We start from the raw sequence: 288,358 nt of genomic DNA, 5'->3' as shown, positions 1-288,358 counted from the left end.
AGTTTTGCTGGATCATCCAGTGTTCTTAAGGGCCCCGTTGCCAGAAAAGAGTAGATGCCGAGACATAAGGAGAGACGTTTCTGAAAAAATATAGCCAACAGAAGAAGTATTGAATGTAGTGCTATGGATAATTGTAACAAAACTACATCAACTAACAAAGCTATATAGCAAAACAAAATTCTTATTCACTTATCAGAACAACTTTATTTCGCCAAGTACAACGGGAGTTGTACCCGGAATTGTTTTTGGCACATACAGCATTACAAGCATTACAGTTACGGTACTACTGCTGAACCGCCCGCTGCCCGGCCTCCCTCAACGCGTCACTCTCCGGACTCCTCCTCCTCAGTCACTCACTTTACAGTGCCGCCCACTGCCAGCCACCCACTACCACCGGACCGGTACTTCCTGAAACTTTTGTATGGGGAAGCGGGCAGAGGGGGGGAGCGCTAGCGGAGGGGGTGGGGGGAATTTCCGACCCCCCCCCCCGCGATCGGGGCATGCTCCCCCCTTATGCCTGCGACCCCATAGGGGGTCAGAATTCGGCCGAACAGGGGTCCTGTTCGGCCCTGTTCGGCGGCCAATTAGTAGTTCGGGGCGAACCCGAACTTAAAAGGCCGAACACCATCAGGTGTTCGGCCGAACTCGAACATCACCCGAACAGGGTGATGTTCTGCAGAACCCGAACAGTGGCGAACACTGTTCGCCCAACACTAGTGGACAGCACTGGCCTGCAGCTTACTCAGCAAGTACTGCAGTAGACAGTGGGAAGGCACAGTAATTGCAATCAATATAAGAATAGTACATGAGAGACCACTGGGTAACACGAAAATACAATACAACCTATGATGCAAGCCATCTTTTGATAATATACGCCATACTGCAGCACAGCCTGAATATGGAATGGTTACAATTATGATGCTCTCAAATAATGATGCATGCTATACCCAGGAACAGAGGTGGGCCGAACGGTTTGCCGGCGAACGGTTCCAGGCGAACATCGGGTGGTTCGCCTTCGCCGGCGAAGGCGAACTTTCCCGGAAGTTCGATTCGCCCCATAATGCTCTATGAGGGTCAACTTTGACCCTCTGCATCACAGTCAGCAGGCGCATTGTAGCCAATCAGGCTACGCTAAGCCCTGGAGCCCCACCCCCCTTATATAAGGCAGGCTCCGGCGGCCATTAGCCTCACTCGTGTGCCTGCTAGAGACAGAATAGGGACAGCTGCTGCAGACTTGTTCTCCTAGGGACAGATTAGTCAGGCTTTTTCCATTCTTAGCTTGCATAGCTGAATCTTATTGCTATAATAGCGCCCCAGAAAAGCTCTTTTCAGAGCTCATCCTGCTGTGATCAATTTTTTTTTCTGTGTTTGAAACTGACACTTGTGGTGTTTAGACAGCATTGCTAATTCATACTGTGTGTCCCACTGTCAGCAGCAGCAGCACATTCAGTGACTACTACCTGTGTGTGTGAGACACTTGTGGTGTTTAGACAGCATTGCTAATTCATACTGTGTGTCCCACTGCCAGCAGCAGCAGCACATTCAGTGACTACTATCTGTGTGTGTGAGACACTTGTGTTGCTTAGACAGCATTGCTAATTCATACTGTGTGTCCCACTGCCAGCAGCAGCAGCACATTCAGTGACTACTGCCTGTGTGTGTGAGACACTTGTGTTGCTTAGACAGCATTGCTAATTCATACTGTGTGTCCCACTGCCAGCAGCAGCAGCACATTCAGTGACTACTACCTGTGTGTGTGAGACACTTGTGTTGCTTAGACAGCATTGCTAATTCATACTGTGTGTCCCACTGCCAGCAGCAGCAGCAGCACATTCAGTGACTACTACCTGTGTGTGTGATACACTTGTGCTGCTTAGACAGCATTGCTAATTCATACTGTGTGTCCCACTGCCAGCAGCAGCAGCACATTCAGTGACTACTACCTGTGTGTGTGAGACACTTGTGTTGTTTAGACAGCATTGCTAATTCATACTGTGTGTCCCACTGCCAGCAGCAGCAGCAGCACATTCAATGACTACTACCTGTGTGTGTGATACACGTGTGTTGTTTAGACAGCATTGCTAATTCATACTGTGTGTGTCCCATTGCCAGCAGCAGCAGCACATTCAGTGACTACTACCTGTGTGTGTGATACACTTGTGTTGCTTAGACAGCATTGCTAATTCATACTGTGTGTGTCCCACTGCCAGCAGCCCACCAGCAGCAGCAGCACATTCAGTGACTACTACCTGTGTGTGTGAGACACGTGTGTTGCTTAGACAGCATTGCTAATTCATACTGTGTGTGTCCCATTGCCAGCAGCAGCAGCACATTCAGTGACTACTACCTGTGTGTGTGATACACTTGTGTTGCTTAGACAGCATTGCTAATTCATACTGTGTGTGTCCCACTGCCAGCAGCCCACCAGCAGCAGCAGCACATTCAGTGACTACCTGTGTGTGTGACAGGGAGCTGCACATTGTACTACCTACCCAGTACTGCATTTACCTACTACTAGTACCTGTTGTGTTTAGTTAACCCACCTCATCACTGCATACACCTACGTTTGTGTTGAGTGAACCCACCTCGCTGCACATAACTACCTTTTGTGTTGAGTGAACTTGCGTCACTGCATATAACTACCTTTTAAGTTGAGTGAACTCACCTCACTGCATATATAACTACCTTTGGGTTGAGTGAACTCAGCTGACTGCATATAGCTACCTTTTGTGTTCAGTGAATTCACCTCACTGCATACAGCTACCTTTTGTGTTCAGTGAATTCACCTCACTGCATATATAACTACCTTTGGGTTAAGTGAACTCAGCTGACTGCATTTAGCTACCTTTTGTGTTCAGTGAACTCAGCTGACTGCATATAGCTACCTTTTGTGTTCAGTAAATTCACCTCACTGCATATAGCTACCTTTTGTGTTCAGTGAACTCAGCTGACTGCATATAGCTACCTTTTGTGTTCAGTGAATTCACCTCACTGCATATATAACTACCTTTGGGTTGAGTGAACTCAGCTGACTGCATATAGCTACCTTTTGTGTTCAGTGAATTCACCTCACTGCATATAGCTACCTTTTGTGTTCAGTGAAATCACCTCACTGCATATAGCTACCTTTTGTGTTCAGTGAACTCACCACACTGCATATATAACTACCTTTGGGTTGAGTGAACTCACCTCACTGCATATAGCTACCTTTTGTGTTCAGTGAATTCACCTCACTGCATATAGCTACCTTTTGTGTTCAGTGAAATCACCTCACTGCATATATAACTACCTTTGGGTTGAGTGAACTCACCTCACTGCACATAGCTACCTTCTGTGTTCAGTGAACTCACCACACTGCATATATAACTACCTTTGGGTTGAGTGAACTCACCTCACTGCACATAGCTACCTTCTGTGTTCAGTGAACTCACCTCACTGCATATATAACTACCTTTGGGTTGAGTGAACTCACCTCACTGCATATATAACTACCTTTGGGTTGAGTGAACTCACCTCACTGCATATATAACTACCTTTGGGTTGAGTGAACTCACCTCACTGCACATAGCTACCGTCTGTGTTCAGTGAACTCACCTCACTGCATATATAACTACCTTTGGGTTGAGTGAACTCACCTCACTGCACATAGCTACCTTCTGTGTTCAGTGAATTCACCTCACTGCATATATAACTACCTTTGGGTTGAGTGAACTCAGCTGACTGCATATAGCTACCTTTTGTGTTCAGTGAACTCAGCTGACTGCATATAGCTACCTTTTGTGTTCAGTGAACTCACCACACTGCATATATAACTACCTTTGGGTTGAGTGAACTCACCTCACTGCACATAGCTACCTTCTGTGTTCAGTGAACTCACCTCACTGCATATATAACTACCTTTGGTTTGAGTGAACTCAGCTGACTGCATATAGCTACCTTTTGTGTTCAGTGAACTCACCACACTGCCTATATAACTACCTTTGGGTTGAGTGAACTCACTTCACTGCACATAGCTACCTTCTGTGTTCAGTGAACTCACCTCACTGCATATATAACTACCTTTGGGTTGAGTGAACTCACCTCACTGCACATAGGTACCTTCTGTGTTCAGTGAACTCACCTCACTGCATATAGCTACCTTGTGTGTTCAGTGAATTCACCTCACTGCATATATAACTACCTTTGGGTTGAGTGAACTCAGCTGACTGCATATAGCTACCTTTTGTGTTCAGTGAACTCAGCTGACTGCATATAGCTACCTTTTGTGTTCAGTGAACTCACCACACTGCATATATAACTACCTTTGGGTTGAATGAACTCACCTCACTGCACATAGCTACCTTCTGTGTTCAGTGAACTCACCTCACTGCATATATAACTACCTTTGGGTTGAGTGAACTCACCTCACTGCACATAGCTACCTTCTGTGTTCAGTGAACTCACCTCACTGCATATATAACTACCTTTGGGTTGAGTGAACTCACCTCACTGCACATAGCTATCTTCTGTGTTCAGTGAACTCGCCTCACTGCATATAGCTACCTTTTGTGTTCAGTGAATTCACCTCACTGCATATATAACTACCTTTGGGTTGAGTGAACTCACCTCACTGCATATAGCTACCTTTTGTGTTCTGTGAATTCACTTCACTGCATATACCTAGCTTCCCCCCGAGATGGACAAAATGGACAAACCAGGTACAGGAAGAGGTAGAGGCAGACCCAGAGGAAGGCCACCTGGCACTGGCAGGTCTGTGCGAGGTGGTGTTGCTGTGATTTCGTGCGGACCTGGACCAAAGTACAGTGCTCAGAAGAAGGCACGTGCCATCACTTCCCAAAATTGTGAGGACGTGCTTGAGTATTTAACACAGAAAACCTCATCTCCCGCAGCCACCAGCGCTACAACAAGCGCCACATCCGCTGCATTTGACACTTCGCAGGAGTTATTTGGTGGTGGTGGTGGTGAAATCACTGATTCACAGCCACTACTGCAACAACAAGAAGAAGGCGCAGGTACACCACCTCATACGTCTGAGTTAGGTGGCGATAGTATGGACGTAATGTGTGAGGAGGGGCATGATTATCCACCTGAAGTTGGTGCAGTTGAGGAGGTGTCTGAGGAAAGCGAAGCTGGGCAGGAGGATTATGATGACGATTATACGGATGTCACGTATGTACCCAATAGAGGAGATGACCAGGGGGACAGTTCAGAGGGGGAGCCAGAGAGAAGTAGGAGGAGATGACTCCATGATAGCAGCAGAGGGAGCTCGTCCTCAGAAACAGCTGGGGGCAGTGTCTGGCACCATGTATCACCAGTAGTGATGGGCGAACAGTGTTCGCCACTGTTCGGGTTCTGCAGAACATCACCCTGTTCGGGTGATGTTCGAGTTCGGCCGAACACCTGACGGTGCTCGGCCAAACCGTTCGGCCACATGGCCGAACTAAGAGCGCATGGCCGAACGTTCCCCGAACGTTCGGCTAGCGCTGTGATTGGCCGAACGGGTCACGTGGTTCGGGCCCGAACGCGCTCTGATTGGCCGAACGGTCACGTGGTTCGGGTAAATAAATACCCGAACCACGTCATATCTCCGCCATTTCTCTGTGGGTTTAGCTTTGGGTAGGCAGGCAGGGTAGTTCGCTCTCCAGCCACGCTAGCCAGGGTCCCCCCCAGTCATTGTGTGTCGCTGCTGGGAACAGTAGTACACCGCTCGCTCAGCCACACTATATAGCATTCTGTTTACTGCCACTCTGTGTACCTCGCTCAGCCACACTATATAGCATTCTGTTTACTGTTCTGTGTCTGCTGGGAATAGTAGTACACCGCTCGCTCAGCCACACTATATAGCATTCTGTTCACTGTTCTGTGTCTGCTGGGAATAGTGGTACACCGCTCGCTCAGCCACACTATATAGCATTCTGTTTACTGTTCTGTGTCTGCTGGGAATAGTGGTACACCGCTCGTTCAGCCACACTATATAGCATTCTGTTTACTGTTCTGTGTCTGCTGGGAATAGTGGTACACCGCTCGCTCACCCACACTATATAGCATTGTGTTTACTGTTCTGTGTCTGCTGGGAATAGTAGTACACCGCTCGCTCAGCCACACTATATAGCATTGTGTGTACTGCCACTCTGTGTACACGGCTCAGCCTGACTATATAGCATTGTGTGTACTGCCACTGTGCACCTCGCTCAGCCACGCTATATATAGCATTGTGTTTACTGCCACTCTGTGTACACCGCTCAGCCAGACTACATAGCATTGTGTGTACTGCCACTCTGTGTACACCGCTCAGCCAGACTCTATAGCATTGTGTGTACTGCCACTCTGTGTACACCGCTCAGCCAGACTATATAGCATTGTGTGTACTGCCACTCTGTGTACACCGCTCAGCCAGACTATATACCATTGTTTACTGACACTCTGTGTACACCGCTCAGCCAGACTATATACCATTGTTTACTGACACTCTGTGTACACCGCTCAGCCAGACTATATACCATTGTTTACTGACACTCTGTGTACACCGCTCAGCCAGACTATATACCATTGTTTACTGACACTCGGTGTACACCGCTCAGCCAGACTATATACCATTGTTTACTGACACTCTGTGTACACCGCTCAGCCAGACTATATACCATTGTTTACTGACACTCTGTGTACACCGCTCAGCCAGACTATATACCATTGTTTACTGACACTCTGTGTACACCGCTCAGCCAGACTATATACCATTGTTTACTGACACTCTGTGTACACCGCTCAGCCAGACTATATACCATTGTTTACTGACACTCTGTGTACACCGCTCAGCCAGACTATATACCATTGTTTACTGACACTCGGTGTACACCGCTCAGCCAGACTATATACCATTGTTTACTGACACTCTGTGTACACCGCTCAGCCAGACTATATACCATTGTTTACTGACACTCTGTGTACACCGCTCAGCCAGACTATATACCATTGTTTACTGACACTCTGTGTACACCGCTCAGCCAGACTATATACCATTGTTTACTGCCACTCTGTGTACACCGCTCAGCCAGACTATATAGCATTGTTCACTGCCACTCTGTGTACACGGCTCAGCCAGACTATATAGCATTGCGTACTCTGCCAGTCAGTGTGTATATTGCTGGGATCAGTAATACTCCACTCACCGTCAACCACTATATGAGCTCACCATGAGTTCCTCAGAGACCTCCGCTGTGAGCAGCACTCCCAACAACAGCAACAGCCAACGCCCCACGCAAGCTATAACATCCACCCCAGCAGCCAGTGGTCAGCAGCAGCCCTCCCCGGAGGAGAACGTTGTGTCCATCGGTCCGGCGCCAGAGCGATTAATGAGGGCTGCCATTGAGGGGATGATGGGGCCTGATGTGGAGGAGGAGGTCGGGCTCAGGCCAGCATCCCAAGTTAATGTTGAGGACGATGAGGGGTCTGTGACTGTGTCTGGGGATGTTGGGGTGGCAGAGGTGGTGGGTGGGTCAGACTCAGGAGAAGAGTTGTATGATGAGGATGATGATCGGGACCATCTGTATGTGCCTCAGAGTCCGACCCCGGAAAACATGTTGTATCGTGTGTTTAGGTACTAAAATCTGCGTTCCCAGTAGTGTTGGGCGAACAGTGTTCGCCACTGTTCGGGTGCTGCAGAACATCACCCCGTTCGGGGTGACTATATAGCAGACTATATAGCATTGTGTTTACTGCCACTCTGTGTACACGGCTCAGCCACACTATATAGCATTGTGTTTACTGCCACTCTTTGTCTGCTGGGAACAGTAGTACACCGCTCACCCGCCACTGTATAGCATTGTGCTCTGTGTCGCTGCTGGCAATAGTGGTACACCGCTCACCCACCACTGTATAGCATTTCTGTACTGCCACTGTACTGCTGCCAGTCAGCGTGTACTGTAAGGATAAGTGAAATGAGGAAGAAATCCGGTGAAAGAGGGAGGGGCAAGGGAAGAGGTGTTTCCCCTGACGGTTGTGCTGGGGAGCTGTACTCCACGGCGGCGGCCCCCCACAATGACATATGACGAGTTTGAGGAGATGGAAGAGGAGGGTATGGACAATGTGGACATAGACCCAGATTTTGTTTGTGAACGAGAACATCGCCGTCGTAGCAGCAGCACAGATGAGTCTGTTGAAGAACCCACTGCTGCACGAGTTCGCCTTGTGCCACAAGGTAGGCGGCGCGCAATTTCAGGCACCACAAGCGTGGAAGTTCAAGTGAGAGGCAAAAGAGGCGCAAACAGAAATCGCCAGCAAGGCAGGTGCTCCAAATTCTGGGCTTTCTTTGAAGACTGCACTGAGGATGTTACCATGGCGATTTGCAAGGTGTGCAAGACCCGCCTGAGCAGGGGGAAAAGTATTAACAACCTCTCCACCACCAGCATGAGCCGCCACATGCTATCCAAACATCCCACTCTGTGGGCAAACGCGGCAGGACAGGGTACCACCAGCAACACTGCCTCCCTTGGGTTCACCAGACTCACCACCAGACCCGCCTCAGCAGCAGCAGTAGCCCAGCCATTGCGTGGTTCAAAACATTCCAAAAAATCAGATGACGCTGACACTGTCACTTTCCGGAGTAGTGCTCTTGAGGTCTCCCAGTGTTCATCAAACACAACAACCAACAGCCCTTCGTTGTGCAGCCCTACGGTTCAGTTGTCTGTCTCGGAGATGTTTGAGCGCAAGAGGAAATTGCCAGCAAATGACCCCCGGGCCGTGGCAGTAAGAGCCAGCATAGCCAAGCTTCTGGCCTGCGAAATGCTGCCATATCGAGTGGTGGAGACAAACAGCTTCAAGGGCATGATGTCAGTGGCCATCCCACGTTACGTGGTTCCCAGCCGCTACCACTTTGCGCGCTCTGCAGTGCCTGAGTTGCATGAGCACGTGGTCAGCAAAATAACCCGAAGCTTGAAGAATGCCGTTGCCTGCAAGGTTCACGTATCCGCCTCTCCACAGAAAATGCAGACCGTCTGACTCAAATTAAAATGAATCAATCCTGGATTGGAAATGACTACGCAACACTCCAGGACCCCAACCAAGTAACATGACCAATGAACATCTGGGATGGTTTAGCGTTTCCGGTCCCTGTTTATTGAACCTCTCATCTGTATTACATTTATGACTGCATGGCGGCAAAAAGCATTGCTGCTATATCCGCACGCTTTTTGTCCTCATGCAAGGCCTGGGTTGTTGTGTCTCAAAAAGCATGGCCTTCTCCTCCTGCGCCTGCTCCTGTTCCATCACGTGTGCTGCTGCTGCTGGGTTAGCGTTTCCGGTCCCTGTTTATGGAACCTCTCATCTGTATTACATTTATGACTGCATGGCGGCAAAAAGCATTGCTATATCCGCACGCTTTTTGTCCTCATGCAAGGCCTGGGTTGCGTCTCAAAAAGCGTGGCCTTCTCCTCCTGCGCCTCCTCCTGTTCCATCACGTGTGCTCTGTGCTGCTGCTGCTGCTGGGTTAGCGTTACCGGTCCCTGTTTATTGAACCTCTCATCTGTATTACATTTATGACTGCATGGCGGCAAAAAGCATTGCTATATCCGCACGCTTTTTGTCCTCATGCAAGGCCTGGGTTGCGTCTCAAAAAGCGTGGCCTTCTCCTCCTGCGCCTCCTCCTGTTCCATCACGTGTGCTCTGTGCTGCTGCTGCTGCTGGGTTAGCGTTACCGGTCCCTGTTTATTGAACCTCTCATCTGTATTACATTTATGACTGCATGGCGGCAAAAAGCATTGCTATATCCGCACGCTTCTTGTCCTCATGCAAGGCCTGGGTTGTTGTGTCTCAAAGCGTAGCCTTCTCCTCCTGCGCCTCCTCCTGTTCCATCATGTGTGCTCTGTGCTGCTGCTGCTGCTGCTGGGTTAGCGTTACCGGTCCCTGTTTATTGAACCTCTTATCTTTATTACATTTATGACTGCATGGCGGTAAAAAGCATGCTATCTGCACGCTTCTTGTCCTCATGCAAGGCCTGGGTTGTTGTGTCTCAAAGCGTGGCCTTCTCCTCCTGCGCCTCCTCCTGTTCCGTCACGTGTGCTCTGTGCTGCTGCTGCTGCTGGGTTAGCGTTACCGGTCCCTGTTTATTGAGCCTCTTCTCTTTATTACATTTATGACTGCATGGCGGCAAAAAGCATTGCTGCTATATCCGCACGCTTCTTGTCCTCATGCAAGGCCTGGGTTGTTGTGTCTCAAAAAGCGTGGCCTTCTCCTCCTGCGCCTCCTCCTGTTCCATCACGTGTGCTGCTGCTGCTGCTGGGTTAGCGTTACCGGTCCCTGTTTATTGAACCTCTTATCTTTATTACATTTATGACTGCATGGCGGTAAAAAGCATGCTATCCGCACGCTTCTTGTCCTCATGCAAGGCCTGGGTTGTTGTGTCTCAAAAAGCGTGGCCTTCTCCTCCTGCGCCTCCTCCTGTTCCATCACGTGTGCTGCTGCTGCTGCTGGGTTAGCGTTACCGGTCCCTGTTTATGGAACCTCTTCTCTTTATTACATTTATGACTGCCTGGCGGTAAAAACCATGTTACCTGTGCAAAGAAACATGACATTTTCAGCATTTAAAAGACAATTTTTCCTTTGAAACTTTACAATCAATTTTCTCAAAAACTATAAGCTCTTTTTGCTAAATTTTTTTCCCTCTTGTACCCACTCCCAAGGTGCACATACCCTGTAAATTTGGGGTATGTAGCATGTAAGGAGGCTTTACAAAGCACAAAAGTTCGGGTCCCCATTGACTTCCATTATGTTCGGAGTTCGGGTCGAACACCCGAACATCGCGGCCATGTTCGGCCTGTTCGGCCCGAACCCGAACATCTAGATGTTCGCCCAACACTAATCACCAGCTATGGCCAGCCAGCCAACATGCCCTTCAAGGTCAGCTGTTGATGCCACCGTAGTGCCATCACCCCAGGGGGGCTCTGCGGTTTGGAAATATTTTACGGTGTGTGCCTCAGATAGGAGCAAAGCCATCTGTTCTCTCTGCCTCCAAAAATTGAGCCGTGGAAAGGCCAACACTCACGTAGGGACAAGTGCCTTACGAAGGCACCTGGAGAAAAGGCACAAACAGCTATGGGAAGAAAACCTGAGGAAAAGCAGCACCCCTCAAAAGACAAGCCACCCTCCTTCTCCTCTTCCTCCTTCAGGTGCATCGTCTTCATCCGCTTTCTCCCTTGAACCTTCACAGCCACCCTCCTTCACACCGCCTCTGCCCTTGAGCGGTTCCTGCTCCTCTGCCCACAGCAGTAGCCAGGTGTCCGTGAAGGAAGTCTTTGAGCGTAAGAAGCCAATTTCGGCCAGTCACCCTCTTGCCCGGCGTCTGACAGCTGGTGTGGCAGAACTATTAGCTCACCAGCTATTACCATACAAGCTGGTGGAGTCAGAGGCTTTCCGTAAATTTGTGGCCATTGGGACACCACAGTGGAAGATACCGATGTGACGAATATTACGAAAGTCGTGCGCGTAAGCGCCATCGACTTTCGCATGGTCGTGCACAGTTCCTGTCAGTCTTGGGTAAATGCACAATAGATGTCAATTTCCCTCTCTCTTACTGAGTACAGTAACCTCCCCCACATCCTGTGTCAGGAAAGAATTTCACAAGTAGCCAGACCACCTGGGGAGCAGCATTTGGTACATAGCTCATCTTTCCCCAAAAGGAAAACCAGCTCAAACTGGTTGAGATTCAAAATTTCCCTCCAAGCGTATAGCTTCACACAAAGGGAACGTTAACTTATTAATAATTCAAAATAGGTTTGTCACAGCAAGGCCAAAATTACATTTCCTGATACCTAGGAAACAGGTCTATAATTCACATGAATTATCCTTCTCTAGCTATCAGGAATCAATTGAGAAACCGCTTTATCCGGCATGCGTAGAGCAAATTCGTTAGCCTAGGCGTGTATAGTCTCATTTAATACAGAGTCGCATGCTGCTTATGAATATGGTCTCGGATCTGCGATGCACCCATCTGGGGCGGAATTACACAAATTATTAATAATTGGTACATTCCTTGCTCCAAGTCTGTGGGTGGTAACCTGACTTGCCAGGAGGTAACCCTGCCTCCAACACACCTACTTTCCAGGTAGTGACCGCCCCAAAACTCTGGTCAGTAAAAAGCGTTTGCAAGGAACTCCACCCAGTTCTTCAATTTACATCGACTAGGGAAGTCCAGACATGTGCTCACGGAAGAACCGGGCGCATGTTGTGTACAAAGGACTTTTAAGCTGAATGCCTACGTTTAAACTGGACTATTTTCTTCATGATTCAAATGGACTGCTCAGCTAACTAAGTAAGAACTTTCTGTTTTATTCCTTTTATTTTTAAGCTCTGTGTTTTATATGTTAATAGGTGTATATAACTGTATGTAATGCATTTGTGTTATTAAACGTTTAAAAATCGTTTAGCGGTTATGACCTGTTGCTGAACATACACAATCGTACCTATTCTCCTGAACTCGCTACCCTGTGTTTAATAGAAGTATACATTTATAACCCGTATGCGAGAACCCGGCCCAGACATAACGATCTGGCCCAGATTCTTGCATACTGCTAGGGGTTACTAAAGTGTTCTCGAAGTCCTAGTAAAATTACAGTAGCGGGCTGTGTAACTCGCTTGGTGGCAGATCTTTGAATTGTATATGTGTGTGGAGTGATTCGGTTGGTATCAGAACGCTCCCTTCGCGAGTCAGTTCATCAAATTGCGAATGCGGGTTACCCTTCGTGATGAACAAATGACCGTGTAAGAGGATTTCTGACGCTGATCGATTTACCCCACCCGCAGACCGGCTCGCGGTCTGTGACAGTGTTTGGCAGCTTTTTGGGATTTGTGTATGTTCAGAACATCAACGGCAACGTTATTTGATTAACCTGCTAGAACAGATCAAAAATCTGTGGTCGATAACCGGTGCATTACCATTTATATAGACTAAACGTGTAGCACAGAGTTCCCCCCCAATCTCTTTTCCTATCCTATCTTTTATTTGGCGAAAATGGCTGTAGCAAGATACAAGAAAATGTCAGTGGCAGACCTAGCAAACTTGTGTGAGGAAAAAGGCATTATGACGTATAGAAAAAAGAAAGCGCAATTGATTGACGACTTATTGCGACTGGATACCCAGCCAGAGCAGATGCTGGGAGAGCACACTCCTGGTTCAGACGGTGCTGTAACTGGGGCAGAGGAAAGTGAGCGGTTGGAGCAAAGCAACCCACTTCCAGACCCAGAGGAAAACGGGACCGCGTCTGAACCGGTCGCTGTAACTGCTGAGGAGCATGGTGGCCGGCAGGAGCCCGCCCATGCCAACCTGTTCTGTGTTCCTGATGCTGGAATGCAACCTGGATTACAAAGGCTGTTGGAGACAAATCCTGAGCTGTACATGCAGATTGTCAGAGAAAACGCTGACAGAGCAGAACGAGACGCTGACCGTTTAGAACGCCAGGCTGAACGGGAATCTTCAGAACGCCGGTGGCGAGCTGAGCAAGTAGCGGAAAGAGAGGAGAGAGAAGCCGCACGCAGACATGACCTTGAAATGGCCAAACTGCGAGCGCAAGGCCAAAATTCCTCACAAAGTGCTCCGGAACTCCGGCCCACAGCAGGTCCGTTTGGGACTCCAAAGTTTAAATTCCCAGAAATGGAGAAGGGAACCGACCCGGACACTTATTTACACTCCTTTGAAAAGACTTGTCGTCAGCATCATCTGCCCCAGGAGCAGTGGGCGAGATATCTGACACCCAACTTGCGGGACAAAGCGCTTGAGGCGTTTGTGGACTTACCCGCTGAGAAAGACAATGACTATGCTGCGATAAAAGCTGCAATTATCGCCAAATACCAGTTGACCCCAGAGGTCTATCGCAAAAAGTTTCGCTCCCTGCAGAAAGGCCACACCGACTCTTACACCGACCTGGAGAGTCGCCTGCTGACTGTGTTCAGGCAGTGGTCACGGGGCCTCAAAAAAGACTCTCACCAAGGTCTGGAGGACCTCATCGTACAGGAGCAGTTGCTGAACTGCTGCACTCCAGATGTCCGGCAGTTTGTCTTGGAGCGGAAGCCTGAATCCGCCAAAGCTGCCGCAGAACTTGCAGACACTTTTGTGGCCACCCGTGTTCCGGACAGCCGCAGACCTCCAGCCCAGAGCTGGAAAGGGGGGAGACCTATGCAACCCAGCTCTCCTCCCCCTGCTAACCGTGGGAATCGGGTCCCACAGCCACAGAGGCCGGATGCTGCACCTGCAACTCATCCGCCTGATGCCACATATGTTCCGAAGTGTTACCACTGTGGACAGCGAGGACACCTCAAGTCTGCCTGCCCCGAGGTGAGGACGCCGTCTCCAGAGCCTAGCGCAGAAGTGGCTAGCGCATCCTCTACTGCACACGCCTACCTCGTCATGGGAGCAGCAAATCCTCGACTTTCCGGAAATCATCAAGTCGTGGAAGTTAACGACCAGATCGCTGTTGGTTTCCGCGACACAGGCGCAGAGCTTACCTTGGTTCGCTCTCATCTTGTAGCCAGGGAGAATTTCCTGCCTAATGAGCGTGTCACACTTTTGGGAGTTGGTGGCACACACGCACGCATCGTCAAAGCTCGTGTTGTTCTCGATTGGGGAAGGGGCCGCCAGTCAAAAGTTGTGGGGGTGACAGATGACATCCCAGTGCCTGTGCTGTTGGGCACCGATCTTGGCACCCTACGATCCTTTTATGAACCTGTGATCAACACCCAGGATTGCCAGTCTGGACCCACTCAGGTACTGTACAAGCTTGGGGTGGGACAGAGGGAGGCAGCAAGGGTAATGGTACCTAGCCCTCCTAGGGAAGGAGGCAAGGAAGCGGTACCTGTTTCTAATGGACAGCTGGCTAATCACGGTTTGTCTGATTCTAAACCTGTCACTGTTGTTCCAGATACCTGTGTACATGATGTGAAAAATGAACGTAACTGTGATGTTAATGTTGTACCAGATGTTGCTAATAGCTTTCGTGCTGAATCTCACAGTGCTAAAAATGATGTATGTTTAAATGTGACAGTCTCTAATCTAAGAGGTAACAGTCTTGTTTTGCCTGGGTCATATCCGTCCAGGGCAGTGGAAGCAGGCCAGGTGTCAGAGCAGGCAGCTGGGGGCCTAGACCTCCCCTCCTGCTATGACAGCCAGAGTGCTCCACCATTGTCTGCTGTTAACAAACAGCTGGTGGAGACAGGCCGCGCCTTCCCTGTCTCACCCTTGCATGTCTTCCCCTTGCAGAAGCAACCCAGTGCAAAACTGCCCACAGGTCCACCCTCTATCCTTCCTGGAGAAGGGGCAAGCCTCGCCACCCCGGTAAAGGCTAATTCGTTTTTTAAAATGTACTCTAATGTCCACCTAGGTTGTGCTGACCAAAATGTTGTGCCAAGGTGTAGTCAGTTAGAGCAGGGGTATGCCACGCTGCTTCCAGATTCGCAGGCTGACACCCGAGAGTCAGGAAGTGACCCGGATGTCAGCCAGCGACTCTCTCCCTTACAGGAAGCGCTACGCAAACCCAGCCAGGCCTTTAGCGGTAAGCCTGTTGGTGTGCATCGCACCGTCTGCAAAGCGGACACTGGGACACACCGGACCATGAGGCCTTATGCTTCTGGTGAGTTGTCTAACGGGCAGTCAGATAAGAAGTCGAGAACCCGTTCAGTAGCTAAGCGCCGCGTAGAGCGGGTCATGCAGACCCACTCTGTGCGTCCGTCTGGTAGGGGAGAGATGTGACGAATATTACGAAAGTCGTGCGCGTAAGCGCCATCGACTTTCGCATGGTCGTGCACAGTTCCTGTCAGTCTTGGGTAAATGCACAATAGATGTCAATTTCCCTCTCTCTTACTGAGTACAGTAACCTCCCCCACATCCTGTGTCAGGAAAGAATTTCACAAGTAGCCAGACCACCTGGGGAGCAGCATTTGGTACATAGCTCATCTTTCCCCAAAAGGAAAACCAGCTCAAACTGGTTGAGATTCAAAATTTCCCTCCAAGCGTATAGCTTCACACAAAGGGAACGTTAACTTATTAATAATTCAAAATAGGTTTGTCACAGCAAGGCCAAAATTACATTTCCTGATACCTAGGAAACAGGTCTATAATTCACATGAATTATCCTTCTCTAGCTATCAGGAATCAATTGAGAAACCGCTTTATCCGGCATGCGTAGAGCAAATTCGTTAGCCTAGGCGTGTATAGTCTCATTTAATACAGAGTCGCATGCTGCTTATGAATATGGTCTCGGATCTGCGATGCACCCATCTGGGGCGGAATTACACAAATTATTAATAATTGGTACATTCCTTGCTCCAAGTCTGTGGGTGGTAACCTGACTTGCCAGGAGGTAACCCTGCCTCCAACACACCTACTTTCCAGGTAGTGACCGCCCCAAAACTCTGGTCAGTAAAAAGCGTTTGCAAGGAACTCCACCCAGTTCTTCAATTTACATCGACTAGGGAAGTCCAGACATGTGCTCACGGAAGAACCGGGCGCATGTTGTGTACAAAGGACTTTTAAGCTGAATGCCTACGTTTAAACTGGACTATTTTCTTCATGATTCAAATGGACTGCTCAGCTAACTAAGTAAGAACTTTCTGTTTTATTCCTTTTATTTTTAAGCTCTGTGTTTTATATGTTAATAGGTGTATATAACTGTATGTAATGCATTTGTGTTATTAAACGTTTAAAAATCGTTTAGCGGTTATGACCTGTTGCTGAACATACACAATCGTACCTATTCTCCTGAACTCGCTACCCTGTGTTTAATAGAAGTATACATTTATAACCCGTATGCGAGAACCCGGCCCAGACATAACGATCTGGCCCAGATTCTTGCATACTGCTAGGGGTTACTAAAGTGTTCTCGAAGTCCTAGTAAAATTACAGTAGCGGGCTGTGTAACTCGCTTGGTGGCAGATCTTTGAATTGTATATGTGTGTGGAGTGATTCGGTTGGTATCAGAACGCTCCCTTCGCGAGTCAGTTCATCAAATTGCGAATGCGGGTTACCCTTCGTGATGAACAAATGACCGTGTAAGAGGATTTCTGACGCTGATCGATTTACCCCACCCGCAGACCGGCTCGCGGTCTGTGACAACCAGGCCGCACTTATTTTTCACGAAAGGCCATACCCAAACTGTACCGTGCAGTTCAGAGGCAAGTGGTGTCATCTACTGCAAAGAGCGTTGGGTCAAGGGTCCACCTGACCACGGATGCCTGGTCTGCCAAGCACAGGCAGGGCCGCTACATTGCGTACACAGCCCTTTGGGTCAACCTGGTGACCGATGGCAGCAAGCAGGGAGTACGTGGCTGCGCAGCGGACCGACTTGTCACACCCCCACGGCTTGCAGGCAGGCCTCCTGCCACCTCCTCTCCTTCTCTCCTCCAGCTACATCCTCTTCGCTGTCAACCTCCTCCTCCTCCTTGGCTGAGTGTCAATTGAACTCTAGCGGTGCTGCCATCTTCTCTTCCTCTCCAGCTACCCAGCCCCATCTCCCCAGAGCCTATGCTGCATGCCAGGTACGACGGTGTCACGCAATTTTAGACATGTCTTGCCTCAAAGCGGAGAGTCACACTGGAGCAGCTCTCCTGGCTGCTCTTAACAAACAGGTGGAGCAATGGCTGACCCCGCACCAGCTGGAGATCGGCAACGTGGTGTGTGACAACGGCAGCAATCTCCTTTCCGCTTTGAATTTGGGAAACTGACACATGTACCCTGCATGGCACATGTGCTGAATCTGGTCGTGCAAAGATTTGTCTCAAAGTACCCAGGCTTAGAGGACGTCCTGAAGCAGACCAGGAAGTTGTGTGGGCATTTCAGGCGGTCTTATACGGCCATGGCACGGCTTGCGGACATTCAGCGGAAAAACAACTTGCCGGTGAGATGCTTGATATGCGATAGCTCGACTCGCTGGAATTCCACCCTGCTCATGTTCTCTCGCCTGCTAGACCAGGAGAAAGCCGTCACCCAGTACCTGTACAGCTACAGTAGAAGGACACAATCTGGGAAGATGGGGATGTTGTGGCCCAACAGCTGGACACTGATGCGAAATGCATGCAGGACCATGCGGCCGTTTGAGGAGGTGACCAACCTGGTGAGTCGCGCTGAAGGCACCATCAGCGACTTGATCCCCTACGCTTACTTCCTGGAGCGTGCCGTGCGTAGAGTGGTGGATGAACCTGTGGAGGAGCGGGAACAGGAACAGCTACGGCAGGAGGAGTCGTGGGACCAATTTTCAGCCGAACCACAGGTTTCCTCAACACCTGCGGCACCACAGAGGGGGGAGGAGGAAGAAGAAGAGGAGTCGTGCGGGGAAGGAGAGGAGTCAGACTCGGATGATTATGAGGAAGGTGTTTCTGTGGAGGAGGAAGAGGCGGCAGAAGAACAACCGCAGCAGCCGTCACAGGGGGCTTCTGCTGCTCCACGTTCCTGTGGTATTGTCCGTGGCTGGGGGGAGGAAGAGGAGTTGCGGGACGTCACTGTGGAAGAGCAAAAGGAGATGGAGAGTACGTCTGGATCCGACTTTGTGCAGATGGCCTCTTTCATGTTGTCCAGCCTGTTGAGGGACCCCCGTATCAAAAAACTCAAGGGGAATGACCTGTACTGGGTGGCCACGCTACTAGACCCTCGGTACAGGCACAAAGTGGCAGACCTGTTACCAACTCCACACAAGGCGGAAAGGATGCTGCACTTGCAGAACAAGCTGTCAATGATGCTTTACAATGCATTTAAGGGTGATGTGACAGTACAACGCAATAAAGGTACCACTGGCAGTATTCCTCCTCCTCCTCACCAGTCCACGCAGGCAAGGACAGGCCGCTCCAGCGATCTCGGGGTGATGTCGGACATGCGGACATTCTTTAGTCCAACGCCTCGCAGTAGCCCTTCGGGATCCACCCTCCATCAACGCCTGGACCGGCAGGTAGCCGACTACCTGGCCTTAAGTGTGGATGTACACACTGCGACTGCGAGCAGCGAGGATGAACCCTTGCTCTACTGGTTGCGCATGCTTGACCTGTGGCCAGAGCTGTCCCAATTTGCCATACAACTTCTCTCTTGCCCTGCCGCAAGCGTCCTGTCATAAAGGACCTTCAGTGCAGCTGGAGGCATTGTCACTGAGAAGAGAAGTCGCCTAAGTCATGACAGTGTTCAGTACCTGACCTTTATCAAAATGAACGAGGCATGGATCCCTGAGGGCTATTGCACGACCGAAGACTAAGTCCCCACAGACAGCATCTCTGCATGCAGGCCGTTTGACTGCCTTCTCCGCCGCCACCACCACCAGGGTCCAGGACTCTAGGCGGATTCCAGAATTTTTAAGGCCGCTGCTAGCAGCGGCCGCTATACTAATTTTTCTTGGGCGTGCACATGCCTGCCTAATTTTTATGACTGAAGTGGAGGCGGCTGCAACAATAAACAAAAGGCATGTACATGTGCCCATCCCCCTTCGTGATCATTACCTTGCCGCGGTGAAGGGGTTTGCGTATCACAATGAAGCAATGACCGCCGGCTATATGAGTGTCTCGGGTGGGGGTGGCACACCAAAGATAATAAGGTCGTTGTTTCGTTGTGGTCAGACCAAATTTGATCAGCTGGACAGTCACTGTTCTGTAATTCAGCTACATCAGCCGGGCGAGCATATGGGCTGAAAAGCCACCATCACCTGCACTCTCGTCATGGTGCGCACCAGTCCAGCACGGCCGTCACTACACAAACGGCTGTTTGCAGTCACTGCATACCTTTCACTGCATCTGTGACGGCACATTATACCTGGCAGTCAGTGCATAACTTGCACTTGAATGGATACAGTTTCAAACAATTTAAAAATACAACCATCTAAAGTGTCAATCAATTTAAAAATACAACCATCTAAAGTTTCAAACAATTTAAAAATACAACCATCTACATTTTCAAACAATTTACAAAAATGCCAACAAAAAATTGCCCTCCGTAAAACATTCTTGGCAAATGCTTTCGACTTGGTTTGTCTTCCGCTGGCTCAAGGGTCCATCTGACCACAGATGCCTGGTCTGCAAAGCACGGTCAGGGCAGCTACAGCATGGGTCTCAGCAGGCTCCCACTTCGGGCCGGAATCCAACCTTCATTCCCCGCGGTGACAATGGCAGACTTGCCCTCCATAACGGATTCCCGTTAAAGGATTTAAAGTTGATTCATTACAATTAGGGCCTCAAAGTCCTGTATTGCATGCCTGCCTGCTGCCCTCCTTGGATGTGCAGTGGTAGCCGTTGCTCATGCTCCACACCGGATTCCATACCTCATTCCCCGGCCATTACCCGGGGTCACAAATGGCAGACTTGCCCGCCTTCATATGATTCTCGTGAAAGGAATGTGGTGTCATCTTTGCCCGCCATAACTGGTTCTCGTTAAAGGATTTAAAGTACATTCATTTCAAATACACAGCAGGGCCTCGAAAGTCTTCCTCCTGTATTGTTATTTTTGGTCACTACCTCGGGGCGGGCGTGCATGCCTGCCTGCTGCCCTCCTTGGTTGTGTAGCGTTGCTCAGGCTCCACACCGGATTCTATCCCTCATTCCCCGGCCTTTAACCGGGGTCACAAATGGCAGACTTGCCCGCCTCCATAGGATTCTCATTGTAGCGGTACTGAACAAGTACACAGCAAGTAGAAAATGTAATTTAAAAGCAAAACGTAAGCTTTTTAACAGTGCCATGGAAAGTTGAGAAGGAAGTCATACATTACCTGACATCACTGAGTGAGGAAGAGCAATCTCGCCATGTTGCGCAGTAGTCCAGCACGGCCGTCACAACACACAACAAACAGCTATTTGCGGTGCGTTACACAGTGAGTTTGGTGTGTCAGTGTGAAGCAGTACTCTAATTACACTTCCTGATTGATGTATACACATGCAAGATGTTTTAAAGCACGTTAGGCCTGCAATTTAGCATTCAATGTGATTTCTGTCCTTAAAACGCTGCTTTGCGTCACATCCAGATTTTTCCCCAGGACTTTTGGCATGTATTCCACTCCGCCATGCCCCCCTCCAGGTGTTAGACACCTTGAAACATCTTTTCCATCACTTTTGTGGCCAGCATAATTTTTTCTATTTTTCAAAGTTCGCCTCCCCATTGAAGTCTCTTGCGGTTCGCGAACTTTTCCGCGAACCGAACCTTCCGCGGAAGTTCGCGAACCCGGTTCGCGAACCTAAAATCAGAAGTTCGGCCCATGCCTACCCAGGAATAGTGCTGCCACCAGCCACGCCTCTCACATGTTCAAGAACCACAGTTGCTTCCTTGGAGATAGTGAATGAATGTGCGGGGGTCCCTGAAATATTAGCCTTATACGCGGGGTAATGCACATTTATTCACTAGGAAGCAAGTGGGGTTGTAGATCGTGTGAGAGGTGCAGTAGACGGGCGACAGGCATATGCATCAATTCTGAGAACATCAATTTTGAAACCTTTCTATATGCAGGCTGCACTGCAGCATGGCGTCTATTATTAAAAGATGGTTTGCACCATAGGTTGTATTGTATTTTAGTGTTAACCAGTGTCAGGGGCATAACTAGACATCTAGGATAGGTAGACTATGATAGGTAGTCAGCTTTAGGTGCCCCCAGTATAGGTAGCCAGTTATAGGTGCCTCCATTATAGGCAGCCATCTATAGGCGCCCCCAGTATAGGTTTCCAGCTATAAGTTCCCCAAGTATAGGTAGTAAATTATATAGGTCCCCAGTATATGTAGCCAGTTATAGGTGCCCCCAGTATAGGCAGCCAGCCATAGGAGCCCCCTATAGATAGCCAGCTACAGGTGCCCCCAGTATAGGTAGACAGTTATAGGTGCACCAGTATAGGTAGCCAGCTATAGGTGCCCCAGTATAGTTAGCCAGTTATAGGTGCCCCCAGTATAGGTAGCCAGCTATAGGTGCCCCCTCTATAGGTAGCCATTAGCCAGCTATAGGTGCCAGGTTTATGAGGGGGAGCAGCGGGCACACACAGCAGCGGGGAGGGGGGGGGCAACTCTCCTGTCCCTCACCTCAGGCTCCCCTTCAGCACTCCCCCTCCAGAAATGACAGCAGTGACACTTTTCTTCCTGATGAGCTAATCAGGAAGTAGAGTGAGAAAATGCAGAGAAGAGTGAATGTCACATGGAACGCTAGAGGTGAGTACGCATTCCCTGCCCACTGGCTTTGCTGTCATTTCTGGAGGGGGGAGCACTGAAGGGGGAGCCGAGATGAGGGAGGGGAAGTCTGGCCTGGCTTTCTGCCGCTGTTTGTGCCCGCTGCTCCTCCTTCTTGCACTGCGCAAAATGGCCTTGGTTGGGCCCCAGAGTCGTGGCCCCCTCAGGCTTCGCCACCAACAGCCCCCCCACAGCTGCATCCATTGTGGGAGCAATTGTTACACCTCTGCCTAGTGGTCTATCGTGTATCATTCTAATTATAATTATTACAATTACGATCCCTTCCTGCTGTCTACTCCTTGCTGGCTTGTTTTTATTGGTTTTAATGAAGGATACAACCTTAATAAATGTTATTTGTTACCATTTGGACATGAGAGAATAAGAACGTTTTCTTTGCTATGGATAGCTTTGTTAGTTGATGCACCGTCCCTGCAGAGTCGGTTTCCCCATAGATGCACCACTGGAGGAGAGGAGTTGTGGACAGGGAAAGATAGGCAACCACAGGAGCACGGGCCCGGTTGGGACTACAACTGCGGTACCCATGCCACTAGTCCAGGGGATAGAAAAATGAAATTATTGGGGTCTGAACGGGAGAAACTGAGGGCACCATGAAGGACAGCAAAGGTTTATCGAGGGTTCTGAAGGGAGCTGGAGAGAGTGTTAGATCAAACTTACCTCTCTAACCTCCTGATCTGCGTCTTTCCCATATTTTATGAGGGTGGAGCTTTGCCATTTGGGGGTGAAGCTTCAAAGTTTGGAGGTAAGGCTTAGCCTGCAACTTCTATCCTTTGCCCCTGCATCAAGCAGGCCCCCCACCAATGCTTCAGCAGAGACAGAGGAAGAATAATCACAAATGCAAGCGCTGCATGAAGGTATGGGGGCAGGGCCAGTTAGGTGGGGGGCAGAGTTACAGCATAGCTGTGAAGAAATGGAGTGGAGGCGGAGCAAAGCAGCCACCTGCGGGCAAGATTTGAAATACTGAAATTGCCATTAACTGTGTAGTACTTGGCCTCTTGCTATTGCGGGGGCTGTGAGGGCAAGTTTTAAATTCCTGGACAGTCCTAAAACTATTGAGCATGTTGTTTGTTTGGAATTCTATAGTGGTCCTTCTTCAATTCACTTTTTCTCCTTTTTTCCCCTAGGAGTTAATTTTTACCTGTTTAAAATAACTTTCCAGCATGCTGCAATTGAAAAAGTACCAAAAAATAGTTGCTAAAACTGCTATCAAATTTAAAAAAAAACATTTTGACATTTTCTTGTGTGCCGGTATCTTGTAAAGTATTTTATTGATAAGGTGTTCAAATAACACCTTGGAGAAAACTCAGGAGAAAAAGTGAATTGCATGTGGGCCGATATATGAAAATGATTTTAGTAAAATATTATTACATTTGGTCACATGTTCAGGACTGGCTTATCACTATCTTTTCTGCTTTTCCAAAGTTTCCTCTGTTTGAAACATTTTATTGGACACATTGTTTATCTTTAACCACTTCCCTACCCTGGTCATTATCACAGTTCAGCTCAGCTCTGATTACTTTGGCAATAACTTTATCAATAATTATCACAACTAAATGGTCTATGTATTGTTGTTTTCAGGACAAATGAGGAGTTTTGTGGCTGATATTTGTTTTTAGTAATAACATTATTTTCTATGCATTTTAAAAGGAAAATTAGAAAAAAGGTGAAAAAATACATATTTTATCCACTTTCATACCTTTAACGTTAATGTAAACAGTTCTCTTGTACATTAAATCCACACATTTTATTTGTCTATCCCTCCTGTTTATTTAAACAGTTAATTTGTTTTGATAATGTATTAGATGTAACAATTAAGTAATGTATACAATCTGCTACTACCTGCTCCGAGAATGTGTATTTTACACTTGTTTACTAATTAACTCTGCTATTGAATTCCCTGGAAGGAGGAGAGGGGTTTGCTGTCATTACTTTACAACTCTGTAGTGAGGTTATCAGGTCATAGATAAACAGTATTATCTAAGATTTTGTAGGGAGGAGAGTGCAGGGATGGACAGGAAGTGGTTAAAGATAAATATGCTATAAGCAGCAGAGCTAAACTCACTGAATAACTCACTGAATATATATATACTATACATATATACTGTATATATATTAAATCAAGGGTTAATGTTGGAGAATCTAAACTTCACCCTTTCTATTACAGATTCTTTCTATTACAATTCATAAAACTTTCTGGTTTCTCAAACACACACAAAGTTTTGAAAGTTTTTTTTATAATGATACTTTTAAAAGGTACTTTGCTAAACGTAAAACCCAAGGGTGTACTTGGCTGTTGTGATGTTTCTTCCTGTAAATTAAATGGAAAAGCTTAAGGCCCGGTTCACATTAGCGGTGGCTATCCGGAATAGCCGTGCCGGAGCCGCACCGCATGCTGGCCGGACGAAACGGACGCACGGCATAGCAATGTAAGTCTATGCCAGGGTTCACATGTGTCCGTTTCGTCCGGACCGGAGCCGGACCGGATCCGGACTCCGGTGTCCGTTCCAACATGCGCTATTTTTTGGTCCGGCTCCTCCGGCAGCCGTATCCGGGGCGGAGCCGGACTGCACCATCCGGCCAATGGAAACCAATGAGAACCGGAGAGCGCACAACACACTGGCAAAAAATCCGGATGTTCTACCCCACTTCCTATGCGGATTGTTGCGGCGATATTGTATCGGGGACACATGGGCAAGCATTTTGGAGTGGAGCAGCACGAGCTGGAGATGTTGGCAGGATGTTGGAGGTGGAGGTGAGTGCTAAACAGCGGAGGGCCTGATTCCACAGGTCCCCCTTCTGCTGACCTCCCAGACCCCAACATTTTTTTTTGTTTTTATACAGGTTGTTACTCTTTTAGAATCCGGATCCGGACCGCAACCGTGTTCATACCGCACGGAAACCGTATGCAACCGGACCGGATCCGGACAGGAACCGTACGGTTCAGGTCCGATCCGGCTCCGGTGCGGTCCGGACATCCGGTGCGGTTTTTGCAAAACCGCAAGTGTGAACGGGGCCTTAGACTGTGATACTATAAATTCTCCTGATGCTTTGTTAGAAATCTCATCATGGAAGGAGCATTGCCGTTTGTGACATTGCAATCAGTTTCACAAGGAAGATAACACAGCAAGGACATCATTATTACTATTTCTCTGCTAAATACATTTTAATGCATTTCATTATTTTTGCCATTTTTCTTACATCTTTAATCAGATATTTTTATTTTTTTCAAACATATTTAAAAATATTAAAAAGTTAAGGGTGGGTGCTGTTTTCCATTTTGAACACAGTAAGGAATTTATTCTTTCTTAGAATTATTTCTCTGCTCAATTAATTTAAATGTATTCATAACTTTTTTTGCCACTTATATTTAGTATTTAGATGTATTAGAAACTCAAGGATGCTTCCTGTGATGAGCAGAAGTTTTACAGAATCGTAATTTTGCATTGTAATTTGCAATTAGGATGCAAAATTGTAATGCAAAATTTTGGGAAATTTCATAATTAACCACTTTAGGATCCCTGGTACACATATCTACACCCCTGTAAACTTCACGTGCAGATCAGGGGGGTAGATATGCGTACTGTTAACTTACCGCTGTGTTCACGATCCCCATGCCATTTTGGTTCGCCTCACCGTCGCAGCCCCCTCCATCTGTGATCGGGATATGTGAATCTTCTATTCACAATCCCGATCACCGTTCCTGTGTCTTCCGAGAGCGTGCAGAAACGAGATGCAGGCTCTCAATCATAAAAGACCCAATACTTCCGTGTTTCTATTAATAGAACACGGTCTCAGTAGCACCATCTTGTGGTCAAAAAGTAAAAATACACCTTATTACACCTCTATACTGTTTCACATAGAAAAAATATTATTAGTTTTCATTATTTTATTATTTTTAACCTCTTCCAACCCTGCCCCATAGTTACCAAAATAAAACACTTGTTAAAAAATGTTTTTTTTTTTTTGTTTTTTTTACATAAATAGTTACCTTAGGGACTTTTCTAATATGTATGTCATAAGGGTATATTACTGTTCATTTTGCAAATAAAGTCTTTTAATAGGTGAAATAGTATTAAAAATCCCTAAATGGAAAATATACACCTTTCTTTCCAGATAAATAAAATATTATTGCCATACATTGTACTAGGGACACAATTTAATTATTGTAATAACCAAGACAAATGGGCAAATAAAACATGTTGGTTTTGTGTATCGAAGCACATTATATTTTAAAACTATAATGGCTGTTTTATTATTTCCTTTACAATGCATATAAAATAAAATAATTCTTAGCAAAAAGTACCACCCAAAAACAGCCTAATTTGTGGTGAAAAAAACAATATATAGATCATTTCAGCGTGATAAGTAACAATAACGTTATCGCTGAATGAATGAGAGGAGCGCTGAAATGAGAAAATTGTTTTGGTTTTACAGGGAAAAATAACCTGTGATCCTGAAGTGGTTAATTTTGCATGTAAATGTAATCCATCTGTAATTTTTCATAATTACGCAATTTATTGCGTAATTTTGGGCCAAGTTAAAGGGAATATCATGAACAAGTCAAACTTTTTTTTTTATCAAAAAAGACCTTGTTGTTTTTGAGATAACTGATTTTGAAAATGCAAAGGAAAAATGATTTTTAATCATTAAATCATTAAATTTAATATTTAATCATTAAACAAATGTTGAAATCCCATTTTCCTTTGCATTTTCAAAATCGACTATCTCAAAAATGTGAAATTATTTTTGAAAAAAATCTTTTTTTAACTTGTTCCCAATATTCTCCTTAACATAGCTCACAATTTTGGTAATGGTAGCATTTATAGAGGCTTTGCTCTTAAACACTAAAGTTGACATGGAGTTTTGTGAAGTTTTGAGTAATTACATAAAAATACAGATGAATTACACAAAATCGATTGCATGTCTAAACCATAATCATAATTAGCACATTCTGTTCATCCCTATTCTTAATACTATGGACCATAGGCAATTAACTTTTTCTCCTAAACTTCTAGGTGGTATTTTTTTACTTTTAAAAAAAAAATAATAATTTTTCCGCACTTTGTAATTGAAAAAAGGCCAAAAAGTAGGTGAAACGGTACTGTCAAAATTATTTTAAGTATTTTCTTGCTTTTATCGATAAGGTGTGAAAATATTACCAAGCAGAAAACTCAGGGAAAAAAATAATTGCATATGGGCCTATGAACTCTGCTAATGTATATCCATAACTTTGGTTTTATTAAGAATGTTACTCTTATTGTTGTTATTATTATTGTTATGCATTTGTATTATTACCTCTGTTCAGTTAATTTAGCTTCTGTGCTAAGTAAATAAGTCTTATTTTGTTTTGTTTTACAGACATTTACAGACAGAAACAGACTCATGAAAAACTGCACAGATTTTAAAGACTTCCACATTCTCCCATTTTCCATTAACAATGGCGGCAAAACTGTGGTTTTTACTGTATTTGCAACAGCATATTTTATTGGTATAGTAATGAATGTAAGTATAATTACCCTGATTTGCACTGATTATCGTTTGCACACCCCGATGTATATATTTTTGTCTAACTTGTCCTTAGTAGACTTCTGTTACACCACAGTTATTGTCCCCAAACTAGTCGCCATGCTTCTGTCCGGGATCAGCTCGGTGACCTTCACCCAGTGTTTTACGCAGATGTACTTTTTCTACTTTCTGGCAAGTGTAGAAAATCTATTACTAGTCCTGATGGCATATGACCGCGGGGTTGCCATTTGCAGTCCTTTGCATTATATCAACATCCTGAATAAGAAAAAATGTTTTATGTTGATCATTGTGATCTTTGTGACGGCTTCTCTAAATTCATTGCTCATTACACTTCCAAACAAGAAACTGCATTTTTGTAACTCCAATACACTGCAGCATTTTTTCTGTGAAAGCAAAGCCATGACCAAAATTGCCACCTCCGGAGCTGAATTCATTTACCGTGTGTTTTATATTGAATTGTTTTCATTTGGGCTTGTTCCGTGTTTATGCAGTTTCGTTTCATACGTAAAAATATTGAAAGTCATTTTTGATATTAAATCTAGTGAAGGAAGAAGGAAAGCCTTCTCCACCTGCTCATCCCACCTCACCGTCATCAGCCTCTATTTTGGAACAGCGGCTTTGATGATATTGATGCCACCATCGAAGTACTCTGATTTGCTGGACCAGGTCTTCACGATGTTGTTCTCTGTAATAATACCTATGTTAAACCCTCTGATTTATAGTCTACGGAATAAAGATGTCCATGGTGCTGTGCTGAGATTAGTGGGAGGTAAAGTCAAACCAATCATTGTATTCACAAGGCCTAAAGCTGCCAAAGCTTATGACAAATTGTCCAAGCAGTTTTAGCATTTTCATAGGTATTAAAAAAGAAAGGGGAGGGGAATATAAGAAGAAACCGAGAGCCAATGTAGTGTAGTATGATATTAGACCCAAGGGAACATGCAAGTGTGAACAATTATACTCACAAATGTGGACAAGTGGGGAGAACAAACTGGTGATGAGCACAAATTTAAATAATTATAATTTTGCATCGTAATTCGCAACTACAATGCAAAATCGTAATGTGAAATTTCAGGGAAAATCATAATTTATTTCAAACTGTAAACTGTAGTTTCACCATTCTACATAATTTTTGCAATTTTGTGCCGACTTATATGTTAACCTGCCTGGCGTTCTGATTCCTGCGGCCGCAGCGGTTTTTTGTGCATTCTTTTTTATCATGTAGCTAGCCTAGCGCTAGCTGCATGACCCCCCCCTCCCTGCTTCCTCCCTCCCACCCCTCCGATCTCCGCCGGCGCAAAGACCCGTCCAGAAATGGTTCTGAATGGATTTCCTTCAGGGCTTCCCCCGTCGCCATGGCGATGAACGGAGTGACGTCATCGACGTCGTGATGTCACAGGGAGTCCCGATCCACCCTAAAGCGCTGCCTGGCACTGATTGGCCAGGCAGCGCACGGGTTCTCGGGGAGGGGGGGGAGCCTGCATCGCGGCAGATCGGCGGCGAGCGGCAGCGTTCGGGTAGGACACGCAGCAAGCAAAGTGCTTGCTGCGTGTTTTAAAAAAAAATTATTCAAATCCGCCCAGCAGGGCCTGAGCGGTGACCTCCGGCGTCTCTGGACGAGCTCAGCTCGTCCAGACCGCTAGGGAGGTTAAGCAAGATAGTGAGACTAAGACAATTTTTTTTTCAAAAAGACCTTGTAGCTTTTGAGAAAATGGATTTTAAACTGCCATTCTTCTGAGTTGAAACACAATTTTTCCTTAGCATTTTTAACATGTAGCAATTTTGTGGATGATAGCATGTACAGGGGATTCACTATTAACCGCTAAAATAGGCAAGAAGTTATGCACGCATTCCCTGCTAATCTCCGCCTACAGGACCTGACGCCAAGCAGCGTTAGGCGGTCCTGTAGCTGACACCCTCCCACCGCCAATCGGCATTAGGCGGTTGGGAGGGGGTTAATGCAGCCACAGTGGTGGAACTCTGCCACCAGTATTCTGTCCAAACAGCTCAGGGTGACCGAGGACCACTAGGAACATATAGAGGACTAAAAGAGCCCGAAAAACCTTCCTACTAAGCCTGGCTTCAGGGGCATAAAGAGATAATTTGCATATCCAGTAGTGGTGCATTGTGGGAGACCACAGTTGTTCCCTTAAAGCTGAACTATCACAAATTCCTTCTGTTTTAAGAAGGCAAATTACACTGAGCATTGCCTTTTAGTAGGAGGGCGTTTTGGCCATAGGCGGTGCCATAGGCATTCACACTAAGAAAAAGATATACCCGCTGTAGCTGGAAATTTGGGCATGGGTGATGCCTGATAAAAATAGCATACAGAATATAGCAGCTACTATGTAGGGGAACTCTTTAGGAATGGCTGAGAGCATGCTGGCAGCAGTTGTAATAGGTGGCCAGGTGGCTGCGGACCTGGAGGCGTGTCAGGTAATGCAGGTGGGGTGGCTAATGAGGGGGTAGATTTGGAACACTTGGGATACAAATGTCTGCAGTGATCTTGCCAATGGGGGGTGGGGGATATTTCAAAAGAGACCTACCAATTATAGTAGAGCTTCAAAGGAGCTTTATATAAAAGGTTTTGAAGTTTACAACCTAGGTCCTCTTTAAAATTGAATTATACTCTTATTACATCTGTGATCTAAAGCATTAAACACAGCATAAAATAAACAGCTTAAACCATCTGACTTTTTCAAGGTACTGGAAGGGTTAAACTCCTGCTTTTTATGGCTTGGTCCTCACTAGGCATGATTGCAGGACAGAGCCTGCGGTCCGTGATCCTGGCGGTCCGTGATCCTGGCAAACCTGAAAGCAAATGGATCCATGCTGCCCTTTTGCTTACTGTGTTTAAAGCATTAGGGCAAAATGTAATGTTGAGTATGTATGCCACACTGGTATTCTCAATTGAAATGCTCTGTGTGATTAAGGGGGAGGGGGGGGGGGATAATGATATGTTTTCAACACATATCATTTTTGGTATTAGAAGCAGAAGTTCGCTAATCATACTATCCTGTATATGTACTGTATTTTCTGGACTATAAGACTCACTTTGTCTCCCCCCAATTATTAATATATATATATATCCCCCAATAAATATTTATATTATTTTTTTTCATGTTTTAAAGAAACAATGTTTGCGCAGTAGACACATCATGTGGCTGGATAGAGTACTGGTTAAGGGCTCTGCCTTTGACATGGGAGACCAGGGTTCGAATCCTGGCTAGGTCAAGTACCTATTCAGTAGGGAGTTCAAGGCAAGACTCCTTAACACTGCAGGGTGGCCTCTTGAGCGCGTCCCAGTGGCTGCAGCTCTTGAGCGCTTTGAGTCCGACAGGAGAAAAGCGCTATACAAATGTTCAGATTATTATATTATTATTATTATTATTATTATTATATTATGTACTGTTTGTGTATGCACACGTGTAACAGCAGTATTCTCACAGGCAACGCTATGTCACTACCAAGACAGTATTGTAGCCGAAAAGACAGAAAATACATTAATCCTGTATGTGTATGCATATAACACTTCAATCACAATGCTACTCAAAGTGAATCTTCAGACTAAAAATCAACTCAGCAGCACTGAAAAGGCTTGGTGTTTCTTTAACAGTTTCACAGCATCAGAACTTTGTTTTTCTTACATAAGCCTTATTTTTGGCTGCACAAAAGCTAAGCTCCGCCCCATCAAAGAAAACTGCCCGGGCATTTTTCCCCTGATGCTGTGTAAAGCATGATGGGATATCCTATGCTGCTGTTCTCGTTACCTAGCAACTGGGAGGGGTGATCAGGACACAGGACAGTTGGAACTGTGTCTCATGCTCCCTGTCACCTCCTTTGAACCAAAAAGATGGCTGCCCTCATGAAATCAAACATTTGCCTGTTCTATTAAAACAGGGTGGGCAAGAGATTATATTACCTATCTATTTTAATTAACATAACTAATGTAATTTAATGACAGTATGTTTGTTTAGGCTGAAGTTCCTCTTTAACTGTCAAAAAAGTAGATATAAAAAAAAAAATAATAATAAAAAAATAAATGGTAATGTTTTGATAGGAAGAATGAGTGGTAGCCAAACACACTAATTCTGCAGAAGTGGTCCATGAGATGGCAATGGATTGCATTAAATGTGTTTGCAGCTAAATTAAAATAAGCAGGAAAAGCCTTTACAAATTGCCCTCAGATTGCGTTAGATTTTCACACAGGCTGGAATTATTAACGCCTCACTGATGATCTACAATACAGTGTCTTGCAGATATTTTAAATACGGTACTCTGAACCAGAGCCGTCTGTGCCGATTTGGCAAGACAGCTGTTGCCCCCCCAACAATTTATGGTTAATACCTACATTAATCTGGCTTTGCAGATGCCAATTATGAATTGACAGGTTACATACAAGAATATTGTTTCACAAAACAAGTGTATAAAGGATATATGTATTATATTATATGTATTATTACCAGGCCAGATACACATCACTGCCTCAGGCCCAGTACACACCAAAAGCCTCTAGCAGATCTAGAGGTTTTTGAAGCAGATTTTCAGAGCTATTCTAGGCATGTTTACAGAGGTTTTCTAAACATGCCTAGCGTTTTTTGGAGCGTTTTTGTGTAGCAGATTACATATATTGTTACAGTAAAGCTGTTACTGAACAGCTTCTGTAACTAAAACGCCTGAAAACCACTCTGATCTGGCATGAGCTTTTCCTATACTTTACATTGAGGCAGAAACACATCTGCAAACCGCAAAAATGCTGCAGGAGCCACGTTTGCTAAAAACCTCAAACCATCCCATTGAGATACATTAGCCAAGCATTTTCACAGGCCGGAAGCGGTTTTGAAAACGCTACCAAAAACGCTCGGTTTGCACCAGGCCTCAAACTCATAACACATCCTTCCGATACTGCATACATGCTAGGAGAAGTGTGTAGTCACTTTATTAAGGGAGATTATACTGTAAGTGTGAAGCCTGGGTCTTTACAGGCTGGAATATTGTGCTGGAAATCCAGAAGAGCTGCAACAATGAATACAGACCAAATCAAAATATTTACAGCGCAATTAGCTCATGAACAGCATCAGCCATTCATTGTTATGCTATTTGGACAAGTTTTGTTATGTTAATTAGTAATGCCCATTTAGGTGATAAAATTACCATTTGTCCCTGTTAGAGATGTCGTGAACATAGAATTTTCCGTTCGCGAACGGCGAACACAAACTTCCGCAAATGTTTGCGAACAGGCAAATCTGGCAAACCGCCATAGACTTCAATGGGCAGGTGTATTGTAAAACCTACAAAGACTGTTTCTGGCCACAAAAGTGATAAAAAAGTTGTTTCAAGGGGTCTAACACGTGGACTGTGGCATGCCGGAGGGGGATCCATGGCAAAAGTCCCACCAAGAATTACGGAGTTGACACAGAGTCGTATTTTAATCCCTAAAGGGCAGAAATCACATGATGCAGAGATCTGGGTGTCAGTGGGCTGTGGAGTGTCACACAGAGAGATACAATAGTACTATCAGAATACAGTGACATAATAATACACTGGATTGGTTCTGTGCCTGCAGTGTAATGAGGTAACAGCAGTAGTGTGCACAGCTCTGGGTGTCAGTGGGCTGTGGGGTGTCACACAGAGAGATACAATAGTACTATCAGAATACAGTGACATAATAATACACTGGAGTGGTTCTGTGCCTGCAGTGTAATGAGGTAACAGCAGTAGTGAGCACACAGCTCTGGGTGTCAGTGGGCTGTGGAGTGTCACACAGAGAGATACAATAGTACTATCAGAATACAGTGACATAATAATACACTGGAGGGGTTCTGTGCCTGCAGTGTAATGAGGTAACAGCAGTAGTGTGCACACAGCTCTGGGTGTCAGTGGGCTGTGGAGTGTCACACAGAGAGATACAATAGTACTATCAGAATACAGTGACATAATAATGCACTGGAGGGGTCCTGTGCCTGCAGTGTAATGAGGTAACAGCAGTAGTGTGCACACAGCTCTGGGTGTCAGTGGGCTGTGGGGTGTCACACAGAGAGATACAATAGTACTATCAGAATACAGTGACATAATAATGCACTGGAGTGGTTCTGTGCCTGCAGTGTAATGAGGTAACAGCAGTAGTGTGCACACAGCTCTGGGTGTCAGTGGGCTGTGGGGTGTCACACAGAGAGATACAATAGTACTATCAGAGTACAGTGACATAATAATACACTGGAGTGGTTCTGTGCCTGCAGTGTAATGAGGTAACAGCAGTAGTGAGCACACAGCTCTGGGTGTCAGTGGGCTGTGGGGTGTCACACAGAGAGATACAATAGTACTATCAGAATACAGTGACATAATAATGCACTGGAGTGGTCCTGTGCCTGCAGTGTAATGAGGTAACAGCAGTAGTGGGCACACAGCTCTGGGTGTCAGTGGGCTGTGGGGTGTCACACAGAGAGATACAATAGTACTATCAGAATACAGTGACATAATAATACACTGGAGGGGTTCTGTGCCTGCAGTGTAATGAGGTAACAGCAGTAGTGTGCACACAGCTCTGGGTGTCAGTGGGCTGTGGGGTGTCACACACAGAGATACAATAGTACTATCAGAATACAGTGACATAATAATACACTGGAGTGGTCCTGTGCCTGCAGTGTAATGAGGTAACAGCAGTAGTGTGCACACAGCTCTGGGTGTCAGTGGGCTGTGGAGTGTCTCACACACAGAGAGATACAATAGTACTATCAGAATACAGTGACATAATAATACACTGGAGTGGTTCTGTGCCTGCAGTGTAATGAGGTAACAGCAGTAGTGTGCACAGCTCTGGGTGTCAGTGGGCTGTGGAGTGTCACACAGAGAGATACAATAGTACTATCAGAATACAGTGACATAATAATACACTGGAGTGGTTCTGTGCCTGCAGTGTAATGAGGTAACAGCAGTAGTGTGCACACAGCTCTGGGTGTCAGTGGGCTGTGGGGTGTCACACACAGAGATATACAATAGTACTATCAGAATACAGTGACATAATAATACACTGGAGGGGTTCTGTGCCTGCAGTGTAATGAGACAGCAGCAGTAGTGTGCACACAGCTCTGGGTGTCAGTGGGCTGTGGGGTGACACACAGAGAGATACAATAGTACTATCAGAATACAGTGACATAATAATACACTGGAGGGGTTCTGTGCCTGCAGTGTAATGAGGTAACAGCAGTAGTGTGCACACAGCTCTGGGTGTCAGTGGGCTGTGGGGTGTCACACAGAGAGATACAATAGTACTATCAGAATACAGTGACATAATAATACACTGGAGTGGTTCTGTGCCTGCAGTGTAATGAGACAGCAGCAGTAGTGTGCACACAGCTCTGGGTGTCAGTGGGCTGTGGGGTGTCACACAGAGAGATACAATAGTACTATCAGAATACAGTGACATAATAATACACTGGAGTGGTCCTGTGCCTGCAGTGTAATGAGGTAACAGCAGTAGTGTGCACACAGCTCTGGGTGTCAGTGGGCTGTGGGGTGTCTCACACAGAGAGATATAATAGTACTATCAGAATACAGTGACATAATAATACACTGGAGTGGTTCTGTGCCTGCAGTGTAATGAGACAGCAGCAGTAGTGTGCACACAGCTCTGGGTGTCAGTGGGCTGTGGGGTGTCACACAGAGAGATACAATAGTACTATCAGAATACAGTGACATAATAATACACTGGAGTGGTTCTGTGCCTGCAGTGTAATGAGGTAACAGCAGTAGTGTGCACACAGCTCTGGGTGTCAGTGGGCTGTGGGGTGTCACACAGAGAGATACAATAGTACTATCAGAATACAGTAACATAATAATGCACTGGAGGGGTCCTGTGCCTGCAGTGTAATGAGGTAACAGCAGTAGTGTGCACACAGCTCTGGGTGTCAGTGGGCTGTGGGGTGTTACTCACACAGAGAGATGCAATAGTACTATCAGAGTACAGTGATATAATAATGCACAGGAGTGGTTCTGTGCCTGCAGTGTAATGAGGTAACAGCAGTAGTGTGCACACAGCTCTGGGTGTCAGTGGGCTGTGGGGTGTCACACAGAGAGATACAATAGTACTATCAGAATACAGTGACATAATAATGCACTGGAGTGGTTCTGTGTCTGCAGTGTAATGAGGTAACAGCAGTAGTGTGCACACAGCTCTGGGTGTCAGTGGGCTGTGGGGTGTCACACAGAGAGATACAATAGTACTATCAGAGTACAGTGACATAATAATACACTGGAGTGGTTCTGTGCCTGCAGTGTAATGAGGTAACCGCAGTAGTGTGCACACAGCTCTGGGTGTCAGTGGGCTGTGGAGTGTCACACAGAGATACAATAGTACTATCAGAATACAGGGACATAATAATACACTGGAGTGGTTCTGTGCCTGCAGTGTAATGAGGTAACAGCAGTAGTGTGCACACAGCTCTGGGTGTCAGTGGGCTGTGGAGTGTCACACAGAGAAATACAATAGTACTATCAGAATACAGTGACATAATAATACACTGGAGTGGTTCTGTGCCTGCAGTGTAATGAGGTAACAGCAGTAGTGTGCACACAGCTCTGGGTGTCAGTGGGCTGTGGGGTGTCACACACAGAGAGATGCAATAGTACTATCAGAATACAGTGACATAATAATACACTGGAGTGGTTCTGTGCCTGCAGTGTAATGAGGTAACAGCAGTAGTGTGCACACAGCTCTGGGTGTCAGTGGGCTGTGGGGTGTCACACAGAGAGATACAATAGTACTATCAGAATACAGTGACATAATAATGCACTGGAGTGGTTCTGTGTCTGCAGTGTAATGAGGTAACAGCAGTAGTGTGCACACAGCTCTGGGTGTCAGTGGGCTGTGGGGTGTCACACAGAGAGATACAATAGTACTATCAGAGTACAGTGACATAATAATACACTGGAGTGGTTCTGTGCCTGCAGTGTAATGAGGTAACCGCAGTAGTGTGCACACAGCTCTGGGTGTCAGTGGGCTGTGGGGTGTCACACACAGAGAGATACAATAGTACTATCAGAATACAGTGACATAATAATACACTGGAGTGGTTCTGTGCCTGCAGTGTAATGAGGTAACAGCAGTAGTGTGCACACAGCTCTGGATGTCAGTGGGCTGTGGAGTGTCTCACACACAGAGAGATACAATAGTACTATCAGAATACAGTGACATAATAATACACTGGAGTGGTCCTGTGCCTGCAGTGTAATGAGGTAACAGCAGTAGTGTGCACACAGCTCTGGGTGTCAGTGGGCTGTGGAGTGTCACACAGAGAGATACAATAGTACTATCAGACTACAGTGACATAATAATACACTGGAGTGGTTCTGTGCCTGCAGTGTAATGAGGTAACAGCAGTAGTGTGCACACAGCTCTGGGTGTCAGTGGGCTGTGGGGTGTCACACACAGAGAGATGCAATAGTACTATCAGAATACAGTGACATAATAATACACTGGAGTGGTTCTGTGCCTGCAGTGTAATGAGGTAACAGCAGTAGTGTGCACACAGCTCTGGGTGTCAGTGGGCTGTGGGGTGTCACACAGAGAGATACAATAGTACTATCAGAATACAGTGACATAATAATGCACTGGAGTGGTTCTGTGTCTGCAGTGTAATGAGGTAACAGCAGTAGTGTGCACACAGCTCTGGGTGTCAGTGGGCTGTGGGGTGTCACACAGAGAGATACAATAGTACTATCAGAGTACAGTGACATAATAATACACTGGAGTGGTTCTGTGCCTGCAGTGTAATGAGGTAACCGCAGTAGTGTGCACACAGCTCTGGGTGTCAGTGGGCTGTGGGGTGTCACACACAGAGAGATACAATAGTACTATCAGAATACAGTGACATAATAATACACTGGAGTGGTTCTGTGCCTGCAGTGTAATGAGGTAACAGCAGTAGTGTGCACACAGCTCTGGATGTCAGTGGGCTGTGGAGTGTCTCACACACAGAGAGATACAATAGTACTATCAGAATACAGTGACATAATAATACACTGGAGTGGTTCTGTGCCTGCAGTGTAATGAGGTAACAGCAGTAGTGTGCACACAGCTCTGGGTGTCAGTGGGCTGTGGGGTGTCACACAGAGATACAATAGTACTATCAGAATACAGTGACATAATAATACACTGGAGGGGTTCTGTGCCTGCAGTGTAATGAGGTAACAGCAGTAGTGTGCACACAGCTCTGGGTGTCAGTGGGCTGTGGGGTGTCACACAGAGATACAATAGTACTATCAGAATACAGTGACATAATAATACACTGGAGGGGTTCTGTGCCTGCAGTGTAATGAGGTAACAGCAGTAGTGTGCACAGCTCTGGGTGTCAGTGGGCTGTGGGGTGTCACACAGAGAGATACAATAGTACTATCAGAGTACAGTGACATAATAATGCACTGGAGTGGTTCTGTGCCTGCAGTGTAATGAGGTAACAGCAGTAGTGTGCACACAGCTCTGGGTGTCAGTGGGCTGTGGGGTGTCACACAGAGAGATACAATAGTACTATCAGAATACAGGGACATAATAATACACTGGAGTGGTTCTGTGCCTGCAGTGTAATGAGGTAACAGCAGTAGTGTGCACACAGCTCTGGGTGTCAGTGGGCTGTGGAGTGTCACACAGAGAGATACAATAGTACTATCAGAGTACAGTGACATAATAATGCACTGGAGTGGTTCTGTGCCTGCAGTGTAATGAGGTAACAGCAGTAGTGTGCACACAGCTCTGGGTGTCAGTGGGCTGTGGGGTGTCACACAGAGAGATACAATAGTACTATCAGAATACAGGGACATAATAATACACTGGAGTGGTTCTGTGCCTGCAGTGTAATGAGGTAACAGCAGTAGTGTGCACACAGCTCTGGGTGTCAGTGGGCTGTGGAGTGTCACACAGAGATACAATAGTACTATCAGAATACAGTGACATAATAATACACTGGAGTGGTTCTGTGCCTGCAGTGTAATGAGGTAACAGCAGTAGTGTGCACAGCTCTGGGTGTCAGTGGGCTGTGGGGTGTCACACAGAGAGATGCAATAGTACTATCAGAATACAGTGACTTAATAATGCACTGGAGGGGTTCTGTGCCTGCAGTGTAATGAGGTAACAGCAGTAGTGTGCACAGCTCTGGGTGTCAGTGGGCTGTGGAGTGTCACACAGAGAGATACAATAGTACTATCAGAATACAGTGACATAATAATACACTGGAGTGGTTCTGTGCCTGCAGTGTAATGAGGTAACAGCAGTAGTGTGCACACAGCTCTGGGTGTCAGTGGGCTGTGGCGTGTCTCATACAGAGAAATGCAATAGCACTATCAGAATACAGTGACATAATAATACACTGGAGTGGTTCTGTGCCTGCAGTGTAATGAGGTAACAGCAGTAGTGTGCACACAGCTCTGGGTGTCAGTGGGCTGTGGGGTGTCACACAGAGAGATACAATAGTGCTATCAGAATACAGTGACATAATAATACACTGGAGTGGTTCTGTGCCTGCAGTGTAATGAGGTAACAGCAGTAGTGTGCACACAGCTCTGGGTGTCAGTGGGCTGTGGGGTGTCACACAGAGATACAATAGTACTATCAGAATACAGTGACATAATAATACACTGGAGTGGTGCTGTGCCTGCAGTGTAATGAGGTAACAGCAGTAGTGTGCACACAGCTCTGGGTGTCAGTGGGCTGTGGGGTGTCTCACACACAGAGAGATACAATAGTACTATCAGAGTACAGTGACATAATAATGCACTGGAGTGGTTCTGTGCCTGCAGTGTAATGAGGTAACAGCAGTAGTGTGCACACAGCTCTGGGTGTCAGTGGGCTGTGGAGTCTCACACAGAGAGATACAATAGTACTATCAGAGTACAGTGACATAATAATACACTGGAGTGGTTCTGTGCCTGCAGTGTAATGAGGTAACAGCAGTAGTGAGCACACAGCTCTGGGTGTCAGTGGGCTGTGGGGTGTCACACAGAGAGATACAATAGTACTATCAGAATACAGTGACATAATAATGCACTGGAGTGGTTCTGTGCCTGCAGTGTAATGAGGTAACAGCAGTAGTGTGCACACAGCTCTGGGTGTCAGTGGGCTGTGGGGTGTCACACAGAGAGATACAATAGTACTATCAGAATACAGTGACATAATAATGCACTGGAGGGGTTCTGTGCCTGCAGTGTAATGAGGTAACAGCAGTAGTGTGCACACAGCTCTGGGTGTCAGTGGGCTGTGGAGTGTCACACAGAGAGATACAATAGTACTATCAGAGTACAGTGACATAATAATGCACTGGAGTGGTTCTGTGCCTGCAGTGTAATGAGGTAACAGCAGTAGTGTGCACACAGCTCTGGGTGTCAGTGGGCTGTGGAGTGTCACACAGAGATACAATAGTACTATCAGAATACAGTGACATAATAATACACTGGAGTGGTTCTGTGCCTGCAGTGTAATGAGGTAACAGCAGTAGTGTGCACAGCTCTGGGTGTCAGTGGGCTGTGGGGTGTCACACAGAGAGATGCAATAGTACTATCAGAATACAGTGACTTAATAATGCACTGGAGGGGTTCTGTGCCTGCAGTGTAATGAGGTAACAGCAGTAGTGTGCACAGCTCTGGGTGTCAGTGGGCTGTGGAGTGTCACACAGAGAGATACAATAGTACTATCAGAATACAGTGACATAATAATACACTGGAGTGGTTCTGTGCCTGCAGTGTAATGAGGTAACAGCAGTAGTGTGCACACAGCTCTGGGTGTCAGTGGGCTGTGGCGTGTCTCATACAGAGAAATGCAATAGCACTATCAGAATACAGTGACATAATAATACACTGGAGTGGTTCTGTGCCTGCAGTGTAATGAGGTAACAGCAGTAGTGTGCACACAGCTCTGGGTGTCAGTGGGCTGTGGAGTCTCACACAGAGAGATACAATAGTACTATCAGAGTACAGTGACATAATAATACACTGGAGTGGTTCTGTGCCTGCAGTGTAATGAGGTAACAGCAGTAGTGTGCACACAGCTCTGGGTGTCAGTGGGCTGTGGGGTGTCTCACACACAGAGAGATACAATAGTACTATCAGAATACAGTGACATAATAATACACTGGAGTGGTGCTGTGCCTGCAGTGTAATGAGGTAACAGCAGTAGTGTGCACACAGCTCTGGGTGTCAGTGGGCTGTGGGGTGTCTCACACACAGAGAGATACAATAGTACTATCAGAGTACAGTGACATAATAATGCACTGGAGTGGTTCTGTGCCTGCAGTGTAATGAGGTAACAGCAGTAGTGTGCACACAGCTCTGGGTGTCAGTGGGCTGTGGAGTCTCACACAGAGAGATACAATAGTACTATCAGAGTACAGTGACATAATAATACACTGGAGTGGTTCTGTGCCTGCAGTGTAATGAGGTAACAGCAGTAGTGAGCACACAGCTCTGGGTGTCAGTGGGCTGTGGGGTGTCACACAGAGAGATACAATAGTACTATCAGAATACAGTGACATAATAATGCACTGGAGTGGTTCTGTGCCTGCAGTGTAATGAGGTAACAGCAGTAGTGTGCACACAGCTCTGGGTGTCAGTGGGCAGTGGAGTGTCTCACACAGAGAAATGCAATAGTACTATCAGAATACAGTGACATAATAATGCACTGGAGTGGTTCTGTGCCTGCAGTGTAATGAGACAACAGCAGTAGTGTGCACACAGCTCTGGGTGTCAGTGGGCTGTGGGGTGTGTCACACAGAGAGATACAATAGTACTATCAGAATACAGTGACATAATAATACACTGGAGTGGTGCTGTGCCTGCAATGTAATGTAGCAACAGCAGTAGTGTGCACACAGCTCTGGGTGTCAGTGGGCTGTGGAGTGTCACACAGAGAGATACAATAGTACTATCAGAATACAGTGACATGATAATGCACTGGAGGGGTTCTGTGCCTGCAGTGTAATGAGGTAACAGCAGTAGTGAGCACACAGCTCTGGGTGTCAGTGGGCTGTGGAGTGTCACACAGAGAGATACAATAGTACTATCAGAATACAGTGACATGATAATGCACTGGAGGGGTTCTGTGCCTGCAGTGTAATGAGGTAACAGCAGTAGTGGGCACACAGCTCTGGGTGTCAGTGGGCTGTGGAGTGTCACACAGAGATACAATAGTACTATCAGAATACAGTGACATAATAATGCACTGGAGTGGTTCTGTGCCTGCAGTGTAATGAGGCAGCAGCAGTAGTGTGCACACAGCTCTGGGTGTCAGTGGGCTGTGGGGTGTCACACAGAGAGATACAATAGTACTATCAGAATACAGTGACATGATAATGCACTGGAGTGGTTCTGTGCCTGCAGTGTAATGAGGTAACAGCAGTAGTGTGCACACAGCTCTGGGTGTCAGTGGGCTGTGGAGTGTCACACAGAGAGATACAATAGTACTATCAGAATACAGTGACATAATAATGCACTGGAGTGGTTCTGTGCCTGCAGTGTAATGAGGTAACAGCAGTAGTGTGCACACAGCTCTGGGGGTCAGTGGGCTGTGGGGTGTCTCACACACAGAGAGATACAATAGTACTATCAGAATACAGTTACATAATAATACACTGGAGTGGTTCTGTGCCTGCAGTGTAATGAGGTAACAGCAGTAGTGTGCACACAGCTCTGGGTGTCAGTGGGCTGTGGAGTGTCACACACAGAGAGATACAATAGTACTATCAGAATACAGTGACATAATAATGCACTGGAGTGGTTCTGTGCCTGCAGTGTAATGAGGTAACAGCAGTAGTGTGCACACAGCTCTGGGTGTCAGTGGGCTGTGGAGTGTCACACAGAGAGATACAATAGTACTATCAGAATACAGTGACATGATAATGCACTGGAGGGGTTCTGTGCCTGCAGTGTAATGAGGTAACAGCAGTAGTGTGCACACAGCTCTGGGTGTCAGTGGGCTGTGGGGTGTCACACACAGAGAGATACAATAGTACTATCAGAATACAGTGACATAATAATACACTGGAGTGGTTCTGTGCCTGCAGTGTAATGAGGTAACAGCAGTAGTGTGCACACAGCTCTGGGTGTCAGTGGGCTGTGGAGTGTCTCACACAGAGATACAATAGTGCTATCAGAATACAGTGACATAATAATGCACTGGAGTGGTTCTGTGTCTGCAGTGTAATGAGGCAGCAGCAGTAGTGTGCACACAGCTCTGGGTGTCAGTGGGCTGTCACACAGAGAGATACAATAGTACTATCAGAATACAGTGACATAATAATACACTGGAGTGGTTCTGTGCCTGCAGTGTAATGAGGCAGCAGCAGTAGTGTGCACAGCTCTGAGTGTCAGTGGGCTGTGGGGTGTCACACAGAGAGATACAATAGTACTATCAGAATACAGTGACATAATAATGCACTGGAGTGGTTCTGTGCCTGCAGTGTAATGAGGTAACAGCAGTAGTGTGCACACAGCTCTGGGGGTCAGTGGGCTGTGGAGTGTCACACAGAGAGATACAATAGTACTATCAGAATACAGTGACATAATAATGCACTGGAGTGGTCCTGTGCCTGCAGTGTAATGAGGTAACAGCAGTAGTGTGCACACAGCTCTGGGTGTCAGTGGGCTGTGGGGTGTCACACACAGAGATACAATAGTACTATCAGAATACAGTGACATAATAATACACTGGAGTGGTTCTGTGCCTGCAGTGTAATGAGGTAACAGCAGTAGTGTGCACACAGCTCTGGGTGTCAGTGGGCTGTGGGGTGTCACACACAGAGATACAATAGTACTATCAGAATACAGTGACATAATAATACACTGGAGTGGTTCTGTGCCTGCAGTGTAATGAGGTAACAGCAGTAGTGTGCACACAGCTCTGGGGGTCAGTGGGCTGTGGGGTGTCTCACACACAGAGAGATACAATAGTACTATCAGAATACAGTTACATAATAATACACTGGAGTGGTTCTGTGCCTGCAGTGTAATGAGGTAACAGCAGTAGTGTGCACACAGCTCTGGGTGTCAGTGGGCTGTGGAGTGTCACACAGAGAGATACAATAGTACTATCAGAGTACAGTGACATAATAATACACTGGAGGGGTTCTGTGCCTGCAGTGTAATGAGGTAACAGCAGTAGTGTGCACACAACTCTGGGTGTCAGTGGGCTGTGGGGTCTCACACAGAGAGATACAATAGTACTATCAGAGTACAGTGACATAATAATACACTGGAGTGGTTCTGTGCCTGCAGTGTAATGAGGTAACAGCAGTAGTGTGCACACAGCTCTGGGTGTCAGTGGGCTGTGGGGTGTCTCACACAGAGAGATGCAATAGTGCTATCAGAATACAGTGACATAATAATACACTGGAGTGGTGCTGTGCCTGCAGTGTAATGAGGTAACAGCAGTAGTGTGCACACAGCTCTGGGGGTCAGTGGGCTGTGGGGTGTCTCACACAGAGAGATGCAATAGTACTATCAGAATACAGTGACATAATAATACACTGGAGTGGTTCTGTGCCTGCAGTGTAATGAGGTAACAGCAGTAGTGTGCACACAGCTCTGGGTGTCAGTGGGCTGTGGGGTGTCACACAGAGAGATACAATAGTACTATCAGAGTACAGTGACATAATAATACACTGGAGTGGTTCTGTGCCTGCAGTGTAATGAGGTAACAGCAGTAGTGAGCACACAGCTCTGGGTGTCAGTGGGCTGTGGGGTGTCACACAGAGAGATACAATAGTACTATCAGAATACAGTGACATAATAATGCACTGGAGTGGTTCTGTGCCTGCAGTGTAATGAGGTAACAGCAGTAGTGTGCACACAGCTCTGGGTGTCAGTGGGCTGTGGGGTGTCACACAGAGAGATACAATAGTACTATCAGAATACAGTGACATAATAATGCACTGGAGGGGTTCTGTGCCTGCAGTGTAATGAGGTAACAGCAGTAGTGTGCACACAGCTCTGGGTGTCAGTGGGCTGTGGAGTGTCACACAGAGAGATACAATAGTACTATCAGAGTACAGTGACATAATAATGCACTGGAGTGGTTCTGTGCCTGCAGTGTAATGAGGTAACAGCAGTAGTGTGCACACAGCTCTGGGTGTCAGTGGGCTGTGGAGTGTCACACAGAGATACAATAGTACTATCAGAATACAGTGACATAATAATACACTGGAGTGGTTCTGTGCCTGCAGTGTAATGAGGTAACAGCAGTAGTGTGCACAGCTCTGGGTGTCAGTGGGCTGTGGGGTGTCACACAGAGAGATGCAATAGTACTATCAGAATACAGTGACTTAATAATGCACTGGAGGGGTTCTGTGCCTGCAGTGTAATGAGGTAACAGCAGTAGTGTGCACAGCTCTGGGTGTCAGTGGGCTGTGGAGTGTCACACAGAGAGATACAATAGTACTATCAGAATACAGTGACATAATAATACACTGGAGTGGTTCTGTGCCTGCAGTGTAATGAGGTAACAGCAGTAGTGTGCACACAGCTCTGGGTGTCAGTGGGCTGTGGCGTGTCTCATACAGAGAAATGCAATAGCACTATCAGAATACAGTGACATAATAATACACTGGAGTGGTTCTGTGCCTGCAGTGTAATGAGGTAACAGCAGTAGTGTGCACACAGCTCTGGGTGTCAGTGGGCTGTGGAGTCTCACACAGAGAGATACAATAGTACTATCAGAGTACAGTGACATAATAATACACTGGAGTGGTTCTGTGCCTGCAGTGTAATGAGGTAACAGCAGTAGTGTGCACACAGCTCTGGGTGTCAGTGGGCTGTGGGGTGTCTCACACACAGAGAGATACAATAGTACTATCAGAATACAGTGACATAATAATACACTGGAGTGGTGCTGTGCCTGCAGTGTAATGAGGTAACAGCAGTAGTGTGCACACAGCTCTGGGTGTCAGTGGGCTGTGGGGTGTCTCACACACAGAGAGATACAATAGTACTATCAGAGTACAGTGACATAATAATGCACTGGAGTGGTTCTGTGCCTGCAGTGTAATGAGGTAACAGCAGTAGTGTGCACACAGCTCTGGGTGTCAGTGGGCTGTGGAGTCTCACACAGAGAGATACAATAGTACTATCAGAGTACAGTGACATAATAATACACTGGAGTGGTTCTGTGCCTGCAGTGTAATGAGGTAACAGCAGTAGTGAGCACACAGCTCTGGGTGTCAGTGGGCTGTGGGGTGTCACACAGAGAGATACAATAGTACTATCAGAATACAGTGACATAATAATGCACTGGAGTGGTTCTGTGCCTGCAGTGTAATGAGGTAACAGCAGTAGTGTGCACACAGCTCTGGGTGTCAGTGGGCAGTGGAGTGTCTCACACAGAGAAATGCAATAGTACTATCAGAATACAGTGACATAATAATGCACTGGAGTGGTTCTGTGCCTGCAGTGTAATGAGACAACAGCAGTAGTGTGCACACAGCTCTGGGTGTCAGTGGGCTGTGGGGTGTGTCACACAGAGAGATACAATAGTACTATCAGAATACAGTGACATAATAATACACTGGAGTGGTGCTGTGCCTGCAATGTAATGTAGCAACAGCAGTAGTGTGCACACAGCTCTGGGTGTCAGTGGGCTGTGGAGTGTCACACAGAGAGATACAATAGTACTATCAGAATACAGTGACATGATAATGCACTGGAGGGGTTCTGTGCCTGCAGTGTAATGAGGTAACAGCAGTAGTGAGCACACAGCTCTGGGTGTCAGTGGGCTGTGGAGTGTCACACAGAGAGATACAATAGTACTATCAGAATACAGTGACATGATAATGCACTGGAGGGGTTCTGTGCCTGCAGTGTAATGAGGTAACAGCAGTAGTGGGCACACAGCTCTGGGTGTCAGTGGGCTGTGGAGTGTCACACAGAGATACAATAGTACTATCAGAATACAGTGACATAATAATGCACTGGAGTGGTTCTGTGCCTGCAGTGTAATGAGGCAGCAGCAGTAGTGTGCACACAGCTCTGGGTGTCAGTGGGCTGTGGGGTGTCACACAGAGAGATACAATAGTACTATCAGAATACAGTGACATGATAATGCACTGGAGTGGTTCTGTGCCTGCAGTGTAATGAGGTAACAGCAGTAGTGTGCACACAGCTCTGGGTGTCAGTGGGCTGTGGAGTGTCACACAGAGAGATACAATAGTACTATCAGAATACAGTGACATAATAATGCACTGGAGTGGTTCTGTGCCTGCAGTGTAATGAGGTAACAGCAGTAGTGTGCACACAGCTCTGGGGGTCAGTGGGCTGTGGGGTGTCTCACACACAGAGAGATACAATAGTACTATCAGAATACAGTTACATAATAATACACTGGAGTGGTTCTGTGCCTGCAGTGTAATGAGGTAACAGCAGTAGTGTGCACACAGCTCTGGGTGTCAGTGGGCTGTGGAGTGTCACACACAGAGAGATACAATAGTACTATCAGAATACAGTGACATAATAATGCACTGGAGTGGTTCTGTGCCTGCAGTGTAATGAGGTAACAGCAGTAGTGTGCACACAGCTCTGGGTGTCAGTGGGCTGTGGAGTGTCACACAGAGAGATACAATAGTACTATCAGAATACAGTGACATGATAATGCACTGGAGGGGTTCTGTGCCTGCAGTGTAATGAGGTAACAGCAGTAGTGTGCACACAGCTCTGGGTGTCAGTGGGCTGTGGGGTGTCACACACAGAGAGATACAATAGTACTATCAGAATACAGTGACATAATAATACACTGGAGTGGTTCTGTGCCTGCAGTGTAATGAGGCAGCAGCAGTAGTGTGCACAGCTCTGAGTGTCAGTGGGCTGTGGGGTGTCACACAGAGAGATACAATAGTACTATCAGAATACAGTGACATAATAATGCACTGGAGTGGTTCTGTGCCTGCAGTGTAATGAGGTAACAGCAGTAGTGTGCACACAGCTCTGGGGGTCAGTGGGCTGTGGAGTGTCACACAGAGAGATACAATAGTACTATCAGAATACAGTGACATAATAATGCACTGGAGTGGTCCTGTGCCTGCAGTGTAATGAGGTAACAGCAGTAGTGTGCACACAGCTCTGGGTGTCAGTGGGCTGTGGGGTGTCACACACAGAGATACAATAGTACTATCAGAATACAGTGACATAATAATACACTGGAGTGGTTCTGTGCCTGCAGTGTAATGAGGTAACAGCAGTAGTGGGCACACAGCTCTGGGTGTCAGTGGGCTGTGGAGTGTCACACAGAGATACAATAGTACTATCAGAATACAGTGACATAATAATGCACTGGAGTGGTTCTGTGCCTGCAGTGTAATGAGGCAGCAGCAGTAGTGTGCACACAGCTCTGGGTGTCAGTGGGCTGTGGGGTGTCACACAGAGAGATACAATAGTACTATCAGAATACAGTGACATGATAATGCACTGGAGTGGTTCTGTGCCTGCAGTGTAATGAGGTAACAGCAGTAGTGTGCACACAGCTCTGGGTGTCAGTGGGCTGTGGAGTGTCACACAGAGAGATACAATAGTACTATCAGAATACAGTGACATAATAATGCACTGGAGTGGTTCTGTGCCTGCAGTGTAATGAGGTAACAGCAGTAGTGTGCACACAGCTCTGGGGGTCAGTGGGCTGTGGGGTGTCTCACACACAGAGAGATACAATAGTACTATCAGAATACAGTTACATAATAATACACTGGAGTGGTTCTGTGCCTGCAGTGTAATGAGGTAACAGCAGTAGTGTGCACACAGCTCTGGGTGTCAGTGGGCTGTGGAGTGTCACACACAGAGAGATACAATAGTACTATCAGAATACAGTGACATAATAATGCACTGGAGTGGTTCTGTGCCTGCAGTGTAATGAGGTAACAGCAGTAGTGTGCACACAGCTCTGGGTGTCAGTGGGCTGTGGAGTGTCACACAGAGAGATACAATAGTACTATCAGAATACAGTGACATGATAATGCACTGGAGGGGTTCTGTGCCTGCAGTGTAATGAGGTAACAGCAGTAGTGTGCACACAGCTCTGGGTGTCAGTGGGCTGTGGGGTGTCACACACAGAGAGATACAATAGTACTATCAGAATACAGTGACATAATAATACACTGGAGTGGTTCTGTGCCTGCAGTGTAATGAGGCAGCAGCAGTAGTGTGCACAGCTCTGAGTGTCAGTGGGCTGTGGGGTGTCACACAGAGAGATACAATAGTACTATCAGAATACAGTGACATAATAATGCACTGGAGTGGTTCTGTGCCTGCAGTGTAATGAGGTAACAGCAGTAGTGTGCACACAGCTCTGGGGGTCAGTGGGCTGTGGAGTGTCACACAGAGAGATACAATAGTACTATCAGAATACAGTGACATAATAATGCACTGGAGTGGTCCTGTGCCTGCAGTGTAATGAGGTAACAGCAGTAGTGTGCACACAGCTCTGGGTGTCAGTGGGCTGTGGGGTGTCACACACAGAGATACAATAGTACTATCAGAATACAGTGACATAATAATACACTGGAGTGGTTCTGTGCCTGCAGTGTAATGAGGTAACAGCAGTAGTGTGCACACAGCTCTGGGTGTCAGTGGGCTGTGGGGTGTCACACACAGAGATACAATAGTACTATCAGAATACAGTGACATAATAATACACTGGAGTGGTTCTGTGCCTGCAGTGTAATGAGGTAACAGCAGTAGTGTGCACACAGCTCTGGGGGTCAGTGGGCTGTGGGGTGTCTCACACACAGAGAGATACAATAGTACTATCAGAATACAGTTACATAATAATACACTGGAGTGGTTCTGTGCCTGCAGTGTAATGAGGTAACAGCAGTAGTGTGCACACAGCTCTGGGTGTCAGTGGGCTGTGGGGTGTCACACAGAGAGATACAATAGTACTATCAGAGTACAGTGACATAATAATACACTGGAGGGGTTCTGTGCCTGCAGTGTAATGAGGTAACAGCAGTAGTGTGCACACAACTCTGGGTGTCAGTGGGCTGTGGGGTCTCACACAGAGAGATACAATAGTACTATCAGAGTACAGTGACATAATAATACACTGGAGTGGTTCTGTGCCTGCAGTGTAATGAGGTAACAGCAGTAGTGTGCACACAGCTCTGGGTGTCAGTGGGCTGTGGGGTGTCTCACACAGAGAGATGCAATAGTGCTATCAGAATACAGTGACATAATAATACACTGGAGTGGTGCTGTGCCTGCAGTGTAATGAGGTAACAGCAGTAGTGTGCACACAGCTCTGGGTGTCAGTGGGCTGTGGGGTGTCTCACACAGAGAGATGCAATAGTACTATCAGAATACAGTGACATAATAATACACTGGAGTGGTTCTGTGCCTGCAGTGTAATGAGGTAACAGCAGTAGTGTGCACACAGCTCTGGGTGTCAGTGGGCTGTGGGGTGTCACACAGAGAGATACAATAGTACTATCAGAGTACAGTGACATAATAATACACTGGAGTGGTTCTGTGCCTGCAGTGTAATGAGGTAACAGCAGTAGTGAGCACACAGCTCTGGGTGTCAGTGGGCTGTGGGGTGTCACACAGAGAGATACAATAGTACTATCAGAATACAGTGACATAATAATGCACTGGAGTGGTTCTGTGCCTGCAGTGTAATGAGGTAACAGCAGTAGTGTGCACACAGCTCTGGGTGTCAGTGGGCTGTGGGGTGTCACACAGAGAGATACAATAGTACTATCAGAATACAGTGACATAATAATGCACTGGAGGGGTTCTGTGCCTGCAGTGTAATGAGGTAACAGCAGTAGTGTGCACACAGCTCTGGGTGTCAGTGGGCTGTGGAGTGTCACACAGAGAGATACAATAGTACTATCAGAGTACAGTGACATAATAATGCACTGGAGTGGTTCTGTGCCTGCAGTGTAATGAGGTAACAGCAGTAGTGTGCACACAGCTCTGGGTGTCAGTGGGCTGTGGAGTGTCACACAGAGATACAATAGTACTATCAGAATACAGTGACATAATAATACACTGGAGTGGTTCTGTGCCTGCAGTGTAATGAGGTAACAGCAGTAGTGTGCACAGCTCTGGGTGTCAGTGGGCTGTGGGGTGTCACACAGAGAGATGCAATAGTACTATCAGAATACAGTGACTTAATAATGCACTGGAGGGGTTCTGTGCCTGCAGTGTAATGAGGTAACAGCAGTAGTGTGCACAGCTCTGGGTGTCAGTGGGCTGTGGAGTGTCACACAGAGAGATACAATAGTACTATCAGAATACAGTGACATAATAATACACTGGAGTGGTTCTGTGCCTGCAGTGTAATGAGGTAACAGCAGTAGTGTGCACACAGCTCTGGGTGTCAGTGGGCTGTGGCGTGTCTCATACAGAGAAATGCAATAGCACTATCAGAATACAGTGACATAATAATACACTGGAGTGGTTCTGTGCCTGCAGTGTAATGAGGTAACAGCAGTAGTGTGCACACAGCTCTGGGTGTCAGTGGGCTGTGGAGTCTCACACAGAGAGATACAATAGTACTATCAGAGTACAGTGACATAATAATACACTGGAGTGGTTCTGTGCCTGCAGTGTAATGAGGTAACAGCAGTAGTGTGCACACAGCTCTGGGTGTCAGTGGGCTGTGGGGTGTCTCACACACAGAGAGATACAATAGTACTATCAGAATACAGTGACATAATAATACACTGGAGTGGTGCTGTGCCTGCAGTGTAATGAGGTAACAGCAGTAGTGTGCACACAGCTCTGGGTGTCAGTGGGCTGTGGGGTGTCTCACACACAGAGAGATACAATAGTACTATCAGAGTACAGTGACATAATAATGCACTGGAGTGGTTCTGTGCCTGCAGTGTAATGAGGTAACAGCAGTAGTGTGCACACAGCTCTGGGTGTCAGTGGGCTGTGGAGTCTCACACAGAGAGATACAATAGTACTATCAGAGTACAGTGACATAATAATACACTGGAGTGGTTCTGTGCCTGCAGTGTAATGAGGTAACAGCAGTAGTGAGCACACAGCTCTGGGTGTCAGTGGGCTGTGGGGTGTCACACAGAGAGATACAATAGTACTATCAGAATACAGTGACATAATAATGCACTGGAGTGGTTCTGTGCCTGCAGTGTAATGAGGTAACAGCAGTAGTGTGCACACAGCTCTGGGTGTCAGTGGGCAGTGGAGTGTCTCACACAGAGAAATGCAATAGTACTATCAGAATACAGTGACATAATAATGCACTGGAGTGGTTCTGTGCCTGCAGTGTAATGAGACAACAGCAGTAGTGTGCACACAGCTCTGGGTGTCAGTGGGCTGTGGGGTGTGTCACACAGAGAGATACAATAGTACTATCAGAATACAGTGACATAATAATACACTGGAGTGGTGCTGTGCCTGCAATGTAATGTAGCAACAGCAGTAGTGTGCACACAGCTCTGGGTGTCAGTGGGCTGTGGAGTGTCACACAGAGAGATACAATAGTACTATCAGAATACAGTGACATGATAATGCACTGGAGGGGTTCTGTGCCTGCAGTGTAATGAGGTAACAGCAGTAGTGAGCACACAGCTCTGGGTGTCAGTGGGCTGTGGAGTGTCACACAGAGAGATACAATAGTACTATCAGAATACAGTGACATGATAATGCACTGGAGGGGTTCTGTGCCTGCAGTGTAATGAGGTAACAGCAGTAGTGGGCACACAGCTCTGGGTGTCAGTGGGCTGTGGAGTGTCACACAGAGATACAATAGTACTATCAGAATACAGTGACATAATAATGCACTGGAGTGGTTCTGTGCCTGCAGTGTAATGAGGCAGCAGCAGTAGTGTGCACACAGCTCTGGGTGTCAGTGGGCTGTGGGGTGTCACACAGAGAGATACAATAGTACTATCAGAATACAGTGACATGATAATGCACTGGAGTGGTTCTGTGCCTGCAGTGTAATGAGGTAACAGCAGTAGTGTGCACACAGCTCTGGGTGTCAGTGGGCTGTGGAGTGTCACACAGAGAGATACAATAGTACTATCAGAATACAGTGACATAATAATGCACTGGAGTGGTTCTGTGCCTGCAGTGTAATGAGGTAACAGCAGTAGTGTGCACACAGCTCTGGGGGTCAGTGGGCTGTGGGGTGTCTCACACACAGAGAGATACAATAGTACTATCAGAATACAGTTACATAATAATACACTGGAGTGGTTCTGTGCCTGCAGTGTAATGAGGTAACAGCAGTAGTGTGCACACAGCTCTGGGTGTCAGTGGGCTGTGGAGTGTCACACACAGAGAGATACAATAGTACTATCAGAATACAGTGACATAATAATGCACTGGAGTGGTTCTGTGCCTGCAGTGTAATGAGGTAACAGCAGTAGTGTGCACACAGCTCTGGGTGTCAGTGGGCTGTGGAGTGTCACACAGAGAGATACAATAGTACTATCAGAATACAGTGACATGATAATGCACTGGAGGGGTTCTGTGCCTGCAGTGTAATGAGGTAACAGCAGTAGTGTGCACACAGCTCTGGGTGTCAGTGGGCTGTGGGGTGTCACACACAGAGAGATACAATAGTACTATCAGAATACAGTGACATAATAATACACTGGAGTGGTTCTGTGCCTGCAGTGTAATGAGGTAACAGCAGTAGTGTGCACACAGCTCTGGGTGTCAGTGGGCTGTGGAGTGTCTCACACAGAGATACAATAGTGCTATCAGAATACAGTGACATAATAATGCACTGGAGTGGTTCTGTGTCTGCAGTGTAATGAGGCAGCAGCAGTAGTGTGCACACAGCTCTGGGTGTCAGTGGGCTGTCACACAGAGAGATACAATAGTACTATCAGAATACAGTGACATAATAATACACTGGAGTGGTTCTGTGCCTGCAGTGTAATGAGGCAGCAGCAGTAGTGTGCACAGCTCTGAGTGTCAGTGGGCTGTGGGGTGTCACACAGAGAGATACAATAGTACTATCAGAATACAGTGACATAATAATGCACTGGAGTGGTTCTGTGCCTGCAGTGTAATGAGGTAACAGCAGTAGTGTGCACACAGCTCTGGGGGTCAGTGGGCTGTGGAGTGTCACACAGAGAGATACAATAGTACTATCAGAATACAGTGACATAATAATGCACTGGAGTGGTCCTGTGCCTGCAGTGTAATGAGGTAACAGCAGTAGTGTGCACACAGCTCTGGGTGTCAGTGGGCTGTGGGGTGTCACACACAGAGATACAATAGTACTATCAGAATACAGTGACATAATAATACACTGGAGTGGTTCTGTGCCTGCAGTGTAATGAGGTAACAGCAGTAGTGTGCACACAGCTCTGGGTGTCAGTGGGCTGTGGGGTGTCACACACAGAGATACAATAGTACTATCAGAATACAGTGACATAATAATACACTGGAGTGGTTCTGTGCCTGCAGTGTAATGAGGTAACAGCAGTAGTGTGCACACAGCTCTGGGGGTCAGTGGGCTGTGGGGTGTCTCACACACAGAGAGATACAATAGTACTATCAGAATACAGTTACATAATAATACACTGGAGTGGTTCTGTGCCTGCAGTGTAATGAGGTAACAGCAGTAGTGTGCACACAGCTCTGGGTGTCAGTGGGCTGTGGAGTGTCACACAGAGAGATACAATAGTACTATCAGAGTACAGTGACATAATAATACACTGGAGGGGTTCTGTGCCTGCAGTGTAATGAGGTAACAGCAGTAGTGTGCACACAACTCTGGGTGTCAGTGGGCTGTGGGGTCTCACACAGAGAGATACAATAGTACTATCAGAGTACAGTGACATAATAATACACTGGAGTGGTTCTGTGCCTGCAGTGTAATGAGGTAACAGCAGTAGTGTGCACACAGCTCTGGGTGTCAGTGGGCTGTGGGGTGTCTCACACAGAGAGATGCAATAGTGCTATCAGAATACAGTGACATAATAATACACTGGAGTGGTGCTGTGCCTGCAGTGTAATGAGGTAACAGCAGTAGTGTGCACACAGCTCTGGGTGTCAGTGGGCTGTGGGGTGTCTCACACAGAGAGATGCAATAGTACTATCAGAATACAGTGACATAATAATACACTGGAGTGGTTCTGTGCCTGCAGTGTAATGAGGTAACAGCAGTAGTGTGCACACAGCTCTGGGTGTCAGTGGGCTGTGGGGTGTCACACAGAGAGATACAATAGTACTATCAGAATACAGTGACATAATAATACACTGGAGTGGTTCTGTGCCTGCAGTGTAATGAGGTAACAGCAGTAGTGTGCACAGCTCTGGGTGTCAGTGGGCTGTGGGGTGTCACACAGAGAGATACAATAGTACTATCAGAATACAGTGACATAATAATACACTGGAGTGGTCCTGTGCCTGCAGTGTAATGAGGTAACAGCAGTAGTGTGCACACAGCTCTGGGTGTCAGTGGGCTGTGGAGTGTCACACAGAGATACAATAGTACTATCAGAATACAGTGACATAATAATACACTGGAGGGGTTCTGTGCCTGCAGTGTAATGAGGCAGCAGCAGTAGTGTGCACACAGCTCTGGGTGTCAGTGGGCTGTGGAGTGTCTCACACAGAGATACAATAGTACTATCAGAGTACAGTGACATAATAATGCACTGGAGTGTTACTGTGCCTGCAGTGTAATGAGGCAACAGCAGTAGTGTGCACAGCTCTGGGTGTCAGTGGGCTGTGGGGTGTCACACAGAGAGATACAATAGTACTATCAGAATACAGTGACATAATAATACACTGGAGTGTTACTGTGCCTGCAGTGTAATGAGGTAACAGCAGTAGTGTGCACACAGCTCTGGGTGTCAGTGGGCTGTGGGGTGTCACACACAGAGAGATACAATAGTACTATCAGAGTACAGTGACATAATAATACACTGGAGGGGTTCTGTGCCTGCAGTGTAATGAGGTAACAGCAGTAGTGTGCACACAGCTCTGGGTGTCAGTGGGCTGTGGAGTGTCACACAGAGAGATACAATAGTACTATCAGAATACAGTGACATAATAATACACTGGAGTGGTTCTGTGCCTGCAGTGTAATGAGGTAACAGCAGTAGTGTGCACACAGCTCTGGGTGTCAGTGGGCTGTGGGGTGTCTCACACAGAGATACAATAGTACTATCAGAATACAGTGACATAATAATGCACTGGAGGGGTTCTGTGCCTGCAGTGTAATGAGGTAACAGCAGTAGTGTGCACACAGCTCTGGGTGTCAGTGGGCTGTGGAGTGTCACACAGAGAGATACAATAGTACTATCAGAGTACAGTGACATAATAATGCACTGGAGTGGTTCTGTGCCTGCAGTGTAATGAGGTAACAGCAGTAGTGTGCACACAGCTCTGGGTGTCAGTGGGCTGTGGAGTGTCACACAGAGATACAATAGTACTATCAGAATACAGTGACATAATAATACACTGGAGTGGTTCTGTGCCTGCAGTGTAATGAGGTAACAGCAGTAGTGTGCACAGCTCTGGGTGTCAGTGGGCTGTGGGGTGTCACACAGAGAGATACAATAGTACTATCAGAATACAGTGACATAATAATACACTGGAGTGGTTCTGTGCCTGCAGTGTAATGAGGTAACAGCAGTAGTGTGCACACAGCTCTGGGTGTCAGTGGGCTGTGGCGTGTCTCATACAGAGAAATGCAATAGCACTATCAGAATACAGTGACATAATAATACACTGGAGTGGTTCTGTGCCTGCAGTGTAATGAGGTAACAGCAGTAGTGTGCACACAGCTCTGGGTGTCAGTGGGCTGTGGAGTCTCACACAGAGAGATACAATAGTACTATCAGAGTACAGTGACATAATAATACACTGGAGTGGTTCTGTGCCTGCAGTGTAATGAGGTAACAGCAGTAGTGTGCACACAGCTCTGGGTGTCAGTGGGCTGTGGGGTGTCTCACACACAGAGAGATACAATAGTACTATCAGAATACAGTGACATAATAATACACTGGAGTGGTGCTGTGCCTGCAGTGTAATGAGGTAACAGCAGTAGTGTGCACACAGCTCTGGGTGTCAGTGGGCTGTGGGGTGTCTCACACACAGAGAGATACAATAGTACTATCAGAGTACAGTGACATAATAATGCACTGGAGTGGTTCTGTGCCTGCAGTGTAATGAGGTAACAGCAGTAGTGTGCACAGCTCTGGGTGTCAGTGGGCTGTGGAGTCTCACACAGAGAGATACAATAGTACTATCAGAGTACAGTGACATAATAATACACTGGAGTGGTTCTGTGCCTGCAGTGTAATGAGGTAACAGCAGTAGTGAGCACACAGCTCTGGGTGTCAGTGGGCTGTGGGGTGTCACACAGAGAGATACAATAGTACTATCAGAATACAGTGACATAATAATGCACTGGAGTGGTTCTGTGCCTGCAGTGTAATGAGGTAACAGCAGTAGTGTGCACACAGCTCTGGGTGTCAGTGGGCAGTGGAGTGTCTCACACAGAGAAATGCAATAGTACTATCAGAATACAGTGACATAATAATGCACTGGAGTGGTTCTGTGCCTGCAGTGTAATGAGACAACAGCAGTAGTGTGCACACAGCTCTGGGTGTCAGTGGGCTGTGGGGTGTGTCACACAGAGAGATACAATAGTACTATCAGAATACAGTGACATAATAATACACTGGAGTGGTGCTGTGCCTGCAATGTAATGTAGCAACAGCAGTAGTGTGCACACAGCTCTGGGTGTCAGTGGGCTGTGGAGTGTCACACAGAGAGATACAATAGTACTATCAGAATACAGTGACATGATAATGCACTGGAGGGGTTCTGTGCCTGCAGTGTAATGAGGTAACAGCAGTAGTGAGCACACAGCTCTGGGTGTCAGTGGGCTGTGGAGTGTCACACAGAGAGATACAATAGTACTATCAGAATACAGTGACATGATAATGCACTGGAGGGGTTCTGTGCCTGCAGTGTAATGAGGTAACAGCAGTAGTGGGCACACAGCTCTGGGTGTCAGTGGGCTGTGGAGTGTCACACAGAGATACAATAGTACTATCAGAATACAGTGACATAATAATGCACTGGAGTGGTTCTGTGCCTGCAGTGTAATGAGGCAGCAGCAGTAGTGTGCACACAGCTCTGGGTGTCAGTGGGCTGTGGGGTGTCACACAGAGAGATACAATAGTACTATCAGAATACAGTGACATGATAATGCACTGGAGTGGTTCTGTGCCTGCAGTGTAATGAGGTAACAGCAGTAGTGTGCACACAGCTCTGGGTGTCAGTGGGCTGTGGAGTGTCACACAGAGAGATACAATAGTACTATCAGAATACAGTGACATAATAATGCACTGGAGTGGTTCTGTGCCTGCAGTGTAATGAGGTAACAGCAGTAGTGTGCACACAGCTCTGGGGGTCAGTGGGCTGTGGGGTGTCTCACACACAGAGAGATACAATAGTACTATCAGAATACAGTTACATAATAATACACTGGAGTGGTTCTGTGCCTGCAGTGTAATGAGGTAACAGCAGTAGTGTGCACACAGCTCTGGGTGTCAGTGGGCTGTGGAGTGTCACACACAGAGAGATACAATAGTACTATCAGAATACAGTGACATAATAATGCACTGGAGTGGTTCTGTGCCTGCAGTGTAATGAGGTAACAGCAGTAGTGTGCACACAGCTCTGGGTGTCAGTGGGCTGTGGAGTGTCACACAGAGAGATACAATAGTACTATCAGAATACAGTGACATGATAATGCACTGGAGGGGTTCTGTGCCTGCAGTGTAATGAGGTAACAGCAGTAGTGTGCACACAGCTCTGGGTGTCAGTGGGCTGTGGGGTGTCACACACAGAGAGATACAATAGTACTATCAGAATACAGTGACATAATAATACACTGGAGTGGTTCTGTGCCTGCAGTGTAATGAGGTAACAGCAGTAGTGTGCACACAGCTCTGGGTGTCAGTGGGCTGTGGAGTGTCTCACACAGAGATACAATAGTGCTATCAGAATACAGTGACATAATAATGCACTGGAGTGGTTCTGTGTCTGCAGTGTAATGAGGCAGCAGCAGTAGTGTGCACACAGCTCTGGGTGTCAGTGGGCTGTGGGGTGTCACACAGAGAGATACAATAGTACTATCAGAATACAGTGACATAATAATACACTGGAGTGGTTCTGTGCCTGCAGTGTAATGAGGCAGCAGCAGTAGTGTGCACAGCTCTGAGTGTCAGTGGGCTGTGGGGTGTCACACAGAGAGATACAATAGTACTATCAGAATACAGTGACATAATAATGCACTGGAGTGGTTCTGTGCCTGCAGTGTAATGAGGTAACAGCAGTAGTGTGCACACAGCTCTGGGGGTCAGTGGGCTGTGGAGTGTCACACAGAGAGATACAATAGTACTATCAGAATACAGTGACATAATAATGCACTGGAGTGGTCCTGTGCCTGCAGTGTAATGAGGTAACAGCAGTAGTGTGCACACAGCTCTGGGTGTCAGTGGGCTGTGGGGTGTCACACACAGAGATACAATAGTACTATCAGAATACAGTGACATAATAATACACTGGAGTGGTTCTGTGCCTGCAGTGTAATGAGGTAACAGCAGTAGTGTGCACACAGCTCTGGGTGTCAGTGGGCTGTGGGGTGTCACACACAGAGATACAATAGTACTATCAGAATACAGTGACATAATAATACACTGGAGTGGTTCTGTGCCTGCAGTGTAATGAGGTAACAGCAGTAGTGTGCACACAGCTCTGGGTGTCAGTGGGCTGTGGGGTGTCTCACACACAGAGAGATACAATAGTACTATCAGAATACAGTTACATAATAATACACTGGAGTGGTTCTGTGCCTGCAGTGTAATGAGGTAACAGCAGTAGTGTGCACACAGCTCTGGGTGTCAGTGGGCTGTGGAGTGTCACACAGAGAGATACAATAGTACTATCAGAGTACAGTGACATAATAATACACTGGAGGGGTTCTGTGCCTGCAGTGTAATGAGGTAACAGCAGTAGTGTGCACACAGCTCTGGGTGTCAGTGGGCTGTGGGGTCTCACACAGAGAGATACAATAGTACTATCAGAGTACAGTGACATAATAATACACTGGAGTGGTTCTGTGCCTGCAGTGTAATGAGGTAACAGCAGTAGTGTGCACACAGCTCTGGGTGTCAGTGGGCTGTGGGGTGTCTCACACAGAGAGATGCAATAGTGCTATCAGAATACAGTGACATAATAATACACTGGAGTGGTGCTGTGCCTGCAGTGTAATGAGGTAACAGCAGTAGTGTGCACACAGCTCTGGGTGTCAGTGGGCTGTGGGGTGTCTCACACAGAGAGATGCAATAGTACTATCAGAATACAGTGACATAATAATACACTGGAGTGGTTCTGTGCCTGCAGTGTAATGAGGTAACAGCAGTAGTGTGCACACAGCTCTGGGTGTCAGTGGGCTGTGGGGTGTCACACAGAGAGATACAATAGTACTATCAGAATACAGTGACATAATAATACACTGGAGTGGTTCTGTGCCTGCAGTGTAATGAGGTAACAGCAGTAGTGTGCACAGCTCTGGGTGTCAGTGGGCTGTGGGGTGTCACACAGAGAGATACAATAGTACTATCAGAATACAGTGACATAATAATACACTGGAGTGGTCCTGTGCCTGCAGTGTAATGAGGTAACAGCAGTAGTGTGCACACAGCTCTGGGTGTCAGTGGGCTGTGGAGTGTCACACAGAGATACAATAGTACTATCAGAATACAGTGACATAATAATACACTGGAGGGGTTCTGTGCCTGCAGTGTAATGAGGCAGCAGCAGTAGTGTGCACACAGCTCTGGGTGTCAGTGGGCTGTGGAGTGTCTCACACAGAGATACAATAGTACTATCAGAGTACAGTGACATAATAATGCACTGGAGTGTTACTGTGCCTGCAGTGTAATGAGGCAACAGCAGTAGTGTGCACAGCTCTGGGTGTCAGTGGGCTGTGGGGTGTCACACAGAGAGATACAATAGTACTATCAGAATACAGTGACATAATAATACACTGGAGTGTTACTGTGCCTGCAGTGTAATGAGGTAACAGCAGTAGTGTGCACACAGCTCTGGGTGTCAGTGGGCTGTGGGGTGTCACACACAGAGAGATACAATAGTACTATCAGAGTACAGTGACATAATAATACACTGGAGGGGTTCTGTGCCTGCAGTGTAATGAGGTAACAGCAGTAGTGTGCACACAGCTCTGGGTGTCAGTGGGCTGTGGAGTGTCACACAGAGAGATACAATAGTACTATCAGAATACAGTGACATAATAATACACTGGAGTGGTTCTGTGCCTGCAGTGTAATGAGGTAACAGCAGTAGTGTGCACACAGCTCTGGGTGTCAGTGGGCTGTGGGGTGTCTCACACAGAGATACAATAGTACTATCAGAATACAGTGACATAATAATGCACTGGAGTGGTTCTGTGCCTGCAGTGTAATGAGGTAACAGCAGTAGTGTGCACACAGCTCTGGGTGTCAGTGGGCTGTGGGGTGTCACACAGATACAATAGTACTATCAGAATACAGTGACATAATAATGCACTGGAGTGGTTCTGTGCCTGTAACTTAATGAGGCAGCAGCAGTAGTGTGCACACAGCTCTGGGTGTCAGTGGGCTGTGGGGTGTCTCACACAGAGATACAATAGTGCTATCAGAATACAGTGACATAATAATGCACTGGAGTGGTTCTGTGCCTGCAGTGTAATGAGGTAACAGCAGTAGTGTGCACAGCTCTGGGTGTCAGTGGGCTGTGGGGTGTCACACAGAGAGATACAATAGTACTATCAGAATACAGTGACACAATAATGCACTGGAGTGGTTCTGTGCCTGCAGTGTAATGAGGTAACAGCAGTAGTGTGCACACAGCTCTGGGGGTCAGTGGGCTGTGGAGTATCTCACACAGAGAGATACAATAGTACTATCAGAATACAGTGACATAATAATACACTGGAGTGGTCCTGTGCCTGCAGTGTAATGAGGTAACAGCAGTAGTGTGCACACAGCTCTGGGTGTCAGTGGGCTGTGGGGTGTCACACAGAGATACAATAGTGCTATCAGAATACAGTGACATAATAATGCACTGGAGTGGTTCTGTGCCTGCAGTGTAATGAGGTAACAGCAGTAGTGTGCACACAGCTCTGGGTGTCAGTGGGCTGTGGGGTGTCTCACACAGAGAGATACAATAGTACTATCAGAATACAGTGACATAATAATGCACAGGAGGGGTTCTGTGCCTGCAGTGTAATGAGGTAACAGCAGTAGTGTGCACACAGCTCTGGGTGTCAGTGGGCTGTGGAGTGTCACACACAGAGAGATACAATAGTGCTATCAGAATACAGTGACATAATAATGCACTGGAGTGGTTCTGTGCCTGCAGTGTAATGAGGTAACAGCAGTAGTGTGCACAGCTCTGGGTGTCAGTGGGCTGTGGGGTGTCACACAGAGAGATACAATAGTACTATCAGAATACAGTGACACAATAATGCACTGGAGTGGTTCTGTGCCTGCAGTGTAATGAGGTAACAGCAGTAGTGTGCACACAGCTCTGGGGGTCAGTGGGCTGTGGAGTATCTCACACAGAGAGATACAATAGTACTATCAGAATACAGTGACATAATAATACACTGGAGTGGTCCTGTGCCTGCAGTGTAATGAGGTAACAGCAGTAGTGTGCACACAGCTCTGGGTGTCAGTGGGCTGTGGGGTGTCACACAGAGATACAATAGTGCTATCAGAATACAGTGACATAATAATGCACTGGAGTGGTTCTGTGCCTGCAGTGTAATGAGGTAACAGCAGTAGTGTGCACACAGCTCTGGGTGTCAGTGGGCTGTGGGGTGTCTCACACAGAGAGATACAATAGTACTATCAGAATACAGTGACATAATAATGCACAGGAGGGGTTCTGTGCCTGCAGTGTAATGAGGTAACAGCAGTAGTGTGCACACAGCTCTGGGTGTCAGTGGGCTGTGGAGTGTCACACACAGAGAGATACAATAGTACTATCAGAATACAGTGACATAATAATGCACAGGAGGGGTTCTGTGCCTGCAGTGTAATGAGGTAACAGCAGTAGTGTGCACACAGCTCTGGGGGTCAGTGGGCTGTGGAGTATCTCACACAGAGAAATACAATAGTACTATCAGAATACAGTGACATAATAATACACTGGAGTGGTCCTGTGCCTGCAGTGTAATGAGGTAACAGCAGTAGTGTGCACACAGCTCTGGGTGTCAGTGGGCTGTGGGGTGTCACACAGAGATACAATAGTGCTATTAGAATACAGTGACATAATAATGCACTGGAGTGGTTCTGTGCCTGCAGTGTAATGAGGTAACAGCAGTAGTGTGCACACAGCTCTGGGTGTCAGTGGGCTGTGGGGTGTCTCACACAGAGAGATACAATAGTACTATCAGAATACAGTGACATAATAATACACTGGAGTGGTCCTGTGCCTGCAGTGTAATGAGGTAACAGCAGTAGTGTGCACACAGCTCTGGGTGTCAGTGGGCTGTGGGGTGTCACACAGAGAGATGCAATAGTACTATCAGAATACAGTGACATAATAATGCACTGGAGTGGTTCTGTGCCTGCAGTGTAATGAGGTAACAGCAGTAGTGTGCACACAGCTCTGGGTGTCAGTGGGCTGTGGGGTGTCACACAGAGAGATGCAATAGTACTATCAGAATACAGTGACATAATAATGCACTGGAGTGGTTCTGTGCCTGCAGTGTAATGAGGTAACAGCAGTAGTGTGCACACAGCTCTGGGTGTCAGTGGGCTGTGGGGTGTCACACAGAGAGATACAATAGTACTATCAGAATACAGTGACATAATAATGCACTGGAGGGGTTCTGTGCCTGCAGTGTAATGAGGTAACAGCAGTAGTGTGCACACAGCTCTGGGTGTCAGTGGGCTGTGGGGTGTCACACAGAGAGATGCAATAGTACTATCAGAATACAGTGACATAATAATGCACTGGAGTGGTTCTGTGCCTGCAGTGCAATGAGACAACAGCAGTAGTGTGCACACAGCTCTGGGTGTCAGTGGGCTGTGGAGTGTCACACAGGGAGATACAATAGTACTATCAGAATACAGTGACATAATAATGCACTGGAGTGGTTCTGTGCCTGCAGTGTAATGAGGTAACAGCAGTAGTGTGCACACAGCTCTGGGTGTCAGTGGGCTGTGGGGTGTCTCACACAGAGAGATACAATAGTACTATCAGAATACAGTGACATAATAATGCACTGGAGGGGTTCTGTGCCTGCAGTGTAATGAGGTAACAGCAGTAGTGTGCACACAGCTCTGGGTGTCAGTGGGCTGTGGGGTGTCACACAGAGAGATACAATAGTACTATCAGAATACAGTGACATAATAATACACTGGAGTGGTTCTGTGCCTGCAACTTAATGAGACAACAGCAGTAGTGTGCACACAGCTCTGGGTGTCAGTGGGCTGTGGAGTGCCTCACACAGAGAGATACAATAGTATTATCAGAATACAGTGACATAATAATGCACTGGAGGGGTTCTGTGCCTGCAGTGTAATGAGGTAACAGCAGTAGTGTGCACACAGCTCTGGGTGTCAGTGGGCTGTGGAGTGCCTCACACAGAGATATAATAGTACTATCAGAATACAGTGACATAATAATGCACTGGAGGGGTTCTGTGCCTGCAGTGTAATGAGACAACAGCAGTAGTGTGCACACAGCTCTGGGTGTCAGTGGGCTGTGGAGTGTCACACAGGGAGATACAATAGTACTATCAGAATACAGTGACATAATAATACACTGGAGTGGTTCTGTGCCTGCAGTGTAATGAGGTAACAGCAGTAGTGTGCACACAGCTCTGGGGGTCAGTGGGCTGTGGGGTGTCTCACACACAGAGAGATACAATAGTACTATCAGAATACAGTTACATAATAATACACTGGAGTGGTTCTGTGCCTGCAGTGTAATGAGGTAACAGCAGTAGTGTGCACACAGCTCTGGGTGTCAGTGGGCTGTGGAGTGTCACACAGAGAGATGCAATAGTACTATCAGAATACAGTGACGTAATAATGCACTGGAGGGGTTCTGTGCCTGCAGTGTAATGAGACAACAGCAGTAGTGTGCACACAGCTCTGGGTGTCAGTGGGCTGTGGCGTGTCTCATACAGAGAAATGCAATAGCACTATCAGAATACAGTGAAATAATAATGCTCTGGAGTGGTTCTGTGCCTGCAACTTAATACAGCTGCAGCAGTAGTGTGCACACCGCTCTGGGTGTCAGTGGGCTGTGGGGTGTCTCACACAGAGAAATGCAATAGTACTATCAGAATACAGTGAAATAATAATGCTCTGGAGTGGTTCTGTGCCTGCAACTTAATACAGCTGCAGCAGTAGTGTGCACACCGCTCTGGGTGTCAGTGGGCTGTGGAGTGTCTCACACAGAGAAATGCAATAGTACTATCAGAATACAGTGAAATAATAATGCTCTGGAGTGGTTCTGTGCCTGCAACTTAATGAGGCAACAGCAGTAGTGTGCACACACCCCTATGTGTCAGTGGGCTGTGGAGTGTCTCACACACAAAAAAAACACAGGAGACTGATGTGCTAGCCCTCAATAGGGCTGTTTGGAGTGCTTTCACAGCTAGTGAGGAACAAGGACACAGGCCTAGCTAATGCTTTCCCTACCTATCTGCAGCAAGTCTGACCCTGCTCTCACTAACAGTCAGCAGCCAGAAGATAATTAATTCAGTATGGCCACCGCAACTGCTTTTTCATAGAGGGGTGGGGAGTCCAGGAAGAGGTGCTAGCTGATTGGCTGCCATATGTCTGCTGACTGTGAGGTAAGGGGTCAAAGTTTAGCTCAATGATGATGTATAGGGGAGGGGCGAACACACCAAATGTTTGCTGTTCACCACGAATGCGAACAGCAGATGTTCGCAGAATACTGCTCGGTGTTGAACTGTTAGGGCCATTTTTAGTCCCTGTCTGCATAAGAATTGCATATAGCATAGTCTGCTGAGAATAGTTCCTTTGTACCCCTCAAGTAGCTGTCACTCCAGGCTTGTGCCTGGTCTGTCTATGCCTAAAAATGGCCTTGCTCAGAAATTTTGTTTTCATACAGAATGTACATTTGCTGAACCCACACAGCAGCAGTGAAAGTGTTAGTATTATATACCCGCTAGGGCTGTCTCCTATACTAACTTACCTAACATACAGCAGATCTTCACCATAGTAAGAATGAGCAAGGACAGTAGTGAAATGAAAGACTGTCCTGGTGTGAATGGGGGTGCGAGCTACAGAAGAAGGGGTTAACTCACCTATGTCGCTGCCTCTCGCCAAAGCATTGCACACCACTCTCCATCCTCCTGACATTTCAAACTTCACAGCAGAAGTTCTGGTTGTGAAGGTAGAAGTGTCAGAAAGACAGAGAGCTGCATGCAGTGCACTGGCAAGAGGCAGCAACATAAGTGGGCAAACCCTTCTGTTGCTGACCACGTATGTTCTAGGATAGTATTGAATTGTGTGTAACTGTCCTTCCTCACCACTACATTGTGGTAACCTGGTCATCAGATACACACCTGGCCAGTGGCCACCCCTTCTACTCCTCCAATGACTTCCTCCTAACTGCCCCACACATCTTGTACTCCCATGCAGGACAACAGGACTTCACTAAAGCTGTCCCTATCCTGTGGAACTTTCTCCCACTGCCCTCCCCCTCGTTCAGTACCTTCAATCAAGCCCTCAAAACTCACTTCTTCAAGTAGGCCTATCCCACATCCCTGATGCCCTAACTCTCCTGGCCGAGAACCTCTCAATGAAACAACCCTCCTATCAAGTCACCACCCCCTCCCTTCAGATTGTAAGCCTTTTGCATTGTCCCTCTCCATACTTGATTGTGCACCTCAGAGAGACATTTCCTCTCTTTCTGGATCCTGATTGCTGGATAAGTGCAACAGAAAAGGGCTATGGCATTATGGTGAAGCCCACCCTAACGATATTTTTCCCGCCTTTCCCACCAAATACTGCCAATGTTCAGCTTTGTTTGCCTTAACATGTATTCCTGATGTTTGAATTGAGCATAAAAACAACCTACCCTTCCCACTACACTCTGTTTTCTAGTACTGCATTACAGAATACTTAATTATTTGTTTCAGCTATAAATCACTTCCCAAAAGCAGCCACACCAATAACCTGATCCCCCAGTTTCTTTCTCTTAGTACACTGTCACAGGAAGCCATTTTACCACACAATGTGGTACTGATTTTTTTTATACAAATTTTTACACCTGGTGAAATGTTACAATAGATTAATTTTCTGTCACGATTCTAATGCATTGGTATGCAATGCAAGGGAATCGAAAGGAAGACTGTTTTGTCACTATGCAAGAAACACTGAGACTGGAATTAAGGAATCAATATAAAGATTTATTGCAAACCAACTCAAGAGATAAATAGCATAAATGTTGTACATTAAAGCTCATGTACAGAGTTATGGAAATAAACTGTCAAACAAAATACACAAACAATTGGCATTAAGTTTATGCATAAGCAATTGGCATGAAGTTTATGCATGGAATCAATCAGCATGCATAAACAATTGGTATTGAGTTTATGCATAGAATCATACCATCAGAACACATACACAATTGGCATCAAGTTTATGCAAAGAATCACATAAACAATAGTACAACTGAAACAAGCTAACACCGTAGCGGAGACTGTCAGGTATTATATATGCTATGGACCCCCTGCATATAGGAAAACATGCAAGGGAATCCTGAGCATAACAATAGTGTGCACACTGAACCCTGAACCTGACTGATATATACACTTAGGAATTATATACACTATATACATAGGCAGAGCAACAGAATATATTCGGCAGGCAACGGAACGTCATACATGCAGGGTTAAACCAGAGGAACAATCAAGATACAATCGCTTAGGCAAAGGGTTAGTCAGAACACAGTAAACAGGTCAAACACAGTAAGAGCAGATACAAGGCTGAGCAAGACAGAAAGGCTAGGACTCAGGATCAGGAACAGACTTTGAGGCTAGGACTCAGGATCAGGAACAGACGTTGATGAGCTAGCACAGAGTGGTCTGTTAAAGCAGCTTATATAGTGTGCAAGAGAGTCAGATGACAAAGTCCAGGTGAACACAGACCTGCCCTCATTAAATCTGCAATAACAGTTCTTGTGAGTGAGACCTCTGCTGGTGGCAGAGAATACTTCAAGCAGTTTCAAACACTGAGGACACAGAGGACATCTGCTGGCGAAATGGAGGAAGTTCATCAATAGTTCAGGATATTTGCCAGCAGATGCATTTTGTGACATTTTCCTTCTGCAAACTGCAAGTTTTTATGTCTGTGCCAGTAGAGCAGGTATGAGCACTCAGTTGAGCCTAATTCCACTGAAAATATCCTCTCCTTGTTTGTTGTATCTCACCAAACGATATCTGTTTCATTCCCTAATTATTGGTAATAATGCTCTTACAATAAATCCTTCTCCATCTTAATTTGATTTTTTTAACACATGGATTTGGATGCCACTTTTAGATATACTGGTTGATTTAGCCAATTATCATTTATGGCTTAACTTACATCGTTATTTTTATTGTATTGACTAATTTATTTACATAAAAGTGTGCCCCCAAAACCTTATTACAACAACAGCATCAACAAAACATTTATAAAGTGCTTTTCTCCCATAGGACTCAAAGTGCAGAGTTGAAGACAAGCTGAGGTCAGGGGCAGGGTTGGTCTCAGACCCCTTGTGCTCATCCTCCTTCTCTTTCTCCATCTGTGGATACATTGATGGGACCAGTAGCTTACAGAAAAAAAAAGGTGAAGCAAATAGGAGGGGCAGCTGTGGTAACTCCAGCTAGGGTAGGGTGCAATCCAGGGCCGTTTCTTGCCCCGTTCAGCCGGTTCTGCTGAACGGGGCGCCGATGAGAGACAGATTGGGGGGGGGCGCCAGGCAGAAGCAGAAGGATGTGACTGCTAGGAGCCGGTAGTGTTGGGCGAACAGTGTTCGCCACTGTTCGGGTTCTGCAGAACATCACCCTGTTCGGGTGATGTTCGAGTTCGGCCGAACACCTGACGGTGCTCGGCCAAACCGTTCGGCCACATGGCCGAACTAAGAGCGCATGGCCGAACGTTCCCCGAACGTTCGGCTAGCGCTGTGATTGGCCGAACGGGTCACGTGGTTCGGACCCGAACGCGCTCTGATTGGCCGAACGGTCACGTGGTTCGGGTAAATAAATACCCGAACCACGTCATATCTCCGCCATTTGTCTGTGGGTTTAGCTTTGGGTAGGCAGGCAGGGTAGTTCGCGCTCCAGCCATGCTAGCCAGGGTCCCCCCCAGTCATTGTGTGTCGCAGCTGGGAACAGTAGTACACCGCTTGCTCAGCCACACTATATATAGCATTGTTTACTGCCACTGTGTACACCGCTCAGCCAGACTATATAGCATTGTGTGTACTGCCACTCTGTGTCTGCTGGGAACAGTAGTACACCGCTCGCTCAGCCACACTATATATAGCATTGTTTACTGCCACTGTGTACCTCGCTCAGCCACACTATATAGCATTCTGTGTACTGTTCTGTGTCTGCTGGGAATAGTGGTACACCGCTCGTTCAGCCACACTATATAGCATTCTGTGTACTGTTCTGTGTCTGCTGGGAACAGTAGTACACCGCTCGTTCAGCCACACTATATAGCATTCTGTGTACTGTTCTGTGTCTGCTGGGAACAGTAGTACACCGCTCGTTCAGCCACACTATATAGCATTCTGTGTACTGTTCTGTGTCTGCTGGGAACAGTAGTACACCGCTCGTTCAGCCACACTATATAGCATTCTGTGTACTGTTCTGTGTCTGCTGGGAATAGTGGTACACCGCTCGTTCAGCCAACCTCTTCTCTTTATTACATTTATGACTGCATGGCGGCAAAAAGCATTGCTATATCCGCACGCTTCTTGTCCTCATGCAAGGCCTGGGTTGTTGTGTCTCAAAGCGTAGCCTTCTCCTCCTGCGCCTCCTCCTGTTCCATCACGTGTGCTCTGTGCTGCTGCTGCTGCTGGGTTAGCGTTACCGGTCCCTGTTTATTGAACCTCTTATCTTTATTACATTTATGACTGCATGGCGGTAAAAAGCATGCTATCCGCACGCTTCTTGTCCTCATGCAAGGCCTGGGTTGTTGTGTCTCAAAGCGTGGCCTTCTCCTCCTGCGCCTCCTCCTGTTCCATCACGTGTGCTCTGTGCTGCTGCTGCTGCTGCTGCTGGGTTAGCGTTACCGGTCCCTGTTTATGGAACCTCTTCTCTTTATTACATTTATGACTGCATGGCGGCAAAAAGCATTGCTGCTATATCCGCACGCTTCTTGTCCTCATGCAAGGCCTGGGTTGTTGTCTCAAAAAGCGTGGCCTTCTCCTCCTGCGCCGCCTCCTGTTCCATCACGTGTGCTGCTGCTGCTGCTGGGTTAGCGTTACCGGTCCCTGTTTATTGAACCTCTTATCTTTATTACATTTATGACTGCATGGCGGTAAAAAGCATGCTATCCGCACGCTTCTTGTCCTCATGCAAGGCCTGGGTTGTTGTGTCTCAAAAAGCGTGGCCTTCTCCTCCTGCGCCTCCTCCTGTTCCATCACGTGTGCTCTGTGCTGCTGCTGCTGCTGGGTTAGCGTTACCGATCCCTGTTTATGGAACCTCTTCTCTTTATTACATTTATGACTGCCTGGCGGTAAAAACCATGTTACCTGTGCAAAGAAACATGACATTTTCAGCATTTAAAAGACAATTTTTCCTTTGAAACTTTACAATCAATTTTCTCAAAAACTATAAGCTCTTTTTGCAAAAAATTTTTTCCTCTTGTACCCACTCCCAAGGTGCACATACCCTGTAAATTTGGGGTATGTAGCATGTAAGGAGGCTTTACAAAGCACAAAAGTTCGGGTCCCCATTGACTTCCATTATGTTCGGAGTTCGGGTCGAACACCCGAACATCGCGGCCATGTTCGGCCTGTTCGGCCCGAACCCGAACATCTAGATGTTCGCCCAACACTAGGAGCCGGTGACGCGCGGATGCGGTGCAGCGAGAGGCAGGAGGAGCTGTGCGCACCAGCGCGATCACCGGCTTCAGATCGCGTATGTCGCGTACCCCCCCCCCCCCCCCCGTGTGCCTCCCGTTGCTGCCTGCCTCTCTTGCAGACCTCAGCGCTGGCGGCGACCCGACCGGAGAGTGTCAGAGCAGAGCGCACACCCGCAGACAATGCACATGCGGAAGTGATGTCATTGACCATGACCACTTCCTGCATGAAGTGATGCTGGTGGTAGTGTGCGCTCTGCTCTGCCGTTCTCCGGTCGGGTCGCCGCCAGCTCTGAGGTCTGTGTAAGCCCTGCATAGCACCCTGCAGAGCCCCCAGCATCCCGCCCAGCAAAGCACCCTGCAGAGCCCCCAGCATCCCGCCCAGCAAAGCACCCTGCAGAGCCCCCAGCATCCCGCCCAGCAAAGCACCCTGCAGAGCCCCCAGCATCCCGCCCAGCATAGCACCCTGCAGAGCCCCCAGCATCCAGCCCAGCAAAGCACCCTGCAGAGCCCCCAGCATCCCGCCCAGCATAGCACCCTGCAGAGCCCCAGCACCCAGCCCAGCATAGCACCCTGCAGAGCCCCCAGCATCCAGCCCAGCATAGCACCCTGCAGAGCCCCCAGCATCCAGCCCAGCAAAGCACCCTGCAGAGCCCCCAGCATCCCGCCCAGCATAGCACCCTGCAGAGCCCCCAGCATCCCGCCCAGCATAGCACCCTGCAGAGCACCCAGCACAGCAAGGCACCTTGCACAGCCCCCGGCATCCAGCCCAGCATAGCACCCTGCAGAGCCCCCAGCATCCAGCCCAGCAAAGCACCCTGCAGAGCCCCCAGCATCCAGCCCAGCAAAGCACCCTGCAGAGCCCCCAGCATCCAGCCCAGCATAGCACCCTGCAGAGCCCCCAGCATCCAGCCCAGCATAGCACCCTGCAGAGCCCCCAGCATCCCGCCCAGCAAAGCACCCTGCAGAGCCCCCAGCATCCCGCCCAGCAAAGCACCCTGCAGAGCCCCAGCACCCAGCCCAGCATAGCACCCTGCAGAGCCCCCAGCATCCAGCCCAGCATAGCACCCTGCAGAGCCCCCAGCATCCAGCCCAGCATAGCACCCTGCAGAGCCCCCAGCATCCCGCCCAGCAAAGCACCCTGCAGAGCCCCCAGCATCCCGCCCAGCAAAGCACCCTGCAGAGCCCCAGCACCCAGCCCAGCATAGCACCCTGCAGAGCCCCCAGCATCCAGCCCAGCAAAGCACCCTGCAGAGCCCCCAGCATCCAGCCCAGCAAAGCACCCTGCAGAGCCCCCAGCATCCAGCCCAGCAAAGCACCCTGCAGAGCCCCCAGCATCCAGCCCAGCATAGCACCCTGCAGAGCCCCCAGCATCCAGCCCAGCATAGCACCCTGCAGAGCCCCCAGCATCCCGCCCAGCAAAGCACCCTGCAGAGCCCCCAGCATCCCGCCCAGCATAGCACCCTGCACAGCCCCCAGCATGCAGTCCAGCAAAGCACCCTGCAGAGCCCCAGCATAGCACCCTGCACAGTCCCCAGCATGCAGCCCAGCAAAGCACCCTGCACAGCACCCAGCCCAGCAAAGCACCCTGAACAGCGCCCAGCATAGCACCCTGCTGGCAGCTCAGCAACACCCTGCACAGCCCCCAGCATTCAGCCCAGCAAAGCGCCCTGCACAGCCCAAAGCCCAGCAAAGCACCCTGCACAGCACTCAGCCCAGCAAAGCACCCTGCATTCAGCCCAGCAAAACACCCTGCACAGCACCCAGCCCAGCAAAGCGCCCTATTGCTGCTATTAGTGTGTGTGTCTTGCCCTTGCTGCCGCTGCCCGCTAGCACCTCTGGCTCCGTGGTCCCCCGCCCGGACCCCCACCGATCCTGGCCTGGCGCCTTCTTCCAGGACCAGAATCCAATTCCACCTGCCATGATGGTGGACAACATCATGGTAAGTAGGCAGGCAGTCTATGTACTGCACTGCCTCTCTCTTTCTGACGTGGCTGTTGGGGGAGGGTGGCGCTCTTTTTGCCCTGGGCTGGTGGTCAGACCACCATACCACCATGGTCTGATTTTGACTGTGACTCCCTGGCTGGACTGTTAAGTTATCTAAGGGGTTGGCTGTGGGGTCAGGCCAGTGTGATTGCAACATGTACTGGGGGGGTTGTGGGGTCAGGCCAGTGGGATTGCAGCATTATTATTATTATTATTTAGGATTTACATAGAGCTGACATATTACGCAGCGCTGTACAGAGAATATAGTCTTGTCATTAACTGTCCCTCAGAGGAGCTCACAATCTAATCCCTACTATAGTCCTATGTCTATGTATGTACAGTGTAGTGTATGTATCATAGTCTAGGGCCAATTTTTTAGAGTGAAGCCAAATAACTTATCTGTATGTTTTTGGTATGTGGGAGGAAACCGTAGTGCCCGGAGGAAACCCACGCAGACACGGGGAGAACATACAAACTCCTTGCAGATGTTGACCTGGCTGGGATTCGAACCGGGAACCCAGCGTTGCAAGGCGAGAGCGCTAACCACTATGCCACCGTGCTGTCCCATGTACTGGGAGGGGGGTTGTGGGGTCAGGCCAGTGGGATTGCAACATTTCTCTCAATAAACCTTGTGTTAAGCATAAGTTAAAAAAAAAAAAAAAAAAAATGGTGAGTTGGTTTCAAGAAGCCTTTTGACATGATTTCACGTAGCAGCTCTGATTTTGGGGAAGTAAGGGGGGGGGGGGGGCATATTTTTTGACTCTCGAACTGGGTGAAATTTAGCCTAGAAACTGCCCTGGTGCAATCATATGGGGGCTTCACAATCAAGAGAATCCAGGAACATTAGCCCCTCACAACCTCCCCAAAACAGTCATGTCTGTCTTTCTCAAACCTGGTGGTTGCCCTCAACAGCAGAAGATTGCAAAAGTAATAGTTCTCAAAAAAGAATGAACATTTTGTTGAAAAAAAAATACAGTGAACATTACAAAACATTACAAATGCTCGACCCATGTTTTTTTTTTTTTAGATGGGGTAAATGTTACAATTTTGGCAAGTAGATATGATACATTCCTACAAGAGAAACCATGGAGAAGTAATACATGATGACATCATCAATGAGTAAGTTTCTGGGTAGTGACAATCAGGTGATCATATATCACGTCTGCTTCCTGAGTACTGAGTAGCTCAAAAAGGAGGCAGAATTATACCTGATCACTAAAGGGGAGCCTAAAAAAAAGGGGGTTAGGTTAGGGCGAGTTAGTGTTGGGAAATTAAACATTCATCCTTCAATAAATTCTATTTGTTTGTGTCAAGCAGCTTTTTATTTTATTTTGAGTTTATACAAGTTTAGAACACTTTTTCTTAACTTAGCTTCTTTGTGGACTTTGAAATGTACTTCAATGAACTCAAAACCCCGAGGGCTTTTTAAGTTGCAGTGTTTGTGTCTAGGAGTTATGTGGAGAGGCTGAATCTTGTATCCATGATACTATAAATTACCCTTGCTGTTAACTCATTGTTTTGTTACAAGTCTCATGAAAGGAGTACTGCCGTTTGTGAAATCGCAATGCAGTTGATTCTAAAAATGTTGAGTTGTCTTCAGTAATTTGCAGAGTGTTTTTTTTTTTCCTTTTAACCCATAAGTAGCTTCAATTGAGTTATCTCGTATGAGATAAGTGTGCTGCTTTTGACCTCTGTCGCAGAACTCGTAGTGCTGTAAATTCTTAGAATGCTTTGATGTCACTCTGCTAGGAGAGGATATAGAAACTGAAAGCAGTCCTCTGGTGTTGTGTCACACTGCCCCCTAGTGACAAGTGGCCAAAAATACACATTACAGCAGTACTAATTAGAAGCAGGGAAATGTAACAAATAAGAAATAAAATGTGATAAAATAAATTGGCCTGGAGCACTTGCAAATGCTTGTGTAACGATTGGTGTAGCACACAGATGTCTGATTATCTGTGATCTGCAGAATCACCAATAATACAGACGTTATACCTGATTATGTGGTGATCTGCAGTATCACCAATAATACAAGTATAGCAAAAGACCGACAAGATGTGTAATGCTTGGTGCAACAGTAACAGAATGAGTAGCAGAACCTCACCAGAGGAGCTGGTGGGTATATTAGAACACTGTAACTGATTGGTTAGACTTCACCTCACCAGAGGAGCTGGTGAGTACTAACCGTACACAATAACTGACAGTTTGGCTTTACCTCACCAGAGGAGCTGGTGGGTACTGTCAATACAATAACTGATAATTTGGCTTCACCTCACCAGAGGAGCTGGTGAGTATTATCAGTGTACACAATAACTGACAGTTTTGGCTTCACCTCACCAGAGGAGCTGGTGGGTTCTGTCAGAAGAGTACCTTACCAGTGACAAGGGCTCACTGGTGAGTAGAGAGGTCAGACAGGCAAAGGTCAGCAACGAGCGGATAGGCACAGTACAGAATCGACAGGCAAGAGAATACACCGGATACTAGTCTAAGGTCTGAGCGCTAGCACATAAGTATTCGCAACAGCAGACAAGTTGCGAGTGAACAGCAAAGGCTTTTGAAGCAGAGGAGACCCCACGGCCACGCCCCCTCCAATCAGCCAATCCAGAGCGCCGTGAGTCACCTCTAACGTCAGCCGACCAGCTGGTCAGCTGACGCGCCTCCTCCTCGCATAAAGGTCCTGTCTCTGCGCGCCCCCCAGCGATACAGCAGCCCTATGTGCCAATGACAGACTCTTCCTCGGCGTACAAGACGCCAGAGGCACGTGTGAAGTTCCTGAGTATGCAGGCGAGGCGGCTGCGGAAACACCCTGCGTGTCCGCAGCCGCCCTGACAGCGGATGTTACAGCTTGATTCCTTGAGGTTTGATTTTTAAAATTTTAGCTGACTTTTCTTTTAAAGGACTATTCTGTTTGCTAAGAAGAAAGTAGCCCCTTCATGACATCCCTATAAACTGCATGGATTAATAACAAACTTTATTTCAGCATGCTTGTCACAGCTTTCCAACAATCATTTGTTTAGTCCAGGTGAGGAAAACAAGTAACACAGGCTTTTATTTTCTGGGCAGTCTAAGTTCCGAACATACAATTGTTACCATAGTTGTGAAAACGGTTGAGCTTACAACCAATTTTGAAAACTAAACCATAGCAGTGAATTAGATGTATTCTGAATGTATTCTGAATTTCAGAATTGAGACAGGAATTTATTCAATGTATTCTGAATTATAGAATTGCATTTTCCACTCACCGAGATTGCGCTGTGAAGCCGTCAGGAACAAACCATGATCTCACCAAAAATTGTGCAGGCCAGGGATTGTACTGTGCAGTGAGGCGGCAGATTTCACTGACCTGCAGTTTCATAATGATTTACTTCAGGTCCTGTTTTCTTTCCTTTCCTTGTTTTGTTATACCAAATAACAGCCTACCAAGTTGATGTCACAATATGATGATATTTATCTATTGGCTGCCCATATCAAACTGTTTATGCTGTTCACTTAGACCAATAGAAAGTATGTATGTGGGTACTTATTATTAGAGTTGGGCCGAACCTCCGATTTTAGGTTCGCGAACTTCCGCGGAAGGTTCGGTTCGCGTTAAAGTTGGCGAACCGCAATAGACTTCAATGGGGATTAGAGGTGGGCCGAACGGTTCGCCTGCGAACGGTTCCATGCGAACTTCCGTGGTTCGCGTTCGCGTCCCGCAGGCGAACGTTTTCGGAAGTTCGGTTCACCCCATAATGCACCATGGAGGGTCAACTTTGACCCTCTACATCACAGTCAGCAGGCCCAGTGTAGCCAATTAGGCTACACTAGCCCCTGGAGCCCCACCTCCCTTATATAAGGCAGGCAGCGGCAGCCATTACGGTCACTCGTGTGCCTGCCTGCATTAGTGAGAGTAGGGCGAGCTGCTGCACTGTCTCTCATAGGGAAAGATTAGTTAGGCTTAGCTTGTTCCTGGCTGCATACTTGTTCTGTTCAGTGAACCCACCACTGCATACCTGTACTGTGTCTGTGAACCCACCACTGCATACCTGTTCAGTGAACCCACCACTGCATACCTGTTCTGTGAACCCATCACTGCATACCTGTTCAGTGAACCTGCCACTGCATACCTGTACTGTGAACCCACCACTGCATACCTGTTCTGTGAACCCACCACTGCATACCTGTTCTGTGAACCCACCACTGCATACCTGTACTGTGTCTGTGAACCCACCACTGCATACCTGTTCTGTGAACCCACCACTGCATATCTGTTCTGTTCAGTGAACCCGCCAGTGGCGTATCTGGGTAACATAGCGCCTATGGCAAACACTGAGACTGCGCCCCCCCCCCCCCCCCTCCCATTCCCATCCCCTGTCAGAGTCTTCCCTGTAAAAACTGCATCCTTTCTCATGTATATTTGTTATAGTCTGTGGTTTTTGGTGTTGATTTTGCTGAAGTTATTTTTTCTGAAAGATCTCTTCTTACTTCCTCTCTGTCTTCCATTCTAACACTAACCTTCCACTACTTTTAACACTTAACACTAACATGTGAGATAACTATGTACTTTGTAAAGTGCTGCAGAACATGTCAGTGCTATATGAATACATAATAGTTATAGTAATTATAATAATAATAAGGTAGGTCCTTAGACTATGGTGTGATTGTGAGCTCCTCTAAGGACATTCAATGACATGACTATGTACCCTGTAAAGTGCTGCAGAAGATGTCAGTGCTATATAAATACATAATATGGTAGGACATTACACTATATGACTATGGTAAGGATTAGATTGTGAGCTCCTCTGAGAACTGTCAGTGACATGACTATGTACTCTGTAATGTGCTGCAGAAGATGTCACTGCTATATAAATACATAATAATAATAATAATATGGTAGGATATTACACTATGACTACGGTAGGATTAGAGTGTGAGCTCCACTGAGGACAGTCAGTGACATGACTATGTACTCTGTAATGTGCTGCAGAAGATGTCAGTGCTATATAAATACATAATAATAATATGGTAGGACATTAGACTATGACTATGGTAGGATTAGCGTGTGAGGTCCTCTGAGGACAGTCAGTGACATGACTATGTGCTCTGTAATGTGCTGCAGAATATGTCAGGGCTATATAAATACATAATAATAATATGGTAGGACATTAGATTATGACTATGGTAGGATTAGAGTGTGAGCTCCTCTGAGGACAGTCAGTGACATGACTATGTACTCTGTAATGTGCTGCAGAAGATGTCAGTGCTATATAAATACATAATAATAATATGGTAGGACATTAGACTATGACTATGGTAGGATTAGAGTGTGAGCTCCTCTGAGAACTGTCAGTGACATGACTATGTACTCTGTAATGTGCTGCAGAAGATGTCACTGCTATATAAATACATAATAATAATAATAATATGGTAGGATATTACACTATGACTATGGTAGTGATTGGATTGTGAGCCTCTGAGGACAGTCAGTGACATGACTATGTACTCATTAAAGTGCTGCAGAACACATTAGTGCTGTATAAATACATAATATGGTCAGACAGACTACGACTATGGTGGGGATTAGATTGTGAGCTTCTCTGAGGATAGTCAGTCAGTGATATGACAATGTACTCTGTAAAGTGTTGCAGAAGACGTTAGTGCTATATTGGCAGAGGGTGAAAGATGATTGTGAACAGAGAGAGGATGGGCAGAGATTGTTAGCAGAGAAAACAAGACAGAACAGGTGGGCATAGAGCTTCTGGGAGAGACAGCAAGGAAGTGAGGAGAGAAAGTGATATTGGTATGGGCAGAGGCAAGTATTCCATTACTATAAGAGCAATAGTTCAAGTTTAATGATAGGCAAAATCCCCAAGTAAATTTTTCAATAAATGTCCATTTTCAGATTAAATCTGAATTGCAATTACAATGCCTCTAACCTCCAACACTACACACTCTACAGTGAAGCAAAGCCTGCTGTACCCAGTGACTGCGGATCAAACATCTTGCCCCCCTCCAAGAGTCAAAGTGCAGCCAGCACACAGCAATAAGCAGACAGGGAGGATCACATTACAGGGCAGCCTGTCAAAGCTACACGTGCCTCAGACTGCAGCTGACCAGACGCTGCCTGCAGAGTCCCTGCTCCATACAATACTCCCTTCCCCCTGTGCAGTGCAGCATACCTTTTCATGCCAGGCTCACTGCACTGCCTGTCCTGCAGATCTGCGTGGCTCTCCTCCATCTCCACTACCACGATGGGGTGGGCAGATCTGTGTTCCTAGAGGAGGGGGGATATGGTGCAGGCACAAGAAACTTATGTGCGGCCCAATGCCCAGCCAGCTGTGCTAAAGTGAGACACAGTCATCCATATCTTCTACTCTCCTTCAAGCTCCACCGTCCTCAGCGTGCTTCCTCCTTCCTGTATAAGCCTTCAGAGCTCAGTGCAATCCTGCCTGGAGCTCCCCCTAGTGGCGCCTCCTCTCTGATCTCTCCCCTGGACAGAACAAGCAACTTCGCCTGTGTGTATCCGGTATAGGGACACACGCCAGGCAGCTACAGCGGCAAAATATGGGTGCAGGCATGGCGCCCATAGTGCAGGGGGCGCCCATGGCTTTAGCCATGCCTGCACCCTTGTAGATACGCCTCTGGAACCCGCCACTGCATACCTGTTCTGTTCAGTGAACCCGCCACTGCATACCTGTTCTGTGAACCCACCACTGCATATCTGTTCAGTGAACCTGCCACTGCATACCTGTTGTGTTCTGTGAACCCACCACTGCATACCTGTGCTGTTCAGTGAACAGTTTGGTGTGTCAGTGTGAAGCAGTACCTTAATTACACTACCTGATTGATGTATACACATGCAAGATGTTTTAAAGCACGTTAGGCCTGTCATTTAGCAATCAATGTGATTTCTGCCCTTAAAACGCTGCTTTGCGTCAAATCCAGATTTTTCCCGGGGATTTTTGGCGTGTATCCCACTCCGCCATGCCCCCCTCCAGGTGTTAGACCCCTTGAAACATCTTTTCCATCACTTTTGTGGCCAGCATAATTTTTTTTTTTCTCCAAAGTTCGCCTCCCCATTGAAGTCTATTGCGGTTCGCGAACTTTAACGCGAACCGAACCTTCCGCGAAAGTTCGCGAACCTAAAATCGGAGGTTCGGCCCAACTCTAATGGGGATGCGAACTTTGAAAAAAAAAAAATTATGCTGGCCACAAAAGTGATGGAAAAGATGTTTCAAGGGGTCTAACACCTGGAGGGGGGCATGGCGGAGTGGGATACACGCCAAAAGTCCCCGGGAAAAATCTGGATTTGACGCAAAGCAGCGTTTTAAGGGCAGAAATCACATTGAATGCTAAATGACAGGCCTAAAGTGCTTTAAAACAGTGGCGGGTTCACTGAACACAACAGGTATGCAGTGGCGGGTTCACTGAACAGGTATGCAGTGGCGGGTTCACTGAACAGAACAGGTATGCAGTGGCGGGTTCACTGAACACAACAGGTATGCAGTGGCCGGTTAACTGAACAGGTATACAGTGGCGGGTTCACTGAACAGAACAGGTATACAGTGACAGGTTCACTGAACAGAACAGGTATGCAGTGGCGGGTTAACTGAACAGGTATACAGTGGCGGGTTCACTGAACAGAACAGGTATGCAGTGGCGGGTTCACTGAACAGGAATACAGTGGCGGGTTCACTGAACAGAACAGGTATGCAGTGGCAGGTTCACTGAACAGATATACAGTGGCGGGTTCACTGAACACAACAGGTATACAGTGGTGGGTTCACTGAACACAACAGGTATGCAGTGGCGGGTTCACAGAACAGGTATGCAGTGGCGGGTTCACTGAACAGTACAGGTATGCAGTGGCAGGTTCACTGAACAGAACAGGTATACAGTGGCGGGTTCACTGAACACAACAGGTATGCAGTGGCGGGTTAACTGAACAGGTATACAGTGGCGGGTTCACTGAACAGAACAGGTATGCAGTGGCGGGTTCACTGAAACACAACAGGTATGCAGTGGCGGGTTCACTGAACAGGTATACAGTGGCGGGTTCACTGAACAGAACAGGTATACAGTGACAGGTTCACTGAACAGAACAGGTATGCAGTGGTGGGTTCACTGAACAGGTATGCAGTGGTGGGTTCACTGAACAGGTATGCAGTGGTGGGTTCACAGAACAGGTATGCAGTGGCGGGTTCACAGAACAGGTATGCAGTGGCGGGTTCACTGAACAGGTATGCAGTGGTGGGTTCACTGAACAGGTATGCAGTGGTGGGTTCACAGAACAGGTATGCAGTGGTGGGTTCACAGAACAGGTATGCAGTGGCAGGTTCACTGAACAGGTATGCAGTGGTGGGTTCACAGTACAGGTATGCAGTGGTGGGTTCACAGAACAGGTATGCAGTGGCAGGTTCACTGAACAGAACAGATATGCAGCCAGGAACAAGCTAAGCCTAACTAATCTTTCCCTATGAGAGACAGTCTGCAGCAGCTCGCCCTACTCTCACTAATGCAGGCACACGAGTGACCGTAATGGCCGCCGCTGCCTGCCTTTTATAAGGGGGGGAGTGGCTCCAGGGGCACCCTAATCACTGCCTCATCTCATCCTTAGTGACATGAGACAAGGATTTGAGTGTGAGGGCCTGAGGTCAGTGATATGAGGCAGGGATTACACTGTAAGCTGCTGAGGTAAGTTGTCTAAGGAGGGGTGCTGCCTCTCCCACATAAGGCACTGTAGGCACATGCCTACAGTGCCTTATAGAAAATCTGCCCCTAGTGTTATTTTTTTTTGTTCTGTTTTACTTTTGAACCATTTAAGGTAATTAGGCAGGAAGTCAGTGTGTACCACAAGTCACGCTGTTAGGGCCTGTTTCCACTACACGCAGATTGGATGCAGAATGGATGCAGAAAAACTGACTCCAATGAAAGCCTATGGGCCTGTGTCCACTAAACGCGATTTTTCTGATGCTGATTTTCCCATAGCCATTCATTGGAGTCAGTTTTCCTGCATCCAATCTGCGTGTAGTGGAAACAGGCCCTTAGGGTGACCCGTGTTCTTCGACTGGCATGACCATATGCTATATGGTAATGTGTGTGTTACTATTGGTAACACTCATGAGTAACACGTCATACCATAGCAACGGTTGTCCTAGTTGGGTACCACGATGGGTTGCTCCAATAGCGTAACTCACCATGCACAGTGCCGGTAGTGAGGGTAATATTGTTGTGTGACGTCCGTGCAATGCAATGTTACCACTTATTCGCGCATCAGGCCTGATGTCCCTACTTACCACTTATTCACGCATCAGGCCTGATGTCCCTACTTACCACTTATTCGCGCATCAGGCCTGATGTCCCTACTTACCACTTATTCACGCATCAGGCCTGATGTCCCTACTTACCACTTATTCACGCATCAGGCCTGATGTCCCTACTTACCACTTATTCACGCATCAGGCCTGATGTCCCTACTTACCACTTATTTGCGCATCAGGCCTGATGTCCCTACTTACCACTTATTCGCGCATCAGGCCTGAGGTCCCTACTTACCACTTATTCGCGCATCAGGCCTGATACTCCTCCTACTTACCACTTATTCACGCATCAGGCCTGATGTCCCTACTTACCACTTATTCACGCATCAGGCCTGATGTCCCTACTTACCACTTATTCACGCATCAGGCCTGATGTCCCTACTTACCACTTATTCGCGCATCAGGCTACTTACCACTTATTCGCGCATCAGGCCTGATGTCCCTACTTACCACTTATTCACGCATCAGGCCTGATGTCCCTACTTACCACTTATTCACGCATCAGGCCTGATGTCCCTACTTACCACTTATTCACGCATCAGGCCTGATGTCCCTACTTACCACTTATTCGCGCATCAGGCCTGATGTCCCTACTTACCACTTATTCGCGCATCAGGCCTGATGTCCCTACTTACCACTTATTCGCGCATCAGGCCTGATGTCCCTACTTACCACTTATTCGCACATCAGGCCTGATACTCCTCCTACTTACCACTTATTCACGCATCAGGCCTGATGTCCCTACTTACCACTTATTCACGCATTAGGCCTGATGTCCCTACTTACCACTTATTCGCGCATCAGGCCTGATGTCCCTACTTACCACTTATTCACGCATCAGGCCTGATGTCCCTACTTACCACTTATTCGCGCATCAGGCCTGATGTCCCTACTTACCACTTATTCGCGCATCAGGCCTGATACTCCTCCTACTTACCACTTATTCACGCATCAGGCCTTGATGTCCCTACTTACCACTTATTCACGCATCAGGCCTGATGTCCCTACTTACCACTTATTCACGCATCAGGCCTGATGTCCCTACTTACCACTTATTCACGCATCAGGCCTGATGTCCCTACTTACCACTTATTCGCGCATCAGGCCTGAGTGTCCCCTACTTACCACTTATTCGCGCATCAGGCCTGATACTCCTCCTACTTACCACTTATTCACGCATCAGGCCTGATGTCCCTACTTACCACTTATTCACGCATCAGGCCTGATGTCCCTACTTACCACTTATTCGCGCATCAGGCCTGATCTCCTCCTACTTACCACTTATTCGCGCATCAGGCCTGATGTCCCTACTTACCACTTATTCACGCATCAGGCCTGATGTCCCTACTTACCACTTATTCACGCATCAGGCCTGATGTCCCTACTTACCACTTATTCACGCATCAGGCCTGATGTCCCTACTTACCACTTATTCGCGCATCAGGCCTGATATCCCTACTTACCACTTATTCGCGCATCAGGCCTGATGTCCCTACTTACCACTTATTCGCGCATCAGGCCTGATACTCCTCCTACTTACCACTTATTCACGCATCAGGCCTGATGTCCCTACTTACCACTTATTCACGCATCAGGCCTGATGTCCCTACTTACCACTTATTCGCGCATCAGGCCTGAGGTCCCTACTTACCACTTATTCACGCATCAGGCCTGATGTCCCTACTTACCACTTATTTGCGCATCAGGCCTGATGTCCCTACTTACCACTTATTTGCGCATCAGGCCTGATGTCCCTACTTACCACTTATTCACGCATCAGGCCTGATGTCCCTACTTACCACTTATTCACGCATCAGGCCTGATGTCCCTACTTACCACTTATTCACGCATCAGGCCTGATGTCCCTACTTACCACTTATTCACGCATCAGGCCTGATGTCCCTACTTACCACTTATTCACGCATCAGGCCTGATGTCCCTACTTACCACTTATTCGCGCATCAGGCCTGATGTCCCTACTTACCACTTATTCACGCATCAGGCCTGATGTCCCTACTTACCACTTATTCACGCATCAGGCCTGATGTCCCTACTTACCACTTATTCACGCATCAGGCCTGATGTCCCTACTTACCACTTATTCGCGCATCAGGCCTGATGTCCCTACTTACCACTTATTCACAGCATCAGGCCTGATGTCCCTACTTACCACTTATTCGCGCATCAGGCTGATGTCCCTACTTACCACTTATTCACGCATCAGGCCTGATACTCCTCCTACTTACCACTTATTCACGCATCAGGCCTGATGTCCCTACTTACCACTTATTCGCGCATCAGGCCTGATGTCCCTACTTACCACTTATTCACGCATCAGGCCTGATGTCCCTACTTACCACTTATTCGCGCATCAGGCCTGATGTCCCTACTTACCACTTATTCACGCATCAGGCCTGATGTCCCTACTTACCACTTATTCGCGCATCAGGCCTGATGTCCCTACTTACCACTTATTCACGCATCAGGCCTGATACTCCTCCTACTTACCACTTATTCACGCATCAGGCCTGATGTCCCTACTTACCACTTATTCACGCATCAGGCCTGATGTCCCTACTTACCACTTATTCACGCATCAGGCCTGATACTCCTCCTACTTACCACTTATTCACGCATCAGGCCTGATGTCCCTATTTACCACTTATTCGCGCATCAGGCCTGATGTCCCTACTTACCACTTATTCACGCATCAGGCCTGATGTCCCTACTTACCACTTATTCGCGCATCAGGCCTGATGTCCCTACTTACCACTTATTCGCGCATCAGGCCTGATGTCCCTACTTACCACTTATTCACGCATCAGGCCTGATGTCCCTACTTACCACTTATTCGCGCATCAGGCCTGATGTCCCTACTTACCACTTATTCACGCATCAGGCCTGATGTCCCTACTTACCACTTATTCGCGCATCAGGCCTGATGTCCCTACTTACCACTGATTCGCGCATCAGGCCTGATGTCCCTACTTACCACTTATTCGCGCATCAGGCCTGATGTCCCTACTTACCACTTATTCGCGCATCAGGCCTGATGTCCCTACTTACCACTTATTCGCGCATCAGGCCTGATGTCCCTACTTACCACTTATTCACGCATCAGGCCTGATGTCCCTACTTACCACTTATTCGCGCATCAGGCCTGATGTCCCTACTTACCACTTATTCACGCATCAGGCCTGATGTCCCTACTTACCACTTATTCACGGCATCAGGCCTGATGTCCCTACTTACCACTTATTCACGCATCAGGCCTGATGTCCCTACTTACCACTTATTCACGCATCAGGCCTGATGTCCCTACTTACCACTTATTCACGCATCAGGCCTGATGTCCCTACTTACCACTTATTCGTGCATCAGGCCTGATGTCCCTACTTACCACTTATTCGCGCATCAGGCCTGATGTCCCTACTTACCACTTATTCACGCATCAGGCCTGATGTCCCTACTTACCACTTATTCGCGCATCAGGCCTGATGTCCCTACTTACCACTTATTCGCGCATCAGGCCTGATACTCCCCTACTTACCACTTATTCACGCATCAGGCCTGATGTCCCTACTTACCACTTATTCACGCATCAGGCCTGATGTCCCTACTTACCACTTATTCACGCATCAGGCCTGATGTCCCTACTTACCACTTATTCGCGCATCAGGCCTGATGTCCCTACTTACCACTTATTCACGCATCAGGCCTGATGTCCCTACTTACCACTTATTCACGCATCAGGCCTGATGTCCCTACTTACCACTTATTCACGCATCAGGCCTGATGTCCCTACTTACCACTTATTTACGCGTCAGGCCTGATGTCCCTACTTACCACTTCTTCGCGCATCAGGCCTGATGTCCCTACTTACCACTTATTCGCGCATCAGGCCTGATGTCCCTACTTACCACTTCTTCGCGCATCAGGCCTGATGTCTCTACTTACCACTTATTCACGCATCAGGCCTGATGTCCCTACTTACCACTTATTTACGCATCAGGCCTGATGTCCCTACTTACCACTTCTTCACGCATCAGGCCTGATGTCCCTACTTACCACTTATTCACGCATCAGGCCTGATGTCCCTACTTACCACTTATTCACGCATCAGGCCTGATGTCCCTACTTACCACTTATTCACGCATCAGGCCTGATGTCCCTACTTACCACTTATTCACGCATCAGGCCTGATGTCCCTACTTACCACTTATTCGCGCATCAGGCCTGATGTCCCTACTTACCACTTATTCGCGCATCAGGCCTGATGTCCCTACTTACCACCTATTCACGCATCAGGCCTGATGTCCCTACTTACCACTTATTCACGCATCAGGCCTGATGTCCCTACTTACCACTTATTCACGCATCAGGCCTGATGTCCCTACTTACCACTTATTCGCGCATCAGGCCTGATGTTCCTACTTACCACTTATTCGCGCATCAGGCCTGATGTCCCTACTTACCACTTATTCGCGCATCAGGCCTGATGTCCCTACTTACCACTTATTCACGCATCAGGCCTGATGTCCCTACTTACCACTTATTCGCGCATCAGGCCTGATGTCCCTACTTACCACTTCTTCGCGCATCAGGCCTGATGTCCCTACTTACCACTTATTCGCGCATCAGGCCTGATGTCCCTACTTACCACTTATTCACGCATCAGGCCTGATGTCCCTACTTACCACTTATTCACGCATCAGGCCTGATGTCCCTACTTACCACTTATTCACGCATCAGGCCTGATGTCCATACTTACCACTTATTCGCGCATCAGGCCTGATGTCCCTACTTACCACTTATTCGCGCATCAGGCCTGATGTCCCTACTTACCACTTATTCACGCATCAGGCCTGATGTCCCTACTTACCACTTATTCGCGCATCAGGCCTGATGTCCCTACTTACCACTTATTCGCGCATCAGGCCTGATGTCCCTACTTACCACTTATTCGCGCATCAGGCCTGATGTCCCTACTTACCACTTATTCACGCATCAGGCCTGATGTCCCTACTTACCACTTATTCGCGCATCAGGCCTGATGTCCCTACTTACCACTTATTCACGCATCAGGCCTGATGTCCCTACTTACCACTTATTTGCGCATCAGGCCTGATGTCCCTACTTACCACTTATTCACGCATCAGGCCTGATGTCCCTACTTACCACTTATTCACGCATCAGGCCTGATGTCTCTACTTACCACTTATTCACGCATCAGGCCTGATGTCCCTACTTACCACTTATTCACGCATCAGGCCTGATGTCCCTACTTACCACTTCTTCACGCATCAGGCCTGATGTCCCTACTTACCACTTATTCACGCATCAGGCCTGATGTCCCTACTTACCACTTATTCGCGCATCAGGCCTGATGTTCCTACTTACCACTTATTCACGCATCAGGCCTGATGTCCCTACTTACCACTTATTCACGCATCAGGCCTGATGTCCCTACTTACCACTTATTCACGCATCAGGCCTGATGTCCCTACTTACCACTTATTCACGCATCAGGCCTGATGTCCCTACTTACCCACTTATTCGCGCATCAGGGCTGATGTCCCTACTTACCACTTATTCACGCATCAGGCCTGATGTCCCTACTTACCACTTATTCGCGCATCAGGCCTGATGTCCCTACTTACCACTTATTCACGCATCAGGCCTGATACTCCTCCTACTTACCACTTATTCACGCATCAGGCCTGATGTTCCTACTTACCACTTATTCGCGCATCAGGCCTGATGTTCCTACTTACCACTTATTCACGCATCAGGCCTGATGTCCCTACTTACCACTTATTCACGCATCAGGCCTGATGTCCCTACTTACCACTTATTCGCGCATCAGGCCTGATACTCCTCCTACTTACCACTTATTCACGCATCAGGCCTGATGTCCCTATTTACCACTTATTCGCGCATCAGGCCTGATGTCCCTACTTACCACTTATTCACGCATCAGGCCTGATGTCCCTACTTACCACTTATTCGCGCATCAGGCCTGATGTCCCTACTTACCACTTATTCGCGCATCAGGCCTGATGTCCCTACTTACCACTTATTCACGCATCAGGCCTGATGTCCCTACTTACCACTTATTCGCGCATCAGGCCTGATGTTCCTACTTACCACTTATTCACGCATCAGGCCTGAGGTCCCTACTTACCACTTATTCACGCATCAGGCCTGATACTCCTCCTACTTACCACTTATTCACGCATCAGGCCTGATGTCCTACTTACCACTTATTCGCGCATCAGGCCTGATGTCCTACTTACCACTTATTCACGCATCAGGCCTGATGTCCCTACTTACCACTTATTCACGCATCAGGCCTGAGGTCCCTACTTACCACTTATTCACGCATCAGGCTGATGTCCCTACTTACCACTTATTCGCGCATCAGGCCTGATGTCCCTACTTACCACTTATTCACGCATCAGGCCTGATGTCCCTACTTACCACTTATTCACGCATCAGGCCTGATGTCCCTACTTACCACTTATTCACGCATCAGGCCTGATGTCCCTACTTACCACTTATTCACGCATCAGGCCTGATGTTCCTACTTACCACTTATTCACGCATCAGGCCTGATGTCCCTACTTACCACTTATTCACGCATCAGGCCTGATGTTCCTACTTACCACTTATTCGCGCATCAGGCCTGATGTTCCTACTTACCACTTATTCACGCATCAGGCCTGATGTCCCTACTTACCACTTATTCACGCATCAGGCCTGAGGTCCCTACTTACCACTTATTCACGCATCAGGGCTGATGTCCCTACTTACCACTTATTCGCGCATCAGGCCTGATGTCCCTACTTACCACTTATTCACGCATCAGGCCTGATGTCCCTACTTACCACTTATTCACGCATCAGGCCTGAGGTCCCTACTTACCACTTATTCACGCATCAGGCCTGATGTCTCTACTTACCACTTATTCGCGCATCAGGCCTGATGTCCCTACTTACCACTTATTCGCACATCAGGCCTGATACTCCTCCTACTTACCACTTATTCACGCATCAGGGCTGATGTCCCTACTTACCACTTATTCGCGCATCAGGCCTGATGTCCCTACTTACCACTTATTCACGCATCAGGCCTGATGTCCCTACTTACCACTTATTCACGCATCAGGCCTGAGGTCCCTACTTACCACTTATTCACGCATCAGGCCTGATGTCCCTACTTACCACTTATTCGCGCATCAGGCCTGATGTCCCTACTTACCACTTATTCGCGCATCAGGCCTGAGGTCCCTACTTACCACTTATTCACGCATCAGGCCTGATGTCCCTACTTACCACTTATTCGCGCATCAGGCCTGAGGTCCCTACTTACCACTTATTCACGCATCAGGGCTGATGTCCCTACTTACCACTTATTCACGCATCAGGCCTAATGTCCCTACTTACCACTTATTCACGCATCAGGCCTGAGGTCCCTACTTACCACTTATTCGCGCATCAGGCCTGATGTCCCTACTTACCACTTATTCGCGCATCAGGCCTGAGGTCCCTACTTACCACTTATTCACGCATCAGGGCTGATGTCCCTACTTACCACTTATTCGCGCATCAGGCCTGATGTCCCTACTTACCACTTATTCACGCATCAGGCCTGAGGTCCCTACTTACCACTTATTCGCGCATCAGGCCTGATGTCCCTACTTACCACTTATTCGCGCATCAGGCCTGAGGTCCCTACTTACCACTTATTCACGCATCAGGGCTGATGTCCCTACTTACCACTTATTCACGCATCAGGCCTGAGGTCCCTACTTACCACTTATTCACGCATCAGGCCTGATGTCCCTACTTACCACTTATTCGCGCATCAGGCCTGATGTCCCTACTTACCACTTATTCACGCATCAGGCCTGAGGTCCCTACTTACCACTTATTCACAGCATCAGGCCTGATGTCCCTACTTACCACTTATTCACGCATCAGGCCTGATGTCCCTACTTACCACTTATTCGCGCATCAGGGCTGATGTCCCTACTTACCACTTATTCGCGCATCAGGCCTGATGTCCCTACTTACCACTATTCGCGCATCAGGCCTGATATCCCTACTTACCACTTATTCACGCATCAGGCCTGAGGTCCCTACTTACCACTTATTCACGCATCAGGCCTGAGGTCCCTACTTACCACTTATTCACGCATCAGGCCTGATGTCTCTACTTACCACCTTATTCACGCATCAGGCCTGATGTCCCTACTTACCACTTATTCGCGCATCAGGCCTGATGTCCCTACTTACCACTTATTCACGCATCAGGCCTGATGTCCCTACTTACCACTTATTCGCGCATCAGGCCTGATGTCCCTACTTACCACTTATTCACGCATCAGGCCTGATGTCCCTACTTACCACTTATTCGCGCATCAGGCCTGATGTCCCTACTTACCACTTATTCACGCATCAGGCCTGATGTCCCTACTTACCACTTATTCGCGCATCAGGCCTGATGTCCCTACTTACCACTTATTCACGCATCAGGCCTGAGGTCCCTACTTACCACTTATTCGCGCATCAGGCCTGATGTCCCTACTTACCACTTATTCGCGCATCAGGCCTGAGGTCCCTACTTACCACTTATTCACGCATCAGGGCTGATGTCCCTACTTACCACTTATTCACGCATCAGGCCTGAGGTCCCTACTTACCACTTATTCACGCATCAGGCTGATGTCCCTACTTACCACTTATTCACGCATCAGGCCTGATGTCCCTACTTACCACTTATTCACGCATCAGGCCTGAGGTCCCTACTTACCACTTATTCACGCATCAGGCCTGATGTCCCTACTTACCACTTATTCACGCATCAGGCCTGATGTCCCTACTTACCACTTATTCGCGCATCAGGGCTGATGTCCCTACTTACCACTTATTCGCGCATCAGGCCTGATGTCCCTACTTACCACTTATTCGCGCATCAGGCTGATGTCCCTACTTACCACTTATTCGCGCATCAGGCCTGATATCCCTACTTACCACTTATTCACGCATCAGGCCTGATGTCCCTACTTACCACTTATTCACGCATCAGGCCTGAGGTCCCTACTTACCACTTATTCACGCATCAGGCCTGATGTCTCTACTTACCACTTATTCACGCATCAGGCCTGATGTCCCTACTTACCACTTATTCGCGCATCAGGCCTGATGTCCCTACTTACCACTTATTCGCGCATCAGGCCTGATGTCCCTACTTACCACTTATTCGCGCATCAGGCCTGATGTCCCTACTTACCACTTATTCGCGCATCAGGCCTGATGTTCCTACTTACCACTTATTCACGCATCAGGCCTGATGTCCCTACTTACCACTTCTTCACGCATCAGGCCTGATGTCCCTACTTACCACTTATTCACGCATCAGGCCTGATGTCCCTACTTACCACTTATTCGCGCATCAGGCCTGATGTTCCTACTTACCACTTATTCACGCATCAGGCCTGATGTCCCTACTTACCACTTATTCACGCATCAGGCCTGATGTCCCTACTTACCACTTATTCACGCATCAGGCCTGATGTCCCTACTTACCACTTATTCACGCATCAGGCCTGATGTCCCTACTTACCACTTATTCGCGCATCAGGGCTGATGTCCCTACTTACCACTTATTCACGCATCAGGCCTGATGTCCCTACTTACCACTTATTCTCGCATCAGGCCTGATGTCCCTACTTACCACTTATTCACGCATCAGGCCTGATACTCCTCCTACTTACCACTTATTCACGCATCAGGCCTGATGTTCCTACTTACCACTTATTCGCGCATCAGGCCTGATGTTCCTACTTACCACTTATTCACGCATCAGGCCTGATGTCCCTACTTACCACTTATTCACGCATCAGGCCTGATGTCCCTACTTACCACTTATTCGCGCATCAGGCCTGATACTCCTCCTACTTACCACTTATTCACGCATCAGGCCTGATGTCCCTATTTACCACTTATTCGCGCATCAGGCCTGATGTCCCTACTTACCACTTATTCACGCATCAGGCCTGATGTCCCTACTTACCACTTATTCGCGCATCAGGCCTGATGTCCCTACTTACCACTTATTCGCGCATCAGGCCTGATGTCCCTACTTACCACTTATTCACGCATCAGGCCTGATGTCCCTACTTACCACTTATTCGCGCATCAGGCCTGATGTTCCTACTTACCACTTATTCACGCATCAGGCCTGATGTCCCTACTTACCACTTATTCACGCATCAGGCCTGATACTCCTCCTACTTACCACTTATTCACGCATCAGGCCTGATGTTCCTACTTACCACTTATTCGCGCATCAGGCCTGATGTTCCTACTTACCACTTATTCACGCATCAGGCCTGATGTCCCTACTTACCACTTATTCACGCATCAGGCCTGAGGTCCCTACTTACCACTTATTCACGCATCAGGGCTGATGTCCCTACTTACCACTTATTCGCGCATCAGGCCTGATGTCCCTACTTACCACTTATTCACGCATCAGGCCTGATGTCCCTACTTACCACTTATTCACGCATCAGGCCTGATGTCCCTACTTACCACTTTTTCACGCATCAGGCCTGATGTCCCTACTTACCACTTATTCACGCATCAGGCCTGATGTTCCTACTTACCACTTATTCACGCATCAGGCCTGATGTCCCTACTTACCACTTATTCACGCATCAGGCCTGATGTTCCTACTTACCACTTATTCGCGCATCAGGCCTGATGTTCCTACTTACCACTTATTCACGCATCAGGCCTGATGTCCCTACTTACCACTTATTCACGCATCAGGCCTGAGGTCCCTACTTACCACTTATTCACGCATCAGGGCTGATGTCCCTACTTACCACTTATTCGCGCATCAGGCCTGATGTCCCTACTTACCACTTATTCACGCATCAGGCCTGATGTCCCTACTTACCACTTATTCACGCATCAGGCCTGAGGTCCCTACTTACCACTTATTCACGCATCAGGCCTGATGTCTCTACTTACCACTTATTCGCGCATCAGGCCTGATGTCCCTACTTACCACTTATTCGCACATCAGGCCTGATACTCCTCCTACTTACCACTTATTCACGCATCAGGGCTGATGTCCCTACTTACCACTTATTCGCGCATCAGGCCTGATGTCCCTACTTACCACTTATTCACGCATCAGGCCTGATGTCCCTACTTACCACTTATTCACGCATCAGGCCTGAGGTCCCTACTTACCACTTATTCACGCATCAGGCCTGATGTCCCTACTTACCACTTATTCGCGCATCAGGCCTGATGTCCCTACTTACCACTTATTCGCGCATCAGGCCTGAGGTCCCTACTTACCACTTATTCACGCATCAGGCCTGATGTCCCTACTTACCACTTATTCGCGCATCAGGCCTGAGGTCCCTACTTACCACTTATTCACGCATCAGGGCTGATGTCCCTACTTACCACTTATTCACGCATCAGGCCTAATGTCCCTACTTACCACTTATTCACGCATCAGGCCTGAGGTCCCCTACTTACCACTTATTCGCGCATCAGGCCTGATGTCCCTACTTACCACTTATTCGCGCATCAGGCCTGAGGTCCCTACTTACCACTTATTCACGCATCAGGGCTGATGTCCCTACTTACCACTTATTCGCGCATCAGGCCTGATGTCCCTACTTACCACTTATTCACGCATCAGGCCTGAGGTCCCTACTTACCACTTATTCGCGCATCAGGCCTGATGTCCCTACTTACCACTTATTCGCGCATCAGGCCTGAGGTCCCTACTTACCACTTATTCACGCATCAGGGCTGATGTCCCTACTTACCACTTATTCACGCATCAGGCCTGAGGTCCCTACTTACCACTTATTCACGCATCAGGCCTGATGTCCCTACTTACCACTTATTCGCGCATCAGGCCTGATGTCCCTACTTACCACTTATTCACGCATCAGGCCTGAGGTCCCTACTTACCACTTATTCACGCATCAGGCCTGATGTCCCTACTTACCACTTATTCACGCATCAGGCCTGATGTCCCTACTTACCACTTATTCGCGCATCAGGGCTGATGTCCCTACTTACCACTTATTCGCGCATCAGGCCTGATGTCCCTACTTACCACTTATTCGCGCATCAGGCCTGATATCCCTACTTACCACTTATTCACGCATCAGGCCTGAGGTCCCTACTTACCACTTATTCACGCATCAGGCCTGAGGTCCCTACTTACCACTTATTCACGCATCAGGCCTGATGTCTCTACTTACCACTTATTCACGCATCAGGCCTGATGTCCCTACTTACCACTTATTCGCGCATCAGGCCTGATGTCCCTACTTACCACTTATTCACGCATCAGGCCTGATGTCCCTACTTACCACTTATTCGCGCATCAGGCCTGATGTCCCTACTTACCACTTATTCACGCATCAGGCCTGATGTCCCTACTTACCACTTATTCGCGCATCAGGCCTGATGTCCCTACTTACCACTTATTCACGCATCAGGCCTGATGTCCCTACTTACCACTTATTCGCGCATCAGGCCTGATGTCCCTACTTACCACTTATTCACGCATCAGGCCTGATGTCCCTACTTACCACTTATTCGCGCATCAGGCCTGATGTCCCTACTTACCACTTATTCGCGCATCAGGCCTGAGGTCCCTACTTACCACTTATTCACGCATCAGGCTGATGTCCCTACTTACCACTTATTCACGCATCAGGCCTGAGGTCCCTACTTACCACTTATTCACGCATCAGGCCTGATGTCCCTACTTACCACTTATTCACGCATCAGGCCTGATGTCCCTACTTACCACTTATTCACGCATCAGGCCTGAGGTCCCTACTTACCACTTATTCACGCATCAGGCCTGATGTCCCTACTTACCACTTATTCACGCATCAGGCCTGATGTCCCTACTTACCACTTATTCGCGCATCAGGGCTGATGTCCCTACTTACCACTTATTCGCGCATCAGGCCTGATGTCCCTACTTACCACTTATTCGCGCATCAGGGCTGATGTCCCTACTTACCACTTATTCGCGCATCAGGCCTGATATCCCTACTTACCACTTATTCACGCATCAGGCCTGATGTCCCTACTTACCACTTATTCACGCATCAGGCCTGAGGTCCCTACTTACCACTTATTCACGCATCAGGCCTGATGTCTCTACTTACCACTTATTCACGCATCAGGCCTGATGTCCCTACTTACCACTTATTCGCGCATCAGGCCTGATGTCCCTACTTACCACTTATTCGCGCATCAGGCCTGATGTCCCTACTTACCACTTATTCGCGCATCAGGCCTGATGTCCCTACTTACCACTTATTCGCGCATCAGGCCTGATGTTCCTACTTACCACTTATTCACGCATCAGGCCTGATGTCCCTACTTACCACTTATTCACGCATCAGGCCTGATGTCCCTACTTACCACTTATTCACGCATCAGGCCTGATGTCCCTACTTACCACTTATTCGCGCATCAGGCCTGATGTTCCTACTTACCACTTATTCACGCATCAGGCCTGATGTCCCTACTTACCACTTATTCACGCATCAGGCCTGATGTCCCTACTTACCACTTATTCACGCATCAGGCCTGATGTCCCTACTTACCACTTATTCACGCATCAGGCCTGATGTCCCTACTTACCACTTATTCGCGCATCAGGGCTGATGTCCCTACTTACCACTTATTCACGCATCAGGCCTGATGTCCCTACTTACCACTTATTCGCGCATCAGGCCTGATGTCCCTACTTACCACTTATTCACGCATCAGGCCTGATACTCCTCCTACTTACCACTTATTCACGCATCAGGCCTGATGTTCCTACTTACCACTTATTCGCGCATCAGGCCTGATGTTCCTACTTACCACTTATTCACGCATCAGGCCTGATGTCCCTACTTACCACTTATTCACGCATCAGGCCTGATGTCCCTACTTACCACTTATTCGCGCATCAGGCCTGATACTCCTCCTACTTACCACTTATTCACGCATCAGGCCTGATGTCCCTATTTACCACTTATTCGCGCATCAGGCCTGATGTCCCTACTTACCACTTATTCACGCATCAGGCCTGATGTCCCTACTTACCACTTATTCGCGCATCAGGCCTGATGTCCCTACTTACCACTTATTCGCGCATCAGGCCTGATGTCCCTACTTACCACTTATTCACGCATCAGGCCTGATGTCCCTACTTACCACTTATTCGCGCATCAGGCCTGATGTTCCTACTTACCACTTATTCACGCATCAGGCCTGATGTCCCTACTTACCACTTATTCACGCATCAGGCCTGATACTCCTCCTACTTACCACTTATTCACGCATCAGGCCTGATGTTCCTACTTACCACTTATTCGCGCATCAGGCCTGATGTTCCTACTTACCACTTATTCACGCATCAGGCCTGATGTCCCTACTTACCACTTATTCACGCATCAGGCCTGAGGTCCCTACTTACCACTTATTCACGCATCAGGGCTGATGTCCCTACTTACCACTTATTCGCGCATCAGGCCTGATGTCCCTACTTACCACTTATTCACGCATCAGGCCTGATGTCCCTACTTACCACTTATTCACGCATCAGGCCTGATGTCCCTACTTACCACTTATTCACGCATCAGGCCTGATGTCCCTACTTACCACTTATTCACGCATCAGGCCTGATGTTCCTACTTACCACTTATTCACGCATCAGGCCTGATGTCCCTACTTACCACTTATTCACGCATCAGGCCTGATGTTCCTACTTACCACTTATTCGCGCATCAGGCCTGATGTTCCTACTTACCACTTATTCACGCATCAGGCCTGATGTCCCTACTTACCACTTATTCACGCATCAGGCCTGAGGTCCCTACTTACCACTTATTCACGCATCAGGGCTGATGTCCCTACTTACCACTTATTCGCGCATCAGGCCTGATGTCCCTACTTACCACTTATTCACGCATCAGGCCTGATGTCCCTACTTACCACTTATTCACGCATCAGGCCTGAGGTCCCTACTTACCACTTATTCACGCATCAGGCCTGATGTCTCTACTTACCACTTATTCGCGCATCAGGCCTGATGTCCCTACTTACCACTTATTCGCACATCAGGCCTGATACTCCTCCTACTTACCACTTATTCACGCATCAGGGCTGATGTCCCTACTTACCACTTATTCGCGCATCAGGCCTGATGTCCCTACTTACCACTTATTCACGCATCAGGCCTGATGTCCCTACTTACCACTTATTCACGCATCAGGCCTGAGGTCCCTACTTACCACTTATTCACGCATCAGGCCTGATGTCCCTACTTACCACTTATTCGCGCATCAGGCCTGATGTCCCTACTTACCACTTATTCGCGCATCAGGCCTGAGGTCCCTACTTACCACTTATTCACGCATCAGGCCTGATGTCCCTACTTACCACTTATTCGCGCATCAGGCCTGAGGTCCCTACTTACCACTTATTCACGCATCAGGGCTGATGTCCCTACTTACCACTTATTCACGCATCAGGCCTAATGTCCCTACTTACCACTTATTCACGCATCAGGCCTGAGGTCCCTACTTACCACTTATTCGCGCATCAGGCCTGATGTCCCTACTTACCACTTATTCGCGCATCAGGCCTGAGGTCCCTACTTACCACTTATTCACGCATCAGGGCTGATGTCCCTACTTACCACTTATTCGCGCATCAGGCCTGATGTCCCTACTTACCACTTATTCACGCATCAGGCCTGAGGTCCCTACTTACCACTTATTCGCGCATCAGGCCTGATGTCCCTACTTACCACTTATTCGCGCATCAGGCCTGAGGTCCCTACTTACCACTTATTCACGCATCAGGGCTGATGTCCCTACTTACCACTTATTCACGCATCAGGCCTGAGGTCCCTACTTACCACTTATTCACGCATCAGGCCTGATGTCCCTACTTACCACTTATTCACGCATCAGGCCTGATGTCCCTACTTACCACTTATTCACGCATCAGGCCTGAGGTCCCTACTTACCACTTATTCACGCATCAGGCCTGATGTCCCTACTTACCACTTATTCACGCATCAGGCCTGATGTCCCTACTTACCACTTATTCGCGCATCAGGGCTGATGTCCCTACTTACCACTTATTCGCGCATCAGGCCTGATGTCCCTACTTACCACTTATTCGCGCATCAGGGCTGATGTCCCTACTTACCACTTATTCGCGCATCAGGCCTGATATCCCTACTTACCACTTATTCACGCATCAGGCCTGATGTCCCTACTTACCACTTATTCACGCATCAGGCCTGAGGTCCCTACTTACCACTTATTCACGCATCAGGCCTGATGTCTCTACTTACCACTTATTCACGCATCAGGCCTGATGTCCCTACTTACCACTTATTCGCGCATCAGGCCTGATGTCCCTACTTACCACTTATTCGCGCATCAGGCCTGATGTCCCTACTTACCACTTATTCGCGCATCAGGCCTGATGTCCCTACTTACCACTTATTCGCGCATCAGGCCTGATGTTCCTACTTACCACTTATTCACGCATCAGGCCTGATGTCCCTACTTACCACTTATTCACGCATCAGGCCTGATGTCCCTACTTACCACTTATTCACGCATCAGGCCTGATGTCCCTACTTACCACTTATTCGCGCATCAGGCCTGATGTTCCTACTTACCACTTATTCACGCATCAGGCCTGATGTCCCTACTTACCACTTATTCACGCATCAGGCCTGATGTCCCTACTTACCACTTATTCACGCATCAGGCCTGATGTCCCTACTTACCACTTATTCACGCATCAGGCCTGATGTCCCTACTTACCACTTATTCGCGCATCAGGGCTGATGTCCCTACTTACCACTTATTCACGCATCAGGCCTGATGTCCCTACTTACCACTTATTCGCGCATCAGGCCTGATGTCCCTACTTACCACTTATTCACGCATCAGGCCTGATACTCCTCCTACTTACCACTTATTCACGCATCAGGCCTGATGTTCCTACTTACCACTTATTCGCGCATCAGGCCTGATGTTCCTACTTACCACTTATTCACGCATCAGGCCTGATGTCCCTACTTACCACTTATTCACGCATCAGGCCTGATGTCCCTACTTACCACTTATTCGCGCATCAGGCCTGATACTCCTCCTACTTACCACTTATTCACGCATCAGGCCTGATGTCCCTATTTACCACTTATTCGCGCATCAGGCCTGATGTCCCTACTTACCACTTATTCACGCATCAGGCCTGATGTCCCTACTTACCACTTATTCGCGCATCAGGCCTGATGTCCCTACTTACCACTTATTCGCGCATCAGGCCTGATGTCCCTACTTACCACTTATTCACGCATCAGGCCTGATGTCCCTACTTACCACTTATTCGCGCATCAGGCCTGATGTTCCTACTTACCACTTATTCACGCATCAGGCCTGATGTCCCTACTTACCACTTATTCACGCATCAGGCCTGATACTCCTCCTACTTACCACTTATTCACGCATCAGGCCTGATGTTCCTACTTACCACTTATTCGCGCATCAGGCCTGATGTTCCTACTTACCACTTATTCACGCATCAGGCCTGATGTCCCTACTTACCACTTATTCACGCATCAGGCCTGAGGTCCCTACTTACCACTTATTCACGCATCAGGGCTGATGTCCCTACTTACCACTTATTCGCGCATCAGGCCTGATGTCCCTACTTACCACTTATTCACGCATCAGGCCTGATGTCCCTACTTACCACTTATTCACGCATCAGGCCTGATGTCCCTACTTACCACTTATTCACGCATCAGGCCTGATGTCCCTACTTACCACTTATTCACGCATCAGACCTGATGTTCCTACTTACCACTTATTCACGCATCAGGCCTGATGTCCCTACTTACCACTTATTCACGCATCAGGCCTGATGTTCCTACTTACCACTTATTCGCGCATCAGGCCTGATGTTCCTACTTACCACTTATTCACGCATCAGGCCTGATGTCCCTACTTACCACTTATTCACGCATCAGGCCTGAGGTCCCTACTTACCACTTATTCACGCATCAGGGCTGATGTCCCTACTTACCACTTATTCGCGCATCAGGCCTGATGTCCCTACTTACCACTTATTCACGCATCAGGCCTGATGTCCCTACTTACCACTTATTCACGCATCAGGCCTGAGGTCCCTACTTACCACTTATTCACGCATCAGGCCTGATGTCTCTACTTACCACTTATTCGCGCATCAGGCCTGATGTCCCTACTTACCACTTATTCGCACATCAGGCCTGATACTCCTCCTACTTACCACTTATTCACGCATCAGGGCTGATGTCCCTACTTACCACTTATTCGCGCATCAGGCCTGATGTCCCTACTTACCACTTATTCACGCATCAGGCCTGATGTCCCTACTTACCACTTATTCACGCATCAGGCCTGAGGTCCCTACTTACCACTTATTCACGCATCAGGCCTGATGTCCCTACTTACCACTTATTCGCGCATCAGGCCTGATGTCCCTACTTACCACTTATTCGCGCATCAGGCCTGAGGTCCCTACTTACCACTTATTCACGCATCAGGCCTGATGTCCCTACTTACCACTTATTCGCGCATCAGGCCTGAGGTCCCTACTTACCACTTATTCACGCATCAGGGCTGATGTCCCTACTTACCACTTATTCACGCATCAGGCCTAATGTCCCTACTTACCACTTATTCACGCATCAGGCCTGAGGTCCCTACTTACCACTTATTCGCGCATCAGGCCTGATGTCCCTACTTACCACTTATTCGCGCATCAGGCCTGAGGTCCCTACTTACCACTTATTCACGCATCAGGGCTGATGTCCCTACTTACCACTTATTCGCGCATCAGGCCTGATGTCCCTACTTACCACTTATTCACGCATCAGGCCTGAGGTCCCTACTTACCACTTATTCGCGCATCAGGCCTGATGTCCCTACTTACCACTTATTCGCGCATCAGGCCTGAGGTCCCTACTTACCACTTATTCACGCATCAGGGCTGATGTCCCTACTTACCACTTATTCACGCATCAGGCCTGAGGTCCCTACTTACCACTTATTCACGCATCAGGCCTGATGTCCCTACTTACCACTTATTCGCGCATCAGGCCTGATGTCCCTACTTACCACTTATTCACGCATCAGGCCTGAGGTCCCTACTTACCACTTATTCACGCATCAGGCCTGATGTCCCTACTTACCACTTATTCACGCATCAGGCCTGATGTCCCTACTTACCACTTATTCGCGCATCAGGGCTGATGTCCCTACTTACCACTTATTCGCGCATCAGGCCTGATGTCCCTACTTACCACTTATTCGCGCATCAGGCCTGATATCCCTACTTACCACTTATTCACGCATCAGGCCTGAGGTCCCTACTTACCACTTATTCACGCATCAGGCCTGAGGTCCCTACTTACCACTTATTCACGCATCAGGCCTGATGTCTCTACTTACCACTTATTCACGCATCAGGCCTGATGTCCCTACTTACCACTTATTCGCGCATCAGGCCTGATGTCCCTACTTACCACTTATTCACGCATCAGGCCTGATGTCCCTACTTACCACTTATTCGCGCATCAGGCCTGATGTCCCTACTTACCACTTATTCACGCATCAGGCCTGATGTCCCTACTTACCACTTATTCGCGCATCAGGCCTGATGTCCCTACTTACCACTTATTCACGCATCAGGCCTGATGTCCCTACTTACCACTTATTCGCGCATCAGGCCTGATGTCCCTACTTACCACTTATTCACGCATCAGGCCTGAGGTCCCTACTTACCACTTATTCGCGCATCAGGCCTGATGTCCCTACTTACCACTTATTCGCGCATCAGGCCTGAGGTCCCTACTTACCACTTATTCACGCATCAGGGCTGATGTCCCTACTTACCACTTATTCACGCATCAGGCCTGAGGTCCCTACTTACCACTTATTCACGCATCAGGCCTGATGTCCCTACTTACCACTTATTCACGCATCAGGCCTGATGTCCCTACTTACCACTTATTCACGCATCAGGCCTGAGGTCCCTACTTACCACTTATTCACGCATCAGGCCTGATGTCCCTACTTACCACTTATTCACGCATCAGGCCTGATGTCCCTACTTACCACTTATTCGCGCATCAGGGCTGATGTCCCTACTTACCACTTATTCGCGCATCAGGCCTGATGTCCCTACTTACCACTTATTCGCGCATCAGGGCTGATGTCCCTACTTACCACTTATTCGCGCATCAGGCCTGATATCCCTACTTACCACTTATTCACGCATCAGGCCTGATGTCCCTACTTACCACTTATTCACGCATCAGGCCTGAGGTCCCTACTTACCACTTATTCACGCATCAGGCCTGATGTCTCTACTTACCACTTATTCACGCATCAGGCCTGATGTCCCTACTTACCACTTATTCGCGCATCAGGCCTGATGTCCCTACTTACCACTTATTCGCGCATCAGGCCTGATGTCCCTACTTACCACTTATTCGCGCATCAGGCCTGATGTCCCTACTTACCACTTATTCGCGCATCAGGCCTGATGTTCCTACTTACCACTTATTCACGCATCAGGCCTGATGTCCCTACTTACCACTTATTCACGCATCAGGCCTGATGTCCCTACTTACCACTTATTCACGCATCAGGCCTGATGTCCCTACTTACCACTTATTCGCGCATCAGGCCTGATGTCCCTACTTACAACACCTGCATATTGTAAAGAAAACAATATTTCATTTTTCTGTTTTTTTGGGAGGAAAATTTCAGATTTCATCCTTTGTTATTTTTTTATTTCTTTTAAATCACATTTTAGCAATGCTATTTAGTTGAGTATAGCCAAAGCATTGAGAACCTTACTTTGTACTATATAACACATCAGCAGATTTCCCTTTGGAGCAGCGTTTATGTTTTATGGTGTTTATATTTTCCTCTCTCAGTATTATGATTATTCAGTCCTGGTGGATTTTGCTTTGTTAATGTTTGGTAAATCTCCAGGTATTTTGCCATTATAAATGATCGTATGTCTCTCCTACTTACGGCAGATTGGTTTAATACATGTCAGCTTCCCGAGGTGTCTCTTGCTGTCTTTAACTCTATGCTGAATTTTAATACTTTTTGTAAATAGGATTTTATTACTTTTTGGGAATTAAGTCTAAAGTTTTTTCTGAAGAACATATATGAAATCTTCCACACTTTAGTAACTAAATGCATCACTAGGAAACCTATCCCACTGTTCCCACAGTCTCATTTTGATTATTGGAAAAAAAATATATATAATTTTTCTCATAGAAATTTTTTTTTTACACAAATATAAATATGGAAAGAGCTTCTGTGAATATATATATATATATTTTATTCATGAAAATGCCACACTTCAACTTTGTCAATATTATATTTATTTTAATTACCTATTTAAGTATTTAACATACTGTATATAGGGGCAACTTGCTTGTTTTATCTTATGCTGTATAAATAATTAAATAAAAACAATCATATATATATATATATATATATATATATATATATATATATATATATATATATATATATATTTATATATATATTCCTTTCGAATGTGCATGGATAATAAAACGTTATTCAAGGATTTCCACTTAGTGCCATTTTCCATTGAGTCCGATTATAAATCTTTAGTTATTGGTCTATATTTCATCTTGTATTTGCTTGGAGTACTCTTTAATTTCTCCATAATTATTCTTATATTTATTTCCCAAAATCTGCACACCCCAATGTACTTGTTTCTCTGCAGTTTGTCCATCACTGACATTGGTTACACAACCGTCATTATACCCAGACACCTGAACATGCTACTAACTGGAAATAATTCTATCTCCTTTGACCAATGCTTCACACAAATGTACTTTTATACTTTAGTTGGGATCACAGAAAACATGGTGATACTTGTGATGGCATTTGACCGATATGTAGCTATTTGTCGTCCTTTACATTATAACTCTGTATTAGGTTGGAAAACCTGCACTTCAATCATCGCGGGAATCTGGATGTCAGGATGTCTGAATTCATTTATAATCACTTTCCTGTTATCAATGTTATCATATTCTCTTTCCGAGACTGTTGATCAGTTTTTCTGTGATGGGCAAGTTCTTATTAATATTGCCTGTTCTGGTGTGAAAGAATTTTATATTGTCATTTATATAGAGACGTTTTTGTTTAGCTTCTGCCCTTGTTTTTGCAGTTTGATATCATATATTAAAGTTATTCAGGTCATTCTTCACATTAAGTCTAAGCAAGGGCGTAAGAAAGCCTTCTCCACCTGCTCCTCCCACCTAATTGTCCTCATCATGTATTATACTACAGCTCTCTTAGTCTACATGATACCAAAATATTACAGTGCCCTACAGCAGGCCTGCCTCGTGCTCTTCACCACTGTTACCCCCACGCTAAACCCCCTTATTTACAGTATCCGCAATAATGATGTAAGGAAGGCTCTACTGAGATTTATGCCAATAACATGAATGATGCAGGATTAAAAGGGTTACTGTATATTAACCACTTTATCCAACATTACAGTATATCTATGTCCTCTTTAACTTCATCAAAGCCATGAGGACATAGATATACGTCTTGTAGCTGAAGCACAGCTGTTTACGATTGTACATTGCTCCTGTATTGCTCCTGTGTTCACCTCCGTCACTATTTGCTGCAGCACTAAGTGAAAAGGAATATATGTTGCTTGAACCAATAAGATTGATTTTTACCAATAAAAATACTTTTATTTTCTCAGTTCATAGTGAAAAATACACACTGAAGCATTATTTAAGAACCAACATTTCCTCACCATAAATTGTGACAGGAACATAATATAAGTTTTGTGATAAACGGTAGGAATAGCCAAACAAAATGTGATTTTTTTATCTACAGTAGCACTTTTTATTTTTTAAGTGGAATTGGTAAAACTGATAATGTTTTTTATTTTGTATTATTATTATTATTATTTATTGTTTTTCCCTCTTTTTCCCATTAAAATGCATAGAAAGCAAAATTGTTCAAAGGGAAAAAAATGCCATACAATGATAGCCTATTTCATTTATGTGTCATAAGTAGGGATAAAGTTATTGCTGATTAAATAGGGACATAGCTAAAATGACAAATCTGCTCTGGTCCATAAGGGGGAAACAAGGTCTGAATGGGAAGTGGTTAAGCAAAGCAAGAATGTGGCTTTACGTGAAAGATTGTTTCCATGTAACTGTTTTAAAAAATGACACAGGTGTCAGTGGGTTCACATCTGAACAGTAGCACAGAAGCTCAAGGAAATTTCCATGACACTGCCAGAAGCATTCTCATTCATCCCTATATTAAACAATTTACGACTGGGATACATGCCATACACAGTCTATAAAGTATAAAAACCATAAATCATGGCCTGATGGATGGCGGTAAACAAGCCTGATGTGCGTTTCATGGTTCTAAAGACAGCTTCCTCAGAGGCAAAACTACATTGGTAAACATCTTGCCATAATCAATTAAAATATATTATTTTTATATATTAAAATATATCAAACTCGACATTACTGAGTATGAAGACGGTTACATGTCACAGGACACTATCTAATGAGATTATCCATGCACAGGGAAGGACACACAGTACACAGCCATCATAGCAGACATCTTCTTTGGTGGAAATCATCAATAACTACATTCCACAGAATAAGGATTACTTTTAGTATAAGGCTTGGTGGGTTGTCCCAGAGCACCCAGGATCCTTAGGCCTCGTTTCCATCTATGCGCTTCTGTCCGCTTTTCAGCAACATGTATCAATCTGTAACATTGACGTGCTGATAAAAAGCAGATAGAAGCGGACAGATGGAAACAAGGCCTTAAAGGGGCACTATGGCGAAAATTTGAAAAATGTAAAATATGTGCAAACTTAGACAAATAAGAAGTACATTTTTTCCAGAGTAAAATGAGCCATAAATTACTTTTCTCCTATGTTGCTGTCACTTACAGTAGGTAGTAGAAATCTGACAGGATTTTGACTAGTCCATCTCTTCATAGGGGATTCTCAGCAAGGCTTTTATTCTTTTAAAGATATTCCCTAAAAAGAATTTAAACAATTATACTGGCCAGCTTCCCTGCTGCCTACACAGTTTTTTGGCAGTTGGACAGAGCAACTGCCATCCAATAAGTGCTTTTGAAAATAAATAAATCCCCGAGAAACCCCTATGAAGAGATGGACTAGTCCAAAACCTGTCGCTTCTGTCAGATTTCTACTGCCTACTGTAAGAGACAGCAACATAGTAGAAAAGTAATTTATTGCTCATTTTACCCTGGAAAAAAATTACTTCTTATTTGTATATGTTTGCACATATTTTAAATTTTACTATTTTTCGCCGTAGTGCCCCTTTAAGAAGAACAAAGGAAAAAAAAACAGGAGCAAGCGCCTCTATTGTAACCTTTCAATGAATTTTATCATTTTTGACACCTCTTTCCAAACACTGTTACTTTTAGTATAAGAAAGTTATTTAGAAAGAAAAATGCATCATGGATGTCAGAGTAAAGCTGTATACATGCAATGTCTATGCTGTGCTTTCATAGTTTCTTTTCACACCTCCTTCTAATATACACCAGGTAGTCACAATATGCACAACATACCTCTACATTTTTTTATCTGTATGTTAAGAAAAAAACATGGTAATTATAATGTTAGCTGTATTACTGAGTTAGGATAGGAAACACACTGATGTTAATAGGAAATGACTGTGGAAAATGTTTTCAGTATTGCCAATCATAGAATATAGTTGTCCTATCCTCACACTAACCGCCCTCCATCTTGGCAGAACATATGATGAGTGATGACGTTTGGATGTCAAAAGAGATTCTTGATATTACAAAGAGAAGTTTATGGTATTGAATTGATATGTAGACAACATGACACATTTAGTTGCCAAAGTTGAAGTTTCAGCAGGTTCTAAGATTTTTGTAAAAAAAAAAAAAAAAAAAATTATATATATACAGTATATATATAATATATCGTTAGGGAAATAGCAATACAGTAACTTTAGGGAGATTTCATACAAGCTTTTTCTCCTCTGACTGATGAAATGAATAATAAAAAATCTGCTTTCCAAGGATGGGAAATGTTAGTCTCTGCCACTGGTGGTATTAGGCATAGGTTCTAAAAATGTACAGAATGTAAGCACCCTAATGAAGCACACATGCGCGAAACCTGTTGGTGGGCGGAGCTGGACCCCCTGACTTGATACACACGCTATGACTTATAGATTTTTCTGAAACACGTTTAGATGTCGTTTGACTACCCACTACACACACACACTACTTATCCTTTGGCAGCCTCAGTTCATCTATTCCTTGGATTAAAGCATTGCAAGTTTGGACTAGAAGCCTGGGATCAAAGCCACGATCTGGATGAGCATATTCATCTACAGAACTTTGTGAGAAAGCCATGCCATTTGTTACCATTTGGATCGGCAAACATATGCTTGAACTGTTGCATTTAAAATTACTGGATGTTTCAATCCTAAAAACTACAGCCATTTATTTAGGAAAGGGTTCTTTACAGTAAAAGTGATTAAGATGTGGAATGCATTGTCACAAGAAGTAGTTATGGCAAACTCTATACCTGCATGTAAAGAGGGCTTAGATGCTTTCCTTGGGTTGAAAGACATCCATGGCTACAATTACTAGGTAATGCCTAATGATGTTGATTCAGGGATTTTATCTGATTGCCATCTGGAGTCGGGAAGGAATTTTTCCCTTTAGGGGCTAATTGGACCATGCCTTGTAAGGGTTTTTTCGCCTTCCTCTGGATCAGCAGGGATATGTGAGGGAGCAGGCTGGTGTTGTACTTTATACTGGTTGAACTCGATGGACGTATGTCTTTTTTCAACCAAAATAACTATGTAACTATGTAACTACAGTGCATCTGCGTCTTTATATTAAATGCTTGCTTGCTCTACATGCATCTATCAAGTTTACATCATTGAATACTATAACTATCTTCTATAGCCTTTGTTATGCAAGCAGCATGTTTTAAAGTCTGCGATTGGGACTTTTATATTATTTGCCTCTTTGGATGGAACTATCTCTTGTGTATCCACCTCGGATTGATATCCAGATGAATTGAACTGATTCTTTACACAACGCAGTGATTTACCTGCATTCACTAATTTGCTCATTTGAATCAGAATCAGAATCAAGTTTATTTCGCCAAGCATGACTGGGTCATGCCCGGAATTTGGTTGGGCACAGACAGAGAACTCAGCAGCAAAAACAAAACAAAAAGACAATGAGAAGGCAACAACAAGTACACATCTAACATCTAACCACGACATCTAACATCTAACCACGACATCTAACAACAACAACAGCAGCAGCAACCAATGGATGACGTATTACTTTATTATGAAGTCAACAGTGTATGTAACACTTTGCAGGTCTGCGATTGGGACTGCTTATTTGATAACAGCTTTTGTAGATATAGATCAGTACTTAATAATCCAGACCATACTTGCTAATGCTCATTACTGCCCTTATTATATGGGAGTCTCCACAGGATAAACTACAAAAATCTGCATAGCCTATCATTATCATGCATGTGTATCCACCCACCACTATATTTTAGGTGTAATCCAATATGTGTTTTGAATTGTTCATGTTCTTATTGATGAGTAGTCTTGGCTAGTTGGTGTCTACTTTTTCTATTTTGATCATGTGCCTTTTTGACATTCAATAAAATTAAATCCTTCATACCTTCAATATATTCTTTTTGTGAAGACTTTGGTTGGATTCTGTTTTTGCCTACACACACATATTCCCGTTCAAGAGCACCCTGCAAGTGACAATGGAGTAGAGAAATTTGGACTACTATGCACATACAAATTGTGGCTAAAGTGCCCACTATTTGTAACCCCAGTTTGCTTAGCGGGCGTGCCAAGGGCGAGGGGGGATGGTTAAGGATAGGCATCAGTGGGGGTCTTTTAAGGCTAGGCATTGCTGGGGGAGGGGGAGTTAGAGATAGGCATAGGTAGAAGGTGGGCTCTGTGTAAGAACAGGATTAGGTTGGTAAATTGGTAAAATTTGCTGATACTTTACTATCAGACTTAGCACTGCTCAACAGTAAAATATCAGTAATTTTACCGATCTTCTACTAATGGTTTTCTCTAGTGCCCAAATTCCTCGGGCTCCCATTTCGTATGTTTGTGCGATGGACCTCTTCCCTCTAGTCTAATGAATGGCTTTGCTGTCGGTGATCACCAAGTCATGACCTTCCAGATCGCTACACTGGTGATGAGAAGGAGAATGGTTGGGAGATTTAAACCTCGTTAGTGGATCATTGGGGCTGACATTTGACTAGTTGGTCGGTAACCAGGTATCAAGATAAAAAGATGGTACTAGTGGTTGGCTGGTTTGACCAGTATCTAGGCAAACATTCTGGGCAGGCAAAAAATGAAGGTACGGTTATTGTTTAGACAAAACGTTGACACAGGTGGCGGTCAGAGACTAGGTCAGAAATAAAGCATGGATTAGCAAAGAGTTTGAGGATCAAGGCAGCCATAAGCACTCACATTTAAGTTAATTAGAAAGGACAACAACAAGAGCATGCTGCCAGTAGGGGTTGTTTATTAACCTTCATTAGCCATCAGGCCTTCCTAAATACAGGCACTGGAATGTACCGGGACATCAGTGGTCGAAAGGAGTGGTAAGATTTCCCTCTCCACTGTGTAGCCTCTGGATACCCTCAGGAGATGACCCTGACCAAATCCTGAGCATGGTCATTAGCAGCAGGTTCCCCAGAATCTTCTTCTGGTCAATATCATTTCCAAGATGTTTAAGGATTTCCTTCAAAACATTTGGAATCCAGAATATCCTAAACTTATATCGAATTTATATAGCGGCAGCATCTTCCATGGTTCTGTAAGATAGAAAATACAATGTCCGTACAGTGCTGAAACCAATGATGGGATAGAGGTAATGCACAAAGTAACACACAAAGGAAGAGATTGGCTTGTTGATTGTACAGAGGTGGAAAATATGTACCCAAATTTATAAGTATTAAAAAACAAACACGAGGGCAGGGAGCACTATCCATTCAATCTTAAATTCTAAGGGGTTAAGGAACTAAACAGGTAAAGGAAAGTCCTATATGAAATGGTAGTGTTGTGGTTAGGGGCCAATTAGAGTGCTTTAGGTAAGATTATACTCTTATCTGAAAAGGTGAGTTCTCAGGTTGCACATGGTAAGTGTAGGCAGATGTCATATATATTATGGAAGAGAGTACCAGAGGTTGGAAGACATTTGAAAGAAGTCTTTTAAACATGAATGAGAAGAAGTGAATAGAGAGCAGGAGAGGAGAATGTTGTTAGTAGAGTGGAGGACATTGAATTGTATCCTTACAGTGGAGGGACTGGCAGTCAGCTTTGGAGAAAATAATAAAAGAGGTGAATAAGCAATGTCAGTGTGTTAATGATGGACTGTAGTGGGGGGTAAGTTGGTTAGGAGGTAGGCCACAGAGTAAGCAGTTGTAAAACTAAGCTGTGGAATAATCAGGGCATTCAAGTAATTTGGTCGTGTCCTGGTAAGAAAGGGGAGAATGTGGGAGATGTTCTTGATTCAGAGGCGATAGGAAATGTCTTTAGCCAGAAAACATGTAGTTGAGGAAGGAGGTGGAGGATAAAATACGGAAATGAAGATGTCTGAAAGACACAGGGGCAACAGGAGCAAAGCAGCGGGTTTTGGCACACAGCGCTCACCGCCTGTCACCGAAACCAGGCGCCCCATAGCAGCAATGTTATGCTGTGCTGGGCACGTGAGAGTAATTCGAGGCTCCGGAGGTTGCCGGAACCCTGTATTACACCTCCCTCTGAGTTGTGACGACTCAGAGGGGGAATAGTATTTAAAGGACCACTATGTCGAAAATTTGAAAATTTAAAATGCATGTGTTCATGTACAAATGAAAAGTACCTTTCTTCCAGAGTAAAATAAGCCATAAATTACTTTTCTCCTATGTTGCTGTCACTTACAGTAAGTAGTAGAAATCTGACATTACCGACAGGTTTTAGGGTAGTCCATCTGTTTATGGTGGATTCTCAGCATGGCCTTTATTCTTTATAAAGACACTCCCTGAGAAGGATTTATACAAAAATGCTGGCCAGCTTCCCTGCTCATTGCACATTGATTTGGCAGTTGGACAGAGCAACTGCCATTAAAAAAATGCTTTTCAAAATAAAGAAAACCCTGATAATCCCCCATGAGGAGATGGACTAGTCCAAAATTGTCGGCTCTGTCAGATTTCTACTACCTACTGTAAGTGACAGCAACATAGGAGAAAAGTAATTTAAGTCTCATTATACTCTGGAAGAAATGTACTTCTTATTTGTACGTGTACACATGTATTTTACATTTTACAATTTTCACGATAGTGGTCCTTTCACGCCACCGGGGAGTTTAGTGGCAGCAGGGAGAGCCATCATTTGGCTCTCCCGGTGCCCAACTCACCGAAGATGTACTAACAGGAGCCCACTCTGGTGCAGTATCACTGTGTGTAGGATGTCACAAACAGTACACAGCTGGAGTAATACTAACAAGAGTGGGTTGCTAGTCAGGTAACAACTTAAAAGTGCATGCTGGGAAATACCATCCCCACTCGGCCCATCTGTATGATTGTATCCAAACAAATCAACTCCATTGGCTGAATCCAGTTCTCCAGATGTGATTTCTTTGAGGGTAAGGGGAGAAGGTACACGACACCGCCCCAGGGACAGCAACAAGGGAAAAGAGGTTGGGAAGCTTCAGTCGCCACTGAAAGTATCACATCTGGAGAACTGGATTCAGCCAACGGAGTTGAATATTGGAGGCAATAGCTGCCGGGATTACGCCTACTGACAAGCTGACTGCGGGTGAGCGGCCAATCTATGGGGAGCTGCTGGTACTGTCTCTAATTGTGATTGGGTACTACCACTCTTTTCTGGGAGACGTGTGAATTTGCATCAAGGGTGTTAGATACTATGCGTTACACCCTATGTTTGCGCTCTCTTTCTGTTTTTATTACATGTCACTTTGCTGGATCCTGAGGAGTTGAAGCGCAGCAGTACTGAGGACACTTGTTTTATTAGCCTACACAGGAGGACACTGCCTGCAGCTGTAACCATTAATAAGGACTGTACTAACATTGAGTGCAGCGATATCTGTTTGTTTATTACATGTTACAGAACCGCTGGTGTATAGCAAGCCTATAGCTTATACATGTTACAGAGCAACTGGTGTATAGCGAGCCTATAGCTTATACATGTTACAGAGCCGATGGTGTATAGTGAGGCTATAGATTATACATGTTACAGAGCCGCTGGTGTATAGCGAGCCTATAGCTTATACATGTTACAGAGCCGCTGGTGTATAGCAAGCCTTTAGCTTATACATGTTACAGAGCAACTGGTGTATAGCGAGCCTATAGCTTATACATGTTACAGAGCCGCTGGTGTATAGCAAGACTATAGCTTATACATGTTACAGAGCAACTGGTGTATAGCGAGCATATAGCTTATACATGTTACAGAGCCGCTGGTGTATAGCAAGACTATAGCTTATACATGTTACAGAGCTGCTGGTGTATAGCATGCCTATAGCTTATACATGTTACAGAGCCGCTGGTGTATAGCAAGCCTATAGCATATACATGTTACAGAACTGCTGGTGTATAGCGAGCCTATAGCTTATACATGTTACAGAGCCGCTGGTGTATAGCTAGCCTATAGCTTATACATGTTACAGAGCCGCTGGTGTGTAGCAAGCCTATAGCTTATACATGTTACAGAGCAACTGGTGTATAGCGAGCCTATAGCTTATACATGTTACAGAGCCGCTGGTGTATAGCAAGCCTATAGCTTATACATGTTACAGAGCCGCTGGTGTATAGCAAGCCTATAGCTTATACAGGTTACAGAGCCGCTGGTGTATAGCAAGCCTATAGCTTATACATGTTACAGAGCCGCTGGTGTATAGCAAGACTATAGCTTATACATGTTACAGAGCAACTGGTGTATAGCGAGCCTATAGCTTATACATGTTACAGAGCCGCTGGTGTATAGCAAGACTATAGCTTATACATGTTACAGAGCTGCTGGTGTATAGCATGCCTATAGCTTATACATGTTACAGAGCCGCTGGTGTGTAGCAAGCCTATAGCTTATACATGTTACAGAGCAACTGGTGTATAGCGAGCCTATAGCTTATACATGTTACAGAACTGCTGGTGTATAGCAAGCCTATAGCTTATACATGTTACAGAGCCACTGGTGTATAGCTAGCCTATAGCTTATACATGTTACAGAGCCGCTGGTGTGTAGCAAGCCTATAGCGTATACATGTTACAGAGCAACTGGTGTATAGCGAGCCTATAGCTTATACATGTTACAGAGCCGCTGGTGTATAGCAAGCCTATAGCTTATACATGTTACAGAGCCGCTGGTGTGTAGCAAGCCTATAGCTTATACATGTTACAGAGCAACTGGTGTATAGCGAGCCTATAGCTTATACATGTTACAGAGCCGATGGTGTATAGTGAGGCTATAGATTATACATGTTACAGAGCCGCTGGTGTATAGCGAGCCTATAGCTTATACATGTTACAGAGCCGCTGGTGTATAGCAAGCCTTTAGCTTATACATGTTACAGAGCAACTGGTGTATAGCGAGCCTATAGCTTATACATGTTACAGAGCCGCTGGTGTATAGCAAGACTATAGCTTATACATGTTACAGAGCAACTGGTGTATAGCGAGCCTATAGCTTATACATGTTACAGAGCCGCTGGTGTATAGCAAGACTATTGCTTATACATGTTACAGAGCTGCTGGTGTATAGCATGCCTATAGCTTATACATGTTACAGAGCCGCTGGTGTATAGCAAGCCTATAGCATATACATGTTGCAGAACTGCTGGTGTATAGCAAGCCTATAGCTTATACATGTTACAGAGCCGCTGGTGTATAGCTAGCCTATAGCTTATACATGTTACAGAGCCGCTGGTGTGTAGCAAGCCTATAGCTTATACATGTTACAGAGCAACTGGTGTATAGCGAGCCTATAGCTTATACATGTTACAGAGCCGCTGGTGTATAGCAAGCCTATAGCTTATACATGTTACAGAGCCGCTGGTGTATAGCAAGCCTATAGCTTATACAGGTTACAGAGCCGCTGGTGTATAGCAAGCCTATAGCTTATACATGTTACAGAGCCGCTGGTGTATAGCAAGACTATAGCTTATACATGTTACAGAGCAACTGGTGTATAGTGAGCCTATAGCTTATACATGTTACAGAGCCGCTGGTGTATAGCAAGACTATAGCTTATACATGTTACAGAGCTGCTGGTGTATAGCATGCCTATAGCTTATACATGTTACAGAGCCGCTGGTGTGTAGCAAGCCTATAGCTTATACATGTTACAGAGCAACTGGTGTATAGCGAGCCTATAGCTTATACATGTTACAGAACTGCTGGTGTATAGCAAGCCTATAGCTTATACATGTTACAGAGCCACTGGTGTATAGCTAGCCTATAGCTTATACATGTTACAGAGCCGCTGGTGTGTAGCAAGCCTATAGCTTATACATGTTACAGAGCAACTGGTGTATAGCGAGCCTATAGCTTATACATGTTACAGAGCCGCTGGTGTATAGCAAGCCTATAGCTTATACATGTTACAGAGCCGCTGGTGTGTAGCAAGCCTATAGCTTATACATGTTACAGAGCAACTGGTGTATAGCGAGCCTATAGCTTATACATGTTACAGAGCCGCTGGTGTATAGCAAGCCTATAGCTTATACATGTTACAGAGCCGCTGGTGTATAGCAAGCCTATAGCTTATACAGGTTACAGAGCCGCTGGTGTATAGCAAGCCTATAGCATATACATGTTACAGAACTGCTGGTATATAGCAAACCTATAGCTTATACATGTTACAGAACCGCTGATGTATAACAAGCCTATAGCTTATACATGTTACAGAACTGCTGGTATATAGCAAACCTATAGCTTATACATGTTACAGAACCGCTGGTGTGTAGCAAGCCTATAGCTTATACATGTTACAGAACCGCTGATGTATAACAAGCCTATAGCTTATACATGTTACAGAACCGCTGATGTATAACAAGCCTATAGCTTATACATGTTACAGAGCCGCTGGTGTATAGCAAGCCTATAGCTTATACATGTTACAGAGCCGCTGGTGTGTAGCAAGCCTATAGCTTATACATGTTACAGAGCAACTGGTGTATAGCGAGCCTATAGCTTATACATGTTACAGAGCCGATGGTGTATAGTGAGGCTATAGATTATACATGTTACAGAGCCGCTGGTGTATAGCGAGCCTATAGCTTATACATGTTACAGAGCCGCTGGTGTATAGCAAGCCTTTAGCTTATACATGTTACAGAGCAACTGGTGTATAGCGAGCCTATAGCTTATACATGTTACAGAGCCGCTGGTGTATAGCAAGACTATAGCTTATACATGTTACAGAGCAACTGGTGTATAGCGAGCCTATAGCTTATACATGTTACAGAGCCGCTGGTGTATAGCAAGACTATAGCTTATACATGTTACAGAGCTGCTGGTGTATAGCATGCCTATAGCTTATACATGTTACAGAGCCGCTGGTGTATAGCAAGCCTATAGCATATACATGTTGCAGAACTGCTGGTGTATAGCAAGCCTATAGCTTATACATGTTACAGAGCCGCTGGTGTGTAGCAAGCCTATAGCTTATACATGTTACAGAGCAACTGGTGTATAGCGAGCCTATAGCTTATACATGTTACAGAACTGCTGGTGTATAGCAAGCCTATAGCTTATACATGTTACAGAGCCACTGGTGTATAGCTAGCCTATAGCTTATACATGTTACAGAGCCGCTGGTGTGTAGCAAGCCTATAGCTTATACATGTTACAGAGCAACTGGTGTATAGCGAGCCTATAGCTTATACATGTTACAGAGCCGCTGGTGTATAGCAAGCCTATAGCTTATACATGTTACAGAGCCGCTGGTGTGTAGCAAGCCTATAGCTTATACATGTTACAGAGCAACTGGTGTATAGCGAGCCTATAGCTTATACATGTTACAGAGCCGCTGGTGTATAGCAAGCCTATAGCTTATACATGTTACAGAGCCGCTGGTGTATAGCAAGCCTATAGCTTATACAGGTTACAGAGCCGCTGGTGTATAGCAAGCCTATAGCATATACATGTTACAGAACTGCTGGTATATAGCAAACCTATAGCTTATACATGTTACAGAACCGCTGATGTATAACAAGCCTATAGCTTATACATGTTACAGAACTGCTGGTATATAGCAAACCTATAGCTTATACATGTTACAGAACCGCTGGTGTGTAGCAAGCCTATAGCTTATACATGTTACAGAGCCGCTGGTGTATAGTGAGCCTATAGCTTATACATGTTACAGAGCTGCTGGTTACATAGTTACATAGTTATTTTGGTTGAAAAAAGATATACGTCCATCCAGTTCAACAAGTATAAAGTACAACACCAGCCTGCTCCCTCACATATCCCTGTTGATCCAGAGGAAGGCACAACACCAGCCTGCTCCCTCACATATCCCTGTTGATCCAGAGGAAGGGACAACACCAGCCTGCTCCCTCACATATCCCTGCTGATCCAGAGGAAGGCACAACACCAGCCGGCACCCTCACATATCCCTGCTGATCCAGAGGAAGGCACAACACCAGCCTGCTGCCTCACATATCCCTGCTGATCCAGAGGAAGGCACAACACCAGCCTGCACCCTCACATATCCCTGCTGATCCAGAGGAAGGCACAACACCAGCCGGCACCCTCACATATCCCTGCTGATCCAGAGGAGGGCACACCAGCCTGCATCCTCACATATCTCTGCTGATCCAGAGGAAGGCACAACACCAGCCTGCTCCCTCACATATCCCTGCTGATCCAGAGGAAGGCACAACACCAGCCTGCACCCTCACATATCCCTGCTGATCCGGAGGAAGGCACAACACCAGCCTGCTCCCTCACATATCCCTGCTGATCCAGAGGAAGGCACAACACCAGCCTGCACCCTCACATATCCCTGCTGATCCAGAGGAAGGCACAACCCCGGCTGCTCCCTCACATATCCCTGCTGATCCAGAGGAAGGCACAACACCAGCCTGCTCCCTCACATATCCCTGCTGATCCAGAGGAAGGCACAATACCAGCCTGCTCCCTCACATATTCCTGCTGATCCAGAGGAAGGTACAACACCAGCCTGCTCCCTCACATATCCCTGCTGATCCAGAGGAAGGCACAACACCAGCCTGCTCCCTCACATATCCCTGCTGATCCAGAGGAAGGCACAACACCAGCCTGCTCCCTCACATATCCCTGCTGATCCAGAGGAAGGCACAACACCAGCCTGCTCCCTCACATATCCCTGCTGATCCAGAGGAGGGCACAACACCAGCCTGCTCCCTCACATATCCCTGCTGATCCAGAGGAAGGCACAACACCAGCCTGCTCCCTCACATATCCCTGCTGATCCAGAGGAAGGCACAACACCAGCCTGCTCCCTCACATATCTCTGCTGATCCAGAGGAAGGCACAACACCAGCCTGCTCCCTCACATATCCCTGCTGATCCAGAGGAAGGCACAACACCAGCCTGCTCCCTCACATATCCCTGCTGATCCAGAGGAAGGCACAACACCAGCCTACTCCCTCACATATCCCTGCTGATCCAGAGGAAGGCACAACACCAGCCTGCTCCCTCACATATCCCTGCTGATCCAGAGGAAGGCACAACACCAGCCTGCACCCTCACATATCCCTGCTGATCCAGAGGAAGGCACAACACCAGCCGGCACCCTCACATATCCCTGCTGATCCAGAGGAGGGCACACCAGCCTGCATCCTCACATATCTCTGCTGATCCAGAGGAAGGCACAACACCAGCCTGCTCCCTCACATATCCCTGCTGATCCAGAGGAAGGCACAACACCAGCCTGCACCCTCACATATCCCTGCTGATCCGGAGGAAGGCACAACACCAGCCTGCTCCCTCACATATCCCTGCTGATCCAGAGGAAGGCACAACACCAGCCTGCACCCTCACATATCCCTGCTGATCCAGAGGAAGGCACAACCCCGGCTGCTCCCTCACATATCCCTGCTGATCCAGAGGAAGGCACAACACCAGCCTGCTCCCTCACATATCCCTGCTGATCCAGAGGAAGGCACAATACCAGCCTGCTCCCTCACATATTCCTGCTGATCCAGAGGAAGGTACAACACCAGCCTGCTCCCTCACATATCCCTGCTGATCCAGAGGAAGGCACAACACCAGCCTGCTCCCTCACATATCCCTGCTGATCCAGAGGAAGGCACAACACCAGCCTGCTCCCTCACATATCCCTGCTGATCCAGAGGAAGGCACAACACCAGCCTGCTCCCTCACATATCCCTGCTGATCCAGAGGAGGGCACAACACCAGCCTGCTCCCTCACATATCCCTGCTGATCCAGAGGAAGGCACAACACCAGCCTGCTCCCTCACATATCCCTGCTGATCCAGAGGAAGGCACAACACCAGCCTGCTCCCTCACATATCCCTGCTGATCCAGAGGAAGGCACAACACCAGCCTGCTCCCTCACATATCCCTGCTGATCCAGAGGAAGGCACAACACCAGCCTGCTCCCTCACATATCCCTGCTGATCCAGAGGAAGGCACAACACCAGCCTACTCCCTCACATATCCCTGCTGATCCAGAGGAAGGCACAACACCAGCCTGCTCCCTCACATATCCCTGCTGATCCAGAGGAAGGCACAACACCAGCCTGCTCCCTCACATATCCCTGCTGATCCAGAGGAAGGCACAACACCAGCCTGCATCCTCACATATCCCTGTTGATCCAGAGAAAGGCGAAAAAACCCTTACAAAGCATGGTCCAATTAGTTTCAAAAGGGAAAAATTCCTTGACGACTCCAGATGGCAATCAGATAAAATCTCTGGATCAACATCATTAGGCATTACCTAGTAATTGTAGCCATGGATGTCTTTCAACGCAAGGAAAGCATCTAAGCCCCCCTTGGTGTATAGCGAGCCTATAGCTTATACATGTTACAGAACCGCTGGTATATAGCAAACCTATAGCTTATACATGTTACAGAACCGCTGGTGTATAGTGAGCCTATAGCTTATACATGTTACAGAACCGCTAGTACATAGCAAACCTATAGCTTATACATGTCACAGAACCACTGGTGTGTAGCAAGCCTATAGCTTATACATGTTACAGAGCCACATCAACCCAACATGCAGACAGCCTTTTTCAGACTTCAATAATAATAAAAAAAACCTACCCTTAAGGACATGTAAAAATAAACACTGGTGTATAATTAACCCCCCAGGAACAAGGAATTATGAGATTCCCTGATATGATATTATTCTCTGGAGAGAGTTCTATTTTTCAGCATGACACAGTCTACAGAGATACACATTCAATATAAATTCCATGTCGCCCCAGCTGCCTGAAATGTCACTTCTAGTAAAGCAGAGGACGCTGTGTGGACGTCTCGTCAGCCTGTCTGTCCTTACTCATATATAGATTTTCAGACATAAAATGTATTTCTCACAAAATATTAATATAAACCTGTCTGTGCTGCACACACACGTTTTTGCAATTTAACGTAATTGAAAAAAAAGTACTTTTACAATCCAGTTTGCATCCTGGCTACTGTGAATATTCAAAACTGACACCTAAATTGCAATAATTTACTAATCTGAAACCTTTACAGTGTGGCGCATAAGTTTTCAGTACTAGTTTGAGTCTCCCTCCTGCAGCAGAAATCAGCTGCTCAGAACAGGAACAATTGTTCCTTGATTTCCAAATCTGCACAAACTGAGTGACAGACAAGATGGAAGCTCTGATACTCCCATTGTTGTTGACAAGATTTGTTTTGGTTTGCGTGGAGCAGATGAGCATTTAATATTAAAATATATAAGGCAATTTAAAAAATCAGGAACACAGGGCCAGTGACGACTAAAAAATATAAAGTATGATTAAAGACTGACTAAAAGGTAAGGAGATGTTTATCTCAATACGATTTAATAAGTGGAGGGTGGAGATGCCCAAAAATAATACAACAAAAATTAAAAATTAAAATCATAGTTCTGAGGCATTCCAATGAGATCTCTAAAGCGGTACAGCACTTTTTTTTTGGGGGGGGGGGGGGGGGGGGAGGGTGTACTACTGACCCAAGGAGGTAGGGAACGCCTGCAAAATGCATTGTTTAACCGTGTTTCTGGGCAACAAACTTTTTGAAGCTTATCCCAGTTGTACTGGCTGCTACATTCTCTCTCTCTCTCTCTCTATCTATCTATCTGGATTGGCTGCTATGAACCTCATGAACCTCCTTGTTAGACCATCTCCAGTCTGGCTTCCGATCTCACCATTCCACTGAAACAGTCCTCACCAAAGTAGCAAACAACCTTGTCATTGCAAAATCCAAAGGCCAATATTCTGGACTAATACTCCTCGACCTTCCCTATGCCTTTGAGACTGTCAATCGCTTTGTGCTTCTCCACACTCTCTCGTCACTTGTTGTCAAGGACAACAAACAACTGACAGTGCTCCTAGGCTGCAAATTAAATGATACCAACAGAGCTGTGAGATCCCCGCCCCCCCCCCCCCCGCCCCATCGGGGCTAATTTTGAATGCAAATCAAATGCAAATTATATGCTCAACTCTAAGAATTTGAATGCAAACTGAAGCACATGGATGCAGCTAGCCACAAATATATACTTACATGTACGGCAGGAGACATTAGCAGAGCTTCCAGACAAGGACTGCAACCGAATTAACTACCTGCAATAGATGTGCAGAGCTCCACAATATGGACAAAATTACACAACTTGCATTCAAAACAGGTACAGCAAAGGAAGGCGCTAGTTTCAGCATAAAATAATATGTGCACAAATTATTCCCTACCAGACTTCACCATGGCGATGGGGGGAAGCGCTATAGAGCCTGACTTCCTGCTTGGTCTGCATCTGGAAGGGAGAATACCGTGCATTAACATGGTAATCCCTGAAGGCTGTTTTAGCATTGTGGTGTGATGCGATCATTGCACCACAACGCTCCTATAATGCCAGCTTCCAGTGTGAAACTGGCCTTGAACAAGATATCTTGAAAATGCAGTAAGTCTGGTAGTGATGTTATTTCTTATGAATAAGTTGTAATTTAATTTTATTTTTTCCCAGGGTTAGAATGTCAAGCGTGAACCTTACGTCTTTTCTGGATTTCTACATTGTTCCATTTTCCTCTAATTCAGGAGATAAACCATTTATTTCAAGCATTTTTGTATTAATATATATGACTGGGTTGCTGATAAACTCTACTGTCATAACAGTCATCTATAAACATGAGCAGTTACACAGCCCCATGTACTTGTTCCTGTGTAACTTGTCCATAGTGGACATGTGCTACACGACGGTCATCGTTCCCAATCTCCTGTACATGCTGGTGTCAGGAGATAATATCATACCCTTCACATGGTGCTTCATCCAGATGAGCTTCTTCTTCTGGACAGGAAGCACAGAGGACCTTCTGCTCTTCACCATGGCGTACGACCGCTATGTGGCCATTTGCAGCCCTTTACATTATCATTTGATTCTGAGTATGAAGTTCTGTGCTCTTCTCATTGCTGCCATGTGGGTGTTTGGAGGATTTAACTCAGTATTAATATCGGTGTCCATGTCCAAGATGTCCTTTTGTCATTCCAACAAGATTCAGCACTTCTTCTGTGATGCCAAAGCTCTGACAAAGATCTCCTGTGGAGGGTCTGGGTTATTTTACATTGCTATGTATGTAGAATTGGTGGTATTTGGACTTATTCCATTTGTTTGCACCTTGGCATCCTACATCAAAATAATCAGGGTTATCCTGGGCATCAACTCCAGTGACGGGAGGAGAAAGGCCTTCTCCACCTGTTCATCCCACCTGATCATCCTCCTGATCTACTACCTCACAGTGGCAACAGTGGTCATGATGCCAGCGTCAAAATACTCCGACCTCTTTGAACAGGTGTTTACAATGCTGTATTCTGTGGTGGCACCAGTGGTGAATCCTTTGATATACAGCCTTCGGAATAAAGATATCAAAAGGGCTCTGTGGAGGCTAATCAGGATGAAGCAAAGTCTATTAAAGCTCCAATCCGAAAAGAAATGTGTATCGAGTCCTGAGTAGGTAGCAGAGCAGATTTTCCTCTGTAAAGAAGCTTTCTGGTGAGCTTGTGGACCATAAAATACTTTTAAAGCATCTGATCAGAGCTCCCTTAAGCTTAGACTGTAAGGGCCTGCTCACATTCGCGTCAGTGGGGAATGGTGTAAACAAGAGAACTGGGCCATATGACGTCACCTCTGGAAAATACACCTGTGTGACTTTTCTACATGTACTGTGTCAGGAACCGGCCCTGCAGCACGCCTGCCGATACGGTTTCCGACTGCAGGTTTGACCAGATCAAGCGGGGAGCAGCCTTATTCAAGCTAAAACAAGGCTGTCGCCCCTCAAAGCACTTCTCACTGCCACCACTAGCTGCTGCTAGACACTTCAATGATGCCCACTCTGCTGTAGAGTGATCTGCACGCAGTCCGTGTTTTCGGATTTGGGTCAGCTTTGCGCTTAGGCCAAACATTGGAACGCCACGCACACAATACAATTGTACAGTAGCAAGGCACAATCAGTCACTCAATGTAAATTACACTGCAGTCTCTTTCTAGGCTATGAGCTAGTTTAGTACATCAGAATTCAAACTTATTAAATAAAGATTTAATATTCCAGAAAAAAAAGTGGAACAATGCAGAAAATAATATATACAAAAGATTTACAAAAACAAAGTAAACATTACAAAGATACACAATAAGACAGTTTACTTAAAAATAAAATGGGAGTAACATTACCAATACGAGGTCTGAACGTTGTTTGCGGGAGAATGCGGTCTGACCGGTAGTCAGGATAGTCCTAGCATCTTTGCTATCTCCAAAGAACTACAAGTTTTGACTATCCTAGACCAACTTGTATAGTCCGATGTGTCGCCTGGGGGTAAAAGTCCAGATATACTTTAATTTCTTCAGAAGGTTTTCACAGAACGCTTGTCATATCCTTTCTGGCTGTGATATGCAAACTTCAAACATATTTGTGGGCCGGGGTACAAGTCCAAATATACTTTAACTTCCTCAGAAGGTTTGCACAGAACACTTGTCATATCCTTTCTGGCTGTGATATGCAAACTTCAAAGGGTCCTGTTTTAGCTTCCAACTGTCCAAACTCAGTCGGGATTGTATATACAGGTAGCTGTTTACATGAATACAAAGTTCAAAGCAATGCAGCACCTTTCCAGGATGCAGGACAAAAGAGGAGGTCGTTATCTAATTACCTGTTTCCTTGCTGTGGCCACGGTGTCCAGGGGAAACTGAAATGCAAATGTACTTTAAACTACATACACACTTGAGATAAAAGTCTTTGGAAAAGGCAAGATCACAGACCAATTTTACCCCATTCCATGTACAGGTAGTCCTCGGTTAACTAACGAGATAGGGACTGCCCACTCGTTCTTAACCAGAATCTGTCCGTAAGTTGGGACTACCTGTTCTGGCCCGTTGAAAAGCAAGGATATGGGCAGCGGAAGGTAAATAGAGGCCTACTCACCTGATCCTTGGCGGTAGAAGGTGCCCTCGTGGTGCCCGGAAGGTCTGCAGCCCGTCCTCTCGCTTCCTCCATTGTTCCCCGGCGGCTCCTTGCTTCACATGCGGCACATCATGACGTAATCAGGAAGAGCCCCCTAGTGGCGGTGCTTCCTAATTGCGTCATTATGCGCCGCATGTGAAGGGGCGGAGCTATGGTCGCGGCGTTCGTATCGGCGGGTCGTTCGTAAATCTATCTGATGGGGAGTTCAGCTCAATAGAATAGACTGTGTAGAGTATGGCTCTCATACTACATGGAAGTGGGTACAATTGGTCTGTGATCTTTCATTTTCCAAAGACTATGGTCTGATGTGTGTATGAGCCTTTACTCTGCCTACAGAAAATCCAATTAGCATCTTCCTTCAGCCTGATGCCTGAAGCCAGCTGCCATACACATCTGACATAATACACAGCAGACAGAAAATGTGAAAATATGCTCCTGTATTATCCCAACATCATAACTAGCTGCTATATCATGACATACTGTATAAATAGTGCTGCTTCAGTGACAGGAGAGCGAAAGGAAAAAATGTGGTCTGTATTTTATTTACAATGTATCTCCCAATTTTGTAAATATATGTGCACTATCCTTTTGACCTTTTTATAAATGATTTAAAAATCCTTTGGCCAATTGTTCATGCTCTGAAGTATAAAAAGGCGGTTGAACACTCTGCCCACTACCATCTTTGTGGAAAAATGGTAAAATAAATGATAACGGCAGCTGCCATGCGCCCAAATTTCTTCCTAATGCTGCTAAATGCAGCTTTTATCATAAGCTACTATGGCAGTGCCATTTTTTACAAAGCTACAAAATTATGCATAAATTATGTGAAATTTTTGGCGCACTTACGAATCACTATTTATTTATTTATTTATTGTATTTATAAAGCGCCAACATATTACGCAGCGCTGACCATTAATTTAGGTTACAGACAATATTTAGGGGTGACATACAGCAATATGACAATACAGGAATACAAGAAAACCAGATCACACAGCACAGTATGAGTACAAGGTAATGCTTAGTCACTAGAGGGGAGCATGGAGATCACACAGCACAGTATAAGTACAAGGTAATGCTTAGTCACTGGAGGGGAGCATGGAGATCACACAGCACAGTATGAGTACAAGGTAATGCTTAGTCACTGGATGCAGCATGGAGATCACACAGCACAGTATAAGTACAAGGTAATGCTTAGTCACTGGATGGAGCATGGAGATCACACAGCACAGTATGAGTACAAGGTAATGCTTAGTCACTGATGGAGCATGGGGATCACACACCATAGTATGAGTACAAGGTAATGCTTAGTCACTGGAGGGGAGCATGGAGATCACACAGCACAGTATGAGTACAAGGTAATGCTTAGTCACTGATGGAGCATGGGGATCACACACCATAGTATGAGTACCAGGTAGTGCTTAGTCAGTCACTGGATGGAGCATGGAGATCACACAGCACAGTATGAGTACAAGGTAATGCTTAGTCAGTCACTGGATGGAGCATGGAGATTAGGCAAGTTAGGTTCACTCAGATGCATAGCATGGGTGCACAGTAATGGAGGTGCAAGATCAGGTAGGACACAAAAGGAGGAGGACCCTGCCCAAAGGCTTACAATCTAGAGGGTGATTCGGGGGGCGGTTAGGCGAAGTTCATTGGAAGAGCTGAGTGAGCGGCTAGGTGTGTACCTCTGAGTAAGATCGGAAATGTAGGTTGGACAGGTTTTGTGGACAGATTTGTAGGTCAGACACAGTATCTATAATCTGATTCTGGACTGGATAGGAAGCCAGTGGAGGGATTCTAGGAGGGGATCTGCGATGGGAGCAGTGGATAATTCTGGCTGCCGCATTCATGATGGACTGCAGTGGGGCTGTTCGGGTCATAGGGAGACCAGACAGCAGGGCATTGCAGTAGTCAAGGCGGGAAATTATGAGGGCATGGGTGAGGAGTTTGGTGGTGGCAGAGGTCAGGAAAGGGCGAATCTTACAGATGTTACGAAGGTGGAAGTTGCAGGACTTTGTGAGGTTTTGGATGTGGGAAGTGAAGGAGAGTGCGGAGTCCAGGGTGACACCCAGACAGCGGGCTTGAGAGGTAGGGCGAATGGTAGTGTGGTTAACAGTGACATGCACATCTGGGAGGTTCGTGGATGGCCGGGGTGGGAAGATCATAAATTCCGTTTTGTCTAGATTTAGTTTCAGGAACCTAGCGGACATCCAGGAGGAGATGGCTGATAGGCAGGAGGAGACCTTGTCCATGGTAGTGGTGGATATGTCAGGGGTGTGGAGGTAGATCTGGGTGTCATCTGCATACAGATGATAGTTAAAACCCATGGAGGAGATAACCTTGCCAATGGAGGATGTGTATAGGGTGAACAGTAGGGGGCCAAGGACCGAACCTTGGGGGACTCCCACCGAGAGGTGGTTGGGGGTGGAAGAGGACTCATTGAAGGCGGTCGTGAAGGAGCGGTTGGAGAGGTAGGATGAAAGCCAGGACAGGGCGAGATCGTGAATGCCCAAGGACTGGAGGGACTGGAGGAGTAGGGGATGATCTACTGTGTCAAAAGCTGCTGACAGGTCAAGGAGGAGGAAAATGGAGTATTTCACTATATGAAGTCAATTGCATTCACAAATCGTAATTACGTATAAGCGTAAATGCGAAAATTTACACGAAATTTTGCGTACTCGTAATTAGCTGATTAAGATTCTCACTGGTTATAACTGAAAGGACAACTGATTTTCAAAGTAAGGCCCGTGTTTTCCTATGGCACCTTTCACACTTAACGCGTTTTAACTGAAATCTTTTTCCCAATGCACTGCTATGGAGAAGAAGAAAAAACTCATACTAAGTGATTAAGTGTAAACAGGGCCTTAGAGTGCGATCACTCCAAAATACTGCAGGACCCATGTTTGCAATTTCCCTTTTTACCCATACCTTACATCCCTATGCCACACATCAAGTCCTAGACTTGTAAATGATGGAGTTTAGGGTTCTGCACATGCAGAGAGGCACCCAGTATAACAAGTTACAACTCTTTACTGAGAAGAAACATGCAGCGATAGATCCCGCACCACCATCAGGAAATACAGCTTACTTAGAACAAAGAGGAGTTCAGAGAGAATACAGGAAATCACAATACCATAGAGATCATTGCAGCACTTTACAGTGACATCTTGTGGTTGATTTGCTATACTGCAGTTTAGGTAATTATGTTGATACTGCCAACATTAAGGCCTTTTTTCCACGGACAGTTGATAGGCAGTGAAATGCCTCTCAAACTCTCACACATGCTTCCTGCTGCCTGGTAACTGTTCACAGCTTAAAGGATACCCCAACTGAAATGTGACATAATGAGATAGACATGGGTATGTACAGTGCCTAGCACACAGATAACTATGCTGTGTTCCTTTTTTATTGTTCTGCCTGAAATAGTTAAATATAAGGTATGCAAGTGGCTGACTCAGTCCTGACTCAGACAGGAAGTGACTACAATGTGACCCTCACTGATAAGAAATTCCAACTATAAAACACTTTCCTAGCAGAAAATTGCTTCTGAGAGCAAGAAAGAGGTAAAAAAGGGGAATTTCTTATCAGTGAGGCTCACACTGTAGTCACTTCCTGTCTGAGTCAGGACTGAGTCAGCCACTTGCATACCTTATATTTAACTCTTTCAGGCAGAGAAAGATAAACAGGAACACAGCATAGTTATCTGTGTGCTTGGCACTGTACATACACATGTCTATCTCATCATGTCACATGTCAGTTCGGGTATCCTTTAAAGGGAACCTGAAGGGAGTAAAATTATTTAAAATAAACACATGACGTAGCTGCAAATGAATATTAGATACTAACCTCACTGTCAGTTCCTCTCAGAAGCTCACCACTTTCTTCTTACAGTGATCCCTTCCAGTTATGACCATATTTTGTCAGAACTGAGAGGCACAGACCAACCAGCAAGCTCATGGTGACCCAGAACCAGTGGCGTAGCTACAAACCTCTGGGCCCTGATGCGGAATCTGGATGTGGGCCCCCCTCCCAGCAACACTCGACGCACACAAATCCCTATAGCCAGCTATAGGTCCCTTCAGTATAGGTAGCCAGGCATAGGTAAGCCAGTATAGTTGCCCCCGGTATAGGTTAGCCAGGTAGGTGCCTCCAGCATAGGTAGCCAGTATAGTTGCCCCCAGTATAGGTAAGATAGGCAGGCACCCCCGGTATAAGTTAGATTGGTAGGTGCCCCCAGTACAGGTTAGCTAGGTGGGTGCCTCTAATATAGGTAGCCAGAATAGTTGCCCCCATCATAGGTTAGATAGGTAGATGCCCCCAGTATAGATTAGTTAGGTAGGTGCCTCCAATATAGGTAGCCAGTATAGTTGCCACCTGTATAGGCTAACTAGGTAGGTAGGTGCCCCCAATACAGGTTAGATAAGTAAGTGCCCCCAGTATAGGTTAGATAGGTAGCTGCCCCCCAGTATAGGTTAGATAGGTAGCTGCCCTCCAGTATAGGTTAGATAGGTAGGTGCCCCCCAGTATAGGTTAGATAGGTAGGTGCCCCCCAGTATAGGTTAGATTAGGTAGCTGCCCTCCAGTAAAGGTTAGATTAGATAGCTGCCCCCCAGTATAGGTTAGATTAGGTAGCTGCCCCCCAGTATAGGTTAGATTAGGTAGCTGCCCCCAGTATATAGTTAGATTAGGTAGCTGCCCCCAGTATATAGTTAGATTAGGTAGCTGCCCCCCAGTATTGGTTAGATTAGGTAGCTGCCCCCCAGTATAGGTTAGATTAGGTAGCTGCCCCCAGTATAGGTTAGATTAGGTAGCTGCCCCCAGTATAGGTTAGATAAGGTAGCTGCCCCCAGTATAGGTTAGATAAGGTAGCTGCCCCCCAGGATAGGTTAGATTAGGTAGCTGCCCCCCAGGATAGGTTAGATTAGGTAGCTGCCCCCCAGGATAGATTAGATTAGGTAGCTGCCCCCCAGGATAGGTTAGATTAGGTAGCTGCCCCCCAGGATAGGTTAGATTAGGTAGCTACCCCCCAGGATAGGTTAGGTAGCTGCCCCCCAGGATAGGTTAGGTAGCTGCCACCCAGGATAGGTTAGGAAGCTGCCCCCCAGGATAGGTTAGGTAGATGCCCCCCACGATAGGTTAGGTAGCTGCCCCCCACGATAGGTTAGGTAGCTGCCCCCCACGATAGGTTAGGTAGCTGCCCCCCAGGATAGGTTAGGTAGCTGCCCCCCAGGATAGAATAGGTAGGTGCCCCCCAGGATAGGTAGCTGCCCGCCAGGTTAGGTCAGGTTAGGTAGGTGCCCCCACCCCAATAATGGAGGGGGGAGCCGGAGCCGCGGGGAGGGAAGCCCGACCTCTCCCTCCCTTCCTCTCCCCGGGCTCCCCCCTCGAAATTCTGAGTGAGCGTGCAGGGTAGCGGCGCTATACTAAACTACTCACCTCCGTCCCAGGTTCCAATCGTCGCTGACTCGCTGGTCTCCTCACGCTCCGCATAGATGCTGATACACACGCTGCTGCGTCAGCGTGTACGCAGCGTGTGTATCAGCATCTATGTGGACTGGAGCGGGAGGAGACCAGCGACGATTGGAACCTGGGACGGAGGTGAGTAGTTTAGTATAGCGCCGCTACCCTGCACGCTCACTCAGAATTTCGAGGGGGGAGCCCGGGGAGAGGAAGGGAGGGAGAGGTCGGGCTTCCCTCCCCGCGGCTTCGGCTCCCCCCTCCAATACAGCGCACACCAACAGGGCAGCGAGCGGCACAGGCAGCACGGGTATGGGCCCCCCGGGCCCCTCCCCCGCCTCTTCAGGAGCCGGGCCCGGTCGCGAAGGCGACTGCTGCGACCCCAGGCCCTACGCCCATGCCCAGAACTCATTGGGGTGTGTAAGGGACTACAATGGTCCTAAAAGCCCCCTTACTAAGATGTTAAGAAAAACAAAAGTTTGCTTTCCTAAAACAGAAATAATTTGCGATAATTCAGGTTGGAGTGAGCTCGAGATGTCTCCCAGGCACCACTGCTGAATATATGCAAATTAACCATTGTACCCTTAGAAGCTAAACACACCTCCAGAACCGCTGGAATGCAATTATGTGTCAGCTTGTTAATATGTACAGAGCCATAATAATCCAACATGCATAGACTGTTTTGGATTGTTTGATCCTCATCAGTGCATGGCATGGATTAATTTGGCTCTATGGAGTAGGGCTTGTAAATCCGAGAGGCACAGACCAACCAGCAAGCTCATGGTGACCCAGAACTCATTGGGGTGTGTAAGGGACTACAATGGTCCTAAAAGCCCCCTATTTCAGAACTGAAATATCCCAGTTGCTGTCAGTTATATATCAGCAGTTGTCAGTTTCAACTGAATGTGCAAGGTAATGTCCATGTTTCCCTATGGCTCAAGTGGGTGATGTTACAGTATAACAGTGTGCTGAACAGGAAGCTGTTATGGGGTAATGTCCATTTTTAAAATGGAGGATGGAGATTTCCATTGATCACAGTGTACAAATGGGACGCAGGAGAGGAGAAAGACACCGAGGAGTAGACTACACGTGAAGTGAGTCTGAAGCCAAATGAAATTGAAGAAAAAAAAATCAGATACTCACCTAAGGAGAGGGGAGGCTCTGGGTCCTATAGAGCATTCCTGTTTCTCCCCTGATCCCCTCCTTGCAGCGTTCTATACACGATACAATCAAATTAATTATACTAATAAGATTATTGATTGGTTTTTCAGCTTTGACCATTTCATGTAGTATAAGAGCTTATCAAAACAATCCTTTGAAAGTATTTAGTAAATCTTTACAACCAAGATTGTAGGGTGTGGTGATCCTAAAAGCCTGGTATACAGGTCCTATTTTGATTTTTGGCCAATGTTACCACTATCATTTATTGAGAGCTTACCTACAAAATCTGCTCATAGTATCAATATCTGCTAACCCTACATAGAGGTGGTAAAATTGGTCAGTGATTGGCCAATCAAAATTGAATGTGTGTATGTACCTTTAGGGTTCATACACACAGCCGATTTTGATTGGCCAGTTATCGGCCATTTTGCCACTTCAGTGTAGTATGTAGGCCAACAGATATTGAATACTATTAACAGGTTGTGTAAATAAGCACTCATACTACAAGGAACTTGTAAAATTTGCCAATCAAAATTGGATGTACGTATACACTCTAAAAGCTTGACCTATAGATGTGATAACTGATCAGATTAGACAGTGCTGATGGTGCAGACCTACCAAAAATCATTGTATAATTGATCCATCTTGTGGATCTAATCTATCTGAAATGATCGGATTGTTTATATTTTCAATACCATTATTGAGACCAATTGATGATCGTTTTCTTCCGATTATAATTATCAGACTGGAAGGTCGACCATTCACTAAAATTGCACCATCAAAGGGCAGTGGGCACTTTAATCGATATTAAGATAAAGTCTTATAACGCAGGTTACCGCACTGCAATGCTAATCCTATTGGCCATTCACAGTGCGACGTTAGTGTCGCATTGTAACGTGTAGCGTTATGGTAACACACTGCTGCAGTGCATTACCTCTGAACGCACACGTTACCAGGTACAGGGAAGCATACTTTTCATTACCTGTATGCTTCACTGTATCTACTGTATGCAACGGTAACACAGCATTAATGTGCGTTGACTTTTTTTGTTGCGTTGCATCGCATCACAACACAACGTCCCACTGTGAATCTAGCCTGAATAATGTATTTATATTGTATATTGTGATGCTATGCTGTACGAATGCTCGGTCTAAGTGTACCTGTACTAGTTATCATTGTATCTGCTGTTTCAATAAACAATACAATAATTTGTTATGGCTATAATAAGCACTTTTATCACTATGTCCTACTACAGGCTTTGGAATCGGTGGTAATTGGCAGCAATTTCAAAAGTACTGGGGTACAGGGATGATCGCAGTGAGCCAACTACGCTACACTGGAAATGCGCATAGTTTGCCGCAATTACGCTTCGCCAAACTACGACTTCTAAATCAAATTTCAACTGCGGATGCATTTCGTAAACTACGCATTAAAATACGAAATTACGCGTAGCGTGAAGCGTAGTGTATGCAGACGCTCATGCCGCCAATTTCCGCATGAATTCCCATTTAAATGCCCATACCTGAATCTCTTGTATGCGTACATCCCCTCCAATGCGTAATTTTATATGCATACAATGAGCAATAATATTTCTGGGCATGCGCAAGTGAAAATTTGAACCGTACGCGGAGAAATAGACGCGTTTACTGCATTCATAGTTTACTTTACAATACACATGTCAACTACGCATAGTGTGCGTAAGCTACGCATAGCGGTACTTCGCTATGTAAATGCTTAAGTGTAGTTTTGAAACTTCGCCTACAAACTACGATGCGTACATGCGAACTACGACGCGTAGATTCGCACTGGCGTAGTTTCTGCTCATCCCTGCTAGAGTATATGAAAGCCAATGGAGGTGAGCCTACAAGAGCGATTGCGACTGGGGAAATCGCAAACACTGGTCCTGACTGCGCTACTACAATAGAAAAGATACAAAAGCTGCAAAATGACATTGCAATCACCGTGGAAAATCGGTTTTAGGGCCGGGACACACTAGAACGATTTTCAGTGCGTTTTGAATCTCCTACAATTGTCGGCACTTTCAAAAACGCTTTGCTGGTGTAAGTCGATGGTGTTGAGCCCACAAGAGCATGTGAGATTTTGGAAATTGTGATCGCAGGAAATGCCGCATTTTGTGAAAGTTTGGGCTCCAATTCATAGTATATGAGTTAAGAAGGCCACACATGATACAATAAAATTATCCAATTCTACGACAATTTGATAAAAACATCTGATTTCCCGAAAACAGCTAAAACTTTTTTTTTTTATTCTAGCAAGAAATCCGAATGGATTTCCCGTTTGTATTTGGTAAAAGTCGATCGGGAATGGTGGATTTTTCTGATCAATTTTTTTGAAAATTGAACGTTGTGTGGTAGATTGTCGGTTTATTAATATATACACCCTAGCAATTTTCCAGAGTTTCCAATCGTTTTTATCATAATTGAGTAAAAATTGAACATACGTATGTGGTACATTGGTCAGATTTTTGAAATGTTACAATCAGTCAGAAAAATGTATTGCAATTCTTGAATTGAAAAGATATTTTAAAAATTGTATGGTGTGTGGCCACCTTTACCTTAATCACCAAAAATGTAGTGCAAATCGCCAACAAAACACTGGCACAAAGCGCTAGCGATTGCGATAGCATTTTGCGATTTCTAGTGATTTCACTACCCCAGCAAAAATAAAATATAGAAATACGTGCAAATCACAATTGCTCTGCCAACGCAAGCACCAAAAGATTGCTTCAAAAATCGCAGGAAATCGCTCTACAATCGCTGTACAAAACACTTGTAAAAACGTTAAAGGACTCTTAGTGGGCGCCTAGCCTAGAGCGATTTTTAAAAAGCGTTTATACAAATCCTATTGGCTGTTTCACAATTCAGCAATTCTATGTTATTAAATTCCCAAAAGTGCTGCATGTAGCATTTGTACAGCGATTTTTGTACTAATAATAAAAGTACAGAAAAGCAATCTCACTGTAGAAATCCCAGTGAAACCGCCTGGTGTAAATGTAATAGGGAATGCAATTAGTAATCTTCTGTGTGAAACAGCCCTTAAAAAACAAAAGAAGGAAAAAAGTCACAGCGGGGACAATAGAGTTCCTGCTGGTGACAAAAGAGTTAATGGCATCAGTTAGGCTGCCAGTGGTGATGATCACACAGAGGCAGGCGGGGAGGAGGACTGCTGGGTCTGTAGACTAGAGATGGGAAGTCTGGCTCTTTTCAATGAAACGATTCATTTGATTCAATCCAATAAAAAGATCCGGATCATGAACTGAATCATTTGATTCGTGTCACTGCGGAGTGTGTGGCTAGCTGTAACTCATTGCTAGTCACTCCCCTCCTCTGCTAATTGGCCCAGACATCTATTATTCCTCCTCCTGGCTCCTTCTTCTTCAGCTGTGTGTCAGGGCCCTTTTCCACTAGCTGCGTTTTTGCCAAAAACGCATGCGTTTGCTGATTCTTAAGGACTCATTCACACTTAAAAGCGCAAAACGCCAGCGGCGATTGCGGGAGTGATTTTTCCACGATTACACTCGGAAAAATCAATGGACAATGCAGCAATTTTTCTGTGATTGTGTTTAGCGCTTCTATAGCACTGAAACGCGATCGCCGGGAAATCCCCTGAAAATGGTGCAGGCAACGCGTTTGCGATTGGCGATTTGCGTTAATCGCCGGCGATTAACGCAAATCGCCCAAGTAATAACGAGCCCATAGGGTTTTATAGCAATAGCGCTTTAAAAAGCCCTAGCGCTTGAGCATTTTGCTGATATCGCTGGCGAAACGCTCTAGTGTGAATGGGCCCTAAGGCCTCTTTCACATTAGACAACGCGTGCAGCAGCCGTTTCCTGCATGCGTTGAATAGGCTGCGGCGTGTCGTGCGGAATCTGCGGTGCTACGCAATCAGCGGCGGTAGTAATCCAGTGACCCAACGGGAAAACGCCGGCCCCCGACGATAAAGATCTCCCGGGTGCGTCGTACCGCAATGCACTGAAGCGCAGCATCGGGTGTGAAAGTCTATGGACTTTCATTTTACCATGGGTAACGCAAAGTTTCGACTTTGCGTTGAAACGCAGAAAAAGGGCTCCAATGCGAAAGAGCCCTAAGTGCAGCCTGTTTAAAATAACGTGGCCTTATCCAGTGCTGCGTTCCGATTTTTAAAAAAATGCAAACACATATCTGTGCCCTTATGATGCGTTTTGGGATCGCACGAAAAACGCTTTGCGTTTTGTATTGATTTAACCACTAGTATCTATTCTCAAAAATTAAAACAACACTTGGCAATCAGAAAAACTCAAATGCCTAAAGAACGCACATCAAAATTGGTCAAAAACGCAAACGCACAAAAACAGCACATCAAAATCGGTCAAAGGCTTTTTGCAGTGGAAAAGGACCCTGTGCAGCTGCAGTTCCTGTCTCATCCACTGAACTGATTCGGTTCAGTGTGATGAGACGGATCACTCGACTCACAGGAAAGAACCGGCTCAAATGAACCGATCACTCATGAACCGGACATGACTGCTGTGGATCACATTACTGCACATGCAGAGAGCAGGGAGAGGCTGCTGGCTGCACAGAAGGCCTGAGCTTCCTCCCTCTCCCAGGTAACACAGGCTGAGGCCTCTCCATAGCCTAGGCCCCAGGCCAGGCCTCACCGCTAGGCCATGAAGCTGACTCGGAAGCAGGTGCTGTCCCGGGCCAAGGCCTCGGAGCTAGACAACGTCAGGAAACTCAACTGCTGGTGAGTATGGAGGCTGCTGCGGCCTGGAGCCGTTACCAGGGAGACCGACGCCAAACAAATACCCAGCGTGTAATGCAGCTGATGGCTTCCCCCGTGTACGGCTCACACTACAAGCAAGCTGGGACATTATACTAATGCCCGGCGTACACAGGGAGCCTGATGTGAGAAGGATGTGGTGGCTGACATGTTTATTTCCTATTAAACAATGCAGATTGCCTGGCTGTGCTGCTGATCCTGGTACACACCATGCGATTTTCACTTCAGATCGAGAAAATGATCATCTTCTTGTGCAAAATGATATACACAGCCTACTGATAGCCTGTGACCGATCGTAAGATCAATACGTATATTTCTCGATTGGAAGCAGATCAGACATGCTGGAAAATATCTATTGAAATACTGTCTATCGTTCTGCCCTTTTGATTCATTTTTGATTGATATCCAGTTGGAAAAATGATTGGAATATGATTAAAAATTTGACAAAAATAAAATGCATATGTGTATGAAAACTAGCTTTCTTCTATATCCATCTGATGTCTGATCTGCGTATTGATCTGATCGCTTGCTCAAGTAAGATCTGAATTGAAAATCACAAGGTGTTTACCTGGCTTAGTGCTTTTAGCCACAGCCCCTGAACAAGCATGCTGATAGTGCTCTGACTGAAGTGTGACTGTATTTGCTGCATGCTTGTTCCAGGTGTGTGATTCAGACACTACTGCAGCCAAAGAGACCAGCAGGGCTGCCAGGCAACTGGTATTGTTTAAATGACACCTGAAGAGAGAAGGATGTGGAGGCTGCCATATTTATTTCCTATTAAACAATACCAGTTGCCTGGTTGTCCTGCTGAGCTCTCTGGCTGCAGTAGTGTCTGAATCACGCCTGAAGCAAGCACGCAGCTAAACCAGTCACACTTCGGTCACCTTAACCATTTTCTGCTAAGAAAGTTTTTTTTTTTTTTTTTTTTTTTTTTTTTTAATAGTTGGAATTTCTTATCAGTGAGGGTCACACTGTAGTTTGTCAGAGTCAGGACTGAGTCAGCCACTTACATACCTGCTATTTAACTCTTTCAGGCAGAGAAAGAAAAAAAAGAACACAGCCTAGTTATTTGTGTGCTAGGCACTGTACATACCCATGTCTATCTCATCATGTCACATGTCACCTCGGGTGTCCTTTAAGCCTGGTACACACTTTCAATTATAATTGGCCAATCACTGCACGCGCGGCAGTGACAGACCTAGAGCCCGGTTTTAAACGGGCTTATTTAGGTCACTAGTGTTGAATATTGTGAGCAGATTGTGAATGTAAATCCTCATACAACATGGAGGTGGTAATATTGGTCTGTGATTGTCCAATCATAATTGTAAGTGTGTACAAGGCTTAACTACTTTCGGACTGCAATGATTGAAATATACGCCCTGTTTTGGTGGCTAACCTGGCTGGCAGGGCGTAGATTTCAATCAATCGACGCTGCGTGCTCTTGCTGCTTTTGCCACTGCCGACGATCTTGCCGCCGCTTAATCGCTTTGCCATCTCTATAACAGAGATGACCAATAACCAGCAGAACCCTGTAAGCGGGTCAGGAGCCGCTCCCATTGGCTGCCAGCCCTGTCTATCATAGTAAGCCTCTCCCATTGGCTTACACTGATAGACACGGCCAGGAGCCAATGACAGCGGCTCCTGACTGGCTCACATGAACTCTGCTGTCATAGAGACAGCAGAGTGGGTGGCCCAGGTTCCCGGCGTGTGGCGTGGACGGCAATTGTGGCGGGTATGTGCGTCGATTCGTTGGGATTTACCGTTTCTGGTACCAGCGGTCTCTGGTCCTTAAGGGGGCAAAGACTGCTGGTATTTAAGTGGTTAAAGGTGGCCATACACATGCAGATTACCACCCAATGTGGCAAACCGATAAATCCCTTTCTAACATGGATCTGATCTGAGAAGGATCTAATCCTTCTACACATTACATACAGGTGAAAATGTGTCAAACTGCAGCACTGCACAGTTCGATACAGTGCAACGCTATGAGCCATTGATCTACCGCTGGTCCACTATCAATCGAGATTCTCTGTCCAATCCAATTCCAATTGTGATCTTTTTTTTTTTTCTCCTCTGAGTATAGATTGAAATTCCGTTGGATACGGCATGTTGTGCGAGAGATTCCCAGAAGATTCAATTAGTGATCGCGTTAATCTGCCAGTAATCAAAAGGGAATCAATGTGTGTATGGCCTGCTTTAAGGGCATACACACACGTGCAATTCTAATCTGCCAATTTTACCATCCCTGAGTTTACCTACACAATCTGTTTATAGCAGTCAATATCTGTTGGCCCTCATATTACATGAAAGTGGTAACATTGGCCAATCAAGATTGCATGTGTGTATGCACCCTATCAGTGTCGTTCGCAAAGCCACATGCCTAGGACTGTCTGTGAGATCTTTATTTCCACCGTACACAGAGCTAATTGTGTCTTTTATTGTCTTTGCAGGGGAAGTCGCCTGACAGATGTAAGTAATATCTCTGCAAGTTGTTAACAGACTTCAGGAAAGTGTTATACAAATGTTAATACAGTTTTCAATACATAAAACCATATACTGTGCAAATTTGGACAGAGGCGCCAGGCAGGTTAAAATGATCTAAAAACAACTAAAAAGGAGGAGTACAGGTGGACTTACCTCCTGAAATGATGGACAATCGAGGTTGTTCAAATTGCAAATAACTATTTTGGCACTCTGCAACGCGTTTCGCAGGTATAACACGCTTCATCAGGCAAGGAGTGCAAGCTCAAAAAGGTCCAATAGTGGCAATGCGCCTCTAGACGGCGCTTCCATAGAGACCTAGGGGGCAATTGTCCCAGGACCCCAGAGCCTGTAGGGCCCCTCAAGCTGCCTTTCACAACGTAACTTTTTTTCCCTGGAACCCTGCAATGCCGCTTAAGGATTAACAGAGGACCGCTCCCCCCCCCCCCCCCCTACTGGGACAAGTGAGATGCTATACTTCCGGGAGCACAATTCAGTGTGTGTGTGTGTGTGTGGAGGGGGGGGGGGGGTTGATAGCAGTCTCAGGGGCACTGGGGGTGAAATTTAGCTGCAACAAAGGGCCCCTAATACCTATTTTTGGTTAGGGGGGTGTCAGGGGCCCCTAGGGCCCGGGCACCCCATTGTTACTAGAATTGGCCCTGCCTAGAAGCAGATGGGTTTGGTTCCAATGTAGAAATCGATTCTATTAACAGATTTGTTTCTTTTTCAGATTTCGATATGTCACGAGCTTCCAAATATTGAAGTAATGACCCTCAGGTGAGTAATGCTACAGACGTAACACTGCGAGCAAATAATAACCAAAAATAACCAAACTGGCCAATACACACGTATCCTAGCGATGCTTTTATGCATTTTTGTATTTACATTATATTGTATCTAGTCAGTTTGTATAGAGCAAGGTCGTTTATCCTGGCTTTTTCACTGCTATAGATGTGCTGTGTGTGCTGAGGGGTCACTGGAAATGCCTTTAGTAAATGAGGCCCAATGCTTTCCCTGGAAGGTTTACATTCTTATTTACAACCTATTGCAGTGCCAACAGCATCTCCAGCCTGGAGCCCGTCAGCCATTGCCAGAATCTGGCCGAGCTGTACCTGAGGAAGAACAACATCTCCAACCTGGCCGAACTTTACTACCTGAAGCTCCTCCCCCAACTGAAAATCTTGTGGTTATCGGAGAACCCGTGCTGCAGTCCCGACCCCCACCGGTACCGGATGACCGTGCTGAGGAACCTCCCCAACCTCCAGAAGCTGGACAATCAAGGTAACGCATTCATTTCTATGCATGTATTTCAGGAATACTTCTGCATGTGCTCAAACATTCTTTAAGCAAACTCCTCCAGACAATGAGGGTACTTCTCTTGGTAGAAGGAAACCTCTGGATAGGAGTATCCCCTGTCTTCCTCCAGCTCATTGTTCCTCTGCTGGGTCCAGCCAAAGACTATACGTGGCTCAAACCTGTGCAGTGCCACGGACCCAATTGGGCTCTGCTTTTTTGTCAAAGGCGGAATGCGACTGCAAGATTTGGGGTTCTCAGTGCCGGAACAGCCTGGTGGAGGAGGACAGGAGAAACCATTTTGTAGGATCCAGAGGCTTTCTTCTCCCAGAGTAAATTCATTTTTTTATTTACATTTTAAACTAAAGGACAACTGAAACATTAGGGATATGGAGGCCGCCATATTTATTTCCTTCTAAGCAATACCAGTTGCCTGGTTATCCTGCTGACCCTCTGCCTCTAATACTTTTAGCCGTAGCCCCTGAACAAGCATGCAGATCAGGTGACTGAAGTCAGACTGGATTAGCTGCATGCTTGTTTCAGGTCTGTGATTCAGCCACTACTGCAGCCACAGAGATCAGCAGGACTGCCAGGCAACTGGCATTGTTTAAAGGGAACCAGAGATGAACGATTCACACAAAATAAACATATCAGTTGATAGCTTGTAAATAATAAATGCTCTACCTGATAATTTCACCACTCTGGTGTGCCTTTTTGAGTGCTTTTTATCCATTATTGCTCCAGGAAATATCCAATATGGCCACCGGCTCATATTCCTTCTGCTTCCAGGTTATGAGCTGTTCTGGATGGGCTGTCTAGGCTATATGAGACTATAGAAAAGCAAGGCTGCTGTAGGCTTTCATCTGTGTGCTTTCAACATTATTATTCTGGTATGCTGTGTGGCTGCCTGTAGGAAGTGTCTCTCATAGTAATGAAACTGCATACAGTAGATAATAATGACAGGCTGCACAGACAGAGCACACAGATCACACAGCCACACTTGTCTGTTAGACAGAGATGTTTCCTGCAGCATCAGCCCCTCCCATGTCATCACAGCTCTCAGTATGTAAAGCAGGAAATCTGAGCCAGGAGGTGGCAGGCTTGGGCTTGAAAACACTCCACAGAAGAGTGACTCAGCTATAATGATTCCAGGTCAAACCTTGACTGAATAGTCGGTGGATTCTTATCACAGTTGATAACAGATAGATTAGACTGAGAAGAATACAACTAAAAGCAGGGTAGGTGTTTACTGTCATGTTCCCACTGATAAATGTAATAAAATACATGAGGGTGCTTCGTCTCTGGTTCTCTTTAACAGGAAATGCACATGGCAGCTTCCATATTCCTCTCCATATAGTTGTCCTTTAAGTTAGATAAAGGTTTGCATTTAATTTCACAAATATGACACTGACCCATGACCGAAGCGGTGATGCGACCCGCCAGGCCTGGTTTAAGGGGCCCTGGGGCAAACGTAAGCAGGGGAACCTCCATGAACATTACCCCGGGGCCCCCTCATGTGTAGGAGCATTAATCACTCAGCGGTCCCGGCGGTTGTGGCTGCACCATCTGTACACTCTTCAGCCACGCTGACTGCCTCTACTCTATCCGGTCCCACGCGTGTTATGTGTAAACACACCCCCGGATATAGGAGAGGCAGACAGCGGGGCTGAAGATTGCCCAGATGGTACAGCCACGGCCGCCGGGACAGGTGAGTGATTCATGCTGTTACATGTAGGGGGAAGCAGGTGCGGGGGCCCCTGCAGAAGTTGGGGGGGACCTGGGGTAACTGAATTTGAGAAATCATCTTTTTTTTTTTTTTTTTTTTTTTTAATTTTCTATCCAATTGATTGTCCAGAACGGACTACTTGTAGCACCCCTGGAAATTATTCTGGTTGTCTTCTTGTTGCAATTATAGTTTTAAAATAAACGTGCTGTTCTCGATAAAACCCACAGATTTTATTTGCCCCTTTGTCCCGGCTATTACAACATTTAAATTATGTCCCCATCACAATGTATGGCGACAATATTTTATTTGGAAATTATTCTGGTTGTCTTCTTGTTGCAGTGGTGACATCAGAGGAAGTCTCTCAGGCCGCTACAGAAGGTGTAGAGATCACATCACCTCCAAGCGTCATTCCCAGCACAGAAAACGGTCACCCGCCACCGACCACGGAACAGAACGAGACTGAGGTCACGGCGGAATCGGCAAGCGACTTGCTGAACTTCAGCATGGAAGAAACAAAGTGAGACTTCCATCTAATGACTGATCCAAGCAGCTGATTAATAAAAACTCTTTTCTCATGTAGGCGGAGACGTAACTATAGAGGAGCAGCAATCACAGGGGGCCCAGAGCTTCAAGGGGGCCCCAACTACTAAGCTTCCCTTCCTCCGATACAGGGGCCCATCCTTCAGGTGTTTTGTGGCAACACTTGTTATGGGTGTGAAGATCATGATCAGGGATGGTCGTAGTGAGCCAACTTCGCTATGCTGGAACTGCGCGTAGTTTTACGCAATTACGCTTCGCCAAAGTATGGCTTCGAAGTCAAATATTCGCTTCGTATGCATTTTGTAGACTACGCGTTAAAATACGCAATTACGAGTAGTGCGAAGCGTAGTGTATGCGGATGCTTATGCCTGCATGCAGAAAATGTTACGTATTAATTCCTCTTTAATTGCTTATACCGGGAACTCTTCTATGCGTACATTCCCCTTTCCAATGCGTAATTTTGTAAGCATACAATCGCACGTGGAAAATTAGACGCGAGTAACGCATTCGTAGTTCACTACGCAATACACTTGTTAACTACGCATAGTGGGCGTAAGCTACGCGTAGTGGTACTTCGTTACGCGTAAATTCGTAAGCATAGTTTTGAAATGTCACCTACGAACTAGGATGCGTAGATACGAAATACGATGCGTAAATTCGCACTGGCGTAGTTTCTGCTCATCCCTGATCATGATTGCCACACTTGTTATATGGCCCTTGTGAGATGGGCCCCCAGGCTGTGAGGGTCACTCAGGGGAGGCAAGGGAAGGGGTGTGACCATTGAAGGGGGGGTATCAAAGTTTCGCTGGTGGACCCCATGAATTGTAGTTACGCCACTGCATATAGGATATGTATAATTCGGCTTCATACATCTGTGTTCCCTCTCATTCATTTCCCCACTAACGAGTGGCGGCGAGAACGTGCGTGAAAGCAAGCGGCGGCCATCCGCCACAATAGATTATTGTCTATATCCCTGGGCAGGAACCAAAGTCTTGCAGGATGTAGATAATCTGTCGCAAACCACATAAGTGGTTAAACTAAACCCAAAATGAAACAAGGCAAATAGTCTACGCGATAAGTTGATGTAAAATTGTAATGTTTTGCCTTTGGAACGCGACAAACTTGACAAATTCAAAAACCCATCATATTCAAATATGCACCTATCCATTCAGGCTTAAGACCTTCACTGGATAGCTACAGCAGCTTCCTCTTAGCTGATTGAGGTCTGACAAATGCTCATCATCTACATCCTGTAGACACATGGCTAATCTATATATATATAAAATCAGATGTATGTATGTGTGTGTGTATGTGTATGTGTATGTGCCGCGATCACACTAAAACGGCTGGACCGATTTGAACGAAACTTGGTATACAGATCCCTTACTACCTGGGATAATATGTTCTGGGGGTCTTGGGTCCCCCCTGCATACGTGGGCGGAGCTACAAACAGCAAATCAGATTTCACCCATTCAAGTCAATGGAAAAAATGTAAAAGGCTGCCATTCTCACAGTAATCAAGCCAGAGTCCCCACACTTGGCACAGTTGGTCACTTGGTGACCGAGGTTACAAATCCAGGAAAAGGGGGCGGAGCATAAAACAGCCAATCAAATTTCAGCCGTACCATTTTAAATGGGAAAATGTAAACTGCAGCCATTCTTAGACTGTTAATCGCAGGGTTCTCAAACTTGGCACACTTGGTCACTGGGTGAATGCGATAAAGATTCAAGAAAATGGGTGGAGCCTACAACATCCAATCAAAATTCACCTATTGATTTTCAAGGGGGAATATTGAAACTACTGCTATTCATACACTTTTAATGGCAGAGGCTTCAAACTTGCTACAGTCGGTCATTGGGTGACTGGGGTCCAAATTCACTAAAGGGGCGGGGCCACATACAGCCAATCAGATTTCCTTGGTAGATAAACTGCCTCCATTCACACATTTTTGATGCCAGGAAACTGAAAGATCACAAACTTGGTCATCGAGTGACTGTGTGTCAAGGTTACAAAAAGTGGGCGGAGCCAAAAACAACTTTTACTGGGAAAATATAAACTGCAGCCATTCTTACACCGTTAAAGCCAGAGTTCTCAAACTTTGCACAGTTGGTCATTGGATGACTGAGATTAAGATTTTGGAAGGTGGGTGGAGCCTACAACAGCCAATAAAAAATCACCTTTTGATTTTCAAAGGGAATATTTAAGCTGCTACCATTCTCTTATACTGTTAAAAGCAGATGCCTCAAACCTGGTACAGTTGGTCACTGGGTGACTAGGGTCCAAATTCAGAAGCCACAAACAGCCAATCAGATTTGTTTATTTTTCAATGGGAATATACAAAGTATTGATACCAAGGACCCCAAAGCTGATAAACTTGATAATTGAGTGACCGCATGTCAAAGGTAGAAAAAGTGGGCGGTGCCAACAGCTACATTTTTTACATGGCAGGGTTCCCAAACTTTACACAATTGGCCACTGGGTGACTGGGATGAATATTCAGAAAAGTGGGTGGAGCCTACAACAGCCAATCAAAATTTACCTATTGATTTTCAAGGGAAATATTCACATTGCTACCATTCTTACACTGTTAATGGCAGAGGCCTCAAACCTGATACAGTCAGTCATTGGGTGACTGGGGTACAAATTCACTAAAGGGGTAGAGCCACAAACAGCCAATCAGATTTGTTAGATTGATTTCAGCCATTCTGTTATTGGCAGGGTTCTCAAATGTGACACAGTTGGCCACTGGGTGACTGGGACTAATATTCAGGAAAGTGGGTGGAGCCTACAGCAGCCATTTAAAATTCACCTTTTGATTTTCAAGGGGAATATTTACATTGCTGCCATTCTTACACTCTTAATGGCAGAGGCCTAACATCTGCTACAGTCAGTCACTGGGAGACTGGGGTTTAAATTCTGAAGGGAGCTGGCCAAAAACAGCCAATCACATTTGTTTAATTTCAATGGTAAAATGCAACTTATTGATGCCAAAGACCCCAAAGCTCATAAACTTGGTCATTAAGTGACTGTATGTCAAGATTAGAAATAGTGGGCAGAGCCAAAAACAACTCACTTTTTACATGGGGAAATGTAAATTGCAGCTTTACTTACACTGTTAATGGCAGGGTTCTCAAACTTCACACAGTTGGTCACTGGGGGTGACTAGGATTAATATTCGGAAAAGTGGGTGGAGCCTACAAGAGCCAATCAAAATTCACCTATTGATTTTCAAGGGGAATATTGAAACTGCAGCCATTCTTACACTGTTAATAGCAGAGGCCTCAAACCTGCTACAGTCAGTCGTTAAGTGTTTGGGGTTCAAATTCAGTAAAGGGGCTGAGCTAAAAACAGCCAGATTTCTTTGCTGGATAAACTGCTTCCATTAGCACAATTTTGATGCCAGGAACCCAAAAGCTCACAAACTTGGTCATTGAGTAGTGACTGTGTGTCCAGGTTACAAAAAATGGGTGGAGTTAAAAACAGATTTTTCAGGGAAATTGTAAACTGCAGCCCTTTTTCACTTTTAATGGCAGGGTTCTCAAACTTAGCATAGCTGGTTACTGGGTGACTGGGATTAATGTTCACAAAAGTGGGTGGAGCCTAAAAATGCCAATCAAAAATCACATGTAGCTTTTCAAGGAGAATATTAAAATTGCTGTCATTCTTGCACTGTTAATGGCACAAGCCTCAAACCTGGTGCAGTTGGTCATTGGGTCACTGGGGTTCAAATTCAGAAAAGGGGACAGAGCCACAAACAGTGAATCAGATTTGTTTCATTTCATGGGAAAATACAAATTATTGATGCCAAGGACCCCAAAGCTCACAAACTTGAGCATTGAGTAGTGACTTTGTGTCCAGGTTACAAAAAGTGGGCGGAGCCAAAACCAAATTTCACTGGGAAAGTGTAAACTGCAGCCCTTCTTACACTGTTTATGGCAGGTTCCCAAACTTTGCCTAGATGGTCACTGAGTGACTGAGATTAATATTCAGGGAAGTGGGTGGAGCCTATAATAGCCAATCAAAATTCACCTGTTGATTTTTAAGTGGAATGTTTAAATTGCTGCCATTTTTACACTGTTAATAGCAGATGCCTCAAACCTGCTACAGTTGGTCACTGGGTGACTGGGGTTCAAATGCTGGAGAGGGGGTGAAGCCACAAACAGCCAATCTGATTTGTTTAATTTCTATGGGAATATACAAATTATTGTTGCCAAGCACCCCACAGCTCACAAACTTGGTCATTGAGTGTTTGTGTGTTAGGGTTAAAAAGTGGGCGGAGGCAACACCAGTCAAATGCATACACAGGCAACGCCGGGTCATCAGTGGGTGGAGACAAATACAAATTTCACTGGGAAAATGTAAACTGCAGCCATTCCTACAGTGTTAATGGCAGGGTTTTTAAACTTTGCACAGTTGGTCAATGGGTGACTGGGATTAATATTCAGAAAAGTGGGTGAAGCCTACACAAGTGGATCAAACTTCACCTATTGCTTTTCAAGGGGAATATTTAATTGCTACCATTCTTGAACTGTTAATGGCACAGGCCTCAAACCTGGTACAATTGGTTATTGGGTGACTGGGGTTCAAATTCAGAAAAGGAGTGGAGCCACAAACAGCCAATCAGTTTTTTTTCATTTCAATGCAAATTATTGATACCAAAGACGGCAAAGCTCACAAACTTGGTCATTGAGTAATTGTGTGTTAGGGTTAGAAAAAGTAGGTGGAGCCGACACCAGCCAGATACATACCCGGGCAACGCCGGGCAATCAGCTAGTACTGTTATATAGGGATGCTGGGATCTGACACCTATTCTTCTTACTTCAGTTGTCTTGTGGACAAACCTGATTAACCTGACTACCAGGGAAATCTGAACTTAGTGGCAAACCCATGAAAGAAGTATTCTGTTCATCCTGTGACTGACTTCCATACATTGTTCATATTTATTTACCAGACTTGCTGTAGATTTCACTCAATTTTGGGTTCTGTTGGGGCTTTAAGGTTTTTGTTCATAAAGTGAACCTAAATATAGTAAAGTCAGGGGCGTTTCTTTAGGGGCCCGGAGTTCCCCATTAAGGCAGCCAATCAAGAAATGCAATTATCACTGGATTGCAATAGATATCCAAGATGAGGTTGGCAGACACGTTGCTGAAGTTTCATAGTGTGTAACCGATTGGTTCTGTTTTTATCACCCCAGTAAGATACGAGAACAGCTGGGCATGAAGCCTCTCCCAAGAGACAAGTTTTCTCCTTTTGCGTCTCCGATGGAAGCAGATGCCGGCAGGAAGAAGAAGGTATGATATATTAAGAATGGTCTTTGTGAATGTGTGTACGTCCTTTTGATAAGGCAGCCCCCTCATGGACCAGAGCAATTTTCACATTTCAGTGCTCCTCTCTTTCATTCGCCAATAACTTTATCACTGCTTATCACAATGAAATGATGTATATCTTTATTTATTTATTTATTTATTTTCACTACCAGTTAGGCTTTCTTTGGGTGGCACTTTTTTTTTTACAAAGAATTATAATATTCTAAATGCTTTTTAAGGGGTATAATAATAAGAAAAAATATTATTACTCAGTTTCAGCAATTATAGTTTTAAAATAAACATGCTGTTCTCGATAAAACCCACAGATTTTATTTGCCCCTTTGTCCCGGCTATTACAACATTTAAATTATGTCCCTATCACAATGTATGGCGACAATATTTTATTTGGAAATAAAAGTGTATTTTTTTAGTTTTTTGCATTCATTTAGACTATATCACTAAGAAGAAGAAGGTGTAAAGGTAATGGGGTGTAAAGGTAAAGGGGTGTAATAGTGCCCTTTTTAACCCCCCCCCCCCTAAAGACCAGGCCATTTTTTGCTGATTAGGCCATTGCTGCTTTAAGGCCTTGCTGCATGGCCGCACAACACAGCACACGAGATTCCTTCCCCCTTTTCTGCCCACCAACAGAGCTTTCTGTTGGTAGGCAATGCTTGCTCTCCCAATTTTTATTTTTTTTTAATAAATATATGTATTCTTTTTTTATTATGTATCCTTCCCTCCCCCCCGCCAGCCAATCAGCGCGTTCAGCTGTCATAGGCTTCAGCCTATGACAGCGGATCGCCTTTGTGCCTCTGGAGGGGACAGCTGTGTCACACGGCTGTCCCCAGTACAGCGCTGCCTTAGATCGCAGCGCTGTACAGTGTTAATAGATGGCGGTTTCGCCATCCAGCAGTCTCCGAGCAGCGATCGCTCCTGGGAGACTAATGGCAGAGCAGAGCTCCATCATTCAAGTGGAGATGCACGCTATCTCCTGCAAAACATGCCCCCAGGACTGTATGCCGATCGGCGTTAGGCAGTTCTGGGGCTGCTTCAAAAATTGAATGCTCTTCAAAATAGCTCAACGGAAGTTTGAAGCCTGTGGAGTGCCTTTTCCTTATTGATTGTAGTTCTGGGGCTGCCTCTGCATTCATGCCAATTGGCGCAGAGCAGTCTTTAAGTGGTTAAACCCTCTTACCACTGTTTGGAGTCTGTGCACCATTGCTGCTAATCTTTGCCTTTACTTGGAGTTTGGCTACACTCTATGAGCTGCTGGCTCCTACCATCCATGTTGGCCAGAGTTTGGTTATTTAACCCTTTATCAGCCCCTCCCTAAGAGGCAGGGAGGGTTGAATCCTCTGGTGGTGGGAGCACTGGGGCTCACCCGTACTCTTCCTCTTGGTGTTGCATGGGGACTTTGGGGGTCCTGGGCAGTGTAAGAGCTTGGGGCCCCTGCCTGCCATGTGCACTAGCATATGTGTTTTTAAGTAGAGAGACATCAAAGCATTCCTAGAATTTACAGCACGAGTTCTGCCAACTGAAGTCATAAGCAGTGCACTTTGGGTTAATAACCAAACTCTAGCACCTCTGATGCTCAAATTTAAACACTGGGCACCATAATAACTAGAATTAACCTTGATTTCCATGACAGTGCCCAAATTACCAGCTGGCTGTGGGCACCCAAATTCCTTGTTTCCTGTGAGTCCCTATATTTGTGTTTTAAACTTTTCTGGAAAATACATTGGACTTTTATGTAGTAGTTTATTGCTGTTTTTTGTTCTGCACCGTTAGAAGTAACCTAACGTTGTATTCTGTTCTTATCAGAATAATGTCCTAAACGCCATTTTGCTGCTGCTGAAGGATCTGGACACAGAAGGCTTGGAGATGGTTCAGAGGACTGCCGGGAATCGGATTCAACAGCTTCAGAGGAAGGAGCTCCAGCAGGACCGATGAATAGGTCCGAGGCAACTCCACCGGCAGGACCGATGAATAGATCCAAAGCAACGCCACAGATATTCAAGAACTTGAGGGTTCCAGTAACAGACTGGGCCTGATCTACCAAAGCATCTCCAACCCAAAAGCCATACATTCAAAAACGGCGCAGGCAAATATGGGTAAAGATGGCTTACCCTGATCTAGCTAATGTCCTGGCTACTTTGTAATTCCCCTATTACCGAATTCAATATCTGCCTGTGTAATTCTAGCTCTGGCAGTTGTCGGCAGCCAAATTACTCCGTCTTTTTTTTTTTTTTTTTTTTCTTTGTAATTTGGGTTCCGGCTCTTGCCAGCGCCTAGATAAGGCAGTGAGCTCCATAATTTACATACCGGCCTAAGACAACACCCGAATACCGGACCCAGCGCTGCGCCCCAAATTAGCTATCTCGTCTCAAAGATCCAGAGGTATTGCCAAAGTAGATCCACGAAAACCAAGACTGAATCTTCTAAACCTTGCCTTTCATAGAGTAAAAAAAAACACTCTAGCGCCTGGGTCCAACCGAAATAGTGTGGATCCTATGTATAGTGTCTGCATTAAGATTTTTTTAATTAACTGTGTAAAAAAAAACCCACAATGGCCTAGATTTACACATATAAAAAGAAGTAAAAAAAACTTGCCTTAGATGCTGCATGAAACTGGAATCGCATGACCACAAATTTATGAACTTCTCAGAAACCCGGGCTGATATGATGTCTCATGCTAACCATATGACAAACCGTAACTGTTTTTTTTTTTTTTTTTTTTTTTTAATGAAACTGGTACCGGTTTGGCAGAACACTTATATTTCTTCTGGAGATTCCTCATGCTGACCACACACATTTCACTTTCATTCAATGACAATTTCAAGTTAATAAAACAGGAACTCTGACTTTGGGGGAATTCACCTGGCTTGAACTCTGAGCTAAGCAGAATCTGAAGGCTGTTGATAAACGACTTGACGCCTGGAACCCAGTAGAAAACACAAAGCACAATCGCTAGTGATTTGTAATAGCGTTTTGCAAGTGATTTTGGGAGCGATTTCCCTGCTCCTATACAATTCATTAGAATGGAAACATTCCCAAAATGCTGCTGCGATTTGCTTTAATCACAATCGCTGTAGTGGAATCTGTCCCCTCCATTTACATTGGCAGAGCGTTTAGGGAAATCGCTAGCGATTGAATGCGCTCCCTAAATGCTAACAAAAAATGCTCTAGTGGGTTCCTGGTCTAATAGAGATGATATACGAACTCTACATTTTTCAGAGTTGATGTGTATTTTTGCAATTTGTATGTAATGTAATGCAGATGCAGCTTATTTGAAATTTTAATATGCATACCAATTGCAACCACTTGGAATAAACTGCATCTCCATTACAGGAAGGTCACTGGTTCAATCTTTACATTTCCAAATTAGGGATGGTCAAATGAGATACAAGTAACTTGGAGTTAATGCAGGATCATGCAAATATATGCAGCCTGCAAAACGGACCAATCAAATTCCACCTTTGGCAGGATTTGATTGGTCCATTTTCAAACTGCATACATTTGAATATAGAATTTGCATAATTTTGTTTCTACTCCAAATTATATGCATAATTATTGACCATCCCTATTGCAGATACCATTAGTTCAACACAATGCCATATTATTCCTATGGGGTTTTCACATAGAGTGTGGGGAGTTCAATGCATGCTGTGTGGTTAACCGGGTAACCCCGTGTGCTTACAGTGAGGTGGTTGAAGCATACTTTCATTGTACTGTGTGCTTCACTGTAGGGTCACACTGCAGCGGTAATGCAACATTTTGGCAATATTGCGTTGCACTCTCAGCGCAATGCAGCTGACGGAGTATTGAAAGGGCCCTGACAGTTGCCGTAAGCAAGCCTCTGTCATTATAAGAACAAATGTCCCAGATTTGGTGGCTAATATAACTAGTAGGGATGGTTAATGAGATGGAGATAACTGCAGGTGTATGAAAAATATGAATGCAAACTTATGCAACGTGAAAGTAGACCAAATGAATTCCACCTTGCTGAGATGTGATTGGACTGTTTTCAAGCTGCAATAAATTTGTGTAAAATTTGCATCAACTCTGAGTTACGTCTCAGTGACCATCCCTAATAACCAGGTCGCATGATTTCCTATGGAGGCATCTTATTTGTATTGCCCCGTACAAGAACACTGTTTTATTTCAATTTTTTTCCTTTTAACCTAAATGGCTCGCCAGGTAAAACGGCAAATGGATCTATAAAGCTAGGCTCACAGTAGGACGCTATTTTCCTGCGTTAATAGTCATATAAGGCAGGTTACCGCACAGCAATGTTAACCCTTTGCGACGTTAAAGTCGTGTTGTAAATGTTGCGTTATGGTAACGCACTGCTGCAGTGCGCTTCCTCCTAACACAGACGTTACCAGGTACAGGGAAGCTTACTTTTCATTGCCTGTATGCAACGGTAATGCAGCGCTAAGGTGCATTTCAATTTTTTTGGGTGCGCTGCGTTGTAGTGTTGCATTGCGACTTTAACATTGCATCACAACACAACATCCTGCTGTGAACCTGGCCTCAGTAAATATTTTCACTGATAGTTAGTGTTTTTGAATTAAAAAAAAAAGTTTAATCTATTTTAGCACTTAGAAAAAAAGCTATCGCCATATGCTCGCTTTAAGTGGCGCTCTTACTTCAGGCATCCGGTTTGTTGCTGTGAAATTTTTTTATGAAAACTTTTGGACACATGATTTAGTGCATGAAGTGACCACACTGTGTAGCATCCCCCATACCTGCGTTCTGATGAAGGTCAAAGCCGAGAGGAACTAATACTGAAAACCCCAATGTTTCCAAACTGAAGGAAATGTATATTTGTCATCATTTAAAGTGTGAAGTTCTAAATATACATGTGTATATATATTTTTTTTAATTGTTTATAGAAGTTTGGTATTCTTTGCTTATTTATAAAAGCTTGTCCAAAGTATAGTCTAGCTTTTTTTTCTGGAGAATACATGACTTTATGGGGCCCTCTGTTTGCATGCTATAGTGATATTATTTATGTCAATGGCTAATTCTTCTGACCATGTCAAGAGATTGTTTCTGCAATCTGGCGAGGTGTTTACAGGCGATTAGGCAAGCAACGCTTTGTCACGTGTGGCGATAATGACCATCATGGCAGATCAGATCTTTAGGTCGCATTCACAGTGGGACGTTATGGTTGCGCGTTTGCAAAGTCTTATAACTCAGCTTACCACACTGCAATGCTAATTCTATGGGCCATTCACAGTGCAACGTTAAAGTCGTGTTTTAAAAATGTTGCGTTGTGGTAACTCACTGCTTGCAGTGCATTACGTCTTAACGCAGACACATAACTTTAACGTCGCATTAAACCACAACGTCCCACTGTGAATACAGCCTATAGATCCCCAATGACTCCTGCGCAAATTGTATGATTATTTAAGCTCTCATTCGCACCTGTCATGTCCCGTCGCATATTTCAATGTGTCACTTACAATGTTAGTGTTAATTTTTTTTTTTCTTTTACCCAATTATGAAAAAATTATTGAGGTTCGATTCACTGTGGGACGTTGGGGAGCTGCGTTATAAACTCTTATAACATAGCTTACCACTAGAGATGGCACGAATGGCTTGCCGGCGAACGGTACCCGGCGAACTTCCAGGGTTTGCGATCGTGGAGAACCACTAACTTTGGCCCCTTGGTGCTATAATTACTACTGTGCCAGTGCCAGGTACACATTGTAATACCCATCACTGCATATACCTACCTGTTGTTCACTTCAGTGCACCCACCTAACTACTTGAGCGCACGCAGTGTCACTGTGCCGGTCCGGTGACTGTCTGTGTGTGACAGGTGCACATTATAATACCCATCACTGCATATACCTACCTATTGTTCATAGTGCACCTACGTGAGCGCACACAGTGTGATACACCACCAGGTCTGTGGAGTTGGTACAAAAATCTTCCAACTCCGACTTCTCAGTTTATGAAATCAATGTCTCCAACTCCGACGCCGGGTACCCAAAATTGCCTCGACTCCGACTCCACAGCCCTGTATACCACTCCGTGCATACTTGTTAACTGCACCTGTGTGACTGACTGCACATTGTATTAGTCAAGTCCGTGCATACCTTTCACTTCATCCCCCCCCAATATGGACAAAGCAAAAGGCAGAGGCTGTTTGAGGTCACGCTGTCGTGATATCGTGCGGCCCTCAACCAAAGTACAGTGTTCAGAAGAAGGCATGTGCCATCAACACCCACTAGTGTCAGGGCGCAGTTGACTTAACACAGAACACCTCATCTTTCTCAGCTTTCGCACGGAAGCGGGACATATCTTCCTCCTCCTGCTCTGATTCTGGCACCCCACTTGACACTGAGTAGGCTGCCACCACCAAAGTGCCATCACCCCAGGGCTTCCTGGGGCGCAAGTGGTGACATCTCTGGCACACAGCTCAAGGGTCCATCTGACCACGGACGCCTGGTCTGCAAAGCACGCTCAGGCCTGCCCGAAGACTAAGTCAGTCCCTACACACACCATCTCTGCCTGCACGCATGTGACTGCCTGCCCCAAGACTAAGTCGCTCCCCACACAGCATCTCTGCCCGTAAGTCCGGTTGACTGCCTTCTCCGCCACCACCAACAGGGTCCAGGACTCCAGGTGGATTCCTGAATTTTTAAGGCCGCTGTTCTATCATTGAGCTACCACAGCCCGGTGACCACATTGGCTTGATAACCGCTACGGCCTGCACTCTGGCCACGGTGCGCACCAGTCCAGCATGGCTGTCACTACGCAAACAGCTGTTTGCGGTGAGTTTGGTCTGTCAGAGTGAAGCAGTACTCTAATTACACTCCCTGATTGATGTATACACATGCAAGATGTTTGAAAGCACTTTAGGGCTGCAATTTAGCATTCAATTTCTGCCTTTAAAACGCTGCTTTGCGTCAGATCCAGATTTTTCCCCGGGACTTTTGGCATGTATCCCACTCCGCCATGCCCCCCTCCAGGTGTTAGACCCCCTTGAAACATCTTTTCCATCACTTTTCTTACCAGCATAAGTGTTTCTAGTTTTCAAAGTTCGCCTCCCCATTGAAGTCTATTGCGGTTCGCGAAAGTCCGCGCGAACTGAACTTTCGCGGAAGCTCACTAACTTGGTTCGCGAACCGAAAATCGGAGGTTCAGGCCATCTCTACTTACCACACTGCAATGATAAGCCTATGGGACATTCACAGTGCAACCTTAGAGTTGCATTGTAACGTTTAGCGTTTTGGTAACTCACTTCTGCATACTTTCTATTTCCTGTATGCTTTACTGTACCGAACTGATGGTGAATTAGAGCTGATAGAACTGAGATGGATAGTACACATGCAAGATAGTACGCAGTGCTACAACATGTGCTTTACATGTTTCGGCCAATTAGGCCTTCGTCAGAAGCAATATACAGTGTAAACTAAAGACAGTATGATAAAGAGCCCGCTCACCATCAAATCAAAAATCAAAAGTTCCCCCCAGTATCACACTCAAGTCAGAGCTGCATCGCCTTGCTTGAGTGATGTTTTAATATGGTGACTCCAGTTATGGTTCCTCCCAAGCGCGTGTCCATCTAAATTCACCCCCTTCTAAAATAGCCAGGTTCCCATTTGGTGCAGCTGTGGCTATGGAATAACCATGCCTAACTATGGAATAACCATGCCTGAACGCCAGAACCCCGCCTACAGACTTTCTGCATATCTGCATACGGTTGAGGGAAGTGTCAGCCTTGTGCATCATGTCCGGTGATGACAGGCTATACAAGCGCCGCCTCTCTGGGAAATGTCATGTGGTCCGTTCAACCACGCATAATGCATGACACGCGTCACCCAGCAACATGCCATGACTGGTGCCATTATATTTAAACATCACTCGAGCAGGGTGATTCAGCTCTGACTTTTTCCAATCTTACTCAGAGGTACACACCTAGCCGCTCACTCTGCTCCTCCATTGAACTTTGCCTGACCGCCCACTGCATCACCCAGTCCCATGCACGCCTCCAGGACCTCTCAAGAGCTGCTCCAACACTATGGAACTCCCTACCTCCACCCATTAGGGTAGCCCTCTCCTTCAGCACCTTCAAGAAGGCTCTCAAAACTCACCTTTTCACTCTGGCCTACCACCCCTCACAAGTGCTCTAAACCCGCAGCTGAACTCTGGTCCCCTACCTCTCATGTCCCTACCTCTTCCTCTAGATTGTAAGCCTTTGGGCAGGGTCCTCCTCCCTTTGTGTCCTACCTGATCATGCACCTCCATTACCATACACCCATCCTATGGATCTGAGTGAACTCGACTTGCCTAATCTCCATGCTCCATCCTGTGACTAAGCATTACCTTGTACTCATACTGTGCTGTGTGATCTGGTCTGCATGTATTCCTGTATTGTCATATTGCTGTATGTCACCCCTAAATATTGTCTGTAACCTAAACTAATGTCCAGTGCTGCGTAATATGTTGCACTTTGATATTTAGAGGCATCAGGATCCCCAGTCTCAGCTAAAAGACTTTATTAAACAATTGACTCACCCGGTTCTTCCCACTTAGTCCCAGGAGGTGTGATTTCTAATGACTGATTTTACCATATGAAGGAAGCTTCAACATGTCAGATCCAAGGGTTCATAGCAAGGAAATGAACAGCGCTACTTAAAAACAGATGAGTGCCTACCTGCAAAAGAGTGCAAGCCCCACTTATGGGATAAAATACACTCTGAGCATACACATGACCTGTCTACCACTGGAGGATGTTGGTTTCCTGTAACAGCTTGCATGCAACTTGTTAAGTACTCGTCCCTCCCACTGCGAAGAAGTCAATCCTCCATGGGAGGGGACCTAACACTAACTAAATCCTACCTATGCATATGCATAGCCTGAGTGCGCTACCAAGTAAAATTGAAAATTGCGCAAAAAGTGGGATCAGCGCATCACCAGGCGCCTCCGAATGGCCTCTGATCAGAGATGCGCTGAGCCCCCCCAGAGACTGCAAACGCACCTTGAACCCAAACAGAGGCTCTGCATATACACCAAAGGCAAAACTGTTCAGTGGGAGTACTTAACAAGTTGCATGCAAGTTGTTACAGGAAACCAACATCCTCCTCCAGTGGTAGACAGGTCATGTGTATGCTTAGTGTGTATTTTATCCCATAAGTGGGGCTTGCACTCTTTTGCAGGTAAGCACTCATCTGTTTTTAAGTAGCGCTGTTCATTTCCTTGCTATGTACTAATTTAATTCATTTTTGGTCAGCTGCTCCCACTTAACAGCCATGCTTTTGGTGTATATGCAGAGCTTCTGTTTGGGTTCAAGGTGCGTTTGCAGTCTCTGGGGGGGCTCAGCGCATCTCTGAGCAGAGGCCATTCGGAGGCGGCCTGGTGATGCGCTGATCCAAGGGTTGCCTACCCGATAATTACAAAGACGTTAAAGGAAAACTGATGTGAGAGGGATATGGAGGCTGCCATACTTATTTCCTATTAAGCAATACCAGTTTCCTGGCTGTCCTGCTGGTCTATTTGTCTGCAATAGTGTCAGAATCACATCAGAAACAAGCATGCAGCTAATCATGTCAGATCTGACAATAATGTCAGGAACACCTGATCTGCTGAATGCTTGTTCAGGGGCTATGGCTAAATGTATTAGAGACAGAGAATCAGCAAGACTGCCAGGCAACTGGTATTGCTTAAAGAAGGAAAATTAATATGGCAGCCTCCATATCAGTATTGCTTCAGTTGCCCTTTAAGCTCTACTCAGACCTCTCTGAAGTGATTCTAGCAGAGTGCAAGTCCTTCATGCCAATCACCAAAATGCTGAGGGATAATTTTATTCCCTATAGATGGGGATGCCTCGTGAGATTGCTAATCTGTAAAGGGGTGCCCTTCTCTATCTCTAATACAAAGGATGGCTTAAAGAGGAACTCCAGTGAAAATAATGTAATAAAAAAGTGCTTCATTTTTACAATAATTATGTATAAATGATTTAGTCAGTGCTTGTGAATTTGTAAAATCTTTCCTCTCCCTGATTTACATTCTGACATTTATTACATGGTGACATTTTTACTACTGGCAGGTGATGTAGCTGCTGCATGCTTTTTTGGCAGTTGGAAACCGCTGTAAACAGCCATTTCCCACAATGCAACAAGGTTCTCTGGGCCAGATTTATCAAGAATGTCTGAGACAAAATATTAGTAGGTTTCTAGAAATCAGTGCAGAACTGTCTCAGACATCCTAAGAAATCCCTAGCTAGTGCAGATTCCTTCTTAAACTGTAAGGAATAGAAGGAGCTAGGAAGCTCTCTCAGGCAGTGCAGTGTGTGAGGGGAATTGCTGTTGCTGAGGTAATCAACACACCTGCTGTCAGCAAGCTCTGAGTGAGGGGGGAGGAGCCCTTCACAAATCACATCTAGCCTGCACTATCTGTAGAACTGCTAATGAGCACTTCTTATCTGCAGCAGTTAAGGAATGGATTTACACTTTTCTTAACTGTAGTGTAGCTCTAGAAATCCACCCTAAACTGCCGCTATTACATAGGCTTTGGGAAGTTTCTTACTATCATGCAGAACTTTTCTTCTGCTGGTTAGAACAGTTTTAGAAGAAAAAACTGTAGGTAATGCGTTGATAAATCTCCCCCACTGACAGGAAACTGCCAGGAGTACCACGGTCAGAGTTTCTTGTGGGAGGGGTTTCACCACAATATCAGTCATACAGCGCCCCCTGATGGTCTGTTTGTGAAAAGGAATAGATTTCTCATGTAAAAGAGGGTGTCAGCTAAGTTCAATTCTTGGTCGGAGTTTCTCTTTAAAACACTCCATTCCTAGGGCAAACAGACTGCAACCGTGTCTGACAAGCACAAGAGTAACTGGCAACCAGCAACAGGACTTGCCTCCTGCTTAAGCAGATTACTCACCTACCTCCTGCACAACTCGGTTAACCTACTTACTGTCTAGGTTACTGACTACCCCCCCCCCCTTTCCCCCAAAACACACACTGGGTTCAGCTTGGACTTCTTTGCAAGGTTTACTTTCTCACCCCTCCCATCCATACCTAAAGCTTGATTCTAAGTACAGCCTTCCCAATGGCCTCAGATTAATACTAACCTAAGTCTTGTTCTTTTCCGCACTCCCTGTGTTGAGATCAAGGCTATTACAATTTCATCCATATATATCAAATGGCTCAACTGCCCAATTAAGGAAAGAAGCAATACAACTTAAACCTGGTGCTTTTGTCAAGTTCATAAAGAAAAAGCGGGGAGTCCTGATTGTCTTCCATAAGAACCTCAGTGTTGATCTATTGACGCAGATCCTCAGGGTTTTTACACTCTAACCATCTGTTATATCAAGAATATTACTGTGACCATTCTTAATCTTTATGTACTGAATTCTGGAGAACAGAGAATTCTGCAGTGTTTGACTACTAAGGTTTGTAAAGTACAAGAAAAGCTGTTTGATTTTAGGAGGCAACAATGCTATACCCAACCCAACCACCAGGGCAGGTTTTGGACTTTTTTTTCGGCCCGAAGCAAAGATTGTGAGGACAATGAGGACATTGTGTTCTCCAAACATGGTGGAGACGCTTGAAGCACAGTCTGCTGACAGAAATCATCACACCACAAACACATCACTGAGGCAGTGCCATTTGCATATAACTGCAACAATGCGACTATATTGTCAATTGCACAGAAACAAGCAAGGGCACTGTAAAGGACCTTTTACCCTATGCTTCATGCAGCTGTATATAAGGCGGAGTCACCGCGGGCATGCGTACACACACTGTGCAACCTAGCACCCGTTATTAAATGAGCCTCATGGCTAGTGTGTAATTATATTTGTGATCAGTGAAAAGCTGGGCGGCACACTGTTGGGCAAGGCTACCTGCACACCATAACCAGGACAAGGTCTTCCAGGACCCAAGGCTGAGACACCAAAGTGCAACCCTCCTCCATCCCTCCCACCCCAGCCATCACACACTGATTGCTATTAGACTAAGAGGCCCCTCCTTCCCTCCCACCACAGCCGTCACACACTGATTGCTATTACACTAAGAGGCCCCTCCTCCATCCCTCCCACCCCAGCCGTCACACACTGATTGCTATTACACTAAGAGGTCCCTCCTCCATCCCTCCCACCCCAGCTGTCACACACTGATTGCTATTACACTAAGAGGTCCCTCCTCCATCCCTCCCACCCCAGCCATCACACACTGATTGCTTTTACACTAAGAGGCCCCTCCTCCATCCCTTCCACCCTAGACGTCACACACTGATTGCTTTTACACTAAGAGGCCCCTCCATCCCTCCCACCCCAGCCGTCACACACTGATTGCTATTACACTAAGAGGCCCCTCCTCCATCCCTTCCACCCCAGACGTCACACACTGATTGCTATTACACTAAGAGGCCCCTCCCCATCCCTCCCACCCCAGCTGTCACACACTGATTGCTATTACACTAAGAGGTCCCTCCTCCATCCCTCCCACCCCAGCCATCACACACTGATTGCTTTTACACTAAGAGGCCCCTCCTCCATCCCTTCCACCCCAGACGTCACACACTGATTGCTATTACACTAAGAGGCCCCTCCTCCATCCCTCCCACCCCAGCCGTCACACACTGATTGCTATTACACCAAGAGGCCCCTCCTCCATCCCTCCCACCCCAGCCGTCACACACTGATTGCTATTACACTAAGAGCCCCCCCCATCCCTCCCACCCCAGCCGTCACACACTGATTGCTATTACACTAAGAGGTCGCTCCTCCATCCCTCCCACCCCAGCCATCACACACTGATTGCTATTACACTAAGAGGCCCCTCCTCCATCCCTCCCACCCCAGCCGTCACACACTGATTGCAATTACACTAAGAGGCCCCTCCCCCATCCCTCCCACCCCAGCCATCACACACTGATTGCTATTACACTAAGAGGCACCCCAGGGCCCCCCAACACCTTAATCTCTAGTTATCTGGCTTGCAGTTACTGCCATGTATTTCTTATTTCTCTGTGTTTCACACACAATAGGAGAATGATGACAGCTGAGTGAGTTGTGCGGGACTCTTACACTGTGCCCTGAGACTGGAGCCTCTCTTGCCTCTGCCTCAGCCCCGCCCTGCGCCCCCTCCTACACTGCACCCTGAGGCTGGAGCCTCTCTCGCCTCCGCCTTGGTCCGGCCCTGCTGCAAACTGGGACATTGCATTGCACATCCTAAAAAAGCCGGATCAAAACACACCACCACCAAGGGGAAAATGTACTGCTCAATGCGCATTATGCATGCGGTGCGACGTATAAAGTAAAGCATACGGTACAGACAGATTATGCTTCAAAGCACTGTTAAAGTAAATCTGAAGTTATATCCCCCCAAAAAACAGATACTCACCTAAGGAGAGGGAAGGACCTGGGTGCTGTAGAACCTTCCCATTCCTCCTACGGTCCCTGTGTCCCAGCGCTGGAGTTCCCCATTAGTGATGGGTCAGAGACTGCTCTCTGCCTCCTCTGTGGGAGGTTTACGCAAACTCGGGGAGTCGGACTGCTCCTGAAGATGGGCCACTACCTACTGAGCATGCATGAGCAGCTTCTCTCACACACTCGCGCATGCACAGTACAGAGCGGCCCGTCTTCAGGAGCCCGAGTGCTGCGAAAGCCTCCAGCAGTGGCAGAGAGCAGTCTCCAACCCATCGGTCAGAGACTGCTAATGGAGAGCCAGTGCTGGAACAACAGGACAAGAAGGCTCTATAGGACACAGAGCCTTCCCTCTACTTAGGTGAGTATCTGATTTTTGGGGGGATTTCACTTCAGACTCCCTTTAACGCACACCTGGAGTATTGCAATGCATGAATCACATTATGCCAAAGGATTCCAACACACCTCACTCCTAACCCGTCAATGTGAACTAATGACATAATGTTAGCAATGTGATTTTAAAAAAGAGGAACACTGAGAGCCCAATATAGTGTAGTATGTATTGGATTTGATGGATAGTGTAAGTAAGTAAATTGATACTCACAAACCAGGGTTACCCGATAGGCAACCACTGTAAATGCAGGTGGGGAGATTAAGACCTGTCCTCACTCAGAATTAAAAAGTCGCTCTCTGTAGATCGGGAAGAAGAGGGTATATCGTCCCTCCACCAGGGGTGGGCACAGGTATCGCAGGAATTGAGACGCCAACAGGATAAAATATGCTAAAAACTATAAAATGGCTGAGGAGGCAGTGGTGGGCTTATCTCCTCAAAGCAGACATGAAACTGTCAACTTTCAAAGGTTTAGATTTATTAATATTCTCCAGAAAAACAGTTGCAATGTGTTTTGCAGGTGTGGCCCCGCTTCATCAGGTAATAGGGGATGGAGCATACAGCAACAAGGCAAAGGTGCTAGGCTCAGACAGACACTTGTTGCTGTATGCTCCATCCCCTATTGCCTGATGAAGCGGGGCCACACCTGCGAAACGCATTGCAACTGTTTTTGGAGTATATTCATCAATCTACACCTTTAAAAATTGACAGTTTCATGTCTGCTTTGAGGAGGTAAGTCCACCACTTCCTCTTCAGAAATTTTAAAGTTTTTAGCATATTTTATCCTGCTGGCGCCTCTGTTCAATTCCTGCGAATGTGATTATATTGTCTGACGCACCAGTGCGAAAGTAGCCTTTGGAAATAGAATGGAAGGAAGGAAGACTGTTGTCAATGACCGGGGCTGGCTTCAATCAGATTTTCAGTGTGGTAGAAACAAAAGTTTGATAAAAAGTTTCAAAACAAAAGGTAATGCAAAATAATAAAGGGATGTATTACATTAACATTATGATTAAATTCTAAATAATATGATTAAGTCTATGGGGATAATTAGTGTTGTATTTATAACTGTAGATGTATCCCTTGGAGACACCTTTTCACCAGCTCAGTAGAACACAAGAATATAAATATAATGGACAGAAAACTGTGAAATATATCTCCTGTCTGGCTGCATGTGTAGTCAGAGGTAAGTACAATTCCTTCCAAAATACAGGGGCAAAAATGCAAGAGCCACAATCCTAACTACAGGGGTTATGGGGTTTTTACTGATATAAATCTGTTTTTTTTTTTCAAATGGGGAAGTGTCATTGCATTGTCACCCAGTAAATTAACGTTTTGTAATTATTTACCTGTTACAAGTGCCCTGTGTAGCCACCTAAATCGATAGAAGATTGCACACCACTCGATCGAGGTGCAGAGACCCATCTAAGTCATCAAGCAATCAAATCCAAAAGGGTCCGCACACTCACAGGATAAACTTCCAAGTTTTTTATTCAGACAATGTGACAATGTTCCATTCAAACGACCAACGATTCGTTTCAGGGCCTCGTGGGGTCCCCTTTGTCAAGGCAACACGAACAGAATGGTGCTGTTTGTGTTGCCTTGACAAAGGGGACCCCACGGGGCCCCGAAACGAATCGTTGGTCGTTTGAATGGAACATTGTCACATTGTCTGAATAAAAAACTTGGAAGTTTATCCTGTGAGTGTGCGGACCCTTTTGGATTTGATTGCCTGTGTAGCCACCTGACTAATTCACCTATTCTTATCAGTTTGGAAACCAACAGAGACACTGGTTTACAGCTTGTGGGTAGCACTTTCACCTTTCAGCATTATAGACCTTGCCAAGACACTACATGCATGGGTTGATAAAGACAAAAGAAATACCGAGAGCCCAATATAGTGTAGTACGCAAAACAAGGGGTTGGAAATGAAAAGTATACAGGTCCTTCTCAAAAATTAGCATATTGTGATAAAGTTCATTATTTTCTGTAATGTACTGATAAACATTAGACTTTCACATATTTTAGATTCATTACACACAACTGAAGTAGTTCAAGCCTTTAATTGTTTTAATATTGATGATTTTGGCATACAGCTCATGAAAACCCAAATTTCCTATCCCAAAAAATTAGCATATTTCATCCGACCAATAAAAGAAAAGTGTTTTTAAAAAAGTCACCCTTCAAATAATTATGTTCAGTTATGCACTGAATACTTGGTCGGGAATCCTTTTGCAGAAATGACCGCTTTAATGCGGCTTGGCATGGAGGCAATCAGCCTGTGGCACTGCTCAGGTGTTATGGAGGCCCAGGATGCTTTGATAGCGGCCTTAAAGAGGAACTGTAACATAAAAATATCCCCTGGGGGGTACTCACCTCGGGTGGGGGAAGCCTCCGGATCCTAATGAGGCTTCCCACGCCGTCCTCCATCCGTCAGGGGTCTCGCTGCAGCCCTCCGTGGAGTCCGGGCAGCGGTGACGTCATTATTTACCTTCCTGGCTCCTGCGCAGGCGCTCTGACGGCTGTCGGCTCCGAACTACACGGAAATACCCGATCGCCGTCGGGTCCGCTCTACTGCGCAGGCGCAAGTTTCCTGCGCCTGCGCAGTAGAGCGGACCCGAATGAGATCGGGTATTTCCGTGTAGTTCGGAATGGAAAGCCGCCACAGCGCCCCCGCTGGAGCCAGCAAAGGTAAATATTGAAATGACAGTCGGCACAGTCGCCGGCTGTTCGGAGGGCTGCGGAGAGACCCCCGTGGGACAGAGGACGGCGTGGGAAGCCTCATTAGGATCCGGAGGCTTCCCCCACCCGAGGTGAGTACCCCCCAGGGGATGTTTTGAATGTTACAGAGTCTCTTTAAGCTCATCCAGAGTGTTGGGTCTTGCGTCTCTCAACTTTCTCTTCACAATATCCCACAGATTCTCTATGGGGTTCAGGTCAGGAGAGTTGGCAGGCCAAATGAGCACAGTAATACCATGGTCAGTAAACCATTTACCAGTGGTTTTGGCACTGTGAGCAGGTGCCAGGTCATGCTGAAAAATGAAATCTTCATCTCCATAAAGCTTTTCAGCAGATGGAAGCATGAAGTGCTCCAAAATCTCCTGATAGCTAGTTGCATTGACCCTGCCCTTGATAAAACACAATGGACCAACACCAGCAGCTGAGATGGCACCCCAGACCATCACTGACTGTGGGTACTTGACCCTGGACTTCAGGCATTTTGGCATTTCCCTCTCTTCAGTCTACCTCCAGACTCTGGCACCTTGATTTCCGAATGACATGCAAAAGTTGCTTTCCTCCGAAAAAAGTACTTTGGACCACTGGACCACTGTTGTCCAGTGCTGCTTCTTTGTAGCCCAGGTCAGACGCTTCTGCCGCTGTTTCTGGTTCAAAAGTGGCCTTACCTGGGGAATGCGGCACCTGTAGCCCATTTCCTGCACACGCCTGTGCACGGTGGCTCTGGATGTTTCTACTCAGACTCAGTCCACTGCTTCCGCAGGTCCCCCAAGGTCTGGAATCGGTCCTTCTCCACAATCTTCCTCAGGGTCCGGTCACCTCTTCTCGTTGTGCAGCGTTTTCTGCCACACTTTTTTCTTCCCACAGGCTTCCCACTGAGGTGCCTTGATACAGCACTCTGGGAACAGCCTATTCGTTCAGAAATTTCTTTCTGTGTCTTACCCTCTTGCTTGAGGGTGTCAATGATGGCCTTCTGGACAGCAGTCAGGTCGGCAGTCTTACCCATGATTGCGATTTTGAGTAATGAACCAGGCTGGGAGTTTTTACAAGCCTCAGGAATCTTTTGCAGGTGTTTAGAGTTAATTAGTTGATTCAGATGATTAGGTTAATAGCTTGTTTAGAGAACCTTTTCATGATAGGCTAATTTTTTGAGATAGGAATTTGGGGTTTTCATGAGCTGTATGCCAAAATCATCAATATTAAAACAATAAAAGGCTTAAACTACTTCAGTTGTGTGTAATTAATCTAAAATATATTAAAGTCTAATGTTTATCAGTACATTACAGAAAATAATGAACTTTATCACAATATGCTAATTTTTTGAGAAGGACTTGTATATACTCACAAACGTGGGTTACCGCCTAGGTAACCACTGTATAGGCAGGTGAGGAGATTAGACCTGTCCTCACTCAGGATTAAAAGTCGCTCTCTGTAGATAAGGAAAAATGGGGATCAACCCCTCCACCAGGGGTGGATATTGATAATGTAAGAGTGAACAGAGGCACCAGCAGAATAAAAGGTTCTAAAAGGCTTAAAATCCCTCAGGAGGTGGCGGTGGACTCGCCTCCCTGAAGCAGACAAGATACCGTCAGTTTTATGACAACAGGTTTATTAATATACTCCAAAACCTGTTGTCATAAAACTGCTGGTATCTTGTCTGCTTTGGGGAGGCGAGTCCACCGCCACCTCCTGAGGGATTTTAAGCCTTTTAGAACCTTTTATCCTGCTGGCGCCTCTGTTCACTCTTTGCATAGGTTTGTCTCTTCTGTTTGTGGGTTTTTTTGTTCTGGTTCCTTCCACGTCCCAAAACATGCTGTGGGTTAACTGGCCTCTCCCCAAGTTTTGCATAGACCATGCAGAGGACATTAGGCTGGGACTATGTTTAGGACATCACACTGTGAGCTCATCTCTGACACTAACTGACGTGAATTGCGTGATATACTCAGTAAATGTTTCTGGAAAATGTCAGCACTGTATCACTATTCTACATTGTGGAAAGGAAGATCTTTATGTTTTTAAGTCTCAAAATATTCATTCCAATAATTAATAATCTTAATCTAAAAATTCTTGTTTTCTAAAATTGTAAAATTTAAAGATATTTAAGAGTTTAAAGAGAACCAGAGAGGAAGCTCCCTCATGTATTTTACCATATATATCAATGGGAACATTAGAGAAAACACCTACCTTGCTCTTTGTTTTAGACTTGGGCTTGAAAAGACATCACAGAAGACTGACTCAGCTATAATCATTCCTGGGCAAAGCCAGACTGAATGCTCAGTCGGGGATTTTATCAGGGCTGATAACAAGCAGGCTGAGCAGTGAAGGATGAAACGGAGAGCAGGGTAAGTGTTTTCCCTAATGTTCCCATTGATATATATGGTAAAATACATGAGGGTGCTTCGTCTCTGGTTCCCTTTAATCACTTCATCTTATCAAATGTATGACTTTGAACTATTATTATTTTTTAATAAAACATTACAGAAAAGGTAAATAAATGGCTAAGAAAGTAGAGTGAAGTCACACTACCCACATGCTATTAACTTTTTCTCCTGAGTTTTCTCCTAAGCGAGATTTTTAAACTTGTCAATAAAATGGCTTTCAAGCCTCCAGAAAGCAAGAAAATACTTAAACTAGTTTTGATAGTACTTTTTCACCTAATTGTTGGTACTTTTTCAATTGCAAAGTACTAAAAAGTTATTCTAAATATAAGATGAAAAATTATCTCCCAGGAGAGAACTCAGGAGAAAAAGTTAATTACCCGTGGCCCTTTCAATTCAATTTTCTTCTAGGCTTTCTCCAAAGTAACCTTTTCACACATTACTAAATGCCCTTTAAACCACCAGCAAGCAAGAAAATAACCCAAGTAATTTTGACAGTACTTTTTCACCTACTAGTTGGTACTTTTTCAATTGCAAAGAGCGGAAATGTTATTGTAAAGAGAAAATAAAAAATGATCTCATAGGAGAAAACTCAGGTGAAAAAGTTAAAATGCATATGAGCAATGTGTTGACTCCAATGATGATGTACTATGTATTATGATGCACATGTGACCTTAAAGAGACTCTGTAACAAAATTTTAGTCGTATTTCTTCTATCCTATAAGTTCCTATACCTGTTCTAATGTGGTCTGTATTACTGCAGCCTTTTCTAGTTGCACTGTCTCTGTATTATATCTAATCTTCTTTCCTTTGACGAGCCTTGTCAGCCCAGAGAGGAATGTGCTGTGATATGGAGAAGTTATGCACACCTCCCCCCCCCCCCCCCCGCAGGCTCGGTGTGTGTGTTGTGTGCATGAGTCACAGGCAAGGTTTCTGCTCACAGCCAGCCTGTCTGTGACCTTGTGAACAGCTGTGAGTGCAGAAAGATCGGTTCAAAGCCCAGACAAGCAGCCAAGGCAACAAGTGGGAGAAACATTACAGCAGTGAAGTCACTCCTGAGAGGAGCCTCTGCAAACAGGCACCTGCTCTGATGATGTATTTCCTGTTTGGCGGCCATCTTCATTGTTTGCAAAAACAATGAATAAAACAGTGATTTTATCACCAGGAAAGCAGCAGGACCAGCGAAAATGTCACAGAGAGGGCTAGGAGAAGACTACAAACAGGCTGGTACTTTTATTTATGTAAAATTTTACAGTACAGATTCCCTTTAAGACATTAATGTTCAAGTCTATTGTGATGTGGTATGTGCATATTATACAATAAATACAAATCTGCAATAATCTATGCCTGTATAAAGTCTGTCCCTTAGGCTAGGTTCAAAGAGTGGAGCTGAATTATATTCCCTGTAAAACATGAATACAATGCAGTGGAGTGAAGCTTACAGTCAATAGAATGCGTTGGGATACTGGATTCCATCAGGTCGCACCAGATCCCCTCTGATCGGTGCGTAGACATACACATCGCACCAAAATGCTGATGTACACCTGGCAAAACCCAGTAAACCGCACTGTTACACATCCCTGAAACATCCCTAATCTCCCTTACAACAAAGAATTCAAGGGTAAGAGACATAAATGGATACATATACAATGGTTCCGTGATGCCAGGTGGATCTCCAGCCTTCTTTCTGTCACAAAACCCCAGTCTCTTCCACAGTCTTCATCCTGTGTGGCCTGTCCCTGTTCAGCTGAGAGATTACCGTTCATATCATCTTAGCACCTCTCCCCGCTTAGCCAAGAGACTACCATTCACATCATCTTAGCACCTCTCCCCACTTAGCCAAGAGACTACCGCTCACATCATCTTAGCACCTGTCCCCGCTTAGCCAAGAGACTACCGCTCACATCATCTTAGCACCTTTCCCCGCTTAGCCAAGAGACTACCGCTCACATCATCTTAGCACCTGTCCCCGCTTAGCCAAGAGACTACCGCTCACATCATCTTAGCACCTGTCACCGCTTAGCCAAGAGACTACCGCTCACATCATCTTAGCACCTGTCCCCGCTTAGCCAAGAGACTACCGCTCACATCATCTTAGCACCTCTCCCCGCTTAGCCAAGAGACTACCGCTCACATCATCTTAGCACCTGTCCCCGCTTAGCCAAGAGACTACCGCTCACATCATCTTAGCACCTCTCCCCGCTTAGCCAAGAGACTACCGCTCACATCATCTTAGCACCTGTCCCCGCTTAGCCAAGAGACTACCGCTCACATCATCTTAGCACCTCTCCCCACTTAGCCAAGAGACTACCGTTCACATCATCTTAGTACCTGACCCCACTTAGCCAAGAGACTACCATTCACGTCGAAGTGTTATTATAAATCATATTTAGTATTTATATAGCACTGACATCTTCCACAGCGCTGTACAGAGTACATAGTCATGTCACTGACTGTCCCTCAGAGGAGCTCGCAATCTAATCCTACCATAGTCATAGTCTAATGTCCTACCATATTATTATTATGTATTTATATAGCACTGACATCTCCTGCAGCACATTACAGAGTACATAGTCATGTCACTGACTGTCCCTCAGAGGAGCTCGCAATCTAATCCTACCATAGTCATAGTCTAATGTCCTACCATATTATTATTATGTATTTATATAGCACTGACATCTTCTGCAGCACTTTACAGAGTACATAGTCATGTCACTGACTGTCCTCAGAGGAGCTCGCAATCTAATCCTACCATAGTCATAGTATAATGTCCTACCATATTATTATTATTATGTATCTATATAGCACTGACATCTTCTGCAGCACTTTACAGAGTACATAGTCATGTCACTGACTGTCCTCAGAGGAGCTCACAATCTAATCCTACCATAGTCATAGTCTAATGTCCTACCATATTATTATTATTATGTATCTATATAGCACTGACATCTTCTGCAGCACTTTACAGAGTACATAGTCATGTCACTGACTGTCCTCAGAGGAGCTCACAATCTAATCCTACCATAGTCATAGTCTAATGTCCTACCACATTATTATTATTATGTATTTATATAGCACTGACATCTTCTGCAGCACATTACAGAGTACATAGTCATGTCACTGACTGTCCTCAGAGAAGCTCACAATCTAATCCTACCATAGTCATAGTCTAATGTCCTCCCATATTATTATTATGTATTTATATAGCACTGACATCTCCTGCAGCACATTACAGAGTACATAGTCATGTCACTGACCATCCTCAGAGGAGCTCACACTCTAATCCTACCATAGTCATAGTGTAATGTCCTACCATATTATTATTATGTATTTATATAGCACTGACATCTCCTGCAGCACATTACAGAGTACATAGTCATGTCACTGACTGTCCTCAGAGGAGCTCACAATCTAATCCTACCATAGTCATAGTCTAATGTCCTACCATATTATTATTATGTATTTATATGGTACTGACATCTCCTGCAGCACATTACAGAGTACATAGTCATGTTACTGACTGTCCTCAGAGGAGCTCACACTCTAATCCTACCATAGCCCTAGTCTAATGTCCTACCATATTATTATTATGTATTTATATAGCACTGACATCTCCTGCAGCACATTACAGAGTACATAGTCATGTCACTGACTGTCCTCAGAGGAGCTCACAATCTAATCCTACCATAGTCATAGTCTAATGTCCTACCTTATTATTATTATGTATTTATTTAGCACTGACATCTTCTGCAGCACATTACAGAGTACATAGTCATGTCACTGACTGTCCCTTAGAGGAGCTCACAATCTAATCCTACCATAGTCATATGTCTATGTATGTATCGTGTAGTGTGTGTAGTATCATAGTCTAGGGCCAATAGTAGGGGGAAGCCTATTAACTTATCTGTATGTTTTTGGGATGTGGGAGGAACCCAGAGTGCCCAGAGGAAACCCACGCAGACACGGGGAGAACATACAAACAGATTGTGCCCTGGCTGAAATTCGAACCAAGGACCCAGCGCTGCAATGCGCGAGCGTCAACCACTACGCCACCATGCTTCTCTACCATCAACCCGACTACACAGGAACAATGTGATGATCCGCTCAGCTGGCTGCACTGCAGACAGCTGTTTGACCATTCCTCTAGTCTGTGGGCTGCAGGTCTCTGGAAGAGAGACCTTGCTTTCCATTGCAAGTTTCTGGTCTGTTCTGCTGCCAAGGAATTTGCATACATTCGTTATGCAAATCCTCTACCTGCCTCCTGTGATGACTGGCAGTATAAAGGTTGGGATTACCCACAGTCCTTGGCTGGTCATTGCTTCAGGGTTTGTAGTAAAGACTCCTAGAGTGTCAGAGTTAGTTTAGAGTAATTCATGGGGCTGCACTAGGCAGTTTCCCTAGTGCAGTTAGGATTGCATATCTGTTTGTTTGTCTGTTGCGATTGTCCTGTCCCAGCGGTGGTCGACAGGAAATCGTTCTGTGTGTCTGGGTGCTAACCGGAACAGTGGTTGTTACTGGTAGCCCCTTCTGATCTGTCTTGCCTGGATCGCACTCGCCTTGCGCTAGTGCTGTGGATCCTTCTGTTCTGTCTTCCTGGATCGCACTCGCCTTGCGCTAGTGCTGTGGATCCTTCTGATCTGTCTTGCCTGGATCGCACTCGCCTTGCACTAGTGCTGTGGATCCTTCTGATCTGTTTTCTTGTTCCTGAGTTTAGATCGCACTAGCCACTAGCATTAGCGGCTGTGGATCTTTCTGATCTGTGTTCCTGCTTGGATCACGCTTGCTCTGGCAGAAGAGCGGTGGATCCTTTCTGCCTAGTTCCTGTTTCTCGTTTGTCTGTCTTGTCTGATACGGGCGCGTGCCATAGGCTCGGTGAGGTAACCGTTAAGCAAGCGTTCACGTTCTTTGTTTCGTGTTTGTCTGTCGGTGGTTAGTTAGGCGTGCTTGTCTCTGTTGTGCTTATCACGCGGAGACCGCGCATAAATGCGTTCGCTGTTGCGAATGAGTGCGGTGTTCACGTTTAGTTAGCGTTTGTTATTTTCTTTATCATTCTCATTGTATTATTTGCTGTGCCTTTGCTCCTCTTGTGTTCTGTTCTAGTCTGTCTTGTGTCACTTCTGGCGACCGCCTTTCTCGCGATCGCATTCCTACTGTTGTTTCTGCTGATGTGTGTTCACCGTCGCAGGGTCGTGACTAGGTTGGTGAACACACATTCGTCCTGTCCCTGTGCTCTTTCTCTTTATGGGCTGTTCAGCCCCGCATTGTCTTGATCTGTACAATCCCCATCTGGCATCTGTGGCCGTGCAGCGATTGTACTCGTCTGCACTCCATAGCGCCATCTGTCGGTGGGAATTGCCCTCTGCTGGTGCATTGCACCTAGCCTGGGTTCACCCAATTATACGTTTGTGGAAGGTTTTCGCTGTGTCACTGCGCATCTCGTGCGCTGACCACGAAAACGATTCCGCAATCATTACAAACAACAGGCAGAAAAGTGGACAGTTTGGGTCAGCAAAGAGAAATCAGAAGTAAAATGTTATTTATAGCAAATCCTGTCAAAAACCAAGGGTCATACATGGGAGATTAGATAGCACGGTGCCAAAATATTACCACTGCATATAGATATAGGGTTGTCCCGGGCAGCAATCCAACACACGGTTCAGAGATCAGGCAAAAGGTCAAACACAAGTAATCCACAGAAATCACACCCAGCAACATAGCACAAAGCAACTAATCGCTATCACGGGCAAGATACAACGAGCAGAGCAGGCTTAAATAGGAGCAGAGCATGATGGAACAAGAAATCCCGACAGCCTATTGGCTATTCCAGCAATACTGCAGCTAAGCCTGTGGTACCCACTTTTCACCACGTCGTGAAAAAAAGACAAGGGATGAGCCATGCACCCCCGTCTATAGTAGCTCCTAGTCGTGCACACTGGCACACGTGCACGGCTCCTCCAGGCACCGCGCTGACTCGCTGCAGAAGTTGGTTACCTGAGCCGGCTCTTAAGGTGGCCACACACCATACAATTTTTTAAATATCTGTTCAATTTAAGAATTGCAATTAATTTTTCTGACTGATTGTAACATTTCAAAAATCTGACCAATGTACCACACACACCTATGTTCAATGTTTCCCCAATCATGATAAAAATGATTGGAAACTAAATTGCTAGGGTGTGTATATTAATAAATTGACAATCTAACACACACCATACAATCTTTAGAGAAATTGAAGAAAAATATCTGGCATTCCAGATCGATAAAAATCATGAAAACGGGAAATCCAATCGGATTTTTCAGTCGAATGAAAAAAAAAGCTTTTGTTTTTTTTTTGGGGAGATCCGATCGTTTTTATGAAATTGCCGTAAAATTGGATCATTTTATTGTATCGTGTGTGGCCACCTTTAGAGGGACCTAACTCGGCTTAGGAGCGAACAAAAAGTGAGTTCCTTACAGGTACTTCATGTAATGGCTACTTATGTATCAGTTTAGAGAACCAAAATAAAGTTTACAGTCAAAGAAACGTTGTTTTAGTTATAGAGTTATGAAGAAATACAAATATTTACACAGATCTGTAGGAAGAAGTGATAAGCAGAAATTTTGCATAATCGTAGTTTAGCATCATAATTCGCAATTACGGAAATCGTACTTACGATTTCGGGAAAAATCATAATGTATTTTGTTTGTAAATGTAATCAAGAATCATTATTTCACATTTTCGCATAATTTTTGCAATATTTCATACCAACTTTTAGGCTCCCTGCACACTGCAAATGCATTTTGCGATTCCAATTTTCCCTGAATTTGCATTCAGGGAAAATTGGAATTGCAAATCGGAATTGGAATCGCAAAACGGAGGAAAAAACGCAGCATGCAGTATTGATTAAAAATTGGAATCGGATGTAAAAACCGATTAAAAATCGGAATCGCATGCAGTGTGCAGGGAGCCTAACAGGTAGAAGCAAAGCCCCCATAACTAATATCATCACCAAAATTGGAGAAAAAAGGAGAAAATTACACGAAATTATGAACGAACTATACAAAGTCAATTGAATGTCCCAATTGTATTAACGTATGGTCATAATTGCGAAAATGTATGCAAATTTTACATAATTGTAATTAGCAGATTGTGACCATCACTAGTAAGAAGGAAAAATGAGAAAGATGGGGGTCAGGGGGATTGGGTCCCCGGAGAGGCACTGCCACTCTGAAAAAAGGGACAGTTGGGAGGTGTGGTCACAGGCAGGAAGTAGGGAAGGTGGGAGGTCTCACACCCCTTGCACTTTGAAAGATATGTGTTCTGGGAAGTAGATGTTTTGGATTACTGTGAAATGCAATGTGTCAGTTCTACCAGTTATGGGTCACTCTTCACTACGTACCTTCTTACTAATGTGAGTGCATTTATAATTATAAAGGATTTTATGGTACTTCTTTGAAGATGGTTTTTATATGAATTCAATTTATATATATATATTTTCCCTTTGCCAGCACCGTTCATTAATTAGAAACATTTGTAAGCCTTTCTCAGTGCTATGGGAGGTAATAATTTGTGCATGCAGATGACTTATCTAGGAGTGGGCTTGTAAGGGACAGTATGATGAGAAGTAAGACCGTCATGGCAGTGTTGAACTCGCAGCACTAGTCCGAAGGTCGGTTTTCATTTCAATAGCTACCTTTACCTTTCAGATCCTTTTTTATGTCCTGGACAACTGATGGAAAGCAATGCATCTGTTTTTGAGTTTCATATTTTGCCGTTTTTCATGAGGAATGGTAATATATTATTCATGTCCAGTTTCATATTTTTTCTCCTAATCTATCTTGCTGGACTCCTGGTAAACATAACTTTCATCACAGTGATATGCCTGGATCCCCATCTACAAAGCCCCATGTATCTGTTCCTCTGTAACTTGTCCTGTATTGATTTGTGTTACACAACTATTATTGTTCCCAATCTCCTCTACATCCTGATCTCAGAGAACAACACGATGTCCCTCACACAGTGCTGCATCCAGATCTTTTCTTTCTTTACAGCAGACTGTGCTGAGGTAACGGTTATATTTATCATGGCATATGATCGTTATGTTGCCATTTCTCACCCTTTACACTATCACCACATTCTCAACAAAAATAAATGTATATTATTGGTGCTGGTCATTTGGTTCTCTGCTTCTGTAAACTCATCTTTACTAGCAAATTTTATCTTAAAACTGGTTTTCTGTTCATCCCGAACTGTCCACCAATTCTTCTGTGATGCCAAAGCTCTGATTAACATCTCCTGTGGTGGGACATTTATGTTATATGCCGTCCTGTATGCTGATGTTTTGGTATATGTATTGTTTCCGGTTGTATGCAACGTGATGTCCTATGTAAAGATAATGACAGTTATTCTACGTATCACATCCAAAGAAGGAAGAAGTAAAGCCTTCTCCACCTGCTTATCACACCTCATCGTCATGTCCATCTACTATGGATCAGGTGGATCTGTATATCTGATGCCACCATCAGATGCCAACAATGTCCTGGAACAGATTCTGACGGCATTTTATACAACAGTGGTCCCGATGCTGAACCCTCTCATATACAGTCTACGGAACACGGAGGTGAAGAGTTCTTTGAGAAAATTGGTCACTACTTAGCCCTCACAGGATTATGGACATTAAGGACCTTACAGCAAATCTACTCCATGAGTTTGGTCAGTGCATTTCATTCTATCTCCAAAGTCTTGCATTATAGGAAATACACACACACTTGGCTACAAAACAAACACTTGGCTGAGATGATTGTTCTGTGAGGTTGTAACGAACGGTGTAGCACAGAGAGGATCTGATTACCGGTGATCTGCAGTATCACTGGGAATACAGATATATACCAGATTATAGATGATCTGCAGTATCACCGATAATCCGATATACTAGCTAACCTCTGGACACCTGAGTAGAGTGTAGTGTTTGGTGTAACTGTAACACTAAGAGGCCTAGGCCTCAAGGCAGTAAGGAGTACTGCACGGATTCCTTCCGAAGGCCTGAACTCTCCTAGGAGGGAGGAGTCAAGCTAAGATAGGAAGGACTCTCTGATAGTGACACTCAGGGGGAGGTGTCACTAACAGGACTGGGAACCGCCTCTAACAGTAAGGTCGGTTCTCGAGGTTGGACAAGCCAGGTCGTAAACACACAGACAGATAAAGTACAGATTCAGAAGGCAGATGCGGAGTCTGATAAACAGGCAGGGTTCGGCAACAGGGTATCAGAAATATCGAGGTACAGAATCAGGAGACAGAAGCAGAGTCTTAAGGCGAGCCGGGGTTCGGCAACAGAGTATCAGAAATATTGAGGTACAGAATCAGAGTTCAGGAGATAGTCAGGCAAGCCAAAAGGTCATAACAGATATCACAATCAAACTAGTACTTTAAGCTATCAGCAGAATCTAGCTAAGTGTAGGATTACAGCTCCAGCTGGTCCCGGCACACTTTAGGGTCTGAGTGCTAGCACGTTGTGTTCGCAACACCAGACAACCAGTAACTGAACAGCCGGCAGTATATAAACACAGGCATCTCTCCAGCACCTCTCTAAGTGCTGGACCAATGAGATGTGGAGCCAGTGTCAGCTGACCAGCCTGGTCAGCTGACTCACTTCTGGCTGTCATATAATCCCTGCCTCAGTGCGCGCGCGCGTGTCACTCTAAGCCTAGAGGGACTACGTGTCCCAGCCACACCAGCACCGCTCTGCGGTGCCTCAGCAATGGGGCCATGCGCGCTAACCGCCGCGTCCAACGCGGCGGTTTCTCCGCGCTCCGCCATGCCCCGTATGGAGACAGCCGCCTCACACTGAGTGGAGGCGGCTGCCTCTCCGTGCTCCGCCATGCCGTGTGCGGAAAGAGCCGCCTCCCGCCGACTCATGGCGGCGGCTCTTCCGCGTTTCCTTACAGAGGTCTAGCCTAGAGTTTAGTATGTGTACATCTCCAAAGTCTGATTTTCATGGGAAGGAAATATGTCCCTCAGTTCGTGAACGGAATACCTTATCTCATTGAATGGGTTTAAAATTATTAAATTATTTACAGTAGACAAGGAAAATGTCCACTATAATTGCCTACAGTGGAGTATATAAAAAAAATAATCTGAGCTTAAATCAAAGAAAACTCTTCCAACATTGGTTGTTCTGATCTGCATCACTTTCCTGCTTCTAAGCATGACCAGTGCATTTCATCCTATCTCCAAAGTCTTGCATTATAGGAAATACACACATACTTGGCTATAAAACAAATACTTGGCTGAGATGATTGTCAATGTTCTGTGAGGTCTAGCCTAGAGTTTAGTATGTGTACATCTCCAAAGTGTGATTTCATGGGAAATATGTCCCCCAGTTCGTGAACAAAATACCTTATCTCATTGAATGGGTTTAAAATTATTACATTCTTTACAGAAGACAAGGAAAATTTCCACCATAATTGCCTACGATGGAGTATATTAAAAAAAATCTTGGCTTAAATCAAAGAAAACTCTTTCAACATTGGTTCCTTCTCGTAATCACATCTAGATTGGGGTTTCACTTTATAACGCAAGCTCAAATCTCAGTTACTTCTGCTATTTTAGGTTATACTTGGTTGACTCAACTTTGGAGCAGTTACCAAACCGAGGTCACCCATAATCGACAAATTATCCTTAGTGGGACCTCACTCTTAGACTATCTAATCATGCTTTTGGATTAAGCAGCTCTAACATTTACTTTCTAATGGCCAATTACATCTGGCTGAAGTATTTTGGAAATTTGTCACCTGCTTTTCACACACGTTCTTTTGAGTCCTGACCAGGGCCGGCCCGCTCATGAGGCGGGGTGAAACTTTTGCCTCAGGCGGCACATTTCTAGGGGCGGCATCCGCCCGTCGGTGGGTGCGGGGAGCCGGCTGCCGAGCTGGAGGGGTAGCAGGCAGGACGGGCGTATTGGGCCTAGCGGCGGGGAGGGGGGTCGGACCCCTCCCTTCCTCACCTGGGTCCCCCGATCTGCGCTCCCCTCCAGCCTTAAATAAATCAGAAGCAGGGGCACGGGCGGGGAGGACTCACCTCTTCCTCGATCCAGTGTGCGCTCCACTGACATCACTTCCTGCAACGCCGCCCACTGTATTGTAAGTGGACAGCGTTGCAGGAAGTGACGTCAGTGGAGCTTACTCTGGATCGAGGAAGAGGTGAGTCCTCCCCGTCCGTGCCTCTTACGAGTAACGGCTGCTTCTGATCTATTTAAGGCTGGAGGGGAGCGCAGATTGGGGGACCCAGGCGAGGCCCTGCCCCTCCAGCTCGGCGGCGGCGGCAGCAATAATTTTTTCAAAATTGGCCTCAGGCGGCAAAAAGTCTAGGGCCGGACCTGGTCCTGACCACGCTTTCAAAAGGTGGTTTTCTAATCCCACTGTAGTCAAAAATGGCCTCTTCCTTCTTCCATAGCTGTGCACTCTCCATGCTCTGGACATTATTATTGTTATTTTGTAAAGCTCCAACATATCCTGTGGCATTGCGTGCCTTCAAACATAGTGCAGTCAGTATAATGGAGTATGATAAAAAGATAAAGAACAAAAAACAAAAACACACCTTTTTTTTTTTAGATTTTTAAAACCAGACTTTTATAATACTAACTTTATAGAAGGGTAATCATATTTCTGATGGTTGAGATCTCTGCATTGATCACTGTAATGTAACCAACCTAAACCGGTGATCACAGTGTCCATTTATTCAAGTGGTGTAACTGATAGCATGAAGCCATGGCGGTAATTTCTCCCAGAAGCACAAGCGTCACACAATCTGCTGATGTGCGTTGTCTATTTCTGCCGCTACTTCTTCAGATGGTAATTTGTGACAAACTGGAGAACAAGGTGTTTAGAATGAACATAAGTGTTTTTCATTGCTGCCTATGGCATTCTTTACTCTAATTGGTGAATACTGATGATCTATATAGAAAGAGCCATTTTTAATACAAATAATAAAAGTCGTAAAGTTGAAGTCAGTTTTATACCTTTTGGGCAAATCTTTGAAACTCTATTTATAACCCCTTAGGGCCCTTTTACACTTAATGCGTTGGTATGTGTTAGTACTTGTCGGTAAATGTTTTTTAAACAGCAGTGCATTGTGAAAAGGCTTTCACTTAAAACGCGTATAGTGGGAACTGAGCCATAGGAAAACATAAACATCACTTTGAAAATTTTTCTTTCCATTATAACTGAAAGCAACTGATTAAGTGTAAAAGGACCCTTATAAAGTAACAGTATATTGGGCATACAGATGAAACTCAAAAAATCAGAATATCATGCAAAAGTCTATTTATTTCAGTAATTCAACTTAAAAGGTGACACTAATATATGAAATACACTCATTACATGCAAAGCGAGATATTTCAAACCTTTATCTATATATCTACAGTGGCTTGCAAAAGTATTCGGCCCCCTTAAAGTTTTCCACATTTTGTCACATTACTGCCACAAACATACATCAATTTTATTGGAATTCCACATGAAAGACCAACACAAAGTGGTGTACACGTGAGAAGTGGATCAAAAATCATACATCATTCCAAACATTTTTTTACAAATAAATAATTGTAAAGTGGGGTGTGCGTAATTATTCGGCCCCCCGAGTCAATACTTTGTAGAACCACCTTTTGCTGCAATTACAGCTGCCAGTCTTTTAGGGTATGTCTCTACCAGCTTTGCACATCTAGAGACTGAAATCCTTGCCCATTCTTCTTTGCAAAAACAGCTCCAGCTCAGTCAGATTAGATGGACAGCGTTTGTGAACAGCAGTTTTCAGATCTTGTCACAGATTCTCGATTGGATTTAGATCTGGACTTTGACTGGGCCATTCTAACACATAGATATGTTCTGTTTTAAACCATTCCATTGTTGCCCTGGCTTTATGTTTAGGGTCATTGTCCTGCTGGAAGGTGAACCTCCGCCCCAGTCTCAAGTCCTTTGCAGTCTCCAAGAGGTTTTCTTCCAAGTTTGCCCGGTATTTGGATCCATCCATCTTCCCATCAACTCTGACCAGCTTCCCTGTCCCTGCTGAAGAGATGCACCCCCCCCTTCCCCCCCCCCCCGAGCATGATGCTGCCACCACCATATTTGACAGTGGGGATGGTGTGTTCAGAGTGATGTGCAGTGTTAGTTTTCCGCCACACATAGCGTGTTCCATTTTGGTCTCATCTGACCAGAGCACCTTCTTCCACATGGTTGCTGTGTCCCCCACATGGCTTGTGGCAAACTGCAAACAGGACTTCTTATGCTTTCTGTTAACAATGGCTTTCTTCTTGCCACTCTTCCATAAAGGCCAACTTTGTGCAGTGCATGACTAATAGTTGTCCTATGGTCAGATTCCCCCACCTGAGCTGTAGATCTCTGCAGCTCGTCCAGAGTCACCATGGGCCTCTTGACTGCATTTCTGATCAGCGCTCTCCTTGTTCGGCCTGTGAGTTTAGGTGGATGGCCTTGTCTTGGTAGGTTTACAGTTGTGCCATACTCCTTCCATTTCTGAATGATCGCTTGAACAGTGCTCCGTGGGATGTTCAAGGCTTTGGAAATCTTTTTGTAGCCTAAGCCTGCTTTTAATTTCTCAATAACTTGATCCCTGACCTGTATGGTGTGTTCTTTGGACTTCACGGTGTTGTTGCTCCCAATATTCTCTTAGATAACCTCTGAGGCCCTCACAGAGCAGCTGTATTTGTACTGACATTAGATTACACACAGGTGCACTCTATTTAGTCATTAGCACTCATCAGGCAATGTCTATAGGCAACTGACTGCACTCAGATCAAAGGGGGCCGAATAATTATGCACGCACCACTTTGCAGTTATTTATTTGTAAAAAATGTTTGGAATCATGTATGATTTTCATTCCACTTCTCATGTGCACACCACTTTGTGTTGGTCTTTCATGTGGAATTCCAATAAAATTGATTCATGCTTGTGGCAGTAATGTGACAAAATGTGGAAAACTTCAAGGGGGCCGAATACTTTTGCAACCCACTGTATATATACTGTATAAAATTGGATGTATGTTTGTGTGTGTATGTATATATGTGCCACAATCACTTGTAAACGCCTTGAACAATTTGAACGAGACTTAACACACAGATCCCTTACTACCTGGGATGATATGTTCTGAGGGTCTCGCGTCTTCCCTGCCCACCTGGGCGGAGCTACAAACAGCCAATCAGATTCCACCTATTCAAGTCAATGGAAAAATGTAAAAGGCTGCCATTTTCACAGTAATCAAGCCAGAGTCCCCACACTTGGCACAGTTGGTCACTTGGTGACCGAGGTTAAAAATCCAGGAAAAGTGTGCGGAGCATAAAACAGCCAATCAAATTTCAGCCATTATATTTTCAATGGGAAAATGTACACAGCAGCCATTTAATCACAGGGTTTTCAAACTTGCCACACTCGGTCACTGGGTTAATGAGATTAAGATTCAGGAAAGTGGGTGAAGTCTACAACTGCCAATCAAAATTACGGTACCTATTGAATTTTAAGGGGACTATTTAAACTGCTGCCATTCTTACACTGTTAAGGCAGAGGCCTCAAACCTGGTACAATCGGTCATTGGGTAACTGGGGTTTAAATTCACTAAAAGCGTGGAGCCACAAACAGCCAATTAGATTTCTGTGCTGGATAAACTGCTTCCATTCACACATTTTTGATGCCAGGAACCCGAAAGCTCACAAACTTGGTCATTGATTGACTGTGTGTCCAGGTTGCAAAAAGTGGGCAGAGCTAAAAACAAATTTCACTGGGAAAATATAAGCTGCAGAAATGATTACACTGTTAATGGCAGAGTTCCAAAACTTTGCACAGTTGGTCAATGGGTGACTGTGATAAATACTCGGGAAAGTGGGTGGGGCCTACAAAAGCCAATCAAAATGCACCTATTGATTTTCAAGGGGACTATTTAAATTGCTGCCATTCTTGCACTGGTAATGGCGCAAGCCTCAAACCTGGTACAGTTGGTCATTGGGTGACTGGGGTTGCAAACTCAGAAAAGGGGGTGGAGCCACAAAAAGTAGATTAGATTTGTTTCCTTTCAATGGGAAAATGCAGATATTTGAACTTTCTCAGCCATTCTAGCTGAACTTGTGAACTAAGAATTTACGATAGCTGAACTTGTGAACTAAGAATTTACGATACCTCTGGGTCAATCCTAATCCCAGGTCTGTGAGCATGGAGTAAACAAGGATTCTTATCTCAGCTAACAACCTCTAACCCCATTTAGATATTCTGTTTAAATTAAGGCATCTTTATGACATGTATTTATGCTTAAAAATATCTGTTTTCCCTTTTGATGTTGCATGTATATAGCTGTCTGTACCACCAGCCTGCAAACTAACAGGATGTAAGCCCGACGAAGGCTGCAAGGCTGAAAGCTTGCTTATTTTTATTCATTTTTGGTTAGCCAATAAATGGTATCATCCTGATTTAAAACTTCTTACAAAGAGAATATAAAATGGCCCCATACCTGGAAAAGCTCCAAAACTCTCAAGAGAGGAAAATCCTGAGTGTCTACAGATTGAGTGCTTACAACCTCGAAATAGAGTCTGGGAGACACAGACAGACGTACAAACCCAGGGAGGAGAGACTAAGCCAACACTGCAAGCAGAAAAACCTTGAGGATGAAAGCCACTTCCTGCTGCACTGCCCCAAATATACTGCAACCAGGGATATTTACTTTAAGAAATTGTTGGAACTATTCCCAGACTTTCTCACACTAGAAGATGAGAGAAAAACATATATCCTACTGGGAGAAGAGGAATCCACAGTGGCAATCGCTGCACACTATGTCACAGCATGCCACAGACTGAGAGGAGCATAACGGAACTGTAAACCTAAAAAATGTCCACACACTGCTTAGCCATTGTCCCCCTATCCCACCCCCTCCCATGTCCCCCTATCCCACCCCCTCCCATGTCCCCCTTTTCCCCTTGCTTTGGCAATACCTGTAATGAATCTTGGTCATGCCATTACAGCTATCTTTGATTTGATTTTGATTTGATTTGAGAGGAGGAAAAGACAGCCAGCACTAGGGGAAGGGGGCGAAAAAAAGGTGAATGAGGGAGAGAGGAGGAGTGGAGAGAGACTAAGAAAAGCCTGACATGGAGCAGAGAGCTTATCTGTATTGCAGCCACATAACACAGAGACGACTTGCCTGTAATGTGACTCCTGTCCTGCCAATCTCTCACACAAAACTTTTCAACCTGTGTAATACCTTATCTAGCTGACCACATGCAGTCTTTACAGTAATGAGAAAGCAGACAGAGTTTTTTTCTAAGGACACTGTAGGAGGCAAGCCTCTCTTCTGCATCATGCTGTGTACATTTACCAGCTTGCCATCAAATTGTACATTTATTTCCCTCAACCAGCCTAGTGCTTCACATTGCCTTATATATTGTACCAGCAGCCTGGGGGAAAATCTCCCTCCTTCCTCCTGGCTAGTCCGTTCTGGAATGCACACAAAGACACAATCGTCCTCTTCTTTCCAAGTCATAAGGAGGGGCGGGCAGGACAGGAGTCACACAGACACACTCTAGATCTTGAGATAACACTAACATTAGGGAATGCCATACAAAGTGTTGTAGACAAAAAGGTTTGTAGATTCCTTATTTGAGGCTGAGCAGCAAAGGCTTTCATTAAAACTTTTTATCTCCGTTCCCTAAGTTTCCAGTCTCTAAGGACAGGAAAAATAAACTTTTTTTTTCCCTCAAAGCGCCCTGCCATAAATCTGGCGCTCTAGGCAATTAGCTTATCAGCTGGTCTCTAGAGGTGCCTCTGAGTAAAATGACAGAGAATGTATCAACATGTATATAAATGTATTTTTTATATGTTCAGTGTAGGAAATTGAAAAAAAAAAATGACATGGGGTCCCCCTTCCGAGGCTCTTTAACCCCTTGTTCCCCATGCAGGCTGGGATAGTCAGAATGTGGAGCCCTGGCCCTGTGGGCTCTCAAACCCTGAACTATCCTAGCCCCCATGGACCATGCGGGCTGGTATAGCTCAGGGTGCGAGGCCCCATGTGGCCGGGACTCTGCATTCTGCGTATCCCAGCCTGCATGGGGGACAAGGGGTTAAAGAGACTTGGGAGGCGGGACCCCACATAAATGTTTTTATTTCTCACACTCTGAACATATAAAGAAATACAGTTATATACATGTTAGTATATTATCTGTCATTTTAACACATTCAAATATAAAAAAATAAAACAATTCCTCATGTAGCCACTCTTCTCCTTACCCTACAAATTTGGTGATTCTAGCTTGTATGCGGGCTTTGCTATTAACCGCTAAAGTGTGTCCATTTATTACTCAAAGTACTCGAAATACTCAAAATTACAACCCATCCATGAAATTTCCAGTGCAAGGCGAGTGCAGTGCAGTGGAAGGCGAGGAACGACCTTAACAGAGAACTGAGGGATGCCAAAAGGGACTATGCTGAGAGAATGAAACAAAACCTGTGCTCAAATGACGCTCGAGCTGTATGGAAGGGGCTCAGGGCTGCCACCAATTACAAGCCCCCCCCCCCCCCAACATGCATCACCCAGTCTGGAACTAGCCGAAGAACTCGGCATGTTCTACTGCAGGTTTGAGAGGCAGGAAGAACTGAAGATACACCGGGAACTGCCCAATACCCCCCCTGCCTCAAGGAGGACATCATGAGCCCACCTCCTTCTCTAGTGGTGAGCGAGGCTGAAGTCCTGTAAATCCTGGCAAGGCTAAACAACAGGAAAGCCCCTGGACCGGACGGAGTGTTTCCAGCCTGCCTGAAAACTTACTCCAGGCAACTAGCTCCCGTTCTCTCTGCCATCTTCACCAAATCGCTAAACGAAGGAACAGCCCCCAGATGCTTCAAGAGGTCGACCATCATACCTGTCCCTAAGAAGCAGGGAGCCTCTCAGCTGAACAACTTTAGGCCGGTAGCCCTTACGTCCATCATAATGAAAACCCTGGAGCCAGTGGTCCTTTCCAACCTCAAGATCTCCACCCTGCCCTTTCTAGACCCCCATCAGTTCGCGTATAGGGCAAACAGGTCCACTGACGATGCAATAAAAATCTGCCTAGAGTTCATCTATGACCATCTGGACAGACCAGACACGTACGCCAGAATACTACTCCTGGACTTTAGCTCGGCATTTAACACGATCTGTCCGCGCATCCTACAAGAAGAACTAGCCACACTTGGTGTGCACCCAAGCCTGCACCTCTGGATCACAGACTTTCTCACCAACAGGACCCAATCTGTCAGGCTGGGTGAGATCCACTCACAAATTATGACCTCAAACACAGGGGCCCCTCAGGGCTGTGTCTTGTCTCCACTGCTGTTTTCCCTCTACACAAACAATTGCAGATCCAAGGCAGATTCTGTAAGGTCATTAAGTTTGCTGATGACACCACCATTGTTGGTCTCCTACCAAGGACAACATCCAGGAGTACTGTCAGCAGGTGGAGAGAATCTCTCACTGGTGCAAGGAGTACAAGCTAGTGCTCAACACCGCAAAAACTGTCGAGCTAATCGTTGACTTCAGGAAATCCGCTCCCACCCCACCTCCAATTCACATTGATGGTACGGAAGTGGCCAGAGTGTCTTGCGCCCGTCTCCTGGACACTACCATCTCCAGTGATCTCAGCTGGAGGCCCAACATCACCGCCACCCAAAGGAAAGCCCAACAGAGACTCTACCTCCTTCGTCAGCTGAGGAAGTTCGGCATGGCCCCAGAGATCTTGACCAGCTTCTACTCTGCCACCATTGAATCGATTCTCTGCTCTTCCATCCTGGTCTGGTACTCTGGCACCACCGCCAGCGACAGGCTCACACTTCATAGGGTCATCAGGGCAGTGGAGAGGGTCATTGGAAGACCTCTCCCTGCACTTGACCTCCTACACAAGAGAAGGCTGAGAGTGAGGGCGCTGGGGATCGCTAATGATCCCTCTCACCCGGGCCACCACTACTTCTGTCAGCTCCCACTGGGATGGAGGCTTCGTGCCATCTCCACAAGGACTGCCAGACACAGTAACTCTTTCTTCCCCTCGGCCGTCAGCCTCCTTAATTCCCTTCACATACTCCCACCAGCAAACAAAAACAAATTGTTGACTGGCCATTCTAAGTCTGACTGGCCATTCTATGACTTTTGGAACTGTTACGGGTAACGTGAACCGCTGGCCGAGTATGTAACGCAAACGTATTACAATAATGTAGATGTAACTTATTCTCTGTGTATTGTGTTAAGTGTCAACATTTCTGTTCTTGCTGTTCTATACTACCTATCGTTGCTTTCCTGAGCTATTATGTACGGTGCCAAATCCAATTCCGGGCATGATCCAGTCATGCTTGGCGAAATAAAGATTCCTGATTCCTGATGTATACTCGAAAATTGACATTCATAATTCCATTCAATTTCAAAAGCAAATTACGAATTTTAAATTGCCATTTTCGAGCTTGATATGCGCACCACTACAAGGCAACTGGTATTGTTTAAAAGGAAATAAATATGGCAGCCTCCATATCCCTCTCTGCTCAGGTGTCCTTTAAGATAATTACAGATCAAGTACTTCATTTAGCTACTTACTGTACCAGGTGCAGTATAATCACGTCCTGGGAAACTTCACTTGGAGTCCCAGGGACGTGTATCTTAGTCTATGGGAGCGGTACTGCCGGTCAGCAGGGACATGAATGAATGGGAACGCTGTTCCCATTCATTAATCTAAGTCCCCGATTCAATGAAAGCCAGCATCTATGAGACGCCGGCATTTATTGTATCTTCCTGTTGTTACAGTGCACGCATTACTTCCGATTCACGTGCTTACATACACCTTGTGGCCAAATAGTAAAACTACATCAAAAAACATTTTATGTAATAAAAATACCTACACTTACATCTAAAATTTACTATTATCCACCCACACTCCCCCATAGTATATGTTACGCTTAGAGTGACGTCATGTAAACAAACCTAAGGTTGACATCTTGTGGCCAAAAAGTAAAACTACATCTATATAAAAAAAAAAAAAAAAAAACATATATTTACATCCTATCCTCCCAAAAATACCCAAATAAAATGTTTAATAATAAAAAAAAAACATTACAATAAAAAACAACACATAAATATTTACCTAAGGGTCTAAACTTTTTAAATATCTATGTAAAGAAGAAGTTTTCTTTTTTTTATAAGCTTGTAAATAGTGATGGATGCAAAGTGAAAAAAATGCACTTTTATTTCCAAATTAAATATTGTCGGCATACATCATGATAGGGACAGAATTTAAACGGTGTAATAACCGGGACAAATGGGCAAATACAATACGTGAGTTTTAATTATGGAGACATGTATTATTTTAAAACTATAATGGACGAAAACTGAGAAATATTGATGAGCAATAGTGGGACTTCGGGTTATTAGTCGGCATAGCCAATTCCAAACACCCAAATCCAAACCAGAAAGAGAAAGTATTTTAAAGTCATGTTGCAATTGGGAGGATTCGGGTGTTTTGAATCAGCCGCATTTTAAACCATGAACACTACTGGTTATACTTAATATTATTTTCCTTTAACATGACCCCTACAGTAACCTCAAAATAATAAGATGTTGAGATACATTAAAATTATGATAAAGCCTATGAGGACTGAATAATTATGGTGTTTATGACTGTAGATGGATCCTCTGGGTACCCTTTTTGCAGGCAGTAATTTATTTAGCTCAGTAGAAACAAGAATATAAATATAATGAACATAAAACAGTGAAAATAAGCCTTCTGTCTGACCGCATGTGTTGTCAGAGGTAAGCGACCATTCCCTCCAAAATACAGGGGCAAAAATGCAAAAGCCAAATTCCTTCCTGGAGGGGTAATGATTTTTTCTTTCTTTCTTTCTTTAAAAAAACAAAAAAAAAATATACATCTATTTATTTTCAAATGGGGAAGTATAACTGCATTGGCCACCTAGTAAATTACCATTTTGAATTGTTATTATTATTATTATTATTATTATTATTATTATTATTATTATATATCCTATTAGAAACATCCTGTCAAGCCACCTGGCTGATTCACTTATTTCTATAAATCTGGAGATAAACAGAGAAACTTTTTTTTTGTAATACAACTTTTTAGTTCTTTCACCTTGCACCATAGACCTTAGTACAAATTCTTGCCAAGACACTACGTGCATGGGGCTTGTATCTTCTATTTGTATGTTTTTTTGTTCTGGGCATTCCAGCTTCCACCCACATCCCACAACATGCTGGAAGGTAACCATTTCAGCCCGCTGGAATTTTTCACCTTATGCATCAGAGCAATTTTCACCGCCCATTCATTCACTAATAACTTTATAACTACTTATCACAATTTATTGATCTATATCTTGTTTTTTCTGCCACTAATTTGGCTTTCTTTGGGTGGTACATTTTGCTAAGAATTCTTTTTTTCTAAATGCATTTTAAAAGGATTAATAAGAAAAAAATGGAAAAAATTCAAAATTCTTATTTCTCAGTTTTCAGCCACTATAGCTTTAAAATAATCCATGCTACCATAATTAAAACCTATGTATTTTATTTGCCCGTTTGTCTTGGTTATTACACCATTAAAATTTTGTCCCTATCACAATGTATGGCGCCAATATTTTATTTGGAAATAAAGGTGCATGTTTTCCATTTTGCATCCATCACTATTTACAAGCTTATAATTTAAAAAATCTTTTTCAAATGCATATTTAAAAAGTTCAGACCCTTAGGTATTTATGTTTTTTTTTTGTTTGTTTAATTGTAATTTTTTTTTCCATTAAAAATTTAATTTGGGTAATATTTTGGTGTGGGAAATAAACAGTTAATATTTAATGTTATTATATGTGCAAATTGTAATGTAAAAAATATGTAGATGTAGTTTTACTATTTGGCCACAAGATGGCCACCTTGAGTTTTTTCCCCCTCCTTGTGCTTCTTGCTAAGTGGAAACACAAGGGGGATTCGGAAAATGTTATGTGCAGAAAGACTGAAGCCTCTAGTAAGAGAGCTTCGGTTTTTCTGCTGGGGACACGGATCGGTGATCAGGTACCATGTTCCCGTTCACTAATGCCAGGGCTACCGGGGGACAGCACGGGGGCATAGGGGCGTGTCCACGATCACGCGCGGGAGCGTGCCGAGGCGCGGCACCGCAGCAGAGCAGCTGCCCAGACGTGAGATTCACGTCCAGGCGGCATAAATGGTTAATTGGCTTCTCCCAAAGTCTTGTATAGTCTATGAAAATAGTTGCAAAAAATCCAGAACGTGCACCTTCCATCCAATTGGTTTATTACCACAGAAGTGACAGGGCTACATATCGGTTCAGTATTGCTGTGTACAATCAATTAGCCATACATACAAAATCGTGTCCAGTTCTTTCGTGCCCGGTGGACTTGTGGTCATAGGTTCAGGAGGTGGGTGGTGGGCACAAGGACGCTCACCATTCTTGTGCCCACCATCCTTGTGTCACTTTTGTGGTAATAAACCAATTGGATGAAAGGTGCACGTTTTGGATTTTTTGCAACTACTACCTATTGGACTGTTTTTTCTTCACAATAGAGGAGCACACATCCAGCCACAGTGCTAGACGGTTTTAAGAAAACGCCATTACCTAGGTCATTTAGTATCGATGCCAGTGTGAACCTAGCCCTAGCTCACAGAGATTAATTATGGGATGGTCCACACAGTGAACTGTTATCTTGTTGACACATTGGGCTTGATTCACAAAGCGGTGCTACCCTAGTTAGCAAGCCTAAAGACTTTTGGGCGTGATTAGCATTGCACTAAGTAGGTTAGCACCACTTTGAGGGAAAAACTCATGCGCAAAGTCCGGTGCGTGCAAAACGTCGCATAGGGTTTAATGGCGTTGTGCGCGCAAACGTTGCACGCGTAAAAGTTTACGTGCGGAAAACTTTACGAGCAAAACTTTGCACGCAAGTTTATTTTATCATGCCCTAACTGAGTTTAGGCGTGATAAAGGGCTTTTCACCAGCATGCAAACGGTTAGCACCGCTTTGTGAATCAAACACATAGACTATGGGAATGGCATTAGACTGGGACTATGCTTGGGACATTACACTGTGAGCTTTTCTGAGGGCCCCTCAATGAATAGTCATGTGAATTGTGTGATATAATCTGTGAATGTTTAGGGAAAATGTGGTACTATATAAATGCATTATTATTATATTAATCATAACTTAGAGAAGTTGAGGATGAAAGTCCTATTCCTCTCTCTCCATGATACATGTTGCTTTCAGATGCCTTTGGAAGGATGTTGTAAGGAAGGAAAATGCAGAATTAATGATTAAGATGCAACAACTGAAATAACTGAAAGGCATAATGTCGCCCATCCTGGCGTTCTCCTGTAGAATATTGCTGCTGCCCTTACTTGTGGGCTGCTTCTGGGTAAACATGTCCGACTAGCACAGATGGGCAATGATGGAAATAATTCCAAGTCCAATCAAACTGTTATACTAAGTTTATGGAAATGTTATGGCAGCTTGTGTATAGAGATGGCTCGAACCTCCGATTTAAGGGTTAGCGAACCTTGAATGCGAACCTCCGAAAAAGTTTCCGTGAACTTCGCGAACCACAATAGACTTCAATGGACAGGCGAACTTTTAAAACTACAAACATTCATTCTGGCCAGAAAAGTGATGGAAAAGATGTTTCAAGGGGTCTAACACCTGGAGGGGGGCATGGGGGAGTGGGATACAAGCCCCAGGGAAAAATAAGGAATTGACGCACAGCAGCGTTTTAAGGGCAGAAATCACATTGCAATGCTAAATTGGAGGCAAAAAGTGGTTTAAAACATCTTGCATGGGTATACATCAATCAGGTAGTGTAATTGGTGTACTGCTTCACACTGACAGACCAAACTCACTGTGTAACGCACCGCAAACAACTGTTTGTGTAGTGATGGCCATGCTGGACTGGTGCGCACCATGGACAGAGTGCAGGCCATGGAGGTTTTAAAGCCCATATGGTCACTGGGCTGTGGTAGCTCAATGACAGAACAACAGTGACTTTCCAGCTGATCAAATTTGGTCTGTCCACAATGAAGCAAAGACCTTATTATCTTGGGTGTGGCCCCCAACACTTTCATATAGCCGGCGGTCATTGCTTCATTGTAATACGCAAGCCCCTTCACCGCTGCAAGGTAACGATCACAAAAGGGAATTGAAACATGTACATGCTTTTTGTTTTGTTGTTGCAGCCGCAGTGCAGCCAGAAAAATTAGGCAGGTATGTACATGCACCAGAAATTTTTTTTATTATTTTTGTTAGCGCCCGCTGCTAGCAGCGGCCGTAAAAATTCAGGAATCCGCCTGGAGTCCTGGACCCTGTTGGTGGTGGTGAAGCAGGCAGTCAAGCAGCCTGCAGGCAGAGATGCTGTGTTGGGACTGGGGACCGACTTAGTCTTGGGGCAGGTAGTCACATGGCGTGCAGGCATAGAACAGTTATGTAGTGACTGGTATATAACACTGCGTGCTGTCACACAGGTGCAGTGAACATGAACAGGTATAAATGGACTGGTATTACAAATGTGCAGCTGTCACACACAGGTACACTGAAAAGGTATGCAGTGACTGGTATATAACACTGCGTGCTGTCACACAGATGCAGTGAACTTGAACAGGTATGTACGGACTGGTATTACAAATGTGCAGCTGTCACACACATAGGTACACTGAGCAGGTATGCAGGGACTGGTATATAACACTGCGTGCTGTCACACAGATGCAGTGAACATGAACAGGTATGCAGATCACACACAGGTCACACACAGGTGCTGTGAAAAGGTAGGCACTGAATGTGCTGGGCCTGGCACAGTATAGCAATTAGCAAAGGCCAGCTACGACTGACACTGTTTTGTGGTGCTTCTTAGCAGTAAGTATCAGCAACGAGCAAGCTAACAAGCATAACAGCCTAACTAAGCTTTCCCTAATCTCTGCAGCAACTCTCTCCCTCCTCTCACTAACTATGTAGCACACAGAGGGAGAACATGGCCGACGCGGCTACCTTTTATACGGGGGGGGGGGGGGGCAGGAGGGAGTGTAGCCTGATTGGCTACTATGTGTCTGCAGACTGTGATGTACAGGGTCAAAGTTTAGACCAATGATGTAGTATAGGAGGTGGGTTGAACTGGCATAAAGTTCACGTTTGATCACGAACCAGCGATGTTCGTGCGAATAAGTTCGCGTACAAACCGTTCGGGCCATCGCGACGTGTATATATGGAAAATAGTGCAGAAAGATATTTTTGTGTGGCAGATTATTTCGTTTTTTAATTGTTTTTTACTATAATTTTAGCCTAATACATGAAGGAGGAAATGATTTTGATATTTGTTTTTGTTTTATTTTACTTTTATTCCAGAAAACCATTAGCTGCTCTTGCACAGTCTTACAATTGCGTGTGTACATTGTTATACATCATCCTGTTTTCATTTTCTTCCTCACTATTACAAAAAAGAGCGCACAAGCTAGGGATGATGAAAATGGACCAATAAGATTCCACCATTTGTTTAGTCTGTTCTCAAGCTCCATAAATATGTGTAAACAAGTGACATCACCCTGCACCAATTCTCATTGACCAACCCTACCACTAGCAAACAGGAAGGGAACTAACTTCAGATACTACATGATGTGCTTGTCTGTGTTCACAATCAGGAGGGGGTTTTTATTATCTCCAGGTTCAGGACATGCAATAATATTAAATATTAAATAATTCAATTCCTTTTTTTGCATCATGTACGCCATCTACAGGCTTCAAATTCACAACTATTGAAAGCCTGTACTATCTACAAAAAAAAAAAAAAGGGAAAGGAACATTAAAGTGGACCCAAATTAAAAATACAAGATTTCAGAAATAAAATCTATTTTTTAAATTATAATAATAAATATCAGCCTTTTTTCAGCTGCATGATGGCAAATATAAAATATTTTCCATTTATTGGAGGAACCCCTCCCTTCCTTTCATATTGCCGGGACAGAATCCGGCAGACTGGTGGAGTAGGAGGTGTCCAGCAAAGGAGGAATTGCTTATGGCTGCCCCCAGTATAACCCTAGTTATGAAAAGAGAAGGGTGAAAAGCATGCACTGAAATGCTCATAGGCTTGAAGGAGTGTTTATTTATCTATGTATGTGTCAGAGTGCTGCAACTAAATATTTTTAATTAAAAAAAATGTTTGGTTTGGGTCCGCTTTAATTGTAACAATAATAGTAATAATCTTAGCCACTTAAGCTCTCAGTCGTTTTAACTTTATGCATCCGAGCAATGTTCACCTCCCATTCATTAGCCTATAACTTTATCACTACTTATCACAATGAACTGATCTATATCTTGTTTTTTCCGCCACCAATTAGGCTTTCTTTGGGGGGTACATTTTGCTAAGAGCTACCTTACTGTAAATGCATTTTAACAGTAAGCATAAGAAAAAAAAAGAAAAAAATCATTATATGTCAGTTTTCGGCCATTATAGTTTTAAAATAATACATGCCTCCATAATTAAAACCCACGTATTGTAATTGCCTATTTGTCACGGTTATTTCACCGTTTAAATTATGTCCCTATCACAATGTATCGCGACAATATTTTATTTGGAAATAAAAGAGCATTTTTTCCGTTTTGCATTCATCACTATTTACAAGCTTATATATAAAAAAAAAAAAAAATAGAGAGAAATATTTCATCTTTACATAGATATTTAAAAAGTTTAGACCCTTAGGTAAATATTTATGTGTTTTTTTATAGTAATGTTTTTTGGTTTTTTTTATTAAACATTTTATGTGGGCATTTTTGGGAGGGTGGGATATAAAAGTGTTTTATTTGGGGAAATATTTGTGTATTGTAATTTTTTTTTACTTTTACTTGTAGTTTTACTTTTTGGCCACAAGATGGCAATCTCGAGTTTGTTTACATGACGTCACTCTAAGCTTACAATGTACGCTTAGAGGGACATAGTTTCAGAAAAAGCGAAGCTTCCGAGAGAAGCTGTCGCTTTTTCAGCGGGGGAGAGGAATCAGTGATCGGGCTCCATAGCCCGATACATTGGTTCCGTGGCTACCTAATCCGCAGCCGGGAGTGTGCATGTACGCGCGCGATCGGCCGCGGGAGCGCGCGGGAGCGCGCCTGTCCTCCTTGACGTTTTTATACGTCAAGGAGGACAAAGTGGTTAATAGCCACCGATTTAAAAATTGTTTTTTTTTCTTAAATAAATATATATTTATAAGAAAATATATTTTTAAGAAATCAATCTGTCATCAAGTTTAGGACTTTAAACAATTAAACCATTATTCTAATAAATACACAGCTGAAAAATCTTAGTAATAAAATGGTTGTTTATATTTCCATGGGTCATACTGGAGAGTTTGAATGAATGAATGGCTAATGGTTCACAGTGCATTCACACTATCACCCTTATTCAATTCTGTTTTTTCTCCTACAAATTGGTAGTTTTCCAAATGCAGAGTGTTGAAAAGTTATTTTAAAGACAAGGGCCCATATGCAATTCACTTTTTTACCTGAGTTTTCTCCTAGGAGATAATTTTTCATCTTCAATTTAAAATAACTTTCCAACACTTTTCAACTAAAAAAAGTACCAAAAAGTAGGTGAAAAAGCACTATCAAAATTATTTTGAGTATTTCCTTGCCTTCTGGTGCCATAAAAGGCATTTTATTGCCAAGTTTAAAAATATCAACTTGGAGAAAACTAAGGAGAAAAAGTGAATTGCATATGGGCCAATAGGAGATGAATAGGGGTGGCCCTGCTTAGGAGAATTCATGGAGAAGCATGTGATCAGTTTGGTCAGCTGATAGATTTGTAAGGTTCTGATTTGCTGTGATGACTTCCTGGTGTAACACATGATCAGGACCAGCAAATCAGAACCTTACAAATTTATCACCTGATCAAACTGATCACATGCCTCTCCATGACTTCTCCTAAGCAGGGACACCCTGAAGATGAAAAAAAAATTACTCCTAGGAGAAACGTAGGAGAAAAAGTGAAATTGCATAAAGGTCAGTGTGTATTGCGGTGCGTTATAACAAACATTTTAATTGCACTGCAAAGCACTACAATGGCCAGTGTTCTTACAATGATGGACTCCTGGCCAATATCAATGACATTTTCCAAAGTAAAGAATGCTTTTGCTTCTCTAGCTTGGGGTGCTTTGACATCTCCTGGAGTATTATATGCCTTTCCCCGGGGTTCTGTCTGTTTGAAATTCACTTTAGTTTATATACATACCTATGTAGAGGCGAGGCTCTGGATATTATAGAGCCGTCCCAGTATTCACACTGTCCTGTCATTTCAATGCCATGACCATTAAAGTTCTGCGACCAGCTTTGCCCTTTGTACTCCTTGGGCAGCCTTCAGAAGGACTAGCATCCCGAGTGCTTCCAAAGATGGGCACCTCCATAACGTGCATGTGTGAGCTCAGACTTGTTCATGCACAGTATGACTACTCTTGTCTTTAGAACTACTTGGTGACCCAAAGTCTTCCCGATGAGTGGCAGCAAGCTATTCAATCTAGTAGGTCGAAAAACCTCAACAGGGATGGTGTTGGAACAAAGAAAGAGACGTCTCAATGGGAACTAGAACCTTCCCTCTGCATAGGAATCTAACCTGCAGTGAGTTTCCTCTTGCAGCTGTTTGTTGTTTTTTGTTGACAGCTGTGCAGCATTACTCTTATTATTATTATTATTATTATTATTATTATTATTGTTATTGTTATTATTATGATTACTATTTCTTATACCAAAATAGAATTTAAATGTTTTATGCTTTAATGCGTTTTTAAACAAAAACAGTCATAGGTTCTATTTACGGCCCGTTATACACGTGCTTCTGGCCAGAGCGATACAGGCGGATCTCTTTGTGTTCTTTATGCATATGTGTCCTTCACACTGTGATTCTGCACAAGTATGTGGATATAAGCATTTACCATGTCATTGTCATGTATCTATTTATATTTATTGTTATGTTTAATGCCATATGTTATTGTGCTTTTGGCCGAAAGTTCTGAGAGTCTCTCAGTAACTTTGTAGGCACTGTTTTTGGCCTGAGAAAGTGGCCTTGTACTAGTGTTGGGCGAACAGTGTTCGCCACTGTTCGGGGTTCTGCAGAACATCACCCTGTTCGGGTGATGTTCGCGTTCGGCCGAACACCTGATGGTGTTCGGCCTTTTAAGTTCGGGTTCGCCCCGAACTTCTAATGGCCGCCGAACAGGGCCGAACAGGGCCCCTGTTCGGCCGAACAGGGCCCTGTTCGGCCGAATACTGCCCCCCTATGGGGTCGCAGGCATAAGGGGGGAGCATGCCCCGATCGCGGGGGGGGGGTCGGAAATTCCCCCCACCCCCTCCGCTAGCGCTCCCCCCTCTGCCCGCTTCCCCATTCAAAAGTTTAAGCAAAGTACCTGTAGTGGATGGCCTGGCAGTGGGCGGCACTGTGGAGTGAGGAGGAGGAGTCCGGAGAGTGACGAGTTGAGGGAGGCCGGGCAGCGGGCGTGAGGTCAGAGAAAGGGCGGAAGTACCACAAGGGTACTTCCGCTGAACCGCCCGCTGCCCGGCCTCCCTCAACTCGTCACTCTCCGGACTCCTCCTCCTCACTCCACAGTGCCGCCCACTGCCAGGCCATCCACTACAGGTACTTTGCCTAAACTTTTGAATGGGGAAGCGGGCAGAGGGGGGAGCGCTAGCGGAGGGGGTGGGGGGAATTTCCGACCCCCCCCCGCGATCGGGGCATGCTCCCCCCTTATGCCTGCGACCCCATATGGCCCCCAAAAGCTGGATGTTCGGAAAGTTCGGGGTTCGGCCCGAACATGCCGAACATCTCGGCCATGTTCGGCGAACTTTCCCGAACCCGAACATCCAGGTGTTCGCCCATCACTACCTTGTACCCACAAAAGCATTGCCTATGCAAATGAAGCCTACTTTTACTTATGGTTGGTTGTGTTATTGAAGAGGTAGGCCACCTACACACTTTGCCTTTGTGTCTAACTTTGATGCACTAGTAAAGCCCATCTAAAGGCTAAAAATAAAAACTGACAGCACAGCTAGTGCTTTGAGTAAAGCAGTCTTTCTTAACTTCCGACTGTGTTATACATTTCCTGTAGTGTATTGGAAGTACATCTCCTCCCTTTCCTGGTGCCATCAGCTCTCTAACTACGGGACATATAGATCTCACCATAAGAAGGAGACACGGCCAGGAGCCCTATATAGTGTAGCAGGTCAATACACCAGTAAATAAGGATTAGGAAGAGGAGTAATACTCACAAGCTAGGGTTACCCCAAAGGCAACCACAGTGAAGGCAGGTGGGGAGAAAAAACCTTGGGTTAAGAAATCGCTCTCTCTAGTAAGGAAAAGGGTAATACCCCTCCACCAAGGGTGGACATGCTCGTAGCATTAGTCCTGATGTTGGTTTTCAATTCAATTTTTACCTTTACATTTAAAATACTTTCATTTCCAGGACAATCAATGGAAAGCAATGCATCTGTTTTCGAGTTTAATATGTTTCCCTTTTTCATGAGGAACGGGAGTATTTTATTCATGTCAAGCTTCACATTTTTTCTCCTAATCTATCTTTCCGGACTCCTGGTAAACATCACTTTCATCACAGTGATATGCCTGGATCCCCATCTACACACCCCTATGTATCTGTTCCTCTGTAACTTGTCCTGTACTGATTTGTGTTACACAACTATCATTGTTCCCAATCTCCTCTACATCCTGATCTCTGGTGACAACACGATGTCCCTCACACAGTGCTGCATCCAGATTTATTTTTTCTTTACTGCAGACTGTGCTGAGACCACGGTTATAGTTATAATGGCATATGATCGATATATTGCTATCTGTCACCCTTTACATTATCACCACATTCTCAACAAAAATAAATGTATATTATTGATGCTGGTCATTTGGTTCTCTGCCTCTGTGAACTCATCTTTGCTAGCAAATTTTATCTTAAAACTGGTTTTCTGCTCCTCCCGAACTGTCCACCAATTCTTCTGTGATGCCAAAGCTCTGATAAACATCTCCTGTGGTGGGACATTTATGTTCTATGCAGTCCTGTATGTTGATTTTTTTGTATACGTATTGATTCCGGTTGTATGCAATGTGATGTCCTATGTAAAGATCTTTAGAGTTATTCAACGTATCACATCCAAGGAAGGAAGAAGCAAAGCCTTCTCCACCTGCTTATCACACCTCATCGTCATGGTCATCTACTATGGATCAGGTGGATCTGTATATCTGATGCCACCATCAGATGCCAACAATGTCCTGGAACAGATCCTGACTGCTTTCTATACAACAGTGGTCCCGATGCTGAACCCTCTCATATACAGTCTACGGAACACGGAGGTGAAGAGTTCTTTGAGAAAATTGGTCACTAATTAGCCCTCACAGGATTATATACATTAAGGACCTTACAGCAAATCTACTCCATGAGTTTGGTAGTTCATTTCTTCTCCAAAGTCTGATTTTCATTAGAGGAAACATGTCCCTCAGTTGGTGAACAGAATAAACAATGAACAATAAATCAAAGAACTCACCGGACCACGTCGCCTGAAGGAGTCCCATGTCTATGATATTCTGCAGCAGCACCTGTGTTCCACTAGAGGGCATCATAGACATGAGACTTTTTCCGGCAGCGTGGCCGGTGAGTGAATGCTGCGCACCACTCTGCATATCCCCAGCCCGGAACTAACACATCACTCACTCCGGCGGGGGTAAGGGGCTGGGGGGGGGGGGGGGGGGGGGAGCCGCAGCCGCTCACATGTTAGTAAATGAGCTGCTCACATGCTGGTATAGCTGCATCATTATTCGGCACATATGTGGTGGGGGACACAGGCGGGGGACTCTGGGGGAGCTGCTAGCATGCTGGTGAATTGTAGCAGCACAATTATTCCACCCGCATGTGGTGGTGGACATAGGCGGGGGGAGGGGCAACAGGCACTCGGGAGCACTTAGGAGGCGCTAAGTGACTCGAGTATAAGCCGAGACCCCCACTTTTGGCCCACTTTTTTGGACCCAAAATCTTGGCTTATACTCGAGTATATATGGTATTATCTCTATGTGAGTATGTCTGGTCCATTTGGCAATTAATTAAAGCACACTTCAGGATAGCTTCCATCATATAAAACGATAACTTGGTAGAGACACACCTGCTTCTAAATCAAATCACAATAAATATAATTTCTAGAGACATTAAAACATAACTTTTATTATCATTTATCTAAACAAGTCCTGCTTTTACAGATATGACTGGAATTAATATTCAGTGGGTGGAGCCTACAACAGCCAATCAAAATTCACCTATTGATTTTCAAGGGGACTATTTAAACTGCTGCCATTCTTACACTGTTAATGGCAGAGGCGGCATGCAACGGTGGCAAGCCCTGCCAACTTGGTTAGTTTAATGAAGCTACCTATTGGTTAGGCTAGCAAAACAAGGCCCACGGTGCGGTTAGAAAGTTGTTGTGTTGGTATATTTTAATTTTGATGATATTCTCTTGAAAGTCATTCTCATCACAGTGCACAGTTGGAATATTTTATTTTATTCATATCACTAAGGAACATTACTCGCTGGATACAGATCATATAACAGTGTAACCCCTATGGAAAATGTTTCATGAATACAATTTTGTACAATTTGATCCTTTTTTGCAATGTGACATTATAATGATGGTGAATATTGTTCCTAGTCTGTTTACTGGAACTCTGCACTGAATGTAAGTGTTCATCTTTTGATACATTCTTCAATAAAAAGAATTTAAAAAAAAATGCAGTCTCCTTCTAGGGTCCTGGAGGGACATGTGGATATGACAGAACGCCGAAAGGTAGGTGTACCTGATTAGATGGTATAAAGGGAGTAGGCAAGTCATTTGACAGGTTTATCCTGCACAGATAGCAATGAGGCCATGATACAGATTGTTTATTGTTTTCTTTGATGTTGCACTTTTTATGTAAAAGCACTGTATAGCACTTGCACTTTGTTATGTAACCCTGATGAAGCCCCTTCTTTTTTTTGAGGGGGCGGGGGGGCATGTTGGGTTTAGATGGGGTGATGTGTTAAATAATACGTTTCAACTCAGCTTGGTAATAAGGGGAACAGATCTCGAATATATGTTGGCCTAATATGAGCCAGTAATGGTCTACACATTCTCTGACAGGTCCCCTTTTTCCTAAATAGTAATTTTGACATGAGTAAAAGCAGGCCATTTTAGGGAAATTATATTAAAAGTTATGTTTTAATGTTTATAGAAAGTATATTTATAGATAAATATTGTAGAAATAAGTTGGCACATGCGGCTTTGAAAATATAAAACAGCTTTATTAAATCCAGGTAATGTAGCAAGACATAACACTTCGTGATGCAAATCAATCCTACCCAGTCCAGTAGTGCTGTGGGGTGAAGTGGGAGCAGAGGATGGCCTGTCGGCCGTTTCGCTCGCTTGACCATCTTCTGAGGAAGATCTTCTCAGAATACGCTCAAGATGTGTTTGAAGATGTGTTTCTTAATGGATTTGAGCACGCCGCTATATACTACGCAGTCCAATCTCCTCTTAAGCATCATTTGTGGATTCTCCTGAGCAGTGCACTAGCGATTGTAGTGCCTGTTTTCTGTTGTTACCTTTCTGCTATTGAAAGTATATTTATTGTGATTTGAAAATGGTAACTCTATCAGGTCAAACCTCAGTCTTCCATGATGGTATGCAAAGCATTTTTAGGCTAGGCAATATGTTGCAGAGTAACTCAATATATAAATTTGAAGAATTGAGCCACATTTTCCAGATACCAAGCCAACCAAACCAGATACTACCAACACCTCAACTGAGAGGGATATGAAGGCAGCCATAGTTATTCCCTTTTGAACAATACCAGTTGCCTGGCATCTTGCTGATCTTTTTTGTATTACTATCTACAGCACATGCCTGAAACAAGTATGCAGCTTATCCAGTCACACTTCAGTCAGAGCACCTGATCTGCTGCATGCTTATTCAGGGTCTATGGCAGTGTTTCTAAAATCTGTCCTCATGACTCCCCAATGGTGAATGTTTTGCAGGCAACCTCCCCTATGAACAGATGGGGTAATTAGTGTCTCAGCTAGGTAGATTCCATGGCAAAAAAAAAGTATCAGAGGCAGAGGATCAGCAAGATAGCCAGCCAACTGTTATTGTTTAAATGAAATAAATATGGCAGCTTCCATATACCTCTCCATTCAGGTGTCCTTTAAAGTAATTAGAGATCAAATACTGTATTTTTCAGACTACAAGACGCTCCTGACTATAAGACGCACCTAGTTTTAGAGGACAAAAAAACAGGGGGAAATTATATATATACTAAACCTGGTGCATCCATGGTGAAGGGGCATCTTGTGGATTATGCCCCCCTTGTACCTCATGCCCCCTTGTACCTCTTGTGTCTCCCTGTGTCCTCCTGTCTCCCTTGTGTCCGCCTTTGTCCTCCCTGTGTCCTGTGTCCCCCATGTATTCTCCTGTGTCCCCCATGTGTCTGCCTCCGTCCTCCTTGTGTCCTCCTCTGTCCCTGTAACGATTGGTGTCAGCAACACAGATTTTTCTGATTATTGGTGATCTGCACTATCACCAATAATACAGATACTATACCTGATTATGTGGTGACCTGCAGAATCACCAATAATGCTAGTATAGCTAGACACGGGACAACCAATGTGGGATTGTGTTTTGGTGCAACAGTAATGAAAGAGGAGATCTCCCGAGGAGCGAGAGATTCAGACAATACTGCAGCCAAGGATCCCCTGAGGAGCAGGGGATTCAGACTGTACTGCTGCCAGTGGACACCTGAGGAGCAGGGACCACTGACGGTGCTGCAAGGATGATCACCTGAGGAGCAGGTGATTAAGACTGTACTGCAGCCAGTGGACACCTGAGGAGCAGGCACCACTGACAGTGCTGCAAGGATGATCACCTGTGGAGCAGGCGATTAAGACTACACTACAGCCAAGAATCTCCTGAGGAGCAGGAGATTCAGACTGTACTGCAGCCAGTGGACACCTGAGGAGCAGGTACCACTGACTGTACTGCAAAAATTTTTGTAGTTTTGGTGCATCTTCGGGTGCTTGTATCTAGCGTTCCTCTGTGTCACAAGAGGCCTTGGTGGCTGACCGCAAATGGCCTTCTAAACGGTGCCAGCGCACGGATCGTGCGAACTCTGGTCGCAGTCAATGCGCAGGAACCGTTGGGAATTAGCCGCAGACAAACCAGAAGGGAGCCTGTGAGGTACGGTAATTACAAAAATACACACTAATTCAGGGTATAACTGCCACCACCTCGGTTACCATGGGCCCGAGGAGTCCGCTGACTGACTAGTCCTGCGAATAAAAACGGTTAAACACATTCTATTCTGTCTAGCCAATGACAACCAATAGTAGCGTCTCTTCAGAGATCTGAGTTCAGTTCAGTGCGTGCTGAAAAGTGAATGACTTTGATAAAGTTTTTTATTCACAGGCAAAATAAATAATTAATATATACAGACAATTATTAAAATCAACAATTATTCAAACAGTAATAGCCAGCATGAAAAATAAAAGGGAGAAAATACTTAGGGTTTGTGGAAATATGTCCTTTTGTGGGAAAATCATCAAGTCCTTGGTTTCAAGTTCAGCAGAGTTCTTTGTTCCAGGTTACAGAAGATGGCCAATCAAGATGGCCGCTAGCCATGTGTCCTTTGTTTCAGCTTAGACAAGATGGCCGCCAACCATGTGTCCTCTGGCTGGCAATGTGCTCTCAGGAAGGTGTAATTTGGAGGACTCCAGCCCGCCTGCTGGCTCTGTGCTTTGGATGAAGCTGGTTTGGGGGTGTGGCAATGCCGGCCCCCTCTGAAATACCAACAAATAACAGTTCATTCCCTCTGAGAGATTATGAATTGCTATAACTCCTGAACCATATACATTATATTTAGGGGGGTAAGAGATTCATACTTGTTGGAAAATACCGATTAATATGACATCAGACATGGCTAAGCCAGCGGGTCAGGCTCCTGAGAAGATTCATATCTCAATACCCGGATGTGCCATCACAATGAATTTCATATCAACCCGATGGCCAGATTTTACCGAACAAGACTATATGAATATCATAGCTGTGCGATATACGGTTTTCGTATACCGACAGGAAATCCTACCACACATGCTTTCTTATGGCCCGTGCTCGGTGCCGTTGAGTCTGGAGTGGAAGCAGGTTTTGAATAGCCCCCTGCTGGGATTAGCTTCCTGGCTCTCCAAGTTATGAAAGGCTCAGGCTAATTAACATCTAGGTGTCACCTGGTTCCCAGAACAGAAAAGGGAGTTCATGCCTCCATGTTATTCAGCCTTCCACAGGGAATATGTCCAAGCTAATTAACACCTCCCCCCAGGCTCTTACTCAGCTAAGACAAATCCCCCAGCTGTTTCTAGGCAGAGAGAGACTACACAATCAATCCAGATTCTATTGATCTGAAGCGCAATCATTGCAGGGAATCAAGTGCGATCGCTTTTTCTTCACGGGCGGTTCCAGGACGCGCCTGCGGCCCCGCAACCGTCCGTGACACTCTGGCATTCCCCTTTTCTCTTTTGTTTCCCTTCCCCAGCTCCCTCCAAAAATTGTTTGCCTGAAGAAGCGGGACTGTTACCCGTAAAACGCGTTGCACTTTTGGAGCTCATAATAAATGTTACTTTAAACTTGAAGTAACCTGCCTGTTGTCTGGCCATTTTTTCAGAAGGGAGGTGAGTCCACCCACTTCCCCCTTTTTAACAATTTTAACGAATTTTACTCTACTTGGCGCCTTTGTTTTTATACCACATAATTTTTTAGTCCACCCTTGGTGGAGGGGTGTATCCCCATTTCCTTCAATCTACAGAGAGCGACTTCTTAACCCTGAGCGGGGTCTGGTTACAATTCTCCCCGCCTGCTTATCCAGTGGTTGCCTTGGAGGCGACCCGCCCTTGTGAGTATAACCATTGTGTGTGTTTGCATCAGACATCACCTTATTAACATACTACACCATATCGGGCTCTCGCTTCTCCCCCTTTCTTTCACCTGAGGAGCAGGTGATTAAGACTCTACTGCAGCTAGCAAGGGCTGATCACCTAAGGAGTAGGTGACAGCTCTTAGAGATTCCTCACTAATGGCTAGGCCCATTAGTGAGGGCATGAAGGTCAGACAAGCAGGGTAGGCAACGTACGGACAGATAAAGTACAAAGACGGAAGGCTGATTCGATGTTTAGGTTCAGGCAGAGTCAGCAACAATAATCAGATAGGCAGAGGTACCGAATCAGCAAACAGGAGAGTAGTCAAGGAAGCAGAAGGTCATAACCGATAAACAATAGCAATGTAGCAATATCCTAGTCTAGGTGTGAAGTCCTTGGTTTCAACACCTGGGATCTAGACTAAGGTATAGTACACAGATAACACAATGCAATTAGTACTTTAAGCTATCAACGGAAACTGGCTAAGTGTGAATACCCAGCTCCAGCTGGTTCTAGCACACTGTAGGATCTGACTAGGGTCTGAGCGCTAGCACGTTACCATTTGCAACAGCAGACAACCAGCAACTGACAGGCAGGTCCTATATATACTCAGAGTGCTCCACAGTGCCACCCCAGTCACTCAGCCAATCCGGAGCACTACTGGAGTCAGCTGACCGGCTGAACAGCTGACTCCTCTTTTACTTGCATAAAGGTCCTGTCGCCTGGCGCGCACGTGCGTAGCTCTCAATCTATGTGCACTAGAAGGACCAGGCAAAGCAGCAGCATGTAGCTGCACGGCAGAGGCCGCCGGCTGATACGCAGAGATAGCCACCATGCCGCTTGGCCATGTGGCGGTATCTCCGCTATCCTTTACAGTCCCCTTTTTGTCCTCCTCTATGCCCCTTTGTGTCCCCCTTGTGACCTCCTCTATGCCCCTTTGTGTCCCCCTGTGGCCTCCTCAGTGGTGGGCCAAAATTTTGCATCAAAATTCACAATTACGCATCTTAATTGTAATACAACATTTCAGGGAAAATCGTAATTAAATTCATATGTAATAGTAATATTTCATAATTTTGCAATTTTTTTGCGTAATTTTCATGAAATTGTATGCTGTTTTTAGTGGCTAATAGCAAGGCCCCCAACATGCTATTGATACCAAAATTGTTACATATGTTAAGGGGAACAGTGGGTACAACTCAAAAAAAAAACAATTTCAAAAAGACCTTGTAGTTTTTCAAAAAATCCATTTTAAAAATGCAAAGAAAAATGGTTTTAAAATTGTCATTTTTCTGAGTTTAAAATCATTTTTTCTTTGCATTTTTAAAATCAATTTTGACTTGCACCCACTATTCTTCTTAACGTATGTAGCAATTTTGGTGTCAATAGCATGTATGGGGGACGGTTTAGCTATTCACTGCCAAAGTCAGCACGAAATTATGTGAAAATTACGCAAAGTTATGAATGACTATACAAAATCAGCTAAATGTACAAATCGTAATTACGTATAGGCAAAATTGTGAAAATGTACATGAAAATTTGCGTAATCGCAATAAGCTGATTATGATGATCACTAGTCCTCCTCTATTCCCCTTTGTGTCCCCCTTGTGACCTCCTCTATACCCCTTTGTGTCCCCCTTGTGTCCGCCTCTGTCCTCCTTGTGACCTCCTGTATACCCCTTTGTGTCCCCCTTGTGTCCTCCTCTATGCCCCTTTATGTCCCCCTTGTGTCCGCCTCTGTCTTCCTTGTGTCCTCCTGTGTCCCCCATGTGTCCTCCTTGTGACCTCCTCTATACCCCTTTGTGTCCCCCTTGTGTCCGCCTCTGTCCTCCTTGTGTCCTCCTGTGTCCCCCATGTGTCCTCCTTGTGACCTCCTCTATACCCCTTTGTGTCCCCCATGTGTCCTCCGTTTGTCCCCCTGTGTCCTCCTTTGCATGGGCACAGTACAGGGAGTCCCAGACGGGTAGGAGGTTCGTATTGGCAGGCGTTCGTATTGGCCAGAAACTCCCTGCATTTGGACTATTAGATGCAGTGACTTTTTTCAGCCACTTATGGGGGGAGAAAACGTGAGTCTAATAGTTCAAAAAATGCAGTACTTTATTTAATGTACAGGTATAGGCAAAATAGAAAAAAAAGAGACCTCTTTTGAAAAAGGGTCACTATGCAAAGGTATGGAATATTAAATCTGCCAAAATATGTTAAAAAATCAAATACTTCTCAAGTAGAATGTTGAATTGAGATGGGCAGAGGATTCACAGTGCCCCTGTAACGATTGGTGTCAACACGCAGAGAGAATCCGATTATTGGCGATCTGCAGAATCACCAGTAATGCAGATATACACCAGATTATGGATGATCTGCAGCATCACCAATAATCCAGGTATGTCTAACCTCTGGACACCTGAGATATGAGTGTATGATGTAACAGTACCACTTTGAGTAAGAACCCCACGAGGGGCTGGAGGTTTAGTAAGGAAGGGAATTCACCCCAGACTGCGGGTGAATCCCTGTAGCCTAAAGCTCCCTAGGAGAGGGGCCTAGGCTAAGTTGCAGGATGCCCTGCTGCTAAGATGAACCATCTTGCCCTAACTGGGTGTCAGATCCAAGCTCTCTACACCCTGGAACCAGGCTAATATAATACAAGTACACAAATGCTAGTCTTGGGTGTGCAGTACGTAGTCACCACACCCTAGAACTAGTCTATAGCATAACATAGCACTGACACAGTATCCTAGGCTTGGGTGTGAGGTCCGTAGTCACAACACCCTGGAACTAGTCTATAGCATAACATAGCATTGACACAGTTTCCTAGGCTTGGGTGTGAGGTTCGTAGTCACAACACCCTGGAACTAGTCTAGTGCATAACATAGCATTGACACAGTTTCCTAGGATTGGGTGTGAGGTCCGTAGTCACAACACCCTGGAACTAGTCTAGTGCATAACATAGCATTGACACAGTTTCATAGGCTTGGGTGTGAGGTCCGTAGTCACAACACCCTGGAACTAGTCTATAGCATAACATACAATGCGAGAATAATCTAGCTCAGTGTGAATTCCCAGGTCCTCCTGGTTCTAACACACTGTGGGATCTGACTGAGGTCTGTGTGCTAACATATGAAGCATTTGCAATGGCAGACAAGTAGACAACCAGCAACTGACAAGCAACCTGAATATATAGTTGCTGGAGTCTGCCGCCCCGCCCGAGCCACTCAGCCAATCATGAGTCCAGCAGGAATCAGCTGATCGTCCTCATCAGCTGACACTTCCCCTGCTGGTATAAAGGTCCTGGCTTCTGGCGTAGCTCTCCATCTGCTTAAGTGAACTAACCGACCCAGCCACATCAACCGCACGCTGCAGCATACAAACCGCCGCGTTGGACGCGGAAACAGCCGCCTTGTTGTCGGCACATGCGGCGACCTTTCCGCGTCCTCTCGTGGTGCCAGGCGTACATCTCCGTATGCCAGCCGCTGTGCTGGACGCGGACTCAGGCACCCTGCCATCAGTACACGTGGCGGCTTTTCCGCGTTTCCTCACAGCCCAATCTCTGATGTGCAATAGTTGGATGTCGGGTTATTAGTGTTGGCATTTGACTTTGGCATAGCCGATTCCACCCAAATCCAAACCAGAAGGAGAAAGTGTTTTAGAGTCATGTGAAATGCAGCATGACTCCCATAGCAGGAAGCTCCTCCTGTCCCGCCCACTTATTCGGTGGTGAACATTTGCGATCGGGAGGATTTGGGTGTTTTGAATTAGTTATGCCGAATTGTGAACCACAAACACTACTGGTTATACTTAATATTATTTTCCTTTAACATGACCCCTACAGTAACCTCAAAATAATAAGGTGTTGTGTTGTGATACATCAACATTATTATAAAGCCTATGAGGCCTGAATAATTATGGTGTTTATGACTGTAGATGGATCCTCTGGGTACCCTTTTTGCAGGCAGTAATTTCATCAGCTCAGTAGAAACAAGAATATAAATATAATGGACATAAAACAGTGAAAATATATCTTCGGTCTGGCTGCATGTGTTGTCAGAGGTAAGTGACAATCTCTTCCAAAATACAGGGGCAAAAATGCAATACCCAAATTCCTCACTGATGACTATTTTTTTTTTTTTTTTACCAATATACATCTGTTTCTTTTGTTGTTTTTGTTTTAATCATAAGGTAGTATAACTGCACTGGTCACCTAGTACATTAGCATTTAGTAACTATTAACCACTTCCGGATTTCTGGTGGTTTGGCTGATCATCTGTGCTGCGGGGGCTCTTCAGCCCGCAGCACAGATCAGAAATCAGGCAGGGCGATCAGACTTCCCCCCTTTTTTCCCCACTAGGGGGATGTCCTGCGGGGGGAGTCTGATCGCTGCCGCGCTGCTGTGCCTAGTGGGGGCTCCTCAAAGCCCCCCTCCGCAGCGCTATTCCTCCCTCTGCCTCCTTCCCTCCCTCCCCTCTTCATTATGGGCTGCGGAGGACAAAAATCCGTCCTGCGCCGCCTCAGATAGGCTTCAGCCTATCAGATGCCAGCGATCCCCGGCCAATCAGAGGCCGGGGATCGCCGATCTCCTCTCCGGCGCTGCTGCGCAGCAGCGCCGTATGTATGTAAACAGCGGGGAAGATGTTCCCTGCGTGTTTACATTTACCCTGCAAGCCGCGATCGGAGGCTCGCAGGGTGTTCACGGAGACACCCTCCGTGAACTGACATGGAACCCATGGAAACCACTTCAGGATTTTCAGGGGCGTACTTATGCGTACGCAGAATCCTGAAGTGGTTAATATTATTATTATTATTATTATTATTGCGTTAGAATCACCCTGTCAAGCCATCTGGCTAATTCACCTATTTCTATCAGTTTAGAAATAAACAGAGACACTGATTTGTATACAGGTAGTCCCCGGTTAACGAACGAGATAGGGACTGTAGGTTCGTTCTTAACCTGATTCTGTTCTTAAGTAGGAACACTGTGCCATCTATGTCCCCTGTACCTCCTCTGTGTCCTCCTGTGCCTCTAGTGTCCCCCTCTGTGTCACCTCTGTCCCCTGTACCTCCTCTGTGCCTCCAGTGTCCCCCTCTGTGACACCTCTGGCCTCTGTACCTGCTTATACAAGTTTTTTTTTTTTTAACAAGTCAATTTTTATTTTGACACAAACAAAAAAAAAAAAACACAGAGAGAGCAAGTACAAGTACAGAAACAGTAAAGACACTGCACTCCAAAACATAGGAGATAGCTTCCCATTAATACAAGATATATTGACAATTAGGATTCAGACATAGTAGAATATGACGTTGGCATACCAGCTAATATAGTAAATAATATTACTTGTAATAATCATGACAGATAAAGTGCATAATATATACATTCTACCCAGAGAAATACTTAGTCCTTGCATATATGGGATAAATACTAGAAGAGCGTAATGCATGAGCCACAGTGTCTCCAGACGAGAGAAAAGAACAAGGAAGGAAGTTAAAGGAAAGAAGAAAGGAAGAGAAGACAACGACTCCGACTCCACCCCCCAGCCCCCCACAGAGGCATCACCAATCCCAGGGGTCCCAACGTGATACAGTGAAGGAGAAGGTATAGGGCCTCAAGACTCGACATTGGAGCCAGTTGTGGAGATATTCTCACACCATGGTGTCCAGATTTTATGAAATCTTAGAGGACAGTTACGGTTTTTATACGTCATCTGGTATAATGGAAGGGCCCGGTTAACAGTACGTTTCCACACATTTATAGAAGGTATATCCTCACCTTTCCAAACCCTTAATATTTCTTTGCGTGCATAGAAGCACAGTATACGAATTAAATACTGCATATATTTATTATATGTTGGCTCCTCGAATACTCCCAACAGTGCAAGTTTGGGCGTGCATTCAACATATGTTTCCAGAATTTCATTCAAAATATCAAAGACACTTCTCCAATATAACTTAATCTTTGCACAACCCCAGAACATATGATAGAACGTACCATCCTCCGCAGAGCATCGTTGGCACAGCGCCATGTTAGCAGTATTGATATTATGCATTCTTACCGGAGTAAGATACGTCCTATGCAGGAATTTAACTTGTATAAGCCTATCCCTAGCTGAAATGGGAACCTTCACAAAGTCAGCTAAAATGTCCTCCCAATCAGTACTATCTAAACCCGGAATGTCCAAGTTCCATTTTTCTTGGCAGCGAAGAATCCTCTCGTTATTTTGGGACATTAGGTCTGTGTATATCACTGACAAGGATTTGTCTAGATGTCTTGTCAAAAGCGTCTCTTCAAGGTGATGTACCTCCAGCATCGGCGCACCCCCGGGAAACTGTGCCGTGAAGGCATGCCGAAGCTGCAGGTAGCGAAAAAACATTTTGTTTGTAATGGAGTAGGATTGCTTCAGCTCATTAAACGTTAATAATGAACCATCCTTAATAATATGTTGTAGATTCTTTATTCCTACCGACGCCCAGAGTCTGGGGTCAGGTATCTGAGTAAAATGCATCAGATTAGCATTATCCCATATGGGCATGTATGGGGAGACCATCTTGTCTACCTTTAGGTATTTAACCGCTGCGGACCATACTTTGCATACTGTTTGCATTGGGACAGTGCAGCGCACGTCATTGCTGGTCCCTCTGTATAGTAGAAGAGTGAGTCTTTCGTAGGAGCCCAAACAAGCCGCCTCAGTCACCACTGCCGGATTGTAGTCATCCTGGGAGAACCACCATCTGGCCGTGACCAATATTGCAGCATAATAATACAGCTGCATGTTAGGAAGGGCCAGACCTCCTTGATCATTAGCTAATTGTAACGTGGTAAGAGCAATTTTGGGAACTTGCCCTGACCAAATAAATGATGAGATCAAAGAGTGGAGGTTTTTGAAAAACTTTTTAGGGATAGCTACTGGCGAGTTGCGAAGGACATATAGAAATTTGGGTAAGAAGATCATTTTAAATATATTTATTTTCCCAATCAGTGAAAGCGGCAGGTTTTTCCAAGTTTGTGATTTCCTACGAAAGGCCTCAATAACCGGTTGTATGTTGCATCTGATATAATCATTCACAGAATTTGTTATTAGGATGCCCAAATACCTAAATTCAGTTACCCCATGTAGAGGATTAGTGGGTATAAGAAGCTGGGACCCAGTCAGTGGCATGATGACAGACTTATCCTGATTGACCCTGAGGCCTGAAAATGTGCCAAAGGTTGTAATAATATCTAGGGCTGCGGCCAGGGAATCATCCGGGTCATTAAGATAGAGTAGGGTATCATCTGCATATAGTGAGATCCTCTCTTCAATACACCCCACTGGGATACCTCTAATGCGTTCAGAGTCTCTAATTAGAATAGCCATGGGCTCTATGGCGAGAGCAAACAGATATGGTGAAAGTGGACACCCCTGACGGGTGCCCCTTTGCAATTGGAATGATTCGGAAATGGTATTGCCAGTACGGATTTTAGCTTTTGGATTATGATATAGGGCTTGTACCCAATTAATAAATTTAGCACCAAAGCCGTAGCGATTTAGGACCCCCCAGAGATATGGCCATTCCACAGAATCAAATGCCTTCTCCGTGTCCAGCGAGGCAACCACCCTACGACTGGACTCCGAGGAGGACAATGATATATTAGTATAGAGTCTGCGCAGATTGATATCAGTGCCCTTATTGGGCATGAATCCCGATTGGTCTCTATGAATAAGAGAAGTTATCACTGGCCTAACCCTATTTGCTAATATCTTGGCTAGGATTTTGGCATCCGTATTGAGTAGGGAGATTGGCCTGTATGACCCACAATACGTTGGATCCTTCCCTGGCTTTAAGATTAAGATAATTATTGCTTCTGAGAATGACGCAGGAAGGGAATGACCCTCCAAGACATCATTAAAAAGAGAACGTAATTTAGGAGCTAAAATATCCGTATAACACTTATAAAATTCGGAAGGGAGGCCGTCTAGACCGGGAGTCTTGTTAGGTTTTAGGTCCGCTATAGCCTCCTGGACTTCCTCAATGGAGATTGGGTTGTCAAGAAGCGTTTTATGTTGATCTGATAGGAATGGCAAATCTATATTATCTAGATAATTACTCAGATCCTCCGAGGTATAGCGGGCTCTAGAAGAATATAAGGCTTTGTAAAAGGCAGTAAAGGCCGCATTAATTTGCTCGGGATCAACCTGCAGAAGATGGTTGTTGTCTAAAATAGCGGGGATAGCTGTAGACGCACTAGAATCTTTAGACAACCAAGCAAGTAGTTTGCTGTTTTTGTCCCCATACTCAAAGATGCGCTGTGTTTGGTGTAAAAGTGCATTTTTGGTTAGAGAGATCTGAGCCAGTCTCCATTGCCGGATTAGCTGTTGCCATGATCTCCATGAGTCGAGAGAGCTAGAATTAGTAAAGACCTCTTCAGCCTCTTTAGCTTTACTTTCAATACTCAATATGTGTGCTTTGGAATTGGATTTAAATGTTTTAAGTTCAGTCATGTATTGACCTCGGATAACAGCCTTTCCCGCATCCCATACAACCGGGTCAGAAGTAGAACCAGTATTCATATCCCAGTAATGTTTCAAAGTTTGCGCTATTTGTGGTTGGATTAAAGGTTCGGTTATATAGAAACGGGAGATTCTCCACAGTCTATCCCGGGGCTTAGTAGAGATGGTTACTGTGAGTAGAATGGGGGCATGATCCGAGATTCCCGACGGTAGAATATCTATAGAGTGTACCTGAGGTAGTATGGGAGGAGTAGCAAAGGCGAGATCTATACGGGACATGGAGTGGTGTGCCGAGGAGAAACAAGTAAATGCTTTGTCCATGGGGTGTTTCCACCTCCATAGATCCTGAAGGTGGTGGCCTTCTGCCCAGAGTCTAAGATCATTCCCGTCTCTAGCAGAACTACCAGTTCTGTCTATTGCAGAGTCCATAGTTAAATTAAAGTCCCCCATTATAATAAGTCTGTCACCATGCCACCTAGAGGATTTAGAAATCACATCATATAGAAGTTGTTTATTCACCGGCGGCGGTATATATACACCAGCTATAATGTATTCAAGACCATAGAGTTCAAAATTAAGTAAAACATAACGCCCCATGGCATCGCAGCACGAGTCTAGTATCCGCAATGGAACAGATTTATGAACAAGTATTGAGACTCCCCTAGAATATGAGGAGTATGTTGAATGATAATGCTGTGAGACCCAAGGACGCTTAAGCGATAGTATTTTATTATCTATTAAATGTGTTTCAAGTAAAATGCATATATGCGGAGTATATTGCTTTAAGTAATTGAAAACCAGGGATCGTTTAATTTTGGAACCCAGCCCTCTTACATTCCAACATAAACATTTAAGTGTATCCATTGGTGATGTTTATTCTTGTTGGCAAAGCATAAAGTGTACCAGTATCTAAGGACCCAAGGAGGAGCCAGCCTGTGTGCGACCCGGAGATGGAGCCAGAGCCAAAAAGGAAAAGAGGAGAGAAGACAGAAGAGACAAACAAAATCCCCAAACCCCCCCACCCTACACCTCTTACCAGAACCACAGGAAAGAGCATGTCTGCACCCCAACGAACCAACTGTGTCAGAGATGGTGGAGTCTAACTATTGAAACCACCTCTGTGGGGAAGCGGACAGCGTGAGGAGCCCCCCCGCCCGAGTCTCCCAACCCAACCAGGGTTGAGGGTATAAAACTTAAACGACTTAAACACAACCAGTAAACGGCCAGAGTATATACCGTAGTACCAGTATCATAATTATCATAAACATCAAGGACCAACATAACAGAATAACAGTCATACATAGCTTCAGTGGAGCAGATGCAGGGATGAACATATATGCATGCCAATATATAGACAAAGGACACGGCCAGCACATGAGTTGCGGATCTAATCTCATATAGGAATACCCCCACTATATTTATATTGCGGAAGTATAGTGGACTTAGGCTCAAGTTGAATGCACACACAGTGCAACACGGACATGGAAGGAGAGGATACTGAGCGGGCACAGATATAATGTATAAGGTTAGTCAAGAATACATAAACTGTACAAAAAGGGACAGCATTATAGCATAGCTTCTGTGTATAGCATAGTAGGACTACATTAGGGCCAGCAGGGACGAACAATGGGATTACAGTGACCTCTACTGGGCACTACTGGTAGCATGAATATATTGAGTTGACGTTATTTATTGAAAACAGGAATGGACTCTACTAACTAAAGTCAACAGCTATCCTCAAGTGAAGATCAGAGTGTTAAATGCACAATATATATTAGAGTAGTCTTATCCCAATAAAGATTATAAATCGTATGAAGCTAAAGTCCCAGACTACATATAATCAGAATGGAACCAGACTCAGAGCCAAAGCCGCGAAATGCCCGACCCCAAGGCCATACGCCCACTCATATCGCAGGTCCAAGGGCCAGACCCCCCCTCAAGCAGGCATAGCAATTATGAAGGCTTCATCATTAAGAGTGAGGTCGCATACACCACCCAGCCCAGCCAGTGAGTCCGGCCCCACTACAACGTGGATAGAAAGAGCAATATTAGCAATACCCAGTATTGACCCATAGTAGACTACATTTCCCCATAGGAGACATATATAGCAGTGCATGCAGATACCGTAGAGATAGGTATAGCTATAGGCTGACATGGGGCTGACAATAGCAAAGGTAGAGATGTCTATTATAGAGCATCATATTTTATATACACCACTGACTCCCGGGGAGCTGCATCCACGTAGGACATGGACCACAATCACAGACAAAGCACTCATTTGCGCACAGCGGTTCAGCGGCTCTCCGCTACCCCCAGCATTCCCGTGCATAACCCATTATGAGATAGTGTCGTAAGCAAGACACTATTGCGCTCATTTACAGTCTGGCACACTGCCCTAAAACACCTATAGGCGAGAGAGTCACACACATATTCAAAACTCTGCAGAGAAGCATAGCAACGGCACGTGAAAAGCTACCAGTTGCGTGATGGCGGGTATAGCCGTTAGTAAAATGGCGCGCAGAGCCACATTTAAAAATGGCGCGGGTGCACTGTATATTTGGGCGGCAAATTGACCTAGCCCCATTAACTGCTTCCAACCCGTAGTCATACATACACTTATCCCCTCAATGAGCCCACTCCGCACAACACAAACATATATATGCATGCAAAACGATCCTATTAATAAAAGTGTTTCCACACCACATATACTGGCAATCAGAACACATTCTGAAATGTCTACATAGCATGTTGTTCAATCGGCATCTGTAAAATATATCACAGGATAAGAATATATCGGAAATAACATAAAAGTACATCAGGCATCACAACGAGAGTAGTATCTGTAACTGTCCACAACATGTTAATAACTAGTGCGAGGCAGTATAACAGTTCCAAATTAGAGAACTTTGCACTAAAACAAGAAATGTGAACCATAAAAGGAAAACATAACAGTGTATATTTGCATTCTCCTGTTGTTGAACGGCCATATAGTATATTTGGGCATTAGAATAAGTCCTTAAAGACATGACCCCCCAAAAATACTAATATCAAGATATTAAACGAGTAGAGTAAATGGGAGAGGTTCATCCGTTTAATATGACCCCAAAGTATCTGGATATAGCAGAGTCAAGTACATCCTTTACTTACAGTTCGGAGAGCAATAAAACACTTTGCCTTATTTCTGCAATTGTGGGAGCGACTCGATCCAGGACATTGCAGCCTCTGGAGTCTCAAAAAACTTGGACTCTTCATTATGCTCCACTCTAAGTTTGGCAGGGAAAAGCATCGCGTAGGTTAGGTTGCGTTCACGCAATTTCAGCTTAACCTGTGCGAACGATTGGCGTTGCTTTTGGGTTTCTGTTGTAAAGTCAGGAAACAACATTAATCGCTGGTTCTCGTAGAACAAATCTCCTGCCTTTCTTGCTGCCATCAGGATATTGTCTCGGTCCCGATAATTCAAGATCTTGAAGATGAGGGCCCGCGGAGGAGCACCCGGAGGATTCCTCTTTCTCACAATCCTATGCGCTCTCTCAATCACGAAGAACCGAGAAAAAGTATCCTCTGGGAGAAGACGTCTAAGAAGTTTTTCCACGAAGTCAGGAACATCCTTCCCCTCACTGCCCTCTGGAAGACCGAGAAGGCGAAGGTTACTCCTTCTGTTCCTATTTTCTGAATCGACCGCCTTGTCTTCCATGGTTTTCAAGCGTCGCTGCATGGCGGCAATGTCAGTGCCATGTGTCCGGACAGTGTCCTCAGTATCTGAGGTACGTCTTTCCACTTCGCCCAATCGCTCCCTAATGGCAGACATATCTTGACGCAAGAGCCCCATGCCTGTATCTAGATGATCTATCTTCATTGTTAAGGCAGACTGGCACTGTTGTATAGCATCCATTATTGTACCCACGTACGGTGGAAGCGGTTCTTGCTCATCCCCCGCCATCTTAGGATCCACATCCTTATTGTTCTTTTTGTTAGTCTTCTGCGCAGTTGGAGATGGTGGCAACTGTTCAGGGGTTTTAGACTTATCCCCCTTCTCTTTGTTGCCTGTTTTGTTGCGTTGAGACATTGCTGATGTCTCGTAGGGGTGATACCTGGAAGAAGAGGGCTTGTCCCAAACAGGGCCCGCAGCGCCACTCCAGTCAGGGGAAGCGGGGCAAACTTCCGCGGATCCCTCCGGCGGAGGAGTACAGCAGTCCTCCAGAGTGCAGCTGGGTAAGTGCCAGATATCTTAAGGTACTTTTAAGTCGAAGTCCAGCCGTGTCCAAGTAGTTAGAACCTTAGCAGTTAAGATCAGGCAGCGGAGCTCCTCACCACGCGTCCGCTCAGGTCGCCATGTTAACCACGCCCCCCTGCTTATACAAGTTTAAAAGCCATTTTTTCTTAGAATTTTTTAAAATCGATTTTTCTCAAAAACTACAATTTGAATAAAAAATTGAAAATTCTTTTTTGACTTGTTCCCATGGAAACAGAGAATCCATGCCGTGAGTCGGGCGTTCGTAAGTCGGGGACTACCTGTGTTACAGCTTGAGGTTGGCAGCTCTTTCAACTTGCAGCATTAAAGACCTTGGTATAAATTCTTGCCAAGACACTACATGCATGGGGTTTGTATTGTAACGATCAGTGTAACACAGAGAGGGTCTGATTACCGGTGATCTGCAGTATCACCGAGAATACAGATATATACCCGATTATTGATGATCTGCAGTATCACCGATAATCAGATATATCTCTAACCTCTGGACACCTGAGTAATAAGAGTGTTTGGTGCAACAGTAATACTTTGAGGAACGCACCTGAGGAGCAGGTGCACAGCAGTAAGGAGTACTGCACAATAACACGTTCCTTCCGCAAGCCTGAGACTCTCCCGAGGGAGGGGTCAGGCTAGGAGTAGGAAGGACAGAGTGGGAGTGACACCAAGGAAGGTTGTCAACCCCAGGTCTGTGAGATATCTCTAGACTGAGGAGATAGCTCTCAAGGTCGGGCAAGCCGGGTCGGCAAAAGACAGATCAGGGACAGAGACAAGAGACAGATGCAGAATCCTAAGACAAGCCGAGTTCGGCAACAGAGTATCAGATATAGCGAAGTACCTAATCAGAGATCAGAAGAGTAGTCAGGAAAGCAGAAGGTCATAACAAATAATCAACAATGCCTAGTCTTGGGTGTGAGCTCCTTGATCATCAACACCCTGGAACTAGTCTGAGTATAACTAGATGGTAAAGTTAATTCCTAGACTGAGGTGTGAGGTCCCTGGTCATCAACACCTAGGAACTGGTCTAGATAATAACACAGATAATATACAGTTTTCCCTAGACTGAGATGTGAGGTCCTTGATCATCAACACCTAGGAACTGGTCTAGATAATAACACAGATAATATCACAGATACTGACAAGGTCTGAGTGCTACCACGTAGTGATCGCAACGCCAGACACCAGAGAAATAACCAGCACCCAGTATATATACCCACACGCTCTCCAGCGCCTTCCCTAAGTGCTGGACCAATGAAAACTGATAGATTTGTCAGCTGATCGGCTAGATCAGCTGACACCCTTCTGACTGCCATAAAGGCTCTGTCTCTCAGCGCGCGTGCGTCCTTCTGAACCTGTGTGGACTATCAGTCCCAGCCACACCAGACATGTGTTGTAATGCATCTGTAGGTTTGAACGTGGGGTCAGCCGCACCGCTGTCAGAGCATGCGGCGGTTTCCCCGCGTTCCGCCGTACTGCTAGTAGTAAGCCCATGCATGCAATCCGCCGCGTCGGACGCGGAATCCGCCACCTTGTTCACTGGGCATGCGGCAGTTTCTCCGCGCTCCGTCAGGCTAGTGGATGCCATATTGGACGCGGAATTAGCCGCCTTACTCTGAGTACTCGCGGCGGCTTTTCCGCATTTTCTCACATGTATGTTCTGTTTTTGTGTGTGTGTGTGTGTGGGGGGGGGGGGGGGGGTTGTTCTGTGCATTCCAGCTTCCATACAAATCCCAAAACATCCTGGAAATTAACTGGCTTCTCTCAAAGTTTTGCATAGACCAATGTTTCTCAAACCCGTCCTCATGACTCCCCAGCGGTGCATGTTTTGCAGGCAGCCTCACCTGTGCATAGGTGGGGTAATTAGTGTCTCAGATACATAAAATCCACCTAGCTGACACACTAATTACCCCACCTGTGCTTAGGTAAGGCTGCCTGCAAACTACGCACCGCTGGGGAGTCACAAGGACAGGTTTGAGTAACACTGGCATAGACTATGAAAAGGACATTAGGCTGGGACTGTGTTTGGGACAATACACTGTGAGCTCATCTGAGGAACACTAAGTGATGGGAATTGTGTGAAATAATCTGTAAATGTTTCTGAAAAGAGTGAGGCTACATAAATGTGTTATCATCACTATTATTTTTATATTTATCATCAGTGATAATCGTAATCAGTAAAATTACGATTTCGTTAAATTTTGCGTACATTTTCGCAATTACGCCTATACCTAATTACGATTTGCAAACTAAATGGATTTCATAGTCATTCGTAATTTCGCATTAACATTCATGTAATTTTCGCAAAATTTAGTGCCGACTTTGGAGGTTAATAGCAAAGCTCCCATACATGCTATTGGCACCAAAATTGCTACATATGTTAAAGGGAATAGTTGGTACAAGGGAAAAAAAAAATAATTTTTGAAAAAGACCATATAGCTTTTGAGATAATCGATTTTAAAAATGCAAAGAAAAAATGTTTTTTAAACTTTGAAAAATTTCTTTGCATATTTAGGTTGCTTTCACAGTGGAACGTTACAGGCGCACGTTAGAGCAGCCTGTAACGCAGCCCACCGCACAGTAATGAAAAATCAATGGGGCTGTTCACAGTGCGGACGTTGCGTTACATTGTAACGCTGCGTCACAAGACAACGTACTGCATGCAGTACTTTAGACGACTGCTTGCACATGCTCAGTAATGTTGTGGAGGAGCGGAGAGCGGCCAGGCACATGGCTAATTATTATGCACTGCACGTTGTGACGTGCAGTGTTTACTTCCTGGAGCGGCCGCTCTGTGCGGCGATTGGCCGGCGGGACCACGTGATGCCGCATGCGCACAAGAGTGCGCATCACGGCATCACGGACGCCAGAGTGAGCTGCACAACGCGGCTCACTCTGACGTCCAGATCCAGCACCACCAGGCGTTGCGTTAGGGGGACGTTATGCGACCTTAACGCCCCCTTTAACGAAACGTCCTGGTGTGAAATTAGCCTTAAAATCGTTTTTTCTCAAAAACTACAATTTTTTTTTGAAAAATTATTTTCTGCATTGTACCTAATATTCTCCCTAACATATGTATTAATTTTGGTAGCAATTGCATCAATGGGGGCTTTACTATTGACTGCTAAAGTCGGCACAAAATTTTGCTAAATGTCCGAAAATTATGCGGAAAATTACGCAAAATTATGAAATACTACTATTACCTACGAAATCAATTATGATTTTCCCTGAAATTTTGCATTACGATTATGATGCGTAAATGCAAATTTCGATGCGAAATTTCAGCCCATAATTTTGCATCGTAATTCGCAATAACGATGCGAAATTGTAATGTTAAATTTTGTAATTAATTTCATATGTAAATGTAATCCATCCATAATTTCACATAATTAACCTCCCTGTAGGGGATCACATGGCCCCGGGAGGATTTTTAAAATAAAAAGTGTTAAGCACGTTGCTAGTTAACCATGTGGCCCAAGTACCTCCGGTCCCCCCCCGATCGCCCCCGATCACCGTGGTAATACATACCCCCCAGGGAACCCGTGGTGGCGCAGCCGCAGCCTTCACCACCAGGCTTCGCTATGGGGAGGATCAGAACTGCGCATGACGTCATGACGTTGATGATGTCATGACGTCATGTCTGATTGTCGCCATAGCAACGAGTGAAGCTGAGTGGAGTAGCTGCGTCTCTCGTGAGATCGCAGATGGGTAAATATAGCCGGTGGCGATCGGGGGGCTCAGAGAGGTTCCAGGGGACTTGGGACACATAGTTAGCTAGCCTAGTGCTAGCTAACAAATGAAAAACATTTTTTATTAAAAAAAAATTCCTCCTGCGGGCGCAGCCACTGCAACTGCGTACCGCCAGGGAGGTTAAACAAAACTTTCCATAATTTTTGTGTTGAGTTTGGCAGTTATTGGCAAGGCCCCCATTTATGCTAATATCACCAAAATTGCTAGCTATGTTAAGGGGAATACTGGGAACAAGCAATTTGTTTTTTTTAAAGACCTTTTAATTTTTGAGAAAATCAATTTTAAATAAGCAAAGACAATTTTTTTTTTAAACAGTCATTTTTCTGAGATTAAAAACCATATTTCTATGCATATTTAAAAGCAATTTTTTCAACAGCTACAAGGTATTTTTGCCACAAAATTACGCAAACGTTAAGCAAAAATGTACGCGAAATTATGAATGATTATACAAAATCAACTGAATTTACAAATCGTAATTACGCATAGGCTTAATTGCGGAAATGTACACAAAATTTTGCATAATCATAATTAGCTGATCTTAGTCACCTGCGTACCAGTCTCTGGCCCCTTAAAGAGAACCAGAGATGAAGCACCCTCATGTATTTTACCTTATAAATCAGTGGAAACATGACAGTAAACACCTAATCTGCTCTTTGTTACATTGTTCTCTGTTTAATTTGCCTGTTATCACCTCTAAGATAAGAATCCCGACTGAGCAGTCGCTGGCTTTGCTACAGAAAGATTATAGCTGAGACTGTGTTCTTTTGTGTCTTTTCAAGTCCAAGCCTGCCCCCTGCTGGCTTTGCTCAGGAATCATTATAGCTGAGTCATTATAGCAAAGCCAGACTCAATGCTCAGTCCGGTATTCTTATCTCAGCTAGATAACAGACACTTTTAGCAGTGAGGATGAAACAGAGGGCAGGGTAGGTGTTTTCTCTAATGTTCCCACTGATTTCTATGGTAAAATACATGAGGGTGCTTCGTCTCTGGTTCACTTTAAGGAACAGAGATGACTGGTACCAAAAAATAGGGACCGATGTCTCGCCACATAGACCAGCTGCTCTCGCCATTTTGCCCGCAAAGTGAGCCAACGAGATTGCTTCACAGTGATCACAGGGTCTGATACCATTGAAATTAGCTCTTAACCAGTTTACAGAGCTCAACTGTTTGCAGCGAGGAGTGGCGCAATCGCCGGTAGTGGCGAGTCTGTGCGATAAGGTAATTTAAATCTATGCCCTGGCAGGAATAAGCAGCCATAAGCAGGGCATGGATTTCAATTATCGTGGACCAGAATCGGTTAACAGCCACAGATCTAAAAAATGTTTTGTTTTTTTAACCTCCTTGGCGGTCTGATTCTTTCCAGATTTTAGGGTCTAAAAGCGGTGCAATTTTTTTTCACTCTTTCAGACCCTAAAACCTGAAAAAAATCATTCTGGCAGGGAGATCTGCAGCAAAATAAAAAAATTTTTTACCTTCCTGGGCTCCTGGGCTGCAGTTTTCTCTTTGCCCACAAGATGGCGCTAATATACATATAAACTAACTTCTCTATATTTCTCTAATATAGAGAAGTTCGTTTTCAATGTTAGCCCCGCCCCCGATGACGTCACGCTGCCACCACCGCTCTGCTGCCACCACCACGGCTGCGCTGCTCCAACTGGCTGCCGGGTCCCCGGAAGAATAGCGGGGACATGGGGGATCCCGGCGGCCAGGGAAAGACCCCACACTGCCGGGGAGAGAGGCTGGAGTCCCGCTGCGCAGCGAGATCGCGTGCGGGACTCCACAACTAAAGGTAAAGCTCTGCAATGCCTACCCCGACCTGAGCTCGGGATCACCGATAGCAGCTGCTTTTTTCTACCCCAAGCTCAGGTCGGGAAAACCGGCAAGGAGGTTAAATATAAGAAAATATATTTTTTAGATTTTTAAGAAATCAATCTGTTATCAAGTTTTGAGCTTTAAAGAATTACAAAAATGATTTTAATAAAAACATCACTGAAAAATGTTGGTAAAAAAATGGTTATTTATATTTCCATGGGGGATACTGCAGAGCAGAGGCTGATGAACGGATGGCTAATAATTTCCAGTGCATTCACACCATGGCCCTTATTTCAAGTTTTGTTCTAGGTGAAGTTTTCATGTCTTATCAATAAAATGACTTTCAAGCCACCAGCAAGCAAAAAAGTACTAGCAAGAATATTATTTTTTCGCTTTTTCACCTACTCATTCGTACTTTTTCAATTGCAGAGCTCTAAAAAAGTTATTTTGAAGAGAAAATAAAAAATTGTAAAACATTTGGTAAAAAAAGATTTAATGATTTATTCAGCACGATGAATTAATCTTCCTTTTATTTGTGCTGATTAAATCATTTAATCTCTTTACTTTTACCCTGTGGTTTGGGTTGTTCCATCTGCAGTTATTATTTTTTGTTTCATTGTATCACCTATCTTTGGGCATCTCCGCCCCCCCAGTACAATACATTACATCTCCTCTGGAGGTATTCACCTTCTGGGTGTGGCCCTATCTACAAGCAAGAAGGACCAACCAGGAGTGTGCGACCATCCAGTTCCAGCAGGACCTGGAATACCGAGCAGGGATGGATGATTATTTATAAATAATCTTATACTACAATCTAACATCTAATACCGCACAATACTGCACCATTTGGCTCCTGGTCTCTCATTGTCATACAGGTGATCACCTTTTCTAACCTGCAGTGAGTTTGCTTTAAAAACGTAATATGCATCTGATTTCTAATCAAAAGTGATGATTCTAGATTGTTACCTTTCAAATGTTATTTACTGTTTTTACCGGATTTCCCCTAAAATAAGACATCCCGTGAGAATAAGCCCTAGCAGGAATTCCTAGCATGCTTGAAATATAAGACATCCCCGAATGTAAGCCCTAGCAGCAGCCCACATTTGTGTTTTTGTTGGAGCCAGCCCTCCTGATCTGTTGTGATAAAAGCATCAGCAGCACTGACTTCTCCTCTTCCCCTCTTGCCAGGACACACAGCTTATCCTATTATAGCTCTAAGGGAGCCTGACAGAGTTCTCTGCCGGCAGGAAATAGACTCTTAAGCTACAACTAGTGTTGGGCGAACACCTGGATGTTCGGGTTCGGGCCGAACAGGCCGAACATGGGCCAGATGTTCGGCATGTTCGGCCCGAACGCCGAACTCAATGGGAGTCAATGGGACCCCCGAACATGCCCATTTTGGGGGCCCCATGGGGTCGCAGGCATAAGGGGGGAGCATGCCCCGGTCGCGGGGAGGGGGGTCGGAAATTCCCCCCACCCCCTCCGCTAGCGCTCCCCCCTCTGCCCGCTTCCCCATACAAAAAGTTTGAAACAAGTTCAATAGTACCTGGGCTGGTGGCACTGGCTGGCAGTGGAGTGAGGAGGAGGAGGAGTCCGAGTAGCAGAGTGACGTTGAGGCCGGGCAGCGGGCGGTTCAGCGCTAGTACCCTTGTGGTACTTCCGCCCTTTCTCTGACCTCACGTCCTCTGCGTGATGACGCATACGAGGGTACGCGTGATGCGTACCCTCGTATGCAGAGGACGTGAGGTCAGAGAAAGGGCGGAAGTACCACAAGGGTACTAGCGCTGAACCGCCCGCTGCCCGGCCTCAACGTCACTCCACAGGTACTATTGAACTTGTTTCAAACTTTTTGTATGGGGAAGCGGGCAGAGGGGGGGAGCGCTAGCGGAGGGGGTGGGGGGAATTTCCGACCCCCCCCCCGCGACCGGGGCATGCTCCCCCCTTATGCCTGCGACCCCATGGGGGGCAGTATTCGGCTGAACAGGGCCCTGTTCGGCCGAACAGGGGCCCTGTTCGGCCATGCATTCAGTAGTTCGGCGAACCCCGAACAGTTTGGCCGAACACCACCAGGTGTTCGGCCGAACTCGAACATCACCCGAACAGGGTGATGTTCTGCAGAACCCGAACAGTGGCGAACACTGTTCGCCCAACACTAGCTACAACACACATGCGACAACGATCGTTCATTGTGAACGATGAACAAACTTTTAATTGACGAAAGAACGACCTAAGTAAAGTTAGTTTTAAAGGTGTGTAACGGTCTGATCGTTAGAATGAACGTTACGTCACGTAAAGCAACTATTGCGCTTGCGCATGAAAATGAAAAGTTCCATGGAGAAATAGTGAAATGCGCATGTCAAGCCTAGTACGAACAATCATTTCCAACGATGTACTACTTTTGCAAACGATCGTCGTTGGAAAAAATCCCCCAAGATAGATCGTTGGTTTTTAACGATGTAGCTCGTCTGTCGTTAGACTTAATGGTCGTTGGCTGCTTTTTTTTAAACGATCGTCGTTTGAAATGATTGGGGAACAATTGTTTCAAACGGCTAAAGTCGCATGTGTGTACGCACCTTTACTCACATGATCAGCAGAATTAATTTCTTGTAAGTGAGAGCCAATATCTGCAAACCACAAGCTCTGTGCATGCTTCTTGTGTTTCAGCATGGCATGCAGTATATACATTTTGTATAGGAAAACTACCAGTGTTTCCCCAAAAAATAAGACATCCTCTGAATATAAGCACTAGCACATGTTTTGGAGCCAAAATTAATATAAGACAGTCTTATTTTCAGGGAAACACGGTACTAGTAATAAACATGAGTTAGTGATGTGAATCTTGCAGTGTGTGCTATAAAGCTCTTTGAAAAAAAAAGTGGCAGTGAACTGTAGTGAAAATAACGTCATGAATTACATTGCCTATTTTTACATTATTAATTTATAAATGATTTAGTCTTTTTTTGCCATTGTAAAATCTTTCCTCTCCCTGATTTACATATCACAGGTGGTGACGTCTTTACTGCTGGCAGGTGTATCACTGTGGCATGTTTTTTCACAGGGAGTTCTGAAGCCAGTACAAAATATACCTGGTCTCTTCAAACCCTTTGAGGGGAGAATTAAACGTAGCTAAGCATCACTGAGAGGACGAGGTTTCCTGCCAATATTCAGCAATAAATAAATGAAGGTGGGGCAGCAATAGTCCTGATGCTGGTTTTCAATGTAATTTTTAGTTTTATCTTTAAGAGACTTTTTGTTTCCAGGACAATCAATGGAAAGCAACGCCTCTGTTTCCGAGTTTCATATTTTGCCCTTTTTTATGAGGAATGGTAATATATTATTCATGTCCAGTCTCATATTGTTTCTCCTAATCTATCTTGCTGGACTCCTGGTGAACATCACTTTCATCACAGTGATATGCCTGGATCACCATCTACACACCCCCATGTATCTGTTCCTCTGTAACTTGTCCTGTATTGATTTGTGTTTTACAACTATTATTGTTCCCAATCTCCTCTACATCCTGGTCTCTGGTGACAACACGATGTCCCTCACACAGTGCTGCATCCAGATCTATTTTTTCTTTACGGCAGACTGTGCTGAGGTCATGGTTCTAGTTCTGATGGCATATGATCGATATGTTGCCATTTGTCACCCTTTACATTATCACCACATTCTCAACAAAGATAAATGTATGTTAGTCATTCTGCTCATCTGGATCTCTGCCTCTGTAAACTCATCTTTCTTTATATCGTCCACCTTTAAACTGGTCTTCTGCTCCTCCCGTACTGTTCACCAATTCTTCTGCGATGCCAAAGCTCTGATAAACATCTCCTGTGGTGGTACGTTTATGTTCTATATAGTCATCTATGTAGAATGTTTGTTATATGGATTGGTCCCAGTTGTATGCAACTTGATGTCATATTTAAAGATTATCAGGGTTATTCTTCTTATTACATCCAAGGAAGGAAGAAGTAAAGCCTTCTCCACCTGCTTATCCCACCTCATCGTCATGGTCATCTACTATGGATCTGGTGGATCTGTATATCTGATGCCCAAATCAGACCGCTACAGTGTGTTGGAACAGATCCTGACAGCATTCTTTACAACAGTGGTGCCGATGATGAACCCTCTCATATACAGTCTGCGGAACACGGAGGTGAAGAGTTCTTTGAGAAAATTGGTGACTCAATTCTTACAGGATTATGCACATTAAAGACCTTGCAGAAGATCTACTTCATAGGTGTGATTAGTTAATTCCTTCCGATCTCCAACCTCTGACTTGCATTAGAGGAAATAACCACACACACTAGAAAACACATTGGCTGAGACAATTGTTCTGTGAGGTCTAGCCTAGAAGTTAGAAATTGTAGAAATGTTTCATGACAACAGATTATGGAAGTCAAAGAAAGCATTGCTTACCGACGTGTTCCTGAGCTGCCCTCATTCCTCTTCCCTGCTCCATGTAGCAATGCATGCTACTTTACTGTGCTGATAAAATTACACTCTAATTATTGAGAATTAATTAGTAAGGGCTACGTTTATTTGTCATGTGTACATATATCTAAAGGGAGTAAAGATAGATAAATAACAACATTGCACATATGACTGGCTTGCTTTCATCACCAGGAGAATCTCCAATGGTTGTACTTGAGACACTGACCTGTAGATTATTAGGAACATAAGACTTACATTTTGTCCAAAATGTGTATGTGTGTATGTTGCAAGTTCTCAAAATATTCACACAAATTTGTCAAGAAATGTTCACAGAAATGTAATGGAATTTTCACATTTGTGCTACAATAAAACTTTCTTAAACATTTGTTTTCTCCTGTCCATTGGCTTCAATGTATTCGGTGAAAATTAATTTTCTCATGTCTGTAGACTTCAGCGTATTTAGTAAAAATGTATTTTCTCATGCCCATAGATTTTTTTGAGAATATTCTCAATTGTGCAAAAATGTGATGTTTGTGAAAATTATGCAAAATTAAAATGGGCACATTCACTCAAAGGGATGATCAGAATTTTTATATTCTGATCTAGCTGAAAATTTGCAAATTTGGCATGGAATTCCGAAAATTGGAATTCTGATAAATCCATACACTCATTCCAATTCGCTTGTAGCTAGTACTGGCAGACAAGCTAATTGGACCACGTCATGCCATGGGCTGAAGGGCACAAATGCACACTCGTGTGGATGTGCTCTCCAGCAGAGTGCATGCCTGTGCACTTTGGCAGCATATAAATGTCACACATAGGGTGTTTATAAATATTCATATTTCAGGAAGCAGCTAAACCTGGACATTTACCATCAGGTATGCTTTTCCTCTTGACTTGCTGATTTTGAATTTTTTTAAGAGTGATCTTCTAAAAACACCAATAAATGCAATAACACCATACTGAACTAAAGGATGTTTATTAACCACTTCACCACTGAAGGGTTTTCCCTCTCATGAACCAGAGCAATTTTCATTTTTCAGCACTCCTCCCTTTCAGTTGCTAATAACTTTATCACTACTTATCACAAATAAATGATCTATATCTTGTTTTTTTTCCAACCAATTAGGCTTTCTTTGACTGGTACATTTTATTAAGAATTGTTTTATTCTAAATTAATTTTAATTATTTCTCATTTTTCAGCCATTATAGTTTTAAAATGATACATGCTACTGTAATTAAAACCCACACATTTTATTTGCCCATTTGTCCCAGTTATAACACCATTTTAAGTATGCCCCTACCACAATGTATGAAGACAATATTTTATTTGGAAATAAAGGTGTATTTTTTCAGTTGTACGTCAATCACTAATTACAAGCCCTAATATTTGCAAAAATAACAGTACTATACCCTCAAGGCATACGCATTTAAAGAAGGTGAGTCGTTAAGGTAACTTGATTTCTTTTGAATGTCAATGTTTTTTTTATAAAAGTACTTTATTTTGGTAACTATGGGAGGGGAGGTAAGGGGTTAATTAGTGGGATATTTTATGTATTTTTATTTAATGGTATGTGCGTAGGTATAATTTTACTGCTTGGCCAATAGATAACCCCCCCCCCACGCACACACACACACACACACACACACACATACACACACACTTTATTCTTAGTCTGCACTGTTTACTGCATACACGCATCACAGGAAGTAATTTTTACCTTTACTTTACTTTCACTTTTGTCAATGACCACCATCTTCTCATTCAACTGGAACTGTGTTTTCATTCACTGATCTCTGTAGTAACTGGCGGCGATGAGAACGTTTGCACCGGGGTGTGCACAATGGCGAAATGGCGAGGTATGTATATCTATGCATCTGGAACGGGAATAGTCCTCCTGTGGGGCATAGATATACTGTCGGATTTTCGGTACGTTGTTAATCCCAGCTTTTCATTGTTAATTTAGTCTCCAGCCTTCCACAAATCATGAACGCTACTCTTTATGTTAATTCTTGCTGTGTAGAGTCAGTGACCTGGACGTTGAGAGGGCTATGCCTGTGAAGTACAGTTTACCACCCAAGGAGATAATAGAGGAGGAGATCAATAGATATGACTAATTTTTTTCCAGGTTCTTAAAATTATCCATCAATTTTTTAAGAAACATTTTTTTTATGTCAGCCATCTGCGTGACTATTTCGGACAGAATAGTATTCTAAGTACACAGAAAACTTGTGCACGTCTTTTTCTACAAACTAATTCCACATTAATGAAGCATGTGCAACAACCAAAGCATAAAAATTAACTTCCCAGCGTGTTTAACTCCATTTCAATAGAGACAAAAGGGGGACATGGCACACAATGTGTAAAAAAATGATTGGCCAGCCCAACGCAGAATGATGTAACATTTAGTTAATGTCCAGCCATCTTTCTGAACTTTTTTGGGGTTCTTTCCTAACCACTCTGCAACCGCTTCACCCAGAATTGTGGCCACAGAGGGGCTCTACTGGGACGGCCTATCCTAACCCAGGATTGCGTCATCTTTCTATGCACGAGATTTGCAGGGAACGAGTGCTTGCTTTGTGCCCATTCCCTGCAGGGGAGAAAGTGCTAGCAGATTGTTACCAAACAAAAAATACTTTTATTTATATGTACAGTGCTGCGATCTACTGCAGCACTTTACAGGGGACACCTCTGTCATTGAGCTGTCCCAAGGAGAGCCATGTAAACAGGCTGATGCCTATGAGAGGTGATCTCTATGATTGGATGTCCGGGGAGGAAGGGGGAGAAATACATTTAAATAAAATAGACATTTTTATAAAAAAAAGACAAATAAATGAGTGAAAAGAAAGTCACAGCGGCAGGTGTCACCAACAGAAAGCTCTGTTGGTGGCAAGAAAAGGTCGGGGGGGGGGGGGGGGGGGAGCGCACGATCATTTGTCAGTGGCATGGGCAGCCTATTTTTTAGAAGTACCCTTGAATTTTTTAACATTTTGCATATTTGTATTTAGGGTTGATATATATACAGTATATTGGTTCTGGTATTAAAGTAATTGCATTTGTTACATCAAGTTATTCACAGCTAATAATGTTTTGCATTGAAGCAGTGAGGAGTGACTTATGTCTAGTGAGCCCTCACCTTGCCCCGTAGGTAAGGGGTGTGGTTATATGATTATAAATGGAGGTTGTGAAGTGTGGTGCATTATACCCCTGATGAAGAGCAGTGATGACTCGTAACATCTAGTCTTGTTCCGCTTCTAAATACATGCTTGAAACAGCAAAGCCAGTTGTGTGCTGCCTCATCACTCTCATCACGCCCAGGGGGGGTAACCTGAGCGAGGTGCAGCACCATCAGTCCCAGGGATATTATTCCTGTGTGGGTTCCAGGATCGTGGTCTGACTCACTCTTATGGGAGCTCCTCTGGTGTTTGATTTCCCGAACGCTCTGATCTGACGCTATCAAGTCTTAAATCTGTTTATTTTTTACTTTGTTGTAGTTTTAAATGTACTTTTTTGACACTCATTCTACAAATTGGCCAAATTCCATTTGATTGTAATCCAATAGATCAAATGTGTTTTAAAAATCTATGCTAAATCAATCATACTGAAGACTGAAGAATCATACTGAATTAATCATACTGAAGACTGAAAAATCATACTGAATCAATCATACTGAAGACTGAAAAATCATACTGAATCAATCATACTGAAGACTGGAAAATCATACTGAATCAATCATACTGAAGACTGGAAAATCATACTGAATCAATCATACTGAAGACTGGAAAATCATACTGAATCAATCATACTGAAGACTGGAAAATCATACTGAATCAATCATACTGAAGACTGGAAAATCATACTGAATCAATCATACTGAAGACTGGAAAATCATACTGAATCAATCATACTGAAGACTGGAAAATCATACTGAATCAATCATACTGAAGACTGGAAAAGGAACTGCCATCTTTTCCAGTCTACATAAAAAATACACTTGCTGTTCTATCAGAACTATAGTTCTGCAGTGCAGAGTTAATAACTTAACCAGATGTGTATAAGATGAAAACATTTTCTGGCCTATAGATATGTAAAGAAAAAGGCTTTCATAGTTATGCACACTGCCCGGAAGTGATGCATTATGGTTTGTACTTTGAGTGCTAAGGCTACTATACAAAAAGCTTTTTAGCATCCTTCTTGTATCTGTGACATTAAAGAGGAACTCCAGTGAAAATAATGTAATAAAAAGTGCTTCATTTTACACAAGAATTATGTGTAAATGATTTAGTCAGTGTTTCTCCATTGTAAAATATTTCCTGTCCCTAATTTACATTCTAACATTTATCACATGGCGACATCTTTACTGCTTATAAAGATTATCTTTGGGTAAAATCCTTTATACCGTGAAGGATCAAAACACAGTCCTTTTTCAGGGCAATCCACCTTGCCCATCAAGGCTTATTTGTTACTTTAAAAAAGGACTATTGAAGCTAATGCAATCTCAAAAATACAGAAAAAAGCTTTCTGAAAAAGCTTTATTGACACATATAGAAAAAAACATAAAAACATGATTCTTCAGTATAGAGGTGATAGGTCCTGAAAACACATTGAATTAGTTTGGATCAACCAGCGGTTTTAGCTTTACGGGTATTTAACTTCAAGGCAATGACACATGTTCGTTTCGGGCTTTTATATAGATTTGTATGTGCCCTTCATCAGGCCGTGGTACCCAACTCTATAAATAAGAACAATATATAACAACACATTAAAATCACAAAATATATTTACTCAAACGCGACAAGAGAATTGTCGCAAAGAGAGAACCCATCACCAAGTTAAGGTTTATAGCGTATACACTATGTTCAATCCAAGAACCTACACAAAAACCTAAATAGCATATTCACCTAAGAGTATACAGAGATCAGACCAAGAGTTTATAGTATACTAGCTGATTGCCCGGCGTTGCCCGGGTATGTATTTGGCTGGTGTTGGCTCTGCATACTTTTTCTAACCCTAACACACAATTACTCACTGACCAAGTTTGTGAGCTTTGCTGTCTTTGGTATCAATAATTTGCATTGAAATGAAAAAATAAGATTGGCTGTTTGTGGCTCCGCCCCCTTTTCTGAATTTGAACATCAGTCACCCAATAACCAACTGTACCAGGTTTGAGGCCTGTGCCATTAACAGTTCAAGAATGGTAGCAATTAAATATTCCCCTTGAAAAGCAATAGGTGGAGCCTAATTTTGTAGGCTCCACCCACTTTTCTGAATATTAATCCCAGTCACCCAGTGACCAACTGTGCAAAGTTTAAAAACCCTGCCATTAACAATGTAAGAATGGCTGCAGTTTACATTTCCCAGTGAAATTTGTATTTGTCTCCACCCACTGATGACCCGGCGTTGCCCGTTATGTATTTGACTGGTGTGGGCTCCGCCCACTTTCTAACCCTAACGCACAAACACTCAATGACTAAGTTTGTGAGATTTGGGGTCCTTGGCATCAATAATTTGTATATTCCCATAGAAATTAAACAAATCAGATAGGCCGTTTGTGGCTCCGCCCCTCTCCAGCATTTGAACCCCAGTCACCCAATGACCAACTGTAGCAGGTTTGAGGCATCTGCTATTACCAGTGTAAAAATGGCAGCAATTTAAATATTCCACTTGAAAATCAACAGGTGAATTTTGATTGGCTATTATAGGCTCCACCCACTTCCCTGAATATTAATCTCAGTCACTCAGTGACCATCTGGGCAAAGTTTGGGAACCCTGCCATAAACAGTGTAAGAAGGGCTGCAGTTTACACTTTCCCAGTGAAATTTGTTTTTGGCTCCGCCCACTTTTTGTAACCTGGACACAAAGTCACTACTCAATGACCAAGTTTGTGAGCTCTGGGGTCCTTGGCATCAATAATTTGTATTTTCCCATGAAATTAAACAAATCTGATTCACTGTTTGTGGCTCTGTCCCCTTTTCTGAATTTGAACCCCAGTGACCCAATGACCAACTGTACCAGGTTTGAGGCTTGTGCCATAAGTGCAAGAATGGCAGCAATTTTAATATTCTCCTTGAAAAGTGACATGTGATTTTTGATTGCCATTTTTAGGCTCCTCCCACCTTTCTGAATATTAATCCCAGTCACCCAGTAACCAGCTATGCTAAGTTTAAGAACCCTGCCATTAACAGTGAAGAAGGGCTGCAGTTTACAATTTCCCAGAAAAATCTGTTTTAACTCCACCCACTTTTTGTAACCTGGACACACAGTCACTACTCAATGACCAAGTTTGTGAGCTTTTGGGTTCATGGCATCAACATTGTGCTAATGGAAGCAGTTTATCCAGCAAAAAAATCTGGCTGTTTTTGGCTCCGCACCTTTACTGAATTTGAACATTTTTGCATTTTACCATTGAAATTAAACAAATCTAATTGGCTGATTTTGGCCTGATCCCTTCAGAATTTAAACCCCAGTATCCCAGTGACTGACTGTAGCAGATTTTAGGCCTCTGCCATTAAGAGTGCATGAATGGCAGCAATGTAAATATTCCCCTTGAAAATCAAAAGGTGAATTTTGATTGGCTGCTGTAGGCTCCACCCACTTTTCTGAATATTAGTCCCAGTCGCCCATTGGCCAACTGTGTCACGTTTGAGAACCCTGCCAATAACAGAATGGCTGAAATCAATCTAACAAATCTGATTGGCTGTTTGTGGTTCCACCCCTTTAGTGAATTTGGACCCTAGTCACTCAATGACTGACTGTATCAGGTTTGAGGCCTCTGCCACTGGTAGCAATGGGAATATTCCCCTTGGAAATCAATAGGTACATTTTGATTGGCTGTTGTAGGCTCCACCCACATTTCTGAATATTCATCCCAGTCACCCAGTGGCCAATTGTGTAAAGTTTGGGAACCCTGCAATGTAAAAAATGAAGTTGTTGGCACCGCCCACTTTTTCTAACCTTGACATACAGTCACTCAGTTATCAAGTTTATCGGCTTTGGGGTCCTTGGTATCAATACTTTGTATATTCCCATTGAAAAATGGTAAAGTATAAGAGAATGGTAGCAGATGAAATATTCCCTTTGAAAATCAAAAGGTGAATTTTTATTGGCTGTTGTAGGCTCCACCCACCTTCCAAAATCTTAATCTCAGTCACCCAGTGACCAACTGTGCAAAGTTTAAGAACCCTGCCATTAACGGTGTAAAAATGGCTGCAGTTTATATTTTCCCAATAAAAGTTTTTTTGGGCTCCGCCCACTTTTTGTAACCTGGACACACAGTCACTCAATGACCAAGTTTGTGAGCTTTCAGGTTCCTGGCATAAAAAATATGTGAATGGAAGCAGTTTATTCACCAAGGAAATCTGATTGGCTGTATGTGGCCCCGCCCCTTTAGTGAATTTGGACCCCAGTCACCCAATGACCGACCGTAGCAGGTTTGAAGCCTCTGCCATTAAAAATGTAAGAATAGCAGCAGTTTAAATATTCCCCTTGAAAATCAATAGGTGAATTTTGATTGGCTGTTGTAGGCTCCACCCATTTTCTTGAATCGTAATCGTATTCACCCAGTGACCAAGTGTACCAAGTTTGAGAACCCTGCGATTAACAGTCTAAGAATGGCTGCAGTTTACATTTTCCCATTTAAATGAATGGCTGAAATTTGATTGGCAGTTTTATGCTCCGCCCACTTTTCCTGGATTTGTAACCTCGGTCACCAAGTGACCAACTGTGCCATGTGTGGGGACTCTGGCTTGATTACTGTGAGAATGGCAGCCTTTTCCATTTTTCCATTGACATGAATGGGTGAAATCTGATTTGCTGTTTGTAGCTCCGCCCAGGTGTGCAGGGGGGCCGCGAGACCCCCAGAACATATCATCCCAGGTAATAAGGGATCTGTATACCAAGTTTCGTTCAAATCGGTCAAGCCGTTTTCGCGTGACCGATTTGTGCACATACATACACACACACACACACACACACACACACACATACATACATACATCCGATTTTATATATATAGATTGAGAGTGTGTCAAGATGAAGATAAAGTCAGCAGAGAAGAGAAAAATATAAAGAAAACGTTCTCCGGATAGACCAACACGGAAACACATTATGAGGGCTAGTAAATATCAGTCCCCATGTTCACAAGTTGGTCCCCAAAGAAAAAGGTATAGATAGTACCCAGAGCATTGCTAGACCGAAGGTTACGATATAAAGATCAAAAAATAAACTGCAAACCTGTGTGGCTCAACCAAAGGGAAAAAGGTCCAAACAGGGGTCAAAGGCCATATACTGGGGGGCGTCTGAGCTCACCAGACGCACAAAATAACCTACAAAAAAATATAAAAAGTAAATAAAATCCATTCCCGTGTCGTATAGTGCCCAAACATGTAGCATACAAGAAAGTCTCCTATCGAGCAATCAAGAGAGGGACCCTGTAACATGTGTAACCCGATACAACTACCTCCTATAGTCTCCTATAGAACAATCAAAGGAAGAACCCTGTAACATGTGTAACCAATTCTACTACCTTAGTATAATGCCCAATGTATAAGTACATGCATAAAAATACAGGGGCCTCTAAATTATTTATGCTCCAGTAGATTGATAGGCTTCATGTTTATATACATATATATGCCCATATAGGAAACACTATCTCTAAGTTATACAGCAGATAATGTGGTTTAGATGGTAAAAAACAAGGTTCAGTGCAGCAATACAACCAGCTACAATCAACTATAGGGCACTAGTAAACATTAGAGGCAAAGTATCAGCGCTCCAAGTTAGTACAGAAGAGACCAACCCAATAGCGCAATAGACACCAATAGAGATGCGCAATAGACATAAGATGTATCAAACATAAACAGAGGCTTACCTTCCCAATGGCAATAACCAAGTGCTGCTATGTGGGAACCGAGTTAGGAATGGCGTCTAGCGCCACTTAAATATCCCACCAAGCACTGCCGTGCAAGATGGCAGCCAATCCGAAGCTTACAAAAAGCGGAGCCACGCTGGGACGCAACCTCAACCCGGACATAAAGTCCGAGCAGGGAAGCCACCTCTCCTAATTCGCGGAGAGCAATAGAGGACGCGCCGCCCCCTCCCACCGGAAATGACATCAAATCCCATGGGCTAATAGGAGTGCACTATAGGGTAAACTACTCGTAACCACGCTGGAGCGCATGGAAAGGTATGTATCTAATAGAGGCACCAATGGGATTGCGATGTGGAGTAAGCTGCTCATAACCACGCTGAAGCGCAAGGAAACGTATGTATCTAATAGGGGCATCATCCATACAGCATGTGGAAGCGCCATACAGAAAGGCTATTTTAAAATATTATTTAAAGACATGGATGTAAGTAATGTCAGGCGCAGAGCTCCCCACTCCAGGGAAAAAGTTAAAAAGGGAATAGGAAAGAGATCACTACGGAAGGGCAAAACGACATTCCCAAGGGACATAGCAATGATTGCTGTGTTGGAGACAATCCCTCAATGTATATAGGTCCCAAAAAAAAGGAAGAAGAAAAAACAAACATTAAAGAGGACCACAAATGGGGGTTACACATTATGTCACATGCCTAAGCACCACATTGGGAATGGAGACATACCGAAATTCCAGAACGTTAGTATAAGCCACACAGTAGCAGTGATGGTCAAAAGTCCATAGTCCATAGTAGTGATGGGCGAACAGTGTTCGCCACTGTTCGGGTTCTGCAGAACATCACCCTGTTCGGGTGATGTTCGAGTTCGGCCGAACACCTGACGGTGCTCGGCCAAACCGTTCGGCCACATGGCCGAACTAAGAGCGCATGGCCGAACGTTCCCCGAACGTTCGGCTAGCGCTGTGATTGGCCGAACGGGTCACGTGGTTCGGGCCCGAACGCGCTCTGATTGGCCGAACGGTCACGTGGTTCGGGTAAATAAATACCCGAACCACGTCATATCTCCGCCATTTCTCTGTGGGTTTAGCTTTGGGTAGGCAGGCAGGGTAGTTCGCTCTCCAGCCACGCTAGCCAGGGTCCCCCCCAGTCATTGTGTGTCGCTGCTGGGAACAGTAGTACACCGCTCGCTCAGCCACACTATATAGCATTCTGTTTACTGCCACTCTGTGTACCTCGCTCAGCCACACTATATAGCATTCTGTTTACTGTTCTGTGTCTGCTGGGAATAGTAGTACACCGCTCGCTCAGCCACACTATATAGCATTCTGTTCACTGTTCTGTGTCTGCTGGGAATAGTGGTACACCGCTCGCTCAGCCACACTATATAGCATTCTGTTTACTGTTCTGTGTCTGCTGGGAATAGTGGTACACCGCTCGTTCAGCCACACTATATAGCATTCTGTTTACTGTTCTGTGTCTGCTGGGAATAGTGGTACACCGCTCGCTCACCCACACTATATAGCATTGTGTTTACTGTTCTGTGTCTGCTGGGAATAGTAGTACACCGCTCGCTCAGCCACACTATATAGCATTGTGTGTACTGCCACTCTGTGTACACGGCTCAGCCTGACTATATAGCATTGTGTGTACTGCCACTGTGCACCTCGCTCAGCCACGCTATATATAGCATTGTGTTTACTGCCACTCTGTGTACACCGCTCAGCCAGACTACATAGCATTGTGTGTACTGCCACTCTGTGTACACCGCTCAGCCAGACTCTATAGCATTGTGTGTACTGCCACTCTGTGTACACCGCTCAGCCAGACTATATAGCATTGTGTGTACTGCCACTCTGTGTACACCGCTCAGCCAGACTATATACCATTGTTTACTGACACTCTGTGTACACCGCTCAGCCAGACTATATACCATTGTTTACTGACACTCTGTGTACACCGCTCAGCCAGACTATATACCATTGTTTACTGACACTCTGTGTACACCGCTCAGCCAGACTATATACCATTGTTTACTGACACTCTGTGTACACCGCTCAGCCAGACTATATACCATTGTTTACTGACACTCTGTGTACACCGCTCAGCCAGACTATATACCATTGTTTACTGACACTCGGTGTACACCGCTCAGCCAGACTATATACCATTGTTTACTGACACTCTGTGTACACCGCTCAGCCAGACTATATACCATTGTTTACTGACACTCTGTGTACACCGCTCAGCCAGACTATATACCATTGTTTACTGACACTCTGTGTACACCGCTCAGCCAGACTATATACCATTGTTTACTGACACTCTGTGTACACCGCTCAGCCAGACTATATACCATTGTTTACTGACACTCTGTGTACACCGCTCAGCCAGACTATATACCATTGTTTACTGACACTCGGTGTACACCGCTCAGCCAGACTATATACCATTGTTTACTGACACTCTGTGTACACCGCTCAGCCAGACTATATACCATTGTTTACTGACACTCTGTGTACACCGCTCAGCCAGACTATATACCATTGTTTACTGACACTCTGTGTACACCGCTCAGCCAGACTATATACCATTGTTTACTGCCACTCTGTGTACATGGCTCAGCCAGACTATATAGCATTGTGTGTACTGCCACTCTGTGTACACCGCTCAGCCAGACTATATAGCATTGTTCACTGCCACTCTGTGTACACGGCTCAGCCAGACTATATAGCATTGCGTACTCTGCCAGTCAGTGTGTATATTGCTGGGATCAGTAATACTCCACTCACCGTCAACCACTATATGAGCTCACCATGAGTTCCTCAGAGACCTCCGCTGTGAGCAGCACTCCCAACAACAGCAACAGCCAACGCCCCACGCAAGCTATAACATCCACCCCAGCAGCCAGTGGTCAGCAGCAGCCCTCCCCGGAGGAGAACGTTGTGTCCATCGGTCCGGCGCCAGAGCGATTAATGAGGGCTGCCATTGAGGGGATGATGGGGCCTGATGTGGAGGAGGAGGTCGGGCTCAGGCCAGCATCCCAAGTTAATGTTGAGGACGATGAGGGGTCTGTGACTGTGTCTGGGGATGTTGGGGTGGCAGAGGTGGTGGGTGGGTCAGACTCAGGAGAAGAGTTGTATGATGAGGATGATGATCGGGACCATCTGTATGTGCCTCAGAGTCCGACCCCGGAAAACATGTTGTATCGTGTGTTTAGGTACTAAAATCTGCGTTCCCAGTAGTGTTGGGCGAACAGTGTTCGCCACTGTTCGGGTGCTGCAGAACATCACCCCGTTCGGGGTGACTATATAGCAGACTATATAGCATTGTGTTTACTGCCACTCTGTGTACACGGCTCAGCCACACTATATAGCATTGTGTTTACTGCCACTCTTTGTCTGCTGGGAACAGTAGTACACCGCTCACCCGCCACTGTATAGCATTGTGCTCTGTGTCGCTGCTGGCAATAGTGGTACACCGCTCACCCACCACTGTATAGCATTTCTGTACTGCCACTGTACTGCTGCCAGTCAGCGTGTACTGTAAGGATAAGTGAAATGAGGAAGAAATCCGGTGAAAGAGGGAGGGGCAAGGGAAGAGGTGTTTCCCCTGACGGTTGTGCTGGGGAGCTGTACTCCACGGCGGCGGCCCCCCACAATGACATATGACGAGTTTGAGGAGATGGAAGAGGAGGGTATGGACAATGTGGACATAGACCCAGATTTTGTTTGTGAACGAGAACATCGCCGTCGTAGCAGCAGCACAGATGAGTCTGTTGAAGAACCCACTGCTGCACGAGTTCGCCTTGTGCCACAAGGTAGGCGGCGCGCAATTTCAGGCACCACAAGCGTGGAAGTTCAAGTGAGAGGCAAAAGAGGCGCAAACAGAAATCGCCAGCAAGGCAGGTGCTCCAAATTCTGGGCTTTCTTTGAAGACTGCACTGAGGATGTTACCATGGCGATTTGCAAGGTGTGCAAGACCCGCCTGAGCAGGGGGAAAAGTATTAACAACCTCTCCACCACCAGCATGAGCCGCCACATGCTATCCAAACATCCCACTCTGTGGGCAAACGCGGCAGGACAGGGTACCACCAGCAACACTGCCTCCCTTGGGTTCACCAGACTCACCACCAGACCCGCCTCAGCAGCAGCAGTAGCCCAGCCATTGCGTGGTTCAAAACATTCCAAAAAATCAGATGACGCTGACACTGTCACTTTCCGGAGTAGTGCTCTTGAGGTCTCCCAGTGTTCATCAAACACAACAACCAACAGCCCTTCGTTGTGCAGCCCTACGGTTCAGTTGTCTGTCTCGGAGATGTTTGAGCGCAAGAGGAAATTGCCAGCAAATGACCCCCGGGCCGTGGCAGTAAGAGCCAGCATAGCCAAGCTTCTGGCCTGCGAAATGCTGCCATATCGAGTGGTGGAGACAAACAGCTTCAAGGGCATGATGTCAGTGGCCATCCCACGTTACGTGGTTCCCAGCCGCTACCACTTTGCGCGCTCTGCAGTGCCTGAGTTGCATGAGCACGTGGTCAGCAAAATAACCCGAAGCTTGAAGAATGCCGTTGCCTGCAAGGTTCACGTATCCGCCTCTCCACAGAAAATGCAGACCGTCTGACTCAAATTAAAATGAATCAATCCTGGATTGGAAATGACTACGCAACACTCCAGGACCCCAACCAAGTAACATGACCAATGAACATCTGGGATGGTTTAGCGTTTCCGGTCCCTGTTTATTGAACCTCTCATCTGTATTACATTTATGACTGCATGGCGGCAAAAAGCATTGCTGCTATATCCGCACGCTTTTTGTCCTCATGCAAGGCCTGGGTTGTTGTGTCTCAAAAAGCATGGCCTTCTCCTCCTGCGCCTGCTCCTGTTCCATCACGTGTGCTGCTGCTGCTGGGTTAGCGTTTCCGGTCCCTGTTTATGGAACCTCTCATCTGTATTACATTTATGACTGCATGGCGGCAAAAAGCATTGCTATATCCGCACGCTTTTTGTCCTCATGCAAGGCCTGGGTTGCGTCTCAAAAAGCGTGGCCTTCTCCTCCTGCGCCTCCTCCTGTTCCATCACGTGTGCTCTGTGCTGCTGCTGCTGCTGGGTTAGCGTTACCGGTCCCTGTTTATTGAACCTCTCATCTGTATTACATTTATGACTGCATGGCGGCAAAAAGCATTGCTATATCCGCACGCTTTTTGTCCTCATGCAAGGCCTGGGTTGCGTCTCAAAAAGCGTGGCCTTCTCCTCCTGCGCCTCCTCCTGTTCCATCACGTGTGCTCTGTGCTGCTGCTGCTGCTGGGTTAGCGTTACCGGTCCCTGTTTATTGAACCTCTCATCTGTATTACATTTATGACTGCATGGCGGCAAAAAGCATTGCTATATCCGCACGCTTCTTGTCCTCATGCAAGGCCTGGGTTGTTGTGTCTCAAAGCGTAGCCTTCTCCTCCTGCGCCTCCTCCTGTTCCATCATGTGTGCTCTGTGCTGCTGCTGCTGCTGCTGGGTTAGCGTTACCGGTCCCTGTTTATTGAACCTCTTATCTTTATTACATTTATGACTGCATGGCGGTAAAAAGCATGCTATCTGCACGCTTCTTGTCCTCATGCAAGGCCTGGGTTGTTGTGTCTCAAAGCGTGGCCTTCTCCTCCTGCGCCTCCTCCTGTTCCGTCACGTGTGCTCTGTGCTGCTGCTGCTGCTGGGTTAGCGTTACCGGTCCCTGTTTATTGAGCCTCTTCTCTTTATTACATTTATGACTGCATGGCGGCAAAAAGCATTGCTGCTATATCCGCACGCTTCTTGTCCTCATGCAAGGCCTGGGTTGTTGTGTCTCAAAAAGCGTGGCCTTCTCCTCCTGCGCCTCCTCCTGTTCCATCACGTGTGCTGCTGCTGCTGCTGGGTTAGCGTTACCGGTCCCTGTTTATTGAACCTCTTATCTTTATTACATTTATGACTGCATGGCGGTAAAAAGCATGCTATCCGCACGCTTCTTGTCCTCATGCAAGGCCTGGGTTGTTGTGTCTCAAAAAGCGTGGCCTTCTCCTCCTGCGCCTCCTCCTGTTCCATCACGTGTGCTGCTGCTGCTGCTGGGTTAGCGTTACCGGTCCCTGTTTATGGAACCTCTTCTCTTTATTACATTTATGACTGCCTGGCGGTAAAAACCATGTTACCTGTGCAAAGAAACATGACATTTTCAGCATTTAAAAGACAATTTTTCCTTTGAAACTTTACAATCAATTTTCTCAAAAACTATAAGCTCTTTTTGCTAAATTTTTTTCCCTCTTGTACCCACTCCCAAGGTGCACATACCCTGTAAATTTGGGGTATGTAGCATGTAAGGAGGCTTTACAAAGCACAAAAGTTCGGGTCCCCATTGACTTCCATTATGTTCGGAGTTCGGGTCGAACACCCGAACATCGCGGCCATGTTCGGCCTGTTCGGCCCGAACCCGAACATCTAGATGTTCGCCCAACACTAGTCCATAGTCCATATTTCCTCTGAAGAAGAAAAATAAAGAGGAAAAATTAGATAGATAAGCATAATTTACAATCGGGCAAGCAACATCACCTACAATGGTCTATATTCAATATTAAGTCCAGCTTAGGTCAGTGTCTGTAAAAATCTGATCCAGCGGGCTTCTTTGTGTAACAGAATTAATTCTCTATTACCACCCCTTCTAGGGGGAGGGACTATATCCAAAACACAAAATCTCAGCTGATTCGCCGAATGGCCCATCATAACATCTTTACTGCTGGCAGGTGATGTGTGTGGAAGGAGCTGCTGCTTTTTTGGCAGTTGGAAGCAGCTATTTCCCTCAATGCAACAAGGCTCCCACAGTGTGATGTGAGAACCATGGTCCTGACATCACACTGTGGGAGGGGTTTCAACACAATATCAGCCATACAGAGCCCCCTGATGATCCACTTGAGAAAAGGAATAGATTTCTTATGGGAAAGGGAGTATCAGCTACTGATTGGGATGACGTTCAATTCTTGGTTACGGTTTCTCTTTAACTTACAAAAATTGCATGGATATTTGTGATCACTAAAGAGCTGAGGTGACAGAGAAGGTAAACTCCAACACTGATCAGGTAAGGGAATACGTAAAAAGAAAGAAAAACAGCAACCCCCCAACAGATGTAACTTCAATCAGAAACATGTATCCAGGAGCACTCACTCAGCGCTCAAAAGGTTCAATGTGTGTGCCCAGATCCTCACCATTGCAGGGCCGGGCCGAGGCATAGGCTGGAGAGGCTCCAGCCTCAGGGCGCAGTGTAGGAAGGGGCGCACAATTCATTCAGCTGTCATTCCTAATTGTGTATGAAGCAGAAAGAAATAAGAAAAGGGTATACATAGCAGTGACTGCAAGCCAGATAACTAGAGATTAAGGTGTTGGGGGGGTTGGGGGCCTTGGGGCACCTCTTAGTCTAATAGTAATCAGTGAGTGACGGCTGTAGTGGAAGGGGTGGAGGGGCGCACTTTGGTGTCTCAGCCTTGGGTGCTGGAGGACCTTGTCCCTGCTCTGCACCCTTGTACCATAGGGTCAAAGTAACTGTAGTCCAAAAAGGATCGGCACCACACAGTATATGTATAAATAGCTCTTAAACATTTATTGCATATTACAAATCATTGACAGGCAGCGACAGCCCGCTGTTTCGGCCTAGATGGCCTTTCTAGACCGAAACAGCGGGCTGTCGCTCCCTGTCAATGATTTATACCTATAAATATACATATTTATACATATACTGTGTGGTGCCGATCCTTTTTGGACTACAGTAACTTCAATCAGAGGCTTCTGGTGGGACAGATTCTCAGTAAAGTTTGTATAAAAAGATTTGAAACAAAAATAAATAATACAATTATTTCTTCAATTTACATTCTGAGGAAGTCAATGGGGGTTGGATAATTAGTGTTATATTTATAAATGTAGATTCATCCCTCAGGTGCACCTTCTCCATGCAGGAATTTCAGCTCAGTGGAACACAAGAGTGTAAATATAATGAACACCAGACAGCGTATAAAATCTGGCTGCTTGTGTGCAGCTTGGCCTGTTCCAATTCACTTTCTCTTCCACGTTTTTTCTTCTAGGTGATGTCTCACTTTTTATACATAGCATGCTTTTTAAACCGCCAGCAAGCAATACAATTATCAGAATCATTTTGACAGTACATTCTCAGCTACTATTTAGTACTTTTTCATGTGCAGAGTGCAGAAAAATGATCTCCTCCTAGGAGAAAACATGGGAGGAAAAGTGAAATGGATTTGGCCCAATTTCTTCCAACATACTGGAGAAAAGTACAAAAGCCAAACATCTTCACTGCAGGGGTCATGGCCATTTATTACAGCTACACGTTTGTTTCTTTTAGGTGGTGAAGCGCCACTGCATTAACCACACAGCAGGTTAGCATTTAATATTTTGTATTTTCTTTTTACATCCAAGCATAAGTTGTAGGAGTTTCAGAAACAACTTGTTTAGCCAGCTGCATGATTCATCAGTTTCTATAATTCAGGAAGTAACAGAGACACTGATTTGTGTATTATAGCTTGGGGTTAGCTCTTTCACCTTGCAGCACTAGAGACCTGTTTAATTTCTTGCCAAGACACTACCTGCATGGAGTTTGCATGTTCAGTTTTATTTTTTTTTCCTGGCCATTCCAGTTCCCCCCCCACATCCCAATACATGCAGGGCATTAACGGTATACCGGAATAATGGCAGCTATTAAAAAAGGCTCCTCATTCGCATCAATGCAATTTTTTTTTCTATTGGCATTGATATAAAACAATTATATAATTTGTAATTGGCACCACGAAAATATAAAACAAATATATCGCATGTTATCTTTAACTTTCATTTCCATACCAAATTTATCAATTAGAATAACCCATTATTTAACTAATAATCATTTCTGAAACTGTATAATTGTTTCTAAAAGTGTTCCCTATGCTTTCTCAGAAAAAACAAAATGTTTACATTTCAAATTTTTGAACCACAATGAGCAGCTCCCGCTATTTTTACCTATGTTACAAATTATCGCTTTTCACCAAGCGTGTCTGTGTGTGTGTGTGTGTGTGTGTGTATGTGTGTGCACATTGTGTGTGTGTGTGTATGTGTGTGTGTGTATGTGTGTGCACATTGTGTGTGTGTGTGTGTGTGTGTGTGTGTGTGTGTGTGTGTGTGTGTGTGTGTGTGTGTGTGTGTGTGTGTGTGTGTGTGTGTGTGTGTAGTGTGTATTATCATTTTTTTATTGTACGTTAAATGTATAAATCCCTGAACCCGTGTTAAAATGGTAAACCATAAACAATCATATGCTAATGTATATTATACAAAAAAATGGGTCATTAAGGCTAGGTACCAACAGGGGGATCTTAGAGTTAGGCACCACCTAAAACGTGGTTAAAGTGGACTTAAATTCTTGCACAATATACAATGAAAGCACATGTTGTTGCAAACAAATTCACTCTGTGTGTGTTTAGAGAGAGCAGCACGTCTAATTAGCTGTTACCAGCAAATTATCAACATGTGTAAATCAGAGCTGTGAGCTGTGTCTGAGCTGTAGCGTGATGTGCCAAGACTAGAGTGGGGCCGAACCTCCGATTTTAGGTTCGCGAACCGGGTTTGCGAACTTCCGCGTAACGTTCGGTTTGCGTAAAAGTTTGCGAACCGCAATAGACTTCAATGGGGATGCGAACTTTGAAAAAAAAAATTATGCTGGCCACAAAAGTGATGGAAAAGATGTTTCAAGGGGTCTAACACCTGGACCCCCAGGTGGAGGAGTGGGATACATGCCAAAAGTCCCCGGGAAAAATCTGGATTTGACGCAAAGCAGCGTTTTAAGGGCAGAAATCACATTGAATGCTAAATGACAGGCCTAAAGTGCTTTAAAACATCTTGCATGTGTATACATCAATCAGGTAGTGTAATTAAGGTACTGCTTCACACTGACACACCAAACTCACCGTGTAACGCACCGCAAACAGCTGTTTGTGTAGTGACGGCCGTGCTGGACTGGTGCACACCATGGCGAGAGTGCAGGTTTTGGTGGCTTTACAGCCCATATGGTCGCCTGGCTGATGAACAGAACAGGTATGCAGTGGCGGGTTCACTGAACAGAACAGGTATGCAGTGGTGGGTTCACAGAACAGGTATGCAGTGGCAGGTTCACTGAACAGGTATACAGTGGCGGGTTCACTGAACACAACAGGTATGCAGTGGTGGGTTCACTGAACAGGAATACAGTGGCGGGTTCACTGAACAGAACAGGTATGCAGTGGCGGGTTCACTGAACAGAACAGGTATGCATTGGCGGGTTCACTGAACAGTGCAGGTATGCAGTGGCAGGTTCACTGAACAGGTATGCAGTGGTGGGTTCACTGAACAGGTATGCAGTGGTGGGTTCACTGAACAGGTAGGTATGCAGTGGTGAGTTCACTGAACAGGTATGCAGTGGTGGGTTCACAGAACAGGTATGCAGTGGTGGGTTCACAGAACAGGTATGCAGTGGCAGGTTCACTGAACAGGTATGCAGTGGTGGGTTCACTGAACAGGTATGCAGTGATGGGTTCACAGTACAGGTATGCAGTGGTGGGTTCACAGAACAGGTATGCAGTAGCAGGTTCACTGAACAGGTATGCAGTGGTGGGTTCACAGTACAGGTATGCAGTGGTGGGTTCAAAAAACAGGTATGCAGTGGCAGGTTCACTGAACAGGTATACAGGTATCCAGTGGGCTCACTGAACAGAACAGGTATGGTGGACTCACTGAACAGAACAGGTATGCAGCCAGGAACAAGCTAAGCCTAACTAAAGACAGTCTGCAGCAGCTCGCCCTACTCTCACTAATGCAGGCACACGAGTGAGCGTAATGGCCGCCGCTGCCTGCCTTTTATTAGGGGGGAGTGGCTCCAGGGGCTAGTGTAGCCTAATTGGCTACACTGGGCCTGCTGACTGTGATGTAGAGGGTCAAAGTTTCCCTCATGGTGCATTATGGGGCGAACCGAACTTCCGCAAAAGTTCGCCTTGTCGAGATGTCCATATGGCGGAACATTGTTTTCCCCGATAAACTGAATTGTGTATGATCAAATAGGAATAAAACCTAATAATTTCCTTCCCTTAGGTTATAGGAGACAAAGACTTTCTGATGATCAGGGTTATTATAGATTAATATAGGTGCATTGATTATTTAGAAATGTATAGATTAATTTAATATGGCGATGTAATATTGCCCTACAAAGCTGACTTGTATGTGTCTCTAAAGGAAGGTCAGATGTTGAACAACAGGCAGTCAGCTGAGGTGCTATTTGCAATGGGTAATCCCATTCACCTTACTTGAACAATGGAAGCAGACAAGTACCTTGTTTGACCAAACAATTGCCCAACAAGAAGAGTCTTAGGACAATGAAAGAGACAGACCAGACCTTAACTAGCTTTTGTCGGTAAATGAACCAGTTTTTGTAAACAATGGCTCAGACCTGGCTGTATTTAATGCATAGAAGCCTTGGATGGGGGTTGTTTTCCTTGCACAATGTATGTGTTTCCAAGGTTCAGACACAAAAACAGAGCTTGGGAAATATATTGACTGTGCTGTCAGCAATAGTTCATATTAAAAAGCATAAAGTTATATTACAATTCCCCATCTAGGTTAAGAAAACAGACAGCACATGTATGCATCATTGCATAACAATTAAGAATGAATATAAAAAAGGTTATGGCATTGTATATGTATTAATATAAAGATTATTTGAATGAATATATCCAGAATGATATAGAAATGCTATATGTTTACCAGTGTTGTATGTTAAACAATGATGTTAGAGATATAAAACTCTGCAGACAGCACAATGTGTTATAATGAGAGATCCATGGTGGTTTTAAGCATGCCAATGATTTTTGGATCAAATCCAATCTATCTTAAATATGGTAGAAAAGGTCACTGTATAATAAATAATAACCAGTGATCCCATCCAGATCAGCTATCCATAAGATATGAAATGTTTATAACATTGATTCATTCACTGTGGGCTATAATAAAACACAATCAAAATGTCTTTAATTTTGCCACATATCCCATTAATAAGGTGATTAGTTAGCCAACAGCACCTCCAGAGGGTGAAATCCAACATTACACTTGGGTTAAAGATTAGTCACAGAAAGCTCCCATTGGTCACTCCCACTGCCCAGTGATAGGCTAGAAGATTTAATCTCCTGGGCAGGACCATAGGTAGTGAGGGGAATAAGATGAGAGGGGTCATTCAATGAGGAGGAGAATCAGACCATCAAGAGATCTGAGCAGACCAGGACATAGAGGATTCATGCCATCTGAACACAGCCACGCCTAAGAGGAACACGCCCAGAGGCCATCTTGGTGACTATACTTGAACCCAGTTCTGATTTTCTTGTTAGTTAGACGGCTTATTACAGCGCAGAATATCTGAACATATGATGTATTGATTGAATTTCATTGGTTGATATTTTAAAAAGGGGTGAGCTTTTCCAAAGTTGCAAGTTGGAAACAACTCACCTAAGTTCTACCATATGTTCATTGATAACTGGCTGTTTAACTCAGTCTTGGATAAAAAAACTAGACCTTTCAAGCTACCTCCTCTAGATATTTTGATACTTTGCCGCAGCATGTGCAAGCCACACCTAACCAAGTTTAGGACGACTCAATAGATATTTTATTCCAAAATTATATGTATTTTACCCGCCTGCTCCGTGTAGTAACACAGGCCAGCGGAGGTTAAAGTGTAGACAGAGGGAAAATTCCTGTCATTTATAGTTGATTGCATAGCGATTGTGGGGCAACGCCCAGTCGTCAGATCCACTGAGTCATCCTAAATTTGTTATATTGAATGGTATAGCTGACATCAGCCAGTTTATTTTGGATAGCGCATTTTTGATTTTGGACTGCGCAATTTTGACTTTTGATAGCCACCATTTTGTTTTTGATAGCCACCATTTTGTTTTTGATAGCAGCCATTTTGATTTTGATAACAGCCATTTTGTTGTCGTTCAATTCATCCATTTTGTCTCCAGAGACCCTGTGGTAAATTGAGTAACAGGGCCGACGGCCATATTTGATGAGTCATATCTCTGCACTGTATTTGAGTTGACTGCTAATTGGTTTAAGCCTTTTGTATTGGTGAATAAGTATAATAACATTTTGATGTTTTACTGAAATTATTATCCAGCTCATTGCTTATTATAAGAATGACCTTATGAGTTTTGTTTTATATCAAAAGTGCAATATTATATTGTTTTGATATTGTAATATTTATTCGATATTAAATTGATATTTTTATAAATTGGTCCACATTTATTTGCATGTTTAAACCAGTACTGTAAAACCTCGGAAAACAAGCTCACACAGTTAGGCGTATGTTTGTATTTTAGCTCCTCCTATTTTCCCAGGAGCGTTACATTTACATTTTTGATTTTATATTTATTTTTAAACAAGTTATACAAACATTGACAAAACGCCCGACAGCCTGCGGGACGCGAACGCAGACCACTGAAGTTCGCATGGAACCGTTCGCAGGCGAACCGTTCGGCCCAACTCTAGCCAAGACTCTGTGATAATAGGAAGTCCAGGAAGTTACAACTGCAGGGTTTGTTTGTTTTTTGTAGGATTTCTATAAGTTGTAATAAATACATTTCTTTCTTTAACCTCCCTGGCGGTGCATTTCTGTCTGGAATTATGACTCAAAAGCGGTACATTGTTTCCCAAGAGTTCTAGGCCTCTAATTCTTAAGTCATAACTGACCAAAATATGCCAGAAGAAAAGCCTGGTAGACATTCTGCATATAAATAAAATACTACAACACAACTTTGTTGAATTAATTAAATTTATGAATAAACTTAAAAAATTGTGAAACTGTACAAATAAGGCAGGCTGAGAGTAGTCAAAATCCAGGCAGAAGTCGATGCAGGCGGCAGGCAGAGAGTAGTCAAATCCAGGCAGAGGTCTGTGCAGGCAGCAGGCAGAGAGTAGTCAAAATCCAGGCAGAAGTCAGTGCAGACGGCAGGCAGAGAGTAGTCAAAATCCAGGCAGAGGTCGGTGCAGGTGGCAGGCAGAGAGTAGTCAAAATCCAGGCAGACATCTGTGCAGCAGAGAGTAATCAAAATCCAGGCAGAAGTTGGTGCAGGTGGCAGGCAAAGAGTAGTCAAAATCCAGGCAGAAGTCAGTGCAGATGGCAGGCAGAGAGTAGTCAAAATCCAGGCAGAAGTCAGCGCAGGCGGCAGGCAGAGAGTAGTCAAAATCCAGGCAGACATCTGTGCAGCAGAGAGTAATCAAAATCCAGGCAGAGGTCGGTGCAGGCGGAAGGCAGTGAGTAGTCAAAATCCAGGCAGAAGTCGATGCAGGCGGCAGGCAGAGAGTAGTCAAATCCAGGCAGAGGTCTGTGCAGGCAGCAGGCAGAGAGTAGTCAAAATCCAGGCAGAAGTCAGTGCAGACGGCAGGCAGAGAGTAGTTAAAATCCAGGCAGAGGTCGGTGCAGGTGGCAGGCAGAGAGTAGTCAAAATCCAGGCAGACATCTGTGCAGCAGAGAGTAATCAAAATCCAGGCAGAGGTCGGTGCAGGCGGCAGGCAGTGAGTAGTCAAAATCCAGGCAGAAGTCAGTGCAGGCGGCAAGAAGAGAATAATCAAAATCCAGGCAGACATTGGTGCAGGCGGCAGGCAGAGAGTAGTCAAAATCCAGGCAGACATTGGTGCAGGCGGCAGGCAGAGAGTAGTCAAAATCCAGGCAGAAGTCAGTGCAGGCGGGAAGAAGAGAATAATCAATATTCAGGCAGACATTGGTGCAGGCGGCAGGCAGAGAGTATTCAGACATCGGTGCAGGCAAGAAGCAGAGAGCAGTCAAAATCCAGGCAGAAGTCAGTGCAGGCAGCAACATGTATACATGTATATACAGGAGAAAAAGTGAATTTCATATCCTACTAATATTATAAATAAGAAAGTTTGGATGTTTGTTACTCAATCACACAACAACGGCTGAACGGATTTGAATGAAATTTGGCACACACATAGGGCTTGATTCACAAAAGAGTGCTAACTGTTAGCACGGCCGTTTTCGCGCGAATTTTCGCATTGCGCGCGATCGCGAATTTTCGCGTGAAACGATAACGTCTTTGGGGGCAAACGCGAATTTTACAGCGAAATCGATATCGTTTTTGCGCGAAATTCGCGTTTGCGCACGAAACCGTTATCGTTTAGCGTGAAAATTCGCGATCGCGCGCATTGCGAAAATTCGCGCGAAAACGGCCGTGCTAACAGTTAGCACTCTTTTATGAATCAAGCCCAAAGTACATTACCTGGAATAACATATAGGATACTTTTTATCCCCATAACCAAAAAGTGGGCGGAGACAAATAAAAAATTTCACTGGGAAAATGTAAACTGCAGCCATTCAGCGCTGCGTAATATGTTGGCGCTTTATAAATACAATAAATAAATAAATAAAAAATAAATAAATAAATTCTTATGGGTTCTCAAACTTTGCACATTTGGTCACTGGGTGACTGGGATTAAGATTCAGGAAAGTGGGTGGAGCCTAGAACAGCCAATCAAGATTCACCTATTGCTTTTCAAGGGGAATATTTAATTGCTGCCATTCTTGGACTGTTAATGGCACAGGCCTCAAACCTGGTACAGTTGATTATTGGGTGACTGGGGTTCAATTTCAGAAAAGGGGGTGGAGCCCCAAACAGCCAATCTGATTTGTTTCATTTTAATGCAGGTTATTGATGCCAAAGACCGCAAAGCTCACAAACTTGGTCATTGAGTAATTGTGTGTTAGGGTTAGAAAAAGTGGGTGGAGCCAACACCAGCCAAATACATAAGCGGGCAACGCCGGGCCATCAGCTAGTATTAGAGTTGGGCCGAACGGTTCGCCTGCGAACGGTTCCATGCGAACTTCAGTGGTTCGCGTTCGCGTCCCGCAGGCGAACCTTTGCGGAAGTTCGGTTCACCCCATAATGCACATGGAGGGTCAACTTTGACCCTCTACATCACAGTCAGCAGGCCCAGTGTAGCCAATTAGGCTACACTAGCCCCTGGAGCCCCACCCCCCCCTTATATAAGGCAGGCAGCGGCGGCCATTACGGTCACTCGTGTGCTGCCTGCGTTAGTGAGAGTAGGGCGAGCTGCTGCAGACTGTCTCTCAGGGAAAGATTAGTTAGGCTTAACTTGTTCCTGTCTGGCTGCATACCTGTTCTGTGAACCCACCACTGCATACCTGTGCTGTGAACCCACCACTGCATACCTGTGCTGTGAACCCACCACTGCATACCTGTGCTGTGAACCCACCACTGCATACCTTTTCAGTGAACCCACCACTGCATACCTGTGCTGTGAACCCACCACTGCATACCTGTTCAGTGAACCTGCCACTGCATACCTGTTCTGTTCAGTGGACCCGCCACTGCATACCTGTTCATTGAACCCACCACTGCATACCTGTGCTGTGAACCCACCACTGCATACCTGTTCTGTGAACCCACCACTGCATACCTGTTCAGTGAACCCGCCACTGCATACCTGTTCTGTTCAGTGGACCCGCCACTGTATACCTGTTCAGTGAACCTGCCACTGCATACCTGTTCTGTTCAGTGGACCCGCCACTGTATACCTGTTCATTGAACCCACCACTGCATACCTGTGCTGTGAACCCACCACTGCATACCTGTTCTGTGAACCCGCCACTGTATACCTGTTCTGTTTAGTGAACCCGCCACTGTATACCTGTTCTGTTTAGTGAACCCGCCACTGTATACCTGTTCTGTTTCGTGAACCCGCCACTGCATACCTGTTCTGTTCAGTGGACCCGCCACTGTATACCTGTTCAGTGAACCCGCCACTGCATACCTGTTCTGTTCAGTGGACCCGCCACTGTATACCTGTTCAGTGAACCCGCCACTGCATACCTGTTGTGTTCAGTGAACCTGCCACTGCATACCTGTTCTGTGAACCCGCCACTGTATACCTGTTCTGTTCAGTGGACCCGCCACTCTATACCTGTTCTGTTTAGTGAACCCGCCACTGTATACCTGTTCAGTGAACCCGCCACTGCATACCTTCTGTTCAGTGGACCCGCCACTGTATACCTGTTCATTGAACCCACCACTGCATACCTGTGCTGTGAACCCACCACTGCATACCTGTTCTGTGAACCCGCCACTGTATACCTGTTCTGTTTAGTGAACCCGCCACTGTATACCTGTTCTGTTTAGTGAACCCGCCACTGTATACCTGTTCAGTGAACCCGCCACTGCATACCTGTTGTGTTCAGTGAACCCGCCACTGCATACCTGTTGTGTTCAGTGAACCTGAAACTGCATACCTGTTCTGTGAACCCGCCACTGTATACCTGTTCTGTTTAGTGAACCCGCCACTGCATACCTGTTCTGTTCAGTGGACCCGCCACTGTATACCTGTTCAGTGAACCCGCCACTGCATACCTGTTGTGTTCAGTGAACCTGCCACTGCATACCTGTTCTGTGAACCCGCCACTGTATACCTGTTCTGTTCAGTGGACCCGCCACTGTATACCTGTTCAGTGAACCCGCCACTGCATACCTGTTCTGTTCAGTGGACCCGCCACTGTATACCTGTTCATTGAACCCGCCACTGTATACCTGTTCTGTTTAGTGAACCCGCCACTGTATACCTGTTCTGTTTAGTGAACCCGCCACTGTACAGAGGCGTATCTAGGCAATATAGCGCCCGTGGCAAACACTGAGATTGCGCCCCCCCCCCCCAGTAGTCACATGCCTCCAGATAATTACTCAAGTAGTGACTGCCTCCCAATTAAATATTAAGTAGTTACACACCTCCACTTTGGGCCATCACTTCTTGTAAGGTGAATAAAGATCAGGGGACCCTGAACCAGATACTAATCAAATATTTGGCACAGATCACTTTTAACACAGTTTTCCTTTTTTTTTATATTAAAAACAGTGATGATGCAGTGTACCCCAGACTTCAGACACTGCACTTTTACAAAAGAATGCGTCTCCCAGACTACCACCTCCCCCTCAGACACACACACTTCCCCAGATGACCCCTGCAGTCAGTACACACACACACACACACACACACACACACACACTTCCCCAGATGACCCCTGCAGTCAGTGCGCACACACACACTTCCCCAGATGACCCCTGCAGTCAGTGCACACACACACACACTCTACACACACAAACACACTACACACACACACACTTCCCCAGATGACCCCTGCAGTCAGTACACACACACACACTTCCCCAGGTGACCCCTGCAGTCAGTGCACACACACACACACACACACACACACACACACACACACTTCCCCAGATGACCCCTGCAGTCAGTATACACACACACACTTCCCCAGATGACCCCTGCAGTCAGTACACACACACACACACACCTCCCCAGATGACCCCTGCAGTCAGTACGCACACACACACTTCCCCAGATGACCCCTGCAGTCAGTGCGCACACACACACTTCCCCAGATGACCCCTGCAGTCAGTACACACACACACACACACACACACACTTCCCCAGATGACCCCTGCAGTCAGTACACACACACACACACACACACACACACTTCCCCAGATGACCCCTGCAGTCAGTGCGCACACACACACACTTCCCCAGATGACCCCTGCAGTCAGTACACACACACACACACACACACACACACACACACACACACACACACACACTTCCCCAGATGACCCCTTCAGTCATTACACACACACTTCCCCAGATGACCCCTGCAGTCAGTACACACACACACACACACACACACACACTTCCCCAGATGACCCCTTCAGTCAGTACACACACACACACACACACTTCCCCAGATGACCCCTGCAGTCAGTACACACACACACACACACACACACACACACACACACACACACACACACACACACACACACACACACACTTCCCCAGATGACCCCTTCAGTCAGTACACACACACACACACTTCCCCAGATGACCCCTGCAGTCAGTACACACACACACACACACACACACACACACACACACACACACACACACACACTTCCCCAGATGACCCCTTCAGTCAGTACACACACACACACACACACACACTTCCCCAGATGACCCCTGCAGTCAGTACACACACACACACACTTCCCCAGATGACCCTTCAGTCAGTACACACACACACACACTTCCCCAGATGACCCCTGAAGTCAGTACACACACACACACACTTCCCCAGATGACCCTTCAGTCAGTACACACACACACACACTTCCCCAGATGACCCCTGAAGTCAGTACACACACACACACACACACACATGTACACACACACACACACACACACACACACACTCTCTCTTCCCCAGATGACCCCTGCACATTCACCGATAAGCTGTCCGGGCTACTGCTTTTCTTTCTCTGCTCTCCTGCTGGGACACTGACCTGAGCAGGCAGAGATCTAACAGCCGCAGCTCTGTCTTCACTGAGGCTGCCAAATGACAAGCTTGGAGACTGGAGAGCTTCCGTGCACGCTGGGTGAGGAAGGGGGGCAGCCTGCATGCACGCTGGACATTCTGACTGACTCGGCTCCAGCTGAAGGCTTCCATCATTACTGCAGATGATCTGCACATTGGGGGGACCCGCCGCGGGTCTCCAGGAGGCCCTCTGCCACCTCCAAATCACAGTGGGCCCCCTGTGGCTGTGTTACTATGGTGATTCCTCCGGTCTCCCCCGCTTCTGCTCACCGGCTCTCTGTCCCTGCTGTTAGAGTTTAGATTAGCGGCATGATCCGAGACAGAGAGGGCGCACACTTCCGACCTGATGCGCTTCAATTGCAGGAAGTGACTGATGATGTCACTTCCGCATTTCACGCACGGGTGGATGGTGTGCGTACTCCGTGTCTCTTCTCTTGCCGCTAATGTAAACTCTAAAAGCAGGGACAGAGAGCCGGCGGGCGGAGGCGGGGGAGACCGGAGGACTCGAGCATCGGAAATCGGGCACTTGATGCGGAGGTGGTGGGGAACATGGGGGCAGACATGGCGCCCATGGTGCACTGGCGCCCATGGCACTAGCCATGCCTGCACCCCTCTAGATCCGCCACTGCCACTGTATACCTGTTCAGTGAACCCGCCACTGCATACCTGTTGTGTTCAGTGAACCCGCCACTGCATACCTGTTGTGTTCAGTGAACCTGCCACTGCATACCTGTTCTGTGAACCCGCCACTGTATACCTGTTCTGTTTAGTGAACCCGCCACTGTATACCTGTTCTGTTTAGTGAACCCGCCACTGCATACCTGTTCCGTTCAGTGGACCCGCCACTGTATACCTGTTCAGTGAACCCGCCACTGCATACCTGTTGTGTTCAGTGAACCTGCCACTGCATACCTGTTCTGTGAACCCGCCACTGTATACCTGTTCTGTTTAGTGAACCCGCCACTGTATACCTGTTCTGTTTAGTGAACCCGCCACTGCATACCTGTTCTGTTCAGTGAACCCGCCACTGTATACCTGTTCAGTGAACCCGCCACTGCATACCTGTTGTGTTCAATGAACCTGCCACTGCATACCTGTTCTGTGAACCCGCCACTGTATACCTGTTCTGTTTAGTGAACCCGCCACTGTATACCTGTTCTGTTTAGTGAACCTGCCACTGCATACCTGTTCTGTTCAGTGGACCCGCCACTGTATACCTGTTCAGTGAACCCGCCACTGCATACCTGTTGTGTTCAGTGAACCTGCCACTGCATACCTGTTCTGTGAACCCGCCACTGTATACCTGTTCTGTTTAGTGAACCCGCCACTGTATACCTGTTCTGTTTAGTGAACCCGCCACTGCATACCTGTTCTGTTCAGTGAACCCGCCACTGCATACCTGTTGTGTTCAGTGAACCTGCCACTGCATACCTGTTGTGTTCAGTGAACCTGCCACTGCATACCTGTTCTGTGAACCCGCCACTGTATACCTGTTCTGTTCAGTGAACCCACCGCATTAGTGCGCATACCTGTGCAGTTAAGTGAACCCACCTACCTCTGTGAGTGCACGCAGTGTGATATACCACTCCGTGCAGACCCGATATGGACAGAACAGGTAGAGGAAGAGGTAGTGCCAGAGCCAGAGGAAGGCCACCCGGCAGATCTGCGCGAGGTCGTGTAAATGTAATTTCGTGTGGACCTGGCCCACAGTACAGTGCTCGGAAGAAGGCACGTCCCATCACCTCCCAAGATTGTCAGGACGTGGTTGAGTATTTAGCGACATAGAACACCTCATCTTGCTCAGCCACCAGCGCTACTACTAGCACCACTTCCGCTGCATTTGACACTTCGCAAGAATTATTTAGTGTTGAAATCACTGATGCACAGCTATTGTTGTTACAGCCAGATGAATTTTCACCAGCTCATATATTTGAGTTACCCGGCAACACTATGGATGTAACGTGTAAGGAGGATGAAGGACCTACTGATGGTGCATGTTTGGATTTGTCTAAGGCAAGCGAAGCTGGGCAGGATAATTACGATGATGACGATGATAGGGATCCTCTGTATGTTCCCAATAGAGGAGATGAAGAGGGGGACAGTTCAGAGGGGGAGTCAGAGAGTAGTAGGAGGAGAGAAGTTGCTGAAAGAAGCTGGGGCAGCTCTTCGTCAGAAACAGCTGGTGGCAGAGTCCGGCACCATGTATCGCCACCTATGTACAGCCAGCCAACTTGCCCTTCAGCATCAGCTGCTGAGGTGACGGTCCCCATAGTGCCCACATCCCAGGGTGGCTCAGCGGTGTGGAAATTTTTTAATGTGTGTGCCTCAGATCGGACCAAAGCCATCTGTTCGCTCTGCCAACAAAAATTGAGCCGTGGAAAGGCCAACACTCACGTAGGGACAAGTGCCTTACGAAGGCACCTGGAGAAAAGGCACAAACAGCAATGGGATGGCCACCTGAGCAAAAGCAGCAGCAGCACACAAAAGCAAAGCCACCCTCCTTCTCCTCTTCCTCCTCCATCAGGTGCATTATCTGCTTCTGCCGCTTTCTCCCTTCCACCTTCACAGGCACCCTCCTCCACTCCGCCTCTGCCCTTGAGCGCTTCCTGCTCCTCTGCCCACAGCAGCAGTCAGGTGTCCGTGAAGGAAATGTTTGAGCGGAAGAAGCCAATTTCGGCCAGTCACCCCCTTGCCCGGCGTCTGACAGCTGGTGTGGCGGAACTGTTAGCTCGGCAGCTGTTACCATACCGGCTGGTGGACTCTGAGGCCTTCCGTAAATTTGTGGCCATCGGAACACCGCAGTGGAAGATGCCAGGCCGCACTTATTTTTCGAGAAAGGCCATACCCCAACTGCACCGTGAAGTTGAGAGGCAAGTGGTGTCATCTCTTGCGAAGAGCGTTGGGTCAAGGGTACACCTGACCACGGATGCCTGGTCTGCCAAGCACGGGCAGGGCCGCTACATTACCTACACAGCCCATTGGGTGAACCTGGTGGTGAACGATGGCAAGCAGGGCGCAGCGGACCAAATTGTGACACCTCCACGGCTTGCAGGCAGGCCTCCTGCCACCTCCTCTCCTCCTGCTACATGCTCTTCGCTGTCCTCCTCCTCCTTGGCTGAGTGGCAGTTCTCCTCTCCAGCTACACAGCCCCAGCTCTGCAGGGCCTATGCTGCATGCCAGGTAAGACGGTGTCACGCCATCTTAGACATGTCTTGTCTCAAAGCGGAGAGTCACACTGGAGCAGCTCTCCTGGCTGCTCTTAAGAAACAGGTGGATGAGTGGCTGACCCCGCACCACCTGGAGATAGGCAACGTGGTGTGCGACAACGGCAGCAATCTGCTTGCCGCTTTGCATATGGGGAAGCTGACACACATACCCTGCATGGCACATGTCATGAATCTAGTGGTTCAAAGATTTGTGGCAAAGTACCCTGGCTTAGCGAATGTCCTGAAGCAGGCCAGGAAGTTCTGTGGGCATTTGAGGCGGTCTTACACAGCCATGGCACGCTTTGCGGAAATTCAGCGCAAAAACAACATGCCGGTGAGACGCCTCATTTGCGATAGCCCGACTCGCTGGAACTCGACCCTGCTCATGTTCTCCCGCCTGCTAGAACAGAAGAAAGCCGTGACCCACTACTAGTGTTGGGCGAACATCTAGATGTTCGGGTTCGGGCCGAACAGGCCGAACATGGCCGCGATGTTCGGGTGTTCGACCCGAACTCCGAACATAATGGAAGTCAATGGGGACCCGAACTTTTGTGCTTTGTAAAGCCTCCTTACATGCTACATACCCCAAATTTACAGGGTATGTGCACCTTGGGAGTGGGTACAAGAGGGAAAAAAATTTAGCAAAAAGAGCTTATAGTTTTTGAGAAAATTGATTGTAAAGTTTCAAAGGAAAAATTGTCTTTTAAATGCTGAAAATGTCATGTTTCTTTGCACAGGTAACATGGTTTTTACCGCCAGGCAGTCATAAATGTAATAAAGAGAAGAGGTTCCATAAACAGGGACCGGTAACGCTAACCCAGCAGCAGCAGCAGCACACGTGATGGAACAGGAGGAGGCGCAGGAGGAGAAGGCCACGCTTTTTGAGACACAACAACCCAGGCCTTGCATGAGGACAAGAAGCGTGCGGATAGCATGCTTTTTACCGCCATGCAGTCATAAATGTAATAAAGATAAGAGGTTCAATAAACAGGGACCGGTAACGCTAACCCAGCAGCAGCAGCAGCACACGTGATGGAACAGGAGGAGGCGCAGGAGGAGAAGGCCACGCTTTTTGAGACACAACAACCCAGGCCTTGCATGAGGACAAGAAGCGTGCGGATATAGCAGCAATGCTTTTTGCCGCCATGCAGTCATAAATGTAATAAAGAGAAGAGGCTCAATAAACAGGGACCGGTAACGCTAACCCAGCAGCAGCAGCAGCACAGAGCACACGTGACGGAACAGGAGGAGGCGCAGGAGGAGAAGGCCACGCTTTGAGACACAACAACCCAGGCCTTGCATGAGGACAAGAAGCGTGCAGATAGCATGCTTTTTACCGCCATGCAGTCATAAATGTAATAAAGATAAGAGGTTCAATAAACAGGGACCGGTAACGCTAACCCAGCAGCAGCAGCAGCAGCACAGAGCACACATGATGGAACAGGAGGAGGCGCAGGAGGAGAAGGCTACGCTTTGAGACACAACAACCCAGGCCTTGCATGAGGACAAGAAGCGTGCGGATATAGCAATGCTTTTTGCCGCCATGCAGTCATAAATGTAATACAGATGAGAGGTTCAATAAACAGGGACCGGTAACGCTAACCCAGCAGCAGCAGCAGCACAGAGCACACGTGATGGAACAGGAGGAGGCGCAGGAGGAGAAGGCCACGCTTTTTGAGACGCAACCCAGGCCTTGCATGAGGACAAAAAGCGTGCGGATATAGCAATGCTTTTTGCCGCCATGCAGTCATAAATGTAATACAGATGAGAGGTTCAATAAACAGGGACCGGTAACGCTAACCCAGCAGCAGCAGCAGCACAGAGCACACGTGATGGAACAGGAGGAGGCGCAGGAGGAGAAGGCCACGCTTTTTGAGACGCAACCCAGGCCTTGCATGAGGACAAAAAGCGTGCGGATATAGCAATGCTTTTTGCCGCCATGCAGTCATAAATGTAATACAGATGAGAGGTTCCATAAACAGGGACCGGAAACGCTAACCCAGCAGCAGCAGCACACGTGATGGAACAGGAGCAGGCGCAGGAGGAGAAGGCCATGCTTTTTGAGACACAACAACCCAGGCCTTGCATGAGGACAAAAAGCGTGCGGATATAGCAGCAATGCTTTTTGCCGCCATGCAGTCATAAATGTAATACAGATGAGAGGTTCAATAAACAGGGACCGGAAACGCTAAACCATCCCAGATGTTCATTGGTCATGTTACTTGGTTGGGGTCCTGGAGTGTTGCGTAGTCATTTCCAATCCAGGATTGATTCATTTTAATTTGAGTCAGACGGTCTGCATTTTCTGTGGAGAGGCGGATACGTGAACCTTGCAGGCAACGGCATTCTTCAAGCTTCGGGTTATTTTGCTGACCACGTGCTCATGCAACTCAGGCACTGCAGAGCGCGCAAAGTGGTAGCGGCTGGGAACCACGTAACGTGGGATGGCCACTGACATCATGCCCTTGAAGCTGTTTGTCTCCACCACTCGATATGGCAGCATTTCGCAGGCCAGAAGCTTGGCTATGCTGGCTCTTACTGCCACGGCCCGGGGGTCATTTGCTGGCAATTTCCTCTTGCGCTCAAACATCTCCGAGACAGACAACTGAACCGTAGGGCTGCACAACGAAGGGCTGTTGGTTGTTGTGTTTGATGAACACTGGGAGACCTCAAGAGCACTACTCCGGAAAGTGACAGTGTCAGCGTCATCTGATTTTTTGGAATGTTTTGAACCACGCAATGGCTGGGCTACTGCTGCTGCTGAGGCGGGTCTGGTGGTGAGTCTGGTGAACCCAAGGGAGGCAGTGTTGCTGGTGGTACCCTGTCCTGCCGCGTTTGCCCACAGAGTGGGATGTTTGGATAGCATGTGGCGGCTCATGCTGGTGGTGGAGAGGTTGTTAATACTTTTCCCCCTGCTCAGGCGGGTCTTGCACACCTTGCAAATCGCCATGGTAACATCCTCAGTGCAGTCTTCAAAGAAAGCCCAGAATTTGGAGCACCTGCCTTGCTGGCGATTTCTGTTTGCGCCTCTTTTGCCTCTCACTTGAACTTCCACGCTTGTGGTGCCTGAAATTGCGCGCCGCCTACCTTGTGGCACAAGGCGAACTCGTGCAGCAGTGGGTTCTTCAACAGACTCATCTGTGCTGCTGCTACGACGGCGATGTTCTCGTTCACAAACAAAATCTGGGTCTATGTCCACATTGTCCATACCCTCCTCTTCCATCTCCTCAAACTCGTCATATGTCATTGTGGGGGGCCGCCGCCGTGGAGTACAGCTCCCCAGCACAACCGTCAGGGGAAACACCTCTTCCCTTGCCCCTCCCTCTTTCACCGGATTTCTTCCTCATTTCACTTATCCTTACAGTACACGCTGACTGGCAGCAGTACAGTGGCAGTACAGAAATGCTATACAGTGGTGGGTGAGCGGTGTACCACTATTGCCAGCAGCGACACAGAGCACAATGCTATACAGTGGCGGGTGAGCGGTGTACTACTGTTCCCAGCAGACAAAGAGTGGCAGTAAACACAATGCTATATAGTGTGGCTGAGCCGTGTACACAGAGTGGCAGTAAACACAATGCTATATAGTCTGCTATATAGTCACCCCGAACGGGGTGATGTTCTGCAGCACCCGAACAGTGGCGAACACTGTTCGCCCAACACTACTGGGAACGCAGATTTTAGTACCTAAACACACGATACAACATGTTTTCCGGGGTCGGACTCTGAGGCACATACAGATGGTCCCGATCATCATCCTCATCATACAACTCTTCTCCTGAGTCTGACCCACCCACCACCTCTGCCACCCCAACATCCCCAGACACAGTCACAGACCCCTCATCGTCCTCAACATTAACTTGGGATGCTGGCCTGAGCCCGACCTCCTCCTCCACATCAGGCCCCATCATCCCCTCAATGGCAGCCCTCATTAATCGCTCTGGCGCCGGACCGATGGACACAACGTTCTCCTCCGGGGAGGGCTGCTGCTGACCACTGGCTGCTGGGGTGGATGTTATAGCTTGCGTGGGGCGTTGGCTGTTGCTGTTGTTGGGAGTGCTGCTCACAGCGGAGGTCTCTGAGGAACTCATGGTGAGCTCATATAGTGGTTGACGGTGAGTGGAGTATTACTGATCCCAGCAATATACACACTGACTGGCAGAGTACGCAATGCTATATAGTCTGGCTGAGCCGTGTACACAGAGTGGCAGTGAACAATGCTATATAGTCTGGCTGAGCGGTGTACACAGAGTGGCAGTACACACAATGCTATATAGTCTGGCTGAGCCATGTACACAGAGTGGCAGTAAACAATGGTATATAGTCTGGCTGAGCGGTGTACACAGAGTGTCAGTAAACAATGGTATATAGTCTGGCTGAGCGGTGTACACAGAGTGTCAGTAAACAATGGTATATAGTCTGGCTGAGCGGTGTACACAGAGTGTCAGTAAACAATGGTATATAGTCTGGCTGAGCGGTGTACACCGAGTGTCAGTAAACAATGGTATATAGTCTGGCTGAGCGGTGTACACAGAGTGTCAGTAAACAATGGTATATAGTCTGGCTGAGCGGTGTACACAGAGTGTCAGTAAACAATGGTATATAGTCTGGCTGAGCGGTGTACACAGAGTGTCAGTAAACAATGGTATATAGTCTGGCTGAGCGGTGTACACAGAGTGTCAGTAAACAATGGTATATAGTCTGGCTGAGCGGTGTACACAGAGTGTCAGTAAACAATGGTATATAGTCTGGCTGAGCGGTGTACACCGAGTGTCAGTAAACAATGGTATATAGTCTGGCTGAGCGGTGTACACAGAGTGTCAGTAAACAATGGTATATAGTCTGGCTGAGCGGTGTACACAGAGTGTCAGTAAACAATGGTATATAGTCTGGCTGAGCGGTGTACACAGAGTGTCAGTAAACAATGGTATATAGTCTGGCTGAGCGGTGTACACAGAGTGTCAGTAAACAATGGTATATAGTCTGGCTGAGCGGTGTACACAGAGTGTCAGTAAACAATGGTATATAGTCTGGCTGAGCGGTGTACACAGAGTGGCAGTACACACAATGCTATATAGTCTGGCTGAGCGGTGTACACAGAGTGGCAGTACACACAATGCTATAGAGTCTGGCTGAGCGGTGTACACAGAGTGGCAGTACACACAATGCTATGTAGTCTGGCTGAGCGGTGTACACAGAGTGGCAGTAAACACAATGCTATATATAGCGTGGCTGAGCGAGGTGCACAGTGGCAGTACACACAATGCTATATAGTCAGGCTGAGCCGTGTACACAGAGTGGCAGTACACACAATGCTATATAGTGTGGCTGAGCGAGCGGTGTACTACTATTCCCAGCAGACACAGAACAGTAAACACAATGCTATATAGTGTGGGTGAGCGAGCGGTGTACCACTATTCCCAGCAGACACAGAACAGTAAACAGAATGCTATATAGTGTGGCTGAACGAGCGGTGTACCACTATTCCCAGCAGACACAGAACAGTAAACAGAATGCTATATAGTGTGGCTGAGCGAGCGGTGTACCACTATTCCCAGCAGACACAGAACAGTGAACAGAATGCTATATAGTGTGGCTGAGCGAGCGGTGTACTACTATTCCCAGCAGACACAGAACAGTAAACAGAATGCTATATAGTGTGGCTGAGCGAGGTACACAGAGTGGCAGTAAACAGAATGCTATATAGTGTGGCTGAGCGAGCGGTGTACTACTGTTCCCAGCAGCGACACACAATGACTGGGGGGGACCCTGGCTAGCGTGGCTGGAGAGCGAACTACCCTGCCTGCCTACCCAAAGCTAAACCCACAGAGAAATGGCGGAGATATGACGTGGTTCGGGTATTTATTTACCCGAACCACGTGACCGTTCGGCCAATCAGAGCGCGTTCGGGCCCGAACCACGTGACCCGTTCGGCCAATCACAGCGCTAGCCGAACGTTCGGGGAACGTTCGGCCATGCGCTCTTAGTTCGGCCATGTGGCCGAACGGTTTGGCCGAGCACCGTCAGGTGTTCGGCCGAACTCGAACATCACCCGAACAGGGTGATGTTCTGCAGAACCCGAACAGTGGCGAACACTGTTCGCCCATCACTACCCACTACCTCTACAACTACAGTAGAATGAAACAGTCTGGGAAGATGGGGATGTTCTGGCCCGACAACTGGACACTGATGGAAAATGCATGCAGGCTCATGCGGCCGTTTGAGGAGGTGACCAACCTGGTGAGCCGCAGTGAGGGCACCATCAGCGACTTAATTCCCTACGCTTACTTCTTGGAGCGTGCTGTGCGTAGAGTGGTGGATGAAGCTGTGAATGAGCGTGACCAGGAACCGTTACGGCAGGAACAGGCATGGGACCAATTTTCATCAGACCCAGCTGTTTCCTCAACACCTGCGGCAGCACAGAGGGGGGAGGAGGAGGAAGAAGAGAAGTCGTGTGCAGAAGACGAGTCAGACTCAGAGGATGATGAGCAAGGTGTTTCTTTGGGGGAGGAGGAGGAGGAGGAGGAGGAGGAGGGGACAGCGGCAGGAGAACAACCTCAGCAGGCATCGCAAGGGGCTTGTGCTGCTCAACCTTCCCGTGGTATTGTTCGCGGCTGGGGGGAGGAGGTTGACTTACCTGACGTCACTGAGGAAGAGCAAGAGGAGATGGAGGGTACTGGATCCGACTTTGTGCAGATGTCGTCTTTTATGCTGTCCTGCCTGTTGAGGGACCCCCGTATAAAAAACCTCAAGGGGAATGAGCTGTACTGGGTGGCCACACTACTAGACCCTCGGTACAGGCACAAAGTGGCGGACCTGTTACCAACTCACCGGAAGGTGGAAAGGATGCAGCACATGCAGAACCAGCTGTCAACTATGCTTTACAATGCCTTTAAGGGTGATGTGATGGCACAACGCCAGCAAGGTACCACTGCCACTAATCCTCCTCCCGTGTCCACGCAGTCAAAGACAGGACGCTCCAGCGATCTCATGGTGATGTCGGACATGCGGACGTTCTTTAGTCCAACGCCTCGCCGTAGCCCTTCCGGATCCACCCTCCACCAACGCCTGGAACGGCAGGTAGCCGACTACCTGGCCTTAAGTGTGGATGTAGACACTGCTGTAAACAGCGATGAGGAACCCTTGAACTACTGGGTGCGCAGGCTTGACCTGTGGCCAGAGCTGTCCCAATTTGCCATCCAACTTCTCTCCTGCCCTGCCGCAAGCGTCCTGTCAGAAAGGACCTTCAGCGCAGCTAGAGGCATTGTCACAGAGAAGAGAAGTCGCCTAAGTCACAAAAGTGTTAAGTACCTCACCTTTATCAAAATGAATGAAGCATGGATCCCGGAGGGCTGCTGCCCGCCCCAAGACTAAGTCAGTCCCCGCACACACAGCATCTGTGCCTGCACGCCGTGTGACTGGCTGCCTGGCCTGCCCCAAGAAGACTAAGTCGCTCCCAGTCCCTCCACACAGCATGTCTGCCTGCAGGCCGCTTGACTACCCTCTCCGCCACCACCAACAGGGTCCGGGACTCCAGGCGGATTGCTGAATTTTTTAGGCCGCTGCTAGCAGCGGCCGCTGTAATAATTTTTCTGTGTGCGTGTACATGACTGCCTAATTTTTCTGGCTGCACTGCGGGCAGCTGCAACAACAAAAGAAAAGGCATGTACATGCGCCCATTCCCCTTCGTGATCATTACCTTGCCGTGGTGAAGGGGCTTGCGTATCACAATGAAGCAATGACCGGCGCCTAGATGAGTGTCTCGGGGGGCACACCCACGATAATAAGGTCGTTGCCTCATTGTGGTCAGACCAAATTTGATCAGCTGGACAGTCACTGTTCTGTCATTCAGCTACATCAGCCAGGCGACCATATGGGCTGTAAAGCCACCAAAACCTGCACTCTCGCCATGGTGCGCACCAGTCCAGCACGGCCGTCACTACACAAACAGCTGTTTGCGGTGCGTTACACGGTGAGTTTGGTGTGTCAGTGTGAAGCAGTACCTTAATTACACTACCTGATTGATGTATACACATGCAAGATGTTTGAAAGCACTTTAGGCCTTTCATTTAGCATTCAATGTGATATCTGCCCTTAAAACGCTGCTTTGCGTCAAATCCAGATTTTTCCCCGGGACTTTTGGCATGTATCCCACTCCGCCATGCCCCCCTCCAGGTGTTAGACCCCTTGAAACATCTTTTCCATCACTTTTGTGGCCAGCATAATTATTTTTTTTTTTCAAAGTTCGCATCCCCATTGAAGTCTATTGCGGTTCGCGAACTTTAACGCGAACCGAACCTTCCACGGAAGTTCGCGAACCAGGTTCGCGAACCTAAAATCGGAGGTTCGGCCCAACTCTAGTCATAATTTGAAAGCAACCTTAAATGCTCTGGCCCTTATGCAATTCACTTTTTTCACCTGAGTGTTCTCCTGGGTAATATTTTCATAACTTGTAAGTTAAATGCTTTTTTTCCCCACTTATTTTTTGTGCTTATCCGAGAACTTTTATTTTCTGAAATGTTAACCAATGTGTCTAATTGTACACCAGTGTAAGTGTTCATGCAAATAAAGATTTCAGGATAAAAACATATTACAGTAAAATAGAGGTTTGTTTTAATGCTGCAGAATATGCACAGAAGACTTTGACATGGCAAATATGTCTTTCTGTTAAGTGACAGACAAAATTAATGCTTATTTTCTTTTTAGAAAATCAATAGGTGCACCTTTGTTCTCTCACACTCGTTGTGTATGTTGTTGTATGTTGTTGTATGTTGTTGTATGCATTATCTACTTTAAAGCAGATCTGTAATGGATTGCGGAGATGCCGCCACGCGGTCTGGCAGCGGGGCGGCTGTCTCCGCGTTCAGACCGGCGGTTTCCGCATAGCAGCATGCGTCTGGTTTGTCTGAGCCTTCTAGTGCACACAGATGGAGAGCTACGCGCACGCGCTAGGAGGCAGGACCTTTATGCCAAGAGGAGAGTGATCAGCTGATCAGGTCGATCAGCTGATCCTAGCGCAGTGTGTGATTGGCTGAGTGGCGCTGGGCAGCGCTGAGGAGCGCTGCACTATATATAGATCTTGCTGGTCAGTCTCAGGTTGTCTGCCGTTGCGATCACTACGTGGAAGCACTCAGACCTCAGTCAGATCCCAAAGTGTGTTAGAACCAGGTGGACCTGGGAATTCACACTTAGCCAGATTACGCTTGTGTTATACCTTAAACCAGTTCCGGGGTGTTGAGACCAAGGACCTCACACCCAAGCTTAGGATTACTGTGTCATTGCTGTGCTATACCTTAGACCAGTTCTGGGGTGTTGAGACCAAGGACCTCACACCCAAGCTTAGGATTACTGTGTCATTGCTGTGTTGTACCTTAGACCAGTTCCGGGGTGTTGAGACCAAGGACCTCACACCCAAGCTTAGGATTACTTTGTCATTGCTGTGTTATACCTTAGACCAGTTCCGGGGTGTTGAGACCAAGGACCTACACACCTCAGACTAGGACTCTGCTCTATTTCTGTTATGACTCTTTGCTCTGTCAACCTCTCTGTTGCTTTCTGATTCGGTACCTCTGCATATCTGCCTACCTGTTGCCAGACCCTGCCTCTGCATAAGCTTAGGATTACTTTGTCATTGCTGTGTTATACCTTAGACCAGTTCCTGGGTGTCGAGACCAAGGACCTCACACCTCAGACTAGGACTCTGCTCTATTTCTGTTATGACTCTTTGCTCTGTCAACCTCTCTGTTGCTTTCTGATTCGGTACCTCTGCATATCTGCCTACCTGTTGCCAGACCCTGCCTGTACCCGGTTACCGAATCAGCCTTCTATCTCTGTACCTCATCTGCTCGTGTGGCGCCAACCTGTCCTGCCCGACCTTCCAGCCTGTCACTCACCCTTGAGTGTTCAGTCTATCTGTACTAGCAGTGACACAATTCCACCAAGTGTCAGTTGCATCTAGGACTCCTGCTTCTCAGAGAGTCCGGCCTGTTAGCAGCCAGTGGCCTCTTCTCCTGGAGTCCCCTAGCTGCAGTACAGTTAGTGTTGGGCGAACATCTAGATGTTCGGGTTCGGGCCGAACAGGCCGAACATGGCCGCGATGTTCGGGTGTTCGACCCGAACTCCGAACATAATGGAAGTCAATGGGGACCCGAACTTTTGTGGTTTGTAAAGCCTCCTTACATGCTACATACCCCAAATTTACAGGGTATGTGCACCTTGGGAGTGGGTACAAGAGGAAAAAAAAAATTTGCAAAAAGAGCTTATAGTTTTTGAGAAAATCGATTTTAAAGTTTCAAAGGGAAAACTGTCTTTTAAATGCGGGAAATGTCTGTTTTCTTTGCACAGGTAACATGTTTTTTGTCGGCATGCAGTCATAAATGTAATACATATAAGAGGTTCCAGGAAAAGGGACCGGTAACGCTAACCCAGCAGCAGCACACGTGATGGAACAGGAGGAGGCGCAGGAGGAGAAGGCCACGCTTTGTGAGACACAACAACCCCGGCCTTGCATGAGGGCAAGAAGCGTGCGGATAGCATGCTTTGTACCGCCATGCAGTCATAAATGTAATAAAGATAAGAGGTTCCATAAACAGGGACCGGCAACGCTAACCCAGCAGCAGCAGCAGCAGCAGCAGACGTGATGGAACAGGAGCAGGTGCAGGAGGAGAAGGCCACGCTTTGTGAGACACAACAACCCAGGCCTTGCATGAGGGCAAGAAGCGTGCGGATAGCATGCTTTGTACCGCCATGCAGTCATAAATGTAATAAAGATAAGAGGTTCCATAAACAGGGAGCGGCAACGCTAACCCAGCAGCAGCAGCAGACGTGATGGAACAGGAGCAGGCGCAGGAGGAGAAGGCCACGCTTTTTGAGACGCAACCCAGGCCTTGCATGAGGACAAAAAGCGTGCGGATATAGCAATGCTTTTTGCCGCCATGCAGTCATAAATGTAATACAGATGAGAGGTTCAATAAACAGGGACTGGAAATGCTAACCCAGCAGCAGCAGACGTGATGGAACAGGACTAGGAGCAGGCGCAGGAGGAGAAGGCCAAGCTTTTTGAGACACAACAACACAGGCCTTGCATGAGGACAAAAAGCGTGCGGATATAGCAATGCTTTTTGCCGCCATGCAGTCATAAGTGTAATACAGATGAGAGGTTCAATAAACAGGGACCGGAAACGCTAAACCATCCCAGATGTTCATTGGTCATGTTACTTGGTTGGGGTCCTGGAGTGTTGCGTAGTCGTTTCCAATCCAGGATTGATTCATTTTAATTTGAGTCAGACGGTCTGCATTTTCTGTGGAGAGGCGGATACGCCGATCTGTGACGATGCCTCCGGCAGCACTGAAACAGCGTTCCGACATAACGCTGGCTGCCGGGCAAGCCAGCACCTCTATTGCGTACATTGCCAGTTCGTGCCAGGTGTCTAGCTTCGATACCCAATAGTTGAAGGGTGCAGATGGATTGTTAGACACAGCTACGTCATCTGACATGTAGTCCTTGACCATCTTCTCCAGGCGATCGGTGTTGGAGGTGGATCTGCACGCTTGCTGTTCTGTGGGCTGCTGCTGCATGGGTGTCAGAAAATTTTCCCACTCCAAGGACACTGCCGATACCATTCCCTTTTGGGTACTAGCTGCGGCTTGCGTTGTTTGCTGCCCTCCTGGTCGTCCTGGGTTTGCGGAAGTCAGTCTGTCTGCGTACAACTGGCTAGAGGAGGGGGAGGATGTCAATCTCCTCTCTAAAGTCTCCACAAGGGCCTGCTGGTATTCTTCCATTTTGACCTGTCTGACTCTTTCTTCAAGCAGTTTTGGAACATTGTGTTTGTACCGTGGATCCAGAAGGGTATAAACCCAGTAATTGGTGTTGTCCAGAATGCGCACAATGCGTGGGTCACGTTCAATGCAGTCTAGCATGAATTGAGCCATGTGTGCCAGAGTCCTACCAGAATCCTCATCATCCTCTTGTGAGCGTTGTGATAGTTGTTGTGATGCATCATAGTCGTCACCTTCCTCCTGGTCTGCTTCTGCTGACCATTCGCGTTGAATTGTGGAAGTCCAACGTGCACCGCTCTGGCCCTCGTCAGTGGTGGCATGAAATTCCTGCTCCAACTCCAGCTGTTCCTCCTCCTCTTCTTCGTCATAGCTGCTGGGGCCAGCGTTCCCTGAGGCGGATGGCCTGATGTTGGTACCATCACGCTGATCGTTTTCTCCTTCAGATTCCCCCAGTTGCATCATGACAGCTGTTTCCTTGATTTTTAACATCGACCTCTTCAGTAAACACAGCAGTGGTATGGTAATGCTGACTGAAGAGTTGTCACTGCTCACAAGCAACGTGGATTGCTCAAAATTTTGGAGGACTTGGCAGAGGTCCAACATGTTGGCCCAATCGGATCCACAGAAGCTTGGCAGCTGGCCGGATGCGCCTCGGTACTGCGCCGTCATGTACTGGACCACTGCACTCTTCTGCTCGCAAAAGCGGGCTAGCATGTGCAGCGTAGAATTCCAGCGCGTAGGGACATCACACAGCAAGCGATGGTGGGGGAGATTGAAGCGCTCCTGCATCTTGGCGAGTGCCCCCGAAGCAGTACTGGAAGTTCTACAATGTTTGGCCACTCGACGCACCTTCAACAGAAGATCGGCCACGCCTGGGTATGTCCTCAGGAACCGCTGAACTACTAGGTTCATCACGTGCGCCAGGCAAGGGATGTGTGTCAGCTTAGCCAACCTTAAAGCGCGAATGAGATTACTCCCATTATCACACACAACCATGCCCGGTTTCAGGTCCAGCGGTGCCAGCCACAAATCCGTCTGTTCCTTTATTCCCTTCCAAATTTCCTCCCCTGTGTGCTGCTTATCCCCAAGGCAGATTAGCTTCAGCAACGCTTGCTGACGCATGCCAACAGCTGTGCTGCACTGCTTCCACGATCCTACTGCTGCTGGGTTAGCGTTTCCGGATGAGGTACAGCTTTGAGATGCGTTGGAGGAGAAGGAGTCAGAGAGGTAGGTGCTGCTGTTATCCAGTGGGAGGGACGGCGGTGCAGCTGTTTGTGGCGTGGGCAACACCCGTGCCGTAGCAGGTGAGGAATCGCTGCCAGGCTCCACAAGGTTCACCCAGTGCGCGGTAAGGGAGATGTATCGACCCTGGCCGAACGCACTCGTCCAGGTGTCAGTGGTGAGGTGAACCTTGCAGGCAACGGCATTCTTCAAGCTTCGGGTTATTTTGCTGACCACGTGCTCATGCAACTCAGGCACTGCAGAGCGTGCAAAGTGGTAGCGGCTGGGAACCACGTAACGTGGGATGGCCACTGACATCATGCCCTTGAAGCTGTTTGTCTCCACCAATCGATATGGCAGCATTTCGCAGGCCAGAAGCTTGGCTATGCTGGCTGTTACTGCCACGGCCCGGGGGTCATTTGCTGGCAATTTCCTCTTGCGCTCAAACATCTCCGACACAGACAACTGAACCGTAGCGCTGCACACGGAAGGGCTGTTGGTTGTTGTGTTTGAAGAACACTGGGAGACCTCAAGAGCACTACTCCGGAAAGTGACAGTGTCAGCGTCGTCTGATGTTTGTGAATGTTGTGAACCACGCAATGGCTGGGCTACTGCTGCTGCTGAGGCGGGTCTGGTGAACCCAAGGGAGGCAGTGTTGTTTCTGGTACCCTGTCCTGACGCGTTTGCCCAAAGAGTGGGATGTTTGGATAGCATGTGACGGCTCATGCTGGTGGTGGAGAGGTTGTTAATACTTTTCCCCCTGCTCAGGCGGGTCTTGCACACCTTGCAAATCGCCATGGTAACATCCTCAGTGCAGTCTTCAAAGAAAGCCCAGACTTTGGAGCACCTGCCTCCTTGCTGGCGATTTCTGTTTGCTCCTCTTTTGCCTCTCACTTGAACTTCCACGCTTGTGGTGCCTGAAATTGCGCGCCGCCTACCTTGTGGCACAAGGCGAGCTCGTGCAGCAGTGGGTTCTTCAACAGACTCATCTGTGCTGCTGCTACGACGGCGATGTTCTCGTTCACAAACAAAATCTGGGTCTCTGTCCACATTGTCCATACCCTCCTCTTCCATCTCCTCAAACTCGTCATATGTCATTGTGGGCCGCCGCCGTGGAGTAGAGCTCCCCACAACAACCTCTGCGCAGCACACTCCAACGTCGTCTTCCAGATCTTGTCGGCCGACCTCCTGCAATTGCAACCCCTCCTGCCCAAATTGCTCTGGGATTTGGGTTTCCGAGTCCTCTTCGGACTCGCCTTGTATTTCAGTGCGCGGTGCATTTCCCACAGTTAACGGTTGTGAATCCAGGCACAACATTTCTGGCTGTTCCTCCATTGACCTTTGAAAGGTGGAAGTTTGTTGGGCTGGGAATAGCTCCTGCGAATACCCCATTGTGTCCTGAGGTAATTCATCGGACTGGTTATCTGGCAGTTGTGTGCGTGGTGTCGCTGCCGGTTGTGTCAGCTTTGTGCCCACTGGCTCCTTGTAACTGGCTGAGGACTCGGACCTCGTGCGTGATGTGCTGGTGCTGCTTAACCCACTGCTGGACGCTTGAGAGGTCATCCAAGTAATTATCTGGTCCTGTTCTTTTGGATTTGTGAGGGTTGTTGTCCTGGACAACATGGGCGGTATTGAGTGGGTTTTCTTGGGTGCTCCCCTGTGGCCTGTACGTGAACCGTCAGGGGAAACACCTCTTCCCTTGCCCCTCCCTCTTTCACCGGATTTCTTCCTCATTTCACTTATCCTTACAGTACACGCTGACTGGCAGCAGTACAGTGGCAGTACAGAAATGCTATACAGTACCACTATTCCCAGCAGCGACACAGAGCACAATGCTATACAGTGACGGGTGAGCGGTGTACCACTATTCCCAGCAGCGACACAGAGCACAATGCTATACAGTGGCGGGTGAGCGGTGTACCACTATTCCCAGCAGACACAGAACAGTACACAGAATGCTATATAGTGTGGCTGAACGAGCGGTGTACCACTATTCCCAGCAGACACAGAACAGTACACAGAATGCTATATAGTGTGGCTGAACGAGCGGTGTACTACTGTTCCCAGCAGACACAGAACAGTACACAGAATGCTATATAGTGTGGCTGAACGAGCGGTGTACTACTGTTCCCAGCAGACACAGAACAGTACACAGAATGCTATATAGTGTGGCTGAGCGAGCGGTGTACCACTATTCCCAGCAGACACAGAACAGTACACAGAATGCTATATAGTGTGGCTGAACGAGCGTTGTACCACTATTCCCAGCAGACACAGAACAGTACACAGAATGCTATATAGTGTGGCTGAACGAGCGGTGTACCACTATTCCCAGCAGACACAGAACAGTACACAGAATGCTATATAGTGTGGCTGAACGAGCGGTGTACTACTGTTCCCAGCAGACACAGAACAGTACACAGAATGCTATATAGTGTGGCTGAACGAGCGGTGTACTACTGTTCCCAGCAGACACAGAACAGTACACAGAATGCTATATAGTGTGGCTGAACGAGCGGTGTACTACTGTTCCCAGCAGACACAGAACAGTACACAGAATGCTATATAGTGTGGCTGAAAGAGCGGTGTACTACTGTTCCCAGCAGACACAGAACAGTACACAGAATGCTATATAGTGTGGCTGAACGAGCGGTGTACCACTATCCCCAGCAGACACAGAACAGTACACAGAATGCTATATAGTGTGGCTGAACGAGCGGTGTACTACTGTTCCCAGCAGACACAGAACAGTACACAGAATGCTATATAGTGTGGCTGAACGAGCGGTGTACTACTGTTCCCAGCAGACACAGAACAGTACACAGAATGCTATATAGTGTGGCTGAACGAGCGGTGTACTACTGTTCCCAGCAGACACAGAACAGTACACAGAATGCTATATAGTGTGGCTGAACGAGCGGTGTACCACTATTCCCAGCAGACACAGAACAGTACACAGAATGCTATATAGTGTGGCTGAACGAGCGGTGTACTACTGTTCCCAGCAGTGACACACAATGACTGGGGGGGACCCTGGCTAGCGTGGCTGGAGCGCGAACTACCCTGCCTGCCTACCCAAAGCTAAACCCACAGACAAATGGCGGAGATATGACGTGGTTCGGGTATTTATTTACCCGAACCACGTGACCGTTCGGCCAATCAGAGCGCGTTCGGGTCCGAACCACGTGACCCGTTCGGCCAATCACAGCGCTAGCCGAACGTTCGGGGAACGTTCGGCCATGCGCTCTTAGTTCGGCCATGTGGCCGAACGGTTTGGCCGAGCACCGTCAGGTGTTCGGCCGAACTCGAACATCACCCGAACAGGGTGATGTTCTGCAGAACCCGAACAGTGGCGAACACTGTTCGCCCAACACTAAGTACAGTCTATTGCCTGATCTCTAGATATCCCTGGTTGCCAGGTTCTCACTATTCTCCCTCTCAAGGAGATAGTCCCTGCACTTCCCAGGGCCACCTGCCCCTCTGGTGGTTCCTGGCTGAGCTGCCCGTATCTCCCGCCTCTCGGGAGATAACCTACAGTTACACTTAACACTTATACTTCATTAGGTGTCCAGAGGTTAGCCATACTTGTATTATTGGTGATTCTGCAGATCATCCATAATCAAGTATTCATCTGTATTGTTGATGATTCTGCAGATCATCAATAATCAGATTCTCTCTGTGTGCTGACAACGATCGTTACAAGATCCCAGATGAAAAACTAACTATAACAAGTAACTTGTCTTTATATCTTATCTAAAGTTTAGATAGTTTATACAGCATATCTAGCTGCAAACAGCTTAAATAGAATATGATTATTTCTTCCTGTGATACAATGACAGCAGCCATGCTGTTTGTAAACATTACACAGAGGCAGGCTTATCTGCATTTTGAGGAAAAAAACCTAATACCCCCTCCTCCCCTCTGCCTCTGAAATCTCCGGCTAGTAATACCTCCCCCTCCTCCTGCCCAGACTGAGCTCCCATGAGCCCTTGCTACTGCCAAGGCTCTCTGAAAACCTGTGGGCGAGGCTTGTTTAGTTTATAGAGAATTAAAGTATTGAAACAAAACAAAAAAAGTATTTGGCTTGAGGAATGCCCTATAAACAATAGGAAAGGAACACAATTATGCAATGAGTAAAAGTTCATCTCGGATCCACTTTAATTTAACTTTCTTTGCAACTGTTCTCAATAAATGGCTACTAGCAAACATGCAGGAACTACCTTAATTTCAGACACAACATGATTTTCTTGTGTGTGTACGTGATCAGAAAATAAAATGTTAAATATTAAAGTTTTGCATTCTCTCCTGGCTTAAAGGACATCCGATGTGAAAATAAACTGATGAGAAAAACAATTGCATCCATCCTCCTTCTCCTAAAAATGAATTTTTTAGGTATCCCATAGTTTTATTTTATATTTAAATCTAGTTTTTAAGTTGTTACTGTTTCATTGTCTCTGCTCAATGACACCTTCATTGAAGTATGCTAAAGCTCAAATCTATGAATTATTGCCCCTTTTTATCTCTTTCCTATTCTCAGAAGCCATTTACTGACAGGAAAGTGTTTTATGGCTGTAATTACTTATGAGATTTTTAACTATTTTAGGCAGAGAAAGAAAAAAGGAACACAGCCTAGTTATTTGTGTGCTAGGCACTCTACATACACATTGTAACCATGTAACTATCAGGTTAGCTGCTCCCAGCCCCTCCTCCTGAGTTTCCTGTTTGCATAATAAGTAGTAGCAGATTTGCATATGATTTGCATCTGGATTGAATGCGAAGTGTGCAGAAAATCTATTTAGGTGCTGCACACTGAGCTGGTGGTCATTTCAGATGCAGCCTTAGTGGTATGCGCTGGCGTTCTCCTTGCTGTTCAACAAAATGTAAGTTACACATTTTTTTTACTTAGCTGCTCCCAAGGTTTTAAATTTAGGTTAGGTCACTTGCCCGGAGGTTTGCCTCACCGTGGCGCAAGTGTCTAGTATAATATACTTTGCATGCAAACCATGTTGGAAGCTAAAGTTCCTCCTAGTTTAATAAATGTTAGCACTTGTCTTGGATGCAGGGCATGCATTTTTCAGTCTAGCAGAGGCGGTGTATGCCTGTGCGATTAACCATTCAATTGCAACATGTGTTTAGGGATGTGCAGCCTTTCCCCCCACCTTTTCTTAACTTTGTAACTATGTAACTATCAGGTTAGCTGCTCCCAGCCCCTCCTCCTGAGTTTCCTGTTTGCATAATAAGTAGTAGCAGATTTGCATATGATTTGCATCTGGATTGAATGCGAAGTGTGCAGAAAATCTATTTAGGTGCTGCACACTGAGCTGGTGGTCATTTCAGATGCAGCCTTAGTGGTATGCGCTGGCGTTCTCCTCGCTGTACATACACATGTCTATCTCATCATGTCACTTGTCACCTCGGTTGTCCTTTAAGACATGCAGTCATGTTATACAATTATATTTTCATTTTTCCTCCATGTGTTATCATTGTCATAAATAATTCATTAATAATGGCCATTTAAATAATAGAAAATAATTCAGACTAGCAAACAGTCTAACTTAAAATACTCCACCCTCAGCCTCTGGACAAGCTGTGCTCCTCTCTGAATAAAGCTCACAGACACAGCAAGCTAGGATATAAACCTCCTGGATTTTCCCACCTCTTGTTTCCTCCCTATTCCTATAGATTGTAAACTCACAAGAGCAGAGCTCTCTCCTTTTTGTGTCTTGTAAAATTCTGCATGTTTTGTTACCCACCATATAATTCTCACTGTAACTTATACGGTCTTCCACTTTTATATTGTGTACCAATATCTGTATATTGTGTACCCTTATTAGTTTCTTCCATTGTACAGCACCACGAAAGATGATAGCACTATGTATTTTATTAATAATTCTAAAATCTGATTTGTTCATCCAAAACATTGCAGAAAGATAGATTGTTGAGTTTATTCTTGGATGTCTCAAAATATTCATCTTCAATAATAATTGAATAGATCTAAAAATTATTGTAAAAGATTGTAAGAAATACGTATTTTAACAATTTAATCTTTTCATGCCAACAGATCACCCCCAAGAGAGGGTTATACATCCAAATTCAGATTAATGTCAAATAAAAAGCCCGTGCCTTATCATTACAGGAAGCTAGTGTCTCAGAACTTGTGTCCATATAAGATAGGGAATGAGGCTTCTAGTTAATGATTATCGTAATCTGATAGTTAAGATTATCAAACATGTAATGACATTTTTTGTAATTATGGCCATACGTAAACACGATTTGGACATCCAATTGATTTTGTGTAATCCATTTATAATTTTGCATAATTTTTGAGTAATTTCATGCCAACTTTATTGATGAATAGCAAAGTCCCCATACATGCCATTGTCACCAAAATTGCTATTTAATTTAAGAAAAATATGGGTAATAAGAAAAACAAAATTTCAAAAAGACTGTCATTTTTGAGAACGAAGATTTTTAGAAATGCAAAAATTGATTTTCTCAAAAAGGACAAGGTCTTTTTAAAAAAGTAACATATGTTGCAATTTTGGTGACAATAGCGTATATGGGTGCTTTGCTATTAACCGCTAAAGTTGGGACAAAATTATGCAAAAAATGTATACAAAATTGTGAAATTACTGTTCCTGATTACATTTACAAAATAAATTAATTCTAATTTTTCCGCATTATGATTTAGCATCTTAAATTTGAATTACAATGCAAAATTAAGATTGTGCGAAACTTCTTCTCATCGCTACTTATAGTAGTATCAGTTACGAGCACTGTAAATCAGAATTTGGATGTATTACCCTCTTGCTGCTCTGCTCCGGGTCAAGCACTGGGTACATTTGTTTGTAGCTGATCTGCGGAATAAATCATTTAGCATCTTGTCAGATCTGTATGTGTTGTACTATTCTACAGTATCCTTGTGTCATGTTATGCTATCCTTTCGGTCTATTTCATAATATTGTTTTAATCCATAGGTGTATTTATTCTAGCTATGAAGCAAAATTCATTTATCTTTGGGTATTAAAAAATTGAACTTTCTGTCATATGTTTATGCATTATATTTGATATACGGTATTTACACATTTTCATGTGTTTTTGTTTTACATGTTTCTGTATATTAAAAAATAGGAACACTCTTTTATGATTTTTAGTACACTTGCAATTGACCTGCGTAAGTGGTTTGTGTACCATGAAAGACATTGTCCAAATTGTGCTCCCACTATTAACACTGTGAAACTTCAAATACTTATCTTTTTAAAGGGAGTCTGGTTGGACTGGTGAAAGGGGTTGCATTTTGAAGTTTTATGATGAACATTAAATATCAGCCCCACAACAGGGATGTATAACAGGAATAGCATTTGATAGAAACACAAAAACAAAGAATAAGATACTTAAAGTGAGTCTGAAGGGATTTTAAAAATTAAAAAACAGATACTGACCTAAGGAGAGGGAAAGCTCTGAGTCCTATAGAGCCTTCCCATTCTTTGCGTTCCCCCGCCGGCTCCCCCATTAGCAGTCCATGACTGTTCGGTCGTAGACTGCTCTCTCCTGGATTAGGGAGATTTGGAAGTCTTGGGAAGCCCTCTGGCTTCCGAAGATGGGCTGCTTTGTACTGCACACGTGCAAGCTCTCTCTCTCAAGTGCTCACATAGGCGCAGTACAGAGCTGCTGATGCTCAAGAGCCCAAGTGCTTCCGAAGACTGCCAAAGTCTCCAACGGCAGGAGATTCAAACAGAGGAGGAGCCTGCATTGGAACAAGGACATTGTGAGGAGAACAGAAAGGCTCCGAAGGACCCAGAGCCTGCTCTCTCCTTAGGTGAGTATCTGTTTATTTTTAAAAACCATTTCAGGCTCACTTTAAGTATCTTATCCTTTGTTTTGGTGCTTCTATCAAATGCTATTCCAGTCAGACATCCCTGCTGGGAAGGCTGATTTTTTATGTTCATCATAAAACTTCAAAATGCAACTCCTTTTACCAGTCCAACCATCTACTCCACCTTCCTCACCTTTGCCTTGTTGCCTTCCCCACCAAAAACTACCCCTCCCCCTTTTCTACCTGGCCAGAGGGGAGAGGGGATGGGATCTCCCCGCATTCTATTACAGTGGTTGCTTGTCAGCAGCCTCTACCTCTGTACTCATAACTCAGTTGTCGATGTCTGCCTTAACATACAATTTAAACAACTTTTTTTTTTGCAGGACAACCAATGGAAAGCAATGCATCTGTTTTAGAGTTTCATATTTTGCCCTTTTTCTTAAGGAACGGGAATACATTATTCATGTCAAGCTTCATATTTTTTCCATGTACCTATCTTGCTGGACTCCTGGTTAACATCACCATCATTACAGTGATATGCCTGGATCCCCATCTACACACCCCCATGTATCTGTTCCTCTGTAACTTGTCATGTATCGATTTGTGTTACACAACTATTATTATTCCCAAACTCCTCTACATCCTGATCTCTGGGGACAACTCAATGTCCTTCATTCAGTGCCGTATCCAGGTATATTTTTTCTTTCTAGCCGACACAGCTGAGGTCATGGTAATATTTATAATGGCATATGATCGATACATTGCAATCTGTCATCCTTTGCATTATCACCACATTCTTAGCAAAAAGAAATGTATATTATTCATGCTGGTCATTTGGATCTCTGCCTCTGTGAACTCATCTTTTCTTACAAAATCTATCTTGAAACTGGTCTTCTGCTCTTCCAGGACTCTTCACCAATTCTTCTGTGATGCCAAAGCTCTGATTAACATTTCCTGTGGTGGGACAATTATATTCTATTCAGCTGTGTATGTAAACATTTTGGTATATGGATTGTGCCCAGTTGTGTGCAACGTGATGTCATACATAAAGATAATCAGGGTTATTCTACGTATTACATCCAAAAATGGTAGAATTAAAGCCTTCTCCACCTGCTCATCCCACCTCATTGTCATGGTCATCTACTATGGATCAGGCATATCTGTATATCTGATGCCACCATCAGACACTGACAACATCCTGGAGCAGAGCCTGACTGCTTTCTATACAACAGTGGTCCCCATGCTGAACCCTCTCATATACAGTCTACGGAACATGGAGGTGAGGAGTTCTTTGAGAAAATTGGTTACTTAATTACCACGTGATTATGCGAATTATAGGCATTACAATAAACCTATTTCATGAGTTTGACAAGTTTATTTCTCCAAAATACCGGCCTGAATCACATTAGAGGAAATGTGTCCCTTTGTTGGTGGAGCGAATAACTTATTTCATGGAATAGGTTGACAGTTCAAATAAATACTTATCAGAAGGCTTGCATAATTCCCACCACAACTGCCTATATTAGATTGTAGAAAAATATTTCACCATAAATCAAAGAAAACTCCCTCAACCAAAAAAGTTTAAAGTGCTCAACTCTCTTTCTTCTAGTCACACCAAGATTCAGATTTAACTCTACCCACAAATAGCAGTGCAGCTGAGCCCAGGCAGGTCCTGGTGGTAGGAGACGATGTTATCAGATGGGCAGACACGGTAATTTGTTGAAGAGACTGCAAAGTATGTTTTCTCGGGTGGTGTATCACATTTACAGATTGATGGGTAGGACTGGAGAGGACACAGCTGTCATGGTACATATTGGTATCAATGACAAAGTGGGGAGTTAAATAAGTAGCAGAGAAGTTAGAGCAGGAAGGACGGTTTGGGGTATTTGGAGAAATGGGCAGACTTCAGTTCTTAGTCAGCTACAGATTCTACTGTAGCAACAATCTGCAACTAAATGGGGGGGGGGGTGGGGCACAGCTGTACTGGGGAGAATATGGTTAGAATGTTGGTGGAGATTTTAAACTAGAACCTGGGTGGTAGGAGGGAGGGTTTAGAGAGTGTGTGTGAGCTAGCTGGAGAAGATAGACAATGGAAACTTGTCATAATAGAGGCTGGGGGGGGGGGGGTTAAGGAGCTCAAAGAATAAGGAGGTGATTAGACATAAGCAGGACATTTGGAATATAAGCAGGAGATTGAACCTTCTACTGCTCCAGAAAGTGCTTCAAAAAGTAAAGTATTGTGGTAATTACATCAAATGTATGTTAACCAATGCTAGAAGTCTTTCAAATAAGGTGGATGAGCTTGAGTTGCTGATAAGAAATAAAAACTTTGATATTGTAGGAATAACAGAGATGTGGATAGATGATAGCCATGATTGGATGGTAAATTTAGAGGGTTTCAGTATCTTTAAAGTTCACCAGAGATTAACTGATAGATTGAATCGATACTTACCGATACTTACCCGGAGCCTCCTCCAGCCCCATAAACACATCTGAGTCCCTCGCCGTCCTCCCGCGGTCTGCTGTTCAGCCACGATCAGCCCCGGTAACAGGCTCAGTCGGGTCCAGTCTGGGTCTTCTGCACACTGCAGGGTGGCCTATGGAGCATGTCCTTAGTGGCTGTAGCTCTCCAGCGCTTCGGGTACAATAGGAGAAAACTGCTATGCAAATACATTTGTGAGGAGGAGTTTTCTCATGTCTACAGCCTTTAGTGAGGATTTGTTTGCTCATGCCCATACACTTTAAAAATGCATTTTTTAGAGGATGTGTTCCTTATGTCCATAGACTTGAATGCAAGTGGCAAGGGGTTTTTTTTGTCCTTAGATGTCAGTGCATATGGTGAGGATGGATTTTCTCATGCCCATAATTTTTTGAAAATATTTTCAGTTGTTCAAAAATGGAACGTTTTGTGAAGATTATGGCAAAATGAAACTTTCCATATTAACTCAGTGCTTGTAGTGGCATTTAAACCTGGACATTCAGCAACATGTTTTTCCTTTCAGCTTGCTAATTCAGAGATTTTTACATAAGGTGTAAACTTTTAAAGAAACGATAATTGCCGTTTTACCATACTGGACTAGAGGACTTTGGTTCTTCCTCATCCTTCTGTTGTTAACAAACTGAACAAAAAAAACCCCACATTATTTCTGAATTTTACCAATTGCAGTTTAAAAATAAAAAGCACTACTGTAACAGAAAAACACAAAGCCCAGAAAAAGTTTGCTGAAGACAAGCAGGCTAAGGACACGGATAACTGGAACCGTATCCTGTGATTTGATGTGACCAAGATACACTTATTTGGTTCAGATGGTGTCAAGCCTGTAGGATGGCATTATGGTGAGAAATACAATGTTAAGTATGTCTTGCCTATAGTAAAGCATGGAGTGTCATGTTTTGGATCTGCATGAGTGCTGGTGGCACTGGGGAGCTACAGTTCATTGAGGGAACTATGAATATAATGGTATATTATTGTTATTTTTTTCAAATCAGGACTTGTAATTATTCATAGAGAACACTGAGAAAACCAAAAACATAAAATGGAAAAAAATACACTTTTAATTCCAAATATAATATTGTCATCATGCGTAGTACTAGGGACATAATTTAAACATTGTAAAAACCGGGACAAATGGGCAAATAAAATGTATGGGTTTTAATTACAGTACTAACCATATTGATCCGCCGAGATCTACCCCGATACAGATAGTCCCACTAAAGGGTTTCTACAAGTGTGGGAAATGCAAGGGCTGTAGGACATGTGCCCAGACACCAAGGAGAACTTTCACGTTCTCAGGTAATGATGCCGCTGAGCCCTTCAAGATTAGACATCTCCTTACCTGTGAGAGTAGCTTTGCGGTGTATTTGCTTGAGTGCCCTTGTGGTCTAAAATATGTGGGTAGGACCACGAGGGCATTCAAGGAACGCTTGGGGGAACATGTCTATTTGATTGGGAAGGGTCTTGGGGGCCATTCCGTTTCCAGACATTTTGCGGAGAAGCATAAGAAGTATCCTACCCTTCTGAAATTTTGTGTTATTGATATGATTAGGAATAACTGGAGAGGTCAAAATCGCACTAGAGATGTATCACGATTGGAGACTGAGTGGATTTTTAGATTGCGGTCGCTACAGCCGAATGGTCTAAATGTGGAGTTTGATGTTAAAGTGGTCCCAAATTAAAAATACAAGATTTCAGAAATGAAATCTATATTCTAAATTAGAATAATAAATAGCAGCCTTTTTTCAGCTGCATGATGACAAATATAAAATATTTTACATTTATTGGAGAAACCCCTCCCTTCCTTTCATATTGCCGGGACAGAATCCGGCAGACTGGTGAAGTAGGTGGTGTCCAGCAATGGAGGAATTGCTAATGGCTGCCACCTGTATAATCCTAGTTATGCAAAGAGGAGGGTGAGAAGCATGCAATGAAATGCTCATAGGCTTGAAGGAGTGTGTATCTATCTTTGTATGTGTCAGAGTGCTGCAACTAAATATTTTGAATTAAAAAAATGTTTGGTTTGGGTCCGCTTTAACTGCTTTATTAATAATTCATGATCTATTTATTTTTGTTTTTTGTGATATATTAAGATTGTGATTGTGCCTGTATGTTGGTCCAATTTCTTTATTAAGAGTTTATATTGGGAATTAGTAAAAATCTATTAACCCTTCGCACTCTCGCATGCAAATGTTCAAACAAATGCATTCACAGATTCACTCATCCAGGCACAAATGTTATCCCTACAGCTAAGTTAAAATCCGGGGTCTTAGTTCACAGAAGAATGCATTCTTATGCTTAGTCACCTATACTGCGCAGAAGTACCCAGGTAAACATAGGTGTCCTAACTCTGGCCCTGTAACATGCATAGTGCAGACATGCAAACACATTCATTGCATCAAACCTATCATGAGTGGATGCCTGGATGAGTGAATCTGTGAATTCATTTGTTTGAACATTTGCATGCGAGAGTGCGAGGGGTTAATAGATTTTTGCTCCTTCCCCTGTATGTGTTTGTCAGCATGCACACAGCTTATGTTGGTGTATGTGCATGGTGTTAGCTCCCTTGTGCGATTGGTAAGATGCACTATCTGTCCCAGGAGAGGACTTCAGGATGTGTGCTCCTAATCCATTGATAGGTTTGATGCAATGAATGTGTTTGCATGTTTACACTATGCATGTTACAGAGCTAGAGTTAGGACACCTATATTTACCTGGGTACTTCTGCGCAGTATAAGTGACTAAGCATAAGAATGCATTCTTCTGTGAACTAAAAGCCCGGCTTTTAACTTAGCTGTAGGGATAACAGTTGTGCCTGGATGAGTAAATCTGTGAATGCATTTGTTTGAACATTTGCATGCGAGAGTGCGAAGGGTTAATAGATTTTTGCTGTTTTCTAGCCACACCCCCTTCAGCACCTCCCTTTCCTTAATAACTAATTTAATGTCCTAACTAGAGACGATGTGCCTGGATATATGTATTTTTATATTGGGAATTATTCTGGTTTTTAATGTGGTTGTTCTCTCTTCTGCTTGGATCCCCTAATTTTTTGGGGGCCGTGCTGAGATTTGACCAGCCACCATTGTTTTCTTATAGAAAACATTGTGTGTATTTGCTAGACCACTTTTCTTCTTTGTTCCTTAATGTATAGATAGGGATACACTTTTATCACTTGGAGCAATCTGGGGATGGTTGCTACTGTGGTTTAGTATGCAACCTATATTATTAAGATAATTTTATATTTACACACTTCACAGTGTTTTTGCTGTTAATTTATAGTTTATGTAGTGAACACATTGGCCCACACATACGCGCGGGGCTGCGTTTTGCGGCGATGCACGTAGGTTAGTGGATATTGGGTGCTCACTATTATACACATATTTTCTATTATATGGTATGTAGGTGATATTGGTGATTTTTTGTCACTTTTGCAATTTTTTGGTCGCATGCGGTGAAAATTCTTTTACGCATGCGCCTTGTATTAATACATACGTTTTATGCATTACGACGCTCCCATACGTCACACATTTTGTGTAAATTTTATTAGAAGAGAAGATAGCCGGCACCATCCAGTATAAATGCTCTTTTATTCTTCAGTTCCCATAACAGCCATAATTGCAACGTTTCAGAGTAACAACAACTCCTTTATCAAGCTAGGCTGTATGTCAAATGCATCAAAATACAACATCCTTGCCTTTTTATACCTAACATGGCGGGCTACTAGCCAATGGCGCTGCGCTATAGCTCTCTCCCTATCACTGCAGTCCGTGCTCTTGCCGGACCTGATGGGGAACTGCGCTGCTAAGCACCCATTGGTCGCTGTCTGTAGGCTCCCGCCCTCTCCCATTTCAAAACTACTGGTCGGCGTCATGCGTCCAAACGGCCGCATATGTCACGCGTCTATCCGCCGGCCCGCCCACTGCGGACCTGACGGGGAACTGCGTGGCATGACATGTGCGGTGGGCGCATTGACCGCGTCCTATCCGCACGCGTTTGCTGGCCATCAATGGCCGGAAGGGTTGGCTCTAAGCCACCCCCCCAAAACCATCTAGATGTAAACAGAGGTTTGTGACACATGTAGCCGTGCTATATTAACATATCAACAATGATGGCCACAATAGTAAACACAATAATAAACACATAACAGGAATTACAGCGGACAAAAGGAGGGGGTTAGGGAGGAAACTATAGGTATTCATATTATCTCACATAATGATTCATCTCAATATAGTGCAGGCGTATGTGCACATGGACACGCGCAGCAACTCGCGTACCCCCACATGCACACACACTGGCCCACACTAACACATCAACAGTACAGATGGCTATCCGCCAGAGGGTGACACCATCCAAACAGCAAAACCAGTATGAAAAACAATATCCATATTTCTAATGCCACATCATCAAACCTAGATGAAGGGAATAAGATCTAATTCCCGGTTAAGTCCACGCGGTTCCATGGTATCCAACCTTTTTATCCACACTGCCTCCCGCCAGAGTAGCCTTTTAATACGATCACCCCCTCTCCTAGGGACCGGGACCTGTTCAATTATCATAAATCTCAGCTGGCTGACATTATGTCTAGCCGCTGAAAAATGGTACGGTACGGCCTGATCGACCAAGTTCTCACGTATGGCATGTTTGTGCGATGATAACCGCACTTTCATTTTCTGTGTCGTCTGTCCTATGTATAGCAGTCCACACGGACATTTCAACGCATACACTACAAACATGGAGTCACAAGTGTGACATCCATGTATTTTAAATTTAGTGCCCTTATGAGGGTGTATAACTTCATCACCTCTAATCACTGAACTGCAGTGAACGCAGTTCATGCAAGGAAAAGTGCCTCTACGTGAGAGCCTTGGTCCACCACCCGCACCCCCCTTATCAGCATGCACCAACCGATCTTTTAGATTGGGTGCCCGGCGATTTGAAAAAATCGGTGAATTTGCAAAATGTTGTACATAAGGAAAGCTATCTGAGAGGAGGTGCCAATGCTTCCTAATAATTTTGTTAACTTGCTCATTAGCTGTACTGTAGGTAGAAACAAAGGGCAATCTATCCTGCCTTTGTCGGCTCTTCCTCTGTCGGCCGGTGTCACCCAATGGCCGATCTCGTGCCATCTGGACCACTTCAGCTGGGTATCCCCGCTGTCTAAATTTAATTTGCATCTCATCAAGTCTCCTACTCTGTACTGCCTGATCCTCCACAATGGTCCGTACCCTCTGAAATTGGCTAATTGGCACCGACCTCTTCGTAGCCCTCGGATGGAAACTCCCATAATGGAGTAGGGAGTTCACATCCGTGGGCTTAACAAAGAGGTCGGTCACCAAGCGATCACCCTGTCTCACTACCACAGTATCGAGGAAACTAATTCGTTCGTCCGAACTGTGTAGCGTTAACTTGATCTCCTGGCACCGTCCCATGAGCTCTGACACAAATGCCTCCAGGGCCGAATGTGGCCCCACCCACACGCAAAAGACATCATCAACATATCTAAACCACTGTACGGCATGCTTCTGGAACAACCTATTTGTATATATGTACATTTCTTCATACATGCCCATATAGATGTTTGCGTAGGATGGGGCCACATTCGACCCCATAGCTGTACCCCTAAGCTGCATATAGAAAGTATCCTCAAACAAAAAATAATTATATGTAAGCACGATCTCCAGAAGTGCACACACAAACGTAATTTGAGCCTGGGTATAATCAGATGCCACCTCCAGCACATGACGGACCGCCTCTACACCCCCATCATGTGGGATGGAGGTGTAGAGGCTCTCCACATCCATAGTCACCAACAAACATTCGCCCTCTATGGGCTGCATGTTGCGCAGCACTTCGAGAAACATCGGGGTATCTCGTAGATACGATTTCTGTGATATCACATAATGTCTGAGGATCTTATCTAAATATTTAGCAATAGGGGCAATAATTGAGTCCACCCCGGCCACTATTGGCCTGCCGGGTGGGTTCTCAAGTCTCTTGTGAATTTTGGGGCATATATATATATCACTGGTGTGATGGGATTAGTCTGTATCAAGTAGTTTGCCAATTTGTCATCAATGATCTCCTGCGACAGAGCCTGGGCAATCACTTGTGAGATTTTACTTTGTATCTCTCTCAGGGGGTCTCCTGACAAAGTTCGGTATGTATTATTGTCCGCCAACTGCCTTAATATCTCTCCACGATATGTCTCAGTGTCCATTACTACGATGGCACCGCCCTTATCGGCAGGTTTGATCGTTATAGTTAGATTCTCTGATGGCCATATTTTCCACACGTGAGATGTTGTTTTTAATATTATTCAAATCCCATGTATTACCCCTCATGAGTGAGTCGACCTCATTTTGCACTTTCTTCACAAAAAGATCAATAACCTGGCAAGATGGCGGTTGAAAATTACTTTTCGTGCGGAGACCCGCTTCACTCAATAACAACCTATCATCATCACCAGCCAGATGTCTCATCGAGGCCGGAAAGTCTTTAGGGGTAGAGAAGAAATATTTCAATTTAATATTCCTAAAGAATCTTTGTAGATCGACATCCATCTCTAAGGCGTCAGGGGAATGTACTGGAGCAAAGGACAGGCCATGATTAAGAGCAGACCACTGTGGAGGAGTCAGGACAGTAGAGGAGATGTTGACTACTATGTTGTTCTCTGGTATGGTTTGTTCTGCCGCGATCTCAATCGCTCCCTGATGTTTCCTCCACCTCCTTCCGCCCCTGCGCCTTCTCCTGCGCTTGATGGATGGTCTGACTGACCCTCCTGGGAGGAACTGGTCAAAAAATCAGAAGACTCCTGCTGTGCCCCTGCATGTGGTTGCTCTCTCGGGCCAGGGCCCGGTCGCGGTCTGCGTATCGGTCTGCCACTACGGATTGGCCTCTGCCACTGATACACGTAGCCAGAACTGTAGTCTTGTAGATCACGTTGATATTTGTCCCGCTTAACAGAATTAATCTGCTTTTGATGTATCTCAAGGATGATGGCCAGTTCCATGTCAAATTTATTATATTCCTCACTTGAGACCATCTCACGTAATTCGTTCCTAAGTGATTGACATTGTGTGTCCAATTTAGGCAGTTCTTGTTGTAATCTCTCAATTGTGAGCAACATAGAATCAAAAGATGCCTTGTTCCAAATGAGACTCCATTTGTGGCAGAATACTGTATCTGTGGGGAACATAATTGGCGCAACATTGGATCTCATGCCTCTTGGGATACGCTTGGTTCTGTAATATTCCGCAAGGGTCTTAGCGTGCAGTTCAAAAGCAGTATGAGTTTTAGATATCTTGATGATCTGCTTGCGTAGAGCTTTCTCATCCGCCATATTCAAATATGTAACCTCTGTGGATACTTGTGATATAATCCTTGAAGCTACTTCTGGAGTATAGGAGAGGACAAGGGCCTCCATCTCAGCGTCCTCCATGTTTTCAAGAAGAGTGTGCACTCACAGTGTGCTGGAGATACAAGTTCAAGTGGATAGTGAAGCATTGCTCTTAATTCAATAGGTGATGTGCCGTGGCTAGGACCTGGCAGCACTCCTAGGTCAACGTCATATAGAAGAGAAGATAGCCGGCACCATCCAGTATAAATGCTCTTTTATTCTTCAGTTCCCATAACAGCCATAATTGCAACGTTTCAGAGTAACAACAACTCCTTTATCAAGCTAGGCTGTATGTCAAATGCATCAAAATACAACATCCTTGCCTTTGATGCATTTGACATACAGCCTAGCTTGATGATTTCCCATTTGTTTCTACCTACAGTACAGCTAGTGAGTAAGTTAACAAAATTATTAGGAAACATTGGCACCTCCTCTCAGATAGCTTTCCTTATGTACAACATTTTGCAAATTCACCGATTTTTTCATATCGCCGGGCACCCAATCTAAAAGATCGGTTGGTGCATGCTGATAAGGGGGGTGCGGGTGGTGGACCAAGGCTCTCACGTAGAGGCACTTTTCCTTGCATGAACTGCGTTCACTGCAGTTCAGTGATTAGAGGTGATGATCTTATACACCCTCATAAGGGCACTAAATTTAAAATACATGGATGTCACACTTGTGACTCCATGTTTGTAGTGTATGCGTTGAAATGTCCGTGTGGACTGCTATACATAGGACAGACGACACAGAAAATGAAAGTGCGGTTATCATCG

At 45.5% G+C, this 288,358-nt stretch overlaps 2 protein-coding genes and 1 long non-coding RNA gene across 4 annotated transcripts; 2 read left to right on the top strand and 1 right to left on the bottom strand.

Annotated features, from left to right (window-relative positions):
• Positions 1-27,796: 27,796 nt before the first annotated feature.
• LOC137525322 (olfactory receptor 1-like) lies at positions 27,797-28,543 on the top strand. Its single transcript, XM_068246376.1, has one exon. The coding sequence runs from the start codon at positions 27,797-27,799 to the stop codon at positions 28,541-28,543; it is 747 nt and encodes a 248-aa protein (XP_068102477.1).
• An 81,268-nt stretch (positions 28,544-109,811) lies between these two features.
• LOC137525357 (uncharacterized) lies at positions 109,812-234,365 on the bottom strand. 2 transcript variants are annotated; one of them, XR_011022913.1, is made up of 3 exons: positions 234,190-234,365; positions 233,553-233,644; positions 109,812-110,125 (listed from the first exon to the last, which is right to left on the bottom strand). It is a non-coding gene; the product is annotated as an uncharacterized lncRNA (long non-coding RNA). The 2 variants fall into 2 exon arrangements; XR_011022912.1 differs by lacking the exon at positions 109,812-110,125 and adding an exon at positions 229,897-230,052.
• CFAP410 (cilia and flagella associated protein 410) lies at positions 135,094-151,655 on the top strand. Its single transcript, XM_068243507.1, has 7 exons — positions 135,094-135,333; positions 137,820-137,838; positions 138,581-138,627; positions 138,902-139,131; positions 141,209-141,386; positions 146,605-146,701; positions 148,538-151,655. The coding sequence occupies exons 1-7, from the start codon at positions 135,257-135,259 to the stop codon at positions 148,664-148,666; spliced, it is 777 nt and encodes a 258-aa protein (XP_068099608.1). The 5' UTR covers positions 135,094-135,256; the 3' UTR covers positions 148,667-151,655.
• Positions 234,366-288,358: the final 53,993 nt, after the last annotated feature.

The sequence above is a fragment of the Hyperolius riggenbachi genome, chromosome 7 (genome assembly GCF_040937935.1).
Source record: "Hyperolius riggenbachi isolate aHypRig1 chromosome 7, aHypRig1.pri, whole genome shotgun sequence".
NCBI lineage: Eukaryota > Metazoa > Chordata > Amphibia > Anura > Hyperoliidae > Hyperolius > Hyperolius riggenbachi.
This window is presented reverse-complemented; position numbering and strand designations above follow the sequence as displayed.

Excerpts from the sequence above, each read along its gene's own strand:
- LOC137525322 (XM_068246376.1), top strand. The coding sequence starts at position 27,797 with ATGCTTCTGTCCGGGATCAGCTCGGTGACCTTCACCCAGTGTTTTACG.
- CFAP410 (XM_068243507.1), top strand. The coding sequence starts at position 135,257 with ATGAAGCTGACTCGGAAGCAGGTGCTGTCCCGGGCCAAGGCCTCGGAG. Across the intron at positions 138,628-138,901 it reads ATTGAAGTAATGACCCTCAG|TGCCAACAGCATCTCCAGCC; the intron begins GTGAGTAATGCT and ends AACCTATTGCAG. Across the intron at positions 139,132-141,208 it reads CCAGAAGCTGGACAATCAAG|TGGTGACATCAGAGGAAGTC; the intron begins GTAACGCATTCA and ends TTCTTGTTGCAG.